Below are 288,358 nucleotides of genomic sequence, written 5' to 3'. Positions count from 1 at the left end.
CCCTTCCCTCCTACCATCAGACAGAAGGAGAGAGCTTAATGGACAAGGATGGATGGAGGGAGGTTCCTCCTCAGGTAAGCGAAAACCCTCACAATCCCTTCCTCCCTCCCAATTGCCCTTGAATAACAGGTATGAGGTTTTGGAAATTCAGGGCCAGGTGAATGGAGATGGTGAGGCAAATCTATCTAGTGAGTCACCCAGGGCTAGTCACTCACCCACATGCCTCAGAACTTCCCCAACCAAGAAGAAAAGAAGAGTAATTGTGGTGGGTGACTCCCTTCTGAGGGGAACAGAAGGGCCCATTTATCGACTGGATCCACCCCACAGGGAGGTCTGCTGCCTGCCTGGGGCTCGGATTAGAGATGTTAAAAAGAAGCTCTCTGAACTGGTGCAGCCGTCTGACTACTACCCACTGCTGGTTTTTCAGGTTGGCAGTGACGAAATTATTACGAGGAACGTAAGGGCAATGAAGAGAGACTACAGGGCCCTGGGACGGCTGGTTAAAGGGTCTGGAGCGCAAGTGGTGTTTGCCTCCATACCTGTTGCAAGCGAGGGTGAAGGGATATATAAGAAGACTCTGCAGGTTAATGTATGGCTACGTGACTGGTGCCAAAGGCAGGGGTTTGGGTTTTTCAGTCACGGGCTGCTGTATGGGACACCTGGTTTGCTGGTGACAGGCGGGATACACCAGTCCCAGAGAAAAAAAAGGGTTTTGGGGCAGGAGTTAGCAGGGCTTATTGACAGGGCTTTAAACTAGTTAGGAAGGGGGGAGGGGATTTAACTGGGCCTGTTGGGGACAAGCCCAAGAGGAACATGCTAGGGATTGAAGGATGGCGGGCTAAGGAGGACTATCAATCTCTTGTTTCACTTGTGGGAAAGGATAGCTCTTTAGACCCTGTCCCGCAGGGGAAAAAGGGTACTAGGACTGGCTCCCTGAAATGCCTGTACACCAATGCACGCAGCATGGGGAATAAACAGGAGGAGTTAGAAGTCTGTGTGCGGGCTAAAGGTTATGATCTAGTGGCAATTACAGAGACATGGTGGGACAGTTCACATGACTGGAATGTGGTCATGGATGGCTATGTCCTTTTTAGGAAAGATAGGTCAGCAAAGCGAGGTGGTGGAGTTGCTCTTTACGTGAGAGAGCAACTAGAATGTATTGAGTTCTGTCCGGGGTCGGATGAGGAGCAAGTGGAATGTCTGTGGGTACGAATCAAGGGGCAGACTGGCACGGGTGATACAGTTGTGGGGGTCTATTACAGACCTCCTGATCAGGATGAAGGAGTTGATGAGGCTTTCTACAGGCAACTGGAAGTAGCCTTGCGACTACATGCCTTAGTCGTCGTGGGAGACTTTAACTACCCCGATATTTGCTGGAAGACTCACACAGCCAGTCATTCACAGTCTAGGAGGTTCATCGACTGCATTGATGATAATTTCTTAATGCAAATGGTGGACGTACCAACTAGGAGAGCAGCGCTGCTAGATTTAGTACTTGCCAACAAGGAGGGTTTGGTCGAAGTGGTGACGGTCAATGGCAGCCTTGGCTGCAGTGACCATGAGATGGTGGAGTTTAGGATCCTGTGTGGGAGGAATAGAATTCCTAGCAAAGCCACAGTTCTGGATTTCCGAAGGGCCAACTTTGGCCTCTTCAGTCAACTGCTAAGGGAAGTCTCATGGGAAAGTGTACTAGGAGGTAAAGGGGCTCAAGATAGTTGGTTAGCATTCAAGGACCGCTTCTTCCAAGCTCAGGATCGGAGCGTCCCAATGAGTAGGAAGTCAAGTAAGGGATCTAGGAGACCGGCGTGGTTAAACAAGGAGCTGCTGGGCAAACTCAAGTGGAAAAGGAGAATCTATGGATTATGGAAGGAGGGGCTGGCCGCTTGGGAGGAATATAGGACAGTTGTTAGAGGATGTAGGGAGGCAATTAGGACAGCTAAGGCCTCCTTGGAACTCAATCTTGCTAGTCGGGTTAAAGACAATAGAAAGGGCTTCTTCAAATACATAGCAAATAAAACTAACACAAGAGGCAATATAGGCCCACTGCAGAACGAAGTGGGTACCCTGGAGACAGAGGATATAAAGAAGGCAGAGGTGCTGAATGCCTTCTTTGCCTCTGTCTTTACTCCTGCAGACTCTCCCCGAGGGCCCCGGATTTCTATAGCCCCAGAAGGAGTCAGGACAAAGGAGGAGTTTGCTTTGGTAGATGAGGATTGGGTTAGGGATCAGCTATGCAATCTGGACATCTGTAAATCGATGGGTCCGGATGGAATGCACCCACGGGTGCTGAGGGAGCTGGTGGAGGTCATTGCTAGGCCACTTTCCATCATCTTTGGTAAGCCGTGGGAAACGGGCGAGGTGCTTGAGGATTGGCGGATGGCAAAGGTCACACCAATCTATAAGAAGGGCAAGAAGGAGGACCCGGGTAATTATAGACCGGTCAGCCTTACCTCCATCCCTGGAAAGATGATGGAACAACTTATTCTTGACTCCATCACTAGGCATATCAAGGATGAGGGGGTCATTAAGAACAGCCAACATGGTTTTATGAGGGGGAAGTCATGTATGACCAACCTTATAGCCTTCTATGAGGAAGTGACTAGGTGGAGGGATGATGGTAGAGCGGTAGATGTAGTTTTTCTTGATTTCAGTAAGGCATTTGATACTGTCTCCCACAGCATCCTCACAGATAAGCTAAAGAAGTGTGGGCTTGACGATCAAGTAGTGAGGTGGATCGAGAACTGGTTGAAAGGAAGAAGGCAGAGAGTTGTGGTCAATGGCGCAGAATCTAGCTGGAGGTCTGTGACTAGTGGAGTCCCTCAGGGGTCGGTGCTGGGACCGGTGCTGTTTAATATTTTCATCAATGACCTGGATGAGGGAACTGAGTGCACCCTCAGCAAGTTTGCTGATGACACAAAACTGGGAGGAGTGGCTGACACACCAGAGGACTGTGCTGCCATTCAGCGAGACCTGGACAGGCTGGAGAGTTGGGCGGGGAGAAACTTGATGAAATTTAACAAGGGCAAGTGTAGAGTCTTGCATCTGGGGAAGAACAACCCCATGTACCAGTACAGGTTGGGGGTTGACCTGCTGGAAAGTAGCGAAGGGGAAAGGGACCTGGGGGTCCTGGTGGATAGGAGGATGACCATGAGCCAGCAATGTGCTCTTGTGGCCAAGAAGGCAAATGGCATCTTAGGGTGCATTAGAAAGGGAGTGGTTAGTAGGTCAAGAGAGGTTCTCCTCCCCCTCTACTCAGCCTTGGTGAGGCCGCATCTGGAATATTGCGTCCAGTTCTGGGCCCCTCTGTTCAAGAAGGACAGGGAATTGCTTGAAGGAGTCCAGCGCCGAGCCACAAAGATGATTAAGGGAGTGGAACATCTCCCTTATGAGGAGAGGCTGAGGGAGCTGGGTCTCTTTAGCTTGGAGAAGAGGAGACTGAGGGGTGACCTCATCAATGTTTACAAATATGTAAAGGGTAGGTGTCACGATGATGGAGCTAGGCTTTTTTCAGTGATATCCAGAGATAGGACAAGGGGCAATGGGTGTAAACTAGAGCATAGGAAGTTCCACGTTAACATCAGGAAGAACTTCTTTACTGTAAGAGTGACAGAGCACTGGAACAGGTTGCCCAGGGGGGTTGTGGAGTCTCCTACACTGGAGATATTCAAGGCCCGCCTGGACAAGTTCCTGTGTGATGTACTGTAGGTTACCCTGCTCTTGCAGGGGGGTTGGACTAGATGATCTTTTGAGGTCCCTTCCAACCCTTGGGATTCTGTGATTCAGTAAGTTCCTAATAATCATGATTCATTAAGTTGTCAACTAATAGAGTAATTGTTCACTTTTCACAGACCTGCACACCAAAGAATTATAGAATAGTTAGGGTTGGAAAGGACTTTAAGATCATCTAGTTCCAACCCCCCTGTCATGAGCAGGAACACTTCACACTAAACCATCCCACACAAGGCTTCATCCAACCTGGCCTTGAACACCAACAGGGATGGAGCACTCACAACCTCCCTGGGCAACCCATTCCAGTGCCTCACCACCCTAACAGGAAAGAATTTCCTCCTTATATCCAATCTAAACTTCCCCTGTTTAAGTTTTAACCCGTTACCCCTTGTCCTGTCACTACAGTCCCTAATGAAGAGTCCCTCCACAGCATCCTTATAGTCTCCCTTCAGGTACTGGAAGGCTGCTATGAGGTCTCCACGCAGCCTTCTCTTCTCCAGGCTGAACAGCCCCAACTTTCTCAGCCTGTCTTCATACGGGAGGTGCTCCAGTCCCCTGATCATCCTCGTGGCCCTCCTCTGGACTTGTTCCAACAGTTCCATGCCCTTTTTATGTTCAGGACACCAGAACTGCACACAATACTCCAGGTGAGGTCTCACAAGAGCAGAGTAGAGGGGCAGGATCACCTCCTTCGACCTGCTGGTCACACTCCTTTTGATGCAGCCCAGGGTACGGTTGGCTTTCTGGGCTGCGAGTGCACACTGAAGCTGGCTCATGTTCAGTTTCTCGTTGATCAACACCCCCAAGTCCTTCTCTGCAAGGCTGCTCTGAATCTCTTCTCTGCCCAAGCTGTAGCTGCACCTGGGATTGCTCTGACCCAGGTGTAGGACCTTGCACTTGGCTTGGTTAACTTCATGAGGTTTGCAATAGATAGTAGATACCCTAGAGAACAAAGGAAGGGAGAAGAGAAAGGGAAAAAATCAAGAGCTTTGTGACAGCCCTCAGCCACGGGGTGGGCTAGTAGCAACAGCAGCAATCTGTGTTGGTGGGTGGAAAGGCCCTTGCACAGCTATAGTTGGTGGCGTAACATCGTAGAACAGAATGTCAGTGCAAAAAACTCTGGCAGTAAAGAGAGCAGAAAGGTGGAAATTTAAGTCCTGGTGTAGGAAATGCCCATAGTGTTTCGCCCTAGATTAACAACAGTGAATCTCTCTACTGAGAGCATGTCTGAAAGTGATTTGTCCTTTAATGACCTTCCTAAGAGGAGCAGGTCTGTGACATATAAACTGTGCAGAACAAGAATACAGTGTAATTTTTTATGTAACACTGAATTTCAGATCTACCTAAGTGTTGGACAGTAAATAAAAGCTCTTTGAAAAAATAAGCTTCTCTGAATGATTCATCCAGTGAAGGGCTGAAGACAGTCCAGCCACCAGACCAGCCCCCCCCACAAGCATCCCCTGTGGATCCCCACAGGCCACTCACAAAGGAAGCTCTCAGACAGAAGAAAAAAGGGTGAAAAAACAAGGGCGCACATATGGAACAATACTAAAACTCTTGCTTGGAACGGTTTATACTGCTGATTAAAGAAAAAGAAAAGAAAATCTATCTCATTCTCATTTCGCAAGAATAACAAGTGAACGAAATGAAACTTTTCTTGTAGGAATAAAGTGTCTTCATTAGCCAGGTAACAAGAAAACATAATTCTTGTTTGAGCCACAGAATGCCTGAAATCTGGCAAGTGTCATAAAATTCAGTGGATAAGGCTGCCTTGCATTCAGGTGATAGGAGACATTTCTGCATTGTTTTTTGTCCAGGTGGATTTTCCTTAATTTGTTCACTATATAAAGATTTCTCCTCTATAGACAGAGGGTAGCCCTTATTTGTGTACCATTTGCCTCCAGTCAAGGGAGAGTGGAATGATTTTGCTGGGGTTAAGGCCATGGTTAACACTTGCCCAGGCTCATCAAAGTGATTCCATTGAAGGTTTCCACAGCACAAGTACATTCTTCCACACCTTGCAATGAACTGCATTCAACTCTCTTCTTTTCTGCCTGCCTACTTTGTTGTCTTCTTTTTCTGCTATTAAAAACACTGTGACCTTAGACCGGATGCATATAAAACCTTAACAAAAACCTTAGACAAAAAAACACGCTCAAGTATCCCACTTCAGTAACTGGGCACAAGCAATATATTTATTAATTTGAAACAATGATTTTTTGAGCACAAAACAGCCATGCGGAGTGTAGTTATTTTAGAAGAAGCACTACAAGAATGTACTTTAGTGGAGCTGCACTGCAACTGTCAGTAATGATGGGAAATAGTCAGATCTATAGGTGTGACTTCCGAACTGCACACTCAAACCATAGAAGAAAGGATCACAGGGGATCCCACAACCTACTTCATATTTGTGTCTTGGGAAAAATGCTCTTCCAACATCAAGGGACTCTCCATTTTGCCTGGACAAGCAACTTGAGATGGCCAGACAACAAACTGTCCTATTGCTTCTAGTCACCTCCCGTCCAAGCAAGCTCAGAAACATTTCTCAAGTCAAATGTCTATACTGTCATAATTTGGCTCTGTCAGTTCAGCAATATGTGTCTTTCCAAATATAAATAAATGTTTTATTCAGTTTTGCTCTATTCAATTGCATAAGTACATTTATTTTGATTATAATGGGTGGCTTGCTAATACTCATGTATTGCTTGGAGAGTGTTCCAGCTGGTTAGATTTTCACCCAAACATGTGAATCCAAACCTCAGGCAAAAGAAGAACTGTCTCTCATACCTTTTACTGATTAACAAATAGTTCTTGTCCTGCTAACGCCATTCTTAATTGGACTACACTGTGAGGAGCAATTAAGACTAAATGGCCTCTTGCTGAGAGCTGGTGAAAGAGAATCTGCAGCTTGAGGCATTTGCATTCTCCAAATAAAGAGCAGTTGCTTTACTCTGGTGTTGAAGAAAGAAGCTTAATCTTTTAATGGCTTAGTATATTAAAAAGGAATGATTCCATTCACAGCATGGAAATCAGTTTGGGGAAGGATTATATTTTCTTCTTTTTTTTTTTTTTTGTCTTTTTCCACACTCACTTTGTAGATTTAAAGGAGGCTCCTGACTGACAGCACTGGAGGTGCCAGCTACAGACACAATAATCTTTCCACGCGGCCTCATCTGTAGCTCGCAGAAGCCATCCCAGGGCTAGAAAGAGATTTTTCCATTTAGCCCTGCCAGTCTGTCAGATAAATACTGGGTGCACAATTTTACAGCAAAAATGAGATCTAGGTAACTATTTACATCTCTTCTTAAACAATCCTGAAAGGCCTGTCAGCCCATGAAACATCCTCCCTTTTCAGGTAAAACCCAGTGTGAGCCGTACTTGCTACCCTGCCTGTACAGTGATTAAAAACAAATGGCACTTACAGTGGCTGCAACCATCTTGAGGAAGATCATAAGTTCCTTTTTGAGAGGAAATGTCACATTCACCCCTCTCACTGGCAGCAAACAGAGGAATTTGCTGCAGTTATAGCAAATTATATATTCCAGAATGGTTAAACCTGAAGACAACCACTGTCCCTCACAGTTGACAGTCTGCTGCCTTTCTTTCTGCTAAAGTTGGGATCCTGACAGTTTCCCAGGCAGTTCCAGCTTCTAATCTCACACTGATAGTGTGCATCCTCCCAACACTGATTCTAAGACAGCTGACCACATTTCCTAGGAGCTACTGAAAAGCCAGTGCCCAGTCACTGTGCCTGTGGTTTGGCCACCACAGACCAAAGCAGGGCCATCAATTGCTGGTGTCTCCGCCTTGCTTAAGAGGGTTTTCTCACCAGAAGCCTTCTGCAATCCTCCCCCTGTGTGGGAATCAGGCTCAGTACAAACTGGCTAGACTAAGTTACAGGAAGAATAAGAAAGGAACTGTGGCCTCAGCTGCTTGGTTTGACCCCAGCCATAGAATGAGCTCAAGAGGGTATATGGTGTTCTGAGAGGGAAGCTGATATTGCCTGTATGCTCTTACTTACGTTTCTAAACTCTGAATTACAAGACTCCCGAGCTGGCTCCAACAGAAGCTTTGCTAGATTTTCCAGGAAAGCTAATTGTTCTTTCAGCACATTCTTACTGAGATTAGTTCCCTGCAACTCCCAGTGCTCATATCACTTCCATACAGACTTTAAGAGCCCGGATGCCCTAATGGTTTGTCTAAATTGGCTTTATATTCACACCAGGAATTTTTAGTGAGTTTTCCTTGTCTGAAACATTGAAAATAGGTAACATATCAGCTCACAGGGTTATATGTGAATTTACATTCTTTTTATTTTCAATGTCCAGTCTTTCCCTTCACAGAGAGCAAGATATGTGCACCCTCTATTCAGCATTGCAGGCGGTCTCTTTCATCACTAGCATCATTTCATCCTGGCATATCATCTGTCTAGCGCCTTACTCTGGTGAGATGACACTAGCCAACATTAGCATTTCATTTTTCCATTCCCCAAAAGATATTTGTTTTCACTTAAGCTACTACCCACTACTGACAAAAAGCACTTGAAAAAGACAAACCAACCTTAGCCCAATTTCTTTTCACAGATGCTAAGGGGCATGCTCTTCTGCCACTCATGCAGCATACAGCTCAGACTTCTGCATAATTAAAATGAGAAGCAAGTTGGTTGACTCAGTTGTGGAAGTGGTATAAACAAATGTAGTCTGCCTTTTGTCAGCATGGTGTACCTTGGAGGGCTCAGTGCTTGCCTGAGGGAGGAGGGAGCATAAGTGTCTCAAAGAAGCCAGGTAAAAATCGGCAGCAATAGAGAAAGGACCTGCTTCACTATCCATTCCCCTGAAAGATTTATGCATTTGAAGCAAGTCAAGGCAAAACAGAAGGAACCAAAAGGAAAAACACTTCTGATAGTAAATGATCCACACTGGGAACTAGGCTCCAAAACAGACTCGATGTTCTGTTACTCTGACTCACAGACTAGATGCAGCTAACTGGCAGAGATCTTTAATTAGCACAGAGCTGCCATCTCCACAGAGGACAGGGGAGGATGTTCAATGTGCCAGTGTGGAGCACAGTACATGTCAGTGGGGACCCTTCTCATCCCCTAAGGATGCCCCGGCTGAGAAGGTTGCTCTTGGTTAAATAGCAACACTGGAGGCCAAAGAAGGGAAATTATGAAGTGGATTTTCCTTAGCATGCAGAGGGTCATGCAGGTGAGCAGTCAACATGCTTCTCTGCAGCCTGTACCCGAGGGAGGCTTTCCTTGGAGGGCTGAGAACAGGAATCACAGAATCACAGAATCCCAAGGGTTGGAAGGGACCTCAAAAGATCATCTAGTCCAACCCCCCTGCAAGAGCAGGGTAACCTACAGTACATCACACAGGAACTTGTCCAGGCGGGCCTTGAATATCTCCAGTGTAGGAGACTCCACAACCCCCCTGGGCAACCTGTTCCAGTGCTCTGTCACTCTTACAGTAAAGAAGTTCTTCCTGATGTTAACGTGGAACTTCCTATGCTCCAGTTTACACCCGTGTGCAACTGGTTGTTTAGGCTTACTACCCCTTTAATACAAAGGGAGGAGGCTGGTGCTTCACTTAACATGTTTTCACATACATTCTCCATTTGCATTCAGTGGTGCAAGTCTTGCATGCCCCGAGATGGGTCAGTAGTTCCACCTCTGACCCACAGAATTCATTGCCACTTGGTATTGCTATATGCAAACAGTTGCTCTGACCACAGATCAAACACCTTTGACTCAATGTTTTAACTAAGCAATTCATCAAAGAGTGAGCCACCCCTCCTAAGTATAACATAATATGACGTAGATAAGGCAGCAATTGTTTCCTAGGTACCAAAGAAGCCTTAAGCAGGCAAACTAGCGATTTTTATTTTTTGATTCCTTAGGCTGGGGAGAAATTTCATGAAAATAATCCATCCTTTGTTTGCAGAAAACTTCTGAGGTTGCGTTTGCAGAAGCAGGCATATATCTCAGTACGGTCTATTGTCCAAAGGGATCCATCCAAAGTGTCATCTGCCAGTCTCCCTTTTCATGCTCACTACTCAGCCTGCAGCTACTGAAGCAAAAGGTCTCCTGATACTTACGGTGATGGGTAGGGATGTAGAACAGCAATGCTTCCAATATGACTACTCCTCAGTCAGACCCCTGTCACACCATAGGAAAGCCAGTGAGATAACTCTAGTCTCTTCCTCTTAGGAAAAAGACACAAAGACTCAAAGGCACACACATAATGCATATGTTGCAGGGCATTTTCTGTTTTCTGTTGCCCGTACCTAACTGCAATAGCTTCAGTCAAGCCAGTATTCGCTATTTAATTACATCACTCTGCTGGGTTATCCTGGATTGACATTGCTGCATGAAATAGAACGTGGCCCGTAATATAATGTGCATTTTTATACAGAGGATGACAGATGTCAAAAATGTAAATTTGTTTTCAGAAAGAGAGCTGCACTGTCCTTATAGACACTAGGAAGACCCTCGGAAAGTTCAGGTCAAGATAAAGTCTAAAACGAGATGAGACCTTCTCCCTCCTTCTCCTGGGAGGACTTATTACATGTAATTACAATCCTGTGATTGTGTTGGGCCCAAATAGTTTTCAGTGTTTGCAAGTCTATATGCCATCAGCGTAAGAAGATTTTATATATCAAATGCCAGTCTTTACAGCCTGTCCTGGCATTTCTAAGATGACATGTAGAGTTAGGCTTCACCAACCTTTATCAAGAAGAATTAATGCTATGAAGTTAACAATATGGGTCTAAGTTTTTCATTAATTTTCCAAGGCACCTTGCCTTAAGTGGGTAATGTAGATATGAAGTTCAAAATTTGCATGGAAAGGAGAAGCCTGTCAGGAAGTTAGCAATTAATGACAGAAAAACACAGCTAGCACCAAGTTTTTAGGGCTGCAACATAATTACTGTAATTATGCGAGCTGTCTGCAAATATATATATGCACAGACAGATCCCAATGGATTGAGCTGATGGTGTTGTGATTTTTTTAAACTTTGGAAGATTCTTGGCTGAGGAAACTCCCCTTTCTATCTTCCTATGCATGCATATACCTCCCAGCCTTATGTACATCATTACGTTTATGCCATTGAGGATACCCATGCGCATAGGGATGGAAGACGAAATTGAAGACTGTATGTGTGAGGATCTGTGCAAATGTGACCCAAACAAGCAGGCTTGTTTTTGTTTCTAATTCCTCCTACCTATAGCCTGGAAAGGTAGATGCTGATAAAAGCTCCTGCAGCTGCATGAGATGATGCATGGGGAAATTCCGTGGTTTTCCAGAATTTTAAAAGTTTAGGATGCTCTCCATTGTCCTGAAGGATTCAAGTGATTCTGACAAGACCCTGGAAAGGTAAAACAAGGTCTGGGGGCATAGGAGGGCCCGGCTAGTGATGGACTCCTTCAGATTCAGCACCAGGTTGGTCTGTTTCAGCATTTCTCCACTACCCACGTCCTAGCTGGGAACCAGTGTTCAGATGTGTTTTCTCATAGTCTCAGAACATTCACTGTGCTCCCACACCCTAGGCCATATGGAACTTATTAAGCTGCTTTTGTAATAAATATACAAAATCTCGAGTTCTGTCAGTCATACAACAATGTGTCTCAATTCTGACATCAGCAGAGTTACCTGGTATAATAGCAGGGTGATGTACGGGTGCATAATATCTATTTCATTTGTTGAGAGTTGTGCAGATTGTTTCAGCCTGATGATAATAAGATGGCAAAACTACAGACATGATTCCTTGCTTGTCTGAGAACCGTAAAAGATGTAGATTGTCTAGGGAAAAGATGAACTATTTCACATAGATTAAAATAGAAAAATTTCTTTGGGGTCCATTACATCTTTCTCATTAATGTTATATATTTTTTAGTCTGCATTTTAAAAAAGTTGACATCCCAGGGTAGGCTAACTCTACAAATGTCACTTCCCGGGTGGGCTTGTCCTTATGCAATTAGAAATGAAGCACAGAGCATCCAGAACAGATGGGGCTGCTGCACAGAACAAGATCTCCTTCTTTACTTTCATTTTTTACCACCCAAATTCTGTTTCACATAGAAGATGTTTAAAGTATAGAATCACATTAGTGTTAATCAGACAGAGCATATTATAACTGATGAGAAGGTCGCATCCCATATGGACTGGTGGATTTTTACAATCCATCACCAAGCTTTGTTTTTTTCATCAGTTTATCTGGATCAAACTCTATTTTCTGTGTTAGGAGGGTAAGGTATATACCCATTCAAACCCACAGAGTTACTCCATATTTACGTATTATGGTAATAGGTATAAAGTCTTTCCTTCAAGTCACAAATGCAGGTTCAAGACAAATCTAGTGCTGTGACAGTCCATTGCAAAGCACCATGCAGGGGCTGGATGCCACTGTTCAGACTGGGTCCCCTCTGAATACTCTGCTGCCATCACTGCATCATTACTCCTTCTGGCTTCCTGCTCTGCATCAGCAATAAAACATTAGTATGCGGCGACTCCCTTTGCTAAAAGAAAGTCCCTTTAATGCCCTAGGAAGAAGCCAGAAGAAAAGGGGATCTTCCCTTCCTCCAAATTTCCCATGCAAGTGGTACTGAGAGTCTCACTTCCCTCCCAGCATCTGCAGAGTTACATCTCATTCGCTAGTTCTGTCAGAGGTTCCTCCTGCAACCCTGTTTTCTGATCTTTTTAACTCTCCTGAGTGGGTACGAAATGTCTGCTGATGGTGCTCAAAAGCAACATCACCACTGGTTTCCCTGAAGTGGAGCCCTGCCAATCACTGTTAGATAATGTTTACAGAGACTACGCTATCTCTGCTGTCTATGGAAATCTGAAATCTTCCCTGGCATTTCAGTCCTGCTGCAGACAATCCGCCCAGAGATACTGAGCCCTTGAAGTTTTCTCAGATGCAATTCTTGACCTGGCAAGCAACCCTGGGGTTTAGCTGCAGCCTTGGAGAGACAAGTACTGCATACTCTCTCACAAATACTTCCAAGGGACTTTCAGAGGCAGCAATCACATATACGACAGCTGTTGCAGAGGGGCAATGAACAAGTTCAGATGATGGGAGTGAAAAATATTCAAGAAGGGATTCAAAAACCTTTGAAATATATTAAGGCAGATCCCATCTAGTAAATCTGCAGACTGCTAAGTATTAAATTGGCATGCACTTTGTTTCTTTATCCTTTTACCTTGAGTTGTCTAGACCACCCTCTTCTGGATTCATATGAAAGAAAACTGCCCCACGACACTGCAGTCATTTTTGTTCTGGTGGTTTGTTGGGTTTTGACTAGTTTCTAAGCAGAAGCACATCAGTGGAGCTATTTTGTAACATTTATTTTAAAACATTCTGTTCTTTTAAGTAAAACAGTTGGGAATTACAGTAAATTGGCATTGCTTCTTCACAACATCTCCCAAGGCTGGTAAGTCTAAAATACTCCACCTGAGCTGTTTCCTTGCATAGCTGTGTGGTAATCGACCAAGCATGAAGATATACTTTTTTGTTGGTTATTTTCTGTCCAGGGATGACACTGTAAATGATTCTTTAGCTTATGGGGAAGCAAAAAGTCACTATTTGGTAAATAACTCTTTTATACCTATCTGATGCACAAACAGGTTCAGTGATGACAGAGTTATTGAACAGTTAAACCATGGTCTGCATGAGACCGAACCTGTAGGTGGCTTTGTCCCTCACTTATTTCTAAGTCATTTACTTACAGGATGATTTTCTCTAAAAGACCCTCTGATTTCTAATGTCAGGCTAGCATATGTTCTGTTAGTTCAAAGCAAACAAGAAGAACAAAAAAAAAAAAACCACCATCACATCAGTTTCTATTCAAAATGCAACTTGTTATACATAAATGCGCACAGTGTCAACAAAGCAGCTGCATTCTATGCAAGAGGGATGAAGGAAGTTATGAGACAACAGTGGTTGTGCTGTACTAAATTTACCAGTATCTTCAGAATACTTTTCAAATGGATAGAGATATTTTCTTTAATTACTAAAATACTGCATGAATTTATTTAGTGTCCATCATTTTCATGAATTGTCTCACTGAATTTATCGGGAACTCTGACAAATGTAAGGTACTAGTTTTAAGACACTTTCAGAATATTGTTGCCTTAAAAAAAACCCAGGATTTTTAAATCAAATTTATTCTCTCTCGTGATGTGTTATGCAGATTGTTGCTGTGTCTGCCCCCCAAGCCACTGTGAAGAACCCCATCAGTCTCATGGCTGTGCCCAGAATCCTGATGCTCCAGGCAAACGCTGCACAGATAGCAGTTGCATTTGTTTCTGCAAAGCCCTTCCCTGAATACAAATCTTATAATACAAATATGCTATAGTACCCCGTAAGTTCTAGGGCGGCATGTTTTTCTGAGTGTAATTCAACAGCTTTTATACTGGGATTGCTGCTGCTTCTGGTGTGCTAGTAATGTAGCAGCGAACTTGCGTATGGCTGTGCTTGTTTGCTGCGAGAAACAGCAGAGCTCCTTCAAGCAATCACTGACATTTGATAGCTGTAAAGCAAAATGGCCTATATCAAGCTTCTAGGAAACAAGTGTCCATCCTGTATGACTGCCAGCAAAGCCAACTTGAGCCTTCTTCAGCTTTTTCAGAAAGGCCAGAGGAACCAAGCAATGTCCCACTCCTCTTCAGGTAACACAAACCCCACTCCCTTTCAGCATCACCACCAAGCAAAAAGTCAGGAAGTGAAAGGAACTTTGAAGATGGCTTAAGGAAAGGTTTTAACACAAAATGGAATGCTTCTTGTTCCCCTGGTTTAAATGTGTAAATCTGAAGATAAATAGGGCTATTAAAGCATGTCAGTGCTAACTTCAGGGAAAACACAGCTGAACCTGTGTGAAATCCTGAGACAGAGAAGTTCTGCTCTTTATCTGGATGCTGCCTTAGGTGAGATGCTTATCGAGCTGGGTGTGAGAGACTTTGGCTCCCTGAGACCTTTGTCTGCTGTTCTTACGCATAGTTTTGGTACTTAGCCAGGCAGAAATTGCTTATGTGTAATACTCATGAGGGAAAAGACAAAATATTGAAGAAGGAAAAAAAAAAAGTATGGATTGAGGGCAGAGGTGTCCTTTTAAGGGAAAAAAAAAAAAAAAAAAAAAAAAAGAAGCCTTAGAAACAAGTATTTTTACTGTTATTCACTCATGGGGAACAGACTATCACCAAAACCATGAGGTTCCAGCATCTGTTTGAGGACAGTTTATACATGATAGGTGATAACTTCCTATTCTTTCCATTTTGGATCCACTCTGCTGAAGACTACAGGCACATTCAATGCTTTTTATGGCACGGACACAAGGCTGGGTTTTTGTTGCAGGTCATGACTGCACTGGAGACAGCTCCCAGGGGGAAGCAATGCAGCTTGTGAGAACCCCACTGGCAGCCCAGCATAAGCACAGAGCACCCAGGCAGAACCTTTCAGTTTATTTCAAATTCTAAATTTCCACAAAAATTTTGCTCAAAAACCACTCTGTGGCAGGACTGAGGGGAGTGTAAAGATAATGATAATTATCTAACTTCAAACAGAAAATGTTGAAGAATTGTCCAGAGTAGTAGCTTTTTGGTTTAAAAGCGTATTCTAATTACTTACATTTTGTGCTAGCATGATTCCAGAAAAATTACACAAATGAGACCAATTTCTCCAAGCTGTGCTTCTTAAAAAGTCAAGTAATTATGCAATCATCTAAGCTAAATTTGTCCTCATCAAAACCTGAAAGTAGGTGCTGGACATGGGTCTTCTCCATGGTAAGAAAAATTAAATAGGGTGAGGAAGAGATTCAGAGCAGCCCTGTGGAGAAGGACTTGGGGGTGTTGGCAGATGAGAAAATGAACATGAGCCGACTGCAGAGTGTGCTCACAGCCCAGAAAGCTGGGCTGCATCAAAAGGAGCGTGACCAGCCGGTCGAAGGAGGTGATCCTGCCCCTCTACTCTGAGTTTTTTGCACTGACATTCTGTTCTACGATGTTACACCATCAACTATAGCTGTGCAAGGGCCTTTCCACCCACCAACACAGATTGCTGCTGTTGCTACTAGCCCACCCCATGGCTGAGGGCTGTCACAAAGCTCTTGATTTTTTCCCTTTCTCTTCTCCGTTCCTTTGTTCTCTAGGGTATCTACTATCTATTGCAAACCTCATGAAGTTAACCAAGCCAAGTGCAAGGTCCTACACCTGGGTCAGAGCAATCCCAGGTGCAGCTACAGCTTGGGCAGAGAAGAGATTCAGAGTGGCCCTGCGGAGAAGAACTTGGGGGTGTTGATCAATGAGAAACTGAACATGAGCTGGCTTCAGTGTGTGCTCGCAGCCCAGAAAGCCAACCGTATCCTGGGCTGCATCAAAAGGAGCATGACCAGCAGGTCGAAGGAGGTGATCCTGCCCCTCTACTCTGCTCTTGTGAGACCTCACCTGGAGTATTGTGTGCAGTTCTGGTGTCCTCAACATAAAAAGGACATGGAACTGTTGGAACAAGTCCAGAGGAGGGCCACGAGGATGATCAGGGGACTGGAGCACCTCCCGTATGAAGACAGGCTGAGAAAGTTGGGGCTGTTCAGCCTGGAGAAGAGAAGGCTGCATGGGGACCTCATAGCAGCCTTCCAGTATCTGAAGGGGGCTTATAGGGATGCTGGGGAGGGACTCTTCATCAGGGACTGTAGTGACAGGACAAGGGGTAATGGGTTAAAACTTAAACAGGGGAAGTTTAGACTGGATATAAGGAGGAAATTCTTTCCTGTTAGGGTGGTGAGACACTGGAATGGGTTGCCCAGGGAGGTTGTGAATGTTCCACCCCTGTTGGTGTTCAAGGCCAGGTTGGACGAAGCCTTGGGTGCTATGGTTTAGTGTGACGTTTCCCTGCCCATGGCAGGGGTGCTGGAACTTGATGATCTTAAGGTGCTTTCCAACCCTAACTATTCTATGATTCTGTGATTCTAAGTGAAGAAGGCTCCTGGACAAATTAGGCCAACAGGAAGAGGAGTGATAGGAGGAGGAGAGGCAGAGACTATAAGGGGAAAACAGAAGAGGAGGAAGGACCCAGAGAGGGAAGGGGCAAAGAGAAGCATGGGTTAAGTCATGTCTTCCCCCACCTTTAAAAGTTCTGAAGAAGATACTTCCTTGAAGAGGGTGTGAGCTTAACCTTGGAGATCAAACACTTTGTTGTATCGGGACAGTTTCAGGTTTGCAGGAAGAAGTGCCTCCTTCCCCTGAAATCTCTGCACTTCATAAACTCAAGTTGTCTTGGACTGGCCATGCTTACGGCTCCCACAGAGGATAAACAAGCTCTTACTAAACAGACTACCTGGCTTGAGTCTCACATCATGCGGGGTATGATACCATTAATATTTATAAACATTCCACTACAGAGAATATCACCAAACTCTTTATGATAGGAATCATTTATAAACTGAAGTGGAGAAGGGGAAAGGGTACAAAGAGAAATGTGCAGGCAGCACTCTTGACTTTCAGTTAACAGGATTAATGTCACTGAAGAAAACAAAATTCCTCCAGATATGTACTGGTATAATTGAGGGCAGCACCTGACCCCATGCTTGACTCAGCTTACATTTAAGAGAGCAGAGTATTCTTCTCCAGCTGTAACTTTTGTGATCTTAAATTCTAACACAAGAGGCCTGGCAAATTTGGAGGATATTTTCAGTCAAAGGGGGTATCATACAAGAAAAGCAAATTGGAACTTTAAACAGAGAGAAGGGAGGCAGGCTTGCAGCAGAGGTAAGAGGGGATAGGGGCACTGACAACCCAATTAGTGAGAAGCAGCTCTGTTCCAATAAGCTTCTGGCTTGAAAATTCAGCCTGAAATGAGAGAGCAAAAAAAGAAAAACAGACACAGGACAAACAAAAATAAAACCAAAAACACTTGCCATTTCAGAGACAGAAATATTATTCCTGAATCACGCTGACTGGGTTGGGAAACTAGCTGTACCTGGCAGAGGTCAAGGACAACACAGCCGTGTTACTATTGCTCTCTTCCGAATCTGCAATGAAATCAGTTGTGTACACTGCAATGCAGCCAACAGTAAAACTATTTCCGATTGGGTTGCTGCTATTTTTGCTAATAGTAGCTAGAGTTTAGCAGCTGTATTATCCTGAAGAACCAGTGTAAAGAGGGGCAGGATAATACATTGATGAAACTTGCTGTTTCTGTCCAACATCCTATACTCAGTAGGTTTTTCAGGGCTCCTCTAAATATAGAAATGTTGCTTGGTGGTGGATGCTGTATGCTCTGTTTGGATTCACAGTGCTGCTCAGGAATGTGCCCTAACAGCATACCTTGCCTGCAAATCGCTTCCACAGCCTTCCTCATCCCCAGCTGTATCAATTTCTTCTTTGGTGAAACAAAAGTACAACAGGGAGTTCATTTCCACTGCTTATGTTCCTTTTTATTCCTGCATTTTTCAATTTTAAACACACAAGTAAATATCACTTAGGCAGATCTGAGTAATTAAAACAACTGAAGATCCAAGAAGAACATTTTTCTGACGAAGACAGTTTTCTCCAGAAACACCAGCTTGCCAAACCTAGGTGGGTTATCTTCAAAACATACTGGGATGGCCTTTTTGCTGACCCCAGAGTCAAATTTGGTGTTCCATCAGCTCTTGTGAGGACACCTGAAGCAGTGCAGTTGCCCGTATGAGTTGCAGGGCTGGTCCAGGAGCCAGGCTCTCAGCCGCGCAGCAGGTGCTGCTGACATGTCCATGCCTGATGAGGGATGCCGAAAGTGATTGGTACCTCTCAGCAGCACCTCCTGTCTCTGCCCCAGAGCCATGTGTAATTCCCAGGGCTCCACAGTAAAGCTGACATCAACAGCCATTTCAAGGGTAGGCAGCTGGGTTGAAGGAGCCTCTGGTTCATAGGAAATTTGGGTCAGACAATGGTTTCTACCCAAAGTGGAAAACCCACAAAGCTGCACACCCGGTTTCAGATCAATTCTTGTACCCTTCCAAGGGATGGAAATTTCACTGTCTGCTCTAGCCGTAAGCTTTGACTTTAAGAGACTAAGGGGAATCTTATATCCACATGCAAATACTTATGGCCCCAGTCCTGCAATTTATAATGCTCAGGCAGACCGCTGTGCTCAAGTGGAGCACCATTAACTTTAATGTGGATTCCAGCCATGCATTTTAAATTGCCAGATCAGAGGCTGAAATTATATGCACTCAGGGGCAGGTGTTGTCTGCTGCATCTTCTACAATGCCGAACAGACTGTGAGCATTTAATGAAGGATAATAAAAACATTCAAATATCATAATAATAACAATAACAACCACAATAATAATGATGATGATGAAAAAAGAATAGATTATAATGCTGTCTACAACATTCAGTTTCAATTTTCTTCAAGAACAAAAACCATATCAGCTTCGATTGGAGTAAACTAAGGTTTGTGAGCTACGATGCAGCAAGTTGAACCCAGCTGGAGAATATTGAATTATTTTGCCAATTCTGACACAATTTTGCGGAGTTGTTTAAATAAGAAACATTTTTATCCCTCATGCAGCTTTCAAATTTCAATTCATAGATTAGCCATGGCCTTTATAGGGCCGGAGGGAGTCAGCTCTGATTATAGGTCTGGAGGGAGGCAGCTCTCCTCAGCTCCCAGGTTCTGGCTATTAGCCATCCCCACGGGCTCTGGATCAGTTCTGCCCAAGATCCACAGGCTTGTAGGCAGCCTGGGTCAAATCCCTCTGCTGAACTATTGAGAAGCAAGAATTTGGAGTCAAAAAAGTCTGTCCTTAACCATCCTCACTGTCAAAATCAGAGTAATGTGAATTCAATTGATTTCAGCGTAACTGTATCTTTTTATTAGGTCTTTCTCTGGAAAACTTCAGGGACCTATAATATTCTGTATTTTCTCCCCTGTAGGCATTGAAGCCAAGACATTTTTCACTGTTAATTTTGGTAAGATAAATAGCTCTGTAAGTTTTTCACTGTACATTTCCTCTAAGCATTTTCTGGACCTATTTCTGTACCCAGTTTGCCAATGCTCTTCTCAGATGAATGCAACCAGACCTCCACAAGCCGCAGCAGTGTCAATCTCCCAGTTAGCTTTATCCTCTTGCTCTTATCTGATACTCTTCAGCTTGCATATAAGGAACAGCTCAGGGTAAAAGACCTCTTTTTGTGACTGTCCTGGCCACAATTTTTTTTATCACTAATTATTTTGCCTTCCACAAGTTTTAGATCACTGTAATGTTACACTTACCTCAAATTCACTGAGGAAAACATTCAATACAGCAGGTATAGCTCAATTCCTGCACAATTACCCTAGAAACTTCCATGAAGGGAAGATGGAGGAACTTGTAGAGATGTGCTTATTTCTGAAATAGCCATGTCCTTAGGAGAAGAACTGCTATTTTTCAAAGCTAATAGATTTTTCTCTGAAAAAGATTTTAGAAAAGATCCGTAAATCTGTGATTTCCAGTCTGGATGAAAGCAATGTACTTATCTTTGGGCTTCAGGAGAATATTGGTTAGAAATATAAACTAAGATAAGTTGGAGAAGCCGCCTGATCTAATTTAAATACAAAAATATCTTTTTTTCTGTATCAATATATTTTATACATTTACTGGAAATCCTAGTATGGATTACATCAAGTCTTCCTGACCAATAAAAAATATGAAATCCCGACGTCCTATCATAGCAGATTGTGATACCTTATAGGGACTATAGATATGATTGCAACTGTGGGATGTAAGTCTTTGTAAGTCATTATGAAATATTGGAGATTGCTTAAAATCCTTGGATATGCTTGGCCTGGAACTTCTGTTCCCCTCTTGAACCTTGAGGGCAGGTGTAAGAACATACATGGGAAGGAATTAGCCAAAATGGGAGGGAGGTATAATAGTAACAACAAACGAAACCCAGAAAATGGTTACGTTCATATTCTTGGCAAAGCCACTTCCCAGAGGATGTGGCAAGTGGCGGCACTGCTCACTCTGGGGCAGACCCCCCCAGCTGGGCAGATGTTTGCTTCAGAGATCTCTGGGAATTCTATTCTTGCTGAGAGCTTTAACCTCAGGTTGACCATCAGGTTATGGTTTTGCGACTTTCAGGAAAGCCAAGAATATGCTGTGAAACTGTTAATTGCTGGTTTATTAGTATAAACATGTTCACACATACCAGGTGTTTTAAACATGAGAAATAACTTTTTCCTAGTCTGTAAGCAGGGATAGATTATGCTTCATAAAATCCCTTGAGGGCTATTAGTTTGAAATAGCATATGATATTTCCATAGAAACATTTTGCCCATTGCAAGTCTTTCTTTAAAGGCAATAATGGAGCCACCTCAAAAAGCCAGCCTAACTCCAGCATATGTCCTAACCTTTGAAGAGAGAGAATGACTTTAAGGGATTAAAATTATGTCTGCCTGCCATTAAACTGACTCCCATAAAAAAGCTGGTTTGATAAGGGCAGCTACAAGGAAGAGTGCATTTCTATAAGCATAGAAGCAGCACAATACATGAAAAGAAATTTCAGAAACAGGCAGTGGAAGGAAAGGAGAGGAAACCCGGTTCAGTTATCAACTCAGCCATCTGGTAAACGCTATATACTTATCTACACCCCAGTGTTTATTACATACCTTCACCATGAGTGTAGTTAGCTGTAAGTTTTTCGCCTTACTTAACAACAGCACTGATTTACAGAACACCCATCTGTACTTGGATTACTCCCTCCAAATCACTCAGAATCAGTTACCCTCTGAAATATCACAGAATCACTCTTCCCTCCCTCTCTACAGACCACACGTTCTTTCTTCCTAATGTAAAAGCTACATACTCTCATGCTGAAGTAATAGTTGCTTACTAGTAATGTCCAGCCACATTATTGCTTTCTTGGTATTTAAAATATTTTACGTTTTCTACCTTCAGGAATTGTTTCCTGAAGGATGTAGCTGTATTCCCCTGCAATATATTCACTTAGTGAAGTAGCATATGTTAAGTATTGGGAAAGATATATTCATTCCTTCACCTTAAATACCTTGCAAGTAGCTAGTGAAAGATTCTACTCTGCTCCGATTTTCATCCTCAATATGTCACCAATGCACCATTTAGGAACTGATAAAGGAATAGAGCTAACATCTGAGTGTCTTCTTTTGATTCTTGACTGGGAACACATTAGTTAACCAAACTATGACTTGTTTGATATGTTAACAATTTCTTAAATTAACTCCTATGTTCAGATTCCCTACGTATAACATTCAGTTCACTCATTCATTCATTCATTCATTCATTTAGACCATTTCCAGTCTTGCCTTTTCTGAGACACTTATATGGTTGCAGGCATCACATCACTGAGAGGGAAGAAAGTTCTCAGGTCACAAAGACCATCTATTTCACCCCAGGAAATCTCTTTAGATTTTGCTAAAATATACACTGCCCAGCAGCCAGCCACCCCTTAAGGTAACAGCCATCAGTTGGGAACAGCGAATCTCGATGGTATTGTAGAGTTCAAGAGCTCTTTAAAAGCTTTTAAACTTTTATATGGTGCCAGGAGCAATTTGCTGGAAGTTCGTGGCTAAAGCTACGCTGAAGAAAAGTATGTGTTGTACTTCACAGAATTTGTTTCCAGACGCTTAAATAACAAGAGAATTGCAAACAAAGCAAATACGATTTAGATTTGTGAAGTCAAGTAGTTGAACATACTGAAATGTGTGACTTAAGGTAGTCAGGCAGTTGTATCCTTTGAGATAGGTCTTACATAGAGGGGGGATGGTCAGTGTGCAGCTCCAGGGCAGGTGGTTTGTGCAGCACTGGTGTGCTGTGAGCAGTGTGCAGTGTTGCAGCATGCAGTATACAGTGTGTGGCGCATGGTGTACAGTGTGTAGTGTGTGGTGCATGATGCAGTGCCTGGTGTGTGGTGCATGGTATGCTATGTGCATTCCTAACAGTGGAAGCCTCAGGGCACAGATGGAGTTGGTGGAGCACTCTTCATCTGTTTCTACCCTCTTTTGCCCTGCAGTGTGGGGTAGGAGACTTCACCTCCCTCCCTTGGGGCTATGTGACATAGATGCTGCGGTGCCATACGATGATTTTGACAGATGTAGGATTAAAATAGGGATCTTAAACCTACTCAGGTGATTTAAGACCCTAAGTCTTCTTGATCAATTTTATCATCAGTTTAAATTGTATGCACAGGTATAATCTTTCTGTCAGCTTATGCCCCATTCAGTGTACATGAGGGATACGCAGGTGGGGGTTTAAAGATATCAGTGCTCAGACTATTGATGTTTCTATTTCTTGTTTAACTTTGCAAGCAAAGCAAATGGTACAGAAGTGCAGAATATATGTGATGATAAGTTTTGCTATCATTGTACAAGGCGCAAACACAGGCTGCACCTTGCTCAGGGCTGTGCAGCTGGAAAGATGTATACATGAGGAACTGTTAAATATGGCAATCTCAGGGGAAGAAGGATATCTAAGTGAGTGTAATAAAAAACAAGACAGGAGAAAGGGACTGGCATGACAATAAAGTGCAGTGTTTTACTCAAATCCATGTGTTCTTTTTTTGAATTCTCCCCCTATAATTCACATAGCATGACCTTTAAACACTGCTTGCTTATTCTGAGTTGGGTAGTGATGAACTAAAATGCATGTGTTTAACGTGTTCCTTTGTCTCTGCTAAGAACCTCATAAAAGCCCTTCATCTGGAGTACATCACCAGACTTCCACAGAACTGCTTGTGTGACTACTGGAGACCTCTGGATACCCACTACCTCCTTAGCCTCCTTTCATTTGTTTCAACTACTCCATCTTGCCTTGCTTTAAGGTTATAAACATTTTAGAGAAGGGGTTGTCTTTCCTTTTATGTCTGCTTGTTGACTCTCTCTACTAGAAACTTGAAGAGACTGGATTAATGAGCATGAGAATGCTTGTTTATTTGAATGTACTTATTCAGAAAATACTCATCATTGAGCTACAATGCCCTCGACTTACATTTAACTGTACATGAAGAGAAGTGATACAAAATAAAAGTTCACTAAAGCAGTAACACTTCATCCTCAGCCTCACTACTTGATTATTATCCCACCTCTTTTAATCTGAACTTCAAAACCCACTTTCAAGAATGTTAACTTCATCAATAGACAGTCACACAGCTGGTTCGCATGTTTGGAAGTCAGAGAAGTCATGGCGCATCAGGCAGTGGACGAAGGACAGTAATAAAGTGAAAATGACAGTAATAAAACCTGGGTTGCAACCTTATCATACTGAATCATTTGAAAACTCTACAGTAAATAAACCTTATATCCCTTTCCTACTGCCTCCCACACAGCCTTTGCAGGTGGCTTTGTTTTATTGGGGTTTTTTTGGTTCCTGTTTTATGTGACTGAACTAGATCTTGGTTCATACATCTGCTATGCTTTCCTCTTTAGGCAGCAGTTTGAATGCAGGAAGCATTAAGGGGAAGAAAAGTGGATAGGGAGGACTACGGTCTAGGAAGTACTGTGAAGATAAAAATGGCAAAAGGCAGATATACAGAGCAAGGGAGAAAGAAGTGTCAAAACTTGCAGTCAGACTGTGAACCAGAGTGACTGAAGTAAAGTACTTGCGTGACCAGTGATTGAGAGAAGCATGCGAGTTGGATAGAGAGGGACTGAAAGGAGCTTGCTGTTGGCCAAGTTTAAGATGATGATGATTAGGTATCTGAAGAAAAGAAGAAAGAAATACTGTATTTAATCAAAGGAAAATACTTTTGAGTAACAGAATAGTGTAAAAGAATTGCAGGCTTGTTTAATGCTAAATATAGCATTTGAAGCATATTAGGCAGATAATAGCTTCCATGGAAAGATTTAGAGTGAGAGTGGTCAGGGACCAAGGACTGTTCCCCAGAGGGGAAGAGGAGGGATACTTAATTCTCAAAGTGGTGCCAGGAAAGAGGAATAGACACAAAAGAAGACAGCACCATGGGAAGGAGGGTCAGCAAGAGTTTCAGATGTGAGGCATATTCAGCAACATCAGAAGGAGCAGAGAGATACAGGTAGGGGATGAGGTGTTTATCTCTGTGAGGTTCTTGTTATAGATTTTGGTCAGCAGCAGGAAGGGCAGAAGGAGGGCTCGAATGCAATCTGGAGCATTGTTGTTGTTTAACCCCAGCTGGCAATTAATACCACGCAGCTGCTCACTCACTGTCTTTCTCCCACTGGTGGGATGGGGAGGAGAGTCGGAAAAGTAAACAACATGGGCTGAGATAAGAACAGTTAAATAATCGAAATAAAGTAAAATATAATAGCAACAATATTAGCAGCAGTAGTAGTAATAATGATAACAACAACTACATTTACTACTACTCTGTTTTTATTGCTGCAACCACCCCACAGGGCATTTGCCACCATCCATGAGTCAGTATGAAGTACTGGCTATTTTTCTCATTCAGCAATGTCTAAGGCCAGCTGGATGGCTTTAGTTTATTTTCCTTCCTTTCTCAAAAACTTCTTCCTCTGTATCGCCCCACATGATACTGTCATCAGTGCAGAGCAGGTGTTCCAAAGCTTGCCCCTGTTCCAGTGCAGTCTGAATCAGCCCAAAATCTCTGTAATATGTTTTCAATGGTATGAAATATTTTTGGGTACCATATTTATACACTAAGGCATGTTTCTCCAGAAGTCGTTCAGCCTATGAAGGTGTCATCACATTGTGCATTTGGAAGGTTTTGCTCCACTGGTTTTATCATGAGCTGTTAATTGTAAGCAAGGTTAATATGCTTCTAAATGCTTCCTGTTATCTTGCAATACCCTTTTTTTCTTTATTGCCTCTGCCATTAGTTACTGCTCTGCCTCACATTTCCCCCAGTTTTGCCCTGCTGCAAAAGGGAATGTCAAGCAGATCAGATGTTTCACTTCCAAACTGAGCAACTTTGTGAACCGATTACTGATGTGAAGAGCAGGACATCTAACATGCATGATGACATGTTTTTCCAAGGCTATAGATTTAGTGAATGAACAGTTAAAGCTGCTACCGAAGAGATCCAGCCATGAAGGAGACAGAGATCCATGCCACTAAAGGGACAAAGGCTAAACTCAGACTAAGAAATGTTTCTAAAATGCTCAGCTACCCCTGTCACTGGGAGGCTTGAATTTCAGCGCTCCAGAACACATATTATTAAAGCAAAAGACTATTAAAGCAAAAGACTCCTCAGTTATGTAGACTTGGCTTTGCTTTCTGAGTCGTGCTCTGTTCAGAGCAGTAATTCAGACCATGAGACACAGAAAATGCGGAGCTAAACACTGCATCTTGCTGAGATCAATAGCAAAACACCTGTTCCATTACAGAGAAGAGGAGACGTATTTCCAGACAAATGGATTGCTGACATCAGCAGCAGCAAAAGGGAGAAAATTAAAATATCTCGGAATTTGCTTGCCACTAGTTTGCTGTTGTGTGGATGGCAGCACTTGTGTATCTTTATATTAAAAGAAAAGAGGTGGTGACCTGTAAAGTGATTAGTAGGAAAAAGCAGCACATAGCAGTTTGCTTTACTCTTCATTGCTCTCTTCCTGTAATTTCTCCTTCTGTTCAAGTTACAAAAACAATAATAGAGTGGTGCAGATAACAATTAAGCTAAAGAAGGAATTATGAGGTAGTACCAATGCAAATGTGTCTCACAGTAGAATAAGATTCAAGAAACAGAAAAGCCATCAGAAAAGCCAAGTACTTTGAAATCTGAATTTTGCCAAGAAATATTATTGTCCCCTATGATAAGAAATACTATCATATAAATATCTTGTTAAGGAATAAAGTAATTTATTAATACATACTTGCAAAATTATTTTTAATGTTTATAATGCTTCTGCAGAAACACAGGATCCATGATGCCAAAAGAATGTATGAGAGATGGATTGAAACTACACCTGAGTATTCAGATGACTTATGGCAGATCTTCTACAGCAAAAGAATTCCTCTATCACGTACAAGCCATTACTATATGCTAGTTATCAGATAATGATGACAGAGAAAATCTTTAATAGGCTTAATTAGTTGCACCTGTGTTTGACCAAAGTTTCATCATGAATACTTATCTGAATTCAAGCTTTTTGTTTTACAGATTAGACTATGCCAAGTTACCACCGTGATTGCCTTGTATGGTAACCCTCCCTTCATTTCAAACAGGAGTATTTCAAAATAAAGGAAGCGCCTAACATTGTGTAAACGATCATGCAACGTCAAAATCACACCACACTCACAAATAAACACTGAGTTTTCCAAGTTTATATGTCATCCTGTAAGGGAGGGAAATATGCTTATTACATAGTAGGCACAGGAAGCATGCAAGTGGATTTGAAAAAGCACTGGGCCTGCACTCCTCCCTCCTCCTTGGCATGCTTGCATTTAGCTACCTGGAGGGTTTACATTTTCGTCTATCACCTTTGTCTCACAGTGCCTTCCAAATCAGATTTTAAACAACAGTGAGACTGCTAGAAAGGACTTTGGAAACCTTGGCTTCAGTTAGACAAGAGCTATGTCAACTCTCTGCTTCTGAATGTCTCAGTCTTATTATGGTACCGCAGTGGTTTAGGAATATTTCTGTCTATGGTTCTTACTCTATTGTGAGACAGTGTGCATCTGACCCCTGCTTAAGTTGATTAGAAATACTTCCAGTTCTCACATATGAGGAAGAAAATAAGCTTCCTTTCTCATTTTCTTTTTCTTTGAGCTCTTCAACGTATACGAAAGAAACATATGTAATTAAATTCTTACTGGGTAAAAAATGGTGGATTCCAGTAGCATTATTTTCTAGCTGCTGGATTAGCCAAAGACAGCTACATGTGCTGCTTGTACCCCGTGTCTGGAACTCAGCAACAATATTTTATTCAGTGCAAACAGCTTTTTTCTACTGAAGGTCGCTGTAAATGCCTCAAAAATAAAGCTTACCACTTCTATCCAAGGTAAAACATTTATAGCAAGAAATACCTTGACTAACAGCATTTCATTTAGAAGAGGACATCTTATCTTATTTCAAACCAGCTTGTGAATTTACATTGAAAGCTCCAGAGGTTTTTGTCTTTTACATTCATCTAGAGACCCTCTTCCCCCCACCATGGCATGGCAGGTTTGGAGCTAGATGATCTTTAAGGTCCGTTTCAACCCAAACCATTGCATGATCATATGATCTCGTGTTGCCCACTTTTGAATATTGGGTTCTTATATCCTGAAATTTTGTTGCTACAAACATGCACTAGGACCCACAAAGGTACAAATGTTGTATTCTTTAACTGCCACCAGGGATCTTTATTATGCGATCCTACAGGAATACTGTGGTTTTACAGCTTATCTCTTTGCTGCACCAAATTAATGAAAAGACTACCCTAAACTCAGAATACCTGGAAAAACCACTGGAGAAATTTCATTTCCTTAGCATTTCGTTTCTAGCAAAATTAGCTTGGTTGTACCACTCTACAGCTGTGATTTGTGAAGTAAATAGGAAGGCTAAATGTGCTTAAAATCTGACATGTTCCCTAAGCAACAAAGGGACTCGAGGCAAATGTTATTAATGACAACACCAGTAGTGCTTTTTTAAGCATTTGCTCCACTAACAATAAAAAGCAGCATTAAAAAGACCACCTCCAAAAAAAAAAAAAAACAAAAAAAAAAAAACCAGAAAACAAAACAAAAAAAAAAACACACACAGAAAAACAAACAAACAAAAAAACCCCAAAACAACAAAACACCATCAGCGAAACAAATCCCCAAAAGAAGTATCAAGCAGGGCCCCCTGATTTTTCTCTTTCCTTTGATTAGCTTTCTTCCACAGTTTCTGTTTCTTCTGCTTTTAATTGAAAGCTCATCTGCTGTAGCTGCTTGTGAAGCTTGAAATTCTTTTCATTCTTTTTTGATATTCTCCTTGATGTAAGGAAGATTTTTGTTATCATGTACCTCACAATGTCACATCCAGCTCTCAGCAACTGCACAATGAGCAAATGGGAGGGAAGTTTCTGCCATGAAGGCCGTACAGTCTGTCTTGTAGCACCATAGGAGAGGCACTTTATTTGCAAGGGAGGGTGTAGGGCTGGTTCATTTATGGGTGTTTGTGCAGTTTTATATTTCACCCAGCTCACCAGCAAACTCAGGCTGAGAAATATGTGAGACCTGAAGTCCCATAGCCAAAGTAACATGACATACAACCCATGTGGCTTCAGAAAGTGTGGCAGGGACCTCAGATAGCCAGAGCCTTTGTCTCCTGCTATAACTGCAGGGATTTCTTTTCAGAGTAAATACTCCTCTCACTTGCCATTTTCCTTACTTTATGTTTGCACTGCTTCCACAAATAAAATCTTTTCACTTCAAGCAGTCTTTCTTCTTCCATATTTTGATAAGCAGGTGCTCTCCTCTTCCACATAAAATTACCTGTAAACTGTCCCAGAGGTCTTGCCCTCCAAATCCCCACGGTGAAAGTATTAGGCACCACACAGCCAAATCTTAATCTAAATTAAGTTTCCTCTCTTTTAAATCTCTTGCTTTTCCTCAGCCCTTAATGGCAGCTAAATCAAGAGAAGCTGTAACTGTTAACTCAGATCCAGCACAAAACCCCAATCTTCCCATTTCTCTCCTCCTGTTCTGGTGACCTCTGCTTGCAGAGGCCAGGTGAAATCCTCATGTTTCACAGTGTGACTCCAGAGTAACTCAATCAACACCAGTGAATTTACAATGTTGTGTTACAAAATAATAGTAAAGTGAGAGGCTGATCAGTGTCAAGCTTCCTCTGTTGGATTTTATCCCGCTACCATTTCCCATCAGTTCTGTCAATATTGTCTTCAGTATCCTTATAGATTTTATCCAGCTGGGAGAGAACATGGTGGAAAGCCTGCTCTCTCATAAAGAGATGTCAGCCTGGTAAAATCCAGGGAGTTTTCCAAAACTGACAGCAAACTTTTGACCATTATTTGCAATGACAGAAGGCAGAATGAGTCATTACAAAGTAGCTGTAGTGGCTAAATCTCAGACTGTCAACACTTGTAAAGAAAGTATGACTACTTTTTCCCATGTGAGTTTCTAAATTTCATAATCAAGAAAAAGCAGTGGCAGCCAAGCGTCCATTGGTGGTAACCATGTACCTGTTTGTACCCATGGGGATAATTAGAGTAAGCTGGAACAGTAAATGCCAGGAGTGGGGAGAGATGTACAAAATTTCAGTTGGAAATCATAAGGAAAAAAAAAAACCCTGAAATAGCTTTTTAATACCCCGAAGGCTTCATAACCACAATGCCCATTTGAAATATGCAAAAGAATAAAAGCCGATGTTTTAAAGAGCAAAAAAAAAGATGAAGGATAATATATATAATCCTTGTGATGCACTGAGACTCCAGGCTGAAAAACTGCATTAAGAAGTAACAAAGGAGTAGCAACTCTGCTTGGGATTGTAGCCATGGTCCCACAGAGGAGGTGTCCCGGGGACACCCAGTGCCCGGCAGCATGGCTCACCCCATACAATGCTTGGCCCCAGAGGGACCCACAACAGCTCACAGCTTGTGGGAAAGTGATTGTTTAATTCTTTCTATATTTTTTAAAGGAAAAAAGTGAGGGCTTTTTTTCTTTTCTAGCCATTGGGAGAATGTTTGAGCAAAAGGTTTTGAAGGGTCTTGTTAAAAATAGTAAAAAGAGGAAACAGAAAGCGAAATTTTGGCTTCTCCCATTCTGGAAAGTCCTTTCATAGCATCTTCCTTATATATCTCTACCAATGGAAAGGTAGCTACAACACTGATGCAAACAGTAATTGTTAAAGACAGTACAAACTTGACCAAATTCGGTATTACCCCAAAAACGTTAAACCCCAGAAACCCAGACCTCCCACAAGAGTAAAAAGGCTAAATCTCTACAGCAAATCACAACCAAACATGCTGTGTGCATGTGGGATTAGCAAGTGGCAAAGGAAGTAAGGGCTTCCAGCATTCCCAGTTGCAGACCTCAAGAGCAAAATAAGGAAGAAAGAAGATAAAGACAGCTGGAAGGGCACTTGCCTCTAAGCATGTACTGCAAGACCCTGCTGGCCCATCTCAGTCATTTTACTCAGTATTTGTCAGTGTTTAGAGACAGCAAAAGGCTTTTCTGGTTTTGATATAGGTGATGGTCTCTTCACCTCCAAAATCATAGCCGGTATGATGTTCAGGATGATATACTGACAGCTCAGCACACATGTCAGTAACTCAGGTGTGTGACAGGAATTGTCTATTATCAATAACAATAATGTTCCATCAGTTCATACACCCTATAGACACAGTTCAGCTTCTGACTGCTATGTTTGTGTGCATGGCCTGACAGCTGCAGTTCTCCTCCCTTTGAATAGGAGCCTTGGACTCTTACTCAGCAACAATGAGCTAGAAATCCCAGAAGAGCTTAATGAACATCAAAAATTATGATCTCAGTTTGAAGTGATTTCTATTTAGAGACAGATGCATTAATTTGGACTAATGAATGGAAAACCTACTGAGAATTGCAGAATTTGTAAATACCAAGACAGCAAAAGAAACAAACAGGTTTTGGATAATTTTTTTAATAGAATCTTAAAAGGTAGAGAAAGTTTGTACCTATGCGCAGTAATCTTTCTCACTAACAGTGAAGATGGGATTTTTCCTTACTGAGGCACTGAAGATTTGTAGTAACAAACCGGTTAAGATCAGGCTTCTAGTGCATCCTGATGGAGACTTCTTCATAATATTGCATGTTTATGAGAGCAGGGGTCTTTCTAATATCAGCCCAACTTCTAGTTTTGATTGCCACTATCACTCCCTATTTACGTGTGTGGAACATGCAAAATTATTCTCACTATTCCCAATGACTATACTTTTCACAAGTTTCCGTTTGCAATGACTGCCTAAGCAAAACATCCACTAATATCTCCTGGAAATCTCCACCACCTTTGCCTCCATTTATTTGTTCCTCAGGTTAGCTCTAATGATTTCAGCTATTTGAAAGCATAAAGTAAAATTCTACAACACATTTCTGACTGTGGGAGCCTAAGTAACTTAAAAACTCTGCAGCGCCTCTGGTTTTACATCAGTTTCTGCTGAGAAACGCCTCCCAGTATATTTCTTTGCATATGCCATGCAAAAGTGGAGGCTATAGTCCAGCTGAGGCCTTGCCAGAAAGGAAGGATTGCTTTGCATGCCTGACATAGCCTAGGTTTTATATATCCCACTGTAAGGTCTGCTTTTTCACAACATCATGATCCTGTTTTAATTTGTGTTCGGTTTGTGACCTGTTAATAGTTGCTTATCGTTATCTGTGTTCCTACTGCCTGTCTCATTGCTCTCCCATCCCCCCAGCACTGCAGTTTGTTTTTCCAGTCAATGGGTACAGACTCCACTTATCCTCACTGAATGGCAGCCTATTTATTTCAGTCCATTTACCTCTATTCATTGAGATCCTTTTGAATGCTAGCCCTGCAATGTAAAATATTTGCAGTCCTTCCCAGCTTAGACATTAGAAAATACAGCAGGACTCCTCTCTCATTTATTAACCAAATCTTTATCCAACAGCAGCCAACACAAGACTATTGTCTTTACAACCCCATTTGGTATGTCTGGCCAAGCTGATGGTGAACTGGTGATTCATAGAATCACAGAATCATAGAATGGTTTGGGTTGGAAAGGACTTTAAGATCATCCAGTTCCAATCCCCTGTTGTGGGCAGGGACACCACACACTAGACCATATTGCCCAAGGCTCTGTACAATCTGGCCTTGAACACTGCCAGGAATGGAACGTTTATCACTTCCTTGGCCAACCTATTCCAGTGCCTCACCACCCTCACAGTAAAAAACTTCCTTCTGTCGAACCTGAACTTCCCCTTTTTAAGTTTAAACCCATTAACCCTTGTCCCCTATTGCTGCAGCTCTTGATGGAGAGATATGGCATCCTTGTATGCCCCCTTCAGATACTGGAAAGCTGCTATAATGTCTCCACATGGCTTCTCTTCTCCAGGCTGAATAACCCCAGTTTTCTCAGCCTGTCTTCATATGGAAGGTGTTCATAACGTTTGCTGTTCCTAAAGATGGTCTTCTCAAGAGCGGTGTCCTGGCTTCCAGCAGTTTTCCCTGGACAGCGCTGCACTAGTCTGCCTATTAGCACACCATGGGAGACAGAGCAAAAGACATATTAAAGTCAGGATTTGTTACATCTCCAATTTCCCCCTTTACCATAAAGCTACTTACACTGCCACTGAAGGAAATTAGATTGGTTTAATATGTTAGTTCTTGACAAATCCACCACTTTGTGAAATTCTTGGCACATCAGGAAGGTGCAGATAGTACGAGCTGACTGTATCTCAGTAGTAGCAAGTAAAGAGAGGACTTCTAGCATCCTTCTGTTTTCCTGCATTTAGCTTTTCTATCAGTATCATCACTCAAAAAGGCCCTTTACTGAATCCATTTTCTGTTTGAAGAGGATAAGACAAAACAGGACGGCTGAAATTTTAGCATGACACGTTGCTTCTCTTAGCTGAATGTGCTTACCCACATGAGGGGCACTTGTACTGCTAAGGATATCACTGTTCTGTGTGGAGAGACCTTGGTGTATCACCACATCAGGAAAATTGCAGCCCACACTTGGATCCTTTAAAACGCTAATAGTTTGACTGACAACTTTATTTCACTTCATGTAGGTTGGGATTGAACCAGCTGTGCAAACTCTTTCCTGATGGCCTGGGAATACAGATGGGAATGAGGGAACATGAGAAGAAAGGGCAGAGTAATAAAAGGTTTAGGCACATGATGTGACAGCAAAACACGTGGGTAATGTTGCGCTTCATAACAGAGATATCACAAATGCCTTTGAATGGCACATGAGAAGATAAAAATGGCCGTATCTGTACGTGAAATGCAGAAATGTGGTGACTGCACACAGCCATCTCACACTGATACAGCTCATGTTCATTTCTTTGCCTTTTCAAAAGATAGTTGGTTCCAAATGTCTGCCCTTTATCTCTCTGAAGAGACAAGAAACAGCTCCATCTGAATGCTAGTGGTCCTGCATTTTAACTGTAATGACAGACAGGCCAAAGTGGGTCTGGAGATGTTTGGCCTGCCTTCTTCATTAGAGTTCTGATCCCAACAGCGTAAACGCCAACATGTCGACAATAGATTACATTTACATTGCAGCTACCCAGTGAAAGGCCATGAGCACAGCCTGCAGGGTTGGGAGCTTTGTATCTTCTCCCAGTTGAGTACCGCACCAGTGCCACTCTAAGTACCAACACACCTCCCTGCTGTCATTCCCCTCTTTAAAGCCTGTTCTTGAAAGAGGTCATTTAAATGTGATACCACTCCCTTAAATGAACATCCTGGCTCTTTTTTTTTTTTTTTTTTTTTTTTTTTTGTCATACTACAGTGCTTTCAGTTCCTTCCCATCATTAAACCATTTGTGCGAAATACCGAACTGATTAATGTGGCATTTTCCACTAAACTGTTTCAGGAAATGCTGCACCTTACCAGTGGGATGCTTTTGAATAATGTAATCTCCTTAGTATAATTACAACTAAGTTCTGAAGTTAGTACCTTTTTTCCCTGGAGACACTCATCAAAATGTCAAGTGTTCCTTCTAGTGGAACTGCAATCCCGTAGTACAAACAAATATATTTATCCACCATTCCTTGCAAGCAGGAGACCTTTGCCTCTATTCTTTGTCACTTCATTTTTTAACATGAGTAAATAGTGCATGAAACAATAAACAGTCTCTATGTACAGAATGACGGGGTATTTAAAAAGGCTTGAAGAAAAGAAATGAGATACCATAGGTAACCATAGAAGACCTTGTTTTGTTTTGTTTTAGTAATGATTCCTTTCAACTGTGACTCTTAAAATGAAGTTTAAATGTTTATTTACAAGCAGAACAAATTGTATGAAACAGAACATTATTTCCCCTCGACTTCTCAGGGCACTTCCTTTTTTTTTTGGCTTAGAGAAAAGCGGGGCTGGGCTGCCACCACCTGGAGAGCCGCAGAAGAGCTGTTCGCAGATGAATTTCTGGGTTAGCGGGACTCCACGCATTTACAGCCGAGTCTTGGACGAACTCCGGGAAAAAGGGTGGAAAATCAGTTCAGGTAATGTCTGAGAAGCTCCACATGAAGGAAGATACATTTTATTCACCAAAAACATCCTGACTGTGTACATCGTATGCATAGCATATCAATGTATTTGCTTTGCTCTCCTCTCTCGCATCACTGGGATGCTCTGAAAGTGAGGACTGGCATGTTCCTGTAACCCGCAGCTCTGAGCCACAGAACTGTTATAACCGTCCATGAAATGAGAAAGTACCGGGTACAATGTAAGTTCACAACCACATTTCCTTGCACAGTCAGCTAGATTTTATAAAACGTATTTGAGATTGTATGTGCTTTCTTTTTATTTGCTTTTCTTAATTTAAATGAAAATGCAGCTAGAAGTTACACTATGTGTTTAATAAACTGAATAAATTCCACATAAAACCCACATTGGGTATGTAGGACTGGCTTCACTCCTGGATTTTGTGATTCTTTATAATTGCTCTTCTTATCAGTTGGATGTACAGGTCACGGTTAGCTAGAGATAGGTAGGACAATGAAATATCTGTTGTTAATTAGCTTCATCTTCCTAAGCTGTCATATATAAGTCATTGAAGTTATTACAGGAAACAGTGTATGCGTGTGCAATAAGCATAATAAGATCAAAGCTTAAAATTCTCCTATCTAACTCAGGCCATCTGGGAGGTATGCATCTTGTCTAAGCTGGTCAGGTAAGATCCCTGCATGATCGCTGGGGTCAGGAAACACTGCTCAAGTCTTTCCCCCTGCAAAAACCTCCTAAACCCAGTGCAACAAACGACCTTCTGAAAAAGTCCCTCAGTCCCCACTAGCCCTAGAGACAGCCTGGACATCCAGTTCCCAGTAGATACCTCAACTTGTAGGTGGCCAGATGCCTAGGAATTGTACCTCACCCTGTTTCTAATGACAAAAAGGACTCACATAAACCTAGTGGAAGTAGCGCCTGGCTTATACATTGTTCAACAGAAACTAAATGAATTAGACCTATCAGATATATCTCTGGAGGAAAACAGTTCTTCAATCAAATACATAAATATGCTGCCTTTATCCCCCATGGTGGGATTTATACGCACATGTATTAGCCACAACTACTCCGCGTTTCTAACAGCTTATGTGCTTGTTTATCACTTCACTCGCAATGCTCATAAAACCACCAGATACTGGGGGAATGACTGCCTGACAACAATGATTAGTTTAAAGCATAACATAACTTCATTAGTGTCTTGTAAGGACATCTGACATTTAAACACTCCCATACCCTATTTTATAAACATTTCAAACCTAGCACATCAATGACAGACAAGATTAATTCCTCTTACTAATCCACTAATGGAAATTTATTGCTTATGTATATAAAAAAAAAACCACAATAAACTTATTTCATTCATTTATTGGACCATTATATCAAGTGTGCATAGTCTTCTGTTACAAAAAGAATTTAAGCTGAGTCTCCCTAACAGCTGATCCTGTCTGTTTTTCTATAGGACAGCACACAAGATATTAGACTTTTCAGTTAGTCACACATACAGGCTCACATTATGTGAAAAGAAAAAGTGCTCAGATAGCAAAACATAATATTGAAAGATCAAGTCAGAAGAAAGACATACCAAAACAAGTTAATCATAATTAATTTAATAAATGGACAGTATAAAAAGTACTCTTAGAGCTACTGCTAATGTATATTTATAATCAAGTTACAATATAGAATGAGAAATAACGCAGAAATAGAAGGAGTTTTAATGTAAAAATGTTGAAGGTAAAAATTATTGCTGCAGATGCTGTGGCCATTATAGCTTCAGTTTTTATGTAGTAGTCAACAAGTATGAATGTTCATCAGAAATGACAGAGCAGGAGATCTAGTCTTGACCTTTTAATTTTGAGGGGGAAAAAAATATTATGAACATTTTTATTAGGACCACTGAAATATATTTCTTCCAGAGTCAAGTGAGTGCCTATTCAGCGTTATGCCAAATTAATTTTTCATTTCTAAAATGATGCTCAGCTTTCACCTATTGGTTTGTTGCTTCGGGGGTGTGGGGAGGTGTATTGTTCTGGTTTATTGGTTGTTTTTTTTTCTTACTGTCATCATTAATGTTTAAGCTTTTAATCTCCCAAGGCTAATTAATGGCCAGTTTTTCACAGCCTGCTGGAAAGAGCCATGCTGAGAGCAGCAGGCGTGATGGCAGTGCTCTTGCAGCTGGGAAAGAGGAAGATTACGATGGACATAACCCCACCCGTGGCCAGACCAGGGAGCTGGATTATCACAGAATCTGTACTGCCCAGTTAGGGAGTCACTTTTTATACACCTTTACCACCTTGACTCAGCAGCTCATGGACAGAGTTTGCAGAATGAGTATTTATGTCTCATCTAGTTTTGAAACTTCTCTAATGCAGCAATAGATGCTCCCATCTAAGGAAATGCTGAATACTTCTTAACTATCATTTTACTGCAGTGGATGACTGTTAAACTAAGGTCTTCTGTTAAACTAAGGTCTTTTAAGGTGGATGGAGAGAAGCAGTGACTTTTACCTCAGAATGTTCACGCATATAATATGAAGTACCATTGTACTTTTTTGGCATTTTTACCTCTTGTTTCCTATCCCAACTGCTTTGAAAAGATGTTTCCTTTCACATAGCAGCCATGCCTGCTATGTTGTTTCCTCCACCCCAAAATATTGGCTTAGAGCTGAGCATGGACGAAGAGTTCAGTACCCTCCATCCAGAGGACACTAACTTGTGCTGGTTAAATCATCCTGTCATGGCACCTGCACGTTGCCCAGTCTGCCCCACCTCGTTGCTCAGTCTGCCCCACCTCCTCACGCTCTTCTCCCTTCCCCCAGTCGGTCTCATTCACTCTGAGTCACCGACACAATTAGACTTTCACCTGTGCTTAATCATTGCTCAAAGTCCTTTAATTTGAACTCACTGCCCTTTGTACTGTCCAGAACAGATTTGCATGGGCACAGGCAATGCCAGGCAACCAGGCTCCTGTACCGCATGCAGGCAGGGCTGCTTGTCTGGCCTTTGTTGAAGTCAGTATTTGGTTTTATGCGCATGCAACAGTCTCCCTGTACTGCCCTGCCCTTCCCAGGGAAGTCTGCAGTCTTCCTGTGGTACTAGGTTCTGTCTAAAGCTGGTGATATAACTTTGGTTTCTCCCAGAAAAAAATATATTGTGTAGTCCCGTATGGTATAAATCGGTGCCTAGTTACTGTGGGGGTGAACACCATGAAAAAATCCCCAAATTAACACTGGATGTACCCTATTATTGGTTGCTTAAACCTATTCCTTCACTAAAGTAAATGTCTGCAGAATGTTAAAGTGCTGGATTATTATAGCACTGCTCATGAGTGTTTAGACTACTGACATTTTAAATTTTCTTTTTATTTATTTTAGGAAAAGTAAATCTGAATTTGAGAAATGAACCTCTGAAAATGAAATTAATCTTGCATGAATGTATTCACATTAATAGCATCTTTGGCTTGATGAAGTTAGTTTAATAAGGATATGTGTGATTAGGTCATATATCGAGAAAAGAACGCTGAATTAATTAATTGGCCTCTAAAACTCAACGAATTGCAAGTATGATCCGGGAATACTTATGTTCCTACTGCGCTGCTTTTTAGAGATATAGCTAAAGAAATGTTTTCAACCATCTATAAATCCAACTTTCCAAAGGCTGAATTTAGCTGTGAAAAATGGCTTTTCCTAAAGTAATGGGGAAGAGTGTATGAGATTGAGTGAACTGAGTACCACTCTCAGCTCAGTATAGAATATCACAAGCAAGCACACGCTTGCTTGACTGCTTAATGACAACCATCTCATTCCAGACGTAACACCAAAGTGAGAGAGGTCTAACACCTGCTTTGACACCAGGTCTACACAAAGCAACTCAAATGACTCTGAAATGCACTCGTTTCCCCTCACAGGAGTTTTAACTGGTTAGCTGCGGCTTTGCACAAGCAGAACCAAAAATTGATCTTAGCCCTATAAAATCTACGTTGATTGCAACTAGCAACCTGTAAGAGATAAAAACTTAAAGTGACTTTTGAACCACATTTTTGCTCTCCTTATGAAAAGACTGTCAGATCTTGAGTTTAATTCATATAATTCAATCTCTCTATGGCCCTATAACTCATTGACTTTGAATATATTTACTGGGGGGAAAAAATGACTGAAAGAGCTTATACTACTAAAGACACACAGGGAAAAACAACTAACCAAGCTTGGACTTACAGGATTGGTTTGAATTAGAAAGTAACACAGGATTACAGAAATCAAAAAGGTTTATTTGGGTATATTGTCTTTTTAACCATAAATAGGGGTTATACTAATAGAGACAAATAATTTTCACAAGAAAATACTATTAATAGGGTTAAAAACATACAGGTGAATTCTGACATTGGCACTATTTTTAGCCTAGGCCAGATAACACCATCTTCACTCTAAAAAAGAGAAGCCCACACAGCGGGTGGCACTACAAACCCTGTACCTGTGCGGTCTTGTGCTCCTGCTCACTTGATGTCAGCCCCCCTTTGGTACCCAGCCAGTCCCAGCAGGGGGGATATGAAGCATGCTTCCAGGCACTCACAAGAACACATAGAGCTAGAGACTGCCTGCCTGACTGCCCCTATCCCTAGTACAGTCCACATTACCCCAACCCATCACATGCTGCATTGTTTCCCTGGCACTGGTGAGAAGTCCTGTTGCCAGGACAGAGCACTCAGGACCTCATGAATCCATTTTGAAACCATCCCTACAGATGTCAAGGCGTTTGTGAGGAAAGACCATGCCTGGGACTAGCTGTGTTTCCAATGCCTTGCATCAAAGTGCATGAATTCTGAGCATAGCTGACACAAGCACTATTCCTCTGGATGGGTCTGTTCAAGCCCTTCTCCCACGGTCCATTCTTTTTCCCTAGCCTACCTTAAAAACTTCTGCAAGCTCACAAAAAATCTTGGCTTTGTTGAACTTCATGAGGTTGACATTGACCACCTCGCAAGCGTGTCAAGGTCCCTCTGGATGGCATCCCTTCCCTCCAGCGTATCAACCGAACCACACAGCTTGGTGTCATCAGCAAATTTGCTGACAGTGCACCCAATCCCACTGTCCATGTCACTGACAAAGATGTTAAACAGGATTGGTCCCAACACCGATCCCTGAGGAACACCACTCGTTACTGGTGTCCAGTTGGACATGGGGCTGTTGACCATAACTCTTCCAGTGCGACCATGCAATCAATTTCTGACTCACTGAGTGGTCCATCCATCAAATCCTTGCCAGTTTAGAGACAAGCATGTGTGCAGGACAGTGTCAAGTGCTTTGTGCAAATCCAGGTAGACGTCATCTGTCATGACGGGTGAGAGGTAACCACAGGTGGTTCTGACAGGGCAAACATATTAATTCCTTCAGAAACATTACAAAACTGATCATTTTCGGCCTATACCAAGAGACAAGCAAGAAAGAAACCTGAAGGCAACATGCACATTATAAGCTATCATGGCAAAATAACAGCAACAAGACAATTCCAGAAAAGGCTGAAGCCATACCCTTAGGAATATAGAAAATAAATGTTTTCTAGGACAATAAACCCCACCACATTCCCCTAAGGAGTCCAGGATATAAAATGAAGTGCTTACAGGGCTAGTAGAGGCTGCATATTTTCTACTATAGCAGAACAAGTGAATAACATGAACTTACACGAGTACTGTCAACTTGCCTTTAATAGGTCACATAAAATCAGAGATTCCTCACCTTTGACTGACACCAAACAAATCAAATAGAAAGCTCTTAGACTTTATTTAAATCCAAACTAATCAAACAGAACAGGCTTACAGATTTGCAGATATATACCTCTACAAGTTTCCCTTAGCTCTGTATATCAATGTAAGATGACTGGCAACAGCACTGCTTCTTAACTACCTGATAAAGACATTCAGAAGTTACCCAAAGACCATGGATCCTCACCACTGACAGGTCAATACCCCTGTCCAAGTCCAGAAAAATCAAACAGAGTAATCTCTAAACCAGGATTATCCTCCAACTTTTTCTAACAGATGTAGCTGGCACAAAATCTCCTTTTTCCATGTCCTAGGCAGGGTTAGAACAAGGCCTGGTAGGCTAATGTGCTACCAGACAAGGCTCATCCTCCTTGGTAGTATGCTGCCAGCCAGTTCCCACTGCCCTAGATGCTGGAGATGCCCACATCCTGTCAGGAAGAGGCCTGTGGCTAGGGAAGTCTGAATAAATTCTTCATCTTAAAGTAGATCCCTCATGTTTTATAGTGTCTTCTTTCACTGGTCAGCCATTGCTGCTAGCCACAACCTTAACTTTCTACAACACCGTACTGGATCAAGTTGCTAACCCCTATGCGTGCTTCTGCACAAAATCCCTCACGATGGAAACTAACATGCTGGTCCCCCATAACCGGAGGAACCCTCCCATACACTAGTGAAGGTGGTGGAATTTCCCTCATATGAGAAGACCGCTCTGCACAATGGTAATGTTTTGAGCCCCGAAGGGTGTCAGTGAAAGGGCATATGGGGATTTGGTGATGGGAAGGTGGTAGAAAGGCAGGTTTCCTAATTGCGAGGGTCAGCTGGCTTACGCTGGATGGGCTAAAATTGAAAACATAGAATCACAGAATCATAGAATAGTTAGGGTTGGAAAAGGACCTCAAGATCATCTAGCTCCAACCCCCCCCCACCATGGGCAGGGACACCTCACACTAAACCATCCCACCCAAGGCTTCATCCAACCTGGCCTTGAACACCAACAGGGATGGAGCACTCATGGCCTCCCTGGGCAACCCATTCCAGTGCCTCACCACCCTCACAGGAAAGAACTTCCTCCTTATATCCAATCTAAACTTCCCCTGTTTAAGTCTGAACCCGTTACCCCTTGTCCTGTCACTACAGTCCCTGACGAAGAGTCCCTCCCCAGCATCCCTATAAGCCCCCTTCAGGTACTGGAAGGCTGCTAATGCATGCAGCCTTCTCTTCTCCAGGCCAATCAGCCCCAACTTTCTCAGTCTATCTTCATAACAGGAGGTGCTCCAGTCCCCTGATCATCCTCGTGGCCCTTCCCTGGACTTGTTCCAACAGTTCCATGTCCTTTTTCTGTTGAGGACACCAGAACTGCACACAATACTCCAGGTGAGGTCTCACAAGAGCAGAGTAGAGGGGCAGGATCACCCCCTTCTGGTCACGCTCCTTTTGATGCAGCCCAGGATACGGTTGGCTTTCTGGGCTGCGAGCGCACACTGCAGCCGGCTCATGTTCATTTTCTCATTGACCAGCACCCCCAAGTCCTTCTCTGCAGGGCTGCTCTGAATCTCTTCTCTGCCCAATCTGTAGCTGTGCCTGGGATTATGGACTAAAGCAGGAGTATGATGCAAGCTAAGATGTGCTAGTTGAAGATGTTGCCTAAAACTGTGACCTCTTCCAAGCACACCTTTACATGCCAGACACAACAACAGGACCATTTCCCAAGAATACTCGAGCATTGAAGCTGATCTTGCCACAGCCTCTGAGAGCCCAGCCATGGATCCTGGGTCATGGGTAGAAAAGCATCCAGTATTTATTCTCCTGTTTAGAAACTGTTTCATTTCTCTTAGGGAAATCTGCCACTGTAAATAGGGTTACTCCTAAAACACAGGTGTGAAAGAGAAGAAAGGGATAACATTCTTGATCGTTTTCAGAAGGGACGTGTCACTGTGGGAAGGATGGGTTCTCCAAGGAGGAGCAATCCATATATGGTGGAGGTGCTTTTAAACATCCATTACTGATCTACCTTCTCTCTCACTCAGTTTTACCAGTGAGAGTTCACAGAGGATTATTTTCCTAGCAGCACTGGAGAGTGGATCTAAAGCACAACGGGTTCAAAGCAAAGGAATAAGTTTGGATACATGCAATTCAAAATCTGAATCAAAGCAGAATGGTACGTTTCATTTTAACATGTATGACTCTAAAAATTGTTAGTCAAAGGGGCGATTTTAGTGGACTTTCTGTCTCATACAGAATGAATATATTTTGGAAATATCTGCAGTTCCCACAAAATACAGACATTCCAGGGACAGGCTCTTCCTCTGGTCCCAGAGCTGCGGTGGTCTTTGCTCACCATGAGATGGGAGTAGAGAGTCTCTGACACAGCACCGGTCTGGGAGGTTTATGTACTGCATGCTTAAACGTAGTTTTCTAAATCCCGTTCTAATCTCTGCCTGATTAATATAAGCAATAAAAATTCTAGCTTGGCCTATCCAGACTTACAGATATTTTCTTGACGCTGAGCAGAGAATATGCCCTACGAATGAGCTTGCTCCTGTGCACTTTATTTAAGCAATTTCCCATTAAACCTGTTCAGTTCGCCAGTGCAGAGTGACAGGTAGAACACTAAGTGACAACCAGATCAGAACCTTTTGAAGTAATCACCAGCTCTTTTGAATGAATACTTTGTCAGTGTTTTTCTGCTGGAAGGAGATTTCCTTGTTTATTTTAAAATCTTTGTTTAAACCAAGACAAATAAGTCTAGACTTTTCAAACAGCAGCAGCCAACTCTACAGGTCCTATCCCTTAAAAACCAATGGTGTCATCCCAGCAACAGGGATGGTAGCTACATTAACAGTGAATGTTAATGTTTCCTTGCACGAAGGAATACAAACCTAGTAACAGCGTCAGTTATTTCTTGGGAGTAGGATTGTCCAAAAAAAAAATTGGAATATCACTTAGATCAGAAATAGCTGCAAGAGTTATGGTCTCCTTCACAAGCTAGTTTTACAGAAGCAACTATGGGTTTGAGCTACCTATAACTGGATACAAAAGGAGCAGAAAGTCTTGGGTTCTAGATCTTGCTGGTTTAGAATCCCTCAGATCCCTGATTTCCAATCTCTCTCAAGGTATGGAGCACTGCCAACACTTCAGCATTTCTCACGGAGTTTCGAGGTATTCACAGGAGTCTGCTGAACTTGAAAACTGAATTTCAGCTACACAGGGTTTTCTATGGCCTCCTGCCTGTCACACTGCTGCCACCCTCTGAGCTCTTGGTGTCCATTATCAAAGTGGCAGAAGAAAACTGTTGTTTTTTTGTCAAGTTAGCCAAGATGACATCTGTCTCTATGAGTGTTCACGAATGAACAAAGCCTGAAGCTGAACAATAAAGAGGCATTCTCACAGATGTATGAAAGGATAACGTATGCTGGCTGAGATTGAAGTCCTGAAAAGCCGAGATAACATTTCCTGAAAAACTTACTGCTCTTGTTAATTCACACACATATGGGACCCATTCTATGAAAAATAGCATAACGTTTCATTTATTTAAAAAATTAGTGTAATAACTGAAAACTGGATATGGATCTGTATTTACCCCTGTGAATGCACGAGGCAAATGATGTTCACTTTTGAAAGCAGTGCAGAAGAAACTGGGCTTGCAGGATTTTCCTGTTAGTCACACATCTGTTTTTATCAATCCCATGATGTTTCCAGGTGTTTGGCTGAGTTGTTTTCTCAGCCATGCAGATGCCAAACATATGTCAAGTGACCTGATTATGCTTCTTTAAGGAATCCTGCCTGCAGAGCCACAGCCACAGCTCCTCATGCCCTGCCCGCTGCTGCTGTGTGGGATTACAGACAGCTCTTTATTATCCATGACTCACGTCATATTGGTCTAATTGTACAAACGCAGCCAGTGTATTGTGCAGCGCATGTGGATCCAGTTCAACACTCCTTTGTTCTGCGCTCACTGCCAGGGCTGTTGTCCCATCTCTTGGGTGGTCAGCCTTGCATACAAATACCTTACTTTTTGCCATAAACTCTGCAGCTGAATTGCTAAATATGAGTCCTGGGATCTCAGTTCCCGACAAGTCAATGGGGCTTTTGTTTCGGCTTTCAGTGGGGTTAGGTGCTTGTGCACTGCTGGATGCTTGTTTCTTACCGGGGAATAGTAAATTTCTAAATGATGCTGCTTGCCAGCTGTCATTTTCTGGGAGTGTCAGTCTGTATTTCTGAAGCTGTTATTACCACCTAAAGCATCATTTCTATATTTCAGAGACCTGCAGGTTGGTTATTGAGACTTCAGATCATTTGAGAGAACACGAATAGATTTTTGCCAGCAGCAGAGCACCTGAGGGGCTTGGTAGGGAAAATAAAGGGAATGGGAACAGACTTGATTCATTAATGGGTAATATGCCTTGTCCGCTGCCTGGTGGCCTTTACCAGCATCCCTGGAGTCACAGACAGTCCCTGGTGCGAGCTATTTTTTAAAAAGGCATTTTTTTTCAGCAAAGCTACAAAGAGTTGCTGTAGGGCCTCTGGGTCCCTTTTTCCCAGTGACAGTAATGATGTTGTCAATAAAAGTGGGCAAGAAGAGCACTAAAGAGAAATCTAGGTCCCTTTTTAACTAATTGTTATATGCCTATATTGTTACCTTCAAATCAAGCATATGCTTTATATATATACATATGTAAAGCTGTGGCATCCAGTTGCAGCTATTGGTCTGTCCCTACCCTCAGTGAGATGGCTAATGCCTGGAGCGGGCTGCCTCACTCTCCTTGCATCCTTCCCAGCTCCTCGGCTGGGGGTGAGACAGCACTGGCTGCAAGGTCCTGCCCTGCTGCCCCAGGAAGTCCAATGGTCCTGGCCCTTGGGGAGCTGCTGACCCCTACAGTGCCCTGCCATGTGCAGGGCATGAAGAACAAAACACTCCTGGAAAGCAGCTGTTCACCATCAGCCCATGTCCATCATCTCCACACCAGCTCTGTAGTAGAAGAGGCTCATGTGCAGCTCAGTAAAACCAAGCAAAGCACACTAAAAGGAGAAGAGCCCAAAATGGCCAAGGTAGTAGACAAAACACCACATTCCCAGGACTGCTGCTCGCTCCTGACAAGCAACGAAATCTTGAAGCAGGAAACAAGCATGGGAAAGATATTGCTCAGGACACAATGAAAAGGGTTGGAGACAACTCCCATCTGAGGCAGCAAGTGGCATGTGCCCTTCCATCAGTGGTGTTCAAACCCACGCATTCACAGCTACCTCATTACCCATTCAGGGACAACAGCAGGGTCCCACCACAGGCCAGTGTCACACCTGAAGAAGAATGGCTAAGAGCATCCTTCCCAAATTGTCAGAGCCATATAAAGAAGTGCCACAGAGCCAGAAGATGGTGGGAAAACCCTCTGGCTCCAGCCTGCACCAGGCAGGATCTACACTGTCCACCAAGTGTGCTTGTCCAGCCCCTTCTCAAAGCAGATTTCACAGCAGAGGTATTCCATGTTGGTGTTTCACTACCATGACTGATGATCTGTAATGGGTTATCTAGTAATAGGTTGTGATGAATTAAAGAAGTTATGGATTGATTGAACCCCCTTACTCACCTCTGCTCTTTCTCATCCCATACCAAGTGGAATGAGGTTGGATAACAAATGAAACAGGAAAGAATTACCCTTGGTCTTTTACTACTGATCATCTTGAGCAGAGCCTTTTGCAAATTATTTAGAAGAACACTTGCGCATAGAATCACAGGATATCTCAAGTTGGAAGGTACCCATAAGAATCATTGAGTCCAACTCCCTGCTCCTTGCAGGATTACATAACACTAAATCATATGATCAGGAGCATCGTCCAGATGCTTCTTGAGCTCATACAGGATTGGTGCTGTAGAAAGCGTATTCCAGTGATCAACCACACTTTCAGTGAAGAACCTCCTCCTAATGTCCAACCTGAACTTCCACTGACATAGCTTCATTCCACCTCCTTGTGCCCTATTACTGATCACAAGAGGGAGGAGATCATCACCTCCAGCTTCACTGCCCCGCTTGAGGCAGCTGAGAGCACCCTCAGCCTTCACTTCTCCAAGCTGAGCAAACCAAGCCACCTCAGCAGCTCCTCCTAAGTCTGGCCCTCAACGCTTTTCACCTCCTCTGGAAACACTCTAACAATTTCATGTCCTTACACTGAGGTGCCCCAAAACCACAGCCAGTACATGAGGTGAGACCACATCCGTGCAGTGCAGACTGGGACAGTCACCTCCCTTGACCGGCTAGCTATGCTATGCTTGATGTACGATTGTCAAACAATATTGCCCAATTTAGCTTCACTGATTTTTAACCTTGTTCCAGCCTTGTTTTACATGGTGGTAGCACTCTGACAAAGCTTCTGTGAATGCTATCAAGTATGGTGGGTTTAGACAGCAAAATAAAATATCTATTATTGCTTTGTCTTCACAACAAGAAGGAAAAAGAAAGGATTTTATAGATTTACATTCCCAAAACTCAGACAAAAATAAACCTCCATGAAAAATCTCAGAAAGAGATCTTCAGTAAGATTCCACATGGGGCATTAAAAATCTGACAACCTACCAGAAGGTGCAGTGCACATGGTTTTTTATGCTTCTGAAGAATGCCTGCCGCTTAAGTTTTTATCAAGGGACTAGATCCTCCTTGGAGGAATGAACAATCTCTATAGTAGTATTACACAGCACACCAGAAAGGCCAGGGTTTGACATCAATGCAGAACAGTAAAAGCAGAATGATTCCAGTCGCTGAGTTCCTCAAGCCTTACATCGCGCAGTATGGCAATCTACCATTCACACAACAACAGAGGACTTCCCTATGGCTTTTCACATGGAATAAACACTGGGGTGTGATGTAGGGGAACAGTCTTCTCACTGAGCTGCTCATGTTGCCTGAAGGAAGGTGCACGTGATCCATCCCCCAGCTTCTTGTGCAGAAATGAACCTTGTAATCACCAGTTAATGTCCAAAAAAAGAGACAGAGGATTCTTTTAATGACTTTATTCGAATAAGGGAATAGTCCACAGGGACAGCCCTCTGCAGTCTCTCAAATTGGTCAGAGGACGCAGCCTCTTTTAACGCTATCCACTTGGCCACATACCTCCATACCTCCTTTCCCCATTGGCTAAGGTGCTCAGGAGGTGCAGACTTCCCAATACGCCTAACTACATGTTCTCACTTATTATGTACCCTCTTTACTTCATGGCCTTAAACTTTGCAGTTTTGTATCATTTTGTTAGTTGCAGATAGCACTCTTTTTGTGAAGGCACACCTGTCTCTGTTCTTGTGCTGTTTGCTGATTACACAATTGCCCTAACTTACGTAAAGATATCCTCAATCCCCGTTTTCCCAGCTTCCCTAATCTATTTGTAAAGATACACTCATTTCCTGTCTTCCCAGATTCTTCCCAGAGAAGACATTCCCCTTCTCTTTTTTCATTTCAATCCCTCCTTTTGTTTTCTTCATAATTGTCTTTACAAGCCCTTGCTATCATTTGCTTAATTTTATCTTCTTTTTTTTTTCTTTTTTTTTTTTTTTTTAATCAGCTGTAGGAATATCGGCAAGGACATCATCTTACGGCACTTACTAGCAGTTTCAGGATCATTAGGTATTGCTACTGCTTGCATTCCTTTAACTGCATACTAGATAAGCTGCACAAAACAAGGTTATCACACACGATACAAAAATCAAAGCGGTTACTGCACAGAGAAAGAGGAATAACATTGGCTTTATCCACAGTTCTCCTGGCAACCATGAGAACATATGGCTGTCTGATCCTTTACATGTTTGGCCTGGCACATGGGCTAGTTTTCTTATTTCTTTTGTGATTTGTTTTACTACTTTCCCATTATCATCTATCTGCAAACAACTGTTGGCCTCATTTAATTTCCAACAAACTCCTTCTTCTTCTGTTAACAAATTATCTAGGACCACTCTGTGTTGAAAGACTGCATTTCTCATTTGGGTAGCTTGGTCTGCTAACAAGTCGAGGGATTCTGCTGTCTGGTTAGTTATGATTTCCAGAATAGTTTGCAACCTGATTATTCTGTTTAAATTATATATTGATTCCCTTGCCTCTGATGTTATTTCATTAGGGTTCCAAGTGGCCAGACTGTAATGCTGTATCCTCCTTTTTGGTGGCCATTCATCTTTTTTTCCCATTTTGGGGTGCTACTTCTAACTAGGGAAGTATCAACAGACCAATTTTCTCTTATCAAATCATCATATACTCTGATTCCTAAATTATTTCCCTGGATTTGTGTTATTAAGAAAAGCAAAGGCCTAATATATACTACACAGCATATTCCTGACCAATTTTCAGGTAATTTCTGATACGCATCTCGGCCACAAATCAAATAATGACTTTTTAAGGCCCATATTCTGTTGGCGTAAAGACCATTCCAGGTCCTTTCATCTCCTTTGGAAGTATCATAATACAGGATATTGTTATGTCCAAGGGGAATGCCTACTATAAAATAGCAGCTGGTCTGCTCATAAGAGCATCTCCATGCTCCCACAGATGGTTGCCAAATGCAACTACAACCTGCCCAATTAGCACTGGACTAGAATTTTTGAAAATAAGTTCTGGTTCCCTTTGAATGTTGTTATGTCCATCGGAACACTCAAGGTACGTTTCATCAGTGGTGTGTGCTTCCTGGCAAGTTAGAACGGCAGACTTAAATGAGCAGTCTGCATTAACTTGTTTACATCCTTTTCCTCTGAAGTCATTATATGAACATTTTACGCAGCGGTTATTAGAAAGTTGGACATGCATCCAATTCCACTTTTCTCAATACCTAAAGCAATTGAGTGGTGGGTAAGACTCACTTAGAGAGTCATTCCCAGGACAGAATGTCCATTTACAAGTACCTTTACCTATGTCTACCCCTCCTTCCTTTGTTCTATTTAAACAATAAGTCCGCTTCTCAGGGAATCAGAGTCACCATGGACTCCCTTCTTCAGCCTGAAATTCAGTTCCAGTAGGAACTGTACTTATATTGCTTACCCACCATTTAGGTTGGTTCGGACTAGCCACCCATGGCTCACCTTCAGATCCTCTGGGACTTCCACAGACCTAGCAATTGCTAAGGTTAAATATTTTCACTATCTCTCCCCCTAAGGTTAAAAATCGGCTTTCCCATTCTATGCCCTGATCCTGCTAGCCACAGAAACAGATCACAAACATATGCCAGGGTACCCCCTCGAGCTTCTGTTACTGATCGGGTCCACCTCTGCAGAGCGTTAATCGAGGTATTCCTCAAGGGAGGATTTATATATATATATATATATATATACACACACACAATTCATGGGCTTTTACTAAGGCATACGATTCTGTGGTCTGGGCTGACCATGCGGATAATAGCTTCTCTCCCTCTTGTAGTTTTCTTCCTTTTCTTACAGTATATTCTGTAAATTGTTTTCTTTCCATTACTCTTGCAGATCCATCAATAAACACATCTTCCTCATTTGGCCATGGAGTATCCCTTAAATCTTCCCTAGCCCAGGTCTGGGGATCTATTACTTGAATGCAGTGATAATGTTCCCCCAGGTCTCCTCCCCTGAGACCAGTTAAACAGGAGGCTGGGCTAAACCCTTCCCCACTTCTTAATTCTAAATCCTCACGTTCCATTAAACAAGTTTCATATTGTAATAACCTAGTGCTGGTCATCCATTTAGAAGCTCTTTCAGCCAACAAAGCCTTAATTTGATGTGGGACATTAACAGTAAGAGATCCTCCCGCCATCAGTTTTCAGGTCTCAGTGGCATTAAAGCTGTGGATACACAATTTAGCGAACAATAAGGCCACCCCCTAGCCTAGGATGTCATGTGGGACAGCGTCAAACGCTTTGCACAAGTCCAGGAAGATGACATCAACTGCTCTACCCGTGTACATCACTTCTGTAGCCCCATCTGTCTGTAACAGATCCCCACAGTAATGTCCCCCATCGCTGTTCTCCCTTTAACCCTGACCCACAAACTCTCTGTAAACTGCTCACCTGCCCCCAGACAGAGTTCCATACTCTCCAGCCTATCCCTAACATGAAGGGCAACTCCCCCTCCCCGTCTGCCGGGCCTGTCTTTTCTAAAGAGCCTGTAACCTTCCATTCCAACACTCCAGTCACAGGAGCCATCCCACCATGTTTCTGTGATGCCTATTATATCATACGCCCACAGATGTGCACACATCTCTAATTCCTCTTGTAAGAAGTCATGCAGGAGTTGAGCTAAAACAGAAAAATCTTCAATCCAGGTTCTGCAATATCCCACTAGTCCTAGAATTATCACAACTCCTTTTTAGTCTTGGGTAATGGTACTTCTAAAATCCCTTGGGCCCTTTCAGGGTCAATACACAGCAAGCCTTTAGTCAATATATGTCCCAAATATTTAACCATTTTCTCCACTATTTGTGCTTTCTTTTTCAGATACTCTAAGCCCCTTTTTAGCTAGAAAATTGAGCAATGTCACAATGTCTTCTGCAACCATTTTCTCTTATTCTCCTGGCAGGAGTAAAACATCCACATGCAATAATGTAATCCATGGAAGCAGAGTATATTCCTGCAATGCTTTCTGCAAGGCTTGCACAGACAGGACCAGTGCCTCCAGATATTCCTATAGAAGAACCATCCATATCAATTCCTGCTTTACTATTTTGTGTTCTTCCTTCTGATCCCATTCAAAGGCAAAATACTGTTTACTGTCCTCTGTACGTGGGCATCCCCATAAAGCATCCTTTAAATCATGTGCTGAATAGTAGTGGTGTGAGGAGGGAGTCTGGTCCAGGATGGCATAAAGATCTAGGACCGTGGGGTACCTTTGTTTAACAATTTCATTTATTATTCTCAAGTCTTGCACCATTTCGTAGGTTCTATACAGTTGATTAACTGGTACAATGGAGACAGTATAAGGGGACATACAGGGCTCTAATAGGCCCACCTTAAGTAAAGATTCAATAAGTTGCAGCCCATTTCTTCCTTCTTTTAAAACAGGGTATAGGTTCTTAGACACTACTTGATCAGGTTGTTTCAGAGCAATTTGTATAGGCTCCATTTCTAATTTTCCATCATTTCCCGATACTGCCCATACTTCTGGATTTACCCTGGCATAAGCAGATAATTTGCACAAGGTTATAACTGTGTCTCCTCCTGCCTTTTTCTTTTCAATGTTAATTTGCATTCTTAATTTAGCCATTAATTCTCTCCCTAACAAATTGCAGTTACAGTTTGGAAAGAACAAAAATTCACACATTTCATATTTGGCTCCCACACCTACTAATAGTGGTTGGAGGAACAGTACTTTCTTATTTTTTTCCGCTTGTTCATTGGATAACTTGAGATCCTTTTGACAGTTGTCTCTACCTTGGAACAAAATGCAAGGTTGAGTGAAAGGCTCCTTTATCCACCAGGAAGTGCACCTCCTTCCAATCTGGACCCACCCTGCAGACTGGCAAGGGATCCAGTGTGCTTGGCCTCTGGGGATACTCTGGCACCCTTAGCAATACATTTCCATCAATTAGTGAACTGCTTCCTTATCAGGATCCACTTTTCTCTGCGGACATTCTCTCTTCCAATGACTTTCCTTATTGCAGATTGTGTACTGATTCCTTCCCAATAAATACCTGGCTTGGCCACCCTCTACTGAAGGGGATACGTTTCTAACAAATTCTGGTGGCCACCCCATTCCCTTGGGCCCTGAAGCCCTTTGCATTTTCCCTCCTGGAGATCGCAGCAATTGAGCCACCACCTTTGCTTTTATTTTCACCTTTTCTTTAACTCTTCATACATATATCTGCTGAGCTGCCCTAACTCCTCTAGGGACTTATCCTAATACCCTTCATCTTTCTGTATCCTTGTTCTTATATCCAGCCATGATCTAGTAACAAATTGCACTTTTAATATTGCTTCAAAGGCTGGCCCTTCAGGATCTAACCCCCCCTGTTTTCACATTGCATCCCTAGTTCATTCCAGCCAGTGAGAGGGGCTCTCGTCTTTTTCCTGTTCTAGAAACATGGCCCTGGATATGTTATTAGTTCTAGGGACCACTGTCTTAATTGCCCTAATTAGATAAGCTTGATAATTTGAAGATGGGACAAAACAACTTTATTATTACGGTCCCACTGTGGTACCTTTAGGGTATTTTGACATCCACCAGAGGCACATTTTGCCCTCTGCCTCCTGCAACCTGTGGATGTTCATCTCATAGCTGACAGGTTTTTTGCAATATCATCCATTTTTCTTGTACCCCAAACAAAATTCCTAATAGAAAATCCCAATCCTCCAGGTAATCTGCATTTCCTAGCATTATTTTCTTGGTTACTTTCAGGGGAATGTTCAGGTTATCCCAATACCTTAACATTCTTTCTAATGGGCTTAGCAGGGGTATTTCAGGATTGTCATCCCAACAGCCAGTTTTCCTTCCTGACCCTCTTTTACTACCCTCCCTGGATGTCCTTTCCTGTTTAGTCCCCAAACTTCCAATGTGCTCACCAGTGAGGTTTTCGGTGTCTCCTTCCTATGGATTTCTTCACGGACCTTTCATGTCTGCTACTTGTCTGTTTCTGGGCAGTCTCTGGCACCCGATCAATCTTCCAATGCAAGCTGATGCCGAAGGGAGCTGATCACCAAATTGGGTAAGGCTGTTTCATGTCAGTCAGGGAGAAGACTTCTGCTGACTACAGGAGGTGCTGAATCACAAACAGATGTGTCAGGCGCTAGGATTTCACCTTTTCTGGCTAGGGCTGAATCTGGGAAGGGTAAGCTGGATGTCAGCCTTTCTTAATGATTGATTCTCTCCCAGCCGATGTACAGAACAATGCCACAACCTTACACTGTTACTGATGACAGAGAGTACAGCAGTGAACTGGAAAGGAACAGGTTAAAACTCTTCCACATAAGACTAAAAAGTCAAGTGGTAAACTCATAGCTTAATCCTCTCTCTTCCACAAATCCAGTCTTGTCAGCCACGGTTTTGGAGTCCTTTTAATTTTGTGATAGAACAGCAGTTGGTCTTTTGGCATTTGCCAAAATAATATTTATAGCCTCTACCCCCTCTTCAGAAATTAGGTCTTCATTTACAACGAAAAGTACTCTGACTGTGCCTGTGGTAATAAATAGGGTTTCCTGCATTACTAATGTCTCCTTCTAATAGATTGCCTCAATTACCATATAACAGCTAAGGCCAGGAGAGGCAAGAGTAGTATTCATATAGATTACACACCACAGATTTCTTCTTCATTCCCTTATACTTACAATGGAATATATTCCCTTATACTTACAATGGAATACATTCCCTTATACTTACATTCCTTCCCTACAACTTCATGATTGTAGAGTTTTCCTGTATTAATCCTAAATTTGTACATGTTTCACTTCGAACCTAAAAAAAAAAATTAAAAAAAAAAAAAATAAGGCAGCACATCAGAAAAAGAGAAGAAAAGAGAAAAGATGTAAGCAAATAGTTTCATTTAAAAATAATAATAAAAAGGGATAACTGAGGCAAGCTGGAAATAAAACTGTGTGCTGGACCATGTTATTTAAAAAAGTCCTAAGAGAGCAAAAACTGTTAATCTGGCAGCAAATTTCAGTGAATCTGAATAGTAAATAAGCTTTAGATAACTCTAATTATGAAGATGCTTCAAATGCCTCTGCTGCAGCTGCCAAAACACCTTCTATAGCTCTATTCTGTGACAACATTTTTATCAAGCATTTGAAATGAATAGCATCATTTCAACAGACTGACTTCAATGTTCATATGGCTATATTTAAACAGATTTTGTCAAGCTTAATTCCTATAGAAAGTCAAGAATGCTACAGACTTCTGAGGGAAAAAATGGAACACATTAGAAAACTCATAATCATGGCAGAAAATTCAAGACCCTTTTCTTAAAAGATACATGGTCAACAAAAATGCACTAAGATAAAATCACACAGGTATATTTTTGTAAGTCTTGGCCTAAAAAGTATCTTCCAGGTTAAAGTAGTGTAACTGAATGCATGTGAAACAAAGGTCAGTGCGAAAAACCATCTGGGCAACTGGGGCCAATTCCATACTCCATCCACTCAGAGGTTTAACCACCTCTTTACGCAGGTGCTTACCGGCAACTCACGCATGCAAATCTGTACTTAGAATTTAATGCCCTCTCATTATGTAGAATACTAACATCTCTGGTTTCTTCCAGTAATCTTTTTCTTGCCATGTACCAGGTGATTAGGAAATCACATGTATCTAGAACAATGAAAATGAATTCCAAGTTCTTCCTGTCTCAGCAGTATTTCAGCAGGTATGATGAGACCCTGCTTCCTTTGTACACAATATCTGAAGGTTTTAGTTTGATATTTTTAGATAATACAATATAGTTTACAAAGGTGAAAGTGATATACTAGCATTTTTCAAAAAATGAATGAACTGCCAGAAGTTATGCATTACCAACACTATGATAATTTCCTTCACTAAGCAGTTACTTGTCTCTGCCCATGGCAGGGGGGTTGGAACTGGGTGATGTTTAAGGTCCCTTCCAACCCAAACAGTTCTTTGCTTCTGTGAAAATGCTTTGAAATAACACAGTTGCCTCTACCATCTACTGCATGAACTCCTGCCATAGTCTAAAGAGAACACTCTTCCCCTAAAACACTCCAGAATTGTAGTAGCACATGCATCTTTTCCTATCCCTGCATATTTTAAAATCTATGAAGTGACATTGTGGAACTTTTAATTAGCTCTGACAAGCTAAATGTTTTTTGTCATATCCTACAAAAAGACTGGGATTTGACTACTATTAGACCTGTTGTACCAGGAAAAGCAACTCAATCATAGGGACATTTCATCTGGGTTTCAATGCAACCAAAAGCTAAGCCCCACAGAGCTGCTCACTCACTCTCCCCCAGTGGGACAGGGGAGAGAATTGGAATGTAGAAGTGAGAAAACTCATGGGGTGAGATAAAAACAGTTTAATAGCGAAAGCAAAAGCTGTGCACACAAGCAAAGCAAAACAAGCAACTCATTCACCACTGCCCACCGGCAGGCAGGTGCTCAGCCATCCCCAAGAGAGCAGGGCTCCATCACACGTGATGGTTACTTGGAAAGACAGACACCATCACTCTGAATGCTTCCGATTTCCTTCCTTCCCCAACTTTGTATGCTGATGCCGTATAGTACGGGATATCCCTTTGGCCAGTTGGGGTCAGCTGTCCTGGCTGTGCCCCCTCCTAACTCCTCCTGCACCCCCAGACTTCTTGCTGATGGGGTGGTGTGAGAAGCAGAAAAGGCCTTGGCTATGTGTAAGCACTGCTCAGTGATAATGAAAACATCTCTGTATTATCCACACTGTTTCCAGCTCAAATCCAAAACACAACCCCATACTAGCCACTATGAAGAAAATGAACTTGATCCCTGCCAAAACCAGCACGTTTTTATTATATTTGGGTGGGTTGTTTTTTTCACTTGCTTTGAATTTGCTGTGTCTACTGAGCTATCTACAGGGCTTAGGAAAGAAGAGGAAGTTTTCAATGTGTTCTACTTCCTCTGCTTTTAGAGGGTCCTCATTAATTTCTTTCTCTATTACACTAAGTGAAGACAGTAAATAAAACCAAGCTTCTAAAAAAATTCCTTATTATACTTAAACAAAACATACTTTCTGGAATGTAAATTCATGGTACATTGGGGAGCTAGTTATTTAACCACAAGCTTTATTAATTATCACAAGACAGCTAACCAAGGGCAGAAAGCAGGAAATGGAACTTTCCAGGCTTCACTTTGAAGATTTTTCTCCTAATATTGTACAAAACAAATTAGATCATTCTAATAGAAACAGATATAGGCTCTTGACTATAGCAACCTCATTGTGCTGTGTTTTCAGGGAAGCTTGTCAGCAGCTGTCTGATCAACTCTGATCTTGCTTCCTACTGTAAACATCAAAGATGCTTTTTGTGGCTTACCATAAAAATAAGCATCAGACTCCAGCATGGGCTCTTTCTGGTTGCTGTCTTCTGAGGTTAGCAAACTGCGGAAATACTGTCTGCAGAAGTACTAGAAGAGGTCCAGTTTCTGCTTACCCTGTTACAAAACCCCTTCTTTGCTCCTCTTGTTTCTCTTACCAAAGTTGCACCATTTAATCTTTTACACAGGCAAATGTATCTCAAAACCCATAGAGTGGCTTGAGCGCCAAACTTGGAAGTTTAATATTAGAGAGCCAGCACCAGTCCACCTTTGTTTTTACATATAATAGACCAGATCTTCAATAGACCCCAACAATACAATGGCTGTATGGATTTTGTATCAAATTCTGTACTCAGTTACACTGGTAATGTTCATGATCTTAATCCACAAACATTACAGGGTAATGCTGATGAGAACAGAATACTTTTCCCAACAAACACCATTTTTAGAATTTCTGAAAGCCTCACAGCCTCCTTGAATGTCTCTTTACCAAAGAATAATTTTACTCTTATACTTGATTTAGTCAATAGTCCCAGTCCCTACTGCTGATATTCAATTCAGCCCTCAGAGAAGTCAATTAGAAACCTACTTTAGCTACAACAGAACTGTATCTCTGTTGAAAGACCTATCTGCATATAGTTGTCTAGGATGTGACATGCCCTCTCTGCAGGCACTGTGAAGACATCAAGGCCACCTACCTATGTGCAGAACCTTTAGAACGATAAAAAATCTAATATCATCAGGTTGTTCTCAAAAGTAACAGGAAAGCCGTCAGCATTATAGAACATCAAAAGTTTTTTAAAATTACTAATGGTATGTGCACTCCAAAGACCTGCTCTGAACATGTTAAAGACCAGTAAAAAGGAATTTGAGAAGGCATTATCCTTTCATTTTTTTATGTGCACTTACATGCAATCAATTTATTATTCTGATATAACTGCCTTGGAGTAAAGATTCACATTCTGTAAAACAAATGAAATATATATTATATATTTTTGTGCAAATTTGTTCAAATAGTAGTGACAAGCACTTGGCTGGTATTTGGTGAGTGCTCACGGTGACATACAAAACGAGTGGATTTTACACACAGTGAGTTTGCCAAGTTCAGCTGTATTCTTACAAAACATTTAAAAATTAAGATCCATAAATAAATAACATACATTCCAGCTACTAGGAAGAAAAAGACCTTTAAAATAGACAGAATTCACACATAAGGTGGACAGGTTTTGGCGGATGTAAAGTTAATACATCTTTTTGGTATGGTGGTCACTCTAGATAACATTATCCAGAATGTTATCCAACATGATGTCCCAAAAATGTAGATGCTCTGAAGAATTCTGTGAATAAGCACATCCACAAAAATGATTGCACTGAGACCGATCTTTCACTGCAGTGAGGGAGCAGCTTAAACATACTCCATCTTTCTCAGAAAGGATGGCTGTGTTCAATGCTGGGGTCACTGCTAAGCACTGCTGGTGTACCTAGCTAGCCCAGGAGGCTCCTGCTCAGCACACTGTCTTGGACTGGAAACCTGTGGTGATGTTCTGAGGCTGGCAGGAAAAATGGGTGGCAAGATTCTAGGTGTCACTGTTGGGCCAACTGCCTCAAAGGCTGATACAGCAATGACTAATTTCCAGGCACCAGTAATTATGCCTTGCATATGCATAGCATGCTTGTAGGGAAGTAAACAAAACAAAGTCTGTGCAGTCCATTATCAGGCAAAATAATCAAGAAAAATGTAAAGAGAAGGCAGGAATCTTCTTCTGTACCTCTCACATTATTTTTTTCCTGTGCTTTTTAATAGGTTTTGATGTTTGGAGTTCCAAAGTACTGCCGAAACTGGTACAACTACATCGTATGAAGCTACTGCAGCTATATTCATTATTTCTGATTATAAAAAAGAACAACTTTAATCACAAATCATGTACTGAGAAATCTAGGGCACAAGGATATTTGGAATAAGTTTAAGCGATGAAGCAATGACAGTTTCTTCTTCATCTATGAAAGATTTCTTTTCATGTTCAGCTTTAAAATTCTACAGCTTTTTCTTCTCCAAAAAGAACGAAATTCTTAAATCCTTCTCTAAAATATTAACTAGTAAGTGGACTGTCTTAAGTGCTTCTGAATCATGTAGAGTCATTCTGTTTGCCTCGTCTGGTGAATACTGGCACATTGTGAAAAGATGACTTAATAAAGACGTGACCAGTTATAAGGTAGTAACACAATGAAGTTATGAGATGATTTTTTAACATAAAATTAAATATCTGAGTACCCTCATTCTCAGGGTGTTTAGTGCCCACAGTTGCCTTCATAAGGGCTAAAAGAATTAAAGACTTCAAAGATACCTTTTTTTTTTTTTTTTTTTTTTAAGCAGGATTTTTTTAATAAGCAAACAGAGCTGAGAACAAAAAGTTAAAAGTTTCTGTAAGCTAACACCTGGAAATTAAATACCCTTCTCTAAAATGTGTGGCATCTGCATGGGTTGTAACCTGAAGAATGGAATCCTCTTGTCCTCCATTTAATTGTTTCTCAGTATGTTGGCTTTTTTTACTACTTCTTTCTTCTCTGAGGATGAACAGTTTGCAAACAACTTCTCCTCTTTGTGTAAAGCTCTTTAGAAGGAAGTTAATACAAAGAATTTGTAAGTCATGAAGGGAGGAAAGTTACAGGATAGGGATTTTATTCTTGCCATAACTGGGTTGTTTTCTTATTTGCCTTATCTTGATGCTTGTTGTCCCTTAAGCAACAGAAAACAACTTGTTACAAAAGTTTCTATGCATGCACCTATGTCATGTATCCCAGAATTGCTTGGGTTTGCCTGGTTTTGTCTGTTGTTTCACATTTCCTCAGCTGAGGTTATAACCTCAGAATTAGAAATGAAAAACGATAGTAACTGTAACAGCCTCAGTAATTACTAAGTAACTTAATTTTAATGCCCCTGAAGGGCACTTCAGCGGTTTTGTATATAATTATTCAGAAAAAAGGCCTCCATTTCTTCTGCCAACATACTGAAAAGCAGGAATTCTTTCTTCAGATGCCTTAATATAGGCACACCCAAGTTATCAGGTAAATCATATGGGTGGTCGTTGAACACATAGCATTAAACTCATTGCTAAAACTGTAACTGCCATGAAGTTCAAATAAATCTGTTAATCCAGGTGGGGGAGAGGACTTAGGCAGGAGAAAAAGGATTTGTCACAATACAGTAGAAATGTAAGGCTGCAAGGATCTGAAAGGTCATCTAGCTCACTCTCCTACTGAGAGACAGGGTATGTCCAACCTCCAACAGATACTTAATCTCTTCTTGAATCACCTTTGGTGGAGAATTATGACAAGAGCCCTGTATAATCTGATCCAGGGCTTAACTGTGCTTAAACTATTCTTGAACTGAAAGTTTTCTTCCTATAAGATACCTCACAGTACTCTTCATGAACACATCCAGACTGTACCGGCTGCTGCTTCTGCAAGAGCTTGACTCTCGGTTGTGTTCAGCGTTACGTTATAAACCAGGGGGATTTTCCAAGCACTATTACTCTGTCCTCTACATTTGAAGATCTGGCTCGTCTCCTGTGAGTCTAGCATCGTCATTATCACATTCAATCTTGTTGATGCATTAATTTTCGGGAATTGTAAATGTTTTCCACACCCCCAGTGTATCAACAAGCTGCTTGTGTCAGACCAGCCCGCCTGCCCAGGCAACCAACATTGTCCCAGTAGCCTCTTTTCAGCTCCTGTAAGAAGCCATGTACGGCAAAGTTCCGCAAGTTTGTACAAAACTGCTCTTTGGGGTTATATTTTTGAGATAATCACAATACTATCTACCATTGTGTGTCGTGAACTGCTCCCTCTTTTCTAACAGTGTGTGAAGAAAAAAAAAAAGCCAATTTAAAACAAAACTTGGAAAAAAAGCGTCTTGTGAAGGGGCTCTTCAAGGCACTCTGCAGGCTATCATTATGGGCAAGTCCAAAAGGGATAAAGCATTTGCCTGAATTTTTATCAATGCTGCAGTAAAAATCGAGAAATTTTGTTAAACTTTCACCAGAGGAAATAAGAAAAGTAAGAAATTATTTTCCTTAGGGAAGGCTCTGGGACTCAAGATGATACAATGCAGCACTCCAAAAGCATAGATCCACAAGTTTAGTAACCAGAAACTTAAATGAATACATTTCTTTCAGCTGAAATAAGAGAACAGCCTCAAAACATTGCCTATTCACTTTCATAGCTAAATATAAAATGCATTTTTCTCCGCAACATACTTTCACTATGCGTGTACTACTTAGTACAAGTGTAAAAAGCTTATATATATTAAAAAATATTCCAGTAGTTGGATCCAAAAATATTCTAGTCTTGCTTCTTCTTTCCTGCACTTGATCTAGTGAGCTTGGAAACATTCGAAGATGTTGGCATTCAGATCATCTGAACGACATTCAGGTGAAAGAACTTTATGCTGGATTCACAGTGTATCGGGACATGCTGGTATTTTCAAATAACTTCTCTCTTGCCAGCAGCAGCTGCCTCTGACCGTAGCCATTCCATGCCTTTCAGCCAGGCACTGCATCTTCTTCAAAGGTGCCTCTGTCCACAGATCAGTATGACAGCTTTTGTGCCTCCAGCTTCAGAGAGACCCAGAGCTCCTGCTACCTCCTCTGAGCAGAAAAGGACCTCCCAAGCACTGAAGCCTGCCGGAGCCCTTCCACACCAAAGTGCAATCTTGCCCCGTTTGTCTTTTGAATCTGACAGATGTCTGTGCCACAGAATCCATTCCAGTGCAGCTAATTTCTTAAGATATGGGTAGGATTTAATTGTTTATCCATGTCACCTGCCATAAAGAGTCTGGGTTCTTTCAGAGATTTGCCCTCCTACTGACTTAATGTAAAGGAATCCTTGATTTCAAACAATCTTAAAGCAGCAGTTCAGCTGAAACCGTACTGTGATTAACATCTGTTTTAACAGGGAAGTTACTGCAGTAATTTCTTCCAATCACAATATTTGCTATTGCAAAGTGAAGAGTGGTAAGACATTTGACTATGGACTGGATGTCATCAGGTTTATTCAGTTTTGTAAGTTTCACTGTTTCTGAAACTCAGGAAAAAGGCACTATATCCCCTTATGTATTATATAGGAAAATAACATATGGGCTGGCTTACAAAAGAAGACAGGGCATTAATAACTTTCAGCTTTTCTGGTTATTACAATAAATAAATACAATGACTGGGATTTTTTTTTTTTTTTAACTGCAAGGACAGAGTATTACTTCTAAAATACTTTAAAAAAACCTTTATTATGATAAATGCAAGCAACTTAATTTGTCAAATGCGCTATTGATCAGAACAGTCTGCATGTATCATTTCTATCTAGTTTCCAAGGTGAATGGATAGGAAATGCAGTGAGATATGCAATGGTATAAAAGCTAATAAATATTTTCAACTTCTTTTTATCTGACTCTAATGAAAATAAAAACATGCACGAATGCATTTGCAATCAAATTTCTTTATTTTTCCAAGTAATCTGTCAGGAGAATAGACAACAATTGCATTTTAAGAAAATAATTTAATTTAGCAGTGATTTTCTTTTCTATAGTAAATTTTACTATCTCTTTTTGTTTTTATCTGATTCAATGCAAGTGTGCTATATAGAAAAACACAGAGAACAAAAATGCACAAATTGATCAAATGCCGCAAATACTCTCTTACAGAATAGTACGTATGAAAAGTGCAATTGAAATGACTTTGATTAAAACAAAACCCTCACTATTTCTACTTCATAAAAGTATGCATCATTATAGTTTGAAATGTGCTCCGACTGCACAATCAGCATACTAGCAGAAGAGTACTTATGGTCAGAAGTCTGTGCTACTGCTTAGAAGGAAGCTTTCAGCTGCTGTATCATCACACTTATTCCAGTGCTTTTTATCTTCCAGGATATGTGGAATCAAATCATCCTTAATAATTGATTGGATTTAGGTCCTGACTGCCTCACAATTGAGAAACTACAAATATCTTATTTTGGTTTGTTTTTTTTTCACCTCTGTGCTGTGTGTTGAGGAACACGCATGTTCAGGACTGAATTCCATGTCCTCTGGGTGCACTGCCAAGCCCAGTGCCTCTTCGGGTGTTGCCATAGCATTAAGCGATGTAGGTCCAGCTAATTACACAGACGTTACACTGAATTTATGAAAGGGCATTAAAAAGGGTTAAAATCATAAACAAGCAAGTTGACAATCCACGAGTTCCAATTTCAACACACAAATCTGCTAAGACCCTGTGTGTGAAGACAAAGATACCTCAGGTATGAATATATGAGGTATTTTTCTAATACTGTATGCTAGTGATGCAGGAATATATAGTCAGCAACAGAACAACTTCTAAGAACAAGTAAAGAAACCACTCAATTTTTACACGGCAGAATAGGTCTACATGATTTGCTGCAGAAGACTTACTGGTGGTACAAAGACGGGATGTAATTATTAGATTGAGCTACAAGGTAGATGCTTTAATGCCAATATGACATAGGATATTTCCTTCTGACAGAAAAGTTACATTGGATAGCAGAAGGATGCAAGAAATATGTATTCATCACTCAGTTGAACAGCCCAGCCTGACTGGAACACTCTTTTACCACATTCACTCTGAGATTTCCCTTGGAGATCTGGAGAGGAGAGAAAAGTGAGAAAAGAAAGAAGGAAGAGGAAGTTGAAGACTAAATATAAATATGCATGGTACAGTTGTTCTGGACTTACCTTTAGGCAGCAAGAGGCTTGGACAGAGGTTCATCTTCTTTTGCTCATGTTTTTTTCTGAAGCAGATTGCTATCTCAGAGAAATTCTGCCTGTGTTTCATACAATCAATAGGAAAGCATAATGAAATATGACCCCAGATACACAGCAGCCTTAGGCCAGACACTCAGCAGCAGCATATGGAATGAGTAAGAGAATACATAACGTATGCGCCACAGCCATAATGACCACACCACTGTCTACTGCAATAAGCACATCCAGCTTTGATATTCTTCAGCCCTTCTATCATCTTGTGACTTTTGAACTAGTGCAGTTTCTCTGGACTATCATTTTAACCTTAGCTACATATTATGACTAATCCAACCAATGTACACAAGTAGCTATGAACACAGGGAAGAGCAAAAGATATTGTCACCATGGCTACAAATGCAGAGCTGGAGTGAAACGCATGTTAAGAGAAGGAGTTGTGCTTCTCCCAGAGTACTTTGTTTTTCTCATGTCTTCTGCTTTGAAGAGACTGGAATACATTCACACTCTTCTTCACTTTTTTATTCTTTACCTAGCATCGAGCAATGCTCCACACAAAAGTTCTTTAGAAATGCCCCTCATTCTGATATAATAAAGCAGTAAGTGAAAAAACAATTTTATTTGTATACTTGCACTTGCTTTAGGGGCAAATTTGCTCAATAATTACTTTTCTCCGCATTTTTGGCTGAATATCCAAACCAGTAGAAGTGTACCAAAATTGTTCTACATGCAGTTATGTTCTTCAAAATGGCAGAGGCCAGTCATCCTCACACTTTCTTACAACCTTTGGCCTGATCATGCATGCTTATGCCAGCTCAATGCATGCTGCTAGAATGATTCTTATGAGATCCAGAATTACATTGAGAAGCTTCACGAGAAAGAAATAATATATAAAAAGTAAACAGAATTGCAAAAACCTACAAGCGGATGACGGGCTTTTAGGAAACCTGACCTTTTTAGGGATCATACTGACAAGTGACCAAAAAAGCCATGTTAGGAATTGTCAGAGTGCTGTGGGATGACACTGATGACTCACAAAGCAATTACAAACTTTTGTTTGAATTTGCTCTTAGCAAAACAAAGCTGAAGAAAACTTAATGCTTCCAATTCACATGATGGCATGAAGATTGGTAGCTCATTAACAGCTCTGTTATGGTTGACATATGCCAGGCATGTTGGAGTCTTACATCAACTATTTCAGCAACCTGCATTCTCTAATACAGAGAAAACTATTATGCTTAGAGATATTTGCTTAAACCAGAAAACCTAACCATCTATGTTGTTTCTAACATATAATTAGTTAATTATAATCCCAAAAGCATTGTTACTCAAATGAGTCATCAGTTTACTTGTTGAAGATAACCAGCAGAATTTATAGACATTTAATGCAATAGAATCTAGAATGCATTTGCAGAAGACAAGAGGTTCGTTATGATACTTTTGAGTGCCTGGTTTAAAATATTTTGACTCCCAGACAAGGCTATGCAAAGCTACAAATGTCACAATAATTTATTATCCAGGGGTAGTTATATGGAAATCAGATTTTTACATCTAATAAAGCAGTAAGAAATACATTAAAATAGTTTGTAAGTAAGATGGTTCTCCTCCTCTTATCACTTTCTGATACTATTGTATCATGCTATTTCTCATTAAGTGCTGTGTCTAGCAGGAGAGAAGTTTTAAATAACAATAAAATACAGATGAAGAGATGCTTAGAAGGAAAAAAAGGCAGGAAGAGATCTGTGAGGCACCTCAGCTGCTACTGTTTTCACAAAGGTACTGAATTGAACAAGAAGAGTCTATCAGTCTAAGTGGGCAAATGGGATCTCAAAGTACTTCAGGCACTTCTTGCATATTCACTCATTCTTAAGCGGAAAAAATAATGCATTACTAACTTAGCAGTTCTTTTGTATGCTGAAACAGGTTATCTTGGTGACCTACGAAGCTACTGTATTAGGGTGGTTCCTTTTTAAAATTGCTATTATGTAATAAATACGTTGATGATTTTTTTTTTTTAATCTTACAAATGACCATATGTTCCTTAAACCTGACTATTGACTGCCTTGCATACACATGTAGTACCAGCTGAATGCCTGCAACTAGATAAATATTTTTGGAGTTGAGCTTTAAAAATAAAACATTTCGTATCAGTATGATTACAAATGATTATTCATATTTGTTCATTAGTGCTGTGAAATAGCCCAAATACTTAATAATTAACTACTTTAAAGTTACCAAGGAGGTAGACTGATACTCATAACTTGATTTTGACAACAAAATACAGCAAATTAATAATTTTAATTAATATGATTGTGTAAAATGCAAGCAGATGCTAGTGTTTGTTGAAAATGGAAGCATTCTTACTTAAAGTTGAAACATAACTGGTGCACAATAATTTTCCACTATTTTCATACTTTACTGATCCAAAAGCAGCCAAAATTTGGAACTGAATGGCAAAGATTCAGTAGTTGATCATTGAAATATAACAGTCAAAGACAGACCAAGCAATGGCTGTCCAAGTCTGTCACTGGCACTTCTCCAAACCAAACTTGAACTATAACATGTATGTTTATGTAGCAGAATTTATATGGAAAGGACATTATGAAATGTTTGGCTCAAGTAATTGAGATGATGTGGAATTACAGTGGGTAGAATAATTTTCATTTTCTTTTTTTTTTTTTTTTAATTAAAAGTCTCTGCCTAATTCTTATGTAAGTCTAAAACATTTTTATTGCATTTTGGTTTTATTTCAAAAACATCTATAGGTTAGAAAGAGCCTATCTTTAATTCTGTTATAATGGGAAGAGGTCTTCTTAAAGGCATTGGACTCTGTGGTATTATTTGCATGAGATCTTTTTCAAAGCAATACTTCTTTCCAGTGTTTGTCAGTAGTCTAAATTAAATGGTCAGTGACTAAACTAAAAAGCCGAAGTGGTTTTGCTGGACATATCTTGATATGTTTAATATTATAATTCCACCAATACCTCAGTGAGAAAGACCTTCCATGAGTAATGCAGGTAACATCTAAATTTCTCATGAAAGAAAAAAAAAGGTGGGCAAGGATAAGAGTAAAGCCCAATTTTAAAAAGGTGTTAAACTTTCAGTCTTAAATTTTTTCCTTAAAAATTCATCAACAGGGTGTTTTGTGCTAAAGCAAATAAACATAGCAACCGAGCTGTGCAAGACGGTTGCTGCTGTTTGCTTTAGCTTTCTCTGAGTTCTTCTTCTGGCTCTTGGCTGTGTGTGTATAGAACAGAATGATTTGGGTCAGAAGGGACTTTAAAGATCACCCAGTTCCAATCCCCCAGTCTTGGGCAGAGACACCTTCCACTATATCAGGTTTCTCAAGGCCCTGTCCAACCTGGCCTTGAACGCTGCCAGGTATGGGGCAGCCACAGCTTCTCTGGGCAACCTGTGCCAGGGCCTCACCATCCTCACCTTGAGGAACTTCTTCCTAATACCTAATCTAAATATTTAAATGTACCCTCTGTCAGTTTAAAGCCATTCCCCCTTGTCCTGCCCCTACATGCGCTTGCAAAATGTCCCACTCCAGATTTCTTGTAGGCCCATTTAGGTATTGGAAGCTGCTCTAAGGTATCCATGCAGTCTTCTCTCCTCCAGGTTGAATAACCTCAATTCTTGCAGCCTTTCCTCATAGGAATGGCATTCCAGTCCTCTGAGCATCCTTGTGGCCCCCTCTGGGCTCACTCGAACAGCTCCATGTCCCTCTTGTGTTGGGGGCCCCAAAGCTGGATGCAGTGCTGCAGGTAGAGTCTCACAAGAGCAGAGTAAAGGGGTCCCATGACCTGCTGGATGCTAGACAGTCCTTTTGATGCTGCTGCTTGGCTTTATGGGCTGCAAGCACACATTGCTGGGTCATGTCCAGTTTTTCATTCCCCACTATTCCCAAGTCCTTTTCCACGGGACTGTTCTCTCTAATACATGTGTACATACACATAAAGCATGTACGAATTGGAAGACATAATTTCATGTCTCTGATTTGCCATGTATAATACTGATTTCACTGTGAAACCGCCAGTGGAAGCAGGGAGAACATGTGAGGCAAGGAGGATGACAGGCTGTAGGGAGTGTGCAGCTTAAGGTGGGGGTCTCAGTGTCAGGTGTCATTATGTATTATCTATTGATGATTGGATTGGGGGATTATTTTTAACAGACTGGCTTTGCTGGGCAAGAAGTGATTGTGTGTTTGAGGTATTTATTGTGATGATGCTCAAGGTGACCAGGAAGGCCAATTTTAAACTGGTGCTGGCTTCATCGCATCAGGATCTGCCTTTGTAAGGCAAACCCAAGGGATACTGTTTAACGAAGCTGCTCGCCTGAGGTAAAGGAGTCATTACAGGTAAACGAGGAACACGAGGTGTGTTTGGTTTTTCATTTAAGCTGTATAAAGGTATGGGACAACCATGAGGCCAAGATGGATGGCTGCTGTGTGGCCCTCCTTGGACCCAAGAGCTGCAGTCAGGTTGGGGAGCATTGAGAATGCTTCTAGGCTGTTCTACTTGGCACACTGCAACCGTGTAAGCAGACTGTAGGTAGATAAAGCTATTACATTAAAACTTCAGAGCGGCTCAGTCACCATCTGCTGCCAGACCCGCGCGGGTTGCGTTTGTAAGTCGGGGGCAGGTCCAAGAGGTCGGGGCTCCGCGGGCGGCCTGCCGCTGGGCCGGGCGGCTCCTGGCGGCAGCGGGGCCAGAAGCGCGGCATTCCCGCAGGGCGCCAGCCCCGGGGCGGCGGAAGCGCCCATCTTGTGCCAACGCGGCCGTGGTGCCGCTAAGGGCGGCGGCGGCGGCGGCGGGGAGCGGCGGCAGCCCTCGGGGACGGGGTGGAACGAGAACAAGGGCGAGGCGGGGCTGCCCACGGCCGTAGGTGAGGCCTCGGAACGTCCCCCCCTGCCCAGCCGCGGTGGAAGCAGGAGACAAAACAAGAGCAGCGCGGCGCAGCCGCCCCCCCACGGCCCCGGCACAGCCACAGTCCCTGCCTCTGCGCCCGCCTCCCCCTCCCCCGCGCGGAGGGGCCGTGACGCGCGGCGCGCAGGCGCAGCGGCTCCCAGCGCCTTTTATATCCGGCCGGCGCCTTTTCTCTGTCGCCGTCCGCCCGTCCCTCTCTCTTTGCCTCGCGCCCTGTCAGAGCGGCCGCGCTCGCTGCCGGCGCCGGGAGCTGCCTCTGTCGCTCCCGTCCTGTGCACGCCCGGCCGGTAGCGCCCCCGACTTGCCCGGCTGCCCCATGAAGCGATGGCAGCGGCCAACTTCGGCAAGATCCAGATAGGGATCTACGTGGAGATTAAGCGCAGCGATGGTCAGTGCGGCGGGGGCGGCGTGGGGGGCAGGTGGGGGGAGCGGCGAGAGGGGCCCATTGTGTGCGCGGGGCCGGGGAGGGGCCGGGCCTGGCGCGCGCTGCGGTTGTCAGGGGAGCGCTCGCGCTTGGCGGCGCAGCGCGGTTGCGCGGGGCGCGAGCGGCGGGGGAGGGGGGGGCTGCGGCAGGGCGGGGTGCGGCGGGGGAGGGGAGCGGGCGGGGGGCAATGGCGGGGAGCGGGGCCGAGGGGCGGTGGGGGAGAGGCCGGGGAGCTGTCGGCAGCGAGCGGGGAGGGCCTTGAAGGGGGTATGAGGTGATGGAGGGCGGAACGGCCTTCAGCGAGGGGGAATAACTTGCCTGGTGTACGGGCAGCGCTCTGGGAGCACGGCACAGCGGGCAGGATGCCTTCGGGCACTTCCATCCCTAGACAAAAGGGTTGATGTTGTTATTTCAGGTGTTCGTCGTGATTAAAATGTAAGATGAGTGCTTGCTATTTATGCCCACGACTGGTTGCTGCTCTGCTGGGGACCCAGTGTTCCTCATCTTGCCCAGCATCTCCTAGTGGGAGGATGTGTGGTGCTGTCTAGAAACACACGTGAATAAAGGAGGCGTGTGTGACAGGTCTGGGGTGCCAAACCTTCACGTTTCTCTGGTAGGGGAGAGCTAAGATGGGAAGTTCACTGGATGAATCAATGGCAGGTCACCCGTGACCTCAGTTCTTTCATTTGATGTGAATCTGTTCTTGGCCACTGCGAGGTCTGTGAAGCCTGCTGAACCAGGGTGGGGTTTTGCTGGGATTTTCTGGAAAGATAGATGTGGTTTTATTGAGGTTTTGTTTTTCTCTCTTTTCTTTCTTTTTTTTTTTTTTTTTAATTTCCTCAGAGTTGAGGAGCTTGCTAAAGGATAAGCAGATGTTTCTATGGGAGGAAAGATCTGGAGGTCAAAGGCACTGAAGTTAGCTAGCTTGGTTTTGTTGTTAGGCAGGAAACAAGCAGCTGGCAAGCTTTGTGCAGTTTGTCTGTCTTGTGTCCTACACTGCAGTTAAACACTACAATAAAGTAATGGTCGGTGTTGTCTGGACACTGTTATATCTAACCCCTCAATTTATGCTTAATGGCTTGTGTGTCACATGAAGAATCTGATAGGTCTTGCTGCTATTTGCATAACTTCTGTAAATCTTTGCCTGGGGTTTCAGAAAACCTCACTGTAGCAACTTGTAAAGCTGTTTTTCTGTGGTCTGTGTGAACTTCTAATGAAAGTTACTGCTTGGTTTCTATGCCTTCAGAAAATAAGGCATGAGAATGCCTTGCTGCTTCCCCCCTCTCCGCCTCTGCAGTGTTCTGCTCACTTATGTGAGAAGTGAGGACAGGAACTCTTGAATATAATAATACTTATTTTTATTACTGGTAGTGGTTTACAAGTTTTGCTGTATCACTTACACATGCAATGCAGCACGTTAAATACATAACATATCAGTACTGTACTGGGCGCGTGCCTTACAGCAGTTGCTTGAGCTGTAGGGTTTTGATCATTTGTGTTGGCTCTCATGTGAGCAACCAGACTGCCATGTCATACCAGTCCTGGTTACTGTGAGGTTTGCTTGGTTTTGATTGGGGATGGAGGAGGAGGTGGCCTGCTCTGTCTCAGGCTACTGTAGCTTTGCCATTCTCTTCCCATTAAGCCATAGGAGAAACTGACCTGGGTGTGTGGAAGGGAGCGTTTTAAGATATCAAAGGACAGCCGGCAATAGATTTCATTGCCTTCTTTCACAAGGTGGGTTTCCAGCCTGAGCTGTGGTTACACAGGCAATCGAAATTGATCCAGCTGCTTTGAACAAGGAAAGAGGGTCTTCCTGCCTGTGACTCTGTCAGCTGTACTGTTCTATAAACCGTCTCTGCCACCCACTGTGCCCAATAATCTTTTTTTTGTATGATTTAATACAGTAATTGGTTATTTGAGTCGCTAAACACAGTAGAAAACTTCTCTGTGTGCTAGGGTTCTACATCATTAGTGAATTCCAGAAGCTCACAGGGGAAGCTCTGACCCCAGCAGTATTGGTGTGTAGGAAATGCATGGCCACAATGGAGTGGAAGCCTTCATGTAAGATACTCTGGCTCAGTAACAGAGAGCTATCTGGATCTGCTGTACCCAGAACTGGGTAGAGAACTGGGGCTGTGTATTATACCAGCTACCCTTGGCTGAAAGCAAGATTAAAACTGTTGAAAAAACTTGGAGAAAGCAGTATGTTGGTCTGAGCTTTTTTATGTATATATTCTTGTCTATAAGAAGTCCTTTTTAAAAACTAAATATTATCTTGAGAGGTATGTGTAGTAATTCTTTTAGACCTTCTTATTTACCTGCTTATTTGCTGGATCTGGAGAAGAATAGTATTTCGCTTTGTTAGTTGGTTCATTTGAAAAATTCATTTTTTCCCATCTACCAGTTACATTAAACCCTTTTCTGAATGCAGAGTTTTATTAATTCCAGATAACTCTAGTTTTCCTTAAATAAAAAGAAAACCTAACAGGAAAGGTTCTCTCTTTGTGAGGTTTTTTTGTTTTGTTTTGTGAAGCATGAATGTTAGAAATCATACTTGTTCACTACAATAAAATTGCAAAGACATGCGAAACACAATAAATGTGAGAATGAATCCAGAACATTCTGGAAAGAAAAGTTGCATATTCTGACATCTTGACTAGTTCTAATTAGGCTTAAGTGTTTCATGAGAGATTTCTTATAGGACTGAATAGAAAATAGATGTTGTATAACAAAAGGCATTGTTAGAAATCATGGCCAAAAACACATGAAGAACAGTGTTTGGATAAAGATCAGATTTTTCAAAGACTGATGCTGCCAAGCTGCTTACTTTGTATCTGTTTTTTCTCAGTGGGTAAACATTGGTATAAATGTTGTCTACAGTTGCAGATAATATTTCCAGTTATAACTGGAATAACTGCTTATGCTCATGTAACATAAGAGTGTACTGAGTGGTCAGCTAGTTGGCTTTTTATAATAATTTCTGCTACTGAGATTTACTAATTATTTCAATATAGTTTATGCATGTTGCTTGAAATATGCCTTGGTAATCCATCTTGGAAAGACCTCCTTCCATTTGGGCTGTGAACTGCCAAGAGTGGACTGCATTTCCAGTCTTGAAACGTGTGCCTTAACACATGGAAGCTCAGGGAAGTGGGGAGGCAACCAGAAGGCATCTGCAAGACTTGCTGTACTGTTCCTGTCCAGATGATGCCTCTTATTGAGGCCTAAACATAGGCATTTGTCTGGTGATAGATTCCCTTTACTTAAATAATAATAGCCTACCACTTTATCTGTGAACTTACACCTGTATTTGCACTTGTGCATTATCCCATTAATGATAAGAAAGACTTATATAACTACTTTGACAAAGAATATCTGACATTTTTTTCCCTGCATAAATTCAGTCTTCTGAAATAGGATAAATCTCTTATTCCCTGCAGCGCTTTAGTTCGCTGATAGTTTTTCCTTTTTCAGTCCAGTTGTGTTCTGTCCATTTCCTCCTCAGGCTGTTCCTATTCCCTGTCTTTGCAGATTTGAAATGGTACTTATAAAGACAGAGAAATTAATTACATATTTACTCATTTTGAAAGCGGGAAGACTACAATTCTGCTCTCGTGGTGTCAGAAATAATATAGCAGGTATGAGGAGAAGGACATTTTTGTAATTAGAAGAGTGACTAAAGATTTTGCTGAACTTCTGGGAAAGGAAAAATGCTGAGTTTTTAGGGATTAACCATCAAATTATATGAAAAAGAAAGATCATGAGTTTGTGCCCATTTTTCGTAACACAAGAACAGGATAGATGTCAATGCTTGAAAGAAAATGTTAAATTGACAAAGGAGAATAGACTGAGGAGTTTGTTACCAGGGAGGTGGAGGCTAGAAGCATAGCAGAATATTACGGTGGGAATATCCAGTTTTACACTAAAAATTAAAAAAAATACACCAGCAACCATAAAAAGTATTTTCACTTCTTCCTGAATTTAATTAACCTCTAACTCTGATGGAAGGTAGGAAGAAATCTTGCCTATGGCTGTGTTATTTTTTTTAATTGCCTACTTATGAATTTTCTTGTCTCTGAAGCAGCTGGAACTGGTCACAGTCAGAGATAATCCATCTAGTCCAAAAACCTACTGGCAGCTTCTCTGTCCTTAGGCTTTCCAAAACATCATGGTAACCGTTTTCACCTTCAAATACAAATAAGTTTAAATTTTTGTAGCAGTCAGGGCTGTACTTTTTTTCTTTATAAAGTCCAGCTTCTGTGAAATTGAAGTTTTTCAGAGTTGAGAGTCTGTAGCATCTTCTTGTCTGCTGGGTAGTCCTGTATGATCTTGATCTTTACATGCAACTCCCAGTAGTAACAATGATTTTATAGCAGGATAGAAGGCATAGCGGTGCTATAAAAATTCTCTTCAGGTTTTGGTAGTCACCCTATTTTACAAGCTCTTGAGGATAGATTTAAATGGTAATGTGCTTTTACTCTTTCCTTTGGTAACATACACCTGTTCATTCCCTGTGATTAAGAATTTCTTGTTACCACATTTGGATCATTTGACTAAATTACCTAATCCTTATGTAAGCCATACAGACACAACATGTCTTTGTCCTTCTGTCGTGGTCAGATCACACACAGGATTTCATGTCTGCTCTTGCTGGTTGAGCTTGTGGGTCCAAAATTTTGGCTTACATATCTATGGCTCTCATAGTGTTTCATACAGCATTTCTAGGGATTGCTCTTACAGAACTATTGACCAGGAAGATGTGTTGGAGTTTCTCAGTTCTGTTTAAAATCACTTTAAGAGTTCAGCTTTTGTTAATCAGTAAGTGGATTTTCACTGTAACTCACTGTAACTCACTGTAACTGTAGCTTCTCAGATATTTTTGTAGGCCTTCTGTATTTTGCGTAAATAGCTTTTGAATGACAAGAGCTGAGTCCAAATCTTCAGACAGTCTTCTCATCTTTGCTTCATAAGCATGTCTAATACAGCATTGCATACTGGCAAAAATGTCGTTAGAGCTGTACATGGGTACTAGGATTACGCAGTTTGCATTGCGTATCTTTTTCCTTTCTGATCATGTAAGAGAGTCTATCCTTTGTCTCTGATAGGTAAAGTTACTGCTCTTTCCTCCCAGTCTCTATAGTGGTCTGTTGTCTGGGCCCAGTTTTACGTGTCTTTTCTTCTTACAACTTTATGAAATGAAGACCTTGCTGTCGTACTGTGGCACCAAGCACAGCTTCCTATGTTGTTGAGGTGGGAAGAGAAGATAAATCATTGGGAAGAGGTCATGCCTGACCTAAGAGTAATGTCACTGCAGAAGTATCTCTTTCTACTTGCCCTAGAAGATAAATTAGTCTTTTGAGCTCCTTTAATACATTCACTTGCTCTTGGACAATGTAGAGAAATGAATACGAAGTATTTACCAGGTGAAATCCTTTCCTGGAGCACAAAATCTGTAGCATATTTATTGGTTTGACCTGTGGAATGGCTACTGGGATTATTTTTGTGCTTGAGGAGTAAGTAACAGAGTTCACTAAATGTGCTTCATTGCTTTGTTCTTGAGTTCTTCCTTTGCAAACATTTATTGCTTGGATCATAAAGCGTGGGTATTTTGTGTGTGGTTTTGTTTTTATTTTTGTTTGTTTGTTTGGTTTTTTTTTTGTTGGTTGGGTTTTTTTTAAGCTTTTTCCGATGTTGTTTTTTGGCTTGTCTTCCTCACCATACTGTGTGACTGGATCTGAGATCAGGAAGAGAATGCTGTGTTCAGCCCGTGGTGAACACTAAAATGTGGTCTTCATTATAGTTGTTCACAGTATGTTTACTCCATAGAGGAAAAGAATTAAATAACTCTTGGTACGTTAAAGGTTTATATTAACCTTTCAGAGTTGTTAAATTTCCATAGTTTGCATTACATTAGAAGCCCACAGTAAGGGCTACAAAACAGTCTTGACTTTATCCAGTGGTAAGAATGTCTAGTAAACAAAATACATGATCAGGCAGGATGGTGTTTGTAATTTAAAATTGAAGAGTATTTAAGAAGACATAGGCTTTTCATAGTCATGCCTCTGTAGCATAGTTAAAACTATTGGGAAACATAGATGCTTTCAGTGTGTATTTCCAGATGTAGGGTAGGAAAGTTTTGTGGAGCTGTAGTACATTGTTTGTTATATCTGTTAATCTGTTTCAAAACCACAGGTATATGAGCAATTCTTTTTGCTTGCTTGAAAGCTTATGCATGTTTTCCAGTTTTGCCACTTGCATCTTTCCAGAAGTCTTTTTGCATTTTTGGAGGAAATAGTTACAGTTCCTTCTAATGTAATTTTTTAAAAACTTGCTTGCAGTTTTATGTTCCAAACTGCTAAGTTTTATTATGACATGGTACTTGGGGTTGTATTGTGACTTGGTATTTGGGGTTTTATTTAAATTGCTCTTAATACTCAACATTGACACTTAAACAAATGCTCCTAGCTATATTCTTTGGATCAAATTTTCCTGGGTTGTAGTAGATATTTTTATACTTACGTAAGATTGTTAGACATCCATCATAATTAAGTTAGTGACAGTTAATTTTGGCTATTGATGTGATTCCACAGCTGTTTGAGATGTTGAACTCTGGGCTGCTTGTCTGTGCACTGCATCTGTGTTAGTTTTCAGTTAAATGTGCTGTGGGGAACTGAGTGAGGGAGGAAGGGGTGGAGGGGAAGTCAGGGAACTAAAACTACTGTAATCCAGATGTAGATTGTCTTAAACTACTATTAGCTATATCCTTAGATCTGTTCATATTGTGTATGTGCAGACACATGTGCTGTTGCTTCTTTTTCTGTCCTCGTTCCTTGCCTTAAAACTTTCACTTTTTTTGTATTCCTGTTTGAGTACTATTCTTTTATTTTCACTCAAAGAATTAAAAAGCACTGTTGTTTCCTATAGTGTTCCCAGTATATAGATAGACAGGTGACTGACATGATTTTCCCACATCTTTAACCTCTGTAAAGGAATGCTTAGAATTCTGTAGTAAATGTTTAGCTATGAGGCAGTACTGACTATGTTTGATACTCTGGAAATACATTTTGTTCATGTCCTTGGAAGGCACATGTGGTAAACAGGTCAGTTGTGGCTTAGGTCATCCATAAACAGTTGAGTCACTGGAAGCTGGTAGAGTACACCTACCATGTTAAATACTTTTCTCAAGTGGAGCTACCATTGGAGGTAGAGGAGGTGGCTAGATGTTCTTGTCTTGTGCCATTCTTCTCCATGCCTGGTAATTACTCCTAGAAAACAGAGCAGCCAGAGACCGTCATTCTCTGGGAGGATGTTGCAAAGATGGCATTGCCACTTCCCTGTTAAAGTATTCTGTGCAGTCAATTTTGCTATGTCTGAGTTTGGCCATTGTTAAATATGTAAAACTGGATTTTACATCTGTTAGACAAAAGGTAATAAAGCTATGTGAAAAATCAGAATTACCTTTCCTGGAAAAGAAAATGAATTTATCAGGTTTACGCTTGTTAGCTTTTATGAAATGTGTGTAGTACACCAAATCATTTACATGAGCAGAACATGCCTAGAAGACTCTTTACTATTTATTACAGTCTAAATTCAGTTGTTCCATGTTGCTAGGAACTCAGGTTAGTTTTAGAATTGCTTAGTAAAAAGCTGTAGGTAGAGATTCTTCACGATAATGCTATAAAACTGTGTGCCCAACCAAAACTTTGACATTTTAAAAAATGTGAATTATCAGTTAGATTTAGTAATTAAGCCACTTGATTTTTTTTTTGTTTGTTTTGAATGGAGTCTTATTTAGCAACACTGAGTCTGATCTTGTATTTGACTTCTGAGAAAGAAGAATGAAGAATTTTGCTCCTTAAAGACTTGAATGTGGTAGTAGAGTTTCTTAATTTTCTTTTGCATCAGGCATAACCTACTAATAAGTTTCCGAGACTTGTAAAGGGGTTAGTTTGAGTTCCTTGCCACTTTTGCAACACTGACACTGTAAAACTAATTGTCCAATCGCAGTGACTTTAGTGTAACATGCAAATAAGTGTCTTTTACTGTTGCTTCATTTTGATGGGTGGTTATGCTTTTCATGCAAGGGAATGTTACTGTCTTTCAAGTTACCACTGAAGCTTTGTCAAGTGCTAGTTTGAGCTTCTCATGGCTACTATCAGGCACTAGCAGCTTTGTGTGATCTCAGGTGTTGGAAGCATGAGTATTTTCAGTCTCTTCTGTTACTTACAGGTAGTATGTTAAGAGCTGCCTTCAGTGGATGAATGCACTGAATGAGTGAATGGAGGTGGGCTTTGCTTAAAACTTTCTCATCAGAAGAAAGGTGCATTGCATACTTGTGCCCTTGTAGAGTTTTGCTTTAGAATTTTTGTTGCACAGTGGTGCATATTTGACAGTCACTAGAATTTGTTGCTTTTTCTTTGTGGCTGAACTACATACAGAGTTTGAAGTGTACTTCAGACAGATCTATAAAAGCATTTGCTAGAGATGCAGGCATGCATAGTGATGTGGTGATGAGATCTCTGGCTCTAGGAAGAAGGCAGCAGGAATGAATTCAGTTTGAAAAGCACATACACGCCTGGATTTTGGAATGCTCCAGGTTTTTGATTTAATTTTGGGTTATGTTTTCATGTAGTTGAATTCAGGTTGTGATAAATGAGGTGAATATAAATCACAACCTGATTTTAAAGTTATAATAAGCTTTCATCAAGCACAGAAGAATTAAAATATTACTTAGTTTTCTTGTTGGTTTGAGCTTTTAGAACCTGGTTGAGATAAGGGAAAAATACAACATTCGAGAGTAAAAGTTTCTGATTTTTAACCAGAAGTAACAGTTTGCAGCTCTAATAAATTGAGTAATGGTACATATTCTTACTAACATAACATACTAAAGTAAGGGACATGGAAAAAGCAAACAAACAACAAAACAGTATTTGACAGGGTGGGTTATGAAAAGCAAATGCTACTATTTGGAAACAACTATAGAAAGTGCTGGTAGATATTTTCTGTGTGGTGCAGGAAACTATTGTTCTAGGCAGCTACTGTCAGCTTCAGAGAAAGTAGAGAAAATCATGAAAAGAAGGTCTCTGCCATTTATTCAGGCAACAAACAAAATGAGGAAGGGGGAAGGGAGACAGAAGGCTGGCCAAGTCATCTCAGTCTTTTGGCAGAGGGTATTGACCACACTGTTTGAATCCACCACAATCTTAAATCCTGTTGCTAAAAAAATTTCAACATCCACTAAACCCCAGTGCTGTTCGAAAGAAATACTTGACTGAATCTGTTTTTCCTTCTGTATACCATAACTGTATTGAAATCTGTACTGAACACAGGAGACTGATCTGCAAAAGCATATAGCAAAGTATTCTGGAGAGGAGCTTTCAGAAGCACTTTTGAAAGTTTTTAAAGAAGCTGCCTGTGAAATTGTCCTAAAGACTCCAAGGAACTGCTGACTAAATGTACAAAAATATGTCAAATTATATTAAGTTTTAAGAAGTTAAAAAAAATGAGATGACACGGAACTATTCCTGGAACTTGTTTACAAGTTGTCAACTAATAGGAAATATGTGAATGTCATACCAGAAATTGAATGAAAACCTTCACTTACACAGCAGCAGTGAAAGGAAAGTGTGATAGAGGACAGATAATACTATCATGGCATACATTAACATCTTGTTCTCATTTGAGTGAAGTTTGCTGCTCTGATTGCTTCATCTTTCTTAATCTAAGAACTGAAGGGGGTTTATATGGGCCATGAAAGGGAGCAGTGTTGGAAAACCTTGCAGGAGTTTTGAAAACAGGTAGATTATTGTTGATTTGTTTTAGGCTTCTTTTTTTACACTTCAAAGGGAGATTGTTGTGTGAAGAAGTTTACTTTAAGAAAAGCAAATAAAAATCCCCCCCCCCCCCGACTTTTATCGGAGAATGTGATTATTAAAAAAAAACCCAACAAACCCACAACAAAACACTTATGAAGTGTTTCTGCTTTTTTGGAGGTTCCTCCATTTCCTTAAAATACACTTACCGCTACAAAAGAAGCACCCCGGTGGATCGAATTGATGATTCATGGAGCCCAGCAATAATAGGAGAGACTATATAGGGAAAGCAGGTCAGCCTTGTTACTGTCTGCAATCTTTGTCTTCCCCTGGTACCCAGAATTATATCTGGGATATTAGAAGTACAACTTTGCCTAGTCCTATTAAATAGCCATTTGTAGACCTATTGTCTGAATTTGTTGAATACCTTTCTGACCCAACTTAACACTCTCTGCCTCCACAAGCTCTTTTGGAAGCCAGATTGGGAAGTTCCCTGCTTGCTGCATGGAAAAGTACATTGCTACTTTTACATTACCGCAACCAGTGTGCCTTAAGGGAGTGCTCCCACCTTCACTGTTGCAGGAGTTGTTTAGTGATGATTTCTACTCATTTTGTCCTTTATTGTTGTAAAGTGCAATCAAATCTACCCAGTCTTTTCCTCAAAAGTGAGCAGTCTCACTCACCTTTGTATCTTCATTCTCTTTGTTGTCTTAGATGTCCTTCACCTTACCTCCTCTAATTCTGTGACACCTTTTTTTGAGGTGTGAAGAATAGTGCCGCAGTACTTGAGATGTGCATGTAGCAAAGTTTTATTTATAGTTTGAAAATGGCACTTTTATGTTTCACAGGCTTCTTTTTTCTGTTGTAGCTGCATGTTGAGTCTAAGTATTAAGAGAACTGTGTTAAGGATCTCTTACTTGAGGTGTAACTTTTAGTTCCATTTTCAGTATTGTATGCCCATAATACAGAGTATTTTTCTTGGGCTGCATTAACTTTTCTTTGTCTATGTTGAAGCTCATTTGCCACCTTTTTGTGTACTCCCTTATATTTGAGAGGCTCTTTTGAAGTCATGGCATCTGACTACCCAAAATGCTGTCTTGCCCGAGGGTCAGACTCCAAAAGTAGTGTAATTCAGAGTGTGACTGAACACCAGGCTGGAAGATGATGTGTATGTTTCTAGCTAATATTTTACTATACTCTACAGCTCTGCTGCTTGCCACCGTAGGCGCAGCTAAGGAACCTGGGCTGGGCACTAAGTGCTGTAGCTGTGAGCAGTGTGCCATGAAAGGGCTGTCCCACGGCTCTTGTGGACATGAACCAACCCGTACCAGTTGTCTTAGGGTTTCTGTCCATCGTGGGTCTAGAAAAGACACAGAAGTTTGATTTTTTTTTTAATTTTTTTTTTTTTTATTGCAACCTAGCATTGCTTGCTGCTTGAGAATGACAAGGTTGGTCATGGGTTATGCCGTGTTTCAGTAAGAGTATGACACAATCTAACCTGACAGCAAGTGACAGGGCCCTACAAGAGTTGCCTCCACACACCATCAAAAAAAGAATGAATGTAGTGGTACCCCAACAACAAAACCAGCATAATTGAATAGAAGGATTTTAGGTCATGGTGCAATTGGCCATAAAATAGACATCAATTTTAGGAGTGATAATAGCTCAACCTACTTGATTTTGCACTAAAAGAAGGAGAAAAGTTATAAATCTAGTTGAAACATTGTAGAAATGTGTAGTGCCTGAATTAAAAGTAGTAGCAAATAGTGGAGGAGAGATGCCAAAGTGCTTCTATTTATTGCTGTCTTAGCGGTGGAACAGGTAAACACAGTGCTGAATCCGGGGACTGAGTGCAGGGTGACCTGACCTGAGCTTAGTCCTGCTTTCTTGTCAGTATGGGAGAGGCTTTGTGCAGCATTACTGTATTGATCTATTATGAAGTTCCTCTGAATCATAAGAGTATGAAAAAATATTCAGATGAAGTTTAGTACAAGAACAATAATGAATTTGACAGCGTACCTAATAATTTCAACCTAATAGTATGCTTTCTGAGATCAGTTTTAGGACTGGCTGGCTTGATTTTCGCATTCATTAGTTATTCACTCCTGGAAGCAGAGTAACTTGCAGCACAGAGGTAAACCCATCTGTCCTGCTGCGTTGTAGTAAGCTGTCACTGCCCCTGTACAGAACCTGGTGGTGAAAGTACATCTTTTTAGATGCTTATGTGCCCAAATAGTGAGGCTACTGAGGAACACCAGAGCAACCAACAGGTGGGTAAAGCTGCTAAGACTGAAGTGGCTCAGATAGATTTAGAATGGCAGCATAAGGGTGAATTATTTTTAGCTCAGTGGGCCCATGGTACCTGGGGCCATCAAGGCAGAGATGCAACATACAGATTTGCTTGTGATTGAGGGGTGGACTTGACAATGGACACTATGGCTCAGGTTATCCATGAACATGAAATGCGAAGCAAGCCAAGTGGTTAAAGCCTCTCTGATATGAAGGATGGTGGCTGAAGTTCAAACATAAGGAGGCCTGGCAGATTGTCTATATCACTCTCCCACCAACCCGCCAAGGCAAGCGCCATGTGCTTACTATGGTGGAAGCAACCACCGGATGGCTGGAAACATATGCTGTGCCCCACACCACTGCCCGGAACACTATCCTGGGTCTTGAGAAACAAATCTTGTGGTGACGTGGCACCCCAGAGAGAAGTCAGTCAGACAGTGGGACTCATTTCCGGAGCAGCCTTGGGCCAAAGGGTATGGCGTTGAGTGGGTCTATCACATCCCCTACCATGCACCAGCCTCTGGGAAAATCGAATGGTACAATGGCCTGTTAAAAACTACACTGAGAGCAATGGGTGGTGGGACTTTCAAACATTGGGATACACACTTACCAAAGGCCACCTGGTTGGTCAGCTCCATAGGATCTGCCAACAGGGCTGGCCCAGCCCAGTCAGAACTTTTACATACTATGGAAGGGGATGAAGTTCCTATGGTGACATTAAGGAATTTGCTGGGGAAGACAGTCTGGGTTATTCCTTTAGGTAAAGGGAAACCCACTTGTGGGATTGCTTTTGCTCAGTGACGCGGATATACTTGGTGGGTAATGTGGGAAGATGTGAAAGTCCAGTGTGAACCTCAGGGTGATTTCATTTTGGGTGAGAATAGCCAATGAATTACTTACTATGATGTTAACTGATACATAACACTGTATATTATCACTTCTGTGGCGGCTATATGCCCATCACCGTGGGTGCGCAGCACCCATCTTTGTTGCTCCAGATCTGGGGATATGAATCCTACTCCCTTTTGATTGCCATGTTAATGAAGAAGCATCTTTGATGAAACCAGGCAAGTGCAACAGTGATGCAATCAGAACTGACTCTGGCATGGAACAATCCAACACCACAGACCAACTTTCTTGCCTTAAAAGACTCTTGTGAGAGATAGGATGGCTGTCATTGATTTCACTTGGCAATTGAAGCTTCTGAAATCAAATAAAGGGACGATGTTTTGGGATGAACTCATTAATGTAAAATAATGCGCTTTGAAATGTTCTTTAAAAGAGTATTAGCTCCCCACCCCCAAAAACAAACTGGACTTGCCTTGAAGGGAAGTAAAAAACCAAAATGTTCATTTAATTGGGGAAACCACAGAAAACTTGTTTTGAACATAAAGGGAAATATTACATATTGGCTTGCAAAATAAAAGTTCAGCAGAAAAACCCGAATCACAATGTGAGAAGATTGGAGATTTGACAGTTATTAGAGAAACAAAAGCTGTGGCAGCAGTGCTGGGATTTAGCTCTAGGTAGGTGCTTTAGGGAAGGTGCAGAGTACAGACAGCTAACAAGTTCAGCTAGACTGATCATGGCAAAGTACAGTTTAGTGGTTTGGAGTGGATGGGCTTGTTGGTGTTGAATGCAAAGGGAATGGAAAAAATAACTTGTGTCCTGTTTGCTGGCTGAGGGACATTAAATGTGCTGCTTGTGGCATGTCTGTGTGTGTTGTGGTCTTTCCCTTCCTCATTTATTAGTGGACTGTCAGTAAGATCTGTGAAATTTGTTTTTCTAAGCCAGCGTGTTTGATCAGGTTTTGCACAGAAATCAGGTACATAAATGGGGATTTTTTGGAGTTTCATAGTTTTCTAGATGGGGTCAAGAATAAGCTAAATTTTAATTCAAAGCTGAAATACACAGGCAGATATGGGAAACTTGATTTGGGAAATACTTGTTTCTGTTCTCAGAATGCCTGTCTGTTACACTGTAGAGGTTTACAGAGATCATAAAATGTGGTTGTAACATGCTTGTCTTGGGACTTGAGTATTGCTGTAATAATGTAGAGAATAAAAGTGAGTTAGTAGCTAGGGATCATTCACAAAGATTAATATTAAAATACATCTTTATATTTTTTATACATAGTTAAGAACTTGCTTAAGAGATAAGTCAGGTAGTACATATGATAATGCTGTAACTAAGGTAACAGAAAAGACAACAAGGAAGGCTGGCAAAACCAAAATCTATATGATTAAGTAAAACAAATCTGGAGTGTAACTGTGGTAGATACAAAGTAAATAGGCTACTTTTTTTTGATATTTTGTTTCAAAGTTTCATTTATCCACAAGCATGTTTTCTGTTGTGGGGACAAGCATCTGTCACTAGTAACTGCTGTTTTTTCCTTGGGGGATTAGCAGCAGGACTGTCTGTGTAGTGCAGGGCAGACCATGACAAGCGGTGATCTCTTGCACAGGGACATCGCTGCAGCTGACATTGCTGGAGACACCAAGCCTTGAATTGTCTTTCTCCTTGCAAATCTGGTTACAGGCATTGTTGGGTGAATAGAAGATTATTCCTCACCCCACTGAGCTATGGGACAGCAGGAAAACCCTTCCATCAGAGATGCCAGGATTGGAGCCCAGAGCACAGGAGACTATGTTCTGGACCATGGTAATTCCTGTAAATGCTGCTTCTGGATTTGTAGCCTCATTTTCCTCCTAATCATAAATATACATATGTATGTGTATCTAAGGCCCAGTTAGAATTAAACTTGGCTAGGGATGTTATGGATAACAGGAAGGGATTCTGCAGGTAAGCAGCAAATAAAAAACAGACTAGGGACAACGTAGGCCCCCTGAGGAAGCTCTCGGGAGAACTGGCTACACAGGATTTGGAGAAGGCTGAGGTTCTGAATGACTTCTTTGCCTTGGTCTTCACTGGCAAAGGCTCTGAGCGCACCACCCGACTCTTGGAAGGTAGACGCAGGGACTGTGAGATTGAAGACCTTGGGCCCACTGTAGGAGAGGATCTGGTTTGATACCATCTTAAAAATCTGAATGTGCAGAAGTCCATGGGACCTGATAAAATCCATCCGTGGGTCCTGAAGGAGCTGGCAAATGCTAAATGCTAAAGTTGCTAAGCCACTGGCCATCATATTTGAAAAATCATGGCAGTGAGGTGAAGTTCGCGACGACTGGAAAAAGGGAAATATAACCCCCATTTTCAAGAAGGGGAAAATGGAAGACCCGGGGAATTACAGAGCAGTCAGTCTCACCTCTGTGCCTGGCAAAATCTTGGAGCAGATTCTCCTGGAAGGTACGCCAAGGCACATGGAAAACAACGAGGTGCTTCATGACAGCCAGCATGGCTTCACTAAGGGGAAATCCTGCCTTGATCAATTTGGTGGCCTTCTGTGATGGGGCTACAGAACTGATGGAGAGCGGTAGAGCAATTGACATCATCTACCTGGACTTGTGCAAAGTGTTCAGTGCTGTCCCACACAACATCCTTATCTCTAAACTGGAGAGACATCAATTTGATAGGTGGACCACTCGGTGGATAAAGAGCTGGCTGGATGGCCGCACACAGAGTTGTGGTCAATGTCTCAATGTCAGGCTGGACACCAGTAATGAGTGGTGTCCCTCAGGGATCGGTTTTGGGACTGTTTAATATCTTTGTTGCTGACATAGACAGTGGGATTGAGTGCGCCCTCAGCAAGTGTGCCGATGACACCAACCTGTGTGGTTCGGTTGGGTCTGTTCAGCCTGGAGAAGAGAAGGCTGCGTGGAGACCTCATAGCAGCCTTCCAGTACCTGAAGGGGGCTTATAGGGATGCTGAGGAGGGACTCTTCATCAGGGACTGTAGTGACAGGACAAGGGGCAATGGGTTAAAACTTAAACAGGGGTGGTTTAGATTGGATATAAGGAAGAAGTTCTTTCCTGTGAGGGTGGTGAGGCACTGGAATTGGTTGCCCAGGGAAGTTGTGAGTGCTCCATCCCTGGCAGTGTTCAAGGCCAGGTTGGACGAAGCCTTGGGTGGGATGGTTTAGTGTGAGGTGTCCCTGCCCATGGGAGGTGGTTGTAACCAGATGATCTTGAAGTCCTTTCCAACCCTAACTATTCTATGATTCTATCCACACATATGTATTTTATTTGCAACTTGGGGCTTATATTATGTTCGAAAGAGTGAAGAAAATTTTACTTCTTGCCATTCTAGTTTTTGAATTTCAAATGGCAGAAGGTGAAGGTCAGTCCTGTCCAGGTGTCTCTAGATGAGAGATGAGTCCCTCATTAATGTGATTAGGAAAATCTCGGCTATTCCACAAATGCCTTTTGCAATCCTTTAAGGGATTGGGCAGCTTCTGTTGCAGTGGTCATCCTCAGCAGGACTCTGGAGCAGATGTAATGCTGTAGCATATTTTTCATTCATCTATGAAACATCTAGTGTTGGTACACTTAGAAAGCTAAGTGTTCTGCTAGTGGGCCACTGCCTGAGCTAATATAATGCATTTGTGCTCCTAAAGATGTGGCAAGGATATAGCATAAGGCCTGGTCCTGCTGAAAATGATTGCCTGGCTTTGAGCTGACAAGATTTAAACAACTGTAGTATAGTCATAGCATAACACTGCTGGGCAGAGTCTTCCTACTGTTTTTTGGGGAGGAATGAGAGGGTCATAGTAGAAATTATAAACCTTTCTTGTCCATGGCCTGATCCAGAGCCTACGTGTAGATTTTTAACTATTACAACTCAAAGATATTTTTAAAACTTCATAAAACTCTTTCCTGAGATCTGAGTACAGTGTCTTTGTGGGGGTGAGGAGGGTGTGAAATTTTATAAGAAAGAGTGGGGAAGGCTGTGGTCTTTTTCTAGGCTTATTTCTTGAGTCATCTGGGAGAGTGCAAAGGGGTTTGAGTTACATGTTAGCTGTTTCCTGGGCTGTAATTTAGAAAACATCAACCAATATTTAATACTGCTAACACAGGTTTTTGAAAAGTATGAAGAAGATGAAAGGACCATGGTTTTAGTACTGTCACTGTTCACTGCTTCAAAATTTTGGTGGTTTGGAGAAATTTTGCAGGTAGAAACTGTTCAGTTTGCTTAGGGATAGGGATCTAAATACAGCTTGGTATTTGCAGTCTGTTGGCAGTACTATCTTTGTTGAGGGTTAGTTAAAATGTTTGATTTAGTCCTGGTTATTTGCTTTTGCTGGTACTTCCTGAACCTTTTTCTGCACGAATAACTACCGTAAGAAGTCTTACAATAGAGGAGACTTAACTGATATTTCTGCAGATGTTTATGCTTGCTTTCTTCTGTTTGTCAGGTGTTCATCAGATGACTAGGAAGGGAGGGAATGGAGAATTGATGTTCTTCACTTGTATTGATTAGGGGGAGAATTTTGGAACTTATATGTATTTTAGGTAATTGTAAAGTATTGGCTTCACATGCTTTAGTGTTGTATTGCTGTATTTGCAGAAATATTTTCTGCATTCTCTGGTCAGTAGGAGATAAGCCAGATGCCATGCACTGTATGGCAGAACATATTCACACAAGTAATAGCCTTCTCAAATAACTTCTCCCTTAGTTTTGAACTGTATAGCAATGGAATGACTTCCCAGAAAAGGTTTTGGTTGTGATGTGAATTCTAAGTGTGTGAGGAAAGGCACTTGAAATTAAAAAAATGCCAAGTGAAGAGTCAGCATATTAGCGCTATGGCTCTACTTTCTTCTTTTGTTTTTGATGTGTGCATGAAGGTTGTCTTTCTGAACCACTTGTTCCTTTTTTTCTTTGTCCTAATGCATATTTATGTTTATATAGGCATGTTTACATTTCATATTTTGATACTGACTCTAGAAAATGCACCAGAAATCAGGGATGTTACCTTCAACCATTCTATGCACATTGATTTGGCTCTTATGCTTTAGTATTTGCAGCTTGATCTTGCTTTATATGCTAGACGAGGTTTATGCCAGCCTAATTGGTTGCTGGCATTCCTGAATTTCCCAGCTGCTGTATTCAGCTGTGTACTAGAAAAATATAATGGAATACTGTTTGTAGAGAGCAAGAGGCAATTGTAAAGATGTAAATGTGCTTTCTGGCACATCAATAACATGTAACTTTTAGTAACGCAAAAGAATTTTTAGGAAAAAATTATATGGGTAGATTGCCAGTTTAAACATTCTAGTATACATTTTTTGTTTAAGCTGAGAACATCTTGAGAATATTTCAAAGATGGACATAACTTTTTAAAGTAGTTTTTTCTTTTTATTTTTTAATACTTTTTTATTTGGTTCTGATTTTCTTGGCCAGGGAATGGATGAAATCTGGCACTGAGATGGAAGACTTATTGTGGTTCTTTTATTACAGCATGCTGGCTTACTGTGTTTGTGAGAGAGTTCAGTATTTTCTGTTCATTCATCAGCCTGCTTTGATCTCTTTTCTCTTGTTAAGGCAAAGATAAAACCTTTTTAAGTTATTGTTATTCATTCTATATCAAAAGTAATAGAGCACATGAAAAGGTAATAGGACTTACATGATGGCTGCATGACTAATACAGTGTCACACATCTTAACTGTGGATAGTGCTTTTCTTCAAAGTTTATAAGATTTGGTAACATACTATAGCTTATTGTCATTGTATAGAATGTGTTTAGCTAAACTTGCATTTTTAATGTATCATATTTCTCTTGATTCTGGATTGACTGCTGGATCACGCCTTAAAACAGTTGCAGATTATACCAATTAAGTGTCTTCCAGTTCCCATAGTTTTTGTGTCCCTGTATGGCTTGGATAGAGTTAATTTTCTTCCTAGCAGCTGGTGCAGTGCTATGTGTTGGCTTTAGTCTGGGAACAATGCTAATAACACACTGCTGTCCTCCTTATGTGTTATCAGCATGCTCTTTGTGGGAGTGGCAAGGTGGCATTGCTACAGGAAGATAGTAGCTTCTGTTGCTGCTTTGCTGGTGAACCAGATAGCTAATTGAAACAGCTCTACAACAGGGTGTTCTTGTACAAAAGAGGTTATTAAATGCAGAAAAACTGATGGAAAGGTGCTGAGGACCTTACACAAAGGAAACTTGCACAGAAATGCTCATTTAAGAAAATAAGGTGAGAGAGCATCATGCTTAGTGAGGCTGCTTCCACCCAGCCACCAGCAGAATTCAGGCAGAGTCCTGAGGGCAGGATGCAAGCCTGTACAACCTCCTTTGAGTGAGGTGAAAGGGAGGAGTGCCTGTGAATGGTGGTGGTCCCTGTCCGCACATCTGGCAGTGCCTCCTTGGGGAACGCAGGACAGATGGTCCCTGCAGCACACATAGCTGGGGCACTGGGAGAATGGTGCCTGGGAAGCACAAATGGAAGGGCTTGGTAAGACAAAGCATGGGTCATGGAAATAAAAACGATTGAATGCTGGGGGAAGGGAGCCAAGTGAAGCAAAGGGGGAGTCTTTTTCTAGGTAAAAAACCCACTTAACCTGCTCTAGTGGTGAAGTGAATGTTATGCTTTGGGCAAGGACAAGCACAGAGGCTGTAAATACATGTGTAATATATGTTGCTGGTAAGGTTCGCCCTGCAGATGTGAAAGCAGTGCTACTCACGGAGGCCAGCTGCTCTGTGATCCCCCTTCGTGCTATACCTTGCATGAATTTCAGTTAGTCTCTTCCTCTGCCCATTGTATTAGAGTACACAGATTTGCTGTTACCTTCCATGATGCTTTCCCATAGTCACTCTTACTTGCTTAATTTTTAACTAGGTGTGAATGTTTAGGCAGCCTTTGCAATGAAATAAATGTTAACAGTATACATTTGTTACTTGTGCTGTTAGGTGGGTGTGCTGTTTTTGGCTGGCATAGAGTTAATTTTCTTCCTAGTAGCTGGTGCAGTGTTGTGTTTTGGATTTAGTGTGAAAACAATGATGATAACATACCAGTGTTTGTTGCTCAGTAGTGCTTACCCTAAGTCAAGGAGTTTTCAGTCTCTTTTGCTCTGCCAGTGAGGAGGGGCGCAAGAAGCTGAGAGGGAACAGAGACAGAACTGGTTGGGTTTAAACCATAATTCAGGTATCAGGCAAAGCTTTGCTTCCGTTCTGTCCCTCCACAGGTCCTAAGAGGCTTAAACTGTATAAAAACATTAACTGTAAAAAACCTGTCAAATTACGACTGAAATGGCTAAACCAAAAATTTGAAACAATCATCAGAGTGGATCTGGAGGTCTGGGAGCTTTAGGAAAGGAGAATAGAAGGTGCAAGGCAGAGGAGATGCAGGCCGGAGCAGATGGGTAGGGACCATGCTGTTGTTGCCTGGCAGTGGGTGCTGGGCAGCAGCAGCAGAACATGCATGGACTGCTCCAGAATGGGAGCTGTTACATGGTCTTGGGCATGTGGGGGGTGGCTTGGGGTGTATGGAGTGAGGGATTGCTTGTCTGTGCTATGGCTCATTAAAGAAGGGTGTTAGAGGAGGAGTTGCATTTGGCTCGTTTTCTTTAGAAACCACAATTCTTAGTAGTCTTAGAGCAAAGCAAAGATGTGAAATCAATGTGACACCTGGGTCCTGATTGTTTTGTGTCAGTGCATGACTGTTCTGCTCTTCCAATTGCTCCTTGCCACTCTGCTTAGCAAGTCGGACATAAAATTGCTGTACACTCAGTATTTAAGAAGAATCCTTACTTCTCTTGGTTTTATTATACTTTATGGGAGCTTGCTGAGTCTTTCACTGGAGATGAGTATGGATGCTGGGGAGGGACTGTTCATTAGGGACTGTAGTGATAGGACAAGGGGTAATGGGTTAAAACTTAAACAGGAGTGGTTTAGATTGGATATAAGGAAGAAGTTCTTTACTGTAAGAGTGGTGAGGCACTGGAATGGGTTGCCCAGGGAAGCTGTGAATGCTCCATTCCTGGCGGTGTGCAAGGCAGGGTTGGACAGAGCCTTGGGTGACACGATTTAGTGTGAGGTGTCCCTGCCCATGGCAGGGGGGTTGGAACTGGATGATCTTGAAGTCCTTTCTAACCCTAATTATTCTGTGATTCTAAGCGAAAGCAGTGGCACTTTAACTCCAGCTCAGCAGTCTGTGTAAGCAGCTGATTTTAAAATGAGGATTTGTATTGTAGTTGCTGGCAGTTTAATTATAGTTAAGTTACCAACTGTTTGAATGCCCATAAGAAATGGATATGAGAGTACAATTTCAGTAAGCTTCACTCCTGTATTGGGACACACAGTGTTGTATCAGCCTAGAAGAGGGACAGACAAGCTGATGTGGAACATACCTTGGGAGACTTACGGACTATGGGAGACTCATGGTATTGGATTTTTCCTCTCTCATGAAAAGAGAGTCTAAGTGGTGTGGCTTTCATGTGGTATTTTGTTTATTTACCATTCAGATTTCTATTCATTTTGTTCTTCACTAGTACGTTGACTCTTAGTTTCTCCACTGATGGATCTGGTCTGAGCCATGCCAGGAATTGTTTTGAGTTTTATCACCTAGGTCTTTTTAACCCTCTTCTTCCTGCCTCTCTCTGCATGACTCGGTGCAGGAATGAAAACAATTTGTGGAAAGCATTCCCACCAGTTAGTAAATGATCATTTGTGTTTGCTTTCTAGGCCGAATCCACCAAGCTATGGTAACATCCCTAAATGAAGAAAATGAAAGTGTAACTGTTGAATGGATTGAAAATGGAGATACTAAAGGCAAAGAGGTAAACTTAAGGAACTTTTCTCTTTTTAAAAATATGTAGTCTACATGAATATTACTTTGGAATCTGCAGTGGAAAAAAAAAGAAGGTATAAGTCTTAATTTACTTGATTCTTTGTTTACAGACTTTTCTGCGTGGAAGCTGCTGGGCAAATGCTGGTTTCTTTTGTACGGAATTCGACTTCCTGAGCTATGTCATAGCTTTTAAGTAGTTATTTTCGTCTGATTAACAAAGGTTGACCTCATTATCCTCTTCTTACAAGTAGAAAAATCAAATTTTTGAGAGAAGTGACTCGAGCTTGGACAGGAAACTGGTGTAAAAGCTAGATTAGAAAGATTTTTTGTTTAGTATTATTGAGGAACTTAACTGCTAGTTTGTTTACAATGTACTACAATGTATGTAGTTTTGGCAATAATTTTCCAGCCTTTCTTTCCTTGAGAAACTGTGTCTTTGTATGTAACATCTTTGTATTCCCTCTTCCTCCAAATTTTGGACCATGTTACCCAATTTCAGCTGAGATTTGATGAAGCATCTCAGAAATAATTGCTTTTCACCAGTTTTTTGAAAACATAGGAAGGAGGAAAAAAAGAAAAAGCGGGACAGTCCTGGTGATCTCATCAGCAGAGCTTGGTCCTCTGGACACAGAGAATCTACAGTAGTGAGGTTTTTGAAAGGTCCAGTCAGGGGAAGTGACAGTCTATAGAGCCTAAAGCTACTTCAGATTTTTAGAAAACCAAGTTTCAGTAGATCTGAAGGCAGCTATTTTTAAGATCTTGCCCCTCCCCCCATACATTGTACAGCATCTTAAATGAGAAATTGAAAGGAAAATGACAAATGAATGAGAAAATGAAAGGAAACAAACACTCCCTCTTCCCCGAAACACCACACCACACAAAAATAAAACAAACAAACAAAAAACCACAAACCAAACACAAAACATGATAAATTTAACATGGTTTCAGCTGTGCTTATATTTCTTGGGTGGTTGTAATTTGCTTATTTTTCACTGCCAGGGATATTTAAAAGAATTGAGATACCTTTATGTTACCAAATACCTTTCATATTTTGTGCTGTCAAATTACCACAGTTACACTGTCTACTTTGTTTTAGTTTTATCAGTTTGCAAGATCATAAATATCTCCTGGTCATTTTTAGTTCATACGTTTCCTGAAGAGTGTGTTTTCAACTAATACAAAGACCAAAGGTTATGCTGTTTTTAGTGAACATAAAACAAGATAATTCAGGTTGTATAATTAACAAATTATGGGATAAAAATTGCTGAATACATTTAATGTTTATTCTCAAATGTAGCAGGGGAAATGAAGAGGGTGAATATTGTTTTAAGACTCATTAATGTGTTTTATATTCTTTTACCCAGATTGACTTGGAGAGTATATGTTCACTTAATCCAGATCTTGCACCTGATGAAGATATTGAACCTGGTCCAGAGTCACTACCACCACCTGCTCCATCAGCCAAAGTAAACAAAATCTTGAAGGTTGGTAATATCAATGCAACATGTTCATGTTAAACTTGTAGTACTCCTATACATGTTGTAATGTTTGAATTTTTCACTTCAACTTTTGTGTCTGCAAAGCTATTTGATAACCATGTTTCTTTTCCTGTGATGAATAGGGGTTTATGAAATTTTTTTTAATAATCATTTGGTGGAGAGGAACTGGGGAACTAGTATTTATATAACTAAATATATCTGAAGGAAAAAAGGTTTAGGGAGGTTGTTTTGAAACAGAGTATATAGTTCCAGGTAGTTTTCACCCTAGGCTTTCATGGAGGGATTTGGCAGCAATCACCTCTTTCTATTGCTATTGTGTTATTTTCATTTACTGGAAAGAAGCAGAGGTGGCGCTGCAATTTACATTTTCAGTAAGATGGTGATCGAATAACATATCTCTTTCTTTATAGACTCGTCGAACTGTGGTGCCTGTTAAGAATGACAACCCCGTCAGAGATAACAGAGGTAAATGTTACCTCTTTCAGGGAAGTAAAAAATGTGGGAATATTTTAACCTCCTGCTCATCTAGCACTCCTTAATAGTTCTGTGTTTGTCATTTGGCATGTATGCATGTGACAAAAGACATGGTACATCATTCCTACAATTCCTATGTATACTTAGAAATTCGTACTGCACGACTAGTATTTATGTGCAAGCAATGTAGCATTAGGAAAGCTAAGCTGAATGAATTGAAGGTGCAACAATTTTAAGTTAATTATGCTACATCAAAGCCTGTGTGGCTTTTTCCAAGTTAAAGCATCCTCAGTTTTGCTTCACTATAATTGAGCATTTCGATATATTTTAAGTAATACATTTAAAATTCTTACACTTCCAATTTTTTGACTTAGTTTTGTAACAGTCTGTGCGTGTGCGTGTGTATACGTTCATTCAAAGAGTACTTAAGCTCTAGGGGTTATTTTTCACTCTAAGCTGATTGTGAAAAATCTACAAAAAATGCTGAAATACAGCAGGAGGATAGGTGAAAGGAATATGTTGGATTAATACAGATGTAATGAATCTACAACATGAGAAAGAATAGTTACTGCTTATTATTTTCATTTTCTCTTGTGTTAAACTTAGCTAACTTGTATTGATAATGGTGACGATTCTTCTTCCAAACATTAATCTCCTGTCATTAATTCAGACTAGATTCTAGTCCATCTGTTTAAACTTGAAAACCAAATTGGCTTGCATATCTTTGCAAGTGTTCAGACTCTTTTGGTGGATGATTGGGATCACTTTTGTCCTTCTTTGTTTGCCTCTGGGGTTATTAAGCAAATTGGAAATCTCTTAAGGAGGGGATAATTTTTTTCAAACTGATGTGGTTTAAATTTGAGCCATCTTGCTGATGGGCTGTTCTCACATCCATATGTGTTTGTAGCAAATGGTCTGTTTAGTATGGAATAGTGCTGTAACTTTTTAATAGGTCCTTTTAATAGGTCCTGTGCATCTTACTATTCAACGTAGGTATTTGTCTTTTGTTGTCCTTGTGATTAAAGTCTTTCTCAACACAGTCTTATTTTGTGTAGTCAGGTTGTGCTATAAACTAGATCTCCTATCATATTTGGAATGGTCTGGGCATTTATCTTGTCTGTCCCATGCAATATCTGTTTCCACAGTTGTCTCCATGATGCACAGTGGGCTGGCATTTGTACAGTGTGCCGTCTCTGGCTGCTAATCATAGATACCTTCTGTACTCTTCTGGCAGGCTCGCTCTATTAGGAGCATGTGCAGGAAATGGGCCAGCTGAAGCAGAGCTGCTTCAAGCAAATCTTTGAGAAACAGTTTAAAGCCCTTAGCTCTACCCAAGTGTCTTGCATGCTTACCACTCCCACTGCATTCACTGGGAACAGACAACACTGCATCTTGAGCAACTGACATCCTTGGCACATATAGAATCAATGCCTAAGCTTAGATGTACTGATTGTATCTGTATCCCTTCCAGTACAGTGTCAAAAAGCCTTTTTTTTTTTTTTTTCCTTTTCTTTTTCTTTCTTCCACTCTCTGAGCTGTACTTTGCTGCCTTTCATTTGTATCAGCTTGTTTCTCCAGAGATCATACGGTCAATGGGGTGGGATCATTTGGAGCTCTAGAGAATGTGGAACACTGGGGCTTCTTTTCTTACTAAGTTTTTTCATATAATCACAATATAAATAAAATTCCAGCATTTTAAATTTCAGGACTGAATGTCTCCCATGTACATGCTTCAATCTATGCACGTAGAAAGTTGTACTAATCCTGCAGTGGAGCATTTAAAAATATGCACACGCAGCATTGTTGCTTAATAATTATCTTGTGTTGGTGTATAACGCTAGGATAAAAAAGCCTGCATATCAAATATCTTTATTAATAGACATTCTAAATATTTAGAAAGGGATCTTGTTTTATCTTGCCATAACAAAGCTTTTCAGAATCGGGTAGAAATGTTACTCTTCCTTGTCCAGGTAAGCTTTATGACTTTTCATTGCAGTGTCTGGTTCTGCACGTGCACGACCTTCTCAGCTTCCCGATCAGAGTTTCTCCTCTCAACAGAATGGTAGTGTTTCAGATGTATCTCCAGTTCAAGCTGCAAAAAAGGAATTTGGACCCCCTTGTATGTAAACTGTATCACGGATTCATTCAGTCTGGGCATTATGTGTACATTCTCATGGGTTACGTTGTTGTCTGTGAAAGATGACAAGCAGTCTACAATCGCAGTTGTCTCTGGGTTCCCTGAGGAGCTTTTTCAGAGAGTTGTAGCTAAACAAATACTCACTTTTGTCATAGATGTACTAGTATTTGGAATTTGGTTTTCCTTTATCTTGTTTTTAACCGTGGCAGTGTTGTTTGTTTCTTTTTTTTTTTGTTTGCGTGGGCTTTCTTTTAATTCAAACCACAAAATCACATGTAACTGTCCAATTATTTTTTTAATAGTCATTGTCCTTACATTTTTGGTTGTGTACTTGCTGTACCTTTCCCATTACTTTAATTAATTTAATTAATTTTATAAATTAAATTGCCGTAATTATGTATAATAATGATTGCCATAATTATTATATATTCTATGATTTGCTTGAAAAGATAGTTGATATAAATGCATTCCAATGATAAATTAATCTAATTGAAATGTTACAGTGTAAATACTAAGTTCATGTAATGTTGAAGAAATTTTTAAAATTATATTCTTTCCTTTAAGCACGTAGAAAATCTAATTGTGTAAAAGAGGTTGAAAAATTGCAAGAGAAACGTGAAAAAAGAAGGTTACAGCAGCAGGAACTTAGAGAAAAAAGAGCTCAGGTTAGTATATTTAGCTTGGATGGAAAATGTATGATAGATAAGTTTGCAAAATTTTAGTGCTTTTTTCACTGTTTATGTTACTGATGTATCATGACTCTAATAATATTGAAGTTAAGTGTTTTCATCCTGTATACAAGCATGATAAATATTTTTGTGCTTGGTTGCAATGCTCTCGTAACTATTACTTTAGACAGTTTCCTCCTTATTTTTCTTCTACAGAAATAATTGCTTACAATTGCCTATCTAGCTGTGTGTTCTTTAAAGATAAAGTACTGGTAATAGATAGCTATTTCTTGGGGAAAACGTAATACTGAAAATAATCAAACCTCTAGCTTTTAGATATGTGTTGTTGTACATGAGGTGTTGCAACATGATGATAAATTGTTATTTATGATCTTTGATGCTTTGTAGGAGATCCATTAAAGGCTCATTTAAGGCTTAAGTTTGATCATTAACTTTTAGGACTTTTTTTTTCCCTTTAAAGCCAGTCTATGTGTTTATAATTTAGATATTCATCATGCAAGCAGGTTGGCAGCAAGTTGTTAAAAGCTTGTGTGGAATAAAATGAAGTTGATAATCCTGTGAGAAAAATCTCTCAATATTAAATGACCTTCTGTCGCCGTGGTGTAAAAGCTTTAGCAAAACTGGTAGTATAATCTTGATGGCAGTCCTGTGTGTATGTGTTAGTCTCTGAAGAGATACTAGAAATCTGCTACTGACATGAGAAGTACCACCAAGTAAATAATTCAGACAATTTGCATCAGGGTTTAATGATGTTTCTAAGTTGACCTAAAATCACCTATGTTGAATTCATGTTCTGTAATTTCCATCCACTTATACAAATGCAAAACTTTACTATGTCTTTATGTCTAAGAAACAAACATTAAAAATCCCCAAGCATTAAAATACTTTAGCCTAGCATTACAGCTAAAATTTTATCACTCCTGTAAAGCCTCCCTTTGAATCCGAGTCTTAAGTCTCTGTATGAGGAAGCTCTGTTTGTCTTGATAACCTGTATGTATCTGTGCTTTGTATTCCTTCGTGTATACTGATGTAAAATGCAGCAATAATTAGCCAGGTATTGTGTTCTAGTGGACAAGACCTTTAAGTAGAGCTTGAAGAATTTTAGGCGAATGCTTTTTCCATAACAAGCAATACTCCTTTCTGAATGTTAGAAGGAAATGTTTCAGTGGGAATACATTTGTTGTGGACTTACTGTCAGCAGTTTTTAGTTCACTGTTGTCAGGCTGAATAACATTAAAGTACAGTCAACTTCTGGTTTCCAGGCCATAATCTTAGCTGAGATGAGGATCAGCTGTGTCACAGGTGCAGGAACATGAGCTGGCTCCCTTTTGGCTTGTTAACACCAGTGCAGTGCTCATTGAGAGTGCCTGTGCTGTTTCCCCAGCCAACTGTGACCCACAAGGAGTTTTGCAGTATTTGAAATCATTCTATAATTTGGGGGGAGCCATGCAAAACTTAAGAAGATAGTTGCACCAGAGCTGGCTATGTATGGCATCATTAGCTTGTCCTGAAATGGTGTAAAAACTGAGTTTCAGGGAGAAGTGACAAGAAGGACATTTGATCAATTCTTCAGAGAGCCAGCTCGGCTCACAGTAGGCTTAGGCTTAGCAAGGCTTGGAGGGGCACCATGTATGGCCTGTTATATATCCATTTGCTCTGGTACTGATGGCTCCAGCTGTAAGGATGGGAAGTCTTCTGAGCCCAGTTGTAGCTCAGAGTTGCTTTTGTTGGCAAGGGTCTAAGAGTGTTGGAAGCTTTTGCAATGCATCCAAGTAACTGTAGGAGTTCAGGACCAGTAGTAGGATAAAGCTCCTTAAACCAAGTTGTATCCAACAGAGCTGTTTGGGGCAGCTGGGTATTGTCACTGTCTTCTGCAGTAGGGTTGTACCTGTGTAATGGAGTGTATCCATCTGTCCATTGGACTGCCTTACCTCTGATTAAGAAGCATTGGTCATGTAAGCTATCAGGTGCTGTGCTGTTATTTAAAGGCGTTTTAGTGTGAAGAATCTGAAGGCAGAAGTCATTTCTCTTTCTTGAGTAGTCTGTTAATGAGTCCTCCAACAAAAAGTATTTTCTATTATATGCCTACCAAAAACATTAAATAGAAGGCATGTAATTGTTTTGTGATCAGTAAATTAGCTGCATCAGAATGAAAAAGGCATTAAACTTGCATTCTGGAGAAAAAATAAGATTTCTGTTAATGTGTGTTTTTCTCATAAATAACTAAAGAAGACATTGAAGTTTGTCAGTTTCAGTAAAAAAAGCGTATTAGAAATTGTGTTGTTTACTTCCCTAGGATGTTGATGCTACAAACCCAAATTATGAAATTATGTGTATGATAAGAGATTTCAGGGCAAGTTTGGATTACAGACCACTGACAAATGCAGATCCTGTAAGTACCCCAATAACATTGAAGTTTCTTATCCGTCTGTGTTTTTGCTGTGTTCTCCATTTTTTTAAATGTGTACTTATGTCTATAAACATGAAAAGTAAGTAGTTTAAGATGTTTTAGTATTCATTATCACATGGGTTTATTTTTTCAGTAATTTGATGATATAGAAATTAGTAGGTATTGAAAGTCTAAGTTATTATTATGCTATGTTATTCAAATATCCTTTAACTTTAAAATAATACCAGTATGTACTAAGTAGTCAGTCTCTGTATTGTAAATTTTCCTGGGATGCTAGGGGATATGCATAAAGAACCATTAAGCTTCTCTCAAAAATCCTGTTGAGTATAAAGTTTAATATTGATCTTTGGAGGTGATGAGGGCATTTGGTTTGCAGAGAAGTCGGAAGATCAGGATTCTTAAATGAAGATTATCAGATCTCTGTGGAAATCAGAGACGGTGATCATTTCTGTCAATAGCATATTTACCCTGTTAGGTCTGGATTTGCTTGCAATATTCCAAGATGCACCTGGGATGCTACAGGACTAGATCACTGTCTGCTGGGATTTCATTAATGCATGGTTCTCCCTTTTGGGTTCTTTGCTGTTGTGCAGACACATGTTCAGATGACTCACTGTCTTGAATATTTCTTTGTTTAAATTACTGTTTAGTTATTTCAAGAATAGAAGTAAAATAAGTATGCTATTGTATAACTGGAATTGGAGTATAGTTCACTGAAAGATTATTTCCTTTGCAGATTGATGAGCACAGGATATGTGTTTGTGTACGGAAACGACCACTCAATAAAAAAGGTATGACCATTAAACCATTAAAGATTTTGATGGTGTTTTGGAGTGGATTTTGTTTATTTGTTTGTTTGTTTTGTTTGGTTTGTTTTTTTTCCCCTCTGAAAAGCTGCTTCTGATAGTAATATTATTCATGTTAGAGATCTAGGAATACTCATCAAAGGTGAAACTATTGCACTAGTAGTCACTTGTTAAATATGAGATCAGTATTAAGACTTCTTACTGTCTATTCATCAGACTGGAGCCTGTATTAAAAAAAAAAAAATGTTGAGGTTTCCAACTCCAATTAAATTCCAGTCTTCCATGAAGTTCTTTACTTTCAGTGGGAGATTAAGAATGCAGATGCTTCTGCTTGAATCCAGTGCTTCAGTAAGCTTTCACTTTGAAATATGTTTTTCTTTCCCTTTCCTGGTCTAATAGAAGGTGTTCCTGGCAAAGGTGGGGGTTTGGAACTAGATGATCTTTAAAGGTACCTTCTAACCCAAGCCATTCTATGATTCAGTGTTTAGCTAAACAACTGAAACATGGCATGCTTTTCTTACTTTTGTACTGTTAGACCTACACATGGAAGATTATCTAGAGCGTATTCAGAGGCAAACATGAGAATTGTATGGGAAAGGGAAAACATGTTTATACCACTATATCATTAATTTTTGTCTTTTTTTTTTCTCTTCCCCACCCAATGTTGCTACTTAGAATCATAGAATGAACTAGGTTGGAAAAGATCTTTAACTTACCCTACTTTTTTCCTTAATTTTTACTTTTACTGTTTTCCTATTCCCTCTTTTTTTCTCTTGTACCGATCTGAAAAGAATGCATAATCTCAAGAATTCATTACTGGAAAATATTGTGCACAACCTGTTTAATAAGGGTGTTCAATGTACAAGTCTGGTAGCAATTGAATTTCTGTTTCATCATTGGAGATTTCTTGAATAAAATATGACTTAGAAATCTTGTGCATTTAGGGGAAACATCACCTTCTGCTGAAGGTAGACAAAATGAGATTACAATAAATGAGAGCAAGTTGTTATGGAGTGTGAATTTGGATCCGAAGTAGGATTTGATTTTGTGGAACTTGCATATCTTAGCTATTAGTGGTTTAGGCTATTTAAAAAGATAGCTCAAATTGTTTGTAGGAAGATGAGTGTCTATGAAAAACTGAGGTTGGTATTGAAGTTATTTTGCATTTTCAAAAATAACCTGTAGTGAAATAATCTATAGACACGATCTAGTACCCACATGATACAACTTCCTGAAAACACACACTTCCTAGGAAACAGTATTTCTCATGCCATGTTTTAAAACTGAAGAATCAAAGATATTAGTGTTTAACTCCCTGAAGAGGAAAAAGAAAATCAGTTTGTTTTGTCAGTCTCAGAAACATGAAATTATCACCAGGATCTTTAGAGTCCTCTGTACCTATTGTTCTGTGGATTGACTTTGCAGGAAGTAGGTGTTCACATTAGCATGTAAGTTATTTAATATAAGTAAAAAGTGTTTTGATATTTAATTTTTTTTAAATGAAATTAAACTTAATTTCTTTTGACATTGAGATATTATTTCAGTGACATATAATTGAGAAATGTATGATGGGTTTCAGAGACAGTATTCCAAATTTTCATCAACAAGGAATGTAACAAATAGCTGGGAGCACGTAAATATCTTATTCCAAACAATTACTTAAGGAGTCAAAAGCTGTTTTTTCTTAAACTAAAAAGCTTTTGCTGCAAAGAATTTACCGTCTTGCATCTCTTCTTATCCCTGCTCCTTATTTCTTCTTTGTGATTACTGCAGAATAATTGCATCTTGTTTTATTGTAGAGCAGTTGAAAAAATTATTATATAGTGATTGAATGCGTATTTCTGTTGGTGTATATATATGCAATGGTAGCCATTGTACTGTTCGATCAGCTTGTTAACCAATGAAAAGATTTCTATCTGGTTGCATACAGCCACATCAAATTCCTGAATGGCATGCTTTAAGAAATTTTACATAGAAATGGAAGTAGGACACATGAGTGATCCTGAATGTACATACAAAGGATCTTTATTTTTGTGCATATCATGGATCACTGGGTTCTCCATTTTGCTGACTTGTATCTCATACAACAATTACCAGTAAATTGTAGTGCTGTGTAGTAATTATAACCTGGGACCTCACTGTTGAAATCACATCTAGATGGCTTTTGTTCATTTCCAGTGATAGGAAGGATTTTCTTAGTATTTTCAGCTTTTTCTGCTTACATGGTAATCTTTAGAAAGGATTTTGCTTTGGAGAAATTCTGTATTAAAAATGTATAGTTTAGGTTACAGGAGGAGTAAACAAACAAAAATGTTGGTGTAAAATGAAAGCAAAATTCTTCCAGAAGGCTATGAACATGTGACTGTAATGTTAAGGATTTAAGGAAAATAAGTGTCCAGTTTGTCCAGTAGAGAAGCTATAAAAACTTAAGGGTATGTCAGTAATCTGTAAAACAGTATAGAAGCTCTGACAGAAAACAGGTGAAATCCTTTGAAAGTGTTATAGAATACATAACAAGCTACAATGATAATGATAAAATTAATGATTATTTTCTTACCAGCTTTGTACAACCTGTCTAATTCCTAGCAATTTGTAGGATAGGATGACTAGCCTTCCAAAATGAAATCTCTTACTTAACAGATTACTCTATAGGCAATGGAAGCCCTGAATCCATTTCAGTGTTGTTACTTGGAGGAGCTGTGCTATCTGAGATGTTGTAAGAGTGTACACAATGAAAAAATGGAAAAAAATGTGTTGCTAGTTAAATATTTCACTTATTTTATAGAAACTTTAATGAAAGACCTTGATGTTATAACAATTCCTAGTAAAGATGTTGTGATGGTACACGAACCAAAACAAAAGGTGGATTTAACACGGTACCTAGAAAACCAAACTTTTCGTTTTGATTATACCTTTGATGAAACGTCTCCTAATGAAATGGTTTACAGGTATGTGTATATACTTTTTTTTTTTGTGTGAATCTTCTTTTCTCAAGTGTCTTCCATGTCAATAACTGTGGGCTTAGCCTTTGGTCATTTACCCCCTGTTCTCTGTGTTATCAGATATATATATTGCTACCTCTGTTCTTTTACCTGTTTACTTTTGTTTAACTCTATATCCTAAGTTATTAACCTGCAATGTCCTCTCCACCTCCATTAACCTCAGTCCAGCTCTCATTTGTTCTCCAAGACTGCCTGGTCTCCAGGCTCTAGTATGTATTGCCTGCCTCCTCATGAACAACTTCTTGAGCTCTCCATTTGCCTTAAGCTTATCTTACTAATTAGTGTGTGTGCAGCACCTGAGGAACCTGAGTCATGGCTTTTAGTCTTCAGGAAACTTGGAAGAAAAGGACAGCTCCATCCTCATAGAGCTTGTAGATTGAATATAAGATAATTAAGAGATGGAAACAAATCAGGAGAGGGCACAGAAGGAGTGCAGAGAAAGTAAGAGAGTTTATATTGTATTACTGAGATGCCTGAGCTACCTTGGCTACTGGAAACTGGCTGATGTAACATACGGGTGCATGGAGCTAAGTTATCTTGCTGAAAATATTGAATCTTTCTAATTTAAAAGAACTACAACAACAAAGACATACATCCATTTTCAGCCCCAAGGTATTTTGAGCTCCATTTTCTCCTTTTTTTTTTCTGTTTCATTTCCTCAACTAACACAGAATAATGCACACAAGGCTTTAAAAAAAATGTGTTTGGGAAGAAAAAGACAGCCCCAAAGTTATAGCAGAATTTTAGTATTGGCAAAACCTAAGTATTTGTTTGCTTCTCTGTCCTGCTTTGTCTTTTAATTGTGTCTTCTTTAGGAAGCTCCAAACTCTGTGTAGTGACCTATGCTGTGGTACTAAAACGAGGAATTTTTTTTTTTCTTAGGGTTTAAAGGAGGATAATATTGTTGGAAAATAAATGTGTGAAATCTTGTAGCTTTTCTCTGATTGTTTGGGATATTTTTATGCCTTGGGGTTGGTAGTCTCTTTAGTTCAGGAATTAATGTAGAAATGCCCTTTGTCCCCTCAAAGTAGAGGACCAGTTTTGTCTCTTCTGGCCTTTGTAATTTATAAGTTTATAGCAGTGGCACCTTAAAGTAATTCAGTTTAAGTACTGTTGATTTTTGCATTTAAGGTTTACAGCTCGACCGTTAGTGGAGACCATATTTGAAAGGGGAATGGCAACTTGTTTTGCATATGGACAGACAGGCAGTGGAAAAACCCATGTAAGTATTTTCTTCTACATGTAAGCAAGACATTTTTTTTTTTATGTATGGTACACTTAGCGAAGTTCTAATAAGTAACAAATATGTAAGTTACTGTTCTGTGTTTTTATTTATTTATTAATATTTTCTTTTATTTAGACTATGGGTGGTGACTTTTCAGGAAAGAACCAGGATTGTTCTAAAGGCATATATGCGCTTGCAGGTGAGGCCTTATTGGCTTGTTGACTTTTTGCAGTTTAGTTGACATCGGTAAATTTTCTACTCCCTAAGGTGCAAATATAAAAGTCTACATAAGCCCCTCTACGTATGCCTACATATGTCCCCCTGCTCTGCTCTGGTGAGACCCCACTTGGAGCAGTGTGTGCAGTTCCTCAGTTTTTGTGTCCTCAGAATAAGAAGGACGTGGAGCTGTTGGAGCAAGTCCAGGGGAGGGCCACGAGGATGATCAGGGGACTGGAACACCTCCCGTATGAAGACAGGCTGAGAGAATTGCAGCTGTTCAGCCTGAATAAGAGAAGGCTGCGTGGACACCTCATAGCAGCCTTCCAGTACCTGAAGGGGGCCTGTGAGGATGCTGGAAAAGGGACTCTTCATCAGGGACTGTAGTGATAGGACAAGGGGCAATGTGTTTAAACCTAAACAGAGGAAGTTGAAGTTAGATACAAGGAAGAAGCTCTCTGCTGTGAGGGTGGTGAGGCATTGAAACAGGTTGCCCAAAGAAGTGGTAAATGCTCCATCCATGGCAGTGTTCAAGGCCAGGCTGGATAGTGCCTTGGGCAACATGGTCTAGTGTGAGGTGTCCTTGCCCATGGTAGGGGGAGTGAAACTAGACAAACTTAAGGTCCTTTCCAACCCAAACCTTTATATCATTCTGTGATATTTTGTGTTACGGTGGAGCTTCGGTAACATCATAAGTAGTTCCTAGACATGTAGCTTTTACCCAGTAAAGTAAATGTGTATATATAGCTCATTAAAAGGTGTAATAATAGATTAGTTAATTTTATAACTTTAGAGTCTTTTGCATCTTCTGATAGAATGTGGCAGTTTAAACCGCAATGTTTCAGGCTTGCTTTGACCTACCATATCTGTTATACTTGCAAAATATGGCAGATGCTGTAAAATAGACTGTTATGCATTAATGAGTCTTCACTTAACGAAAATACATAATGATATTTCTTTCTATTCTGTAAATGTATTGACAGCTCGAGACGTCTTTCTCATGCTAAAGAAACCAAACAATAAGAAGTTAGAACTCCAAGTGTATGCAACATTTTTTGAGATCTACAGTGGTAAGGTGCGTACCTGATCTTTCTCTAAGGAAGGGGAATTTATCTTTCACAAACAAGATTTTGAGCTTGTCACATAAGTTTTTTTTCCCCCCTATTTGTAGTAGAAATTGTATTTCAGATAATTCTTTATACTTCCTTTACAGTCATATTTTCCATGGAATGCTTTGCATATTTTGATACAGGATTTGAAACAGAAGTGTCTTTTAAAGCTCCTCTTTAACTGTTCTGTTTTCCTCCACTTCCTAAGGTTTTTGACTTGTTGAACAGGAAGACAAAATTAAGAGTGTTAGAAGATGGTAAACAGCAAGTCCAGGTGGTGGGATTACAGGAACGGGAAGTTAAGTGTGTTGAAGATGTTCTTAAGCTTATTGATATAGGCAACAGCTGCAGGTATCTTCCATAACTTACAGCAGTTTTTCATTGTGCATTAAAAATTCAGAATAATATTTTTGGGGGTCTCTTTGTAGTGATGGCTTTTTAATATGGGTGTTTTGATTATGTTGGCTACAATTTAGGAATCTGCCTACCTTTTAAATAAATGTTTAGAGTTTCTCTGTCTCCTAGAGAGAAATAACTGATTTTTCTACAGTATGTGAATTGCATGCATTATGTAAGCATCTCACTGACTTAAATTCATGTGATTTGTAATCTGGAATGCTGCCAGATTCTTCAGCTCTTAAAGGCCTTGATATGTAGTGACAGAGGCTAAGTGTAAAATTTTTTGTATTTTTTAAGAACCCAGCTTCGTTGTTTTTAAAATCAGCCTGGTACAAAGACAGCTGCCTGATCAGATAAAAGTGCCAATGGCTTCCTACATGTAAACTCTCTGATAATCTGAAATCTTTGAAGATCTGACTGTTGCTTTTAAAACGGAGGTAAAACTCATCTTCCATTTGTAGTTGAAGAGATGAAACAGGAGTATAATTGTGCTGTGTACATCCAGTTATTAGGGTTGTATTTCTAGTGTCCACAACAATGTTAAGACATGCTGTAAACATATGTAAGCAAATACAGGACTCTGCTGTGAAAAAAATAATGTTCTGAGGTTGTGTTTAACATGTATGGTTCTTCACTTGTTATGTTCTTCCTTTCTCTCTTTTCATTTAAAGGACGTCTGGCCAGACATCTGCAAATGCACACTCATCTCGAAGCCATGCAGTGTTTCAGATTATTCTCAGAAGGAAAGGCAAATTGCATGGTAAATTTTCTCTGATTGATTTGGCTGGCAATGAAAGAGGAGCAGATACTTCCAGTGCAGATAGGCAGACTCGATTGGAAGGTGCAGAAATTAACAAGAGCCTTTTAGCACTCAAGGTAAGTGAAATGTGTCTGTTGCCTTTGAGTAGGTGAAAGCTTTCTACCGAGAATTGCAATGACTACGAAAAGGAGTGTTTTTGCAGGTTTTGCTGTTCTACACTGTCTACTGATGTGACAGGTAAAATAATGTATTGATTTATGCCTGAAGGAACACTTGATAATTACCAAGTAGAAATATTGCTGAAATGTGCTATTGACTTGCATGTAGTTTAAAAAAGGAAAAAAAAAAAGAAATTAACAAAAATTCCTCTGTAGTGAGGTTTGAAGGCTTTAGTGATATATATCTAAAATGGGAGGAGCAGATGTCTGACTTTGCTACTCAAGATCTGAAATGCTAACTGGAAATAGTTACGGATCTCAATATTTTTGTTTTCTCTTAATAAAAGTTAAAATAACCTTTACAATGTATTTATTTACTGCTGTTAGTCCCCTAAGGCAACAGAACAACACATCCAGAAAGAACTAACAAACAGATCAAAATAATCCTTGAAAAGTGGAATCTGTTTTTGACTAATCTTCATTACAGCAGATTGTCTCATACAGTCACTTTATAGATTTTCATACATCAGTCCAGGACATATCAAGACAGCTAAGAATTATTATTTAAACATTCACATACCTTGTGTGTGTGTTTTGATAATGCTTGGAAGAGGTTTAGTCTCAATAGGGAAAGTAATATCTTAGTCTTAACTGGGCAGACTAATCTTGAATATCACAGAATTTACCTTGCTGGTTAGCTTTGCTTAGTTTTACTACTGTCAGCACCAGCACTGTGGTTTTATATTATGAACTGAATCCCAAAATCACTGTGCTTACTTTTTATCCTCAGTATAAACTTGGAAGAAGACTGGTGTCTGACTCTAAGCAGGTCTCATAAAACACCACAAAATTGTAACTTATAATGTATCATTATAAAATTGTATGGCATGTTGAAAAAGTAGAAGCAGCAGTTCCAAAACTGTGGCCTGTTTTGACTTAGCATCAAAGTAAATAACTAAGCAAGACTGTTGATGTTATCACACGTTTCCAAGTGTAATTAAATAAAGCTGGTTTGTTCTGGGGGGGGTTGTTTTTTCTTTTTTTTTTTCCCACTTGTTGATTTTATACTAGCTACTACCTTCAGGGCAATACCCATACAGTATACTTGATTCATTGTCATTCAACTTGGCTTTTTAATTACAATGAAAGGTTCTGCTGCTGCCATACTACTGGTTGTGATCTGAATTATATGGGGAATGGGAACTAAAAACAAGTGGAGGTCTAAATAGTGGTACAAGAAGATATGAGTTTCTCAATATGTTTGTTTTCAGGTTTTTCTTTTTTCTATCCCTAAAAATATTACACAGCTTTTTCCATTTATGCTCAAGACCCTTGAAGTTATTGTCAAGTTCAAATTAAATTGCTGCGTTCTGAGGAGTGGCTTTTGGTGCTAATCCATGACGTGCTATTTGCATTTGGCTATCAGTCCAGTGCTAATCTGTTCACATTTTTTGTAGAAGTTGCTTCTGTAATGTCTCTGCATGGAAGTAGTGTTGTCACTTTGTTACCTGGTTTCCTGAGCTCTAATGAAAAGCAGAAGTAGTTAAAAATTCCATTAGTTTAAAAAGCTGTCAGTTTCCTCCTGTGATCCTTTTACTAATAAGAAGATAATGCAATTCTAATTTTTCAGGAGTAAGCAAACTAAAAATTATTACAGCAAATTAAAATATCATAATTAAACTTGTTGGTTTCCATATCAGTAATTCAACATACACATGTTACTGTTTTTCATTTGTAATATCACTTGTTGAAAATCGCTTGCCCCTCTTGGTATCTAACAATCTACCTAATATTCTTTTTCCTTATGTATGTATAGTATTAATGCACAATAAAAAAAATAATCAAGGAATGCACTGCTTTGCTTGCCTATAAGTACTGAGTCTTTTTTAGCATTTGCATGTGAAATTCACATTCAACAAGCTTCAGTCTTTATGTTTACCTGAGCTGTGTCCATTCTGTAAAATTCAGCTGATGATTTTTTCAGTAATTGCTTCAGTTAAAACCAACTTTTTTGTTCTGTTCTGTATTATGTCAGTTTTATTCTGATCCCATTTTTAGTTCTGTTTTATGCTGTTTCACGGTTGCAATGCTTTCTTGGATTATCATCCTACAGCTTCTAGTTTTTGGAAGAAGCTGTTCCTAGGAAATTTCAAAAAGCCACAGGATTATGGCTGTAGCTGAAGGGTTAGCTGAACTACTCTCAAACTATTTGTGTAACACAAAAGCCATTTAATCTGTTAGTGCTGCTAAAAGCAAAGCTCTAGTTTGAAAAGATTTTGAAGTACTATTGTTCAAAGAAGTTTTGTGTGTAGACATGTCAAAACCGTACCAAGGAAACCATGCATCTGAACATACCTGTACACAAAATAACTGGAATTAATGAGCAAAATATGGAGATGATGACACCACCACAGAAATTAAATTTAAACTTTGTGTAAGAAGTAACTTATTAACTGATGTTAGAGCTCTGAGTGGGCAGAAGTAATGTTTAGATTAGCTTGGTCTTGGTTTGTGCTGTTGTGCTTAGTTGCTGCTGCAGCTTGTGTAGTTATTTTGTAATATTTATATCATACTGTATTTCTCACTGGAACTCGCCAACCCATTGCAAATACCAGTTTAGCCCCATAACTTTTTAAGTGATAGAGGAGACTTGTCTCTGTTTATTCATATGAAAAGTATTTTAAAACAGGGAATTACTTGTGTTTTTAAGTCTCTTCCAACATCAAGTACATCAAGAGAGAGCTACGAGGTTTGTGACCTGTGGAAGCTTTCAGAACATTCTGAGCTGTAAAGAAAGTCAGTGGTAGACCCAGAATCAAACCTACTGCTTTTAATAGGTAGAGTCAACATGTGTCCCTGTCCACACTGCTTCTGCAAGTGGAGGTTATAGATCATTCTGGCTTTCACAGCTGATAATCAGAAATTTAACATCAACACTGATTTTTTTTTTTGTTTGTTTTGTTCTTGTTTTGTTCTTGTTGGATACAGCAAATGTAAATATTTTGCATGAGGTTCAGAAAGTTTGTAGGTTCCTAAGTATATTTTAATTTCCTATGTCTCTACTGAGCTTAATGAGATGTGAAAACTTTTAGCACTTCATGAATCCAAGTTTTAATGGTAAATTTTAATGATATTTTAGGGGACAGCAACATAACTAAGGCATGTGTATAATGCTTTTGAGCTGTGTTTGTATTTATTCAACACATGTTAAATTAAAATACATAAATGTGTTATTTCTTTCAGGAGTGCATTAGAGCCTTAGGCCGAAATAAACCTCATACACCCTTCAGAGCAAGTAAACTTACTCAGGTGCTAAGAGATTCATTCATCGGAGAAAACTCCCGTACCTGTATGGTAAGTTGATTTAACTGTTCTAACAGTTACAAAAAGGAAGGACACTGGGAATTTAGGCAGTTTTAAACTGTTCTGTTTAAAATTGGTTGCTTGCTCCTGGCAATGTTTTGAACTTAAATTTGTCCACTAATACTATATGTGGAATGGGACTTTCAGCAGAGGCAGTTCGGGTAACTTGTTCCCTTCTCACTTTTTATTGGTGTTTCTTGTTGCTGCTTCTAGTTTTCTAGCTAGGCATCTAGCTAGAAAGACTTCTAGCTCAAGAAGTTTGGTTGGTTGATTTGGTTTAGTAATGTCTGAATTATGAAAGCAGTGTCTGTTCACTCAGAATTTTGGAAAAAGGGATGTAGACTGGAAGTACAGTAGTGAGTTACAATCTTAAATGACAAACGTAAAGCTGGTATCAAAGGCATCAGAATATGTTCTATGCTGTTGAGGGGAGAAATAGGGATAGATGGAAGACTTAGTTATGTACTGTGTAAATGTGCAGTTGCATCAGCATGAAAACCAGTTCTTCTGTCAGATAAAGACACTGGTGTGCAGTCATTTTATTTGTGCATCCTTAACATTTCTCCTTATTGAAATGCGAACTTTCTGCAGAGGATGCTAATTGGTAGGCTTATTTATGTTGGTTACTTTTCAGATACCTTGGAATTAATTAGTCTAGAGGCTAGAGAAGTCTGCAGACTACAGCAGGAAAACCATGATGTTAGGGCAGCCTAAACTTTCCTCTAGCTGGTAGAATCATAGAATAGCTTGGGTTGGAAGAGACCTTAAAGATCATATACTTCCAACCCCCTTGCCACTTGCAAGGGCACTTTGTGCTAGAAAGGGTTGCTCAAAGCCGTGTCCAAACTGGCCTGGAATACTTCCTGCTATGGGGCATCCAGAACTACTCTAGTAGCCTGTTCCAGTGTCCCACCACCCTCATAGTAAAGAATTTCTTCCTAATACCTAATCCAAATCTTCCCACTTCTAGTTTATAGCCATTTCCTCTTGTCCTGTCACTACATGCCCTTCTATAAAGACCCTCTCCAGATTTCTTGTAGGCCCTTTAGGTACTGGAAGGTTCTCTAAGGTGTCCCCAGAGCCTTCTCCAGGCTGAACAGCCCAAACTGTCTTAGCAAGTCCTCATAGGAGAGCTGCTCCAGCCTTCTGAGGATTCTGAATCCTTGGGCAGAGGTCCATGTCCTGCTTGTGTTGGGGGCCCCAGAGCAGAACACAGTACTGCAGGTGGAGGCTCATGAGGGAGGATTAAAGGGGGAGAATTGCTTCCGTCGACCTGCTGGTCACACTTCCTTTGATGCAGCCCAGTGTACAGTTGGCTTTCTGGGCAGCAAGCACACACTGCTGGTTCAGAGCCAGCAATGTGCTCTTGTGGCCAAGAAGGCAAATGGCATCTTAGGGTGCATTAGAAAGGTAGTGGTTAGTAGGTCAAGAGAGGTTCTCCTCCCCCTCTACTCAGCCTTGGTGAGGCCGCATCTGGAATATTGCGTCCAGTTCTGGGCCCCTCAGTTCAAGAAGGACAGGGAATTGCTTGAAGGAGTCCAGCGCAGAGCCACAAAGATGATTAAGGGAGTGGAACATCTCCCTTATGAGGAGAGGCTGAGGGAGCTGGGTCTCTTTAGCTTGGAGAAGAGGAGACTGAGGGGTGACCTCATCAATGTTTACAAATATGTAAAGGGTAGGTGTCAGGATGATGGAGCTAGGCTTTTTTCAGTGATATCCAGTGATAGGACAAGGGGCAATGGGTGTAAACTGGAGCATAGGAAGTTCCACGTTAACATCAGGAAGAACTTCTTTACTGTAAGAGTGACAGAGCACTGGAACAGGTTGCCCAGGGGGGTTGTGGGGTCTCCTACACTGGAGATATTCAAGGCCCGCCTGGACAAGTTCCTGTGTGATGTACTGTAGGTTACCCTGCTCTTGCAGGGGGGTTGGACTAGATGATCTTTTGAGGTCCCTTCCAACCCTTGGGATTCTGTGATTCTGTGATTCTTGTCAACCAGCACGCAAAAAGTCCTTTTCAGGGCTGCTCCCAGTCTATTCTCTGCCCAGCCTGTAGTTGTGGTTAGCTAGTTTGGCTCATGTATACTGTCCCTGCTCCCTCTTGCCTTCCCATGCCCCTCCTCACTGGCAGAGCATGAGAGGCAGAAAAGTCCTTGATTGAGAGTAACTGCTCTTGAGCAACAGCTAAAACATCAGTGTGTAATCAGCATTATTCTCAGACTAAATCCAAAACGCAGCACTCCAGCAGCTGCTACCACTGGCAAAGGCTCTGACTGCACCACCCAAGTCTAGGAAGGCACACGCAGGGACTGTGAGAATGAAGACCTTGGGCCCACTGTAGGAGAGGACCTGGTTTGATACCATCTTAAAAATCTGAATGTGCACAAGTCTATGGGACCCAATGAAAAGCATCCACAGGTCCTGAAGGAGCTGGCAAGTGAAGTTGCTAAGCCACTGTCCATCATATTTGAAAAATCATGGCAGTGAGGTGAGGATCCCGACGACTGGAAAAAGGGAAATATAACCCCCATTTTCAAGAAGGGGAAAATGGAAGACCCGGGGAATTACAGACCAGTCAGTCTCACCTCTGTGCCTGGTAAAGTCTTGGAGCACATTTTCCTGGAAGGCATGCTAAGGCACATGGAAAACAACAAGGTGCTTGGTGGCAGCCAGCATGGTTTCACTAAGGGGAAATCCTGCCTGACCAATTTGGTGGCCTTCTATGATGGGGATACGGAGCTGATGGACAAGGGAAGAGCAGTTGATGTCATCTGCCTGGACTTGTGCAAAGCATTTGACACTGTCCCACATGACATCCTTCTCTCTAAATTAGAGAGACATCAGTTTGATGGATGGACCACTCGGTGGATAAAGAACTGGCTGGATGGCTGCACACAAAGAGTTGTGGTCAATGGCTCAATGTGCGGCTGGAGACCAGTAACGAGTGGTGTTCCTCAGGGATCGGTGTTGAGACCAGTTTTGTTCAACATCTTTTTTGGTGACATGGACAATGGGATTGAGTGCGCCCTCAGCAACTTTGCCGATGACACCAACCTGTGTGGTTCAGTTGATACGCTGGAGAGAAGGGATGCCATCCAGAGGGACCTTGACATGCTTGTGAGGTGGGCTGATGCCAGCCTTACGAAGTTTAACAATGACAAGTGCAAGGTCCTACACCTGGGTCAGAGCAATCCCAGGCACGGCTACAGATAGGGCAGAGAAGAGATTCAGAGCAGCCCTGTGGAGCAGGACTTGGGGGTGCTGGTCGATGTGAAAATGAACATGAGCTGGCTTCAGTGTGCACTCGCAGCCAAGAAAGCCAACAGTATCCTGGGCTGCATCAAAAGCAGCGTGACCAGCAGGTTGAGGGAGGTGATCCTGCCCCTCTACTCTGCTCTTGTGAGACCTCACCTGGAGTATTGTGTGCAGTTCTGGTGTCCTCAACATAAAAAGGACATGGAACTGGTGGAACAAGTCCAGAGGAGGGCCACGAGGATGATCAGGGGACTGGAGCACCTCCCGTATGAAGATAGGCTGAGAAAGTTGGGGCTATTCAGCCTGGAGAAGAGAAGGCTGCGTGGAGACCTCCTAGCAGCCTTCCAGTATCTGAAGGGGGGCTTTATGGATGCTGGGGAGGGACTCTTTGTCAGGGACTGTAGTGATAGGGCAAGGGGTAATGGGTTAAAACTTAAACAGGAGAAGTTTAGATTAGATATAAGGAGGAAATTCTTTCCTGTTAGGGTTGTGAGACACTGGAATGGGTTGCCCAGGGAGGTTGTGAATGCTCCATCCCTGTTGGTGTTCAAGGCCAGGTTGGATGAAGCCTTGTGTGGGATGGTTTAGTGTGAGGTGTCCCTGCCCATGGCAGGGGGGTTGGAACTAGATGATCTTGAGGTCTTTTCCAACCCTAACTATTCTATGATTCTATGATTCTGTGATCATAGAAGTGTTTGTCCTGGATGCTGCCCTTATGGCTCACCTGAAAGGAGCACAGATGAAATAAATGGACTGCTGTGAAAGACTAGGAGAAATAATGATGCTACTGTTGCTTGGTTATAGTCTTTTTTTTTTTTTTCCTCTAAGTGATGGGATCCTCAGGGTGTTTTATTTAACTGGAAAATGAAGACCTGTAGACTCCAGATACATCTGATAATAAGTTAGCTGTCAAGTATTGTTTACAGATAACTTTTAGTTGAGGGGAAAACTATCTTTACCTAGGAAAATAGTTGAACAAAAACTTATCTTTAATATTAAGTACAGTTTTTGATTGTGGTCAAAATAGATCTCTTAAATCAGTATACAGACTGCTTGAATGGCAAACAGGCTACAAAGATATATTAAAAAAAAAACCTGGTAATTGCTTGCAGGATATATTGGGATTGCTTTCTCCTGAGCTGCTATTTCACTTTTTGAGGTGTCCTTATTTTTTCAGTTAGAGTTTTGCATTAACGTATTATGCTACCAAGACAGTGAGAGGGGTGAAATTGACTGAATTTCTGTGAATTCTTAATGTTCCAGGTATAGTTTAAAAAAATTAAATTGAAGCTTTGATTTGACATCTGTCTCCTTGAGATGTAACTGCATAAGCTGTACATGGTACACAGTTTTTGTAGAAGATCTCAAATGAAACTGGAGATTGGAAAAATAAAGTTAACCTGAATTCATCTACCCTTTCATTTGTACGAAGTGACTTATTAACACATGGCTTGTTTTCTCCAGATTGCTACAATTTCTCCAGGAATGGCATCATGTGAAAACACTCTGAATACATTGAGATACGCAAACAGGTATGGAAAATGTTATCGCTTGTAGATGTATTGGCTGTTGGTTACTAACATCTGGAATAGTCTTTTTCCATGATGTATAACTATTTTAGGTACTTGAATAATTTGACTGTACAAATTGCTGATCCAGACTCACATTTAATTTAAATTGTCACTTTTTACAATGATTACAAAAGAATCAGTAGAAACTGCTTTTAAGCCATTACCCAGAGAATGGCTAATGTAGATTGCAAGGAATATGGGAGACGCCGTTATTAGTTTTGAGCAGCATCTCTTGCACTAGGGGTTGTCAGTTTTCATGGTGATTCTTGGGGGTGTTAGCTGAAACACCTTTCTGCAGTGTGACTATTTATTATTATTATTATTATTATTATTAATTAATCTGCTTGGTGGAATTGCATGCAGTTGCCAGTCTGGTTTATGTATAATAAATAAATAAATATATGAAATTTTATACTTCCCAAAATCAGGCAAATATATGAGATCCCTAAATAGTTAATCCAACAGTGAGTTTACAATCGCTTGTAGAGAGGTTAGCACTGCAGAGGCTAATGTAGCACCTCTGAAACCTGTAGTACTCTCCAGAAATGTTCGTGTCTCTTAAGTGAGTGTGAAAGTAGCCATCCCTGCTGCAGTTCTCCTTTTAATGTCTGTGGAGATGGGGTGATCAGGTCCTGTGTGTCCTTGCAGTCAGCGACCCAGAAACCTCCCGCCATGCTTTGCTGCAAAGAACACAGGTGTCAAACACACCTCTGGGCCACTAGAAAGCCTGGTTTTGCTAGAAGAGGCTACCATCCAGTGGCCTGCTTGCCCCAGTGACAGGCAGGGCAGAACCTTATCTGCTCCTGTTTGGCTGGGCATCCTGGCCAGTCGCTAGTTGTGCACAAATGACTGCTAGGAAAGCTTACTGCCCCCTCCTCTTGGTACTCTAATGTCTCTGTGACTGCGTTAAGGGAGCTAGTAGCACATCTGCCTGGTTTGGATCAGTCTCTGTAAGAGAGACAGTAAGAGAGGAAGCACTCCTCTGCTTACAGTACCATAACAAAGGACCTTGCACATTCATCAAGACTTGATGGATCTTTTACTCCTCACAGAATACGTGTCAAAGTGTTTCTAGAAAAAGACACTGCAGAACTAATTAAACATCTATATCTAGTATACTAAATAGTTGTGTTGAAACCTTATGCTTGATTCCTTGGTGTTGTATTTGTCTGTGGTTATGGAGTAAACGCTTGTGACTGTAAAGTTGTTTTATGTGTATTGTGTAGTATTTTAGGATTTTTCTGGCAATACATAGTTTTCATAACACAATTAGTTTCTAGGTGGTTGACACCAATGTGTGTGCAGTATAAGATGGGGGACAGAATAGAATTCAAAATTTTGTAGCTGGAGTGGTTTGATATTTCAGAAGGAGACATTTAATGGAATATTGAATGTAGAACAAATTATTTTAACTGCAGGAACTGAAATCTGGAATTACATTTCTGAGAACACTGCTGTTATGGTCCCTTGCAAATTAGCAGTCATTGGTTTTATTCAGTTTTGTTAGTGATCTGTAAGCTGCTTGCAGAAGGTTTAAATATGTTGGCACGCTTGTGTTTTAATATAAATTATTTTGTAGTTAAAGTATTAAAGAAGAATGCTAAACAAAGAGTTGTCATTTTAACTGTGTTTATGAGAACATTTTCTCTTAATTTGCTGCTGTATTTTGCTGCTGCAGAGTAAAGGAATTTGGAATTAGTCCTTCGGACATTCCCTTCTCACAGGGTAGTGGCAGTCGCTCTGATCTCTCTCCTTCCTATGAGTATGACGACTTTTCTCCTTCAATCACCAGGTCTACTTCATTCTATACATGGAATATTTAAACTTTTCTTTTTGGCTATGTAATTTTACAGACCAACCTTTCATTTAGTCCCCTTGCCTTGAGCCACACATACTTTGTTTTTATTTTGTTTGGCAGGTAATGGTTCTGCATGATCTGCAATCATTTTCCCAGTATTTTGTTCACCCTCCTTAAACATCCACACTCTTGCTAGTTTCCTTCATACTTTGGAAAAAAAAAAAAATGGTGATGTCACCTTTGTACATTTAGTGGACCAAATCTGACAAATCTGTGTTTTAGTGTGACCTAAATATCTCTAATTGAAAAAGAAAACCATTTTAATGTATATGTATTTGTAAATTTTTTCATCACTCTGAATGAAAGTTTCCATTGTAGTATATAAGTATTACTTGAAAAAAAGTTTTTTTTCTTTAAAAAAATGAAAAATGTTCTAAAACTTGCTACACATGCAGACTTAAGGGCTTTTTTTGATAGAATCACTATAAACCATTTAAACTATTTTCATGCCTCAAGACCCTAATATTTCAAGATTTTTTTTCACCTTTGAAATCCTTTTAATTAAAGGATTTATTAATTCTCTGAGATACCTGGTTGAACATTATTACTTTCTTCAGAATTCACGGTGGATGTGCTTGTGATGTGCTTGTGGGGCTTGATTTGCTTCGCGTGGTGGATAACAGCTAGTGGGGCAGTGATTGACTAATTTGTTTTAAGCACACTTTTGTGTCCACAGAAAAAGATGGTCTAGCTTAGGGTGCTGAATAAACTTTTATTTCAAATATTGATCATTGTTAAGGAATTAAGTTTGAAATTTTGGAGATTTTTGATCTCTTCTGCCCTGTTAATGAGTAGTAAGATTTCAATAAGAAAATGCCTCTTGCTAGAAGATGAGCTGTAATCCACCTCCAAGTAACTGAAATTCAATGCCCCATGCCTTTTAGGAGTTGGAATAAGATTTTGTCACTAAAGTGCATTAAATTTGTGAAGCTGACATCATCGTTATCCTTATTAATTGAATTAATTGTGTATAAACCCATAGAGCTTTTTTTTTTTTATTTTTTGACTCTTTTGCATAGGAAGTTGCTAATTTACAAATGAAACATTTTCTGCTCATAGGGTGAAGGAACTGACGGTAGATCCTACTGCCACAGGAGATAACCGTCCCACTATACATCATCCTCCCAATCAAATTGATGACTTGGAGACACAGTGGGGTGTGGGCAGCTCTCCTCAGAGAGATGATCTCAAACTGCTTTGCGAACAAAACGTGAGTGGTTTATAAGATTACATGGGAAGAGAAGATGATAAATGCAGTGGCAGAACAAATCCAGAGGAATGTGTGTTTATAGCCTGTTAACAAGATCATTAAGAAAACACAGTATGCCTCTTCACCTTTTCACTTTATGGTATCATGTATGTTTGCATAGGAAAAAAGGACCCAAACAAAAAGTATTTCTTGAAGGGTGGGAGCAGAATATTCTACTTTCCTTTGTTTTCCTTGCTGATTAGAGCTTTTAATGTCTAGGGAGGGTCTGCTATAGCCTCTGGCATTCTTTAGTGTGCATTTTTTCCAGTACAGCTTCACATTTTTTTAGGCAGATAGAAGTATCCTGGGACATTCATCTGTTTTGTTTAACACTCTCATGGTTTTGAGCATTACTTACCATGCATGCAACATGCATTTTAAGTGAGTTTGCCTTTCTCTGCATTTAGAAACCTGGTCACCAGTCATTCCTCTTCCCGACATCCAGATTTTCATGGGATGAAACCCCAGTGTCCTGTATGGGAGAGCCACATTGTGTTCCCACAAGGGCTGCAGGACTGGGGAGCTGAGAGGCATCTTCTAAGGGGCATTTTCCCTTCACTGTGGATAATCAGCCCTAGTCCTGGTTCCCTCAGTGATCAGGAGAGATTAAAATTTTATTTTGAAAATGCTGATGAAAGATTGTGTCCTGGTTTAAACCCAACCACAAGGCTCATTCACTCACTCCCCCGCCCCTTTTTTTTCCCCTCTTTCTTTCCTTCTACTCATCCTGCCCCCCCCCCCCCCGCCCCTCTCTGCTCCCGGAGGGATGGGGAGGAGAATTGAGAGAATGTAACTCCCACGGGTTGAGATAAGAACAGCCCAGTAACTAAGGTATAACACAAACCACTGCTGCTACCACCAATAATAAAAGTATTACACAGCAGGCAACAGCACACAATTGAGTTCATTGGCTGTTTTCCCCTAAAACCAAATCCCCTTGAGGTACACACTGGACTTCCCCATCTTCCCGCATTACCCACCAAGTATATCTGTGTCCCTGAGCAAAAACAATCCCACGAGTGGGTTTGCCTTTACCTGAAGCAGGAATAACCCAGACTGTCTTCCCCAGCAAATTCTTTCTGTGCACCACAGGAACTTTGTCCCCCTCTACAATATGTGAAAGTTCTGACTGGGCTGGGCCAGCCCTGTTGGCAGATCCTCTGGTGATGGCCAACGAGGTGGCCTTTGGTGTGTATCCCAATGCTTGAAAGTTCCCCCACCCATTGCTCTCAGTGTGGTTTTTAACAGGCCATTGTACGGTTCGATTTTCCCAAAGAGTGTTGCATGGTATGGGATGTGATATACCCACTCAATGCCATGCTCTTTGGCCTAAGTGTCTATAAGGTTATTCCAGAAATGAGTCCCATTGTCTGACTCAGTTCTCTCTGGGGTGCCGTGTCGCCACAAAATCTGTTTCTCAAGGCCCAGGATAGTGTTCCGGGCAGTGGCGTGGGGCACAGCGTATGTTTCCAGCCATCCGGTGGATGCTTCCACCATGGTAAGCACATGGCGCTTGCCTTGGCGGGTTGGTGGGAGTGTGATATAGTCAATCTGCCAGGCCTCCCCATATTTGTACTTCAGCCATTGTCCTCCATACCAAAGAGGCTTTAACCGTTTGGCTTGTTTAATTGCAGCACATGTTTCACACTCATGAATAACTTGGGCAATAGTGTCCATTGTCAAGTCCACCCCTCGGTCACAGGCCCATCTATATGTTGCATCTCTGCCCTGATGGCCTGAAGTGTCATGGGCCCACCGGGCCAAAAATAATTCACCTTTATGTTGCCAATCTACGTCCATCTGAGCCACTTCAATCTTAACAGCTTTATCCACTTGTTGGTTGTTCTGGTGTTCCTCAGTGGCCCAGCTCTGGGGTACATATGCATCTACATGGCATACCTTCACCACCAGGTTCTGCACCCAGGCAGCGATATCTTGCCACAGTGCAGCAGCCCAGATGGGTTTACCTCTGCGTTGCCAGTTGCCCATTGCTGCAGCCACCCCCACAGGGCATTTGCCACCATCCATGGGTCAGTACAGAGATAAAGTACTGGCCACTTTTCTCGTTCAGCAATGTCCAGGGCCAGCTGGATGGCTTTCACCTCGGCAAACTGACTCGATTCGCCCTCTCCTTCAGCAGTTTCTGCAACTTGTCGTCAAGGACTCCATACGGCTGCCTTCCATCTCCGATGCTTTCCCACAATACGGCAGGACCCATCAGTAAACAAGGCATATTGCTTTTCACTTTCTTACAGTTTATTGTATGGTGGGGCCTCTTCAGCATGCATCACCTCCTCCTCTGGTGACATTCCAAAAACTTTGCCCTCTGGCCAGTCCATGACTTCTAGAATGCCTGGACAACTGGGATTTCCTATTGGAGCTCGTTGTGTAATTAGTGCAGCCACTTACTCCATGTAGCATCAGTTGCATGATGTGTAGAGGAGACCCTGCCTTTGAACATCCAGCCCAGCACGGGCAACCGGGGTGCCAGGAGGAGCTGTGCTTCAGTGCCTATCACTTCTGAAGCAGCTCAAACACCTTCATAGGCTGCCAGTATCTCTTTCTCAGTTGGGGTATAGCTGGCCTCAGATCCTTTGTACCCCTGACCCCAAAAGCTGAGGGGTTGACCTCGAGTCTCCCCTGGAGCTTTCTGCCAATGGCTCCGGGTAGGACCATTTTCCCCAGCTGCGGTGTACAGTACAGTTTTTACACCTGGCCCGGTCTGGACTGGTCCAAGGGCTACCGCATGAACTATCTTGCGTTTAATTTGCTCAAAGGCTTGTTGTTGCTCAGGACCCCATTTAAAATCATTCTTCTTCCGGGTCACATGATAGAGAGGGCTTACAATCGAACTGTAATTCGGGATGTGCATTCTCCAGAACCCCACAGTACCCAAGAAAGCTTGTGTTTCTTTCTTATTAGTTGGAGACATTGCTGTTATCTTGTTGATCACATCTGTGGGGACCTGTCTACGTCCATCTTGCCACTTTATTCCCAAAAATTGAATCCCCTGTGCAGGTCCCTTGACCTTACTCCATTTTATGGCAAAAGCGGCTTTCAGCAGGATTTGGATTATTTTCCTCCCTTTCTCAAAGACTTCTTCCACTTGTATCACTCCACACAATAAAGTCATCAATGTGTTGCAGGTGTTCTGGAGCTTGCCCCAGTTCCAGTGCAGTCTGGATCAATCCATGACAAATGGTAGGGCTGTGTTTCCACCCCTGGGGCAGTCAGTTCCAAGTGAACTGGACACTTCTCCAAGTAAAAGCAAACTGTGGCCTGCACTCTGCTGCCAAAGGAATGGATTAAAATGCATGGGCAATATCAATCGTGGCATACCACTTGGCTGCCTTTGACTCTGATTCATACTGAAGTTCTAGCATGTCCGGTATGGCAGCACTCAATGGCGGTGTGACTTCATTCAGGCCACAATAGTCTGCTGTTAGTCTCCACTCTCCGTTGGACTTTCGCACTGGCCATATGGGGCTATTAAAGGGTGAGCGGGTCCTGCTGATCACTCCCTGACTCTCCAGTCTATGAATCAGCTGATGGATAGGAATCAGGGAGTCTCGGTTGGTGCGATATTGCCGCCAGTGCACTGTTGTGGTCGCGATTGGCACTTGTTGTTCTGCGACTTTCAGCATCCCCACAACAGAAGGATCCTCTGAGAGACCAGGCAAGGAGGACAGCTGCTCAATTTCCTCAGTCTCCAAAGCAGCAATACCAAAAGCCCATCGGTACCCTTTTGGGTCTTTGAAGTACCCTCTCCTGAGGTAGTCTATGCCGAGGATGCATGGAGCCTCTGGACCAGTCACAATGGGGTGCTTTTGCCATTTCCTCTCAGTCAGGCTGATTTCAGCCTCCAGTACAGTCAACTCTTGGGATCCTCCTGTCGCTCAAGAAATATAGATGGGTTCCATCTCTTGACAGCTTGATGGCGTCAGGGTACTCTGTGCACTGGTATCTAATAGAGCCTTATACTTCTGTGGGACTGATGTGTCAGGCCATCTGATCCACACAGTCCAGTAAATCCGATTGTCCCCTACCTCCACCTGGCTGGAGGTGGGGCCCCTGTAGTAGTCATCACAACTTCGAACACTTAAGTCATGTTGAAAGGGATTATTCTTCGTTATCACAGGAGCTGGAGTAAAGTCAGCTCTTCCACTCCATCTGGGGACTGGCTCACCAGAGACTGAAGCTGCAGCTGTCATGGGATGATGAGTCTTGGCCCTTGCTCCCCTCTTCAATTCACTCACCCGTTCCTCCAAAGCTGAAGTAGGTTTTCCATCCCACTTTGTCATGTCCTCTCCATGATCCCACAGGTAAAACCATAGGGTGGCCCGTGTCATATACCTCCTGTATCTTCTTTCTCGAAGAATAGGATGCCTTTTGTTAATAGCTGAGACGTGTGTTGGTACACGTGAGGAGCTGGATAAATCAGATAGGTCGTCCCTCAATTGTTTGCGATCCTGGGACAGTTTTTCCACAGCTGAGATGATGGAAGGGGTGAGATTGTCTTCGAACTCTTGGAGTTCATGAATAATTTCATCCACTGTTAGTGGTACTATGTCATTCCAGGTTACTGTTGCCAGTGAATGGGCATATGATGATGGTGCATTCCATGTTAGTTTTCGCTATATGGGTCCTGTATGTTCGACTTCATCTGGGTCTATGGGTACATCCCCATTATTTGGCTTGATGTGATAGATCATCTCTACGATGGCTGATTCCCTCAGAAACTGGATGCCTTTGTCTAAAGTAGTCCACTTAGCCGAACAACTCATAACATCATCCTTGTATGGAAACCTTTCTTTCACAGCTGCCAAGAGCCGCCTCCAAAGACTGAGGGACTTTTTCTCTCTTGCAATTGCTTTGTCAATTCCCCCTTCTCTAGCAAGTGATACCAGCTGCTTGGCTTCACTACCTTCTAGTTCGTGACCATCAGCCCCATTGTCCCAGCATCGGAACAACCAGGTGATGATGTGCTCCCCTGGTTGACGGGTAAAATCTTTTCGCATATTCCGTAGCTCAGTTGAGGTCCGAGGTCGAGAAGTCACCTCTTCTTCTTCGTCATCATGCGATGATGACTCTGCCTCAGATACTGGACCAGGTGGTGAATGCATTGTTTCTTCATCTTGCTTCACCCTTCTTGCCTCCTTTTTGCGTTTTCTCTTGCTTACAGAGGCAACCGATATTGGCCCTCTGGTTTAGCTGCAGTGATTATCACTGTGGTTTGAGTAGCAATTGTACTTGTTGCTGGGGGTGGTGTAGCTGCTGTGCTTGGAGCTGGGGTAGCCATGCTGTCTGTTGCAGCCAAAGTTTGGGTAGCGACTGTACTTGTTGCTGGGGGTGGTGTAGCTGCTGTGCTTGGAGCTGGAGTAGCTGCGCTGACTGTTGCTTTGCCCTCAGATGCAGGGGCATTTTTTTCCTTTTGAAGGTGCTGGATAGTGTTGAACAAGGCCCTGTAAGCATAGGCCAAGCCCCAGCACGTTGCCATGATTTGTCTGTCTCTGGTATGGCCAGACTGACCACACACCTCATTTAAGTGTTTTACTAATTCTTCTGGATTTTGCACTTTTTCGGTGGTGAAATTCCAAAGTACTGGAGGAGCCCACTGACCTAGATACTTGCCCATACCATCCCACACACCCTACCACTCATGGCTGTCCAGCCTCGGGGAAAATCTCTTGGTCCTCCTATATCATCATTTAACCCCAGACAAGGCCCAAACCTGACTCTGCTTAACTCTTGAAATCAGACGAAATGGTCGTGGGCAAAACAGACTCCGTATGCATGCCAACATGGAAATCCCCATCACAATCAGCAGGCAGGTCTCTACAGTATTAAAAGGCCATTTAGGAACTTCAAAACTCTCAAATGATGCTGTAAATGGTCTGAGGGGGGGCTGGGAGGGTAAAATAATGTCTCCTTCACAGGTTGACCACCCGAGAAGAAGAAAGATGTGTAATTGCTAAGCACCTTTATTATATACCTCCCAAAGTATAAAAGTGGTGACCACACTGGGAACATAAGCCCGATCACTTTCATGATCGATGATTCTATTGTATTACAAGTCATTACTGTAGGTTACCCTGCTCTTGCAGGGGGGTTGGACTAGATGATCTTTTTAGGTCCCTTCCAACCCTTGGGATTCTGTGATTCTGTGATTCTGTGATTATCATAAAGTACAATGAGACAAAAACCGTAGCCCAAGCCCCACACTTGAAAAACACCAACACAGCAAATACCGGCTGTATGTAATATACAGCATTCTGAAACTGTGAGATCAAGAGGAACAGCTTTGAGAGCCAATAAATCAGCATTGTGACGAGTGACTATTAATCCGGTCAGATCTGTCGTTATCTCAACCCTTCGTGCCCCACGTTGGGCACCAAAAAGAACTGTCGTGGTTTAAACCAATCCACACAGGTCGTCCACTCAATCCCCCTCCTTTTTTTTTTCCCCTCTTTCTTCCCTTCCCCCCCCCCCCCGACCCTCCCTGCTCTTGGAGGGATGGGGAGGAGAATCGAGAGAATGTAACTCCCACGGGTTGAGATAAGAACAGCCCAGTAACTAAGGTATAACACAAACCACTGCTGCTACCGCCAATGATAATATTGATAAGAGAAAATAACAAGAGAAGAGAATACGATACCACCGCCGAATGAGTTCGACTCCCCCGAAGAGAGACCATGCCCTTCTGGGTAACTCCCAGTTACCTCCCTGGGCATGACGTGCTGTGGTATGGAATACCTCTTTGGCTAGTTTGGGTCAGGTGTCCTGTCTCTGCTTCCTCCCGGCCTCCCCTCGTCCCCGGCAGAGCATGAGAATCACAGAGTCCTTGGCCAGAATAAACATTACTTAGCAACAATTAAAACCAATCGGTGTTATCAGCTCTCTGCCCAGGATGGAAGTCAAAACACAGAGCTTGTACCAGTTACTAAGAAGGAGCAAAACGGCTCCTGGTAAACCCAGGACAGATTGGAAATTAAAATCATTAGTATCCTGACTTATTTTTTGTAAGAAGCCACCTTCTCAGACATCTCTTCAGGGTATGTGCTGTGTTTCTCATTTTAGTAACTGTCTCTTTCTCCAGGGGTCTATTTTAAGAGATCATGCTAGTGATTCCTAGAGCTTCCCACTGGACAGTCCTTCCAGCCAGATATCCTTTCATATTGTACTTTTTGATTGTTCATTTAGAATCATAGAATAGTTAGGGTTGGAAAGGACCTCAAGATCATCTAGTTCCAACCCCCCTGCCATGGGCAGGGACACCTCACACTAAACCATCACATTCCAATTTGGAATTAAAGTAAGCTTTACAGTATCTTTTAAAAAAGATTTCAAATGAATCATATAAGAAACTATACTGTCTTGCTAAAACATGAACTACAGCCTAGCTAGTGCTCTCCGCTTTCATTGTTAACTATTAATTTCTAACGAAGCTCTGTTTGCCCCGGTTTGTAAATCCATGTTGTGTATTCTTCTAATCACTATGTGCATTTTAGATTTCTCACTTTACATTTATCCCACCTTTTCCCCAAAAGATTGATTCAGTTTTGATTTCCTGAATTGTATTTAATGTAATTGCTGTTCTCTTTTTTGGAAAATTTTGCATTTGTTGCTCCCTCCACTCAGTTCTGGAGATTTTCGTGTTGGAAGTATTGAATTCTATTTTTGACAGGTTCTGCTTTCTGCATATTTCTTGTGTTCTATGATAAGATGGATCATATTCAGTGTATTTCCTGTAGCTATGGTTCTTTCCGGACTAATAAGCTTAACTATTTCAGGAAGAGGAAGTTTCTCCACAATTGTTTACTTTCCATGAAGCTGTGTCACAAATGGTAGAAATGGAAGAGCAAGTAGTAGAAGACCACAGGACTGTCTTCCAGGTAAAAGATGGACCTCTACTTCATTTTATCCTGATCCAGAAACTAAGGTTTTGTAAGTGAAATTGCACATACTCTTGAAGATGTAGGCTATCATCTGGATATTCCACTGCTGTCAGAGACTTCTAAATTGTTTTATTAGGCTAAGCCCATTATAGCAAACAAATAGTAACAGATCCCATAACTGCTAAACTTTTTCCCCATGGTGAAAGAGAAGCGTATTTTTATATCATCCCATAAAGTTAGTAAAGTTGCTGTTTTCTTTTTATTATTCGCAATATTTTCTGCTGTAGTCCTTTCCCAGCATTTGTGTATTTTTCCTAGTCACAGGGTATTAATTCAGATGGGTCTTGAAATTTTCAATTTAAGTGCCAACATTCCTATGCCAGAGATGGAAGTTAATAGTAATGATTCAATCAGCACCATTTCTGTCTGGTCATCTCCCTCTAAGATACTGCAGTACTCCCTCCAAGTAGTGTATCTGAGTATCCTTTCGTGACAACTTCCTCTGAGATACTGAGGCACAGGAGAGACACATATACTTCTTACTGCCTGTTAGCTTCTTTTTTACAGATACATACTGGTTTTCACTTGCTATTAGTCAGGGACTTTTGAAGAAATACTGTCTGTGCAGTGTGATGCTTGTCAGGGCCACAGAACCTTTTGCATTCATAAAATAAGGTGTAGTAGTAAGTATGAGTTACTAGTTTTCAGGAGGAAATGTGAGTTGCTCCCATTCATAACCTTAGAGTCTTAGGCAGGCTGTCCATTTAACACATCTGCTGCAAGAGAACAGCAGACCGTTAAGCCTGTAGGAAATGCACACATGTCCTCAGTTTAGGTATCTAACTTAGTGAAACATTAATGTGTGTTCATAATACAGTAGGATGCTAAATAACGCATTTTACAACAGATGTAGAGATTTAGTTATTCTGGAACATTAGCCCTGAAGTAATACACGCAAATGTGTGAAACTCATATGCCATATGCCATAGCTGTGTCCCAGTGCTTGTGACTTCTGGAGAGACAAGCTGCATTAGTGTAAGATCTTTGTACCTCTGTGTAGTGTGTCCCTCTGAAGATTACTGCTCCTCCCAGCAGTTACTGGAAAGAAATGTGTCTCTGCCCCAGCTCCCTTCACTTATGGTATGGCTTTAGTTTATGCCAGTGGGGGAGGTGGGTTGCACCAGAATCTACTAGCTGTACTGGGCAGAAGTTGTCTCCTGTCACTTTCCTCCTGGAACCTGCTGATCCAAAACTTCATTTCCTAACAAAATGTCTGAAATAGATCAGCGGAATGAATTGTGCTCTGAAAGTGCCTTCCCTTGTGTCCTGAGTGTAAGAGTTTACATTAGATGAATCCTATGCCAATGTGAGCTCAGTCTGTTCTGAAAGCCAAAAAGCATACATGGTGTTTGGACTATGATTTTGATATTACCTGGACTAACGAGCAGAGGGAAAGTCTTAATCTTAGTATTTCAAACCCAGCATGCTTAAAACTGTCAGCTGCTTTCTTGGTGGTTTGTTGGTTTTTTTTTTTTTTTTTTTTGTGGTTTATTTTTTGTTTGTTTGTTTTTTTAAATCAAAGCATTTCCAAGGATCAGTTCTCCTGATCACAGCTTTGCATGTTTCTGAAAGCTTTAAGCTCATGGTTGCATTCTTCTTTGCTGCAAGACTTTTTCCTCTTTCATGGTAATATTCAGAGTGCAAAGATGGTCAAGAGCTGCCTTAACCAACTTTCACTGTTCTCTTACCTATCTGGGGAGTTGGCTTACTCAATAGAATCATAGAATAGAATTGTAGAGTAGTTCGGGTTGGAAAGGACCTTAAGATCATCCAGCTCCAACCCCCTGCCATGGGCAGGGACACCTCACACTAAATCATGCCACCCAAGGTTTTCTCCAACCTGGCCTGGAACATCACCAGTGATGGAGCATTCACAACATCCCTGGGCAACCGATTCCAGTGCCTCACCACCCTCACAGGAAAGAACTTCTTCCTTATATCCAATCTAAACTTCCCCTGTTTAAGTTTTAACCCATTACCCCTTGTCCTGTCACTGCAGTCCCTAATGAAGAGTCCCTCCCAAGCATCCTTATAGGCCCCCTTCAGGTACTGGAAGGCTGCTATGAGGTCTCCACGCAGCCTTCTCTTCTCCAGGCTGAACAGCCCCAACTTACTCAGCCTGTCTTCATACGGGAGGTGCTCCAGTCCGCTGATCATCCTCGTGGCCCTTCTCTGGACTTGTTCCAACAGTTCCATGTCCTTTTTATGTTGAGGACACCAGAACTGCACTCAACATTCTTAAGTGAGGTCTCACAAGAGCAGAGCAGAGGGGCAGGATCACCTCCTTCAACCTGCTGGTCACAAACCCTTTGATGCAGCCCAGGATACGGTTGGCTTTCTGGGCTGTGGGCGCACACTGCCGGCTCATGTTCATTTTCTCATTGACCAACACCCCCAAGTCCTTCTCTGCAGGGCTGCTCTGAATCTCTTCTCTGCCCAAGCTGTAGCTGTGCCTGGGATTGCTCTGACCCAGGTGTAGGACCTTGCACTTGTCCTGGTTAAACTCATAACTTTGGCATCAGCCCACCTCACAAGCGTGTCAAGGTCCCTCTGGATGGCATCCCTTCCCTCCAGCATATCAACCGGACCACACAGCTTGGTGTCATCGGCAAACTTGCTGAGGGCACACTCAATCCCACTGTCCATGTCAGCGATGAAGATGTTAAACAAGACCGGTCCCAACACCAATCCCTGAGGAACACCACTCGTTACTGGTCTCCAGCCGCACATTGAGCCATTGACCACAACTCTTTGTGTGCGGCCGTCCAGCCAGTTCTTTATCCACCGAGTGGTCCACCTATGAAATTGATGTCTCTCCAGTTTAGAGACAAGGTTGTTGTGTGGGACAGTGTCGAACGCTTTGCACAAGTCCAGGTAGATGACATCAACTGCTCTACTCCTGTCCGTCAGTTCTGTAGCCCCATCACAGAAGGCCACCAAATTGGTCAGGCAGGATTTCCCCTTAGTGAAGCCATGCTGGCTGTCACCAAGCACCTTGTTGTTTTCCATGTGCCTTAGCATGCCTTCCAGGAGAATGTGCTCCAAGATTTTACCAGGCACAGAGGTGAGACTGACTGGTCTGTAATTCCCCGGGTCTTCCATTTTCCCCTTCTTGAAAATGGGGGTTATATTTCCCTTTTTCCAGTCATTGGGAACTTCACCTGACTGCTATGATTTTTCAAATATGATGGCCTTTGGCTTAGCAACTTCATTCGCCAGCTCCTTCAGGACCCGCGGATGGATTTCATCAGGTCCCGTGGACTTGTGCACATTCAGGTTTTGAAGATGGTCTCGAACCAGATCCTCTCCTACAGTGGGCCCAAGGTCTTCATTCTCACAGTCCCTGTGTCTGCCTTCCAAGACTCGGGTGGTGCGCTCAGAGCATTTGCCAGTGAAGACCGAGGCAAAGAAGTCATTCAGAACCTCAGCCTTCTCCAAATCCTGTGTAGCCAGTTCCCCTGATAGCTTCCAGAGAGGGCCCACATTGTCCCTAGTCCTGTCTTTTATTCGCTATGTACTTACAGAATCCGTTCCTGTTATCTTTCTTATCCCTAGCCAAGTTTAATTCTAACTGGGCCTTAGCTTTCCTAACCTGGTCCCTAGCTTCCCGGACAGCATCCCTGTATTCTTCCAGGCCGCCTGTCCTTGCTTCCACCTTTTATAAGCCTCTTTTTTCCTTCAGATTTTCCTCAGCAGCTCCTTATCCATCCAAGGAGGTCTCCTGGCCCTCCTGCTGTGTGCACTTCTAGTTGGGATGCAGCACTCCTAAGCTGGCAGTAGGTAATCCTTGAACATAAACCAGCAGTCTTGGGCCCCCCTGCCCTCCAGGGCTATATCCCATGGAACCTTACTAAGCAGGTTCCTGAAGAGGCCAAAGTCTGCTCTTTTGAAGCCCAGGGCAGTGAGCTTGCTGCACGCTCTTCTCACTGTCCTGAGGATCTCAAATTCTACCATCTCGTGATCGCTGCATCCAAGGCTTCCCTGGGGCGTCACATTTCCAACCAGGCCCGCCGTGTTGGTGAGCACGAGGTCAAGCATGGCACCTCTCCTTGTTGGCTCCTCTATTACTTGCAGAAGGAAGTTGTCTTCCACACAACCGAGGAACCTCCTGGATTGCTTGTGCCGTGCAGTGCCATCGTTCCAACAGATGTCAGGGTGGTTGAATTCCCCCATGAGAACAAGGGCCTGCGAGCATGAGGCTTTTCCTATCTGTCTGTAGAGTGCTTCATCCACAGGTTCCTCTTGATCAGGCGGCCTGTAACAGATCCCCACAGTAATGTCTCCCACAGCTGTTCTCCCTTTAACCCTGACCCACAAACTCTCTGTTGACTGCTCACCTGTCCCCAGACAGAGTTCCATACTTTCCAGCCTATCCCTAACATAAAGGGCAACTCCCCCTTCCCGCCTGCCGGGCCTGTCTTTCCTAAAGAGCCTGTAACCTTCCATTCCAACACTCCAGTCACAGGAGCCATCCCACCATGTTTCTGTGATGCCTATTATATCATATGCCCACAGATGTGCACACATCTCTAACTCCTCTTGTTTGTTCCCTATGCTACGGGCGTTTGTATAGAGGCATCTGAGATGAGCTCCAGATGAAGCTGGCTCATTGACTGGAGCGGCTGGAATATCTCTACACTGCTCCAAGCATTTATTATAGGTGTTGGCAACTGACTGGGTGTGTTGGGATAGAATGATGCCCTCCTCTCCCAACACATCTAGTTTAAAGCATCTGGCAAGCCTCCTACCAAGTGAGTTTAAAATAGTTCTTTTCACACAGCTTCTCTAAAAGCTGTATTCAGTTATGGGTGGAATTATCTTGGCTCCTTGACTTTAGTAAGGACATGATGATTATAATCAGGGGCAACCAGCCCATATGTAAAATTTAAGCCCAAATTCAAAGTTAGATACCTGCCTAAGGGGGCATAAGTGTGGCATAAAGTTCTGAGTTTCTTAGCTTTACAACCGCTTTACGTTCTGAATTAGAAGAGAACTGGAGTTGCTGGGGTTTATCTCTTGCTGGTATGACTACTGGAATGAAGAAAGAAGATTTACGATGTTGTTGAATTAGCAGTAAGGTTTCAATTTTGCTTAGTTAGGAGTAAGATTTCATTTTAAGATGGAGATCTGTTATATTAAGGTGGCTAGGCAGTGAAAATGTGGTTGTCCTGAGAAAAGGTCTGATTCAGCTCTTCGTCTTAAAACTTGTCTGTAAACTTTGCTTATGTATTTAGCTGTTTTGTTTTGTTTGTTTTAACTTCTACCTAGGAATCCCTTAGATGGCTGGAGGATGAAAAAGCTCTTCTTGAGATGACGGAAGAAGTAGACTATGATGTGGATTCTTACGCTACCCAACTTGAAGTAATTCTAGATCAAAAAATTGAGATTCTGACCGAACTTAGAGGTAGATTGCTTTTCATCACTTTGGTGTTCATTATTAGCTATGTGTTTTCATATGCCATGGAAACTTGCAGTAATAATGAGGATAAAAATATTTGGTTACGTTTTAGGGTTTTTATTCCCCCTTCTGTTGCCCTGCAGTGTCTTGTAGAAGGAGCATTTACTGTTTTCCATAAGAACATGTTTGCGTAAGTGTTCATCCTAGTTTTAAGGAAAAATCTATACTTTATCTCCAGGAAGTATAAACTCAATCCTGTAACTTCCCCCCCCCCCTTTTTTTTTTTTCCATTTGCCCCAAAACAGTAAAGGAAAGAAAAAGAAAATCCAAAGGCACTGTATGAAAAAGAAGGTGATGCAGTGAGGAAGAAGTAGTAGGGACTTGCAGTTCCTGCTCTGTTGCATTCTGTAGTGTAGCAGAGACAAAGCTCTCATTTTTTTAAGAACAGCATCAGGCTCCCTGTAGCTTGGTGGTTAGCTTACTTTTGCATTTTGTCAGTCTCTCTTTGTTGAAAAACAAACTGCAGATACTTCTTAGAGCCCACAATTGACTCTCCCACTTGTCTTCTAAAATCAGTTTGCTGGCTTGGTAACCTTATGGGGAGGGATCTTCCAATTTACTTTCTGTAACTGGTCTCCAGAAGTCAGGCTATACTGGCAGAAGTGTAAGGGTAGGGTTGGGGCCTGAGGGATGAGGTTGGGGTGTTTTTGATCTGTGTTAGGAAACTCCTTGTAAGATAAAACCTTTGTTTTTACTCAGAAATAGAAGTATGAAAGGATGCCACACTAACTTTCCTAGGTTTTCCCCATTGTTGTTATAGTTATGATGAAACTAATGAAAGATGCATTCCCCTATTTATGGTGAATAACTTCCAAAATCTGATCACACATGCTTTTCACATTCATAGAAAAACAGTGGGGAGTAGAATTTACCCTGCTGGGTTTTTGAATGTATAGAAATGACTGATTGTACACTTATTACAGTTTTGTATGCCTCTAAGGATGGTTTGGAAGCTGCTGAGAAGGAAAAGGATTTATGTGGTGTGCATCTCATTATACTCTGAGTTAGAGGCAGAATTTAAGTGTGAACAGGTTACATGCTGGAAATGCAATTATGCAGTTTCCAGATTTACCCTGCCTAGAGACAGGGGTAGCATCTAAGAAGGGACTGAGTTGCTCTGCAACTTGTTTGTATGGTGAGTATTGAATTTAAGCTTGTCTCGATCCTTTTGTAGTTTGTAGCGTCAGCTATTCTTGTGCAGGGATGTTCTTTGTTGTGCACTGGGGCTGGGATGTGCGGCATCAGGGCTTAATTTTGAGATCTGTGTTGAGCAGAGGCACATCAGTATTTATTCTCTCTTTTTCATTAAAGACAAAGTGAAATCTTTCCGGGCAGCTCTGCAAGAGGAGGAACAGGCCAGTAAACAGATCAGCCTAAAAAAACCACGTGCCCTTTGAAACAGGCCTTTGCTGCTAAAAGAGTCCATGAACCCGTACTGCTGTAGCACACATTTGTTACAAAACCCAGTGGCTGTAAGAACTCAACTACTTGAAAGTGTAAAAACATTAGAAATGTCTGTGGAAATGTCCTGTTTCTTATTCACCTGAATGACATTTTTAAGTTTTGTGTGAAATGCTCCTATGATGTCTACAAAATGCTTCTAGACCAGACAGCACAACCATGCAGGGTTCAGATCTGTGAAGCACTTTGTTTAAAATATTTCACTTACTCAAATCGTGAGGTTTTGGTTTGGAAATATTTGCCATTTTTTAACAATGAAGTAAAGCTGTGGCCATTTAAAAGCCGCAGTTTCCTTTTGACTATGTTCACTTTTGTTACAAAGACCAGCTGTGCAGTTTAAAATTGTGTTTGCGTGCATGCACACCTCACTAGTGGTTGTATGTAACTACTCCTCTACAGACAGCTGTGCTTTACTTCTTCCCATTTTGTGCCTTGATGAAGGCTACTTAACCCTCAGCATCATCTTCCTGAAGCACAGCCTTAATGATAACATTCCTTATTTGTCAATATAAATTACTTCCAGTGCGCGTGCATTTTTAATGTGTTTTGAGACTTTTTTTTTGGTGGCTAGATTCATTTCACAGGATGTGCCATATCATTTGAACAGGAACTGCAATAGCTGTTAAGAGTGTACAACCAGCTGGACATTCCATCCACCTTGTAAAAATATGGAATTTAGATTTATTTGAGTACCATAAATAATAATGGTGATATAATTCTAACGTTTCACTCTGTACTTAAAAAAAAAAAAAAACCCAACAAAAAACTGATCAAAAAAACCACAAAAATAAAAATTAGTTGATGTATAATAAAGGGTAATGTTTAAGTACTAAGGAGAGTTGTATCTTTGGATAATGCACATATAGGGTATGTGTTATGGTATGTGGTAATGTTGTCAGAGTAAAGGTACGATCTGACCTCTGCATATGGATAACTGTCAAAGTTCAGGGATCCAGCTAAATGCGTACATATTGGCCTTTCACATACTGTTAAAATTTGGCTTTTAATGCATGACAAACTTACATGTTCATTAACCGTAGTTTGCAGGTAGTTTGAGTAGCTCTGTTGCTTTAAAAATAAATGTAGCTAATACCTATTTTTCCCTTTGTACAGTGCCAGCAGCTGAAAAGTGGGTTGAACTTGCATCTTTTGGGGATTTTGCACAATACCTCTTAACCTGGCGCTAATAGAAATCAAGTACCTGAATTCTTACCAATGGCGCCATGTGTATCAGCACTTCTTAGGTGGTGGCACTCGAGTTATTTTTGCAAGTCAGTATCCAAAAAAAGTTGACCTTTCATGTAAGAACTTCTTGTCAAATGAAGACTTGTAGACCTCTCTAGGAGTTCTCCCAGTTTCCAGGAGTTTGTATTAGCAGACTTTCCCTTGGAATTGTTTAAAAAATACTTTTGGAATATAAGCCTGTTTGTTTGTGCCAGTCCTGGCAGGGGATAAAAGGAAGGCAATTGAAAAGATTGTTAATAAGCCAGGAATTCTTGTAGTGTTTAATGTTTCTATCTCCCATAGAATGCTAGGCTATGGGAAGCTCTTGTCGCATCATGGTTAAAAAAAATAAAAAATAAAAAAAAAATCTATCTGTGTGTAAACATGAACTGAAACAATGTAGATTTTACATAATGTGTTTAATAAAATTAAGCTATTAAATGAATTACATGTGAGAGTTTATTTCTATGGAAATTCTGTTGTGCTTTGAGAAGGATTTCACTTTGTAACCGCATCAGTTGCCCTTTTGAACAAGAAGCCCCTGATTAGAGAATGAGCGTTCACTTCAACAGCCAGCTCTTCGTACAGATTTGCTATACACGAAGAAGTTGCCCAGAATGATGTCCTAAAAGTTTTGCAGCAGGTCTTAAAAGAAACATCACGTGTCTTTCTAAGCATTTAGGAACGTCCTCCTTCACAGTTGTAAGAAAAATACAGTGAAATAGAAGGCAGCAGGTTTTGGTAGCAAGTGATAGTACAGCACAGGGTATTGTACAATACCAGAGGGCTGCTTTGAAGACTTCTCCAGCAGCTTACTTTCTAAAATGCCTCTAACGATCAAGACACCCTATATCAGAAATAGTAGATTCCCTACCGCTCCTCCATGCAAACCTAGAGCCACAACCAGGCTGTGGTTTACAGCAGGTGCCAAAGCAGACAGGAACAACAGATGCAGTTACATTTCAGCAGCTTCCTACTAAGTGACAAAGATCTCCAGCACTTGCTCCTTCTGTATTAGTCAGAATGCATTGCTGTTGCTACTTACCTCACCCATACATTGGTTCTCTATGCAGTGAACCGGCACTAGAATCATTAAATGAAAAAATTAGCAATTTGGTTTTTCAAAATGACCTCTTGGGATGCCTGCATATTCAAGTGCCTGTTCCTGTACGTGCGTCTGAATCAATGACTTGTAAGAATTGACACTGGATGTGCATAAAATGACACCACATCTTTGAAGAGTTTTTGCTAACTTGCCTCTTCTCCACTTACTGTGGTTGTATTGAAAGAGGTATGCAATACATGAAAAAATTACTTATGGTAGCTAATACACAGGGCTGTGCCTTCACCCCTGCATGATGCTGCAGAGTGAAAAATGACTTTTTCCTGTAAGACAGACCAAAGTGGATTTTTCTTTTGAGAGCTGCTACAGTTAATACAAAACTCCTTGAGAAAATTGCCTTGTCCTTAGTAACAAATACATAATAATCCAAATGCTATTAAGGCACTTCTAAGTCTTTCTGTCAGGACACAGGCATGCATTCCTGTAAGACTCACTGAAAGCTTTGATCTGTGCTAAAACCTTTCCCTCCCTTGAGGGTGAAGTATTTTTCTTTTAAAAATAGCTGCTTGAATTTACAGTTGGCAAAAATAACCTTTCTGTCTGTGCTTACAAGACTAGCCCTTTGGTAGCTTTCTGCTGGTTCCTGCAGTGGTTTGATGGCAATAAAGACGGCATAAGGAGATGACACCGGTACTTTCAGGTATCTCTGTAGTGTTTTTGTAACTGATACTGAGCTGGCAAGGTAAATGCTCTTGTTCCTGAGAAAGTGTTACTGGGTTTTCTCCAAGAAAAGACTGTTGCTAGCAGAATTGGAATGGGGGCAGATACCAGAGAACACATGGAAGAGGCCAGCATTTCAAATTAAAATAATGTGTTTAAATATACTTTGAAAAAACACAATTAAAAAAAAATAAATCCCAAACAAATGGAATGACTACAACTGTTTTTGTTGCCCAGACTAGACTTAGGGTTGTACTGTTGAGTACTGTGCAAGAATTTACTGAAGCAAAATCCAAGTCCATGATCAGAGAACACAGGTTTCAATCACGGCAGCATCCATCCATGTTATTTGGTATATTTAAAAATATACAGTCATATGGGATTCCAGCACCTCACTTCAGCTGTGAAGAATTTCTCTCTTGAAATAGAAAGCAGCAGCTTCTTCCCTACTCTCTGTGATAAAAATGCATGTAACGTTTTAAGAACCAGAATGTGCATGTACACTGCAGTCACACTGGCTTAGATAAGTCTGCGGTGACAAAATACAGATCCTTCATTCTTCAAGTACACTCTATGAGAAATGGATGCCTTCTGCATTGAAGCCATGTAGCAAGCTGAAAGAGTGAAAGATTTATGTTACAATTTCTACTAATTTATATTTCAGCTTAAGGCATTTCTAAGAGGTGCTAGCTGGTGAATAATATATAAAAATAGCATGAAAGCAGACACTGTTTAACTGCAAAAAAGAATTATTACAAAATCTTAAACTAGATGTTACTAGCAAATTCGCCATTTTGGAGATGTAGGCATATTTTCAGTGCAGTTAGTTACACTGCATCCTAGCAAGTTACTACGTTTCTTTAAAGAGTGGTAGCTGTATTAATTGTCACACTGTGAAAGAGGATTTAGGTTGCCACTTAACTGACCAGACATAAGAGCAGAATATAGCAGTTAATTACACAAATTTCCAAATCATGTTATAGACTATGGCCTAATCCTCAACACAGAGAAGGGCTGTGGAAGTCTCCAGGGATATTACAATAATCAATTCCATTATTAAAGCCATTTTTAGAGGAGGCTAAAGGGTCTAGTACACAAACACCTGAAACAGGGATCTTTAGCTAGTTGGTCCTCAACAATGTAAGCAGCAGCTAAAATATATGTAGGGTTTTAAGTGTTCAGACTCAGGACTGGAAGCAAGGAGTGTCTGGTATCAAGAGGAAAACAGTACTACTACTCTGTGACCCAATAATTGTGCTACACGGGCACAGATAGAATTTCAAGAAGCTTAAAAGGAAGGCATAAAGGAAAAAAGAATACCTAATAAAATCATCTATATCCATTGAACGGGCTCGTTTTTCAGAGTAACCTGTATTTTCTAGGACTGCCTGTATTTTCTCTGCAATTTTGAAGTTTTCAGGTATTTCCTGTCAATGAAAAATAGGATATAAATTAATTTTCTATTCATAGCACAGAAAATGGTCATTTAAATAATTACTCTTTTCCTGCTTTTAGAATGGTTCTTGTTTCAAGTAGCTATATCAGGGATTTTTTTTCTTGTTTGGACTACTGTATTCTTACATCTGAATTTTTATACCCCAGCTCATTCATTATAAATGAATCAACAGTATTGCTAAGCATACACAGACAGTTTTCTCATTAGATTCTCACTAGATTAGTACAAGTCCTTGAGACATGTACAGCAAATATATTAGTAACATACTCAGCTTTCAGCTCTTTCACAGTGATTTAATGACCCTTTTAGATTTTTCTGTAAGGCAAGTTTCTCCTCCCTCAAACTCTCTCGGAAAAAATTTAACACGCTAAAGCAGGTTTTCAATGTTAATTTTTTACTCTTACAAAAGTCAGTATGTAGGACACAATACACAGAAATAGAATTCAATATATTAGAAAGGAGCTTACTGTATTATGTAAGGAACAATGAATTCGGTAATTATGATCCAGTAACTGCTCTACAGCACTTGACCTAAAAGAAATGCAAGCTTAGAATAAAAATTGAGCTTTAACTAGGTTTCTTGACTTGATTCATTGTTAATCTTTACTATCAAAAACTGTAACATCTACATAGAGCTGTTCTTTTTAAACAGCTGCCTAGTTTTTTTACCAAAGAAAAAACTTGTGACCTCAGCATAAATCCTCCATCACGGTTTATCCCAGACTGTGCTGGCATGCATGTAACACTGCTGTGCATTTGCACCAGAGAAATGGTTAGCAGAACGGGCCTTCAGACTTCGAAAAGATGTCCTTTAACGGAAGTTACAGAATCACAGAATCATAGCATGGTTTGGGTTGGAAAGCACCTTCAAGATCATTCAGTTCCAACTGCACTGCCATGAGCAGGGACGCCTCACACTAGACCAGCCTGGCATTGAACCCTGCCAGGGGTGGAGCATTTACCACTTCTGTGGACAACCCGTTCCAGTGCCTCACCACCCTCACAGTAAAGAACTTCTTCCTTATATCTAACCTGAACTTCCCCTGTTTAAGTTTGAACCCACTACCCTTTGTCCTACCACTACAGTCCCTAATAAGGAGTCCCTCTCCAGAATCCTTGTAGGCCCAAGTTACTTACTTAAATGCTGCGGAGAGTGTCTTGTTTTTCCTAACAAATGCTATTCTTACCAGACCGTCCCACTCCTGAAATTAAAATGTCAGAATTTACAGAGAGGAACATGCAGCTACTACAAACAAGACAAGTCACTATTGACAACTTCAGAACAAGAATATTGAACACATTAATTTTTTCCTGGAAAATATCTTTCTAAATAATACAAAACCAGTCCTGATTTGGACAAAGCAATAAAAATGGAGGACAAAATTCTTCACCCACAAAAACCTTTGAACTGTTCTTGAAAACCTTGCAATTGTTCTCATGTGCCAAAAAGAAATGTAATTGAAGACTAGCTGACTAACCTTGGGGAAGACTGAAATGGTCCTGAAGATCACAGCATTTTCATAGAATCATAGAATGGTTTGGGTTGGAAAGGACCTTAAGATCATCTAGTTCCAACCTCCCTGCTATGCGCAGGGACACCTAGGGACACTAGGCCAGGTTCCTCATGCCCTGTCCAACCTGGCCCTGAACACTTCCACGCATAGAGCACTCAGTGTAATTTTAAGAATACTACACTGTACACACTCATCTGAAGATAAGCCTTCTCACGGATACCCCTGTGATCATAACCAATGAAGTCATCAGCCTGAAGGGTCCCTGGGAGATAGAAACCACCATGAAAGGGGCATTATTACTAGCAACTCTCCAACTGACATGGAGACGGCACCTCAGTCTTGTCAGAAATGCTGTAAATAAAGCCGGACCCGAACTGGTGGTGGCACATTCAGGTAATGTCCTAACGCAAGCCTGATAACAGAGGAGTAAGTATTTTGGAATGATGTAAATGCCAGTGAGTAGCTGGTACTTAACAGTAAAAAGAGCACATGGAACTGAGTAGTAGGTGAAGAGTGAAATTAAGTATTACCACTAGTATGCTACGTTGCTGTAGATGCTCACCTGGAAGTTGACAGGTGGTGGTGGGTTCTTTGGCTCTATTCTGACAACACTGGATTCCACTTTGGGAGGAGGCCTGAAATTGTTCTTTCCAACCTGTTAGTCAGGAGAAGTCAGGCAGCTGTATGAATAAGCAGCAAATCCTCACATTCCTAGAAACATTCTTCTGTCTTTGGTACTTCTGTTAGCTAATGCAGAATGACATACCTTCATCAGATGATCTACTCGAGCTAGTAACTGAGTATTAATAGAGAGTCTGCAGTATAGTTTAGTTCCTGGTTTGGCAACCAAACGAAGTGCAAATTCCCTTTGAAACATAAGTATTGCACACCTGAGAATAACAGAAATGAGAAAATGAATTCTAAGTAATCAACTTCTACACCAAAACCCAACTAACACACTTGGAAAGTACAGTATTTGCCTCAGTACTGAGAAACAATACAAGTTTGCCATAATCAGAATGTCTTAATTAGTGCAGATTAAAAAAACCCAAAACCACAAAAAAAACCCCAAAACCAAAACACAAAACCTTTTAAAGACATCTGCATCTCCTTAAAGACAATAGAATTTGATTCTGTATACTCCTAAGGGCATCAGGATCAAAGAGGAGGTTAGTCTCAAGAGTTTTGTGCCTGACTGTAACTGATCATTTTGAATAATTCTATGATGAGTCCTTCAAATCCAAACACTCCAAGCTCCAAAACCTGACCAGTAATGTCACTAATGTTAGCACTTCAGGGAAAGAATTCATGAACTCATGTTCACTGAGCAACACACAGAACTACCTGAGCAGTTACATTTTTAAACCATGTAATAGAAAAGTCTTAGCTTTGATCACAGAATCACAGAATCCCAAGGGTTGGAAGGGACCTCAAAAGATCATCTAGTCCAACCCCCCTGCAAGAGCAGGGTAACCTACAGTACATCACACAGGAACTTGTCCAGGCGGGCCTTGAATATCTCCAGTGTAGGAGACTCCTACCTTTTCCACTCTTCCTTTCTCAGATAAGAAGACATCCAAAGTGCTACAATGCCCTACTTATCCCTGGAGTAACAAGTAGTTATATTACTAGTGTCAAGAGGTCCAACTCTGGTTTTGTCAGCTGGATACTCACTGATGCCAAGACTAAGTTTTTGCTTCATACTCAATACATCGCCATAAACTAATTTCCAGGCACTGGCTAGTTCTGTATTATAGCAAATTTTGGGTGTGGCCCCAATCCATCAAACTGATATTTTAGGAACAAAAAAATTTGATTTGTGAATAATTTTAAAGCTATTTTATTTTCTATCAGGTAATAAAGAGCTCTGTTCCTCCACATACCTGAAAAAAGGTCTATGAAGCAGCAACTTGAAAACAAAAGGTGAAGAAATCTGAAGAAAGAGTAATAGTGTTAGTAGAATTTCTGGGCAATTATAATTTAGAAAGAAAAAAGTTTTGTCATGTTGTTTAGCCATACCTGGTAGGGCAAGTTAGCCACGCATGCATCAAAGAACGGCAAATCTGTTTTCAGGACATCTCCAACCCTGATTTCTAGTTTGTTTGCCAGACTCCTGGGGAAAATATGGTGTGGTTACCCTCAAAGAAGCATGTTGCCAAAGTTTTTGCCAATGCAGCTCCACTGCTTTAAGAGTTCACTATTTCCACTTCTGATACTCACGTGCCCTGCACTCTCTTCTGAAGTTCACCAACAAGTCTAGGGTCAATTTCACAAGCAATAACCTGAAAACAAAGTATATCATTGCAACTTTGTACAACTTCTCCTGGCTGGGATTAAAATTTCAATGGTAAAAAACCTCTGTATCTATTCATACAGGTTTAAATGATCCTATTAGTCTATGCACCTTACTCCTTCTCCAAAAACACAGAAGCCTTATCACATAAATGGGTAACAGCAATACAGTTTGATAAAACCATACAAGATTTACACAAACAATTAAAAAAATTGAAATTATGCAAAGGTTAAGAAAAATACTCATAGAGTAATTCTACTTATTTTAATCAAGCATGTGAAGACCCTTCTGCTTGCCACAGTCTAAGCCACGATGTGGTTGGAGCTTGGGAAGGTGTGCGTGTGTCAAATTAACACTTACTTTTTTAACTTTCTCTAACATCTTTACTGTCAGGTTACCAGTTCCTGGGCCCACTTCCAGAATGACATCTGTACGTCGTAGGGCAGCCTGAGAGCAAAAGGCATTGCAGTTGTTTCTCTAGAACTGATTTCAAGCAACCTTTAATTTCAAGAGGAAAGGTACATGCAGCTTGGTAAAAAACTACAATAACCTAGCAGAGGTGCATGAACATAATTAAGAGTGACAAGAGGGAAAAGGTGAGAACAAGAATGTCCCAATGCTACTTTACGAGAGATCTTTTGCAAAGTATAGAAAACCAGAAATAACCAGCACGTCAGGGAAAAAAGCGGCATGGCAAGGCAGTAACTGCAGCACAGAAGGCAGGTGTCTCCACAGACCGGGAAGGCCGAACTCAGGGAAGCGGGGAGAGCTCATGACACGCTCTCCCGGCGAACGCTCATTGAGCTCTGCCAGGCGCTCCCGCAGCCCCCAGCCCCGCTCCCGGCCTCGCCGCCCCTCCAGCCACCTTCTCGATGATGCTGTTGACGACGAGGGGGTTCTTCAGGATGTGCTGTCCGGCGCCGGTGTTGAAGAGGATGCCTAGGGCAGAGAGCGGAGTCACACCTCAGCTCAGCTCAGCTCAGCTCCGCTCCGCTCAGCTCCGCTCAGCTCAGCTCAGCTCAGCTCAGCTCCGCTCAGCTCAGCTCAGCTCAGCTCCGCTCCGCTCCGCCGTCGGCACTGGCGCTTCTCCCGGCTCACACGGCACTCCCCCGGGCCCACCCGCAGCACCGAGGCCTCACCCCGGCACGGCTGAGCGCAGGCCCCGCCAGGCGGCAGCCCTGCCCACAGCCTCCGTCCCCGCGGGCGCCGCCGATCGCCCCGGCCCGCACTCACCGGAGACGCCGCCCTCCCCGCGCTCCTGCCGCAGCCGCTTCCCCGCTCGCACCTTGGGCATTCCGGCAACACCGGCGCACGCCACGCCGCTCCCCGCACACGTGCCGAGCGGCACTACGGCTCCCGACCAGCGCCGCTTCGGGACGCAGCGTCGCGAGGCACAGCGCCCCCCAGCGGGCCGGCGGTGCGTGCAGAGCCCCGCCCCCCGGGAGCAGGCCGAGCGGCGCGGCTGCGAATGGGGGCAGCCCCGACGTCCTGCTGCGCGGCAGCGCGCTTGTCCGGTGCCTGGTACCCCCGAGCGCGCAGACCTGGGGCGCTGGGCAGCGCGCACCCCGCTCGGGGTCGGAGGCTGTGCCCGCACCGCACGGGAGCAGAGAATCGGCTGGGTTGGAAGAGGCGGTTAAGATCATCAAGTCCAGCCATTAACCCGGGACTGCCAGGTCCACCCCTAAGGCGTACCACTGAGGGCCTCGGTACACGGTTTGTGAACGCTTCCAGGGACGGTGACCCCACCACTCCCTGGGCAGCCTGTTCCAATGCCCGAGCACCCTCTCTGTAATTTCTTCCTAATACCCAGTCTAAACGTCTCCTGACAGAGCTTGAGGCCGTTGCCTCTTGTCCTATTGCTTGTTACTGGGGAGAAGAGACTGACCGCACCTCACTACAGCCTCCTGTCAGGCAGTTGTAGAGAGCAATAAGGTCCCCCCTCAGCCTTCTCCAGACTAAGCCCCCAGGTCCCTCAGCCGTTCCTCATCACACTTGTGCTGCAGGCCCTGCACCAGCTCTGTTGCCCTTCTCTGGACCTGCTCCAGCACCTCAATGTCTCTCTTGTAGCGACGGGCCCAGAACCGAGCACCGGATTAGAGGTGCACGGCCCCTCGGCACGCTCAGACCGCCGCTGTCCGGAGCGACCACAGACACACCGGGGACGCACGGCCACGCCTGCCCTGCTCCCCGCCGCCGCTAGCTCCGCCATTACGCGGCTCTCAGAGGCCGCCCGGGCCCCGCCCCTCGGTGTCACCTCCCGGGGGGCCTGGAGCACGTGGCTCCCCACGGGGAAGCCGTGACGTCAGGCGGTGAGTCTCCGCCCCCCGGGGTGGTTGGCGCACGTGGCGCACAGCCCCCTCCCCTCCCCCCGCCATCAGCCGGCTCTCCGCGGGCGGGACTGGCTGTCGGTCGCGGGGAACAATCGTCACGGGGGCGCGCGGCGGCGGCAGCAGCAGCAGCAGCAGCAGCAGTAGCAGCAGCAGTAGCAGCAGCAGAAGCAGCAGCAGCGGTAGCGGTAGCTGCAGCAGCAGCAGCTGGTCCCGGCTCGTGGCACAAGCTTCGTCAGCGGCAGCAGCCCCGTGCGCCCGGCGCGGCGGCCGCCGGCAGCGGTGAGCAGCCCTCGGGGAGCGCCGCCCCCCGGGGCCCTCCCGCCACCGCGACCTAGCGGGCGGCGGGGGGCTGCGGGCGCGGCGTGCTGCCCGGCCTCCCGCCTCTCTCTGCGTGGCGGTCGGTGCTCGGCCCGGGCGCGGTGATGGCAGGCGGGAGGGAGGGAGGGAGGGAGAGTAGGCCGCGAGGAGGGCTGTGGGGAGGGGGGCGGCAGGCGGGTGCACCTCGCAGCCAGGCAATTGCGGGGAGGAATCCCCAGAGCCGAGGGCGCGGCGCCCCGTCCCCTGCGTGCGCCTCGGCGCTGGCTCCCGGCCGTGCGGGTGACGGCCGCACGGGTGCACCCCGGACGCCTGCCTGCCTTCCGCGCTGGGCTCGGTGCACAGCCTGCCCTCGCGAGCTGCGCTGTGTGGCAGCGGGCAAGTGCTCTCTCGGAGCCGGGGAGAACTGTTACCTTATTTCAAGGGTGTGTTTCCGGGTTCTTTCCCCGAAACCGTGTTCGGTCAAGGTGGAACCGGTGAGAAGGCGTCGGAAGAGCATGAGGCATTAAGCTGTGTGGTTTGTGTGGCAGAACTTGCTTCTCGTAGGAAAGAGCCTTTGTTAAAGGTAGTTATTTTCTTCCTGTAGGTTGGAGAACAGTTGAAGTTTCACAGTAAAGCACTGCATATCAAAGGCAGAGTCAGTGCAGCAGTGGTGAGTCGTTCCTCCAGTTTGTTACCTTAGAAGACAACAACACGTGTAAAACTTAAGAATGTGGTGCTGATACTCCTCCCACATACTGTTTCTGTGTACTTTGTGACCCATGTCTCATATTATATTGCTATCTTTGAAGTCCAGAAAGACTGAAACGTGGCAGCATTTACTGATGAAATGTTTGCTTCCCTATCCCTAGCAGTCAAAGCCATGTTGGACAGGGCTTTGAGCAGCCTGTCTGAGGAAAGGTGTCCCTATCCATGTCAGGGGTGTTGAAGATAGACCCAAGTCTAATCATTTTATGTTTGTATGAAATCGGTTGTTTTGTTCCCTTGCAGTCCTTGATTAGTTTTCATAACTGACATGATTTTAAAGTTCGGATGTATTTAAGTGTTATCAGAAAAGTACCTGAATACTCTTTTGTCTGTATCAAAAAGACTAGCTACTCAGGAAAAAACATTAAACCAGCATGGCAAAATGTTTGATAAGAGGCTTGGAGTTTTCTAAGATGTAAACTATGTATGCAGATAATTCCTTAGAAAGGGAAGTAAAGAACAAAAGAGTAGAATAGAAGTGAGTCTTGGGGTTTTGCCAGTGAAAGGAGGTAGAATCTCCTAATTAGGATTGGAAAGGACCTTAAGATCATCTAGTTCCAAGTCCTTGCAATGAGCAGGGACACCTAACGCTAAACCATGTCACCCAAAGCTCTGTCCAACCTGGCCTTGAACGCTGCCAGGGATGGAGCATTCACAAGTTTCCTGGGCAGCCCATTCCAGTGCCTCACCACCCTCACAGTAAAGAACTTCTTCCTTATATCTAATCTAAACTTCCCCTTTTAAGTGGAAAAAGTTTGAACCCATTACCCCTTGTCGTATCACTACAGTCCCTAATGTGGGGATTCAGGAGTGCAAGTGCAGGACATTGGATTGCTAACAGCAAGGAACTGGTATTCATACTTGTGGTTTCTGAAGATGCCGTCTCATTGTGCTGGGGGGTAATAATTTAATGTATTGCTTATCTTCTGGGTGTAACTGAGTTGTTTTGGCTGTTTTTTTCTTTTTTGTCAGCTGGGGTTTGAGCTGTCGTTTCAGGTTTGTGCATATTCAATATGATGCTGGAGAGCAGCTCTTCTTTTTTTTTTTTTTTAGCAGACGCATTAGGGCTTCCTCAGATCATAACACATGCAGAGGACATACAGATGCTGTCTGCGATTGGATGGTAATAGAGCCTTTCTTGCATTTGCAGCTGACAGTATTGTACATTTTGTAAGGAAGGGTTTTCTTTTGATTCCTCTCCCACACAACATGTGCTGCTTAGTTATGATGGGTATGAACCATAGGAAAACAGAAGGAAGTGAGCAACCTTCCTGAAATTGCTCAGTGTTTGTTGTGAAGGCGCAGTCCAAGGCTGATCAATAAAGATGGGAAACACTAACCTTACCCAGTGATAACACTTAGAAGCTCTGGCTGTTGTGATTCAAGGTGTGGACTTTGTCTTCCATCTAAGAAAATGTTGCTTATAAGGTTGACAGACTTTACCAGCTTTTCTGTACGCGCCTTATAGCTGTGAAGGTACCTGAGAGATGGCAGCTATGTAATACTTGCCTCATCTGTTTCATATCTAGGACAGTCTTGTAGAACTTGTTCAACAGTGAATTAAGCTTTAGAAGCACTCAACAAACTGTAGAGAAAATCCTCATCCCTGTGTTGTAACCAGTCTGTAGTGCAATCTGTGTACCTCTACCTTTGTTGTGCACCAGCAAAGTGTGATTTGTAAGACGTGCAAATTGTCTTTATCCCACTATATTACAGCCAGTATTCATGGGCCTTCGCTGTTCTGTGGGGCCTGAGAGCATCTGTATGTCCTCTGCATGAGTTACAATATGAAGAAGCCCTGATACATCTGTTAGGAGAAAGAATATAAAAAAAAAAAAAAAAAAGAGGGAAGGGGAAGAGTGATGCTAAAAGGAGAGTAGTGGGGCAGGTAATGACAAATTAAGGGTTGAGATGTCTGGGTTTAAATTCCTGAAGTATAGGTGTATTCTGTCTGCAGGAATTGATTTCACAAAGGCATCTGTACGTAGCAGTAACTAAACCTGTGTTTTGGGAGGATCCCATTAGCACAAGTTATAAGCTGATGCCCTCATTGAGTCAGTCATCTTTAAAAGTGTATGCGGACGGTAAGTTCCCAATGAAAATCCTGTTGGTAAGAAAGGATCATAAGGAGAGACTTTGCTGAGTTGAATTTGCCTGTTAGGACCTAATCCTGTAATAATTTGACACTGTTGGAAGTCCCATGGTGCTCCATCCTGTAGCCACTTCTGATGTCTGTGGAAAAGTGGGTTCACATGGCTTGACTTTTTGGCTTGTTTGTTGGTTTTTATTTTTTGGTTCTGTCCCTATACCGCTGGCCTTTTGGGGCAATTATTAACTTGTTTCTGTCATAATATGAAAGTTTACTCCAAGTTTGCTTGACATTCTGATAAGACAAAGAAACAAGAGATAAACAGGATTAGATCCCAGGAACTTGTAGTTTTGCTTGTAGGAATTACTTTTGCTTGACTGTTCTCTAGCTGTCAGGAATGCTGAAGTCATTTTGAAGGTGTGCTGTTGCTTTGTTTTTCTGTATCTGAGTCTGGTAATTGGTTGTTTTTATTGAGGGGGAAAAAAAAAAGAAAATAATTGTTTTTTTCCCTCTAGCATTAATATTGATTTATATGGGGAAAAAGAGGGTTGCTAATACCACAGCATTGCATTTTGCTTGGAAGGGGGGTCCCTAAATGCGACTTCTCATTCCCTCTTACAGTACTGGTAAGCACTGAATTCAAAGTCACTCATCTCGCAGTTGTTGTCACAGTGTTTATTATAATTGCAGTTTGATGAACACTTCAAGCAGGCATAAGGCAGCACTGTTGCAGTGCATCCGTTACTTAGTGAAGAAGCTGTTCGTGTCTGTTCTGCCTGTTTTTATTATGCCTAGCACATTTACCTCTCTAGCAGTGAGGTGTGGAAATGACTGAGGAGCAAAAAAACCCTGCATTTTTCTCACTCCCTCCAGCTGCAGGTATTTAAGAATGCAAGGATGAATAGAGGGTTGTGCTGTTTATTTTGGTGACCATACCTCTTTGTATCATTTTAATTTGCTTGTAGCTATCTTAAACTGAAAGTTCAAATTAGGTGTAGTAAGGCTTGATTTTAAAATAGTTATTTGTTTGGGGTTTTTTAAATTGATTTTCTTTTTATATCCAAAAAAATTTAAAACTAGTGACTTCCCTGAAGAAAGCAGAAACTATTTAGGGAAATTTCTTAAATGTAAAAGCAGTGGACAGCTCCATATTCTGTTCTGTATGTGCTCCAATAAGTTTGTAATAGACATTGCATAATTCTAGCCACCGGCTTTTTGGGGACAATTATTAACTTGGTTGTATTGCCATTTGTGCATCTTGCCATTTGTATTTGCTATACATGTATCAGATGTTTTTTCCAGTGAATATAATTATCTTCGATTTTGTTATTTTGCTTGTGACAGCTTCTTCCAATTTTTCATGAGGACTGTTTACATAGAGTCAAAAAACAACCGTGCAAATCCATGGAAGACTAAATCTCCTGGGGGTGTTAAATTAAATTTCCTGCCTCTCACTAGCAAATCCTTGCATGACAGTTTTCTGGAGGATGAGACAGCATTATTCAGAAGTGTCACTAGATAGTGTCCTGACCAGGGCATCTATTGTGATCTTTGGCAGAGAGAGAACACTGTTAAATAAATTTTTGTTTGTTTGAGCAGCAATAGCTGCTCCAATTTCTAAATGAAAATAAAAACCTTTTCAAGAATGAGAAGCATTAATAAAAAAGAAGCTTTGTGAATATTTTCTTTTTCTTCAAATCTGCCAGCTGATCATACCAAAATAAGAAAATGAGAAAAAGTCTCATGGTTTTTGTGTTTGTACTGTACTAACTTCTATAAACAAGTCTTCTAGTGTGAACTATTCTAAGTGAAATACATAAAGTAGTGTTCCCTTGGGTGGAAATGCTCTTTTGCTGCATTGGATTTGCATGTTGCTGAGAAATAATTTAACTGACATGATCTTATTTTTGTAGTACAAAATCAGTTGTACATGAATGCTCAATAATCCATTTGTTTTTCCTCTCAAACATACCTTTGCAATAGATATTTAGCAAATATCTGGGTTTGTGCTGCAGATTCACTATACAGTGTTATATGTGTGTAACAGCAGCTATATGTTGCTATACAGGCAGTTTTCCTGTGGCAGCTCATTACTGGAGCACACTAGTCAGAAAAAAGCCTTAAATTAGGTTCTCTCAAGCTGAAAAACTTATTACAGTTTTGTTTACATGCATTGTCTGCTAGCTCATTAAATTCTGGAACTTCTCTGTTTTTGGTTTTGATCTGATAATTGAATAGGTACTTCAGATTTATACTTTATCAATGAAGTCTCATTTGAGAGTATAAGCCTAGATTTCTTTTTCCTCCCCTCCTTCTACACTGACCTTAGTGTCTGCAGTGTTGCTTCTCTCAAATGTTTTCACTCCTATCTCCCGCTGCAGTTCTGCAGGTTTTCCCCCCTTCTAAACTGTGTTATCCCAGAGATGCTGTCACCATCACTGATGGGGTTGGCTTAGGCCAGCAGCAGGTTTGTCTTGGAGCCACCTGGCATTTGATCTGCTGGATGCAGGGGAAGCTTCTGGCAGCTTCTCACAGAAGCCACACCTGTAGTCCTCCCTGAAAAAGAGCCCTTGCCGCACAAACCCAAATGTGAGAGATAAAAAGGTGCCTCACTTGGAAGTATAAAGCAGATTGCATTACTTGTTCTGTTAACTGCTGTAAAGAGATCTGATTTTGGTTTCATATATTTGAAAGTATACCTTCTTTAACTTTAGACCTTAAAATTTTTAGTTAGTTGTTGTTGAGGATGATTGGAGACTTAGAGATTGAGAATAGTTAGATTTTATTTTCGATTATTTTTTTTAAATTGTGCAGGACTATTATTAGTATAAAAGGTCTTTAATCTTGTTACTAATTTTGTTAAGGTGATTTTCTCAGAAAAGCAAAGCTTTAAGCTTGTGTCGTAGTAAAATTTAATTTCTCTAGCTTTTTTACCATCACTGTAACAATTTTATGCTTTTTTCCCCCTGAAGATAAGCTACTTTTTTAGCATTAAACTAAAGCAAATTCTCAAGCCAGTTTGAAGAGAAAGTGTGTTTGTTTCTTTAGAAAACTTAACTGTAGAAGTATTTAACATGTATCTACTGTGAGAAGTTTACGTAGTTTGTGAACAGAAGTTTTTATAGACAGAAAAACAGTTGTTAGACTTCATAGTTGTTTTATATAAAAGTTGCAGTGCTGTTTCTGTGGTCATTATGAATGTAATCTGAGTCAGTTGGAGGCATTTTATTTTGCCTTTGTAGAGTACAAGAATATGATCATTTTGGAAATTAGGCAGGTGGCATTCTTAGTTCAGCTGGTGAGCTATGCTAAATAGATAATGAAGAAATGCAAATATATTGAGGAAAGTTTAGTTTTATTTAAGATTTTAGTTGTGAATGTATAATTTATTCTCTTTTAATCAGTATAAAATGTCTAGATAAATTTGATAGCAGAATTTAACTGTCTGAAATGGGTCATTTTCTCTTTTGGGGAAAAACTATTCAGACAATACAAAAATACAAAATACTCTTCATTTTTGTCTCTTTCAGATAACCCCATGGTTTACTCTGCCTTCAGCTGAAGACATCGCTAATTGAGGTTTTGCTCTTAGCTGTTCTTCACAGGAGAGGTAACTGGTTTAAACTCAAAATATTTCCATTAATTCCTCAAATCTGGTAAATGTGCTTGTAATGATAGACTTTTGCTGCTGAGAGATTTCTGAAAACAAAATAATATGATCACTATCTTGACACTTGTGGGAAAGGATAGCTCTTTAGACCCTGTCCCGCAGGGGAAAAAGGGTACTAGGACTGGCTCCCTGAAATGCCTGTACACCAATGCACGCAGCATGGGGAATAAACAGGAGGAGTTAGAAGTCTGTGTGCAGGCTAAAGGTTATGATCTAGTGGCGATTACGGAGACATGGTGGGACAGTTCACATGACTGGAATGTGGTCATGGATGGCTATGTCCTTTTTAGGAAAGATAGGTCAGTGAAGCGAGGTGGTGGAGTTGCTCTTTACGTGAGAGAGCAACTAGAATGTATTGAGTTCTGTCCGGGGTCGGATGAGGAGCAAGTGGAATGTCTGTGGGTACGAATTAAGGGACAGACTGGCACGGGTGATACAGTTGTGGGGGTCTATTACAGACCTCCTGATCAGGACGAAGGAGTTGATGAGGCTTTCTACAGGCAACTGGAAGTAGCCTCGCGACTACATGCCTTAGTCGTCGTGGGGGATTTTAACTACCCCGATATTTGCTGGAAGACTCACACAGCCAGTCATTCACAGTCTAGGAGGTTCCTCGAGTGCATTGATGATAATTTCTTAATGCAAATGGTGGACGTACCAACTAGGAGAGCAGCGCTGCTAGATTTAGTACTCGCCAAGAAGGAGGGTTTGGTCGAAGTGGTGACAGTCAATGGTAGCCTTGGCTGCAGTGACCATGAGATGGTGGAGTTTAGGATCCTGTGTGGGAGGAATAGAATTCCTAGCAAAGCCACAGTTGTGGATTTCCGAAGGGCCAACTTTGGCCTCTTTAGTCAACTGCTAAGGGAAGTCTCATGGGAAAGGGTACTAGGCGGTAAAGGGGCTCAAGATAGTTGGTTAGCATTCAAGGACCGCTTCTTCCAAGCTCAGGATCGGAGCGTCCCAATGAGTAGGAAGTCAAGTAAGGGATCTAGGAGACCGGCGTGGTTAAACAAGGAGCTGGTGGGCAAACTCAAGTGGAAAAGGAGAATCTATGGATTATGGAAGGAGGGGCTGGCCGCTTGGGAGGAATATAGGACAGTTGTTAGAGGATGTAGGGAGGCAATTAGGCCAGCTAAGGCCTCCTTGGAACTCAATCTTGCTAGTCGGGTTAAAGACAATAGAAAGGGCTTCTTCAAATACATAGCAAGTAAAACTAAAACAAGAGGCAATATAGGCCCACTGCTGAACGAAGTGGGTGCCCTGGAGACAGAGGATATAAAGAAGGCAGAGGTGCTGAATGCCTTCTTTGCCTCTGTCTTTACTCCTGCAGACTCACCCTGAGGGCCCCGGATTTCTATAGCCCCAGAAGGAGTCAGGACAAAGGAGGAGTTTGCTTTGGTAGATGAGGATTGGGTTAGGGATCAGCTATGCAATCTGGACATCTGTAAATCGATGGGTCCGGATGGAACGCACCCACGGGCACTGAGGGAGCTGGCGGAGGTCATTGCTAGGCCACTCTCCATCATCTTTGGTAAGTCGTGGGAAACGGGCGAGGTGCCTGAGGATTGGCGGATGGCAAAGGTCACACCAATCTATAAGAAGGGCAAGAAGGAGGACCCGGGTAATTATAGACCGGTCAGCCTTACCTCCATCCCTGGAAAGGTGATGGAACAACTTATTCTTGACTCCATCACTAGGCATATCAAGGATGAGGGGGTCATTAAGAACAGCCAACATGGTTTTATGAGGGGGAAGTCATGTATGACCAACCTTATAGCCTTCTATGAGGAAGTGACTAGGTGGAGGGATGATGGTAGAGCGGTAGATGTAGTTTTTCTTGATTTCAGTAAGGCATTTGATACTGTCTCCCACAGCATCCTCATAGATAAGCTAAGGAAGTGTGGGCTTGACGATCAAGTAGTGAGGTGGATCGAGAACTGGTTGAAAGGAAGAAGGCAGAGAGTTGTGGTCAATGGCGCAGAATCTAGCTGGAGGTCTGTGACTAGTGGAGTCCCTCAGGGGTCGGTGCTGGGACCGGTGCTGTTTAATATTTTCATCAACGACCTGGATGAGGGAACTGAGTGCACCCTCAGCAAGTTTGCTGATGACACAAAACTGGGAGGAGTGGCTGACACACCAGAGGACTGTGCTGCCATTCAGCGAGACCTGGACAGGCTGGAGAGTTGGGCGGGGAGAAACTTGATGAAATTTAACAAGGGCAAGTGTAGAGTCTTGCATCTGGGGAAGAACAACCCCATGTACCAGTACAGGTTGGGGGTTGACCTGCTGGAAAGTAGCGAAGGGGAAAGGGACCTGGGGGTCCTGGTGGATAGGAGGATGACCATGAGCCAGCAATGTGCTCTTGCGGCCAAGAAGGCAAATGGCATCTTAGGGTGCATTAGAAAGGGAGTGGTTAGTAGGTCAAGAGAGGTTCTCCTCCCCCTCTACTCAGCCTTGGTGAGGCCGCATCTGGAATATTACGTCCAGTTCTGGGCCCCTCTGTTCAAGAAGGACAGGGAATTGCTTGAAGGAGTCCAGCGCAGAGCCACAAAGATGATTAAGGGAGTGGAACATCTCCCTTATGAGGAGAGGCTGAGGGAGCTGGGTCTCTAGCTTGGAGAAGAGGAGACTGAGGGGTGACCTCATCAATGTTTACAAATATGTAAAGGGTAGGTGTCAGGATGATGGAGCTAGGCTTTTTTCAGTGATATCCAGTGATAGGACAAGGGGCAATGGGTGTAAACTGGAGCATAGGAAGTTCCACGTTAACATCAGGAAGAACTTCTTTACTGTAAGAGTGACAGAGCACTGGAACAGGTTGCCCAGGGGGGTTGTGGAGTCTCCTACACTGGAGATATTCAAGGCCCGCCTGGACAAGTTCCTGTGTGATGTACTGTAGGTTACCCTGCTCTTGCAGGGGGGTTGGACTAGATGATCTTTTGAGGTCCCTTCCAACCCTTGGGATTCTGTGATTCTGTGACACTGCTTGTGAGTAGGTGTGATGCTATCTTACACAGTGAAGTCTGATGAAAAATTAGCATAGGGTGTTTATGAAATATAAATGGAAAATATCTGTATTTGCTTTTTAATAGTGTTTTTTTTTCTCCTTTTTAAGTGTTCTCAGATTTTCATGGATCTCAATAGTGCTAGCACTATTGTTTTGCAAGTCTTGACCCAAGCTACTAGTCAAGATACAGCGGTGTTGAAGCCAGCTGAGGAACAGCTGAAGCAGTGGGAGACACAGCCAGGTTTTTATTCAGTCCTGTTGGTAAGATACAGTGGAAAAGTGCTATTTAGTAAACTCTTGAGTAATTTTGAATGTGGCTTTCTATAATATTCTTGAACTGTGCCATCTGCCTCAGAGAAGCTTTGAGTCATTATGGTCCATTAACTAGTACCCTTATTATATGCTTTGGTAGTCATTATCATCATTGTCATTACCAAAACAGGCTCTCTTGAGCCATTCAGAAGAAGGAGGAAATGCAACTTCTAGTGGCATGAGCGGGTGAGCTGTAATGCTAAACCTGTTGCTGGCCTGTTGCAAATTGTAGCTTGTAGAAGGCCAAGAGGACCCTTTACTGCCCCATGATGTGGGGACACTTGAATATACCAAGATAAGCTGCCTTTTCTTTATTTTGGAGGATGGTGTATTACGACCATTTTCATAGAAGTTCCCCTGTGCTTTTCATCAGTACTGAAGCATGATAACCAGCTGGGATTGCTTTCTTTCATGTCAGTGGAGAGAGACTCCTGGGGGAGATTAGTTGACCAGGCTGGTAGTAAATTTCTTGAAATGGGAAGAGTGAATACATATAAAGGTGCTATGACTCTTGATGAAACAGACTCATTAATATGGTGCATGGTGTTGAAAAGACAAAGATGAGAACCAACTGCTACAGAAAAGACACTTAGAAATTAAGTGTCGCAATTCTCCTAATTCTGATGTGTGTGTGTTTGTAGTGGCCTAAAAAATATAGATAAACTGGTTTTCCAGACATCTGTCAGTGCATATGATGAGTGTTTCAGAACTCGGGGTGGGGGGGATGTGTTTTGTTCTCTGTATACTCTCTGTTTCATTTATTTGGAAAGTTGAAGGCAAGTCACGGGATTTAGGTGGTGGGTACAAGAAAATCTTGACTTCAGAGATGTCAAGAGTGTGTTTTACCTACTGCCTTTGCCATAGTGTTTCTGTGGTGATAAACAATCTTGACAACAGGAGAAATTGCCACTGACTGGGCATTATTTTCTGCATGTTTGCTGTGAGGGCTTACAGCTCAGGTTGTAGACAAGGTGAGCACCCACAGGTGTAACTGAAGTTGATGTTAGTTTTAAATATAGGGGCTAAAAATGCAGGGTTTAAAAAGATCAAATGCTGTTAATTCTATTAATGTAGTTAAGTAGCCCTGTTTGGGGACATACCAGCCTATCTTCAGGTGTGAAGTATAAGCTGTAATCTTCCAAACTAAATAGAAGTAGAGAATCTCTACTTCTTTGTTTAATTATAGTGTTTAATTATGACAGGGGGACTGCCTGTAATAGTTGGCACCTTCTTGGCGGAGCAAAAGAGGTTGGGGGAAAGCAGGTGATTGTAAATAGAGATCTGGTGAGACAGTTAATCTCTGTGGGAATTAGGAAGTTGTATAATTTACTGTGAGATACATTTGCCTCCAGGATGATCAGGATAGAGAGAATTATATGGAGCCATGAAACATGCGTCTTTGAACCTACAATTTTTAGTACTCGGTGGAGTTACTAACATTATCTTCTGTGCTCTTTTGAAGGTGTTACATACTTCTGAAGAACAGAACTTAAAAGTCAGACAGTGTCTGTTCTTGGAAAGAACACCAGTTCTTTTCAAAATACCCGTTGTCTCAGTTTGTGAAGTTTAGTTTCATTCCTATTATTTCTATGACAGTATTAATGTGTTATATGAAATACTTCATGGTTTAGGAATCTCATATATTGATACAGAGTGTATAAAGAGGTTCCGTTTGTTCCTGTGTAGGCATCTTGTCCTTTTTTTTTTTTTTTTTGCATTTTTTATCCAGGCTCAGTATAGTTTTAAGGTATTTTGATCTGGGGAAACTTTCTCTATTATAAATATTTTAACAAAGGGGGGAATGGTAATTTGAAGACTCAGTGGGAGTTTCAGAACAAGGTAAGTTTTCTTTTTCTGTGTTTAATCTGTTTTGCAGTGCTTTCTTTTCATGGATGTGAGGCTAAACTGGTGTTTGAAGTTTCTTCTTCGTATCATAAAAAATGATTAAAGTGAATTTGGAAAAGGTCATATCTTTCGGACTATCCCTTTTCCTAAATGAGCTTTGGGAAAGGAAAATGTATTGCAGATCCTTCCTATGTTGTGTGGTGTTTATCAGTGGACTACAACCTCTGATGTTTTTCTAAAGGTCCTAGTTTGTGGAGAAAGCTGTTACTGTTACAGAACTAGAGTCTGAGAGAAGGTTAAGTTTTGAATTAATCATGAGAATGCTTGAGGGGCTCCCAGGTATTTATAGTGCTAAGTTGCTTGAACGGTTTATTTATAGTTCGTCAGACTTGGCAACCAAAAGTAGGAGATGCTGTTGACCTGCATCTCTGTATTTTTTGTGTCCCTTCTTAGCGGGCATCTGAAACCAGTTGATACAAGTGGTTCACTGTTTTTCTACACTGTATAGTAAGACCATTGATCTCGCACTTACTGGCTACCACAACGAGGGAGTAATGTCTCACCCCCTCAAGAAGGATCCATCTAGTATAGTGCAAAACAGGAGGAAGCTGCTGTTCAAACCAGTACACCTGTATGAAGATTCAGTAGTTTACTTTTATTTTAGCTTTTCCTGACTGCTAATTTTACAGTGTTACTGTATAAAGTAATTCCTCTGTGTTTGTCTGCATATACATATAGGTACATAAAAGTGTATATGGATACATACATATGTATGTGTATAGGTATCTAGCTTTTTAGTAGTAGAAACTGATGTCCTTGAATAAGTATAGGCAAGTTTGAGTTGCCGTCCTGCCAGGTCACTGGTTTGCAATCAACATTGGTAGTCAGGACAGTTCTTGGCACATTTCAAGATAATGAAGAAATCTCCTGAAAGCTGAATTCTGCCTAAGTAGGTTATTCTGTATTGTGCAGTGCCACAAACTTCTGAGAGCTGTGTCATTAAAAAGTATAACAACTGGCCAGTGCTAGTGATTATTACCCTTTTATTCCCTGCTTAGCCAGACGAGATTAGACATACATTTGCCCTATATGTAGGAGTTTTTAAATAAATCGTGTATTAAGGCCAGTAAACTTTTTTTTTTTTTTAATCTTTAAAGAGTAGCGTCTAACACGGTTTCACAGTGCTTGTCAAAATCTGACTAGTGCATTTTGTTTATATACACCTGTACACGCAGGTGTGACCTGTACATACAGAGGTGTGTGCACTCATGCATCTGCTAGTGCATGTGTTGATATAGTTTCTATCCTGTCTGTTGTGTGTTTAGCAGTTTTTAACTTAGTATTTTTGTTTTAAACAGAATATCTTTACGAATCATTCCCTGGATGTGAATGTAAGATGGTTAGCTGTGCTGTACTTTAAAAATGGAATTGATCGCTACTGGAGACGGGTCGCACCACAGTAAGTTCTGATTTTCTTCCACTTAACAAAACTGAATTTAGAAGGTTACATTTACCAGACTGGGAAACAGCAAATTCCGTGGGTGACAGAAGTTACTTACTACTTGGTGAAACTGATGTACTGTTTCAACACAGGACTCATTAATGAACTATTCTGTCTTCATATTGCTTCTTACAACTCTATTCATGTGCCATTTTGAAAACCATGTTAGAAGGTTATTTCTTTTGAAGTGACGTCATAAGTGTCAGCACGTTAACACCTGGACTTTCTGATAGTGGCATGTGTGAAAGGAAGTCTCTTGGAGAGATTATTAGGAAGCTGTTTAATGTGATTCATAATTAATTTGGAATGTATACATGAGGTATACAGTAGCTGTTACAATAGTAAGTTCTGGTGTTTTGTATTTTTTTTTTTTTTTGTTCTGATATATGGGTTCTGATAATGCATGACAAAAAGTTCTTCAAAGATGCTTAAAATGTAACCAGTATTCTTGAGCACTACACCATTTACTGAAGTTATGAATGGTGCTATTATAACTTGTAATACTTACAGAATTATATGTTTCTCTGTGTTCTGTATGAAGTTTTTTATTTTTCCTTTAAAAAGTAGGTGTAATTTCAAAGAGTTTGAATTTTCCTTCACTGTTTTCAGGGGCTAGGAAGGACATAGAAGTATTCAGTCTGTCTCTTAAAGGCTAGTGATACAAATAGGTGGGACATCGGTGTCAGGTCGTGTATGGCATAAATTGGAATTCCAGGTCCAGTTTTTATGGATCATGAATCTAAGCTAGTTCACAAAATATGGCACTGTTTTCATTGTGTTCTTTGTTTAAGAGAGGTTAATGTGTTTTGCCTTACATTGTAAGCTTTTCCAAAGATCTACCAAAAGGGGGGAAAGTGACAAAATTCTGCATCTGCAGGACTTTTTAGATACTGTAGTACTCCATTATGATGTAAAACACTAGACTTTTTGTATATACAGATTACTGTGTAATTGTGAAACATCTGCAAGTATTTAGATTCTTTTTTATGCAAAAGGATAATACTATCTTTTGCATGGAATCAGGCATCTTTGGCTTTTCTGGTAAAGTGATGAGGTAATGCTGCTTACATTACTGGTACATAACAAGTGTTATTCAAAGCAATTAAAATATATTGTTCCAATTTACTAATATTTTTAGATAGATACTAGTAGCCCTTCTGGTGAAAAAGACATGGTTCGTTTCCTGCAGAAGTAATGGTTACTGTATTACTGTTTGAACAGAGGTAAAAATTGAGTAGCAGTCTTTCAATCTAGTTTTCCTGTTGCAAATGCAAGGTGATAAAAAATGAATAAATCATTGGCTATCATTAAAGATTCCATGGGGTAAATCTACATAAAATTTCTCTAGTTTTTCCCCACTTGTCATTTTCTGCAGCAAATTTGATGTAATGAAAGTATAAAATAATTAAGAAATTAAGAATTAAAGAATTAAGAAATTATTGCCTGCTGTTAAAGATTCTGTGGGATAAATATGTATTAAATTTCTGCTTTGTCTGATTGTTTCACCATTTCTAATTTCTGTCTATATTTCTTATACATGACATCTTGAAATATTTTGCACTCTCCCAGGTCTCTTTTCTCATAGCAGAATATATGAAAGACATTTTGAAAAATGCAGCTTCTAAGCTGTGATTTCTCAGTCAATTTTGTGAACCAGTTGTGTTTTGGATTAGAATTTTTGAAGGTTTCATTGAACAGGCTGCATTTTTTCTTCATTGCAGAATTTTTGCCTTTCATCTTCCCCTCTCATATCAGCAGCTGTCTTGTGTTCGTCCATTTAGTACCTCAAAGCTTGTTCTGATCTATCCAGCCTGTTTCATAGAGCAGGTCTTGGACTGGCAGGTGACTCCTCTTGAAGCAAAGTACTGATTGTTATATCCGTGTCTTTCTGTGGGTTGCTAACTTAGGCCTATCTGCTTTACTGAGCTGTAGATTTTCACAGATTCTAAGGAAAAAAATCATACCATTGACACTTCTGCTGTTTGCCAAATGTAGTTGAAGTGTGACAGGTAGGTAGTTTAAAGAATTGTGAGAATTGGAGGAGTGTACTTGCAGACAGTTAATACGGTCATATAACCTACATGCTTAGGTATTTGTCTTGAATTTTCAAGAACTTTCCCAGTAATTTGGCTGTCTCTTCAGCAGTAGCGTGCTGAAGTTATTTTCGGTTGAATCAAGCAGGACTAGCTTTACCCTTTTTCTGCTGAGCATTCCAGGTTTCTCAGCTGCTACCACTGAAAAGCAAGAAAACTGATCATGAATTCTTCGGACAGTACAATTGAGTGCTTCGTTATGCTAAAGTACTTAGAACACTGAATACACTTTTTTTTTATCCTTCTGAGATATTTTGTGCTTTGCACATGTTCACTCATGCTGTCTGTCCTGTTTACTATTGATTATCTACCTGCCTTGGAGTTAGAGCAGCATTTTTCAGTGAGAGTAGTTTTAGAGATGAGCCTTTGAACTTTCTCCCTGCTGCTTTCACAGGCAGCTTTCCAGACTGCTGTTGAGAAGAGCCTAGGGTTGTCATAGCTTCTTTTCAGGCACAATTTGGCCTATTTTTTGAAATTTGTTGCTAGCCTCCTCAAAATGTGGTCTCACTTTACGATTTTGTGTGTGACTTTATTTTCTTCAGAAATCGGTTTTCTTGAATTTGAGTGTTAAGTGCTCTTCTTGAACATGTTTTTGACTTCTACAGAGAGTCACAGTAAAAACTGTCTTTTGTGGACTGTGTTCTCCAATTTGATTTCTGCATTGGAAACTGATAATACGTCTCAAATCCATATGTATTTGTTTGAATAACTATAAATAACTCTTCAGATTTGTATTTCTGGTTTACGAAATACATTTTAAATACCTGGATACCATGCCACAGAAAAAGATCATAGAGTCATAGGTAGTCTGGGTCAGAAGGGTCCTTAAAGATCATCTATTTCCACCCCACCCTCCCACAGGCAGGGACACCTTCCACAGGACCTTGTTGCTTAAAGCCCTGTCCAACCTGGCAAGATCAGAAACTTTGAAATTTCAAATTGTGAGACTGCAACATGACACTTAGGGGTTCACCTCTAGAAGAACTTGTTTTAATTTCTGGTTGGATGAAATTCAGTGCTGAAGGTAAATAACTTCATAGAATTGTAGATTCTTAGAATACCACTTGGAAGGGACCTCAAGATCGTTGGTCTGACCTTTCTTGGCAAGTCATGACCCAGACAGGATGTCCCACCACCCTATCTAGCTGAATCTTGGAAGTGCCCAACATTAGGGAATCCACTACTTCCCTGGGGAGATTATTCCGATGGATGATGGTTTGCCTTGTGAAAAATTTTCCTGTTGTGTTCAATTGGAGTCTCCCCAGAATTACTCATGCCCATTACCCCTCATCTTTTCCATTTGACACCTTGTACAATGTGAGTCTCCATCTTCATTGTGGCCACCCTTTCAGCACTGGCCTTGTTGAATGATACGCATGCCTCTTACCTTCTGGCTTGCCTATAACTTTTTTTCGATGGAGCTATGGGCTTTTTTTGCAGTGTCTTAAGGGACGATATAGTCGCCGCTGCCTGAGGCCAATGCCTGGGACTGCAGCGGCTTGGGGGGTGTGTGTGTATATATCCGTCGGTGTCCAGAAGATGTCGCTGTGGCACTGGGTAAACGTCGTTACCCCCGCGGCACTTGCATCTGCCTCGTTCTCTTAGGTTTTGCTTTGTTTTATTTCACCGCTCCTTGCCAGCTTTGCTTATCGTAGGATTCTGTGTTTGAGGCGCTCATCCTCATGAGTCAATTTCTTTTCCTTCCCTTGTTTTTGTTTATAGCGACAAAAAGCTTAATTGCAGCATTTTTATCTATAGTAACAAATTCAATGCGTACTTATGGAATATGCGTATGATATGATTAATGTAATTATGAAAAAGAAATTAAAGCAAGGGGCCTCATGAGTTCACAAACAAGGAAAATGAGACATAGTAAACTTTTTTTTTTTCCTTCTGTGCAAACCAGGTTTTAGGTGTTTTCTGTTATTGCTGAGGTACTGTACAAGCTACATTTAATTGAGATGAGATTTCTTAATCCTTTAATAGGTTTCATGTTTTAGATACCACTTAAAATATGCCTGTATGTGTGGAAATTACGCATTGCGTTTTATATTAAAAAAGAAAAAGGGACCACAGAAATCTATTTCCCTAAAATGTCATCTAGTAACTTTAGAGTAGTAATTGAAATAGTTCCCTTCAGAGAAATTTTTACTGTTGCAGAAGTCTCTGAACTTTACCCAAAATGTTTTTAGGCAGAATTTAGTTTTGTGTAAAAATACCTTATTGCTTAAGGCTTGATAAAAAAAAAAATCGTTTAAATGTGGTTCCTGAGTGCTGTAAGTTACCTTTGAAATTAAGGTTTAATTGATTTAGCATGCAGTTCTGAGTCACCAGTGAAACAATAAATTGCTCTCCTTAGGTACTATGCTTAGACTGGTAAGTCTTTGATTAAGGAAATAGTGAATACTGGTGTTATATATGGGGGGGAGGAGGGAAGTGAAAACTAGAATATTGCAAATATTTGAGCTTAGAGTAAGTGCTACCTCTACATATTATTTTGAGATGAATATTTAGTGTTTGCTTAGATTAGTGTAAAAGCTGTATTTTGAGGAGCTTTAGGCATAGTTTTGAATCTCACTATATGAAACTAGTAGGTTAGTGTCTGTACTTAAGGTTAGACAACAAGAAGTGGTTGTGTTGGTGTGTTTAATCTTAAATTTCTGGTCACTAAACTTCATTGAGAAGTGATGATGGCATGTATGCTTCTAAATTGTGGCAATGTTAGGTGAAACAGTTTCAGCTAAACAGCCTTGTGTCATCATTTTAGTCTTTTTATGTACAAGAAACAGTTTTCCAGATCTTATCAGTAAATAAAAGTGGATTTTTATCTGATCGTATAGTCTATAAATACAAACAAAGAAAAAATAAGTAAAGTTTTGTGCCTGGAACGTAAAAGAATATTACTTGGGTCATATAAAGTCTGATGTAGTACAAGAGTAATATGGTACTGTAACTTGTAGTCTTAAACTGATACAAGTCCTTGAAGTATAAAGGTATCATAAAGCTGCACTTTAATGAAAATTAACCTTCATGGTTTAGAATTTTTCTCTCTTACTAGCTTTTCCTGCATTTTTGAAGATTATATAAACATTTTTTTCACTTAATGGTATGCTAATTTAAAAGATCTGTATTTTTAAATGTAGCTATGTGGCATGCTTATAGAAAAGGATTTGTAGTAGAAAAGGATTATTGCTTTTGCAAAAAGAGCTGTTATCTGGTACTGTGATTGCCTTATACTGGGCAACTTTTTGTCATTATCCATTAGTATATATGCGCAAAGTCATGCTCAGGTCATCCATCCCCACAGTAAAAACTGTCTAACTGTGTAATAACAATCAGCTCATAGTTTGTATAGTTTTGCCTTATTTTTGTAATGCATCTGGGTACCTAACTCTGTGAACTTTCTCTTTTGCTGTTTGTGTTTGCAAAGGTCACATCAAAACTGGAGGTTAAAAGCCCTCATAAATATCTCTTTTTACTTCTTTTTTTAAATATCTTTGAGATAGAGGAAAAACAAATGATATTCTCTGGGTGTTTTATCAAACTGTCACTTTTGAGAAAATGGTGTACAGAAGTAATCTTCAGTGTAACACAGATGCACAAATGGAAATGATAATTTAATTTCTGTGTCTAGTAATAGAAAAATTTTAAAATCTGAAGAGTTGTTTTCTACTGGAAGTGAAATAATAATCTAATAAATATATCCCAACAGTGCTCTTTCTGAAGAAGAAAAAACTACATTGCGTGCCGGACTTATTGCCAACTTTAATGAGCCAGTGAATCAGGTTAGTGATGAACAGTTATTAATCTCCCAGCAAGTGCTTGTGTGGGTGTATAAATTGGTTTTTGTCTTCACAAAGTTTCAATTTACATGTTGCCTTTTAGACAGGTCTTTATGTTGAAGTGAGATCTTTCTCCATAGATCATAATTCATGGAATTATTTAGGTTGGAAACAGCATGTTCTGTCTCTTTAGTTTGTTTTTAGTTGCAGTGGCAGTTTATGTAGTCCCTTGTTGTTTATGTAGCCATTTGGTGAAGTAGTTCAGGGATTGAATGCAGCTTGCAAATAACCTGTGTTCCCCAAGTGATTTTTCTTTTTTTCAGCTGTATCTGTTCTCTGATCCGACTCCCCGTATAGCCATAGAAGGAAATGTGGTGTTGGTGTAGCAGGAATGAGCTGCTGAAAATGCTGCTGCGTAAACCCACCTTAGCAGTATTGCTGTCACGTGTCTAATTACAGCATTAATTAATTTAAATAGCCTTCAATAGCATATAGTCTTGCGTTCTATGAAGTGACTAATTATAAGCTACTATTTTGATTAGAATAAGGATTTATTGTTTAATTTATTATAGAGCTAATGTTAGGGACTCAGAATATGCATATGCTGGATGAATCAGTCTTCCTTCTGCTAACTTATTCTTACTCATGTGAGATTCTGCAAGGAAGTATTTGCTAATATTTTAGGCTAGGCCTTGAACTTTTTCAGGAAAATAAAGAAGTGGGTTATATAAGGTAAAGCTTAAAATGAAAAAGAAAAGCAAACAAATTATGTTCTGCAGACAGTTCAGTTTCAGCTCTCTCAGGATTCCTCAATGGGATGAATGTTATTTGTAGGATTAAATCAATGTATCAAAATTAGGGTAAAACAATCTTTGTAGAAGACCTTTGTGTAATGACAATTTTGACTTTATTTAAAGTTTTTATTTCAAATGCAGTTTTAAACAATGCAGATAGATGTAGAAAATATCTTTAACTTCATAATGCAGCCATATTAATGTACAAAATATGACCAAATAATAACAAATGTAAAAATATGACCCATGGATGATGCAGGGAACTACAGACCAGTCAGTCTCACCGTATCTATAATTACTAGCTGGCTGCGCTTTCTGCATCAAGGTAGAAAAAATATGTCCTCTTTATGTATAAAAATTAAAAAAGAATGAATTAAAAAAATAGAAGTATTAGACATAGAATTGGGGTGTGATCATACAAGCTGACTTCTAGGGAAGGGGGGAGCTAAAACACAGCGTACCATCGTTGGGAGCATAATTTCCATCCTGTGAAGATATTTAACATATGGAAGGAACAGAGAATCTTTGTTTTGGGTTGATTCTTCTCCTATGTTTGTTTGGGTTCTTTTGTTTTTTTTCCTTCTGTTGAAAAGAATGTTCTCAAGGAAAAGTGCTCCTGGTACCCCTGGAAGGATTGCTTCTTGTATCACATGTGGAGAAGAGTTTACTGGCTCCCGCCTTCCAGTTGACATCACTTGATCAAAAAATAAATAAGACTTGCAGCTCTTCCTTGTAAATGTTGACATAAGTTTTCTGAAGCAAGTCTTTTCCCTTAGGCAAGTGGGTAGGAATTAGTATTGTAGGAAGTTTTGTGGGGTGGTCAGACTTTAGATTAAACAGCTAAGGAAGCAGTAAAGGAGAACATGGCCTCTTGTGCCTGTAAATTGCTTGGATTCCTTTTGGTAGCATAAGGAAATGACTTCTCTAGGCTGCAAGTGTGGTGGTAGTTGTTAGGGGTATTTTGAAGGTGCGAGCGTCTGCTTCATTAATCCAATCAAGAACCTTTTAAAGAGTAATGAGAACAGGAAAACAAGACTGTGAAGGTTTTGGATATTTGAGGTGGGCTTGTGAGGGATTATACAAAATCTGTTAAGGAGTGTTTAGGGGAAGGGAGTTGTAGAACAGCAAACTGGGGAATAGACAGAAAGAGGGTATAAAAAAGGCCAGTCATGTAAACCCACATCTTGTCATTACCCATGTCTGAGCAAACCCCACACCTAATCACCGCCATCTGTCCTGTCTTCTGATTGACTCCCTTAACTACTTTTTTGCATAATCTCACTGTTTTCGCTGTGTGTTCATGCTGCAACAGCCAGGTGCCAGCTGCTGGCAAGACTGGCATGGGTGGAATACGGTGCCAGCAGCCAAAGTTGGATGGTGAGGGTAGTGTAGATGCCTGTGGCCAATGGTGTGAGGAACTGGAACAAGTGAGAGTCTCAGCTTAAGCTGGTGGGCAGGAACTGTGCCTTACAGGCACATGTGCCTGTGGGGAGGGAGTGTCTCTGTCTAAAAGCTAAAACTTCAGTATAGCAGAAATGACTAATATGTATTCAGCAGTCTGTGTTTGTATTCAGCAGTCTGTGTTTAATTGTAGAAAGTAATAGGAAAGATCACCAAGTAGAATCAGCTCCCAAAGTCTGTTTCTTCATTTATGTGATTTCTAGAGGAAATATTTAGTAGTCTTTATGTAAAATTTAAACATCATGGCCAGATAAGCATTTTGTGTAAACATTTACTGTAAACATTAAATAGAAGACTAACTTTTTTTTCTCTGAGTTTATTTGCATTCAGCAAAATAAAAAATAGTTTGAGGCAAAAAAAACCCCACACCATCTAGCAATCCATACTATTTTTATTTTTTTTTTTTTATTTAGGGTAGGTTATTAATTTCTGCATTGCTCATTTCTTAACTGATCTTTGACTTTGTGGTGCCTGTTCTCTTCCATGTTTTTTGCAGATAGCAACTCAGATCTCCGTACTAATTGCTAAAGTTGCCAGAGTGGACTGCCCAAGGCAATGGCCAGAACTTATACCCACTCTTCTAGAATCTGTGAAGGTCCAAGATGATCTTCAACAACACAGAGCTCTACTTACCTTATACCATGTTACGAAGACCCTGGCATCCAAACGGCTGGCTGCAGATAGGAAGCTTTTCTATGATGTAAGTAATGTGATGCATGATTGTAGAGTGCGCAGTCCATGTGTTGTATATGCTTGCCACTTCCTGTGGTTAGCTGGCAGTGCATTAATGGCACATATATTGACTTTAATGTCTGTCTTTGAAGTGCTCTTACTGTGGCGGGTGTATGTAAAATATGAGATAACTGGAAGTCATTTTCTACGCGAAATCTTTTTGAGATCTTTATTAATTTTGCATGTAGCTTGTTGTTATAGTAACTTGTGTTAAGAAGCAGATATGTTCATATACAGAACAATATCTGCATATCAACCTAATGTTATCATTCTGTACAGCAGATCCGATTATATATAAATTTGCAGTATCTTGGAATTGTACTCTGGACTCATAATTCAATAAATCTTGTTTTATAATCTTCTAGAAATACTATTTTTAAGGCTTCCATACAATATTATTTTTGGCTATTATTATCAGTGGAAATGTTTGTTTTTTTTCCAGATTAAGTTCTTTCTCCAGGTTAATTAAAAGGCAATATGTGAATACAAATGCATAATATTGTCTCACGCAGCTTACATTCCCCACTGCAAGAAACCACTGATTAGAACACAGAATTACCTGTGGCTGTAGGCTGTTGCATCTCCAATCCCATTTGGAGTTAGACAGTGATGTAGTACTGAATTTAGGGAGTTAAACATCTTTTCCAAACATGTTACACTTGAATTTTCAAAATTTTATTTTATTCCTCCATTTTAAAGAAAATATTATAGGACAGATAATGAAGACTATTTCTGAAGTTTTGCCTATTTATCTATGAAGAAAAAAAATTCTGGCTGTGTAATCATTAAAGTGAAATTTTAATCAGGAGTCTGAGGCACGGAAGGCTGACTCCTGTAATAGAACAGGACTGAAACGATGATACATTGCTGTGAGATGCGTGTGTAGAGGAACAATGTTTTTTCTCTCTCTGCCATACATAGGCACAGATGAATATAACCTCTGTATAGGAAATACTTGTTTATATTTTGAAATTTATTAGGCCATTATACATGATCTGGATAATCATGTATTATGGAATTAATTCCAAAAGGTATTGATATTAATTCCAAAGCAATAAAGCGTGAGCAAGATAATGACTTCTAGAGCTCTCCTAAATCAAGGTACTGCTTACACAGCCTTGTTATAGAATCATAGAATAATAGAATAGTTAGGGTTGGAAAGGTCCTTAAGATCATCCAGTTCCAACCCCCCTGCCATGGGCAGGGACACCTCGCACTAAACCATGTCACCCAAGGCTCTGACCAGGCTGGACTTGAACACCACGAGGGAACTTCACCTGACTGCCATGATTTTTCAAATATGATGGACAGTGGCTTAGCAGCTTCATTCTCCAGCTCCTTCAGGACCTGAGGATGGATTTCATCAGGTCCCATGGACTTGTGTATGTTCAGGTTCTTAAGATGGTCTCGAACCAGATCCTCTCCTGCAGTGGGCCCGAGGTCTTCATTCTCACAGTCCCTGCGTCTGCTGGCAAAGACTTGGGTGATGCAGTCAGAGCCTTTGCCAGTGAAGACTGAGGCAAAGAAGTCATTAAGAACCTTAGCCCTCTCCAAATCCAGAGTAGCCAGTTCTCCTGATAGCTTCCAGAGAGGGCCCACATTGTCCCTAGTCTGTCTTTTATTTGCTAAGTACCTATAGAACCTTCCTGTTAACCTTTCTCATCCCTAGCCAAGTTTAATTCTAACTGGGCCTTTGCTTTTTTAACCTGGTCCCTAGCTTTCCAGACAACATCCCTGTATTCTTCCCAGGCCGCCTGTCCTTGCTTACATCTCTTGTAAGCCTCTTTTTTTCTTTCAAATTTTCCTCAGCAGCTCCTTATCCATCCAAGGAGGTCTCCTGGCCCTCCTGCTGCACTTCCTTCTAGTTGGGATGCAGCACTCCTGAGCTTGTATATACTTGTCATACTTGTCTCTAAACTGGAGAGACATGATTTAATGGATGGACCATGTGGTGGATAAGGAATTGCCTGAATGTTTGCATCCTAGATGCTGTAGTCAAGGGTTCAATGCCTAACTGAAGACGGGTAACAAGTGGTGTTCCTCCGGGGTGGTGTTGGGACCGGTCCTATTCAATATCTTTGTTGGTGACATGGACAATGGAATTGAATGCACCCTCAGCAAGTTTGCTGATGACACCAGGCTTTGTTGTGTGGTTGATACGCTGTAGGGAAATGCCGTCCAGAGGGACCTTTGGCATGCTCAGGAGGTGGCCAATGCCAACCTCGTGAAGTTCAAGAAGGCCAAGTGCAAGGTCTTGCACTGGGTTTTGCACTGGGTCAGGGCAATCCCAGGGACAGCTGCAGGCTGGGCAGAGAATGGATTGAGAAGACTGCAACAGCCCTGTGGAAAAGGACTTCATGTTGATTGCTGAGAAGCTCAACATGAGACAGCAGTTTGCGCTTGCTGTCTGGGAAGCCAACCATATACTGGGCTGCATCAAAATGAATGTGGCCAGCAGGTCAAGGGAGGGGATTCTCCTCCTCTGCTTTTGAGACTCCATCTGCAGTCGTGCATTCAGTTCTGGGGCCCCCAACACAAGAGGGACATGGACCTGTTAGGGAGTCCAGAGGAGGCCACAAAGATGGCTATGCTATGGAGACAAACTGAGAGAGGTGAGGTTGTTCGGCCTGGAGAAGGTTCTGGAGAGACCTTAGAGCCAGTCTCTAAATGGGGCCTACAGAAAATCTGAAGAGAGACTTTTTACAAAGGAATGTAGTGACAGGAGAAATGTAATGGCTTTAAGCTGACAGAAGGTAGATTTAGATTAGATAATAGGAAAAAATTCTTCACTGTGAAGGCAGTGAAATAGTGGAGGAGGTTGCCCAAAGAAGTTTGGATGCCCCTCATGGGTTACTAAATCAATTATTGTTTTAAATTTTTTTTTAGTACTAAGGTACACTGGTTAACAAACAAATGTGTTTATCGGGAGTATATTCTCTTATTACAGAATCACAGAATCACAGAATCCCAAGGGTTGGAAGGGACCTAAAAAGATCACAGAATCACAGAATCCCAAGGGTTGGAAGGGACCTAAAAAGATCATCTAGTCCAACCCCCCTGCAAGAGCAGGGTAACCTACAGTACATCACACAGGAACTTGTCCAGGCGGGCCTTGAATATCTCCAGTGTAGGAGACTCCACAACCCCCCTGGGCAACCTGTTCCAGTGCTCTGTCACTCTTACAGTAAAGAAGTTCTTCCTGATGTTAACGTGGAACTTCCTATGCTCCAGTTTACACCCATTGCCCCTTGTCCTATCACTGGATATCACTGAAAAAAGCCTAGCTCCATCATCCTGACACCTACCCTTTACGTATTTGTAAACATTGATGAGGTCACCCCTCAGTCTCCTCTTTTGCAAGCTAAAGAGACCCAGCTCCCTCAGCCTCTCCTCATAAGGGAGATGTTCCACTCCCTTAATCATCTTTGTGGCTCTGCGCTGGACTCCTTCAAGCAATTCCCTGTCCTTCTTGAACAGAGGGGCCCAGAACTGGACGCAATATTCCAGATGCGGCCTCACCAAGGCTGAGTAGAGGGGGAGGAGAACCTCTCTTGACCTACTAACCACTCCCTTTCTAATGCACCCTAAGATGCCATTTGCCTTCTTGGCCACAAGAGCACATTGCTGGCTCATGGTCATCCTCCTATCCACCAGGACCCCCAGGTCCCTTTCCCCTTCACTACTTTCCAGCAGGTCAACCCCCAACCTGTACTGGTACATGGGGTTGTTCTTCCCCAGATGCAAGACTCTACACTTGCCCTTGTTAAATTTCATCAAGTTTCTCCCCGCCCAACTCCCCAGCCTGTCCAGGTCTCGCTGAATGGCAGCACAGTCCTCTGGTGTGTCAGCCACTCCTCCCAGTTTTGTGTCATCAGCAAACTTGCTGAGGGTGCACTCAGTTCCCTCATCCAGGTCATTGATGAAAATATTAAACAGCACCGGTCCCAGCACCGACCCCTGAGGAACTCCACTAGCCACAGACCTCCAGCTAGATTCTGCGCCATTGACCACAACTCTCTGCCTTCTTCCTTTCAACCAGTTCTCGATCCACCTCACTACTTGATCGTCGAGCCCACACTTCCTTAGCTTATCTATGAGGATGCTGTGGGAGACAGTATCAAATGCCTTACTGAAATCAAGAAAAACTACATCTACCGCTCTACCATCATCCCTCCACCTAGTCACTTCCTCATAGAAGGCTATAAGGTTGGTCATACATGACTTCCCCCTCATAAAACCATGTTGGCTGTTCTTAATGACCCCCTCATCCTTGATATGCCTAGTGATGGAGTCAAGAATAAGTTGTTCCATCACCTTTCCAGGGATGGAGGTAAGGCTGACCGGTCTATAATTACCCAGGTCCTCCTTCTTGCCCTTCTTATAGATTGGTGTGACCTTTGCCATCCGCCAATCCTCAGGCACCTCGCCCATTTCCCACGACTTACCAAAGATGATGGAAAGTGGCCTAGCAATGACCTCCGCCAGCTCCCTCAGCACCCGTGGGTGCATTCCATCCGGACCCATCGATTTACAGATGTCCAGTTTGCATAGCTGATCCCTAACCCAATCCTCATCTACCAAAGCAAACTCCTCCTTTGTCCTGACTCCTTCTGGGGCTATAGAAATCCGGGGCCCTCGGGGAGAGTCTGCAGGAATAAAGACAGAGGCAAAGAAGGCATTCAGCACCTCTGCCTTCTTTATATCCTCTGTCTCCAGGGTACCCACTTCATTCAGCAGTGGGCCTATATTGCCTCTTGTTTTAGTTTTATTTGCTATGTATTTGAAGAAGCCCTTTCTATTGTCTTTAACCCGACTAGCAAGATTGAGTTCCAAGGAGGCCTTAGCTGTCCTAATTGCCTCCCTACATCCTCTAACAACTGTCCTATATTCCTCCCAAGCGGCCAGCCCCTCCTTCCATAATCCATAGATTCTCCTTTTCCACTTGAGTTTGCCCACCAGCTCCTTGTTTAACCACGCCGGTCTCCTAGATCCCTTACTTGACTTCCTACTCATTGGGACGCTCCGATCCTGAGCTTGGAAGAAGCGGTCCTTGAATGCTAACCAACTATCTTGAGCCCCTTTACCGCCTAGTACACTTTCCCATGAGACTTCCCTTAGCAGTTGACTGAAGAGGCCAAAGTTGGCCCTTCGGAAATCCAGAACTGTGGCTTTGCTAGGTATTCTATTCCTCCCACACAGGATCCTAAACTCCACCATCTCATGGTCACTGCAGCCAAGGCTGCCATTGACCGTCACCACTTCGACCAAACCCTCCTTCTTGGCGAGTACTAAATCTAGCAGCGCTGCTCTCCTAGTTGGTACGTCCACCATTTGCATTAAGAAATTATCATCAATGCACTCGAGGAACCTCCTAGACTGTGAATGACTGGCTGTGTGAGTCTTCCAGCAAATATCGGGGTAATTAAAGTCCCCCACGATGACTAAGGCATGTAGTCGCGAGGCTACTTCCAGTTGCCTGTAGAAAGCCTCATCAACTCCTTCGTCCTGATCAGGAGGTCTGTAATAGACCCCCACAACTGTATCACCCGTGCCAGTCAGCCCCTTGATTCGTACCCACAGACATTCCACTTGCTCCTCATCCGACCCCGGACAGAACTCAATACATTCTAGTTGCTCTCTCACGTAAAGAGCAACTCCACCACCTCGCTTTGCTGACCTATCTTTCCTAAAAAGGACATAGCCATCCATGACCACATTCCAGTCATGTGAACTGTCCCACCATGTCTCTGTAATTGCCACTAGATCATAACCTTTAGCCTGCACACAGACTTCTAACTCCTCCTGTTTATTCCCCATGCTGCGTGCATTGGTGTACAGGCATTTCAGGGAGCCAGTCCTAGTACCCTTTTTCCCCTGCGGGACAGGGTCTAAAGAGCTATCCTTTCCCACAAGTGAAACAAGAGATTGATAGTCCTCCTTAGCCCGCCACCCTTCAATCCCTAGCATGTTCCTCTTGGGCTTGTCCCCAACAGGCCCAGTTAAATCCCCTCCCCCCTTCATAACTAGTTTAAAGCCCTGTCAATAAGCCCTGCTAACTCCTGCCCCAAAACCCTTTTTTTTCTCTGGGACTGGTGTATCCCGCCTGTCACCAGCAAACCAGGTGTCCCATACAGCAGCCCGTGACTGAAAAACCCAAACCCCTGCCTTTGGCACCAGTCACGTAGCCATACATTAACCTGCAGAGTCTTCTTATATATCCCTTCACCCTCGCTTACAACAGGTATGGAGGCAAACACCACTTGCGCTCCAGACCCTTTAACCAGCCGTCCCAGGGCCCTGTAGTCTCTCTTCATTGCCCTTACGTTCCTCGTAATAATTTCGTCACTGCCAACCTGAAAAACCAGCAGCGGGTAGTAGTCAGACGGCTGCACCAGTTCAGAGAGCTTCTTTTTAACATCTCTAATCCGAGCCCCAGGCAGGCAGCAGACCTCCCTGTGGGGTGGATCCGGTCGACAAATGGGCCCTTCTGTTCCCCTCAGAAGGGAGTCACCCACAACAATTACTCTTCTTTTCTTCTTGGTTGGGGAAGTTCTGAGGTATGTGGGTGAGTGACTAGCCCTGGGTGACTCACTAGATAGATTTGCCTCACCATCTCCATTCACCTGGCCCTGAATTTCCAAGACCTCGTACCTGTTATTCAAGGGCAACTGGGAGGGACGAAGGGATTGTGAGGGTTTTCGCTTACCTCTCCGAGGAGGAACCTCCCTCCATCCATCCTTGTCCATTAAGCTCTCTCCTTCTGTCTGATGGGACTGTTGTTGCTGCTTTGAATTGTCGTGTCTTTTTGTTGTTGGTTGTGAGATTCTTGTTGTTAACTGTGAGTTGTTATTGCTTACTATTACGATTATTCTGTTTACAAGAGACACTCCCAATACTGAAAGTGAACATCCAAAATGCATATAGGTTGAAACTATTGATAATTATTCAGTGATGTGTTTTTACAACTCTATGAACATATCATTGAGTAATTATCAAGAGTTTCTACTCTCTCACCTTTACGCGGTCAAAGGAACCAAATAAACAGGTCGTGTACTTTTGATTCCATTGATGTAACATGCAGCAGACTATGCGCAGTTTCTTCCTTAACTATGAAGCTATAAAGTACTACTGTAACTGAATGAGAAATTCTTTACTTTCTGTTTATACTTCAGGTATCTTTATCAGGTAAGCAGTGTTTGGAAACTGTAATATAAATTAAGATTTGTTCACTGCTTGCTGATTCTGTATTTTAAATATTTTGAGACAAAAAGCGTTTGCAGATATCAGCAAAACAAAGTTTGTTGCAGTGTAGTCATTGTTTGTTATGTTTAGTAGAGATAGGCATGTAACTGCTAACTCTGTCCTAGACTAAGTTGATTCAAATTATCAACTGCACTGTAAGACAAACAGTTTTTAAGTCTTGTGGGAGAGGAGATGGTAAGGAAGCCTTATACAGTATTGTAGACCTGTGGCTGTATTTGATGAGAATCAGATAAGAAAATAGGCCTGAATATTAAGGTGATAGTCATAGACCCAAGTAGTCAGAAGCAGGGGAGTCTGTATTCAAATTAAGACAAGGTATTTTTCTGCAGAATGTCTTTGGATCAGTAGGAAAGAAGCAAGTGAAGCACTGTGGCCCATGATACACAAGAGGATGGATTAAATAATTTGTCAAGGTGGCCTTTAAAATGTAGGAATTTATTATGCTATAGCCAAATTCAGGAAATCAAATGTATTGTTGTTTTTTCTTCCTTTTGCAGCTTACATCAGGCATTTATAGTTTTGCATGTTCCTTGTGGAATCATCATACGGATACGTTCCTCCAGCAAATTTGTACAGGGGATGAAACTGGAGCCACAAATTCACTAGAAAGAACCTTGTTGTCATTGAAAGGTAATAATATAGAATGATATTAAATATGAGGATCAAACAAGTTTCTTGACAGTGAATGAGTAGGATTTCTTTGGTAAAGAATTTGCACTCTCTAACAAAGCCATGTCCTTTGGAAAAAGCAGGTACACATTATTTTACGTGTACCTTTAGCAAGGCCAGAAGGATTTTTCGCATGGAAGGGGGAGAAGGCAGTCCTGTTTCTCAGTATGTACCATTCTGATATGCATGTTGTGAGAAGTCTGGGAGGTGGGAAAGTGAAAGGCATAACAGGGTGCTTTGTGTGTTGTAATTTAGGCTTGTTGTCTATCTTTAGGCACTTGAGAAACTGAACAATGAATTTTAAGTTTACCTTGTGTTCAGTGAAAAGGTAGCCTTAGCAGTGAGTTCAGATTTAGGTTGATGCTCAAGTACTTATCAGTGGGATGAATACATACCCTTACTGTACATTGCTGCTTTGAAAAATTGAGATTTGTGCCGTGCTTGCAATGTAGGTATTGCCTTTATTGAATTGTTTTAGAAGGTGCAGCATGTGGCTTTTCTGGGTTACTGGCAAGAATAAACCTGAGAAAATTAGTAAGATGGCTTACAGACACTACTTGACTATACTTGCCTCTTTTCCTGCTTTTTCCTTGCTTTGCCTTTCAGAGGTTGAATTGCTTCAGCTTTTGCATAGTTCTACTTGAGTCGGTAATTCTTGGAGTCCTATTTATTTTTCACATAGTGTACTGAATATTAAAGTAATTTCAAGAAGATTAGATTCATGTTAGGTATGGTTGAGGCCTTAAGGCCCAAAGTGAAATGTATGTTTTAATACGGAGAATTTGAAGAAAGGCACAGCAAGCGTAATTGTAATCGTGTTCTAAAATCTGTTGGAACAAGAGCTGAGAAATATTTATACAAGTAATTTCTTTCTTTTTCTTAGTGCTTCGTAAACTGACTGTCCATGGATTTGTAGAGCCTCACTGGAATGCAGAGGTGATGGTAAGTGACATGTATCTCTAGTTCTAGACTAGAAGTCCTTTGTGATGATTTTAGGTGTTATTTTTAAGAATCATTGAAATGCACACGTTTATGTTCTGTAAAGGAAGATCAAGCAGCACACTCTCAAAAGTTGTCTTCCCATCAGTTAAGAACTGTCAGATCCTAAATACTGTGCCACCAATGGCATGATGTTTAAAAAAGAAAACATACCCCCTCCAATTTATGTTACATGATAGTGACACCCTGTTGCCTACTGAAAGATATCTTGTATGTGTTCTCTCCCATAATTTGAAGAGAATGTTTTCATTTAATGATGACTGTAATGGCATATTTGTCCTATCAAATTCTATTGACATAATATTTCTGATTGAGATGAAAGCCTATGGTTTGTAGTCCATACTGGGGGGGAAGGGGAGAAACAAGAAAGAAACCCAAGCAGCTACCTTAACTCCAAGCACGGCCTACTTTCCTCGAAGACTTGGGTACCTATGACCTAAACTAAGCAGTTGAGAACAGGGTAAAACTGGATAAGCAGATTGTAAAGCATTTGCCTATATTTACCTGTACTTCACTCTATTGGAAAGCTTTGGTGGTTGTCTGGTACTAATAAGTTTGGTTTGGATGATATATGCAGTCTGTTAGATACCTAATTATTTATTTCATAAAGAAATTGTCTGAGATAATCAGTTATTCAGTTAAAAATGAGCAGGTGATGTCTGAGGTAGTAACACATCTGAACTGACTTTAGTTTGACTCAACTTTCTTTTCATAATACAGTACAAATGAAGCTTCATCTTTAAAAGACACATATTTCTATATTTTTCAGGGCTTTCTACACGCAGTATTTGAACGGCTAAAACAATTTCTGGAGTGTAGTAAGTGACTGGATATTCTTGCTTCTCTTGGTTGTTAAATATTAGGAACTGGACGAACACATAATATGGTTTATTGCATCATCAGTAATAATTTAGGTGCAAGGTATTTTTTATATGTGGAAAGCTATTACTTTAAATGCTGCTAGAACTGTGAGACTTAAATAAAATGTATCCTTTTATAGCAACAGAATAAAATCCCACCAAAATTATACTTGGTATGATACTACTAATCAAAGAAAAAAAAATAGATGCTACTATAAAGCAGGTAATTTTGAGGTTTGTTGTGTTCTTTTGGTTTTTTTTTTTTGTTTTGTTTTTTTTTTTGTTTTGTTTTGGTTTTGTTTCTAGTTTTGTTTGGAAGAATTTCATGTTTTCTTCTTTTTTCCTGGAGTTTGCCATATCTTTTGGTATGTCAAATGGGAAAAAAGACCACATTCTTCTGTATGTAATTTATAACTGCAAGAGTAATAGTCTGGGACAAGCAAGCACATGTTAACACAGTCAACACAAGTACAAGCATAGCTAGCAGGTGTTAGTGCTTTTTCAGGGGAGTTAGCTGGAGCCAGCAAAAAAGAGAGTGGCATGTTGGCAGTGTTGCATCTGAACTCGCTCCTGTTTGCATGCTTATATGATTGTAGTAGACCTGGTGCAAGCCATTCATTCATCTGAAGCCTGTCAGGTCATTGTTTTAGGCTTCAGCAACACTTTGCCTGAGAATAGATGTCTAAACTGAGTAGGAATTTTTTCATTTTATTTTATTTTTATAATTTTCTATAAATGAAGGTACTTGTCTCAGGAGCCTGTATTTAGCTGAGAGGGGCTGATCTGGGCTCCAAGCCTCATTTCTAAAAAAGATGAAAAGTGCTACTGTGTTCAGTGCCAGAGTAAAATACCTTATTTATCTTACAAGCTGCCAACTTCTCTGCATGTGTTTGCTCCTCTGCTACATTATAGTTACACTCTTTCTGGCCCTTCCATTTTTGGCAAGATAGCTGCCTAGCCTTAATGGACTGAGTTGAAAGCCATCCCATCTGAAGCTTGGTGGTCATCTTCAACCCATAGAACATGAGGACTGTAGGGTTTGATTGTCTTAAGATAAGAACTGAGCTGAACCTCCCTGTTTCCACTTTTCTAATCAATATGTTGTTTTGCAAAAGAAGACATGACTACCTTACAAGACTAGTGTTTACATGAATTATTTCACAGGGTTTTCCTGTATGCCTTCATTATCCCTCTTTTTTCCTTTTTTTTTTTTTTTTTCAAAAGCTTTATCTGTGTCTTTTTTTTTTTTTTGTAAATTCAGAATGTTATCCAGTGTCCATAATCAATTATTTTTTTTAAGGTGGAGTTTCTTGAAAAGTGCATATCATTATATAACAAGTATATACCATAGTTTTAATAAAAGGAAATTTTAATCTTTTCAATATTTTGACTTCTTGCCCATGCTAACATTTGCTTGCATTATCTTATGGTTTTTTATCATTGAACTGTCTGTAATGATGTCCCAGTTGTTTTATTGTGATCAGTAACAGTGAATTTCAGTACAGCTGAGAGAAATAGTTAAAGGCTGTTTTTTTTTTTCCCCAGTACTCATTACCTTGAATTTTACTTTGAATTTATTCTGCTGTAGAACTTTTTTCTACCTGCTGTATTCCCTGAAATGCAGAAAAAAACAAGTTATTCTCCAGAGTTAATTTCATAAAGCTTAGCTATCCAGAAAGAAAAGTCTGAAAAAATTACAGTTGTTGAATATCCGAGTTACTGTAAATATCTGATTTACCAGGTAGAAGTATAAGAGCAGAAAACTTATGCAGAGATCGTGTAGAAAAGACTATAATTCTGTTCACCAAAGTGGTAAGTAAATTTTTCATTCAGTTACAGAATAGTTCACCATTCTGGAGGAGCATTCTCCATTTGGATACATATGTGTCTTAAAGTGAATAGGTTTCAGATCTTTTTAAAGAAATGGAAGTACTGCAATTTAAATGTTCATTGTTATGAAGTGTATTTTTGAGGTTTATTTTTTTAAAAAAGGGTGTCTATTTATGTTGACATAAGTTGGCTTGAAAAAAAATTTCCTTAGCGCAAACAAAATTAAATGCATTCTGTAAGTAAATTATACAGCTAGGATTTTGCTAAAAAAAGAATTCTGAAAGTTTTGCTTAAATATTGCTATCAGCATTAAAGAGTAAAGAAGAGAGAAACTTTTCATCCTGTTTATATAAGCAGTTAGATTTGTTATTTCTAAGACACTAAGTTTTACTGGGTAACTGGCCACTTTTAGTTTATTGAAAGAAAATTAACAGAAAAGATCTCCTGTCCTCTGTGACTTTTGTACTATATAGTGCATTTGGAGTTGTTGGCTAATTCCCTGCAACCATTAAATTTCATATGTTATCGGAAGGTGATTTTAGCATTGTCACTTGCTCTATTTTTAAAATATATGAAATGTACAGAATTCCCATTGTTTTTGGATTCTGTTTTGGGGCCATGGATGTTATTTAAATATTCAGCCTAATTATATGATGTGGGAGGCACCTGGCTGCTTCACCACAATTGAGCTGAAGGTGCTCTCATCCAACATTTTTGGAATTTGTCATAATACTTCTTACTGTGAACTAACGCGTAAAGCGTGTAGATCTCTAATTGGAAAAGCTAAGGTGAAGAAGCAAGTGCTGATACTGCAGCTGAGGGGAAGAAAAAGGAATAAAAAGTTACTTCCCTTATGCCTCTTTTACTTAACAGTAATTCACATAGGGTGGACTATTCGCTAAAATATCCAGGGTTTTAAGTGTGGTTGATATGTCTTATATACTGTGTTGCTAGCAAGCTGGTCTAGTTAAAAATGGGTATTGTTCCTTAAAGTTTAAAAAGCAATTTTGAATATGAATCAAGAATTTCAGGGCAAAATAATGCTTCATTAACTATTGATCTTCCTAGTACCTTCCTAATTTCCTGTCCGTGTTCGGTTTCTTTTCCAGATTTTTATGTAAATTGGCACTTGTTTTTAATAACTAGTTTATGAAAGCATGTGAGACTTGCACAAAAAGTGATCTGATTTCTTTCTTGCTTCTCTACTTCCTTAATTTTTAGCTTTTGGACTTCCTGGATCAACATCCTTTTTCATTCACCTCTTTGATTCAGAGGTCATTGGAGTTTGCTGTAAGCTACGTTTTCACGGAAGCCGGTGAAGGAATTGTATTTGAGCAGTTTATTGTACAATGCATGAATCTCATTAAGATGATTGTAAAAAATTATGCATACAAGCCATCCAAAAATATTGAAGGTACAGCTGCTATTTATGAAAAAACTTTTTGTATCTTGATAAACATTTTGCTAGTTGCTCCCAACAGTAAAATTCCTTTAAGACATTCTTTTGAAGCACTTTAATAGTTAGTAATATATGCTGCTGATAATTCTTATTTTGATGGTTAAAGTATTAATGTATGTAAACATGGACTTGTTAAAGTAATTTTAAATACACAAGAAGTCTGTTGATTTTATTTTGTATTGAACTAATTTTAAAAAGTATTGAGGTATGGAATTTGGTTTATTGTCATCAAATGTTTTCATGCATCTTTCCCTTGAGAAATGCTTGGTAAAATGGAGCATTTGCTGTAATTAACTAATATCACTACTCTGAAAGACAGTGAATTTGACCTGCTGTTGAATATAAAATGATTCGTATGTTCTGTTTTGCAGAATTGCGTTTCAATCTTCATACACTGCTGTATGCACAGATAATGAAAAGTAGAATTCACGTACATTAGAAAAAAAAACCCCAGCATTCCACCTTAGTTTGACATTTGGCAATGATTGGATAACAATTAGCATTCGATTTCTAAATTTGAGGGGGGGAAAGAAAAAGTTTCATGAACATACTGATATGTGTCAGATGGTACAAACCCAGCATTTAAAATTCTTTCAAATACTGATGTATTTCAGTGTTAATACATTAGAATGTCCTAAATTCAGTGATCATTAATGGAAATTTCTGTTTGTAATATTTCATAGCTTTTTGAAATAGAAATGTGGTAACTTGAGACCAGAAGAATATAGCACATCTGATAAAAGATGTAGCATTTGACTCTGAGAACTGAATGATTTTTATATTTTTTTTTTTAAAGGGGAAATTTATTTTTCTCTATTTGACAGATAATAGAGTGTTTGTGTTGGTTCTGTAGCATACAGTATGAAACTGAGTTTTGTGTGTTGAAGTGCAGTAATGCTAAATTAAAAACAAAAGTAATGCCAAAAGCAACAGGTAAACAGTTTTTCTTTTCATCTACATATTAGCTGGAAAACATTACCAAGACTTTGTGAAGCCTGAATGGCCCTTCAGTCTAATTGTGCTATTGTAGAACTCTCTTAAAAGTAAATAAATTTAGAAGCTTGACTTAAAGTACCACCAGAAAGTCTGTTACAAACGTCTGACATGAAAATGCCTTGTTTTGTTGGGTGTTTTTCTTCCCTTTCTTATCTGATTTTTTTTCTAATAGACTAGTGTTTGATCTTTAAGCCATTTAATTGTAATATGGAATTTTCTATTTTTATTTCAGATAGCAGTCCTGAAACTCTTGAAGCTCATAAAATAAAGACTGCTTTTTTCACATATCCAACATTAATGGAAATATGTAGGAGATTAGTCACTCACTACTTCCTGCTGACAAAGGAAGAATTAACCATGTGGGAAGAGGATCCAGAAGGCTTCAGTAAGAAATGTGTTGTGTAGCTGGTTGCAGTTTATTTAGTTATTGTATAAGTGTTGCATACCGTCATTTTCTCTAAAAATTGCTTATTGCGCTATTGGCTATTTTATTTTTGTTAGACTTGTTACGTGCATGAATGTGCCATCTAGAGATTATTTTCATAACTAGAGATTTCTTAGTAGTCTGTGATACACACGTATAATAAAGTCTATTTGAACCATAGTTGAAATAATATTTTTTTTCTTTGTGAAATAATAGCTGTAGAAGAGACAGGAGGAGATTCATGGAAGTATAGTCTCAGAGTAAGTATTTCAGTTTGAAAAAACACCTTTCAACATTTCTGGCTTCATTTCTTAATTTTCTTGTAGCAAGAGATGATACTTGGTAGAAAGATAAGGTTGTGCTTTCAAAAAAAATCTTTACTAATTCTAAGGAAATTTCTTCAACTATAAATTAACTTTGTTCCTTAATCAATGCTCAAACATGCTGAAATACACTGCAAACTATGCACTTCATATTTTGGGAGGGAGGGGGAGGGTAAAGGAGTTTGCTTCAGCATTTAAATTGTCTAGTATTTAGTGATTCAACCCACTGAAAGATGTCTCTTCTTTAAACTGGGAACTGGTACTGCCATGACTTTGTTAGTAGACATGATGAAGAAAATTTCAGATGCATCTGTATTAGCATTTTATTTCATACCGTATCAAAAGTATGCTGCTGTAGTGAATCTCCCGTTATCATTGCTGTGTTTTGCTTCACATAGAGATCTCTAAGTTTATTTGCTGGGTTGCTTCAGTTTTGAAACTAAAACCCCCAAACCTGTGCATCTGTTGTCTTCCAAGCGCAAATGGGTGTTCAGTCTAGATATCCCGGCTAGAGCTAACCCAAAATGAAACCATGACATAATCTGGTCCCTGGGTCCTCAACACAAGCTATTTCAGTCCTCAGATCCGTTGTTTTTCTACCATAGAACTGGCTGATACAGATACAGGCATCAAACTAGCCAAAGTTAAACATACTGTATGGTAGTAAGACTTAGGTTTCATACAATACTGGTTTTGCTCTGGTATATCACATTTTAAATTATTCAGCACTTGGAATACATTTTATGCTAAAACCTTAATTTCCTTTGTTCTGATAGATTCTAAAGCAGATCTCTTAATTTTTCAGCCATGCACGGAAGTTCTTTTTATTGATATTTTCCATGAATATAACCAGACTCTTGCCCCTGTGCTTTTAGAAATGGTTCACAGTCTACAAGGTAAGTAATTTAAATAATAAACGAACTGTAAAATGTAGAATTCTTTACACTTGCTTTTGTAACTCTTAAAAGATTTTACCTTGTGATACCTAATTTTATATAGGGCATTCACTCTATAGTTTTGAAAGGTCATGTTAATATTTTAAAACTATTTCTAAACCTACCATAAGGAAAATGCCATGTCTGTCTAGGAGAGAGAAACCCTAAGTATTCTTTAATTTCATTGTAACTGGTTTAGATGACTGGCAAAGATTGGGCATTTTTGCTCTCAGGAAATTTCAGGCTTTCTTGAGGATGTTCGAAAAGCCTCATAAATTTTGGAGGTTGCTTTTTGATGGGAGCTTCCTGTTCAAATGTTGCAGGGTAGTTTATGGTAAATCTGCCATGTCTGAAAACATCCTGGGGGGAAAAACTGTAAAGGAGGAAGTTAAATCATGCTGTCATTCTGGATTGTCTGGATGGCTTTCCAAAGCTGAAGAATCTGCTTAAAAAGTTTAGTGGTTTTCTGTATGAAGACCGAAGTCTTTGTAGACTGAGTGTTTCAAGCTTTTTTTTTCAATTCTGTTTCAATGATTCTTATCCCCAAACAAAGTTTTATAGTGGCCATAAAACTTTTATTAGTGGCCGCTGCCACTTTGCTTTTCATTGTCATTTTAGTCTGGGTTGTTTCCCCAGGTTGCATCTTACCTGACTTGTAATATTTTATGTTTGAACTTACCAGACTGGATGAGTAGATTCTATTAAATAGAAATAAGTACTCATTTTCTGAGAGTAGTTTCTGACTTCACAGAACCTCTTCATTAAATACTTCGTGTACGTAAGTTTCAGGATGGCTTGCTGTGCTGTGATGCTGGTAGTGGTAAAAGGTTAGTTAGTTTTCGAAGAATTATGGAAGTTAATTCTTCCATGGCAAAAGGTACACATACACCTTTTTTTTCACTCCCAAAGCCCCTAGTAGTATCCATTTCTGTAAGTCTGCAACCTGAGAGTTACTGTTCATATACAAGATGATATTAAGAATTCACTAGTTCTTAAAATTTTGGAAAATCTGTACTTACACATTGTGATGAGTACGCATGCAGTCGTGTGTAAAGTGTACAGGAACTAGGTCTAGGCCATTGCTGTAAATAGTACCATGTGGTCAACAGTCTTCAGCTATTTGCAAGTTTTGAGTTTGTTAATTTAGAATACATGTTTTGAACTTACTTGCATATTGCTGTTACAAATCTTCATCTCTGAAGAAGTCAGTCAAAATGGGGTCTGAAAGCAAAGATCTGATTTTAGTATAGTCACTGAAGAAAGTATCAAAACTGAAATAACTGAACTTGTGAATAAAATAAAAACGGTGAATTAGTCTTAATTCACAGCATATTTAATGTGTGTAAGTGCAAAGTTACTTATGTTCTTGGTTTTAGTTACGCTTTTTTCCTTATTTTAACTTTGTCTTATAGGATCTACCAATGTGGAGGATACCAATGCTATATTGATTAAAGATGCCGGTAAATTAAGTTACACTTTATCTTTGAAGTAGCAAAGCTGCTTTTCTGTGTGTGCTTGACTTTTTAGAAATTACGTGAAAAATTTGCAAGATTTTTTTTTTTGACATCTGAAAAATGGGACCTAAATCCTATTTCTCCTGTCACTTGATGTCAATCTTCACTTTTGCAAAACGCTCATGTAAAAATATGGTGCCGCTTTTTAGCTTTTTATGAAACAAGCCCTCAGGCAAACTCCCTCACTGTCCTGACCTTTCCTGTCTGCAAATAAATGAGCTACAGTGCTTTCATGGAGGTACTAGTGCCCATTTTACAAGTTGGGAGATCTTTGTGGAAAAAAAAAAAAAACAAACCAACAACAAACAAAACAAGCAAAGAATAGCTACTGGTGGAACCATTCTGGATGTTAGAATAAGATCTTCTTTGGTTTTATGGGTTTTAGCTATTTTCAAGTGTCTGAAATTTCTTCTGTAATACCTTTCTTTTGTTAAAAGTTCCTCCAGAGTTCCCTCCACCATGGTCTGATTATATCTTTCTTCAGAAAGATATGGTTCAGTTCTGATTCTTTATTATATTCAGGTAATAAAAAGTGTTGTTTTGTTTGTTGTTTTGTTTCGGGTTTTTTTATTAGTCTGATTATTGAGTATTTAAACATTTAAGCAGACAGTAAGCATACCTATTGTTTTTTCCCAGTGTATAATGCGGTTGGATTGGCTGCTTATGAACTATTCGATAGTGTGGATTTTGATCAGTGGTTTAAAAATCAGCTACTGGCAGAACTACAGGTTTCTCACAACAGGTAAACACCTTGGTTTGTTATGCCATCGTCATTTAAATATGAATTGTTGATACAAATCTGGTAAGATACAAATAACATCTAATAATTGCAGACTTGTAAGATACTCTATTTTTAAACATATTCACTAAATGAGCAGAGATATAAAACATCTATAGATAACTGATAGTGTCACAGAAATGACAGTGTTTATGACAGCTTATGTTTAAATTACTGTGTTGTGGATACTTCCAGGGTTCTGTAAAATGTTGTAAGTCAATCCTCTTGCGTATATTAGAGTTAATTAAATTTTGTCAGAACAACTGCCCTTGCTCATTTAAACAAAGATATTTAGGCCTTTTGATATGCCATAGCACTTTAGGCAGCAAAGTCCAACTGAGATCTGTGGAAATAATCTCTGTAAAACTGTATTTTAGCCAAAATAGAGATTCCCCCCCCCCACACACCTCTCCCCCCAGTTTAAATACAAGCCCCCTATAGCACATTTCAGTTAATTTTCCCAGCAGTAAAGTGTGGAAGGAAGGATTTGGATTGTGTTGTCAAGTGTCAATGATTACAGGCTGATTCTATATAAGGAAGCCCATCTGCTGTGGGTTTTCCTTCTCACCAAGGTACCCTTCACTTGGATGACCTTCAGAAGAGTACATTTTTATTATTTAGTAAATATTATGAGGTATTTTGAAAGATCATAGATCAGTTTTGGCATCTTAGTACAAACTGAGCTGTCCATCTCTACAGCTGACTAGAAGAGAATGTTCTTCACTGTTCCTCAAACTGTCCCTCTTCCTTCAGAAGTTCACTGACTTCTATTGTGTCTGCTAATCCTCATCAGATGAGTTCCAGATCACCCTTTGATTCTGAATAAGTATGTCCTGTGTTTCTCATCAGAGTCATTAGCAGTGACCCTAATGTCCTTTTAAGAATTCTACTTTTTTTTATTTTTTGTCCACATTTGTAGTACATTTTACCAGACATAATTGTCACCTGGAATATAGACTAATTTGTTAGCTAATGCCCTTCGTAGCTATAAATTGTAAATTATTTTCCATTATGGGTTGCTGGTAGTGTTTTATTTCCAAGTGCCAGTTATAAACACCTTGTAAGTGCGTTTCAATTTCATGTAGAGTGGAAGATCCTGATAAACTTACACTGAACACAAGCATTTTACTATTTGTAATATACTTCTAAATAAATTATTTGCTTTTGGATGTCTGATCTTACTTCAGAGTCATAGAATAATTGCCACAGTTGTTTACCTGCTGTTTCCTAATGTTTTTATTCTTATTACTATTTTTTAAATTCTTTTGTATGACCTCAGCTTCATCTTGCTAACTGCCAGTGGTCAGGTACTCTAATTGTTAGGCTAAATGTCAAAGGAGGAGGAAAACTAAGAGATCTTGATCTTGCATACATGATTGATCTGATGTTGTTTTGCCATACCAGCACCAATCTTTGAATAAAGCTGCAATGATATCTGTAGCATGGTATCTGGCCATATAGCATATGTAAAACCGATAGAAGTCTTGGTTGATACAGTTGTAATTACAGTTGGGAAGACGCCTGATACAACTATTTGGTTGGCATTTTAGATATCCCAGGGTAAAATTCCTGTAGGGACAGTAACTTGCAGTAGAAGTTGTCCAGAAGTTTGAAGCCTTGTTTGCCTGAACTGCTTCTGCTGCCAGCATCACTGGCGAGCACCATGGCAATAAGGGAGGTGGTGGTAGTAGTTTGAGTGGAATGCTTGCTTTAACAACAGCTTCAGGAATATGTATGCAGTTCAAATAAAGCAGATACCACCTGCTTCAGATACACTTGATATCATGAGATACCACTTGCTTCAGATACAGCAGGCATCATTAGAGCTGAAAATCCTTGCTCTCACCATGTACTTATGTCATTTAAAACTTTGTGATAGTGGCTTGAAAACTATCTAATGCTAATCTCAAGAAAAAACTTAATTTTTTAATATTCTGATTATTACAAGGACAAGTATGAGGCAGGAGTATTCTCAGAGTACAAAACATATTGTTACAGCTTCTGGAGTAAATCGGAGGATATGTTAGTAAGTCAGTGTCTTGTATAAGTCATGCTTAAGCATGGGTTGTTCATGCTTCAGTGCCACTTAGTAAATCTCAAGCAACACTGAAATGTTATTCTTCATTAGCTTTCTGGTCCAGTGTAATAATCTGATGTATACATGCTACTTCCACAACTTTCATGTTCTCTGAAAGTGTGCTTTGTTAACTATGGGAATGTTTAATAAATCACACTTAATAAAATGCAAAGAAGCCTCAGTAACTTCAGTTAAATTGTGGTCTTGATGGCTTCCAAGGTAGCCATGAAAAAAATACATTTAGCATAACAAGGGAAAATAATCGTTAGATAAAATCCTGTGAACATGGTTAATCTTCCCTAACTCTCTGTATCTTCAAGTTAACCATTAAAATCTGAACTACTCTTCCTGGTAATCTTTTATAATCTGTGGAGAAAAGCAGCAGCTGTACAGAATGCTTTTCTCAATCATTATGTTAGGCAGTTCAGCTTGTTCTGGTTCTTACTTTTTCCATTTGACTCTAAAGCTGATTGATTTGTGCACTTGTTGCAGCAGTGGTGCAAGATTAGGTAATGTCAGTTCTTAGAATAGTTTTAGATTGATGACATGGCCAGTGCAGTACTTAAGTTTGCATTTTTTTAAATTGTATCTGACCTGAAATTTTGAGTATAAAAGGAATGTCAAGAAAATAGCTGGAAACTATGGTGAAAGCAGTAGACTCTATGATGGCAGTAATATGTATAAGATGTATTTTTAGTTTCTTTTATTGTTGTTTATATGTGGAATAAACTATCTCTAGTGAGACCTTCAAGATTCAGCCATTTGGAATGAAAGCTATCCTTTTCCCAATTAAGTTGGTGTTTCCTGAGCCTTCTAGTGAAGAATTTTGAAAGAGACTTCTGTGCTGAAGTTTCAGAGTTGGTCTTTCAAACTAATTTTTTAATAATTCTTTTGGGGAATAATGTTTTCCTAGTGATTCTTACATTTCTTTTTCACTGAAATGTTCTAGAACAGCAGGTATAATGAGTTAATGAGTACCATTTTTTTCTACTTTTTAAAGATATAAGCCAATACGCCGACGAGTAATTTGGCTGATTGGGCAGTGGATTTCTGTAAAATTTAAATCAGACTTGAGACCTGTGTTATATGAGACAATTTGTAACCTACTTCAAGACCAGGACTTAGTGGTAAGTATAAATAAGTAATGTTTTGGATTATACTTTTGTTCTGTAAACACAGATGAAACATAAATACCATACCTTGTGTAAACTTGTATGGAAATTTTGTAACATCACACCTTAAAGCCTGTCGTGTCTTAGAAAAGATAATCTGTTGGGAAGTTGCAGCGTCTTTAATTGCGGAGATGTTGAACAGTAACTTCAAAGACATTAAATGAGCTGTTACCATGTGAAGGTGACGACTTCAGTAGGAAAATAAATAGCAATAGCAAGTCTGGGTTTTTTTACAAGAAGAAAGATGTGAAGTGTACACTGTGTAGATAAAACAGGGTTATTCTGTGACTAATTTCTGCAGCATACAGTATTAGTTAAGCATAAACATAGTTATCTGCTATCAGAATATTTGGCATTTGTTGCTAAGCTGGTTGAGTACAATTCTGGGGTTTTAAGCTACAATTTCAGTTTACCAGTGGGTGAGGTTGAAATGAGAAACTGGTTTCATAATTGTTTAAAAGCAAAAGAAACAAAGAAACCTATCAGCCAAAAAATAGATCAAGAAACCTAGCTAGTTTGTTAGTAAAATGTTAATAATTGGCAGTCATGTTATTTCTGTGATTCCAGACAGCTTAATCCAGACAGATCCATACAGGATCTGCTTCTGTGTTAAGTGACTGTTTTCAATTAATGTTCAGTGAACATTCAACAGGGAAGGACATGCTCACTTACTGAGATTTGTGATTCTGTGCTTTTTGAATGACAGCAATCCCAAGCTAAACTCCTTCTCTATTGCAGGAGTTTTCATCAAAGCCTAGATAGTTTCTTGTTTAATTCTTTCTTGAAGGTTTTACCTGAGTAGTTTCTCCATGTGGTACTACTTTAGCAATGTCAAATAAAATGTTAAAGGGTCCTAAATGAAAGCAGATGAAAATATTTGTATTGAACTAACTACATTTCTTAGAGGATGACAGAACACATTGAGTGATTCAGTTGTCAAAATAATAACTGATTCGGTATTGCCAGACATTATATTGATAATCAAAATAGATGTATGCATGATGCTTACTGACTTCTGTCTTTCAGGTCCGTATTGAGACAGCTACGACACTGAAGTTAAATATCCTTTTATTGGCAAAGATGTTTGATTAACTCTTCAGTCAAAGTTACTGGGAAGTAAACAGTTTAAATTCTTCACATCATATTTTTTGTTTATCCATTGAATATTTGCTTATTTGAGTCTCATATCCATCTGCAATGTGTATTATTTTTCCTTAATTTTTTTTTTTTTACCCGTAGATGACTTTGAGTTCAGAACTGACCAGTTCTTACCGGTAAGAGCATTTTTATCTTCATATTCTGATGAGCAGATAGATAATTGTTTTCCAATTTCGTTTTAAACCGCACTATTTTGTAATCAGTGTGTGTGTATATTTTAGGGTTTGGTTTGTTTTCTTTAACTTCATAGGCTAAAACATGTACAGACTCCTATTGTTGCTATTAAGGTTGCTAATGTGCAATATGCAGACAGACAATTCAAAGTTTTTAGTATTATGACTATTACAGCTTCCTAGGATTGTGCTCAGTACTCCATATACTATATGTTACCAGATGGTAAGTTTCTTCATGCTAAGACAATATGAACGCTGTCTTTAAGAAATATGTCTCAACAGCAATGTGACTTGCCAGTTTAGCTGTTTCACAGATTACTTTCTGACCTGCTGTTTCACACAAATATTAAATACAAGTGTGTGGTTAAAACAGCACCTTAAAAATACAGACTTTTACTGGTCTCTTATGTATGTGTTCTTTACAGTGGTCATTACTGATGTCATTAAACAATGAAGTGTTAGCTGTAAATGTAGCAAAGACTTACTTTGGTCACTCAAACTTAGCAGGTGCTTTTTCTTATAATTTGATTGACTTCCATGTTAATTGCAACTCTCTTGAGAATAAAACCAAAGATGTGCATCTACGCAGTAGACACGGGAGCTTTTTAAGATGTCTCTCACAGTTCAATATATGAATTTTATCTGCTGACCCAAAAGCTGAAAGACTGTACCTTGCTTTGACCCTAAGAAAGTGCTGCTTCTGGAAGGATGGCCTTCAGCTTTATAGTATTTTATCTGTGAAGTCATGTTTACACTTATGAAAACATGACAGTGATGTATGTTCAAAATTATCACCTTTGAACTGTTATGTAAGAATGTATTTGAATTTTTTTATCTTCTTTAGGCAAATGAAACAATAACATTTTGCATACTTCATAAGTATCTTTCAAAGTTCATAGATGTGTTAGAGTTGTAAGTGTACAATTTTATTTTTGATGGTCTAATATATAGTTGTTTACTTTGCTTTTAGTATCTGGAGTCCATGTTTACACTGCTCTTTAAACTACTTCAGGAAGTAACAGAATGTGACACCAAAATGCATGTTCTTCATGTTCTGTCTTGTGTGATTGAAAGAGTCAATATACAGGTATTTTTTTTATAGATTTCAGTGCTGGCTTTGTACTAACAACACAGGGGAGGACTTGGTGGTTTTGGCTTATACAAAAATAGTAGGAAAATGACATTGATTTACAGACTGGTTATTGTTATGGTAGATAGCTGCATTGTTTGTGTTACTTTATTCTCTTTTCACTTTCAGTTCTCATCTTTTGTGTAAAATGTTCTTGCTAAGTTACTACTTAATTTACTATATATTTTTTTGTACTGAGATGTTTTAGAATACAGAAAGTTTTTAACTGCTTATTAAATTTCCTGTAATTTTCTTTTTTTGTTGTAATTTATTCCAATTGTCTCATCTTATATCTGAACTAGTATTTTATTAGATTTTACATATTAAAAGAGGCATTTGGGGAGACAAAATGCTTCGCACTCCTAGAGACTGTGCAGTTGAATTTTTAATCTGTTATCTGATAGCAGTCACAGTTGTCTATACAGCACTGTCCTTAACTGCATTAAAAATTTCAAGTCCACATCACGAATTTGTCAGTACTTCCTTCTGAAAGTATATTCTTCAGCATATATATAAAGAAATGGAGGATGTTTTTACAGAATTAAAAAATGAATTGTTGACTGCTTTTGTCACTATTTTTTTTTCTTTTGCTTTTTGTTCATTATTACTGTATTAAGGACAGAGATAAGCTCAACACCATGCATTATCTCCTTTTCCATAAGTAATCCTGTCTGAGAGCCAAATCAAGCTTTCCTAATTGTCTGTTGCAGGAAAAGTCAACATGACAGTAGATTTCACTGGATTTTAGATCAACTAGATAAGCAGCATTAAAATACTATTTGAGGAAGAGCTTTTGAGTCTTTAGGTTAATTTCTAATTAAATACTTTAGAAGACAAATAGGTTAACCTTTTAGTATTGTAGAGCACAGAAAACAAATAGTTTGGGACCAACCTCTGGAGGTTATGTAGTCCAGCCATTGCTCAAAAGATGGATAACTTCAGAGGTTGTGTTCTCTGTTCACTACTTAAGCCTGATTGCCATCCACAAATGTTACTGTAAGTAGTATACTCTTTGCAAACTACTGTGCAGCCAGGAGTTCCTTTAGTCACAGAGTATGGAATATAGTGTTTTAGAAAGAGGAAAGAGGAGTAAATTAAAGCAAACTCTGTATTTGTACTGTGACAAAAGCTCTTAAATATTTCAGAAATTTATACTTGGGATAAAGTAATGGCCTTGTTCACACATTGAGAAACAAATTTGTGTTCTGAACTTCAGATACAACCATATGTAGGATGCTTGGTTCAGTATTTACCACTCCTTTGGAAACAGAGTGAGGAGCACAATATGCTGCGATGTGCCATTCTAACCACCCTAATCCATCTTGTCCAGGTAAGGTGTCAGAATCACATAAATGCAGTCAGTGTCTCCTACAGTTCTCTCTCAGACATGTGTACATGTTCTCTGTGTGTGTATATATGTGCAGGTAAAATTTAGGTATAATTTAGTTTTACAGGCTATTTCTAAATGCTTTTCAGCCTTACATGACTGTACAAGACATGATTCTTTAATAATGGAACTAAAAGGTGGCTAATACAAAGAACTTAATGTTGGTTGTGTTTTTTTTTCCCCGTGTTTTGTTAAGTAAAGCAGTTCTTTACACAAATTTGCTTGTGTTCTGGGAAGTTTTTGTTCTTCAATCTTGTAACTGAACCACCTTTAGTGACTTTATGTGAAAAAGCTTGTTCTGGCTTTCTGTTTTCCATCTGGCATTAGGAGTGTCTGTCTCTTCTTACAGTCACCGTGTATGGTCTAGACTTGAATCTGCAGTATAGGCACATCTGTTTCCCCATTGCTTTCCATTCAGCTCCCAAGGGCATTGAGTTTTCTATTTTGGTTGTAAACTTCCTGGGAAGATGAGCCATTTTAAAATCATAGGTTAAGATATGGGCCACCACAACAAGCTTCACTTAGCTGGCTCTTTAAATTTGCATCAAATGTTTTTTGTTTAACTCATAGCTGTTCAGGTTAAAGTCCTACAAGGGTGATATTGGCATTGACTCATCATGGTTCATCTTGTTTATTGATGATTCCAAGCCTTTTATTGTTACTATTTTTACCATTACTTTCCTACTGCATGACCTCTAGTAGCTTTTATGACCTTTTGCAATGATATCTGCAACTTTTTCATATAGCATATGAGGAAAAAAGTATTTTATCCCTTAAATTCCTGGCTTCTCTGCTCTTCTCCTCTGCTTTGTTCACATGTTATATGCAGTAGAGATACTAGCAGCTCTGAACTGCTTGCTTTAAGTATTGGATTTGTGTCACATCCTGTTATTTGTATTTCAATTTTTGATAATTTTTTTTTCTTTGAGAATTATCTGTGCTCATGATTTTCATTTAGCTATACTTGAATGTCTGCTTTTTCATGTCCACGTGACAACTGAATGGTCAGGACTATTAAAAGGTCTTTGAGGCAGGGACTGTCACCTCACCTTTGTTTGTGACTGTGGCTTCCAATAAGTGATATTAATACAGCAAACAGGGGTGAACATAGTGATTCTCAGACCACTGTTTTTCTGTAGGCTTTTGCAGATACTTTTTTTCGTGTCGTAGGAAACTTTTCCTTTCCAAAATACATTGCTTGCGTTTCTCAACGTTAGGTTTCATTTGTCCACAGTTGTGTGTTTAGTTAAGATTGTTTAGTTAGTGTTTTACAGTTCTCAAAACTATGGATGTACTCTTCTGATGGGATGTGGCCAAGTGTATGAGGTTCAACAAGGTTCAGTTGCAGGTCCTTCACTTGGGTCACAACAACCCAATACAATGCAACAGGCTTGAGGAAGAGTGGCTGGAAAGCTGCCCAGTGGAAAAGGACCTGGGGGTGTTGGTCGACAGCCAGCTGAACATGAGCCAGCTTGTGAACCGGGCAGCCAAGGCGGCCAACAGCATCCTGGCCTATATCAGCAAGTGTGGTCAGCAAGGCCAAGGAAGTGATCATCCCCATGTATTGGGTGCTGGTGAGGCTGCACCTTGAATTCTGTGTTCAGTTTTCAGCAAGCATTGAGGTGCTGGAGCATGTGCAAAGAAGAGCAATAAAGTTGGTGAAGGGTCTGGAGTACAAGTCTTGTGAGAAATAGCTGAGGGAACTGTGATCCTATAGCCTGGAGAGAAGGATACTAAGGGGGGACATTATTGCTCTTTACAGCTACCTGAAAGGAGATTGTAGTGAGGTGGGGGTCGGTTCTTCTCCGAAGGAACAAGTGATAGGATGAGAGAAGATTGCTTTGAGTTGCAACAGGGGGGGTTTAGATTGGATACTAGGAAAGATTTCTTCACCAAAATGTTTGTCAAGCATTGGAACAAGCTGCCCAGGGAAGCATTTGAGTCACCATCCCTAAATATATTTAAAACGTGTAGATGTTGACAGCCTGATAGAGTGGTCTTGTTCAGCCTGGAGAAGAGAAGGCTCTGGGGAGACCTCACAGCAGCCTTCCAGTAGAGCGGGACATCTTACAAGGGCATCTAGTGACAAGATGATGGGGAATACCTTCAAGCTGAAAGAGGGTAGATTTGGATTGGACATTAGGAAGAAATTCTCCACTGTGAGGGTGGTGAGGCACTGGCATAGGTTGCCCAGGGAAGTTGTGGATGGCTCTGTTCTTGGTAGTGTTCAAGGCCGGGTTGGATGGGTCTTTGAGTAACCTGGTCTAGTGGAAGGTGCTCCTGCTCATGGCAAGGAGGTTGGTACTAGGTGATTTTTAAGGTCACTTCCAAGCCAAACTATTCTGTGAAACACATGACTAAAGATAGTAAGAGGATAGTATTTCAGAGTTTTAAGTGGAGAAAATGTGGAAGGGAAATGAGTAGACATTACAGCTATAGGAATAATTAGTGTTCTTTTAAAAGTTGAGTTAGTTCAAACAAAGAGAAAATATGTTTTTATAATGAACAAAATGTGGAACTTTTGTTACTGGCCTCTGTGGAGTCCAGAAGTGTAGCTGGACATAGAGATCAGACAAATTATGGAAGATTCTTTTTCTTTTAAGATAAGGCTGTTTAAATAAATAATTCCTCAAATAAACCTTAACATAAAAACATCAAATAATTTTAAACTGAACAGTTTCCAAATATAGTAACCATAAAAAAGTAGCATTCAACTAGCATCAGTTCACTTAAGTAGTCATAATAAAATAAGGATTACTTTTAATTTATGCTTAGTTTTGATAATAGGTTTGGGTTTTTTTAAAATTAGGTTTTCTTATTGAATGATTGCTGAAAAGAATTCTTTACTCTTCATTCCTGGAAAGACATCTTCATGTATAGCACTTGGATCTATAAATCACTGTCATCAGTCTGTGAACTATTTAGTAGCAATGAAAACAAACCCTTCTCCTGGTTCTTAGGATATGTCAAAATATTTATTATGTTGTAAGGTCCAAGGAATAATTCTTTTATTGATCTTTAAAATATTTTATTCTGCGTCTAGTCATTTAGCTGTGACTTTGCTCAAAGAGAGAGGCTGGGGAATGTTTTTATGAATGTGCGTTGTTCATAACTTTTTTCCCCAACACCATTGATAAACTGTTTGTTTTAAAAAAAATTACAATTTTCTCAAGACATATTGTTAGTGTGCAGGAGTACCAGACTGTTGTATGAAATGGTTAGAAGTTCAACCTTTGATTCCTTGAATAAATGTTTACAGTATGCAGCAGCACAGATCTTTTTCAATGCTACATTTTAAATGCTTGATTTGAGGTTTTTGACGTATTTTCCTTTTTTTATTTACTTCACAGGGACTTGGAGCAGACAGCAAAAATCTCTATCCTTTTCTACTTCCAGTTATTCAGCTAAGTACTGATGTTACTCAGCCTCCACACGTCTATCTTCTGGAAGATGGTTTAGAGTTGTGGTAAGAATGTTACTTATCAGTTTCTTATTTTAAAAAGGTATATTTGTATTCTTAAAAGTAAAAAAAAATAAAAAATAAAAAAAGCTTCGACTGTATTAGGAATTTGTTATTGTTATCTTACCTTGACATCATCTCTATCATACCTATTCTTAGAAGAGATGCAATTAGGAAGTTAATAAAACAGTTAAAAATAACTGAGTAGGCTAACCCATTTTCAGGCAGTTGATAGTGAAGATACTGTTCTGTTGCGATAATGAACAGCAAGACAAAAAGTCTAGACTCACTAAAATGTACATGCTGAACTAAGTCTGATGTGCTTCACTTTGAGAGCCCAGTGATTCTCAGAGCTGGTTGCTGGAGGAGATGGTGAGTTTACAAGGATAGAATGAGGAAGTTATCTTCCAGATCTCAAGATTTTTAATGACTGAACACAAAACAAGCATTCACTTGAAATATGTTTGGAGTAATTGTTACACATTATTGAAGGATCATATAGGTGATGACTAAGAGTTAGTGTTTTAATTCTGTCAAAATGATAGCTCAGTGTTATTGGTAGGTGATCTAAATGTTTTGCTTGATCTCTTCTTAGGTTAGTGACATTGGAGAATAGTCCATGTCTTACACCTGAGCTCCTGAGAATATTTCAGAACATGTCTGCCCTTCTTGGTATGTCTATTACAAATAAAATGTGTGTTTTTTTTACTGCTTGTCTTGTTGTTCATGCTGCTTCATGTTGTTCACGTTGAGTATTGCTGCTGTGGGTACACAAACTAAGAGAACTTGCAAAATTGTAACTAATACAGCTTTTTATTGTTTCACTTTAGCACCATCTTTAGTATTTATTATCTATTTAGCCTAGATATTTTTTAATAAATTGAAGCTGCTTTATACCCAAAAGATAAGAAAAACTTAAGTTTATAATTTCAAAGGTGGGGTTTTCTGTTTTGTTTTGTTGTTTTTGTTGTTTTTGTTTTTTTTTTTTTTTTTAAGAAGTCCCTGAAATTTAACACCAAATTTGCTGACTTTTAGTGATATTAATTATATGGAATACTTGCTTATTCTGCTACAACCAGAGCAAAGCTTCCAGTATTAGCTTTTTGTATTATGCAATTAATAATTACCTAAATATGTCTGTAAGTGTATTGGTCAAGCAGCACTAAAATGAAAAGCAGCACTACTTTTGTCTGAGTTGTTGACAATATAGAAACTTATTAATGAGAGTTAAGACTTGGTGCTTAGGAAATACTGATATTTGGGATGCTTTTGTTTTGCAATTAAAGGAAGCATAAAAATTTTGTAGTTTAATTTTATTATCTAAACATGGTTTTGTTTAATTAAATCTTCAGCTGTGCTTTTGTAGGTTGTGAGGCTAATATAACAAATTGATTCATTTTTTTAAAGGAATGTGTTCATAAAATAGAAGTTGGCTTTTTAATTAACTGTTGTTTTCAGTACTTAATATTCTGTAGAATCATAGAATAGTTAGGGTTGGAAAGGACCTCAAGATCATCTAGTTCCAACCCCCCTGCCATGGGAAGGGACACCTCACACTAAACCATGTCACCCAAGGCTTCATCCAACCTGGCCTTGAACACTGCCAGGGATGGAGCACTCACAACCTCCCTGAAAGTTACATGATGGTGGGTAGATGAACCAAGATGATGCCTTCTGTTATTTCTCTGTGTATACTAGATTTCTAATGACAAAACTGCTCTGGAAAGTAGTGTTCTGTACTGGTTTTGTTATTAAACTCAAGAGGTAGGTTCTGTAGCTGCCAAATGCTATTTGTCTTCATATCTACACGTATACCCTTCTTCCTATTTTGTTCTGTGGTAGTAGTAGATAGTATCTCCTACAGGAAGCTTGCACCATTGGAATGGTTGTGATTTTCATAGTTCTGTCACACTGCTGATCTGCTTGAGTTAAATTCAGAAGTAGTCTGTGACTTGTTTACATTTCCTGCTGCGATTTTTCTCCCCACCCAGTCCTCCCTAGTCTTCATGTGATACTTTCCAGGGTAGAGATGACTATGAATGAAAAACCTTGGCATACTCTTCTAACAAAAGGTGGAGATATTCAGGACTGCTCTACACTTGCAATTTCCTTGTTTTATGAATGAACCTTGCAGAAGAGTGATGCTTTCGTTTGGAAAAAAAAAAAATCAAGAGAATGTTCCTTGTTCTGAAAAATCAAATTTGTTGTATGGTGCTGCTAGAGCAAGTAGTACAGTTCTATATTTATCTCACCTGTTTTCTCCTTCTGGCTTGAAATAACTTCTTGCAATTTTGCTACTCACACTTTTACCTTTGTAGTGGTTATTACAGAATCACAGAATGGAAAATACTTTATGTTTATGTGACCATGTCTTTACAATTTGTCTACTGCATCAGCGTCTGAAACTTAAAACCAAACAAAGCCGAATACCTCTAGGGAGAATGCAGTAATTTCAACAAATGTATAATACCAGTAATATGCTACTAAAGCTAATTTAGAGAAGTATTGGAATTTTTTGATGAGGGTATTGGATGGGTAGGTGAAAAATAATCTCTTTTGGAGTCAGGATATGTAATTATTCAAAATACATGATGAGAAGACATGTGCTGTCCAAGCACTGAGATATGAATGTACTCAATGCTTTCAAAGCTGTCTAATGGCCATGTCAGGTAGCAGGAGTATTAGTTTTCTTTCTAATGGGAGGGGAAAGAAGAGAAACTGCTAAAACTTCCCAGAACTTTTCAGATATTGTAATGGAAAACATTACAATGTTTTCCAAAAAAAAAGCCATAGTTTCTGTCATGTGATACTTTATGTGGAAGTTTTTCTATGTAAGTGTCACTAGGTGTAAGCCAAATTTCCATACAGGCTGTGTTCATGTAAGCTATGGATGATATACCAGTTCTTAGCCAGTTGCTGGTGTTAGCTTAATCTGGTAAGGAATTTTATTTAAAGCTTGTATAAAAGTAGCTTCCACTTGGCTCTCCATGGTGATTTTACTGGAATATTGATAAAAGGTCGGGGAGAAGTCCACTTACCTTGCTAAGAATAGTATGTCTCCCAAACTGGCTTTAAGAAAATTTGGCAAGCCTTTTTGAAGTTTTTTTGGTCTTCTCTTGTTCTCATCAATAAAGGCTGTTGGCTTTCTGCACTAGTATCCACCACCATGTGAAAATTTGAAACCTTTTGTTTAGCTGTGAATTGTGTTTACAGATGTTCTGGGTGATTTTTTTTTTTTAACAGTCTTACAGGTACTGCCTGAGGATATGTCTTTTTTTCTCTTTGAACTGCTGTTGTACACCATCTCCTGTCTCTTAAATGGTTATGCTTTCCTTACTGAAATACTCAAGGTATGGCCTAAAGTTCAGCGTGTTTGTCCAAAAGCTCAGTGCTGTTTGATATGCCACCTGGGTCAGAAGAGCAGAACTGCAGTCTTTATTTCACTCTTTCTACTCAGTATTTACTTATTCAAATGTGAGAGAGATCATTTATCAGTAATTGTAGCTCTCTTTAGTGTGTGTTTCATTTGTTCTGTCTTTAATATCCTCTTAGCCCACTGTCATATCCAAATTTTTTTTTCTTTTTTTTTTTTTTTAGCATTGATCATAGGATTTCTTGTACTTCCATTTGAGAACGTGAGAGCTGTTACCATCCCTCTTTTGTTATTGTGGCTGGCAGGGAGACTGAACCTGAATAGTACTGAATCAAAGATAACTTTTTTCTGTTTGTAGGCATCTGGCACTTAAAAGCTGTGTGAGGACAAAGACTTCAAGAAGTGAATTGTTTTAGTTGTACTTCAGTGTGGTGATGAGCTTCTGAATTGTGATCTTTTTTTCCAGAGCTGAGTTCAGAAAACCTCAAGAATTGCTTTAAGATCATCAATGCTTATATTTTCTTATCATCATCAGAATTTTTACAGGTATGTTACCATTATATAAATATTCATATTAGCATCTTAGTTCTATACTGGCAAACAGGTTTTTCTCTCATGTTGGAAAACATCATGCACACAGACATTGATGTTCTTATGTGTATGCAAGAGTATTGTTCTAATGTTAGATCTTTATGGCACATGGTGGACACTCAAATCAATTTGAGAAAGATTATTATTTTTAATTAATGTTTTGCCAATTGATTTAGCACTTTGGTACCTGAAAAGGTCCTATGTGGAGCAGTAGTAGTTATTCCTGTCAAATTCAAATGATCATCATAAATTCTAGCAGGAACAGAACTAGAGATATTAATGCCTTGTTCCCACTCTTCATTAGAAATTTCATTGAGATTGATAATTTAAAAAAACCTTGCAATGTTAAAAACCAATAAAATGCTTATATTAGCTTTTAATTAATTCAGGAAAGAAGAGCATTTTAGTAAATACGATATTTGAAGAAAAGCTGTGTCTTTGGATATATGTAGTCCCTGATATATTGAGTTTTGAAAAATTATATGTATATATGTAGACTTAAAACATGTTTGCATAATTCCTTCTTTTTAATTTAATTTCAGATGTATGCTTCAGTCTTATGCCAATCATTTTGTAGCCTTTTGAAGGACATAACTACTGAAGGTCAAGTTCAAGTTTTGAAGGTATAGTTAAAAATAATGCCAGATACTCAGCTCTGTTAATTTTGCTACTGTTTTTTGTTTGTTTGTTTGTCTAACTTAGAGTAATATTTTAAAGTATGGTGAATGCAGAACATGTGGAAGGAAACAGTTCATTTAGCACGCATTGACAGTGCATATCTAAAGTGTGTGCATGTGTATATAGAGTGCTTATACACACACGTATATTTTTTAAGAATGTTACTTTACCCAAGAGAAAGTTACTATAACCTTAAACAGAGCACTCTAAAAGATCATTATCTAACACACTATTCCTCTGCAGTGCTTTCATTACTTGTGATTCCTGTGTTGTCCTTAAGTAATGAGTTCTAAGGTAGTTTGAGTCCTCTTTGTGTAGATGATTTTAGACTAAGAGTCCCTGATGTCTTTCCCACTTGATTATTTTCTAGATTACTAGAGAAAGGTGATTAGTGAGGGCTTAGATCTTTATGAAATTAGCTTGTTCTACACCCTGACAGCAGCACACTTAAACAGCCAGATGACTGATCACTGCATTGTGAAGATAATGCTGTTTACAGAAGATCTTAAAAGCTTTGAGGTGCAAAATAAGAATTGTGTTTGGGTCAAACTAACTTAATTTAATCTTTGGCTATCAGTGGACTCATCAAAGTTGTAGAAAGCTAATGAAAGTTGTCCATTTGTAATTGAATTTCAGAGTGGAAAAGAGTACCACAGTATAACACAAATACACTTACACCTCTAATTAAATAAAATAAATAGTAAAAGGGAAAATCAATATGATTAACGAGTTTCAAGGGTTGTCCAAATTCAGTTTTCATATCGGTTCAAAATTCAGAAAAAATAATTATACAGACAAAAACATAACATTAAGAAATGATTCAACCCTAAAGTCAAAATCATACTTGTGTTAATAATCCAGGTTAATTTTCAGTGTTCCTAATAAAAATGTACAAACATAATTACCTAATTGCTGTATCTAGCCATCCAAAGCTGAGTTCTGTCTGAACCCCATCAACCAATATTGATGCCTTTGTTAATACAAACAATAATAGTATTATATCTCCTATTTTTTTAGCATTAGTTTTCCTTCTCAGTGTTCAGTACCAATAAGAAAAAACAATAATACAGTTCAATTTTTGCAACTGCACATCTGAAAAACTGGCAAGATATGTAATAAGTCTGGTGATTCTCCTGCTCTAATCCGCTCTCATGAGACCCCACCTGCAGTACTGCATTCAGCTCTGGAGCCCCTAGCACAGGAGGGCTGTGAACCTGCTTTGGCAAGTTCAGAAGAAGCCACTAAGATGCTCAGAAGGCTGGCTCAGGATCACCTCTGCAATGAAGATAAGCTGAGAGAGCTGGGCTTGTTCAGCCTGGAGAAGAGAAGGCCCTGGGGTCACCTTATAGCAGCCTTTTAGTACCTAAAGGCAGCCTACAGGAAATCTGGAGAGGGACTCTTCACGAGGGAGTGTAGGGATAGGACAAGGGGAATAGCTTCAGGTTGAAAGAGAGTAGACTTAGATTGGACATTAGGAAGATTGGACATTCGGAAGAAATTCTTCACGATGAGGGTGGTGAGGCGCTGGCACAGATTGCCCAGGGAAATTGTGGCTGCCCCATCCTTGGCAGTTTCCAAGGCCAGGCTGGGTGAGGCTTTGAGCAACCGGATCTACTGGAAGGTATCCCTGCTTATGGCAGGGGAGTTGAAACTATATGACCTTCGAGGTCTCTTGCAACCCAAACCATTCTATGACTTTGTGTGTTACTAAAAACTGTTTAGGTGATTTAATGATTAAATAAGCACCTAATGGTCAAGATTCACATTTCTTTCTTGCATTTCTGTGTGACCACTAGAACCTTATAGGTCTAGACCAAGCTTGTTCAGTCTGTATTGAATATTGGATATATGTGCTCTCTATCACATTCTTTTGTGTAGCGTATACGCATTTTTACTGTGACATTTTGTTCAGTCTTTGCTTTTGGTGTAAGTTGCTATTGTAATGGCAACAACTCTTTAAATAGAGCTGATAGGTTTTTCAGATTACTAAAAATTCCCGCACAAACTTCAAGTGGTATTATGAAAGATGTTATTCTCACAGCCTCTTTTCCACTCCATCTGGTTACAAGGGGAAAGCCCAAACAGCTGCACAAAAGAAAGCCTAAAGAACATGGGGCAAAAAAATTACTTGAGGGAACAGCTCGTGGGGGGGGGGGGGGGGGGGGGAAAGACTGAGAAGTGAAGGGTAAAGAATGTAAAAACTGTGAACCAGAGCAGGGTACTGAGAATAGCACATCTTGGAGCACTTGTGAATCTTTGATCACCTGCAGAGAGATGGTAGAACCTAAGCAATGTGTTACCATAAAAATTGGCCAGAGAAAGAAAGACTCAATTTGGAGTTCTAGAAAGCAGCACTCTTCATTGCAGCGCTGGGCATGTATGCAAATCTTTTTGCAGAGGTGAGCGCACCCATTCGTTGCTGGCAGCAGCTATATATTTAGCATGCTTATGCATATTTACCGTGTTTCCGTGAACTAATTGTAATATTTGCATTCTAATTACACATGCGCTTTATGCTGAGGGGGCGTCTCTGGTGATCGCTGATATTCTTCCTCTCTGTCTTTACTGAGTGACCTTGGTGCTTGCGCACACTCAGAAGGTCCTAGTGCTGAGTTAGCAGCAGGTGTGTCCTTGCTTCTGTTCTGTTCCAGTCTCACTCCACACTGGGTGCCACTCCGGGACATTGAAGTCTGGCATCCTTGGTCTTATTTACTGTCTCCTTAGTTGTTATCAGTCCTGTGATGTTCCTTCCCCTGTTAGCCGAACATTCCTTTCTCTCTGCATGTTAGTAAGTTAGAAAAGTTTGATCTGTTCTATTCTGTTAAAGGCGTACATACTATTAATTTAAAATTTAAGCCTACATTTCCCACCTTAGAGACTTCCAGGATGTACATATATCCTGTAAGTCTCATTCTATACCCTTTACCCATATTTGATTCTAACACACCATTGTGACCAGCAACTACAAAATTGAATCATGATACATAGAATCAGAGAATCATGGAATAGTTAGGGTTGGAAAGGACCCTAAGATAATCTAGTTCCAACCCCCCTGCCATGGGCAGGGGCACCTCACACTAAACCATCTCGCCCAAGGCTTCGTCCAACCTGGCCTTGAACACTGCCAGGGATGGAGCATTCACAACCTCCCTGGGCAACCTATTCCAGTGCCTCAGTACCCTAACAGTAAGGAACTTCTTCCTTATATCCAATCTAAACTTCCGCTGTTTAAGTTTTAACCCATTACCCCTTGTCCTGTCACTACAGTCCCTGATGAAGAGTCCCTCCCCAGCATCCCTATAGGCCCCCTTCAGGTACTGGAAGGCTGCTATGAGGTCTCCATGCAGCCTTCTCTTCTCCAGGCTGAACAGCCCCAACTTCCTCAGCCTGTCTTCATACGAGAGGTGCTCCAGTCCCCTGATCATCCTCGTGGCCTCCTCTGGACTTGTTCCAGCAGTTCCATGTCCTTTTTATGTTGAGGACACCAGAACTGTACACAATACTCCAAGTGAGGTCTCATGAGAGCAGAGTAGAGGGGCAGGATCACTTCCTTTGACCTGCTGGTCACTCTCCCTTTGATGCAGCCCAGGATACGGTTGGCTTTCTGGGCTGCAAGCGTACACTGAAGCCAGCTCATGTTCATTTTCTCATCAACCAGCACCCCCAAGTCCTTCTCCACAGGGCTGCTCTGAATCTCTTCTCTGCCCACCCTGTAGCCGTGCCTGGGATTGCTCCAACCCAGGTGTAGGACCTTGCACTTGTCATGGTTGAACTTCATAAGGCTGGCATCAGCCCACCTCATGAGCTTGTCAAGGTCCCTCTGGATGGCATCCCTTCCCTCTAGCTTATCAACCGGACCACACAGGCTAGTGCTGTCGGCAAACTTGCTGAGGGCGCACTCAATCCCACTGTCCATGTCAGCGATGAAGATGTTAAACAAGACCGGTCCCAACACCGATCCCTGAGGGACACCACTCGTTACTGGTCTCCAGCCGGACATCGAGCCATTGACCACAACTCTTTGTGTGCGGCCATCCAGCCAGTTCTTTATCCACTGAGTGGTCCATCCATCAAATTGATATCTCTCCAATTTAGAGATAAGGATGTTGTGTGGGACAGTGTCAAACGCTTTGCACAAGTCCAGGTAGATGACATCAACTGCTCTACCCTTGTCAATCAGTTCTGTAGCCCCATCATAGAAGGCCACCAAATTGGTCAGGCAGGATTTCCCCTTAGTGAAGCCATGCTGGCTGTCACCAAGCACCTTGTTGTTTTTCATGTGCCTTAGCATGCCTTCCAGGAGAATGTGCTCCAAGATTTTGCCAGGCACAGAGGTGAGACTGACTGGTCTGTAATTCCCCGGGTCTTCCATTTTCCCCTTCTTGAAAATGGGGGTTATATTTCCCTTTTTCCAGTCATTGGGAACTTCACCTGACTGCCATGATTTTTCAAATACGATGGACAGTGGCTTAGCAACTTCATTCGCCAGCTCCTTCAGGACCCGCGGATGGATTCCATCAGGTCCCATAGACTTGTGCACATTCAGGTTTTTAAGATGGTCTCGAATCAGATCCTCTCCTACAGTGGGCCCAAGGTCTTCATTCTCACAGTCCCTGCGTGTGCCTTCCTAGGCTCGGGTGGTGCCATCAGAGCCTTTGCCAGTGAAGACCGAGGCAAAGAAGTCATTCAGAACCTCAGCCTTCTCCAAATCCTGTGCTCCTGAGAGCTTCCTCAGGGGGCCTATGTTGTCCCTAGTCTGTTTTTTATTTGCTATGTACCTGTAGAATCCCTTCCTGTTATCCTTAACATCCCTAGCCAAGTTTAATTCTAACTGGGCCTTAGCCTTCCTAACCTGGTCCCTGGCTTCCCAGACAGCATCCCTGTATTCTTCCCAGGCCGCATGTCCTTGCTTCCACTTCTTATAAGCCTCTTTTTTCATTTGAATCTTCCTCAGCATGAAGGGATGCAGACACAAGTTGTTACTATAATGATCACAAACAAGTTTAATAATATCCAATTTGGTAGCCAAGAAGTAAGTCCATGCCATAATTCTTCAAATCCCCAGTTAGTATCATCTCTTAACAGCCTGGTGTAAGATCTTTGCTTCCAGATTTCTGCTAGATCTGTGGGTATTCTGCCACTCTGGTCTATGTACGTGCCAAGAGCCATGCATTCTGCAGTGTTACCTGGGATAATCTTCATACTTCAATCTGTAATGCTTGTATAGAATCTGGGAATACAACACCCAGCAGATATGTTCCAGTTCACCCTGGGGAAAGGTCCTTTCTAGCAGTATTATTACACAATCAGTACCACCCTTTCCCTTCTGGAGCATTCCTATAGCCAGTCCGGGGTCCCTTAATCCGGAGTTGCGTTGTCCAACTACAGTTTAGGTAATGTCCTGCTAAGATATTGCCAGAGCTAAGTTTTACCCAGTGCCAGCAGGTATTATCTAAAATCCTGTTTTCCCTGCAAAGACATACCACCAGGAGCAAAAGACAGTTGGTAAGGCTGCTCATCCCTCAGTTCATATGGACCCACATGGTTCCTTCCTGGCGGTATTTGTTTCTTTGGCAAATCAATTGGTAGGGCTTGTAATCTGAGTTAAAGAAGTTTCTTGATGTATTTTAACTGTAATTTGAGTGTCTGATTCATATATTCCACTTCCCCATTAGCCTAAGGTCTGTATAGGGTGTGCAGATCCCACTTGATTCCCACTCTCCCACCTTTCTACCTACTTATGCAACAAAGTGCAGACCTCTAGCAGAGGTCAAGTCTGCTGGTACACCATACCAGGGTATTATTTGATTTCAGTTTACTACTTCATGTGCCGTATTTTTGTGAAAAGGTAAAGCCTCCAACTAACCAGAAAAGGTAGCTATTAGTACCTATATATACCTGAGCCCATTATGCTGTGGCAATTCTGTTAAATCCACTTGCCAATAGTCTCCTGGACAATTGACTTTGTTGTTCCAAGTGTGTGGGGGGGTGTCTCTTAGCGTGATAAAAAACGTTCACACTTTATAATACTTTTATAATTCCAGCCATTTGCATACTCAGAATTTGGAGCTTTAAAGTTTCAGTTGCTGATTCTGTTCCCCCATGAGTTGTCTGGTGGTTTTCCTCTCATAAGAGGCTGGGAAGTTATTACTTGTTTGGTGTAACCCACCATCCTTCATCATTCTTCTTGGCTGATTTCTCATTCCTTGTTTGATAACTTGTAATTTCACTATCCAAGCACTGATGCTTACGAGGCCATATTAATAAAAGGTCCCCACCCGCAGTTTCTTTGGCTGCTTTGTCGGCAATGTGATTGCCATTATTCACTGGAGTGTTATCAAATTGGTATGTCCTAAAGCAAATTTTGACTTTCTGACAATTCCAGAACTCTCAGTAGCTCCATCAGCTAGCTTTGATTCCTGTGCTGATGTGCTGGGGAGGATGCAGGGCTTCAGCCTCTGTTATCTTATGTTTGGTTACCACAATGTATTCTACTTTCCGGTTTCCATTTTCATAGGGCTGGTACCATCCACAAACAGTTTGTAGTCTGCATCTTTCAGGGGTGTATCTTGCAGGTCAGTATGACTGGAATACACCTGCTCACTAGTCTGTAAACAGTTGAGAGTCACTATTTCTGCTTCTAGATTGGTTGTCAAAACCACTGCTGGGTTCAAAAGATTAGTTAATTTAAGTTCTATGTCCTCTTGTTCTGATAGCACTGTCTGATATTTTAACAGCCTGCTTGGGTAAAGCTAATTGACTGTTTTTCTGTTCCAGAATGGTTGTTAGCATGTCAAGTACAAATAAGTCCATTTTTGTCCCAAAGTATTTGATTAAAATTTTGTATTAGAGGCTCTAGTCCTTTTCTTGCTTCCAGTTTTATAGGATATTGTTTCTGTCTTAGGCGGTTTGATATTTGGTTTCACATGAATAGTCACCGGTTCTGCATTTTGTGATCATCCCTGTGCTCCAGCAGGAGCAGCCCATGCTGGTGGGGTGTATTCTCCACTTCCTCTGGTATGTCTGGCTCAGTGGCTGGTTTCTGTAACACAAGAACATGGGCCTCCACAGCCTTTCTATCAGGAATATATATCTGAATTTTCTTTCTTTAAACCTAATTTATGCATGTAATTTACTCAGTATATCTGTATCCAATAATAGCACAGGGCACTCAGACATGTAAAGAATTGATGGGTCAACATCTGTTTGCCAATTTTAAAATGTAAAGATTGGAAGAAAGGTTGGGTTCCTGTCCATCCTGTGGCACCAGTGACTGAAGTGGCTTGTTTGCTTAATTGCCCTTTACAAGTATTTATAACAGAATAAGTATTTTCTGTTTCTACAAGAAATCTTATCATTCCCAAATCTAACTGTAACCAGGGGTTCTGCTGGGGAGGGTTTTGAATCTCCCCTCCGTTCTCCTCGACCCTTATCTAAGGTAATAATTTTCTCTACCTATCCTGACGTTCCACTAAATCTCTGGTGTTTTATTCTGACAGAATTCTCTCTTCCAGTGCAATCCGTGGAGTCTGCTCACAAACCTTTCATGTAATCCTTCTTTCCTTTCCTCCCAGGCCACTCGCCCCTTTCCTGGTTTCTTGTGTGATAGCTGGAGCCAACAATTTTCCTCCCCCACCCCTTTTTTTTTTTTTTTAACCCTAAGCATTTCAGTTTTACTCAGGAGCTTATCTTATGCACCCCACATGTATAATAACTGATTCGTAGTTGAAACCTGACACACTATAACCCACAATACACAATATTGTATTAGATTAATAATCATCTTAATATATACATTAATAATCAGGGGCTCGAACTCCTTCCCACCACCATTTGAACGATTTCAGGGAACTTGCACCAGGGCAGTGGTGGTCCAATTGCTATAGGTCTCTCAGGCCACATTCATTATTTTTCCCAAATAGTACTGGTCCTTTCCTTCCTTCCACCAGTTCAGGATCAGTATTAGTATATTTATGCATCACCTCTTTTAATCTTTCCACAAATCCAGAAGGCAATTAATTTTTATCTTGCTTTACTTCATATAGCTTAGACGAGTTCAGCTGCCTTGGGGACCACATTCTTAATACCAAATAAAATCCACCTCTGATATTGTTTCAAAGCCTACCTATCCTAGTCCCGATTAGGGCCTTAGTTAGGATCGGTGGTAGGTACATTAAGATTCACCATACCTGCCAATATGCCTGCCATTATTTGTTGCTCTACTGCGATCCAAGCCGTACAAATAATCATATTCCCACCAACACTCTCAAAAGCATGATACATAATTACCAGCTACTTGTCTCCAAATATTCTAATCTATAATGGTAAAGGGAATCATTATCATGATCGGACCATCATTGCCCACAGCTTGTCTTAAAGGCATAATCACAGTTTCCCCTTGTTTTCCACTAGTTTGCCCTGCTGTAGGGCAAAATCCTTCAGCCCCCCTCTAACATCTCACTTTCCAGTGCCTGTGCCTGTTCCTGTGCTTGACTCTTATTGTCACCTTCAGGCTCCGGGGGCTGCCATCAAATCCAAATCCTCCTCTGCATTCCTCAAATGTTTAGTGCATAACTATGCTGCACAGAGAGCAGCAGTGTTTAAGCAAATTTTGCTATCTTTCTCCAAAGACAAAACTAACAGGCCCTAGAGCGCAAAATTAAAACTACAATCCTTTTACTATTCCAGATGATTTCTCAACATGAAAAACATTTGCACATAAGCTACGTCATCCCACTTTCCTTCTCGTCTCAAGAATAACATCACTTCTAACAAAATATTATAATTGTGCTGTTCACAGGCCACTTTTTCTCAAAATCCAGTTTGTACAACGGCCACCACTGATTACTGTATTTTACCAAAATGTCTCGAGTAACCAAGCCACCTAGGGATCCACCACTTTGTTCCAGAGTCTCCCAAGTGACCAGGCCACCCGGGGATTCACCAGTTTGTTTCCAGAGTGTGGCAAAATGCAACCCAGCAGGGACCTTTTCAGGACTCCCACTTTGGAGGCAGTGGTACCCTTGATCCTGACCTCTGCCCAGATGCCAGAGTCCGAACAACCAGAACCAAAAATAGACTACCTTTACCCACCGTGCAGGTCTCTTTCTGGTAAGGGACCAAAAGGAGTGCCTTTTTAAAGAAATAAAATCAGGAGTCTTACCAAGGTCCCGAGTCGGTCCCGGGAGCTGTGGTTCCTTTCAGGGAAACTCCCCCCATTCTGGTGTGAAGGTCCCAGAGACTCCCCGGATCCATGGGAAACAGGGCAGAGGGTCCGGTAAAAGGTCACACTCAATTTGGAGTTTAGAAAGCGGCATTCTTCATTGCAGCACTGGGCACACACGCAAATCGTTTCGCAGAGGTGAGCACACCTGCTACTTGCCAGCAGCAGCTACATATTTAGCGTACTCGTGTATTTACAGTGTTTTCAGGAACTAGTTATAATATTTGCATTATAATTACACAGGCACTTTATGCTGAGGGGGCGTCTCTGGTGGTCGCTGATATTCTTCCTGTCTTTACTGAATGACCTCGGTGCTTGCGCACACTCAGAAGGTCCTAGTGCTGAGTTAGCAGCTGGTGTGTCCTTGCTTCTGTTCTGTTCCATTCTCGCTCTGCACCGAGTTCCTCTCTGCTATCTTGAAGTCTGGCATCCTTGGTCTTATTTACTGTCTCCTTAGTTGTTATCAGTCCTGTGATGTGCCTTCCCCTGTTAGCCGAACATCCCTTTCTCTCTGCATGTTAGAAAAGTTTGGTCTGTTCTATTCTGTTAAAGGCACATACCCTTGTTAGTTTAAAATTTAAGCCTAGAAATAGTGACAGAGCAAAGACATGGAAATAAGCCTTAAACTCTCTGCCAGCCCACCCCATCAAGCTGCTTTTCCTGGAGCCTTATCAAGATTCTGCCTTTCAACTCACCTCATTAGTTTTGCCAGGGCCAGAAGGAGTCTGATGACAAGGTGCTTGGCTAGGTGGGTTTCACTTGGCGTGTCATTTTTCATCAGGTCCATTATGCATATCAGGTTTGCGGAGTACCTGACTAAATAGTTTCAGCTATTAAAAGGTCAGTGTCCTACCAGGACTTTATATATAGACAAGTATATGTAGTTTTAAAATTTTGGTTGAAGATTTTTAAATGTACTTTATTAATTGTCTTATTTGCTTTTGTTCTTAAGGTTGTGGAAAATGTCCTAAAAGTAAACCCTGTTTTGGGTCCTCAAATGTTTCAACCCCTTCTCCCATCAATATTCAGGGGCATTATAGATGGGGAGGTAAGAGTTACTCTAACTACACTCTACTTTTCCTTTTGAACAGGCAAGTACCCTCAGTATTCTGGCCCTGTTCTTTCATATTGGTGTTGCATTTTCTCTTTATTTTAAGAGTGTCTGATAGATTTCTCACAACTATTATAGAAGTCTGTAAAAGTAACATAGTGGTGCAAGAGTTAAAGTAACATACCTATCACTTACTTCATCATCTAGTGTTTATTTTAAGAAAATAACACTAATTTTATTCTGCCATTCCATCACTGTTAACATTGATAAGGTGCTGTGACTTAGATCCTTTGTACTTGTTGGAGTTTTCTGCTGAGATTTTTCAAAGATACTTACACTACTCCTTTTTAAGTGTGCCTACACCAGAGAAAAAGTGGACAAGGAGAAAATTTATTTGACCTTTTTCCAGCTGACATATCTAATATGAAGAGCTGAAGGATGTCAGAATGCTTTATGTAAGACAGGGGCTGTAACATTCTGCTTAGTTAGATGTCTTAAGTTCTTATTTTTCTCTCTCTTTCCATTCAACAGATTTCCATGTTGGATAAAAAGAAGTAAAATCCAATATGGTTTAACGGTGTTGAAGCAGGAGAGAAAAAAATAATTAGCAGGATCAGTGGGTGGAATTCTCTACATTTTTGAACTTTTTGATCAAAACAATTCTTTTTTTCAAAGTTGAAGACTTTCAGAAAATTTGGCTCCCAATATTATTGAGTTAAATGGGATGCTTCCAAGATGAAGTCAAGTAATACTACTCAGCAATGTACTTTTTGCTGTACAGAACACAAAAAACACAGTTTTTGAACTTGTTTGCAGTTTAAGAAGACACAACTGCAGAGTGGATTATTAAAATGTCTTCTGATTTAAAACTGTAACAAATTCATTGCTCCCTATTGAAAAAGGTATTAAACTGAATTAACACTTTCAGATAGATGTTGGGATTTGTTTTTCAAGTAGGCAGTTCTTCAAAATACTTACTGTTACGTTGTTAGATGCCAGATTTAATACACAGAAATCTGTTGCTTCTTTTAAAATTAAATGCAATAACAAAAAGATAATAAACTAATGGGCTTATTAGTGTATCCACTTAATTTTGAGACACCTGCAAATTAGTTGCTGGCAAATGTATTATCCTTTCTCTCAGTGAAATAGGTAACAACAGTTTCAGAAATACTAAGTGCTTCCTAATGTTACTAAAATTGTAAGTAACATTTTAGCGAAAATCAACTTTGAAGGTAATCTTTAACAGTACAATATACTGTTTATTCCTTAAAATTCAAGTTTTTAAGTTTAAAATAAAATCACCTTGCAAGATGTCTTGGCTGCTTGGGGAAGACTGATTTTGAGATTGCTATAGTTTCCCCATTGTAACAATCAAGAAACTTTGGCAATGGTTGCTTGTTTAGTCTTGTGTTCTTAGAGACTTTTAAATTACAACTTGTAATTTCAAAATTAACAAATGCATGCAAGTATTTTCCATGTGTTTCTACTCTGTATGTTAAGCATTTTTCTCTTAATTATACTAAGCCCCTCCCTTTGTTTTGGTTTACTTTTGTTTCAGAGATACCCAGTGGTGATGTCTACTTACCTGGGGATCATGGGTAGAGTTCTACTACAAAATGCAAGGTTTTTTTCATTACTTCTGAGTGAGATGGCACATGAATTGGGTCAGGAGGTAAGGATTTTTTCTTGGTATTTTGATTCAATTGCATGCTAGCCTTGCATTCTTTTGACCTGAAAGAACTTTTTCCTCTGTTTGCCATGTTTGTTCTCCCCAGGGCCTTCCCTTGAACATCCTTAAACAAGTTTTATAATTTCCCACAATTACCTTAAGTCATCTCATTATAAGTTTTATCTAACCTTTATCTTCCTGCTGCATCCCAGAATAAGTCATATAAACACTTCTAGTTTGCATGGCATTGCAGGGTGAGAGTTTCTTTCCTTTGTTCCATCTTGATGGGTCTTGCACCAAGGAATCATTCTCCAGTGAGTTTCTAGGAATATCAGCTTCAGTGTGTTCTGGTTTCACTAATAAGATTACGGAGGTTGTTTGGCTACAAAGGTTCTACTGTGTCTTTCAGTGAATTTTAGTTGTTTTCTTTAAGTACAATGCAGTTTTCAAAGACGTAAAGACAAGCCTTTTTCTATTTGTTACCACTGAAGGTGAAACAGAGTAAGTTCATATGCTTTGTGTGTATTAAGCTATTACAGGAAAGCTGTTTAAGTCATATGTTATTCTGAATCAGTGCTTTGTCGATTGATTAAATGGATTTCCAACATCTAGGTTACAGACAGAATCATAGAATAGTTAGGGTTGGAAAGGACCTTAAGATCATCTAGTTCCAACCCCCCTGCCATGGGCAGGGGCACCTCACACTAAACCATCTCGCCCAAGGCTTCGTCCAACCTGGCCTTGAACACTGCCAGGGATGGAGCATTCACAACCTCCCTGGGCAACCCATTCCAGTGCCTTAACACCCTTACAGTAAGGAACTTCTTCCTTATATCCAATCTAAACTTCTGTTTAAGTTTTAACCCATTACCCCTTGTCCTGTCACTGCAGTCCCTGATGAAGAGCCCCTCCCCAGCATCCCTATAGGCCCCCTTCAGATACTGGAACGCTGCTGTGAGGTCTCCACGCAGCCTTCTCTTCTCCAGGCTGAACAGCCCCAACTTTCTCAGCCTGTTGTCATACGGGAGGTGCTCCAGTCCCCTGATCATCCTCATGGCCCTCCTCTGGACTTGTTCCAACAGTTCCATGTCCTTTTTATGTTGAAGACACCAGAACTGTACACAATACTGCAAGTGAGGTCTCACAAGAGCAGAGTAGAGGAGCAGGATCACTTCCTTTGACCTGATGGTCACTCTCCCTTTGATGCAGCCCAGGATACGGTTGGCTTTCTGGGCTGCGAGCGCACACTGAAGCCAGCTCATGTTCATTTTCTCATCAACCAGCACCCCCAAGTCCTTCTCTGCAGGGCTGCTCTGAATCTCTTCTCTGCCCGAGCTGTAGCTGTGCCTCGTATTGCTCCAACCCAGGTGTAGGACCTTGCACTTGTCATGGTTAAACTTCATGAGGTTGGCATCAGCCCACCTTACAAGCGTGTCGAGGTCCCTCTGGATGGCATCCCTTCCCTGCAGCATATCAACCAAACCGCACAGCTTGGTGTCGTTGGCAAACGTGCTGAGGGTGCGCTCAATCCCACTGTCCATGTCACCGACAAATATGTTGAACAACATCTAACGATGAGGGGGGTTCAAGGCCTGGAAGCAGTGTCATAGAAAACTTAAAAAATACTTGTTGCTTGCTACTTCTGTCAGGTACGCATGACTGCATGGTGTCTATCCAAGACTGAATAATTTATTCAGTTGGTAGAAAAATTACAATAAATTATTTTCTACATGTGTTGAAGTAGTCATAAATGAAAAGAAAGTTCTGTTTCCCATTGCAGTCAGATCAGATTCTTGGCAACATGATTGAAATGTGGGTTGATCGGATGGATAACATCACTCAGCCAGAAAGAAGGAAACTTTCTGCTTTGGCACTGCTTTCACTTCTGCCATCGTTGAATGCGTAAGTAAATGTACATTGCCTTAAATAAGTATGGTTCAAAGGTCCTTAATATGTTTTTTGAGGTATTTCGCAATTCGCCATATAAACATTACAGTATTTTTATTGCCTTTTTGTCTTTTGTTGTTGTTGGGGTTTTTTTGTTTGTTTGTTTTTTTTTTTTTTGGCGGGGGTGGGGGGTGTTGCCAGAGGAACGTTAAAAGGGCAGAATTTTCATGCTGCATTATAGTAACTTCTTATATGGCTTCATAGCAATATAGTAACCTTTCTTATGTTTCATACAAAATACCATTTTCTATGACAAAGTGAGGAAACAATACTACATATTTTATTGTCCATTCTCATATTGAATTACCTGCTTCTGTCATTTGTGATAAAGGAGTTGCTTTGGTTGTCTTGTTACTATTTTGCTGTCCTTTTCAGAGCACAATGTTTGTTCAGTTTTCTTTCCTGTTGTGGATAGATCTGAACGTTTCATCCCGGTTTTCCTGTTTATGACGTTGAATGGAAGAATTGCTGTGAAAGACTATGAAACACTTTTTACTCTGTAGATACTGATAGCAAGCAGCTTTCACTACTGTCTTTTCCCTAGCTGCCGTCAATGCTGAATATACATGCAGTATGAAAGTTTTTAATGAAAATGCTGAAATGTGTGACACTGACTTCTACACTGTCACTACTAGAATTCATCTGTAACACATGGTTAGGTGAGAGTTCAGACAATATTTACCTCCAGATTATTTTTGTCTGTTTGAAAGTCAGGAAGGCAAGACTTCATGAGTTCACATTTAGCCTGCCGGATTTCCTGAAAAGTCTGAAGTATTGTCTAATGGGATTTTACATGTTGCTCGCAAATCCTAAATCTAAGTTAATATATGTAAAATTGTATAATGCATAAGTCACTACCTAAAAAATCAGTGAACTCTTACATGTAAAACTTCGAGGCTTCATTGCTTTTAATGTGTACAGAAGCTTTTCATTTTTGTCCCAGATCATCAGGAAAAATATCTAGACTAAGGTGAACCAAGCAGCTGCTTTATGAGAAAGCTTTTGCTTTCTTTTCCCACCCTCTAGTAAATGTAACAGTACTATATCTAAGCCCATGTATACTATCTAGTATATATCTGAAACTTAAGACACTGAACTACATATCTGTCTTCCTGTGAAGTTTCTTTTAAGGAGGGGAAGGAAAAAAAGAAAAAGCCCCTGTCTTTAGGTAACTCTTACTTTGAACTACTTTCAGCTGCTCCAAATTTCCTGCTGAAAGAGCCAATTATTTCTGGCAGTCTGTAATGTAATAAAACCTGCTGCACATGACAGCTTTATTTTTCAGATACTCAAATTATTTAAGAAAGCTACTTCTCAAATAAAAAGCCTCTTTTTAGTGGACATATTTATGTCAAAGCTATGAAAATTTTACTGTACAACTGATAGACTGCCAGAGCCAAACATACCTTCAGACAGAATGTGTGAAATTGGTTCTGTCAAGGACTACTGAAGAATGTGAGTGACTCTGGTTTTGCCATTTCATGGGGATTATATTACATAGGCTTGCTGCACATCACATCTGAAACTTGGGTTAAAAACTATATTTTTCAAAAGTATGCTTCTTGTGCGAGTCCATTTGCAAAGTTTAAGCAAAAAATGATTTTAAAAATAATACAATATTTGATTTGTATCAACATTTTCAAGAAAAGCTTAAGTAATTTTTCCTGTTGGAGTACCTCGCTAACCAAGTTCCTGATTAGGTATTATTTTGGATATCCAAAGCTAGTTCAAGATTTCTTAGCTGCAGAGACAGAACAGAATTTTTTTTCCGAAGCATAGCTGTGAGATGAACTCATTTGGGAAGGCCATGCTGAGCGTGGTACCAGTAGCAAGCTCAGATTTTAAAAGTTCTGCTATAGGGAAAACAGGCATCTGTGCTGTGTCTAGCACTCCCGAGGATTTTGCTTTTTTTGCCAGTTGCTTCCTCTAGCTTTTAGCTGGAGCTGTCCCAAGAGCATCAGGTTATTTCAGAGAGGAAAGAGAGGGCATAGACAAAAGTAATGGGGGAAAAATGAAGATAACAGGTATTCTTATTCTTGTCTTAGATTTGCTTAATGGACAAAATCTTGGAAAATATTAAGGAGTGACCCTTTTTTATTTGTTTTCTAAACTCTATAGTATTACTTCAGTACTTTTAGGTGCTTTTTTAGTTAGTGGTTGTGTTTGTGGACTTGGGACTTTCTGCATTTTAGAGGAAGGTAGAGTTTTCATCATTATTCCTTTAAAACTGGTGTGGCACAGTAATTTCCTATTTTAAAAATAGCTTCTTTGATAGTGTCAGGAGTGAAGGATTTTAGAGCAGATAAGATTGGAATTGCTGCAGAGCATCTGTAGTTCACAGTGATTCTAGGACCAATTAGTTGGACTAAGCATGTTACAAAGCGACGGTTTATTAGCCAAACTATAGCTTTCTTGTCTAGGCAGTATCATCTAGAGAGATGTGCAATGTCTTTAGTACCACTACACTTTATCATGTATGTCCTTAGATCCAGCATCCTGTTTATCTTCCTACATGCAGCTGCACATTGTATTAGTGTTTAGAAGTTCATAATAAAAAAAGAACAATAACTGCTTCTTTCCTGATTAGTGTGTTGCTGCACTTTTTCACTTTGCAGCAATATCCTGGTATTACTTTGGGATTTTACATAAGCTAACTACTACCTAATTATCTGCATTTTCTATCTCAGTCTGGCTGCTCAATGTTAGCATTTTTTATGTCTGACTTTTGTGAGCATCCTTACTTTCCGCATTTTGTACTCTTCTTGCCTGTTTGTCACTTATATCCATGTGCATTTTCATTCATCTGTTAAATGCTCTTGGTACTTCATAAAGACCTTCATCTTTAAACTAATGTGTAGAATAGTATGATCCAGTAACAAGATGTAGGTACTAAGGATATGCTTTACAGAGACAGGATATGCTTACAGGGGCAGATTTGTCTCCATCTCAGAATACGCATAGACACAAAATAACTAGAACACTCAGGTTTTTTTTTTTTTGGAAAACATGAAAAGGCTTGAAGTTTAGTGGAAGAGAACCATATATGGCTGGGATGTGAGACATGAGAGGTGACAGCAACCTGTATGAGTACATTCACAAATGTCATAATTTCCTAGTCTTCTTCAGTCATATTCCACTTTGTCTACGATCTTAATGGCGTCTTTGTGAACCTACAGCAGCATTTTGCTTAGCTTTGTGTGTTACCTGTCTGTAAGGAGAGGTAGCATTTGAAACCAAGTTGAAAGCTAATCACTCCCCTTTTGTTAGTAAGTGTTATTAATGCAATGCCTGTCATTCTTGAATAGCAGGTTGCCACCTTTGCCTTTACTCTAAGTCAGTGCTTTCCAAAAGAGTCTGCTAATTTTGGTGCTTGCAAATAGGTTTATTCTTGGTGGAGTTCCCAGTGCAGAGTAGTACTGCTTGCTCTAAAGTAGAGGAGACTACTGACCTTGAAATACAAAGCGTTTTAACTGATCCTGTCTTTTTTGTTTTAATTTTTGGTTACACAAGTGGTATTTCCAGATGCCAGTGTTATATTTTCCCCTCTAAGTCAAATGTGTTTGTCTGGAAAATCTATTGTGAGGGAAAGGTTAAGAGCCTAAGAGATTCTCCAGGTTATTCTGCTCATTTCTAATCATGCTATAAATGAATGTCTGCTTTTTCTCATTATGTATCAAACCTGGTACGTCAGCCAATGAGTCCTGCCAATTAGACAATTGGCATTCTGTGAGTTTAAGTACTTACAGTATGCAATTATAAATCATCATTAGGTTATTACAGAAGTTTTCCCTCTGTCAGTTGTTTGTTAGAAATTTGATTTTCCTCTCATGAAGCTGTCTATATGTAATGTTAGGAAATGGCAAGAAAGTGCCTAATAAAATACCAGGTTGTCCTTCAGGGTAGTTATATTCTCATTTATACAGTCAGAATTTGTTATGTAATTAACTTCTACAGTGTCCTTTTTTTTACAGAGATGATACTCTAAAGCCACTTTTTATCTTTTTTTTTTATTTTTATTCTTCTAGTCGAAGATGTGCTCACCCACACATCTAATAGACTACTAGTATTAAAAGTTGCTCTTTAAATTATAATCTTGCAGTTGTCATCCATGTTTGGCCTTGGATTTGTTTAGTTTTTCTGCCAGATAACAGTGCAGTTTTAATGACAACAGTGAAAAATCTACCTTTGGTCTGTGTGTGAGTATCAGTCTGCATCATTTAGTGTTACATATAGGACCACAGCTTTCCTTATTGTATGTCACATCGTAGCACTGATGAGAGGATGCGCTCTAAGCTTTCCTTGTTCACAATCACCTGATTGTTAGTATGGTCTGGTCAGAAACAAATTATCATTCCCCCTAAGACCCATAAAGCTTGTTTACAAGGGAAAATGTACCAAGTGATGGCAAGGGATTATGTCACTAAATGCAGCTGAACTGCTGCAGAAAACTGACTGCAGTCATAAGCAATTAATTGCTGCTGATACCTTAGGGTTTTTTTGTAGGCTGTATAAAGAATTTCAGAAGTCTTTCATAAAACTCTTCTAAATACAGTCTACCCTCAAATTGAACATTTTAAGGATATAAAAACCAGCAAAAGGTGATAATGGACTAAATAGTTTTCTTCAAACCTCTTTATCTTTTTCCTTCATAATACGCATTTTACAGGTTTGCAAATTAGTTATTGAATAAGCAGTGACTAAAGTGTAGCATATTATTAAAAATGTATAAAAATAACAAGATGGTAACAAACTTAAACCCCCAAAACCAGAAACCAAACCAAATGGAAAAAAAAAACAACCACAAACCCAACCAACCAACAGAAGAAAACCCAAGAAAAACCAGAGCAAAAACCCCAAACTAACACAGATTTGTAGCTGTTTTTCCACCTGAGATTATTCTGAGGTGTTTTGGTACACCTTCTTATCTCTCTGCCCTATACTCTGTCAAATTTAAGACTGCCTGAAAGTAGCTGCCTGAAAAAGCTGAAATTTTTGGTGACTTTTCTTAACAGTGCCAGAATGTTATCGTAGAATGGTTCAGGTTGGAAGCGACATTAAAGACCATCTAGGTCCAACCCCAGGGACACCTCCTACTAGACCAGGTTGCTCAAAGGTCCATCCAACCTGGCTTCAAACACTGCCAGGATGAAGCATCGCGAACTTCCTTGGACAGTCTGTCCCAGTGTCTCACTACCCTCACAGTGAAGACTTTCTTCCACATATCTCATCTTAATATCCCCTCTGTCACTTTGAAGCCATTCCCCCGGTCCTGTCCCTACATGCCATTGTAAAAGGTCCCTTCCCAGTTTTCTTTTAAGGTACTGGAAGCTGCTCTAAGGTCTCCCCTGAGACTCCTCTTCTCCAGGCTGAACAACCCCACCTCTCTCAGCCTGTCTTCATAGCAGAGGAGCTCCAGTCCTCAGAGAATCTTTGTGGCCTCCTCTCTACTTGCTCCAGCAGGTCCATGTCCCTCCTGTGTTGGGAGCACCAGAGCTGAACACAGTACTGCAGGTGGGGTCTCGTAAGAGCAGAGTAGAGGGGGAGAATCATCATTCTCGACTTGTTGGTCATGCTCCTTTTGATGCAGCCCAGGACATGCTTGGTTTCTTCACTGCAGGCACATATTGCTGGGTCATGTTGAGCTTCTTGTCAGTCAACACCCCCAAGTCCTTCTCCTCAGGGCTGCTCTCAATCCATTCTCAGCCTATATTTGTGCCTGGGATTGCCCCAACCCAGATGTAGGACCTTGCACTTTGCTTTGTTGAACTTCATGGGGTTCCCAAAGGCTCACCTCTAGAGCCTGTCAGTGTCCCTCTGGATGGCATTCCTTCCCTCCAGCGTATCAACCAAACTGCACAGCTTGGTGTCATCAGCAAATTTGCTGAGGGTGCACTCAATCCCGCTGGCTATGTCTATGTCTGATTGTGATAAGATTCCAAACTGGTTAACACGAGACTGCATGTCACTGCAAGAACTTTTGCAAAAAATAACGTTTCCTGTTCAGGCGATTTAATGAGAAATCAAGGGTTTAGACAAAACATCAGGGTTTGGCATTAATGAAATGACTAGTGTAAAAAATGTATTTTTAAGGAAGAAATATTTTGTGTTCTATTTTGTGTTCTGGGTATTCTCTGTAGTTATTTTTAGGAAATGCCCTAATTGTTTGTCTTCTCTTTTTGTAAATTTTTTAGAAGGTTATCAGTTGCTAACACCAGGTGTGTGCTCATCCTGTCTCCTAAACTAGCAGGTGGGGTGCTGCTGAAAACTGTACAACTGGATTTAGTTCTGAATCAATTCCTAGAAGGCCAAGTAGTTATTCTGGTTGAAAGTTGTGAAAAATACTTGGCTTTGAGTTCTTTAAACCTTTTGGTTTGAATTGCATTCATAGAGTAAATATCTTACTGGTTTTCTGTTTTGAACAGCGTTTACTAAATATTGCAGTGAATAATAAACACTAAAGCTAGAAATACAGTTATTCTCAGCGTATCACATATGTAGATATCATTGATGGCCAACCTTTCTTAAGTTATTATTCTGTTACTGCTCACTCCATAAAAGACTTCATTTTTCTTGTGAGTTTGAATGACAAAAGCAGTTCATTGGTGCAATAATTATTTATTACTATGTGAGAATTTAAAAATTTCTTAAATTGAGCTCTTAGTTTCATAAAAGCTTTATGCCATATTATTTTTAGTAAAGTCTAAAGCCAAATAAGATTTATAGAAGGGAAACTTATCCTCAATGGGAAGAATCAGTCTCTAGTTTTCACTTCTTACTGTTTCTCAGCATGTTACAAATCCTGCTTGATAACTTAAAAATAATAAACACCAAGGTTAAGAAGAAAAATAAGTTAGAGACAACTTCATAATTTTGAAATATATTTTGTGTTGTATGTTTACAAATGTTTAGTACTGTGGGTTTATGAAACAGGAATGTGTTTTCTGGGTTATTAATTTGGCATTACAATTTCTGTGTTTGTGTCTCCTGTTTGTAACTGTCACTGTTGCTGTTGTGAGGTTGAGTTAGCAGTCTGTGAACAGAGGAATTCTCAGTAACTGAAGTAGCAAATCAAGATTTTTAAGTAGGCAGGAATGTAAAATGCTAGAAGAAATCTGCAGTGTTTGAGATAATCAGAAATTTTGAGATAATCTGGATACAAATTAGGAAAACAAAAAAGGAATTTGAAGTCTGATAATAAGGTGTCCACAGTAGGTGTTACTGGATATAGGTACATTGAGATTAAACGTTGATGTGTATATTACCCGAGCAGGACGTTAGTAGCTGACTTACTTTGACTTGCAGTAATATCTGGAAAATGATGTGGGCAGAACATGGTAGTTTTGAAAACAAAACAAGAAAGTTGTATCATAGGTCACCTGTGGAAAATAAAAGCAGAAGGAAGAAAAGACCTGCAAGAGGAGGTGCTTGCTAAACACAGTGGGAGGGTAACAGGTATTTTCAGTCTTACAAACTCAAAAGAATAATTACACAGCTAAATTTTTTTTTTCTCTTTTGTGAGCTATCTTAATTTTATAGTGATCATATGAATAAATGTGCATGTGTGCATTCTATGACTCTATGAAGTGCTCTTCAAAATTGACTTTAATACACTTTAAAAATGGGTAATTTTAGAACCTGTTTTCAAATATATTGCTTGTTTTTCTGCTGCTATACATAAATTGGAGTTGGATGGCTACTTTATGCTAACTAATATTCATAACCTGAATTACATTGACTTTAATCTAACATGGATCAGTGAGAAAATAAGAGGTGGTTTGGAAAGGCTGTGCTGGATGCAGCGCTTGTATGTACATTCAATTACTTTGACCCGTCATTTTATGCACAGTTTGACAAATTGCTGTTGCTCAGGCTTCATGCTTGTATTGACAAGGAGTCATTGTTCAACTAGGTTTTAGTATGTTAAAAAGCAATGACATTAGTATTTATTAATGTTAGCATATTAAGGTAAATATCATTTCAGGATTCAAAAATAATTTTCCCTGTTTCAATGTGAAGCTGTATTCAGATGTAAGCCTCGTATTGCTATCACTGGAGAACAAAATTTGCAATAAATAGAATATACCTCTATTAGAGCTGCTTAATCTCATTTGAAGGAAAAGTTTGAGGTTTTCTGTTTGTTTTTCAACTAGTAATCATTTCTGTTATTTAAGTTCAAGCCAGTTTGAGAAAAGTTGATCCAAATTGTATGTGTATCCTAGTCTTTTTGTAGTTTTCCCCTAAATGGTGTAAGTTTTGTGGGTATTTTTTCTCTCCTTAACAGATAAACCTCTTAGATGCTTTAACAATGTATTCTATTAGTGAAGCAATGCCTGGAAACTGCAGTCTGGTTGGATCTGCAGGCCTCCAGATGCCATATTTACAAAATGTGAGACAGGACTTTTTCCAGATCCCTTAGTGCAAATTGAAAGGAGCCATTACCCATTCATCTGGAGCCATTATCTGGATTAAGACTTTCATTTTGCACTGATCTGAGAATCAGAAAGGTCAGCACTGCGCTCAGAACAGCAGTGGCAGCTAGGGTCTGAGCAAAATTCTCATAAGGTACCTTTAGTACAAGACCACAGAGACATTCGGCCACTTACTGGACACCAGCTTTCAATAATATGGCAACTGTTCTGCTGCTTGGTCTAAATTTTCATTCTACCTAATATCCCAGAAAGCTTCAGCAATTCCTTCAGTCTTGCTGAATATGTTAATTCTGGCATTTTGCAAAAAGGGAGCCTTAATAACATAACTCTTCTAAAAACTTTCTTTATATTGGGATGTGATTATTTTAGCCCTATAGGATTGTTTCATACAGCACATCTTGGAAGAAATAATTCTAAGTTATTTCTTACCCGCATAAGTACCAGCATATATAGGCTATAAGTGAAGCTTAGGTAGGAGATAATATCCTGTTTGAAGTAATTTTTCATTTTTTGTCAATCTCTGATTTTCCCCTCACCTCACTCTATTTTAATCTGGATAATAATTTTTAAATTATTATCTGCCCTGTATTCATGATAGTTCTCTCATCATCCTGAGAACTGTATTTTCCCTTTAAGTAAATGACATAGAATAGAATCATAGAACAGTTAGGGTTGGAAAGGACCAATGATGATTTAAATACCATGAAAAAAAGAAAATGTGAAAAATTAATCTAAACAAAAATCAGTTTTCCTATTGGTTCAATGCCTTTAAAAAAAAAAACAAACCAAATGCAGTTCAAATTCTGGGTTGTAGCAGATAAAGGTTATGTCTAAAGTGGCCCATAGACGAATTATATTGGTCTTGATGATTTACTTAGTTTACACTAGATGCTGTAAGAGGTATTGAATCTAATCGAATTGAAGGGCATTAGGCTTTTATTTTTGAAAAAAATACTCCCTTCCCTCACAACTCTAGATAATTTTTGTGAGCTCAAGTTGGAAAATCGAAGAAGCATTTCTCTTGATAGTGACTGTTTTATGGATTTCAAACATAAAAAGCTAGTTATATATGGTGTCATGTTTAAACCCCAGCCAGCAACTAAGCTCCTCAGAGAGACTTGCTCACTCCTCCCTGGTGGGATGGGGGAGAAAATCAGAAGGGTAAAAGTGAGAAAACTCCTGGGTCAAGATAAAGATAGCTTAGTAGTTAAGGCAAAAGCTATGTACACAAGCAAAACAAAACAAGGAATTCATTCACTGCTTCCCATGGGCAGGCAGGTGCTCAGCCATCCCCAGGAAAGCAGGGCTCCATCATGTGTGATGGTTACTTGCAAAGACAAACATCCGAACATCCCACCTTCCTTCTTTTCCCCACAGCTTTATATCCCGAGTGCGATGCCATATCGTGTGGAATATTCCTGAGCTCATGAGGTCAGTTGGTGTCGGCTGTCCTGGCTGTGTCCCTCCTGATTTCGTGTGTACCCCCAGCCCACTTGCTGGTGTGGTGTGGTGGGAAGCAGAACGTCCCTGAACTGAATGAAAACATCCCTGAATTATCCACAGTTTCCAGCGCAAATCCAAACCGCACCCCCATACCAGCTACTATTGAAGAAAATTAGCTATGTCAGCCAAAACCAGCACATATGGTCAGAAACATTTTTGAAAACTTCAGAAATGTTTCTTCTGGCAGAATGTGGAAGAAAGTATCTTCAAAGGCATGTCCTTGTTTATTCTGCTTCCTTTGTTCATGTGCTTCATGCATTTCAGCTTGGATTATTACAGCCAAAGATATTTGGGTGGTGTCTTGTCTCTTACGTGAACTTGTGCTTCCTGTGTGAGATCACTGTGGCCAAAGTGGCTTGACTCTTCTGTTGTTTTGTCTCTTTCTTGGCTGTGGCTGCTGATGGGCTTTGCCATCTTTGTTTCGTCAAGCAGTAGGTCTTGTTACAGTGTATGTTGTGGGTTTATAGTTACATTGCTGTTTGAAGGCTTAATCTCTAATTAGCACCTCATTTTGTTATTTCCTCTTTTCCCCTTTGATGTGACTGGACTTTACAGGTATTTCATCCCCATGGTGGATAAGGTAAAAGATACCATTTCCGGTACTTAAGTGAGGGGGGTATTTACAGCACAGTTGTTTGCACTGAGTATTTATCTGCACAGGGACACTGCAGAAAACAAAAGCTGTGGTCTGAAGGTGTGGCGGTCAGAATACCCACAGTCCTCTGTGGATAAATTGGTTTTTAAAAGTGCCAGGATCGGGTCTGAAATACAACACATACTGAGCAGTTTAGTACCACATCAGGCAGTTCTCATCTCTTAAATACTTCCTGGTCTTCCCTGGTGTGGCTGGCAGGATGTACCTTGCCAGAGTGCAGGAAGCACTGGGGCTCTGCCTTCCAGACCTTTGTGTTCTCCGTCTCCATGTTCTCACTCACTCGCTGGAGTGAGTGTTTGCATTCTGGAACAGTTTGACTCTGCAGGCAGAGAGAGAACAGTGTAAGCATTGCTATTCCTTTAGTAAAACGTTTCATCTTCTGGCTGAAAGGTAAAGAATTTGCAGATAATGCAGTAGTGCTGTTAAAAATAGGCATGGTATATTCTAAAAGTTACACCTGACTTCATCTAAAACTCTTTTGAGCCCTCCTAGTTAAAAACAGTAGTAAAAAAAAGAAAAAAAAAAAAAAACAAACCACAAACCAGCAACAGTTACAAACTAAGATAGTTCTTGGTTTTCTAGAAACAAATCATTGAGATTTCCTTTCCAACAATACTTCTGAAGCACAGATAAAATGGCTTCCTGTCCCAGGGTTTCCTGTATCCATGGCAACCTGACTTTAACCACTTCTTTCTTAGTTTCCTGAACGAACAGTTGCAGATCCTGGTCAAAATGTGAGAGAGCTCTAGTACGCAGCAGTACTGCGCTTACAAAGGTTTCACAGATGAGTATAGTCGGTAAGCTTGTACCTTAGTCCAATGAACTGCAAAACATCAAAATAACAGAAATAATGAACTTCAGATGTGTGGTAAGGAATCTTTATTTATTTATTTTGAATGTAGCTCATCTTACGAAAGTAAAATTCAAGTTATGAAAGAGCTGCCAGTGAAAGGAAGCTTTTTTCCAGTTGGCATTTCTACTTGAATGCTACTGAAACATTTCCTAGCCAGTCTTAAATGTAAAAAGTAGTTAATAAACAGTATTTTGAATTTACTAGAAGCTGGTTTTGTGGCAGCTTAGTTGTTTTTATGCTGCAACCATGAAATATTTTCTGGCTAGGCTGGCAGTACGTTTCTTTCAATGTTCATTTATGTTGAAATTTTTTTCATTGTAGTTCAGACTTACACTTGGTAAAATTTAATTTTAAATTGCATATTTGGCATCAATGGAGAATATATAAAATACCAATCTTGAAAGCCATGCTTATATTTTAACGACTGTATATGTAAAATCTTTAAAGTTTTCAATTAATAATATTTTATAAACTTCTTTTTATCTCTACTAGCCAAGTCAGAGATGAGTAAGAAGGCCAAAGACAGGGATATGTGTGGTCTGCAAAGTTCTCCACCCTGCCTGGGAGCATTCCTGTATATCCTTAATTGTTTTCTTTTGTTGCTGCTCCAGAAGGAGGCTCTTGGCTGTCCAGCTGCTTGCCAGCTCTGCACAGGGAGACAAGTTAGCTGTCGTAATTCAGGGCTTTTGAGCATCCCGCAGAACTTTCCAAAAACGACAGTTCTCATGTACCTCAGTGGGAATAATATATCGCATGTCACTCCAAATGAACTGAGAGGCCTTCAGAAGCTTGCTGCACTATACATGGATAACTCCAGTATTTTGTATGTACACCCAAAAGCTTTTGTGGAACTCCCCAAACTGTGCTACTTGCATCTAAATAACAATAATATTAAACGCCTCGATCCAGGAGTCTTTGAAGGTCTTTCCAGTCTTCACTGTTTATACCTTCAGAATAATCAAATAGCTTTTGTGCCCAGAGGATTATTTAGTGATCTCCTTTCTGTTAGATATTTAACACTTCAAAGAAATCGCCTCAGTGTCCTTGGAAGTGGGACTTTCTTGGGAATGAGAAGTCTCCAAACACTTAACCTAGCCAATAATAAGATTTCACGGATATCCGCTTCAGCATTTCATCATCTTGAAAACCTTTCATATTTGTTTCTTGAAGGTAACAATTTAACACTTGTGCCATCAAATGCAATTGGAAGGCTCAAAAATCTTGAAAGACTTTCTTTGTCCCACAATCCCATTGGATCAATACATGCTTTTGCATTTAAAGGACTTAACAAGCTTAGATATCTGTCTTTAAAGAACATCAAGCTAAAACGTATTGCTGTAAATGTTTTTTTTGGATTAAACAACCTTAGCCAGTTAATCTTAAGTTACAATGATTTAGAAAATATAAATTCTAGCACTTTTACTTTATTGGACAACTTAATGTATCTGCAGCTAGACAGAAATAGAATAACCAGTATTGCTGACGGTACCTTTGAAAAAATGGGACAGTCACTTAAAATACTCAGTTTAGCATTTAATAATATTACAGAGTTACAACCTCAAGTGCTCAAGCCCCTGGTATCTTTAACTCATCTACAAATAAACTACAATCCTTGGAACTGCAGCTGCAAAATGCTTGGATTACTTAACTGGCTAGCATCTTCTCCTATTTCTGTAAAAATTCATTGCCAGAATCCCCAGAGTATGCGTGGTAGACCTTTGCATTACGTTAAGTGGACTTGGTTTGCAAATTGTAGTAGCCCTACTGCCAGCCCAGAAGCAGCTTGGACTCTAGGATCTGCAGGTGCCCACCACAGTGCTACCACTTTGCTGGTGGCATGGCATAAGGGAAACAGGCACAACACATTTGAACAGTTTGTCAATGCGGAAACTAAATATGTTGCTTTCTGGGAAGGAAAGACAGCTGCCTCTGCTAACCTGTTGCCCTATGAAGAAAATGCTGCTGAAATTCCATCACAGGCAACCACAGTATTATCGACATTGCCAGTGCAAATACCAGCACAGATGATGCCTGTTAACAGAACAGTAGAAGATGGTGGCTCATTTCCAGCAGATGCTGCTCCTGTATCATTAAAAACATCCCTATTTTGTACACAACAGGTTGAAAAGCTGAATCAGGCTTTTGACATTTTACTAGCCTTTTTCATTCTAGCTTGTGCTGTGATACTGTTTTTAACCTGTAAAATTATTCAGTTTAGGCAGAAACTAAAGGTGCTAGAAAACTCTGGAGAAAAGAGAATAGAATATTATGGGGTTTATCAGCCTGGCAGATACAACATAACTGATCCAGTGCAGTCTCTAACTCGGAATTCAGTGGGGAATTCAGAACTAGACCAAATTAGGCTGCTCAAGCGAACACCATCTGAAAGTCAGGCACAGGTCATATTGTTTGAACACTCATCATTGTAATTTATCTCATTTGATCTGATGTTAACTTTCTTGTGATCTGAAATGTCAGGAAGTCAAGAACTCAATTTATAAAGTATAAATAGTTTCACTGATTAAAATCAACGGGTTGATAGAGTTGTAGAAAATGGTATCATTTGGGTTGTTCTGCATTCCTGAATGTTTAGAATTTTCTTTTTTATTAGATGTCATTTAAATCTGACTCACATAGGTAGATTATCGTCTGTCCCTGTTGTAGCAATCTTTCACCTGTAACTCAAGTATATGTGCAGTATAAAATGCACGTATAGTTATTTTTATTTTGTAGTACTTAACGGTATAAGTTTCTATAGAAATTCCATAGGTAACTGGGAGCTTGAAGCAAGTGAAACATCAGTTTTTAACAAGATTATGAAGCCAGGAATCTGGGGAAATGAGGAAAAAAGTTTATTTATTGTAATGCAGTTTCTACTCTACCTTAATCATCACAGTGGGAAAAAAGATAGTATATTTACATTAGCATGTTCAGAGTCTCGAGGAAAAGAAAAACTTAAAATTATACAAATCTTATTCTTATGTGTGACGTATTTTAAAATACAAAGTTGTGTATTTGGTCTGTATAATGAACATCTTAAAGTAAATTTTTTGTTAGTATATATCTGTATCATTTCATAATGCCTGAAACTGGAGTTAGTAGGGAAGCTAAGTTTCTGTTTGATTGAAAAATTGACCAAGTTTATTATGTCTAAGGTAGTAGAGCTGGTTAATTATTGTCAATCCAAAATATTTTGTAATCTATATAGTAATAGTTTGAGGGCTAGTTTTGGCTAGGTAAGAGGTATAAACTGAAGAAATATACTATACTGTAAATACATAATTCTAGATTAACTGCTGAAGATATTTACATATTTGTGGTGTATATTTGGAAGTGTCAGGTCAAAGTATGTTTCCTTAGTCAAGACCTAATTTTAGACTTCATCTTTAAAAGATGGATACTGTTTTCCTGTATAGTTTGTGTTTGTTTTAACTCCTAATTCCTTTTTCAAATATTGGTGTTCTGTTTGCATTATTGTCAGTTTATATCTGCTGCGTTATATCTTTATTTTCAACCTGAATTTCTGTGATTATTTTGTTGTTGTTGTTACTCCAGTAGTTCAAACTTTGTTCAGAAAGAAGTAATAAAAAATGTATTCGAGATAGTCCAATGCTGCAAAATTTTCAGCTAGGTGACTGGGACTTACTTTTGTAGATATTATTTGCCTTCTCCAGGCTTGCGCCTTAGGGTCTGCAACCATTTTGGTTTGTAAGCAATGCAATTTAGTTAGATCATTTTGCTCAAGGAAAAATGGAGAACAGTATTTTGATAGTCTGTCATCCACTGTGTCAATTTAAGTTGTGTAGAAGTATCTTGCTGTTCCATGATCCAGCCAGGAGACCAGGGCATTCTCAAGGTCAATTAGAACTGCCCTCAGGATTCTTTTTCCAGCATGCTTCCTGCTAGCAGGAATAACTTTTCGTGGCTGGGTCATTATCTGCTACCAGTACATGTATAGACCTTGACTGCGCTGTGTGGGTTTGGATGTGCAAGTGCGTCTGTCTTTCTTCTTAAATGTTTCTTGAATGTAATGAAATACAAATCTACTATATTGTAATACTATATTTTATTGTGTGATAGTTCAAATACTTTTATGGAACACTTAATTTAGCCACTTGGGCAAAAGCTGCAACGATTCTGTATTGCTTGAGTAGAAACTTAAAAAATAATCTTCTGCTGGTAGATCAGATGTTAAATGTATTGAGTAAATGTATTTAAGGAGGGAAAGCATTTACTCTAATTCATGATTAATTTGTTTTTAAGTTACTAATCCATTATGAAGACCTCATCTTCAACCCATTTTTTTTACTTTTTAACTTACCTACATAATTCCTCATGATTACTGTTAAATTTATTTTCATTTAATAACAGCTGCACAATCAGCAGTAGGTTCTGCAGTTTTGTGTACTATATTTCTAAATTTTCAATTTTATATGGTTGTCTTCAGAAATAATAGACTTAAAATTCAGTGGGAAGAAGTTAGCTCTTTCCACTGCTGAAAATGCTGCAGTGTCTTTTGTTAAGACAGGAATTTTTGGAATGGGCAAAGGTTGAGATTGAACAAACCTAGCTCTTGAAGAAATCTGATAGAAGACAGCTCTGTTTTAGGCTCTACTTTCATACTCTATGGTAGATCTGCTCTCTACAGAAGAGCACAAGAGGTTCCCTCTGAATGTGTGCTTTCCACTGGCAAGCTACTGCTGGCATTGTTTGCCACATATGAGTCTCACCACCTGTAGTGATCAAGCATGAAAGGAAAGCCATGCTGTCAGAGCTGCTAGTTCAAGCAAGGCTAGAGCAGTTGGAAGCCATCGTTTGGAGTGGAATCATCCTCTAATTATCCAGCTTGCCAGCAATTGGCATTAAACTAGATTGATTATGCAGTTGTGGAGAAAATGCCTTTCTTTTGTGGTTAGTAGCCTTTTATGTGCCTATATCTTATATAGCAAGCAGTGGAAAAACCTCCTTTCATGTACATGTGTGGTTCATATGTCTATTAAAATAATTAGAGAATACATTAGAGGCCAGTCGAGTTTGCCCTCATGAAGCAAAATAGCACTTTATGGTCATCAAGTTTATAGTCAGTCATAGGACTCCCCTGGAAATGTTGCCTTAGCAGCTACATTAGTGTTTATAGGAACTACTCTTTAGCACTGTGCAGCTCCTAAGAGGGGTGAGGGTGTGGGGTGTGTAATAATCATTTACATTGCTCTCAGTATGTGCAAAGTAATCTCCATTTGTCCCACTCCACCTCTTTCCTGGGCTAATGAGAATAAAGAATTAATTAATCTTTCTCAAAGCTACTGTAAATACTAAAGATATGAAATTAAGCTTTCCCTTGTTTTGGTGTTCACTGCTTCATTCTGGTTAATGTAGAAAAACAGAGATTCTTCTCTTAATCTGTAAAAGTTGTATGTTTTCACATGCAGAATTTTTCTTCCATTTCTGATAGGCCAAGTAAGGTGCTTAGCAGACAGGGGACCATTTGATTCAAGTTAAAAATTGTGATATGTGTTTTATTAAGCTGTTGATAAAGCTTTACTTACAGTAGCTATCTTGGTAATTGAGATCCAAATTCTGAGTTCTTACATAAAAGCTCAGAATAATAAAAATGTTTAATAGATAGTTGAGTGTATTGGAAATTATAGAATAAGGAAATAATGAACATTACTATTTTCAGAACAGATGTGGTCAGGTTTTTTTCTTTATCTGGCAAATTATGCAAGCTTTGAAAGAAAAGGTTTGAGATTACTCATATACAAGCTGACCTAAATGTTTGCCACATTTTGTTTTCATTATAGTCAAAGTGAATTTTATTTAAAGACAGCATAAAAGATTCTTTCTGAAATATAAAAAATGTAAATATGTGTTAATTTCATGTTTCTGGAGTGGTTTAAATTTCAACAAATTGATAGAAGTTAAAATAATTCTAGGCCAGTCTTTTGATAATTTTTGCTGCATACTGAATGAGGTTTTGTCCTAATAACTTGGGAAGCTGGGTAGTTATAAAACCAGTTTAACTTGGTGCAGTTGTTTCGTCATTTCTGATCTGGATTATATGCAATTCAAGGTGGGGAAACTGCTTAAGTGCTGCCTTCCTCCCATGTTAAGATTTTAGTATGGACAGTACTAACAGTTCTGCTTTGAAAGTTCATCTAAATACAATGTCCCTGTCTCTTCTGAATCTACTCATATGGCTTTCTAATGTATTTCTTGAAGCAAGCAGGCTAATTCTGGCACCTTTAAAAAGGCATTGTGCTGCTTTGCATCATGCTCTCCTCTGTGAAATTAAGGCCTGATGTGTTTTATATTGCTATTGAACTGTAATTGAGGTTTCATATTTCAAAGCACAATGAGCCTGTGCTGTCTTTATTTTTCACCACCCTGTGTCTTGTATTCTAAAAATAGTTTCATTGTTTAATCATTCCATACTTGGTAAACATTTCGGTAATGTTACTCGGTAACAGTGAGTCGTTAGTAGTCCTTTTTTCCAATTCAAAGGGAAAAAGAAGAGGGAGAAAAGGTATTGTCTTTACTGACAGCTGTAGGCAACATTTGCCCCATTTTGGAAGATCTACATTCTTTAGCTTTCCTCAGAAAAAGAAGGATTACCGTGGATTATCTATCTTTCAATGAAGAAAGAAGTGAAATAGTATTCCTTATTTCTACCATGAAGGAAAAATACTCTTTACAAGTAAAGAAATTGATGATTTCCCTATGTGCTTTGGAGCTCACTGTCAAGATTTTGGGTCTTCAGCCACTGTCCTCAGTTTCTCCTAGAGGTACCTCAGATCCTTGAAAACAAGTTACCGTGTGCTGCTCCTATCAATCTGCAAGCTTGGAAAAAAAACTACTTTGAAGAGCGCTATGCCTACAGTATTTATTTACATGTTGACTAATTAAAGTAACATCCCTGAATAGATTGACCATAATTAGCCCTGCAGCTGATGAAAAGGCTCTGCCTTCACAGAGTCAAAGCACCTTTCTCTTCCCTCCCAATTTAAAATTTCTGTGACAGTTACGGATTCTTCATGCAGAGTGGAAGAAAGAACTGTAACTACCAGATAATGGATAGCAACCTGTGTTACTAATAGTGCATGCATGCAAAAGAGCTTTCGTGGGAGGTGTGATAGGTAGGCACCTCTGACGTGAGTGAAGAAATCTGCTCTCTGAGAGCTCATTCTGCAGGCTGCTGAGCAGGCAGCACTCACTTTCTCAGTGGTGCAGCATGGTTGGTAGGCTGTTTGCTTGCTGTAAGTAGAACCCTACAGAGAATCAGTCTCACGACATGTAGTACTTCGCTGTTCTAAATGAGATGTGGAAGCTTTATTAGCAAGGGAGAAAGTCTCTTTCAAAATACATACATCACAACGATAATAAGAATAAGCCATACTGAATGAAAATGGTATCAATTTTCATTTAGTGGAATGTAGGAATTTCAAGTTTCATTATACAAAATACAGTTCAGATCCTGGCATTTGACAGTAGCTCAATAAAAAAGGGAACAAATATAATCCTTTGGAAACAAAATGAACAGGATTTGAATCATAATCTTACAAAAATAGATTTAAAATAAATATTTTATAAGCTTAGTATTCTGGCTTGATACACATTTTTCCAAAGCGTCCATTGCTATATAAAGTGTCTTGTCATATACGTAAAATTTTGTTTGACAAGAAGTTTTTCAGATGCAGTAACTAGTGGACAAGGAGCTACAATTTATCCATTTTTTTTTTTTTCAGTTTTCATCCCAAGTAAGAAAAGAAAATGGAGTATTAAGAAATAGGTCTGTCTGTGTTAAAAGTACAATGAAACTACAATACATGAACTTAGTATTCAGTACCTTTGAACAAATATGGAACAGGTCTGCTTTTGCGTACTAGACACCAGAAGCATTTCTGGGGAAATTAAAGCCTGAAAATCCAAACAGGGAGTAAGAAAATGTTCCAGTTGATGACAGTTGCAGAAGAGGGTTGTAGTTTGCCATCACTAGTTAGGCCATTTCTATTTCTTCCCTGTTTGTAGGTGGAACTTTTGCAGTCTTCCCAAGACGTTCATCTCTTCACTTGCAGTATGTCTTCACCCTTTTGTGGTTCACAGAATAGAAAGAGAAGTCATAGCTGCTTTCCATTAACTAGGAAGTGGCAGCACCTACTTTATCCATCATGGGATGTTTCTATGTTCTTACTTCACAGGCATATCAATTCTCAAGGCAGCAGCAAGTGTCTAAACATGTTTAGTGTAATTTTAGGCATTGTGGGCATATCCAGTGTGGCCTTCAGCTCATGCTGGTGAGAGGCACTTACCTGTTTCAAGTCCCAGGTGCTACCTACCAGTCCATTGCATCTCTCTTAAATAGCATAGTTAGCCTAGTGTTTCAAATGGCAGGGGATGCCTGTGTTGAAGCAAAGAAATCCTACACTGTTTTTCTCTCTAAAATCAGGGAAGTGGTGTTTGTGCAGAACTGGGTTCAGGTATTTGTCAGCCTCTGTGAGGAATCATTCAGCTGCCTAGGAGGGTGAAGAAATACCGGTAAGGCTGGGTGGAGAAAACAGTAGGGGAGTCTACCGTCTTTACAAGCTGCCCTTCACTCAAGGGTTTGTGTGTAGATTTTGCATTGAATAGTGATGTGAGAAAATGTGTAAATGTGTTAGGAATAGAAGCCAGTACTGTGTCTTCCCAGCTAGCAGGAGTATGTCCTACCCCACTTGGTTCTTGAGTCCTATACTAATGTATTTTTTCTTTTATTCCATTTGCAATTATTTCCAGGTTCTTAAAAGCAGAACATAAGGTTTTATTTTATTCAAAAATAATGTGGTTTGCATATTTCTGAAGTCTTTGTGCAATTAAAAAAAAATAAATTGAATCAGCTGCTTGATAGCGTGCTCAGCTAAGCAGTTAGCAATGAAAATGCTGCTTAGTAAATGTGCTTTACAGTTGCTGAGCAAATTTCCTGTTTAGCTCCTTTAGCTAAGTCATTTTCCTGCTCTCGTCCAGTGTTATCCAAGATAAATTTTGCTCTTTTGCAGTGTTATCCAAGATAAATTTTGCGGTATCATCAACATTTCAGTAGAAGGGCTGCATGATGTTATGACTGAAGATGCTGAAGCAGGAACATACAAAGAGTAAGTGAAAAATCTAATTAATTTTTGTGGGTTTAACAGTAGTAGCACTCTTTCATATGCAGCATTTTGACTGGAAAAATCTGTAGGCAGTTAAAACATGTTTGTAAGAGTTCTGTTTTCACAAGAGTGAGTGTTTTATTGAAAGAGGAAGTTTTTGGTCGTAACGAACAATAATTGTAATGAGGAAGGGAAAGGCTTAAAACGACAGTCAGTGGTGTCTTAAAATGTTCATATGCTAAGATTTGCCTTTTGATCACTTGACTATTAAATCTAAAATTACAGTCCAACAAGCTTGTATGTCAGTAGGGTGGTAGCTCGGATTTTCTTTCAGTGTGATACATGGAGTTTCACAAAGATCTTTTCCCAAATGCATCAGCCTCACTGAGTGGACCTAGCATACACTACTTCACAACCTGGAGAGCTTAAAAATCTATCCTACAAGGGCAGTTCACCCCTTCTGTTGCTTTGCTTAACACACCTGCTGCCACACTCAAGTCCAGAGCCAAGCGTTTGTGCCAGGAGGGCAGTGTCAGGGGTTCTGAGAGTGCTCTGCCTTCCAGCACTGTACTCATTCATCTCCTGCTGACCCTGGGTTACTGGTGGTATTCCATCAAAGCTGGAAGAGTAAAAAAAAAAACAAAACTGAGTAGTTATGATTTATCTGTTAATGCTGTGTTTTCTCTGCAGTCATTACATAGTTTTAGAATGATGGAGAATTGTAAGATATTAAAAGCAGTCACTCTGCAAGATGGCCCTACAGACACTATATTCTAGTAACAGTATTTACCAGATGCAAAGAATCAATCTTTTTCTAACTTTCAGATGATTACCTGGTGATGGAACAGACTGTATCTGAGCTAATTAATTAATTGCATAAGGACATGTTTGCTGGCACTGAAGCCAGCTGGCACAGAACAGCCTGCATGCAATCTATTAAGTTTTCCTCCTCTTAAAACACGTGGTATGCATGCAAGTGCGCAAGGGGAATGGTCCCCATAAAGCTGAGCCTGAGCTATGCCCAAGGATTGCTTGAAAAAGTACTTCCACCTCCACTACTCCCAACCCTGGTCTCAACTCTCAGTATAGAAGATGTAATTCTAAAGTCTGGGGATGTGCTTTGGCACTGTGTTCTATTTACTATCGGAAACAAGGTTACATAATCGCTTCTATTTCTAAACGTGTTGCTTTGCCAGCACATGTTGAAAAGTGTTCGCACGGGGAAATAAATAAAACTTTGTCCTAGTTCATTTCATATGTTAAGCTTGAAGGCTTGTAGAATTCCTCACTGCACTTTTCTGAACTTTGGACATTGTTTTTGCTTTATAAAATATAGGCACACTGAACCAAGGACATATTTCTGTTGACAGATAATGAATGGGCTGTTTGAAAGATTCTGACATTTGGGTTATCTATTTTGACACCATCTGAAAGTAAAGTGAAAGCACTCATCTGGAGCTGTGTGTGCAATGCAGGCTCTCCAGGTTGAAGAAGAATGATTTGAACCCAAACTGGTTCAGAAAAAAACCTGTGTACTCTACTGATTGTGTAATACCTAATTACTGTAGTGCAGAGACTAAATCAACATTCATATTTAGCATAGAAATCTCAAGATTAATTAATATAGAACTGCAACCAGTAAAAGATGAATGAGGGTAAGTATGTACGGGGAAAATAAATTAAATTACAGTTTTGGCTGACCAGGAACATCTTTAAATTGGAAATTTAAAGAAACTGTTGTAGTTAGAGCAATGGGATTTTGGAAGAGTATTTCTGAATATATATTTTGCATTCTAGTGATAACTACAAGAAAGCTTTACAGACCTCAGGTTTTCTGTAAAGGAGAGCATTCCATTGCTCTAGTCTTGCCTCACCGATGTTCATGCTTTTTTTCCAATTTTATAATCTTTTTTTCTTTTTCTTCCTTTTTTTTTTTTTCCTTCCATACCTGTATGGTTTTTTTTTTCAATTAATGTTTCTGGTACCTAAAATATAAAGGTCTGAAAAAGTTAATTCAATCTTGAAAGTTTTGTCAATTGACATTTTTATCTCCTTGTCAATAAGCTGAGTTGCAAGAAATCATGCTGCTTATGAGAGAAGGAGATGTGAGATTTGCTGTATTATTTTGAAATAATCCCTCTGTTGAAAGTGTCTTCTGTGTTAGCATTGATTGACCATTCTGCCGTGGTGTTTTAGCTGTAAACACAAGTTAATAGAAAATATGTAAACAGAGTAAGTCTGAACACTTTCACGTAAAATCACAACTTTTTTTCATTTAGGTAATTTTATAACAAGTTATTAAACTGGACTGCAGGAACATTTCACCTGCTATTGGAATGCAGCAGTTAAAATTGCACAGTAGTACAGGGCTGAAAATAAGCAATAAAGTGCATCTGTCTAGGTGCTTTATTATATGTGGATTGTGTCCTTCCTGCTATAAAACATACCTACTACACATTGGTAGGTTGTTGTTGCCTGAGTGATTTTTTTCAAACAATTTGGTTTTTAAAGCAAATTTTCTAGGAAAAGTTTGGTAAAGTGGTGGAATGTTTATGTATTCTTTCAATGTAAAGAATGTAAAGTGAATTGAAAGCTTATTTACCATAGGATAGCTTTCACCAATGTCTTTTTAAAGTGCATTCAAGTTGTTTCAAGAGACAGAAAGACCTCTGACTATTTTTTTTTTTCATATTTTCTGGTTTTATTTGTTACAAAGAAAATAGTTTGTATATAACTATTACTTGTGTGTGTTGATACCTACCAGTTGAGGGTAGAAAAACCCAAGAAGTTCAAAGTTTTGCTTTATTTGCCTAGAAAAAACTATAAATAAATGAATACAGAAAATAACTCATTTTTGTCCACTCAAAAGATTATTGTTCAATGTCTTGCACATGTTGTAGTGTCTAGATCCAATAGCAGTGACTATCTTTTGTTTTCTGGTCCTTTTTTTAAAGAACTCAAAGGAAAATATGAATGCAGTGAGAAATCTTTGCTAGTTTGCATATGTGTCACTTTGATTTTCATGTTGATAGGATGTCACTTTGATTTTCATGTTGATAGGGTATAGAGTACTTGTCTAGCACTTCCATGGAAAACTTGGGAAGCTGTGGTTAGGAGCAGTGGGGTTTTCTGTATATTTTTTTTTTTTTAACATACATAGCCTGTTTTTTTTCTGTACAGAAATGCATTTTCAAGCCATATCTTGAGCTAAAGTATGGTGATAACTGAGGTTGTTACATGGGTGTAGGTAACCTAAGTCATGGATTCAGACTTCTTTAGATGTACTGTTCTCAGCAAAAAAGTACTTGCTAACAGATTGCCTGACTTTTATCAAACTCCCTTGTATCTGTCCTGTGTTTTTAATATGCTTTAAAATAATTTTTAATGATGATGTATGTTAAAACTATTTTTGTTCCCATTCTTAGCTGCATGTTGATGGCTCATTTTGAACAGCCCAAAGTTACAGATGATGAGGAACCTCCCACAGAACAAGACAAAAGGAAAAAGCTGGTAAGTTTTAGATATTTTATTAAATCATACAATTGATTATGTGATTCACTTGGCAGACCAGGTTCTTTGCCTTTGGATTTGGTTCATCTGTTGTTCTTGGAAAATTAATCTCTTGAATCAAAAAGGAATATTGTCTCATGATATATTTTGCAGCCACAACAGTTATGCTTCTGCCTTCCTTTTGAGTCTTCGAAAATATTGCCAAAATAAACATCATTTGCTTATAAAATATGGACACTATAGTGACACTATGAACAGGTTTTTTTAAAAAACATAGAGAGCTAACACTCTAAGATGAAACTGTCATGGCAGGCCAAATTTTCTCACATTTAAAACCATCTTTTATTACATTGGTTTGTGTTTTACGTGGACAGCTATTGATCCATATGCTTGCATAGAACCATTTTCTAATGTAAAGAACACCTAATAAGGACCATTGATTTAGGTGAAGATTTATGGATAGGTACCATGCAGTTGTGCTATTTTCATCCACCCTAATTTGAGAATGATTCATAATTCAGGTTATTTTTGTAAGAGTTCAGGGAAAATGGTTCCTCACACAGAAAACTGCAGTGTGCAAATGCTGTGGAATAAAACGGAGTCTGAACTGCTTGGCACTAAGTAGTTGCAGAACGTGGGATCAGGTGATTGATTAGATGTGTGTAGCCTTGTCATGCATTTCATTTAACTGACCTACATGTATCCAAAAGAGTACTTGTGGACAGATTTCTGCTTCTACAAGAAGAAATAAAGTAGGAATGTAAAGAGTTTGGGTGGCTTTTGATAATATATCATAGAATCCTAGAATGATTTGGGTTGGGGGGAACTCATCTAATTCCACCCTCCTGCCACAAGCAGGGGGACACCTCCCACTAGTCCAGGTATTTGAATATTTGAAGTGAGAAGAGCAAAATCAAGAATGACCTAAAGAGAATCTGTGATTTGCCGTAAAGTTTTTAGTATCCTGTCCCACTTCATTCCTGCAAGAGGTTTCTACCCAATTACGTGTTCTGCTACTGAACCAGTAGCTTGTATCATGGCTTAGAGATTAAACCTCATACAACAACACTGAAAAAATAAATGGGATTCCCTTTTTCCAAGTAATAATGCTTTGCAACTTTTAAGGCCAGTGATGTGGTCCATGTTAAGTATCGCTTCCTGATGTTTGCACAGGGCCTAGGTATTTTTCTTTGATCTATCTCTTTATCCTGTCATTGGTACCTTTCTTTATTATAAATGCAGAGCTTATAATTACTAGAGACAATTTTATCCAGACCAGTGCTTTGTGATTTTATGTAGTTGATGTTCCCAGTACTGCTATATTTTAGTCTCATTGCACACATACTGAGGAAAATGTAAACAGGAGGAGAGTGATTCATGACCTTGCATTGCACAGTGTATAGAACTCAGCTGACCTTTAATGTACCCTTTATGTATGTTTTAAGAGCTCCAGTATCATTGTTCAGAAAGGGAGTTAAGGTTTTTTTTAATTCTTTTTGTTTGAAACTTTGGAAAAGAAAAATGAAGTATCTTCTAATAAAAATCTGATCTTAATCTTGAATTATACATGCTACTACACATTTTAGATGATGCTTGCATGTAAATGTAAAAGCCTTGGGAGTTTTTTTATTTTACCTTATTATGGGAAGAAAGTAGATGAATTGTCATCCTGTGTCTTCCGGAAAGTAAATAAATGAGTTAGAGCATAATAAGCCAAATGATCAAGTTTTATGTGATAATGTGGTTTACTAAAAGTAATACTGCACTACTTACAGTTTCTCCTTACACATTTAGTCTGCAATTTAGCTACAGATCTAATGCAAGTCCCACTAAAAACTGTTAAAAACCTTTGCTATTCAGAGTCATCTGTATTGTCTGGCTGCATTTTACAGTCACTGTTTAAAGGTAAGATTCCCTCCTTGAATCATTTTTCTGGCCTTACCCAGAGCATCACAGTCACAAGATACTAACCGTCGTGGTAAATACACATCATTTTGTGTCCAGGATTCTCTCTCCCTCTTCAGTATCAAAATATCCATTCTTAGACTGAAGAGAGTCTTCCAACTTCTGGAAATACTTTCAAAAAATTAATTCAAATATAACCATATACGCTGTTTTGAGTTTTATTAGTCATTTACCTGTTCGTGAATTCTAGTGCCATTCCATTGGCTTGTTATCTCTTGTAGTGATTAGATCACTGTTTTAGTACAGAATAACTTAAAATTATTTGTCGAAAACTGTGATTTTGACTGTAGTGTTGTATAAAGGTTTTGAGGAAAGAGTTCCACCTATCAAATACTAGTTCAAACAACTGATAGTTCTGCAGAATGCCACTGATGCTGGCCAAGCGATGTTTAGAAGAATGGGAAATGATTGTTCTGTAAAACCTCTGTACTGCTTTTCTGATACAAACTGCTGTTTACAACCAGTGAGGTGGAAGATAAGTTTCTCCAGTGCAGCCCCAAGGTAGGCACCAGTATCCAGTCTGAAGATCAATTTGTAAAGTAACTAGATTCAAAAGCTACTCAAATCAGGTTTTCACTGAGCAGCATAAAGCACATTTCAGTAATGTGTATTTCCTTGCCAAACTTCTGTTTCCTGTCTGTAGCTGTTTTGACTAAGAAACTGTTGGAATTTTCTAGGTTTTACTTCTTTATTTATTTTTTAACTAGTATATAGGTGTGTGTTGCTCTTATGGGAATCAGGAGCATTAAAGCTAAAAAAAGAAAATAAAAGAAAAAGTCTGTGCACACACCTAGGAACTCAGCATGCAAACTTACATTCAAAAATATGGCCCCTTACTCAGTGTTTACAGACTAAGTAACTAGTGTTAATATTGTTGTTGTGTTCTGTACTGCACTGATGTTGGGTGCTCAGCTCTTAGCAAGCTGGAGACTGTTTTCAAGAGGATGATTTTTACCTCCAAAAGCAAATAGAATAATCTGAAAACTTCTCAAGGGTCTTATCTTAAACCAGATGCTATTTGAATTTTTCATAATGAAAATACAGTCAGTAAAGAACAGTACTTACTGTTCTTCCAGACTTACTATTTTGCTGGCATATTCATCTAACGCTGCAACTGATCATCTGATATTGTTGAAGTAATTATATCAAGCTATTTTGTGAGTTTTGTTTGTTCTGAATACAAATTCCAAAAATACAGAGCGAAAGAAAGGCAAATTTAATATTGTTGCAAGAAACTCCTTTAATTTACACAAAATATTTTTGACATGACTATCTGAATGAAATCAACTTAGTGTTTTAACTCCTTAATTAAGTGTGAAGGCTCTGGATTCCATTTTGGCTTACAGACACCAGACACTAGATGATAATTCTAGCAGCAAGCATTAGTCATGCACATGCTTGTTGCAGTAAACTAAGCAGGTTTTTTTGTACTGGGTTTGCATGCCAAGATCTTGATAGCAGAGGAGCTACCGGGGTGGCTTCTGTTGTGAAGCTGCCAGAAGCTTCCCCCATGTCCAGTAGAGGCAGTGTCAGCTGGCTCCAAGGTGGACCCACTGCTGGATAAACTCTGAAATATGAAATTACTGATTAGATTGATTTGTGTTGGTAAAGTAGAATGAGAAATTACCTGAAGTTGATATTTTACAGCAAGTTGTTCTGACTTCACAATCTAATTCCATCCATCTCTGCCGGAATGAAAATTACATAATCCAGCTGGACTGATGAGGTTGTATAGGTGCTACAACTGAAGTGTGTCTGTACTTTATGAATATGGACTGTTTAACTTGTTTGTCATATAATTTCAAACTAGTTCAATTTTTTGTTTTGTTTCCTTACTAATAAAATATAACTGACCATAGTTCATGCCATCTCTACAAAGTACTTATGGTAACATCTCATGCGGTTTTTAGGAGTTATAGGAAACTCAATTGGCAGTAATTAACAAAGCTGCTTTTGAAATTGTTTCATCTCATAGAAGGGTGAACTCTTGCAGCAGACTGGATCCATGATTTGAGGCTTTTGAAATAGTTTTAGATGGATACCTGCTTTTAATAATAATTAATTTGATCTTTGCTTTACAGGAGTTCTTCCTCTTATGTCTCACTTAAGTACAAAGAAAAGAAGTGCCTGTCTTGAGACGAGTAAGTCTCAAGAGTGTCTTCTAGTGCATTCTTAAATATTTTTCTCTTATGTGTTTTCCACAGCTTGCATTGAAGGACCCTGTTCACACTGTGTCATTGCAGCAGTTCATCTATGAGAAGCTGAAGGCACAGCAGGAATTACTGGGAGAACAAGGTTTTCAGGCACTTATGGAAACCGTGGATACAGAAATAGTTGCACAGCTACAGGAATTTTTACAAGGCTTCTAAATAAGCAGAAACAAGATTTTGTATGCGCAATTTTCCTTTCAGAAATTTGAAAGAACTCTAGCCTTTCATCGTGCATGGAAGAGCCTACTGAAAGCTGAAAATAATTTGTGTTAAAAAATGAATACATTTCTGTTGTTGCTATTCAGCTAACTTTGATAATGCTTTGTTATTTTTTAATAATGGACTTATGGTTATATCATCAAAGCAACACTTCCATGATACCTACATGGTATATACTGTCCTAATAGTACCTTTTTTGGTACCGTTACTGGATTTTGGTTCACGAAGCTATGTCATAAAGTCAGAGGTCTGAAAGAACTTAGTAATATATATTAATGAGAGGTGTCTATTAATCCAGCAATATAATTCAATATTAGGAGCTGCTTGTCTTGATACTGTATACCTATAACTGTCTTCCTACTGTAATTTCTTGGCTGTACATTGAACCACCATACAAGCAGAAAGAATGGGGAAAAGGTAGTTAAGACTGTGAGTAGAAACTTTACTTCTTAGCAGAATGTTAATTCCTGTTTGAGTTGTATCAGAGAAAAAGAAGCTTTGATTGTAATGCTTTAATTGTATTTGAAGAAGTGTTAGAGAATATCAATGTATGTCTCTGTCTGAAGATGTGTTTTCATTTTATCACCAGTTTCTTGATTTCTGTTATGAAAAACTTGTTGTTCTCTTGAGTTCTGTCTCACTTCTAGCTGTCATAACACAGAGAAACTTAACGGAGGTAGATGAGTAATTAATTCCAATTAGTACTTGGCTATACCTGGGGTACTTAAAATTGCAGTTCTCTGGTATCTCAATTCTTTGCTTTTTTTTTCCATCAATGGCATATCATGTGGATACTTGTTACTGAAAAGTTCGAGCCCAGGTGGTCACAACTGAAGTAATTGTTTGCAAACGTGAGGCTCACTTTGAGTTTTAATTATTACCTGGGCAGCTGCAGGAATGACAGGGTAAAGATACTACTTTCTATATTCCTTTGTCTTTTGCTGTTGTGAATAAGAGGGGTGAGAGAATGCTCTCTTCCTTTTTGGGATTTTTATTTTAAATTCTGATCTTCCATCTTTAAAATTGAAGTGAATTTTTTTTGCTTCACTAAGGGATTTCCCCCCTCTGCTCCCAAGGGGATCAGCTATTTAAAGACACTTGCATACTTTTGATTACCTTACCAGCTGCTTTTAAAAAGCAGAGCCTTTTTCTTCACTGAGCATATGGGGAGTAATTTTGTTTGAAACTTTCCCTCTGCTTTTAGAGGAAGCCAGACTGTTGCATCCTTCTTTGACTTCAGTGGCAGAGGCTGCTGGGGCTCTTACACCTCTGAATGCAAAATCTTCCCTGTACACAGCTGCCAGCATCTGTCTGGAGAAGTTGTTTCATAGCTGTAATTTCCTGCTTGTTACCTTGGTGTAAGGAGCTTTGTTAGAAGAGTTGTTACAACTGTTTGTATGTTATCTGAGTGTCATTTCCTCAATCCATCCACCAACGTAAATTCTCACAAGTAAGAGTTTTGGGTGGTTGTATTTGATACTTGCAAGGAAAGGGACTATGCATGTCCTTTCAGTTGTGAACTACAGTATTTGGCAGCATGTGACTGAAATTGCTTTTGTTGAATAGTTAATCCACAGAGACCCTCAGCTTTTTTCTCCATGTAAAAGTGGCACAGATCTGATGGGCCTCACTAGCTTTGACCCTGCACAGCACAACTGCATGGCATACATAAAAACCTCAGCAGTACTGCTCTGTCACCATTCGGTAAAATCACTTTTGCAGTGCCAAATGGCACTCCAAGGCATTTCAGAGAGGGGTGGTCCTACCTGCTGTAGTCCAGCCCTGGCCAAAAGGAAGTGCTCTGGATTTCTGCTGCATGGCTGAGACTGGGCTCCCTGCGCAGTGTCTGCTGCATCATTCTCAGAGATACTCAAGCCCCCATTACCTCATGTGGTGGAGTGTTGACTGCAACTTATTTTGGTGCATGTTAACTAACGCTGGCATGGGTTTTGTCAGGAGTGATGGACATGCTTTTGGCTAGTAAGGGCACAGTACATTGTGGTTAACTTTCTGAGTAATGTCTCTGAATAAGCGAGTGTATTCATTTTCCTATGCATTAGGGAACAAGTTATATTTGTCACTAGGTGTTTAGCTTTTAATCTTGGAAGATGAAAACAGTTGTCAATAGAACTGCTTATATGACAACCACTGTCAGCATTCTGCAAAACACGTCTCTGCAGTGTAGTACTGAGAAAGTGAAGAAATTTCAGCTTAATCCAGCAGAAAAACCTATATTTAATATCCTTATATTTTCAATTCTTATACATAGGATTAATATTCCACTGGAAGGTTATGGATCAGGACTGCAGTAAGCATTATCCGTTGTTGTTGAAATTTCTCACTTAAGAGTCTTGGAGAAGAAGGGAAACCCAGCCCAACAAATTGCCTGGCACTGAAGCAGTAAAGTGTAGTTTCTGAAATTCCTGTGAGGAAGAATCTTTGGTCCTGTTGCTGTTTGAGTTTTGTTTTTCAAGTGAAAAGAAAAAATAAATTGAGATTTTTTAATTTTTTTTTTTCTGCAGCATAGTTGAACTCCATAGTTGAACAATTTATATCAGTTTACCTTTCAGAAGGGGCAGAGTGGAAAGCAAACTTTGATAAGAGTTAAATGTCTTTGAAGGTATGTGCTGAAAGAAATTGAGAGGACTAATTCTGTTACTTCCATCTTCAAAAAATTAATTTTGTTGTATCAATAAAATGACCATTTTTAGACCTTTGGCCTACCTGAAGTGTTAACATATTTAATCTCATGGCAGCTGTTGAAATTTTTTTTTCTGCTAATAAAGGTAATTTTGTCCACACTGTGTTCTAATTCTACTAGATAGTCTGGTTGTTTGTCTCATGCAAAACGATTACTGGGATAATTTTAGATAACCTGAAGTATGATACGTCATCACAGAATGGGCTGGGTTGGACGGTATCGCATAGGTCATCTGGTTCCAGCCCCCCTTACCATGGGCAGGAACAGCTTCCACTAAACCAGGTTACTCAAAGCCCAGTCCAGCCTGGGCTTGAACACTGCTAGGGGTGGGACAGCCACTGCTGCTTTGGGAAGCCTGTGCCAGGGCCTCAGCACCCTCACCGGGGAGATTTATTTTGCTAGTATTTAGTTTAAATCTCTTGTCAGATTAAAACCATTCCCCCTTGTCCTGTCCCTTCATGCCCTTGTAAAAAGTCCCTCTCCAGGTTTCTTGTCAGCCACTTTAGGCACTGGAAGCTGCTCTAGGGTCTCCCCTGAGCCTTCTCTTCTCCAGTCTGAACAAGCCCAGCTCTCTCAGCCTGTCTTCATAGCAGAGGTGCTCCAGCCCTCTGAGCATCTTTGTGGCCTCCTCTGGACTCTCAAGCAGGTCCACATCCCTCTTGTGCAGGGTGCCCCAGAGCTGGATGCAGGACTGCAGGTAGGGTTTCACCAGAGTAGAGGAGTGGGAGAGAATCCCCTTCCTCAGCCTGCTGGTTAACCTTAAGTATGATAAGGTTAGATAACCCTGAAGTACGATTGATAACCTTAACTATGATAAAAGCTATAGATTTAGAAAGTAAAACAAAAAAAAAAAACCCTATATAGGTACATGTATATATAATGTGCATGTAGACAGATGCGTATCATATACACGGGGGGCTGGGAGGTGACAGGCATTCATGTTCCCCCATGACCACCCTGTTCTAGTGGGGCCAGGCCTGCCAGAGCCACGGCCGCAGAGGTGCTCTCTCTGCCTCCCTCGTGACAGGCACCCTGCTGCTGTGGTGAGGCAGACTGACACTCCTGCCATGCTTTAAGTGGGCAGATGAAGTTGTATTGTGCTGCCATAGCATCCCCTGCCTCGCCGGGGGGATGTTGTGGCCTCCTACCTTCACTGCAGTGAAACGATAAGAGGTTTTTTTGCACCATTTGCAAAGAAGTCCAAGGGCCGGGCCATTTCCCAACTACCTCCGGCGCTGTGGTAGCCCACATGACTGCATGGTGCAGTGGTTGCTGCAGACGCTGCAAGGCTCCACGACATCCTGTTAGCCCCTGTGGGCAACGCTGACGGAGAGAACTCTGCTTCATGCCACGTAAGAGTGCTCACAGGACCACTGAGATCAGACAGAGGCATTCTGCTTGAGAAGGGGTTCAGCAATTCAAGGGAAGCCTGAGAGGATTTGCAGGAGGGAAACCCAGCTCCTGCAGTGCTCTAGCACCTCACTGAGGAAGAGGTGTTGCAGCTGATCTGCAAGCTGCAAATACTGCCCTGAAGGAAGAGATGTTAAAGCACTGAAGTTTCATCCTTCCTCTTGTGAAGTTTTTGGTTTTCCAAGGTTTGAACCACAGTTTTTGGTCTAAAATGGACTGCTCTGTAGTGTGCACTCATCAGCAAGGCTGCTCACAAAGATCCTTTTTGTTTTCTTGTTGGTCCCAACAGGCATTCAGACATCTTCTCCCCACGTACAGGAGTGATGGCCAAAGTCCTAAGCAGAGTCACAGCTCATAACTGCAAATTGTAACAGATGGGCTCATTTCCCTGATGTTTCAGCAACAACAAAATCAATTCTAAGATCATATTAGCACAGACATGCTCTCAGATTTACAGTCAACATCTTTCAATAATGTTTCGTAGGCTTGACTCCTCTTTTTTCATTTAGTTCCAAACTCTCGAGATGTTCCTGAACTGCAGTTCGTAGTGTTCTTTGAACTGCTGAGCACACCACATCTTCACTTAGCAAAAGCACCACCTTTGTAATTAAGGTACACCTTTTTTAGGCTTTTCAAGGTAATTTTACTTGCCTTGCTTCAATGCCGCTGCTTCAAAAAATAAATTATTACTAATTTTAAAGTGTTCACAACTTCCATCTTGCTGCTAGCTATCATTAATAATGATGACTAATCATCAGATAATCAGATTTGACTAGTTCTGCATAAACTTTTCATGAGGTACAATAGCTTGTGCAGATTTTGCTGACTCTGGGGAAAATGAAATCAAATTAACTGGTGCCACCCCCCTTTAAAAATTTGCTCATAAGGATTCATAAAGGGATTCATAAGGAGTGCTTTAAAATGTTACATCCTCTATTCTCCACACCAAATGGCTGTGCACCATTTTGTTAGGCTGAGTGTGTACTACTGCACTGAATAGTATATAGTACACGTGCTTAAAAATATTGATCATGAAGGAATTTGTCTTAAAGTTTGAAAGAAATCGGTGATCAGTTCCCAAGAATGGTCTAAAATTAAGTGAAAATAGCAAAAGTGAATAGCTGCAAGCAAGCAAATTCCACTCGTAATGCATAAATGTTACTGAAACATGGTCCTTGAATATTGGTTATACAGAATAAAATCACACCCCACACTGAGGTACATGTCATTTCGGAAGTCAGCAGTGGCTGTCAGCAGGTGGCAAAGAATGCCTGCTGGCCTGGAACTGTGCATGTAATTGACTTTTTCATTCTCTTTCTGAAGAAGGGAAAAATGGGCTGGTGAAAGTGTTTTACTTGACCCAAGGTTTAATGTTATATTATTATTTCTCCAGGTTTCTTGACCTGCTTTTAATGAAAAACAAATTGGAAGTCAAGCTGTCACCTTTAAACATGTCAAAAGCATACAATGTTTACAATAAATAATTTTAGGTAAAACGGTTTGCTGAACTTGCATATTGCTTCAGGTGGTAAGAAACTAGTTTTCAGCTTCTGCATTTTATTAGTGTCTGAAAAGCTTATGCCTTTCTGTTGTGGAATGCAGTGCTAATAAAGGGACACATTGGTGTTAAAAACAACAGCAGAAAATTAGTCATGTTGACTGTGATTGCAGGTTGTCATCACTTCCCACAGCGATTTTAACTGCTTCCTAGCAAGAAAGATTATTAAAGCAGCACTTAAAAATAGATAGAAAAGGTTTAAATGAAGCAAATGCTTGACCCAAAAATTACAGTTGTTCTTCTAATTTTTTTTTTTTTCCACTGGCAAAATCCTTGGTGTTACTCAGGGAAAAGTAGCAGAACACTGTGGGGCCTGTCTGGTGGTCAGTGTTTGTAGATTAAGCTAAGAATGTTATTCAGGCAGCTAACTGAATCAGTCATGCAGTGCAGACAAGTATTATCCAATACCTTACCAATTTAAGAAAAGTGGAACTGCTGATAGGTAAATTCTGAGCAGAGAAAGTGTAAATCTGGATATTTTGCTGCATGCCACAATTTCAAAACTACACCGTGAATTGTTTCTGAGGTTGTTCTTCAGCTTTTAAAACTAAATTTTCTTTCTTTCAATGGGAAATACTCTGTTTATTGTAGTTATCATTTGATTTTCTCACTTTTTTTTTTTTTAACAAAGTTTTCTTGGAGATTTGTTTGCAGGGTGCTGAAGAAAACTAGAAACCTTCAAAAAGCAGGAATGCGGGAATCTGTATATGTATACAGAGCTTTCAACTCTGATCAACTATGCTTGCAAGGGAAACACTGGAGACACAGAAACATCACCTTCACCCTGATGGTTCAGCTACCCAATCTTTAAACATCAGGCAAGTGTGCAAGGAAGCACACAGGCATCAACTGTACACACAGCAAAATGTTTTCATCTTGTTCAGCTGTTTTTTATTTTCTGCCCTGTATTTTCTGACTCAGTGCTACCGGAAGTTCCTTTTTGTTTTACTGCCTGTGTAGCAAGAGCCTGCTGCTTCACTATCACAGCTTTTAAATACATTAATTGAAAACCTGTGTGCAGGTCACGGAGCACTCTGACAGGGGGTAAAACAGGCAGGAGGTTGATTAATCCAGCAGCTGTGGGTGTAAGAAGCACAGAGTCCTGTATTCTTTTGCCTGCCTTCAAGGCTGTTTATGCACTTTATTCAATGGTACTGTAATGCAGAATGTGTCGATAGTCCCCAGATCCCCAGGGTTCTCTTCTAGCTTTTTGCTGCTAGCCATGCTCATTTGCTGGAGCATTTTGATGTATTATCTCACTTCTTAAATCAGTCCTGGAGACCTGTAAGCAGAATTGTTCTGCTCCACAGCAGTCCCCTTTGCTCCTGCACCTCCTGAAATACCTGTGCAGAAATCATCCTTTATTTGTGCCTCTTTCTTGAGGTTCTGCACACAACGATGTTAAAAGTATGGCTGGGGGAAAGGAACTGGACTTTCAGAAAGCTTGGCAGAGAGGTTGGTAAGGAGGCTGGGTGTTTGTGCAGTCAGAGATCAAATTCTTGTATCTAAACAGCTGAGAGGTACAAAGCATGAAGGTTAATAAGGAATTATCAACCTGGCAAAAGATTAACAGCAAGATGCCACAAGGTTCTATATTAAGACTGATTCTTATCAAACCTCATTTATGGTTTGGAAGTGTTGATGAATAGTGAACTGGAAAAAAATTGCCAGTGATATATGCAACTGCAAGGAGCATAACTCAGCAGGGCAAAGGCTGATGAAGCTTTAGCGCTGGGAAATGCTGATCAGCCTTTCAACAGATGTTCAGTCAGCCCTTGTGTGTCACGTTTTCCTCAGGGCTGGTGAAATGGAAACCTACAGGGTCGCATTACTGAGGGAGAAAGAGAATTTGAACGAACCCATGCAGCTGGAAGAGAGATTTCACGGGACTGTTTTGGCTGAAGGGGTCCTCTTTAGGTCATTGAGTCTGACCCCTTACTTAAGCAGGGTCAGCTGCAACAGGTAGCTGTCTGAGGGTGTGTCTGGTTGGGTTTGTAGTATCTCCACAGCTGGAGGATCCACAGCCTCTCTGGGCAACCTGTTCGACCACCCTCACAGTGAAAAGTATTGTGTTGTATTCACCTGGAATTTTATGTGTTCCAGCTTGAGACCACTGCCTCTTGTCCTGCCAGTGGACACCACTGAGAAGAGTCCAACTCCCTCTTCTTCGTTCCCTCCTATCAGGTTTTTATACATCCTGCTAAGATCCCTCAAGATTTGGGACTCTCATACTTTGGGGAGGTTTCAGGGTTAAAATTGCAGAATAAATGACGGGCTGAAAACATCCTCCCTCTGTGGAAGGTGAAAGGGGGAAACTCAGTGGTCTGAAGGTTTCTTGGTGTGGAAAAGAAACGGAATTGTTTGTGGGTTAGAACAGAGAACAGCTCAGTGTTACTGTGCACAGGGACTGGGTGGACCCACAGTAACAAGAGGATCTGCATTTCCACAGACTGGAGGGGTCTTAACAGGAATTCTATAACAAGGAAGTAGAAATACCTGAACCTTGATAAAGATGATATTTCAGGAGTGAGATCAGAAGGAGTTAAGGATCTCTTCAGGAACGGTGAGGTGGTATTTGTTTGGATTCCTTGTAAAGGGAGGAACGCTCATTCGGGAAAAGGCAAAATGGGATTCGGATGAGAATTTCTGCCTTTAGGCCGACAGCTGGCAAATTTATTGTGGAAGGAATGGTTTGATCTTGTAGTGTTTGATGTTGAATTTGTTCACAAAAATGGACACCCAGAATCACTTTGTCCAGTTTTCTCAGATGAACTTGCACAACTAGAGGCAGATGAACCCTGAATCTATTGTTTAGTTTGGAGGCATCTTTTCTGCACCCAGCTATGTGCATACTCAGATCAAAACACAAAACCAGCAGTGCTGGCTTGGACCATTTGTAAAAACGTAAGGCTGATATTTACCTTAATTTGATATGGATATGTTGACTGATTTTTCATGACAGCATGAGCAGCCCCAGGGATCTCACGATCTGTGGAGTTCAAGGCACTTATTTTAATAGGTAAGGATAAAAATGAGAGTTAAACAGTGAAGACATGCTGAAAGCTTGAATGTCTTATTGCCCACAGGCACTGAATAGAATAATCTGGTTTAATTTACACTTTGTGCAAAATCATTTGGTAAATAGTACAATAATGTCATAAACTAGCTTTAGGAACTTACCAATGTTGTTTTGTTACTTTCTCACTATTTCAAAGTAACATTAGAGTGGTAGAGAACTCCTTTGTGAGGCACTCTGACTATGCATATCATTTATATAACGGAGTATTTTACTCATTGCTCCTGCCCTTAGGGAAGGCTGGTGCTGAGCACTGCAGGCTCCTGCTAGGCAGCATGAAGGACTCGATAGTGCATTGCTCCATAATGCACCCTCTCACTGCAGTGGCAGAGGTGGTGATTAAAGCACTGCAGACAGAGATGCTGCTCTATTATATATATATGTTGTATCTAGCATTCCCAAGTCAAGAAAGGTAGCCAGAAACACCATGTTTGGATCTGCATGTGTTTAGGGTAGGTTCGAGCAAGGCCTGTTATTTATGGCCACTCATAGCAACAGTACGGTCTGAACTAGCCCTGAATGTGTAAGTTATGCTTGAATTACTTCATATCTGAGCTAATAAACTTTGCCAGACCAAGCTCAACCAACAGCATGATAATTCAGATGTTTCTATTCCTATTGAGTTCTTAATCTGCAGCCTGGATGTTCTAAAGCATCACTGAAAACAGTGTGTCAGCAACACTAAAGCCCAGTTAAAAATGCTTCAGTGGTTCTAACTTGTCCACAGTTGGCCTGCACTGGTAGAGGTGCAAAAAAACCCAGGGATCTAGATAACATGGAGTGTGGTCCCTTCGTTTGTAGTACTGTTTGGGCTCATTTTGTTTTCAGAAAATGTACTGAAACTTAGAAGTCCATCTCTGTACTGTGGCTGTTTGAGTGTATGTGAGCTGGATGGAAGGTGTGTGAAGAGCAACCACGATTCAGCTCCTGAGGTGGGAGGCTCTTACTGGAGCAACACAAGTACTACAGGTTGGATGAACAGTGAAAATAATTAGAAAACTGCTTCCTGCTCACTCTTACTGGCTCAGTGAGGAGCTCTGACTATGCATATTATTTGTATAGCTGCAGTCTGAGTATATTTTACTCATTGCTTCTGTCCTCAGATCAGAAGAAAGCAAGAAATGCTGCTCTTCTCTTCTTTTGGTTCCAGATTTTTCTTGGACCTCATTACTGCTTGTAGGCATAGTATGTTACGTTCCTCTGAGTGTCCTACTTCACAGGTAAGGGTTGTTACTGTGCTAGTAAAAAAGCCTAGCTAAAACTCTTCTCTGTTCAATGTAATTTCTTGCTTTATGTCACATAGAACAGACAAGCTAAAATGAACAGGTGTTCAAAACTGAAGAGCTATGAAATGATGTGGCACTGATGATCTCTACCAAAAGTACCACAAGTACAAAGGCAAATTCCCCTGTTGGTTAAAATGCTATAGTCTGGAACAGACTGTAATTTAGCTATACCATGTCTGAGTTAAGGAGTGACTTATTCATTAGTCCGGGGTTTAGCTAGTTACTGTAAATTCTGCTGAAAACATATGTTTGCCTAGTGACACTGCATAAACAGAGACCAACTTCCCTGTAATAGGAGAGTCTCACTTGAACAAAACTTCCTGCTTAGGGACATAAGGAAAGGAAGAACAAAAGCAATATAGATACGATAATGGCAATTTTTAATGGTAGCACACAGGAGAAGAAGGTATAATCCCGTACTGAGTATAATTATCATAACAGATGATGGCACATGCTAACAGCATGATTCGGTTTTCTGTCCCTGTAACTGATGAACGGAAAGACACCACTAGTAGCAATTTTTGGGGAGGAGGTTATCTGACAGCAGGATGACCATTACACCCGAGAGGTTATTGCATTTGATGTTCAGGAAGGACAGAGGGGAATAAATCAATATGACTTATTTACATTAGCTTTACCAGACCTCTTTATTCAATTCTATGGCTGAATATGGGCAATGCCATTAACACCAAGTATCACCCATCCATCATCTCATGTGTTCCATTGCACTACTGCTGTGGTGCTTCTGTACTAATAGAGAGGCTGTCAGTAGAGCTGAAGTTCTGCTAATTAAGCAAACACACACCACCAGTCCTTGAAAAACTGCATTGTAGAATAGAAACCCATACATACTTTCGTCTAATACTTTGTTTCATGAATCTGTGTTTTTTTCATCTATGGGAAAAACAGGTGATGACAAATTGTCTCATAAAGATTTCATACATAGGAGTTTTGGTTGGTTCTATGATTTATAAGTAACAAAACAACTGCTTTTCCTGAGATTATATTTTGAAACAGGCCAGTAGGATGCAGAATGTATGTACTTAGTGTTTTGTTTTGTTTTATTTTACTTTTATCAAGGAGGTCAGGTATAATATGAGGATTGGGTTAGGGATCAGCTATGCAATCTGGACATCTGTAAATCGATGGGTCCGGATGGAATGCACCCGCGGGTGCTGAGGGAGCTGGCGGAGGTCATTGCTAGGCCACTCTCCATCATCTTTGGTAAGTCGTGGGAAACGGGAGAGGTGCCTGAGGATTGGCGGATGGCAAAGGTCACACCAGTCTATAAGTAGGGCAAGAAGGAGGACCCGGGTAATTATAGACCGGTCAGCCTTACCTCCATCCCTGGAAAGGTGATGGAACAACTTATTCTTGACTCCATCACTAGGCATATCAAGGATGAGGGGGTCATTAAGAACAGCCAACATGGTTTTATGAGGGGGAAGTCATGTATGACCAACCTTATAGCCTTCTATGAGGAAGTGACTAGGTGGAGGGATGATGGTAGAGCAGTAGATGTAGTTTTTCTTGATTTCAGTAAGGCATTTGATACTGTCTCCCACAGCATCCTCATAGATAAGCTAAGGAAGTGTGGGCTTGACGATCAAGTAGTGAGGTGGATCGAGAACTGGTTGAAAGGAAGAAGGCAGAGAGTTGTGGTCAATGGCGCAGAATCTAGCTGGAGGTCTGTGACTAGTGGAGTCCCTCAGGGGTCGGTGCTGGGACCGGTGCTGTTTAATATTTTCATCAATGACCTGGATGAGGGAACTGAGTGCACCCTCAGCAAGTTTGCTGATGACACAAAACTGGGAGGAGTGGCTGACACACCAGAGGACTGTGCTGCCATTCAGCGAGACCTGGACAGGCTGGAGAGTTGGGCGGGGAGAAACTTGATGAAATTTAACAAGGGCAAGTGTAGAGTCTTGCATCTGGGGAAGAACAACCCCATGTACCAGTACAGGTTGGGGGTTGACCTGCTGGAAAGTAGTGAAGGGGAAAGGGACCTGGGGGTCCTGGTGGATAGGAGGATGACCATGAGCCAGCAATGTGCTCTTGCGGCCAAGAAGGCAAATGGCATCTTGGGGTGCATTAGAAAGGGAGTGGTTAGTAGGTCAAGAGAGGTTCTCCTCCCCCTCTACTCAGCCTTGGTGAGGCCGCATCTGGAATATTGCGTCCAGTTCTGGGCCCCTCTGTTCAAGAAGGACAGGGAATTGCTTGAAGGAGTCCAGCGCAGAGCCACAAAGATGATTAAGGGAGTGGGACATCTCCCTTATGAGGAGAGGCTGAGGGAGCTGGGTCTCTTTAGCTTGGAGAAGAGGAGACTGAGGGGTGACCTCATCAATGTTTACAAATATGTAAAGGGTAGGTGTCAGGATGATGGAGCTAGGCTTTTTTCGGTGATATCCAGTGACAGGACAAGGGGCAATGGGTGTAAACTGGAGCATAGGAAGTTCCATGTTGACATCAGGAAGAACTTCTTTACTGTTAGAGTGACAGAGCACTGGAACAGGTTGCCCAGGGGACACTGGAGATATTCAAGGCCCGCCTGGACAAGTTCCTGTGTGATGTACTGTAGGTTACCCTGCTCTTGCAGGGGGGTTGGACTAGATGATCTTTTGAGGTCCCTTCCAACCCTTGGGATTCTGTGATTCTGTGTAATAGCTGCTGTAATTTCAACTATCCAGAACAGTTTTTTGTTTGTTTGTTTTGAGGGTTCTGGTAATGGCTTGTAATTCCCTTTCTTTCTGTTGTAGTGTAATGACCTCAGGAATTGACATTTCTGGACAGAAAGCAAATTCCACTTTTCACATAAAGAATCATAGTTTGGGTTTTTAACTAAAACCAAACAAACAAAAAATAATGCAAGGTATTAAATTTTAAATCTGTTTTTCAGGACTGAACTGTGTGAGTTCCGCATGCACCCTTGGACTAGAGTTCTATACAATAACAAACATCTGCCGTGAGCAATGAAAGAGGGATTGCTATAAAATATATATGCTGGAACCATATATTACTTGAGATAGGATGAGCCATGTAATCAGAGAAACAAAAAACGCAACTTAAGTATTAAGTCTAATGCTATCCTTGTTCCAGCCTTCCTCCAGTGGCTGAATTGGATCCCAAGTTGTTGCAGGATCAGTGTGGATCCCAGGACTTTGGTCAGGATACACAAAGGATATACATTTGCTCTTGATGGCAGCTTTTGGAATCCTTGGTACATTTATGAACCTCCTTTTTAATCTTTAACTCCTGTAATCAGAAATTTCCTGTCTCATTGATTTGTACATCATCTTTGCACACAGTGTAGAAAAACAAGCTACAAAAACTATGTAAAAGATATTGAACTGTCTTCTCTAGCCTTATGAGATGTTTCAGCACACAATGAGAATGCAGCTCAATTTACCAAAAGAAGATTTCAGCAATTCAGTTACCAGGCTGCTTGCAAATGTCAGTCCTCTGAGCAATAATAAGGCAACAAGTAGGTTGAGAACAAAGCTGCTGATAATTCTGGTGCTACATTTAAAGTAAATATGAGGGCCGTGATGGGTAGGAGTAAGAGATTTGTTTCTCCAAGGAAAATATTTGTGTCAGAAAAAGCATGAGGCACTATGAACTAAGCTGCTCACGAGCGACATGTGCTTTTGAGAGGCATGCTTAAAAACAATAGCTTGAAAATAGAAGATGGTATCCCGTGGGTTACAGTGGACATTTTGTGATCCTCTGCAATGTTCTGGTGGGATCTGTTTTGTGCAGTCTTGTTGATGAAGTCCAGATGAAGGCTGGCTGGCTGCTAAGTCTACAGCTGTCACAGATTGAAGGGATGGTGCTTGTTAGGAAACTCAGGAGTTCATGATGACCTGGGAGAAGTTTGTCCCTGTGAGAAGCGAGCTGATTTGCATTTTTAGAGAATCATTACCCGGAAACCTGGGACTACTTATGCGTGTTTGTGCAGCTTTAGAGCCAGTATGTGGTATGTCTGAAAATAGTTTTACTTTTCATAGGCTGCTTCCATCATAAGCTTAACAGTATGCATTATTCAAAGGAGAACTGTTTTAGTTTACTTGAGTTTTGTCTATGACGCATCTGTCCTGCCCTTTAAAAGGCGTCAATAATTTTAATGTATGCAAATACCTGTGAAGTTGCATAATTCTTAGTACATCCACAAAGAGTGAGATGAGCTTTGTGATGTATAAATACCTTAGAATAGATGTGCATACCTCAGAATTGGTTATCTTGGGTTACCAGAAAGGGGCAGTCTGAACTAATCTGGAAAAATCAGCCGCAAAGGTAGTAGTTTCTCTGTATTAGCAGTATAGCAACCTAGATGTAGATGCAATTAGTCCACAGGGGAAGGTACTATTTGTACTTATGGGAACTAGCTTTGTGCACATTATAAAATAAATAAAAAGGCTGCAGTAACGTTCTTATAGTTTTTTCTTGCTGATGTCTCTTCTGAAGCTGTTTAAACTGTTCTTTCACATTCCCCTACGGCTGTTGAACTCTCTGAAATTAAGGATAAAGTCAGGTAAATTCAGTCCCTATTGACTGTATTCCACTGATTTCTGCTCTGGCCTAAAAAAAAATATATGGATACAGTTCTTTCTTCTCGTTTTATGATTAATGCTAATTCTACATTTGCATATCAGTTATAAGGTTTTTTAGGGGTATGTAGAATTTGCAGTCATTTGTATCTATCAGGCCTGAATCTAAAAATTAGGCCTCCAAACATTTGCCAGTAAGCAGAAATTCATAGTCAGCTTGATCCAGACATGTTTTTTGCTATGTGGTTTTCTTAAATCCTTCTTTACTGTGTCTGAATCTTAGTGTTGTTCTTCATAATTGTATCATACCTCAGAAAAACCTAGTCAGTTTTGGGTTGACTTTCAGTTCTTATGGTGCAGAAACTGAGATTTCCCAGGGCCAGCACCTCTAAAAGCGGTGCAAAACTTAAGGTACTAATATAGTACCAGCAGGCACTCACACTGATGAAGCCTATTTGATCACTGAGCCAAACATGAGGTTTAATGAAACCCAGCTTTGGTTAACATAGAGAGACTTCTGCAGAAACTTTAGCACACTTTGGCTTCTTCACCTTTTGGGTATTTTTTCCCCTCTTCTGTTCGCTTTGCTCTGAGTCCTCTTCTTTGCAAGGTTTTTGCTGTAAGCAAGAGAGACGTAATCTATATGCTGATGGCAAGGTTGATGACATGAAGGGTTTTAGAAGAGTTTTAATCTTCAGTGAACAAAAGCTGACCTTCATATGTAGTAAATGGTTTTCTTGGTAGGCTTTTAGTGAGAATATTATAGTATTACAGAAGACTCTGTAATGATGACAAAGCTTAATACTTAAAAGTGCTCATGGAGATACAAAGATGATGCAATGCTTTGTTGAGAATGCTGTGGTTTGAGTGTGCTTGCCAGCAAAGCTGAGACAGAAATTAAATTTCCTTTAAAAAAAAAAAAAACCTGAAAAATTCCACTTGAAGTGGTGGAATTTGTCATCAGCTGTTTATTTAGGCCAGTGTGTTAATAGAATTGTTTAAAACGGATAAGCAGCAGAAGTTTTGAAGGTTTGGAAGTTCAGCTTTTGTGGTTCAGCTCACTAGAACCTGCTGATAGGATTTATTCTTGTCAAGAACCAAAGCTTTAAAAATAAAAAAAAGTAAACACTTTGGACTTCCTACCATTTGCAACTTTTCAGTAATAATTGCAGTGTAAGTATGTGCATATGTTGAGTGGGAAGTTCATAGCTGTTCATCAGTTAACTATTATGGACACTCCTATTTTTACAGTATTGCATTTATTTGCTGGAGATAGTTCTGCAAGGTTCTAAACTGCTGTTGGTGTCTTCATTTTATTCTGATGGTTTTTATATTATGCAGGTTAGAAGAGGAGACAGAGAGCCTTAACAAACTGGATCTTGGTCTCATTTTTGGTTAACAAATCTCAGGAAAGCTCTGTTTATCATCTGCAGTGTCTAGCAAAGGGCACTAATGGCTGCCTCATAGTTATATCATGTTCTGAGGTTAATTTAGTTAGTGCCGAATGCTGTTGTTTCAAAAGATCAGAAAAAACTTATTTTGATTAAAGGATTTCAGGGATCTCTAAGTTTCAAAAGGCAGCATAAGGTCTGATGGAATCAGAACCAGCTTTGTTGTTGTTGAACATAATATTCATACTGAGCAACAACTGGGATGTGCTGATAAAATAGTAAAATAGTTAAAAAACAGATAAAATAAGTTCTGGTGCACTTCTGTTTTCTTTTTGTAGGGTGGCGTTTCTGGAGTGAGAAAAAGGATGTTAAAATGGGAATTAAAAATGCAGGTGTGCTGTTCTGGACTGTTAATGTGCAATAGGAGAAGGGCAGAAATTTGTATATTGTCTCAAGGCAGAAACCAGACAAAAAAAAAAGTAAATTCTGGTGGGATTTCATCCCTGTTTTGCTAACCAGAGAGTTCGGTTGTGCTGAATTTTAGGTAAACGTCCAAAGTTTGGGATCTTTGGGTGTGTTTCCTAAACCGCTTAAAGATCACTCAGTAAAACCTTTTGCTTTCTTGGGATACGGCAGCTGAGTGACAAACTCTTGTCTCTGACAGAACTGTTTAGGCCAGCAGGACACAGGATTTAGCACCAAAACTCTTCAGGAAAACCACAAAGGAGGCACTGGTGCTGTTTCTCATAATTTTGTCTGAGGCAGGAACTATTTTCACAGCCTCTTATCTTACGCTGTGGGGTAACTTCCATTCATAGTTACTTCTACTTTGTGTAATGCTTTTGCCTTGATATTTCTTATAGTACTTTCTACTTTGCCTTGAAGACTAAAGCTGTGAGAAATTGTTACTATGCTCCCTAAAGCTAGAGCATGAGACTTTTCAGTTGTTTGAGTAACATATATAGACACATATACGTATATAGATACATGCAGAATTTTCTTTATTTTAAAAGCAATGTTCTATGAATCAAAGGTATTAAAAATATCATTGCAGTGATCAAATACTTTTTTGCTGTCTGGTTGATTTGATGCCAGACCATGATATGGGAGGAATTTTAGGAACAAGAATTGTATGGGCCAGAGGTGAATCCTCTGTCTTTCCCTGTGTTTGAGGCACTGACTCTGGTCATGTTTTGTCAGACCCTTTATGGTTTGCAGCAAGCAGAGAATGGGTAGGTGCGAGAGTACCAAACTAAATCTATATGTTACAGAAATTAGCACTGCAGATGGTACACCTCCTTATAAATACTTTGGCTTCTTTATGTTGAAGAGGGGGCTGTGCAGTGGGGAATGAAGGTAGCAAGCATGAAGGTGGCAATTGTAGTTGTCTAGGAAACAGAGGTCATAAAGCTGGAAAGCTCAGGGAAAGAGGCCAGCTGATCCTGCCATACTACCTGTGTATTGTCACCGTATTGTCACCCTGGTTCGGCTGAAAGCTCAATGAATTGGTCTGTGATTTTGAGTTTGTGTTCTGTTTTGTTTTGTTTCAAATGTCTTTGCTCCTACAATGCTGCCCGTCGAAGGGAAAGAGCCAGAAGGTGTGGGGTTGGACAGACCCCAGCTGGGATTTTGTTGTCTCCATGTTTTCAGTGTCCCTTCCAAATTTTCCACTCTGGATTAGTATGGCTTAAGGAGCAGTGCCAAAGCTTGGGAGACTTTCCTGCTCCTGCTGAGGGGGCCAACATCCCAGACTGGCTGCCTGCTCTTTTGATGCTGTGTTGCCATCCTTGGGAACAGTGAAGGCTAACGGTTTTTGTTCCAGGCAGAGCTCCTGGAGAAGCCACCCCAGAAGTGGAGGTCAGCACAAGAGCTTCCTCTGGTACTAAAACTGCATGTGGGAAGCAGTGCTTGTCCAAAAATATAGACTAAACAGGACTTTTCTTGCCTTGCTATTACTGTGCACTAGTGCTTTCAGGTGGATGGGAGAACAATGTCCTGCGTACACAGAGAAATACTGCTTACAGTTAGGTTTCCTGTTAGCTTCTTTACTTCTCAAAGGCTCCCTTACTTCTCCTCTAGGGCTGAATCTGCCTCTGTTCCAGAAGTGCACGACAAGTGCAAGGTCCTACACCTGGGTCGGAGCAATCCCAGGCACAGCTACAGACTGGGCAGAGAGGAGATTCAGAGCGGCCCTGCAGAGAAGGACTTGGGGGTGCTGGTCGATGAGAAAATGAACATGAGCCGGCTTCAGTCTGCGATCGCAGCCCAGAAAGCCAACCATATCCTGGGCTGCATCAAAAGGAGCGTGACCAGCAGGGCGAAGGAAGTGATCCTGCCCCTCTACTCTGCTCTTGTGAGACCTCACCTGGAGTATTGTGTGCAGTTCTGGTCTCCTCAACATAAAAAGGACATGGAACTGCTGGAACAAGTCCAGAAGAGGGCCACGAGGATGATCAGGGGACTGGAGCACCTCCCGTATGAAGACAGGCTGAGGAAGTTGGGGCTTTTCAGCCTGGAGAAGAGAAGGCTGCGTGGAGACCTAATAGCAGCCTTCCAGTACCTGAAGGGGGCCTATAGGGATGCTGGGGAGGGACTCTTTGTCAGGGACTGTAGTGACAGGACAAGGGGTAACGGGTTAAAACTTAAATGGGGGAAGTTTAGATTGTATATAAGGAGGAAGTTCTTTCCTGTTAGGGTGGTGAGACACTGGAATCGGTTGCCCAGGGAGGTTGTGAGTGCTCCATCACTGGCGGTGTTCAAGGCCAGGCTGGATGAAGCCTTGTGTTGGATGGTTTAGTGAGAGGTGTCCCTGTCCATGGCAGGGGGGTTGGAACTAGATGATCTTGAGGTCCTTTCCAACCCTAACTATTCTATGATTCGATGATTCTAAGTCATTCATTCTCCCTATCCCCTGTTTTGTTCCCAAATTCAGTATGGTAGCGGAAAGTTGTCTGTTGCAAAGATTGGTGCTTTCTCCACACACATCTGAACATCAGTATATCTGAGTCTTATGCTGTGTTTGATGAATATAGTTACAACAAAATTAAATTCTTTTCTCCACAAAAATTAACCTGGTAAACACCAGCTCCCATTCCTTCCTATGATTGCTTTTGGAGAGAGCTAATCAGTAACTCTTGTTAGAGAGGAATTATTTTTGTTGTTGTTAATGTGAAACTAGTATTATGTTTGTATTCAGCAGTTTGATTGTGGGTCAATTGATCCTGGATTTCAACTCAAGAAGTGGTAGTCCTTTGTTGTACCTCTGGGTACCAGTTCTGACTTTCTTGTTCTGAAAAATCAAGCATCTGCATTCATTAGGTGTTTCAAATGTTATGTTGACTTTTCAGAAGTCTCTTTTGAAAAGTAAAATTATGTCTAGAATTGCCTCTTTGGTTTTGTCTGAAAATTGTGTCTTTGGTTTTATGAGGATTGACTCATGTCAAAGCTAAAAATTTCCCACCAGGCATTTCTTGATTTTGTGATATTTGCCTAAAGAGCCTCAATTCAGTTTAGTTTTCTGTAATTTTAACATTTCTGCATTGTCTGAATAACAATTTTGTTAGATATCCTAGGTCACTCAGGCCCTTCATTTTGAAACTACATTTCTGCTGACATACCTTACCATCTTCTGTTACCTACAATATGCACACAAATTAAGTTATTGACAAGTGAAAACAAGATTAAATGTGTAAGCCACAAACCTGAACAAACCACAGAAAGATCAGGAGGGTCTGAAGCACTTACTTGCACTTCATCATTTTTCTAAATGAGTACTTTAAAGGAGAAAGTATTCACTCAAAAGAACTTGGATATTTTTTTTTCAGTCAGCTCAGAAATGTGAACTGTAGCAATCATCCTAAAAGATGAAAATGTTATGAGACAATCATTTTTTGTCCTTTCCTTACTCTCTGATAAACTGAGATTATGATTAAATGAGAGAGCAGATACTTCTCTGCAGATAAAGTACAAATAGGTTTTACTGTTCCAAGCCATTTCTCCTCAGTGGTTTTCTGACCCTAAAGGCGAACAAAAAACCTGCAACCATAAAAATAGCAAGAGGGAACTGCACAAAGCACTTGCAAGGATACAGAGTTTTCAGGGGAATCAGATGGGATTTATGATTAGGGCATTACAGCTCTAATGTCTCAGATTGTGAGCTTCTGGCTGCTGTTGCTTTGTTAGCAAGACTCTGGATGAGGCGCTTGGTTCAGAGGTCTAGCATTTCTTGACCCTTTGTTGCTCACAGATATGTTCTTCACCCATCTGTCTCAGCAGGATGGGTAAGGGTAGCTTAAACTGCCCTCTTTAAGCACTGCAAATAAATAGATTCCACGTTAGTAGTGACTCTCGACTGTGTCCGGAAAAGGTATGTCTGTAGTAACATGTGTTTGTTATCCAGTTATGAGGATCAAATCTTAAATATGTATATCTGTTTTTCAGATATACTGATGAGTTTGCAGTTTGCTTTGTGATATTTAGCTTTCAGTTGTAAGAATTAGGCTAAAATTAATTCTATGTTCAGTTAAGCATGATCTGATCTAACTTCTTACAAGTGCCAACTGGAATCAGTTTATGTTTTGAACAACTTTATATATATATTTACAATGTTACCTGTGTGCATGTATGCACATACAGATTTCTCAAGATTCTTTGATTTTTATTTTTTTTTTTTACTTTTAGCCAATATTGATTTCATCAAAGATATTACCCTTTACGGCAGTGTGGCTAAGGGTCTCAAGTAGATTTGTGAGATTCTTTGGGTTATTTCATTGCCCCATGGCCTGAAATATCTCTGGTCAACAGTTTTGAATTTTGCCATTCGGTTGAATGTTTCCCTTGGCCTGTAGATCTAGAAGAATTACTACAGGCTTGAGAAAGAGAACAGATAAAGGAGGCTGTGATCAGTGGTCAGTTCTGTATACCCTTTGTGTTAGTGGTTTCTCCTAATTTAGCTCTAGGTGCTACTTTACTGCATGTGTATCCCGCTGTCACTGTACTTTTACGTTAGCGCTGATCAAGGGCGGACTCGTACAAGGCAGAACTGCGATGGCTTTCTCACCTGCAGCATGGCGACGGGCAGAGCAAGGGAGAAGCGGCGCAGCTTTATCCAGCAGAGGGCGCAAAAGCACCGCTTGCCCACTTCCAGGTGCGTCCTGTGCGCGATGGCGGCGCTGGCACGGCCGCAGGGTTCACTCTTAGGGAGGGTAGCAGAGCACGCCCTGGGCACCATGCTCTTGCTCTGCTGCAAAAACAGAAATGTGATGATAGCATCTGTCAAGAAAATGTTACCCAAGAGACTGACAGTGCTTACCACAGGTCTTCTGCGTTCCTGCTGTCTGCCCTGGAGCTGCTCCCGAGGAAGGCACGGAGGTGTCCCGCAGACACGAGGACTGTGCAAACCTATAATATGGCTGCAGGGACTAGCTGTGTTTATGAAAAGGTGACTTGGATTCAGTTAGGTTTGGAGGAAATGAATTGTTCACAGGTTTGTGATAAGGATTTAGTTCCAGTGAGTCTCTCAGCTGTCCTCACGTTGCCCTGTGCAAGTGTTGTTGACTCCACTGATACTTCCTTGCCATGAGGCCTTTCTCTCAATTAATAAACTTAGAATCATAGAATGATAGAATGGCTAGGGTTGGAAAGGACCTTAAGATCAGCTGACTTTTTAGGCTGCGTTTTTAATAGTGTTCTTTAGTTCTAGAGTGTGTCCTGGAGCAGCACAGCCCTGAGCAGTCCTCCTGGACACCTTGCTTCTGTGGAGAGAAACCCATTTCCCCAAACCTTCCCAGTATGTGCTGTGAGTTTAAAGACTGTGATATATGCCGTACTGGCGTAATTTTATTTGCATTAGCAGGATTGATTGTATGTTTGCCACTGTAAAACACAAATCAAAGAATCAGACTTTATGTAAGTAATGGTTTTAAACTAAAAAAGGGAAGATTCAGGCTGGACATAAGAAAAAGATTTTTTGCAAGGAGGTTTGTAAAATACTGGCACAGGCTGCCCAGAGAGGCTGTAGATTCCATCTCTGGAGACATTCAAGGATGGGCTGGATGTGGTTCTGGGCAACCTGATCTAGATGAAGATGTGCCTGCTCATTGCAGGGGGGGCTTGGACTAGATGACCTTTGAGGGTCCTTCCAACTCAAACTATTCTATGATTCTAAGTGAAATAAAGTAGTTAATTAGGCTGACTGGATGTTATGATGGCTTATGAGATAGAAATAGTTTAGAACATTTTGGGATTTTTTTTTATCTGTAGTTACAGAATCAATTTTGCTGATAAAGGAAGAAATTTATAGCTTAAGAAAATGAGTAATGTATGTGAGGGTTAATCCATACTGTACATCTAAGGAGATAAATCTTTTGTGACAATTGTCAGCAATACTTCAGCTGTGATGAAGGAAAGGGTGCTTAAAAATTTTCGCAACATTTACTGAAACTGTTGATTCCTAATATTCCTGCCATAATTCTGGGATTTTATTAGTAATGCTTCTTTATGTTCCGGTTGTGTTTGGAGAGTTTTCTGCAAGGATTGATCTAACACCATTACTTTCCTTCTTTAAGTTAGAATCCAGCTCAGGCTTCGCTCTGTTGGGAAAGAGGAATTAAAACAAGTGAGGAGATGCTGATTAGGAGCAGGTGGGAACTAACCAGCTGCCTTTAGGGAAAAGGTAGGGGGAGGTGGAAGGAGTGAGAGCCAGTAGTTGGAGAGGATTGTGTTAGCTCCACCCTGGCTACTGCTGTTCTTGAAGCCCGGTGTCAGGCCCTTGGGGACATGAAGTATCCATGTAATAATGTAAAATTATTTGCATTCAGGCCAGGGTTAATGGAGCATGAAAAAGGAAGTTCTTAATTAGCTTCTTGCTAAGCTTTTTACACCCTCAAGTCTATCTCAAATGAACAATAGCATATTCCACACTGTGTTCTTAATTCCTTGGTATAAAAAAAATATAGATGTTTTCCTTTGAGATTTTCTCTCCAAAGGCTGTGACGTCTGTGGACTGAGCAGGTTTATCTGAGGAAAAGAGATAAAAACAAGTATCTAATACGGCACAACCAGGAGTTACTCAGTTGCTAGACATTAACCCATTTCTAGCACTGTTCTTCAGAGATTCATACAACAAGCTCTGAACTGGAAAATTTTCAGTGCTGTTAACTTCTTAGATTTTGATCTGCTTATTTTTTCATCTTCTGCAGATTGCATCTTTGACTTCTGTTAAGGAAAGTCAGCTGTTTTCTGTTCTTCAGCTGATGTCAAACCTACCATTCCCTTTTCTTCCTATTTATAGCCTTTTGAAACTTAAAGATGTAGAATAGATGCTTAGAAATATCAGTGTTTGGACCTGTAGAGCAGAACCTTATCTAAAATCTAAAAAAATAATGCTTACAAATGGGATGATCATAAATTGAGCAACTTTTCAGTAAATATTATGGTTCATGAACATTTGTCCAGGGGTTTAGAATTTATTAAAAAAAAAAAAAAAGGAGAAAAAAAGGAAAGAAAAACGTAGATAAGTGAAAACAATGCTTTCATCATAGACTGAAGGCTGCCTAGGTAGCCTGTTAGGGATTGTGGTAAAACGCTGCTGCAATACCACATGAGAATTTGGCCTGATGGTCTTCTCATTTTCAACAGCCCAGGTTTTGTCCTTCAGCTTTCTTCTACAGCCACTATAGATTTCCTGCCCTGCAGTTTCACTGTTTCTCTTATAATCCTACTTGTTAATACACCTGTTTAGTGTGTAACACCTACATATTATATTCCTCTGTTATTGACCCCTTGATAATTGTAGATAATAGAAGTGCCACAAGAAGTGCTGGGCTAGGAGAGGTCTGAGCCTGACATTTCCCTTCATACATCCTGTAGAGATCCTCTTCCTCAGCCTTTTTGCTCTCTTTCATGAGATGAGTTCCTTTTACAGTTGCTGCTACAGCCATGACGGGCAACAAGCAAAGTTGAGGCAGCAGCTGAAGTCCTGTCCTTGGCATGGATAACCTACCCATGGTGATCAAGGTGACTGTGTTTGTAGATAGCTGTGACTGTGCTCAGAATAAACATTAAAGAGTTTTGAAAGTCCGCTTGTCGTGAATTACTTTGCACAGGTGTCTTCGTTGCAAGTTCTTCTAATATGGACTGAGCAGCTTTCTACTTCAAAACTTTGCTGCATGGAAACTGATTAAAAATGTCACCGCTTCATATATTTATCTTGAAGTTCTTGCTAATCACAGTGGACCTTCATTTCATATTAAGTTTTTGAAATGCAGCATTTGTCTTCCCTGTTCTGAACCTTCCATCAAACACAATCTCTAATATAAATAGATTTATTAGCAGCTGTCAAGGCTTCACCTTTAAAAGAGATAAAATTATCAGTAGGTAAATTAATTTTCATAGCTTCTGCCATTGATTTAGGAATAGTAAGACACGCTGGCTTCACAGAACTTGCAAGACCATCTTTTGTAAGACTGTCTTTTTGTGCATATCTTCAGCTACATGCTTTTCTGCAGTAAGAGATCAGACTTGGTCAAGTGAGTCAGCTCTGCCAATACATACTTTAATTTTTGTTTAAATACTGAATAGAATAAGTCAGTTGTGGATAGAGGTGATGTTCACCTACACTTTGTAATGATTACTTAATAAGAAGGGGTGATGTTAAACCTTTCTTCAGAATTTTTTCATTGTTTATGTGCTTGTTTACTCTACCTGTTGGCTAGCCATGCCATCTCAAGCAATGTACGTGTTGAAAATAAAAGTTATTAGATACAACTTAGGTACAAGCAACATTGTTAATCTACAGCATTGTGCAACTGAGTGCTGCCTACACTGGACAGAAATGTCTAAAGAGGAATTTAATGATAAATACCCCTTTTCTGGTTTTAGATCCATGAAAGGCCTAGTATGCACAGAATCAAGAATGTAATAAGTCCTGCTGGCCTAAGAAGTGGGTTATATTGGAAGATTCTCAACAGGGAATCAGCATAGATGACTTCTAAAATTTGTGTTTTATGTTACATATAAATTGCAACTGAAATTATATATATATATATACATAATTATAGCTTAGCTGCTGTCCTCATCTTTTCACATTTGTAAGCATTGAGCAAAAAACTGCTTTTCACAGGAATCAAAACACTCCTGGTAGTTGTGCCACCAGTTATCATCATGGCTCAGGATAATAAGCAAGGAGATAGATGAGCTGGCAAAACAACATAAGTAAATGATCCCTATTTTATACCTCCACCTCCAGGGGCCTATGCAATGTGAAACAAATCAGATAAATGTACGTATACATGTAAAACTCTGTAAAAGGTGGTTATGAACAGTGTGTTCTGTGCTTCACTTTTATATGGCATCGGTGGCACTTGAAATGAAAGCTGGCTCTAAAAATAAATGTCAGTGAGACCTTGAAATAAAAACCAAATCACAAGGGTGCCACTCAGTCACTTTGCTATTGTTGGAGAAATTTGCCTATGTGGAAACTCATGGATTTATTACATTTATGTTAAAGTAAAATCAGTTTGCATCACCTAATCCTATCTGATCCCATAAAATTTGTTTAGTGCACAGACTACTAGTCGGATGTCTTAAATGAGAAGAATGTAAGAATTTTCCTTTAACACCCCGTGAGAAGCCTCAGTCAGGCATTATTAGTTCATCAGTCTGAACTTGCTACCTTGGGGTGACAAGGTAGACCTGGCATTCCTGCCAGCAGTGCGATTCGTAAGATTTACAATCCATAGTGAATTACTGAGGACTATTTTACACTTAAAATGTGCCCCATCTCCAGCATATGGAAATGGACTGAGGAAGAGTAGATGCCACACAGAAATATTTGTGTGTTTCATTTTTATCTCTTCCTGACAGCTGTAGGAGGAAAAAGTCACATTATGAGATGAAAATGATTTGACAATCTGAGAGGAAGGAGAGCATCCATTCTCAGCTATCCACAACTGCTTCTGTCCTTTGAAATAGTGTTTGGCTGGCCAGTGAGAAGATCTGTTGCAGAACAATCCATTGCAGTGCATTCCACACTCTCATCTGCTCAACACCTAATTACTATTGCTTTAAGCTCATGTAATTTACTGCTCACCCTTTCTGTGATGGGGAAAGGATGTTGACTTGTGCTGGAGCAGTATGGGATAATGTATATCCCGGCTGCTCTGCTTCTGGTGTAGGGACAGAAGGAAGACCAGGAACAGCAGCCATGGATGTGGCTGCAGTGTTTGCTGTCTCTGGATGAACACGTGCATTACTATTTCAGGAGATTTGCCACGTGCCTGAAAATGTCTTTGTACCTCATCCTGGTGACCATACATGTCTTGCTTCAGATACCATCCAGTTCTCCTGAGAGCAGCTTTCGGAAAGCAGGCATGACTTCCCCCCTTAGCAAGTCTGAAAAACTGCAGTCCAGTCACTGAGAGGAAACAGCAACCAAGTTCCAGGACACAGACCTGGGTACTGTGTGCTTCTTCACGGGAACAAGGCGAGACTGTATACTGATCCTTTTTCTTCTTGCACATATAGTGCATGTAATGCATAACTTGAAATAGTATCTGGTTAGTTAAAAAATAACTTATAAAGATACTATTTATTCATCTTAAGGTACATTTCAGGTGAAGATAAGATAAAACCATATAAATCAACTTTATTTCCTATTTTTATAAGACTTTTTTCTTTTATGTTTTGATAAACATCTGCTAGCCTCTTCTCAGTGGAAGTTTCTGCCAACCTGTTCTCCCTTTCTTGAGCTAAACTTGTCTCTTCACCTACTTACGATTTTTTTGTCAGGCTCCCAGGTTCAGCAAATCAGTCTGTCACTCTCTGTGGCACCTGGAAAATAGTGTTTTTCCCAGCCACTATGATCTGAGTTTTCTGAAGCTGTGAAACAGGTATCTTGCCTCTAGCAGTGTTTATTTTCCTTTCTCTGTGTTTATTTCCCTTTTTCTGTCTTCAACATTCTTCTTGGATTGAGTCAAGTGGGATGGCATGGTACTGGTTATAGATAAAATACATCTGATAATAAAAAGATATTTAAAAATTCTCTAATTTTTCCATGTTTATTCTTTAATCAGATATTAAAATACCAAGAGGAAAGGCTTGGTCTTAATGAGTGGTGGTCCACAGGCTGGAGCTCTGAAGACTTAGAAAGTAAACGTTTTTCTCTGAGTTATTTTGGCTTTGTAGGGAGTATACTTTTCTACTAGTGTTATTTTTAATTAACGGGGTTTATAGAGTGTGTACCTGTATGTAGATTTATGACATTACAAATCCTAGTTCCAGATCTATGCTGACTGAGCCTACAAACACAATGTTGTAACGTCATGAGAAATTGAGTGTGGGCACTACAGGCAAAACACCTACTTTGAAGGTGAATTAACCCTCTGAATTTTAGGTAAGCAGCAGCTTTGGTGGGCTTGGCCACTTCTTCAGGTGAGTCAAAGGAGAACCTTGTTTTTCTGTCTTCATGTGCCGCACCAGTAGAACATTAAAAGTAAGAATGGAAAATAGTTTGAAAATGCAAATATTTTCCAATTAATCATTCAGAATTAGAAACTACTGACGACCTAAAATTCTCAAAAGCTGAAATTTCTAGATCTTTGAGATCTGGAGGAACATAGGAGAGGTCCAGCTAAATGAACACTGGCTCCTCTGAGAAGACTTTGATGCTGTACTGTTTTAAAGCCAGGTGTTTGGGGGGATTAGTACATGAAATCATCTTTAAACTAATAGCTTGTCTGTAGCACAGGTATGTCTTCCTGCACATATTCCTCATCCTTTGCTGAGGAGCAGCAGACCTTTACATTCTAAACAGTTTTTTAGCTTATCTGTTTGTAGATTTGTTGTGAACATTTGTGGCTTATAATTTTAAATTATTTCAATTTGATACTTGGTTTTGTTCTGCTGCTGTGGTTTTCAGAGCAGGAGCTGCTCTTATAATGTAGAATAGACATGTTTCTTTCAGCTTTGCAAAATATATTTCTGCAGGAAAAACTGTGTTTTGGAAATTGCTTTCTTGTTAGAGACTGTCTTACCAATAGTGTGTTATGACAGTAAATTTATATCAAACAGTTATCCTTATTCTGTTACTGTGTCCAGTAATATTTTTAATCTTAAGACAACTGTCTTTCTGCTGCAGAGTGCTTACATAAACAGGGACTATTTCCAACAGGCTTGTATTTTCCAAGTATGTTGTCTTCTGTAATAAAGTTTGGGTCTGAGATGAGCAGAGGGCATGAAATGTCAGAAGTAATAGTGTTTTCAAAGAAATCCTCTGTCATTTTCTTTTAAGAAACATTTTCAGTTTTTCTTTTTGTCCACCTCGTAACTTTATATTACTGTCTGGATTCCACTAAAAAGTTGATACTAGATGCAAGTGCTCTGGGCCCTCTTTCCACCTAGCTCTTTTAGCAACAGATGAGTGAGTGGCAGGCAGGTAGAAGGACAACTATGGAAGTGTTGCTGGCTGATGCTCAACAAATGCAGCTTTTAGTACAAAGAAATCTGAATCTGAGTTTCCTCACTGAAAAATTGAGATGAGATGTTGTACAAGGGGAGATAAGACTGAAAGAAAAACCGAGTAGAGAATTTTTATTCAAATTCTTACTACCAATTTCATAAAGTAGTTTAGATTATTTAAAAACAGAACAAAACCAAAACCAGGGCAGAGCTATGACCTGGGATACGTCATCTTACAAGGTGTTGCTGTCTTCATTTTAACAGAAATGTTCTGGGCTTTGTAAGATTTAAAATGTGCAGCTTTGAAAAGCTGAACAGCACATCAGGCAGGTTGGAAAGTTGTTGTGTCACTGGAAAAATCCAGATGTATCATTTTATGTATAAGGTATGTGCATTTTTTTCAAGTGCTCCTTTCCTGACTGCTCTTTTCATTTACATTACTGGGACCACTGTCCCAGGGTGTTCTCACCTACTGCTCCCTCCATTTTATTTTTGTTTTTCTTCTATGCTATGAAAGTTTCCTCAATTCTAAAGATTCATGTAAGAATTATAAAGGACGATATTTTCCATATATAAAAAATTCATATGTAAGAGTTATAAAGAATTTATTGTCCTGTTGAAACAAAAAGGTTACAGGTGGAATTAGCTCTTACTGGGTCTTTGAGGTAGTAGTACTAGCCTACAACACTGAGAAATATTGGGGGCATTATGGTTGCTTGTTCTTAAGGCTAAATATAGATTGCTTGAAGCACCATGATTTAATTTGTTCTTTAGAACTAATGCAAATCCACAGTGCATGGGCTCAAAGCTCTACCACCAGAAAGAAGCATGCAGATTTATCATCTGATTTCCACTTACTGTTGCCCCAAGGCCTTCTTATTCAAAAATGTTTTTCACATTCCCAGGACTGGAATGCATTGCAGCCATTTGAATGTGAGTACCGGTTACTAAATAATTTATTTCCACTTAATCATTCCCAGCATCAAACTCTACATTCCAGTCATTGTAGTGGGGCAAATTGTTTTTATTACAGATAGCTATATGTGTATGTCCAGGGAGTCAGCTGAAGGTGGTTGGATTTTATTGAAAATGAAATAAAATTACACAGCTGCACTATTTATAAAGGCATCTAAAAGTTTGGTCTCAGTAGAGGCTGTTCAAAAGAAGTATAGATCCACAGAGATGTTTAACATAGTAATCAGAGATTGATGGTTGTTGAGATTATGAACAAAGAGAAAGATTTATTGCTTCATGTTTTGTGTTTTGCCAGAAATATAGACACGTTTTCCACAGAGATATTTCTTTACATATTTGACCTCTCTGAATTTGAAAAAAAAATAGAATAGAGAAAGTAAGAAAACTTGCAGTTCTGAAGAAATGAACTAAACAATTCAAGTTAAAAAGGTTTCTTGCAGAAGGAAACATTAAGTCATGTCAACATGCAGGATCGATTGATTATGTCAATGTTACAGCATGGTACTTAGTTAAAGGTGAAATGCTTGTATCATTGTTTAATTTCCAGATTGTAAATGCTGCAAATCAGCAAATTGAAGTTCACACCAAAGTAGGTCCCATTTTGGTTCTTGTTCTGCCTAGTTCTTTCTAGTCAGTCAAGCCATAATTTTGATTCTTGCTGTGGTGTTTTTTATTAGTATAAAAACCTAGCAAGATAGATAAAGTTTTCTTTTTCTTCTTTGGAAATATTGTCTTTGTTCAGAAAGTTACATGTTTTCCTCAGTTAAAAAACCTTATTTGTAGAAATAAGCAGATGATAAGCAGGTGATCCCACACGAAGACAGGCTAAGAAAATTTGGGCTGTTCAGCCTGGAGACGAGTAGGCTGACTGGAGACCTCATAGCAGTCTTCCAGTATCTGAAGGGGTCCTACAAGGATGCTGGAGAGGGACTCTTGATCAGGGACTGTAGTGATAAGAAAGGGGTAAACCGTTAAACAGGGGAGATAAGAAGTTCTTCACTGTGAGGGTGGTGAGACACTGGAACAAGTTGCCCAGAGAAGCTGTGAATATCCCATCCCTGGAGGTGTTCAAGGCCAGGTTGGACAGGGCCTTGAGCAACATGGTCTAGTAAAAAATCACTGTCAGAAAATTTCACCTCTTCTTTGTCAAAGATGCTGGTCTCTCCAGAAGCTTAGTCAATAACAGCCAGGGAGTGCTTATGACTCTGAGACTGAGTGTGTCTTTTTTAAATTACTAAATTAACATGTTTTAATGAGGAATTTATGTTTGATAATGGGTAATAAAGCTATTGTCTATTATCAAACTTATTACCTTTAAGTCCTGTGACTCCAGCATTTGGCAAATATCAGCTTTCTTGTATATATTTCAGAGAGATATTTCAAAATGACTTGTAAGTAGGTCTGTCAGCAGAAGCAGAAATTCATGCTTTATACTGAAGTAATTATGTACCTTTGCAGCTCTTTTCTAAAAATGTTAGCAAATATCTGGGGCTTTTATCACTGCTGAAGTTACTGTAAGAGCAGGCATGTAACACTACAGTTTATGTCACAAAATCTGGCCATGGATCTTGGACTTTGGCAATGCCAATGAGGCTTTTTGTGGTAATCAAGTGTTTTACTTCCAGCAGTACCATAAAGGCATTAGCCCATGTTCAGAGGAACAAGCCAGTTCCTGTATGTTGTTCAGATCCCTTTTCAGTCTCATCGAATGGATGCATCAGTAGCATTGTTACACATAACAATTTTATATACTTTCTTGTTACCAGTCTTTGTCTCAGGCTAAGTAAAGTTGGCTTTACTTGAGTGCAAAATCAAATTGAATAACGATATCTAAACCTGCCTGGAACAGAGCCAGATGCCAGATCTATTGCAGAGCCTGTTACCCAGACTGATATTCTACCATTTATTTAAATTGTATAAGTAGCTGGTGTTTTTAGAGATGAAAGTGGTTCATCCCAAAGGGTGCTAAACAAAACCTAAAAATTCAGTTCCAGCACCAAGCCTTCCAATGCAGATCATAGTGTTCTATGTGTAAACTGTATCCAGCAGCCTTTGAGACAATGTATAGTGAATGTACTGCCACTCACATGTACTGTGCTGCTCAGCATTTCAAATGAGTGTCCAAGCCTTTCTGGTTATTCTTTTGCGTATAAGAGATGTATAGTGAATAAAAACTTCCAACTAGGTAACATTTAACAGATTTGAAATCATATTTCTTCACCGTAGCTTATGTAAAGTATCTTTTCATTTACATGCTCTTCAAGCTTCTTCTTGCACAAAATGTATTGGCATGCATTTCTAATGTGCATACCACGGCCCACAGCACATTCCTGGTTTAAATTACATCCAGATATAGGTAAGATACTTTCAGTGGAACTTCTATTTTTTTCATATGCACCCCTATACTACTATGAAAAAGTCTTTACACCTTCGTCCTATGTAAGCAAAACAAATCCAGTTGGTGAGAGGTGGTTTAAAATGCTAAATATGAGCTGCAGTATGGTTAACTCAGTAGTTCATCGACATTTTTTATTGATAGTTTTGTATTAAACACATCACAACCACAGTTATGGGCTTCATCATGCTATGAACAATGCAGACACACAGAAAAAATACACAAGCAAAAAAACCCTACCCTTCTCCTCAACACTGTTTAAAAACATTTCCTTTTATATAGCAGGGTTTGAGCTATAAACAACTCATAAGTGAGAGCCTTTTGATGGAGTGCTAAAGAATCCAGGCCATGACTACCCTTTAGATATGGCCAGTAATATTACTTTAAAAATTATGTGTAAATTTTGTTTTGTATAAGAGAATTCAAAAACTATTTCCCCCAAAATATTGCCTTATATATTAGAAGGAGAATGGAGGGGGCATAGCTGGAATTGTCAGGTTTTCAAATCTCTCAAAATGGAATAAAAATCTGTTATCTTTTGGCAAGTGTTTTCCCCATTCATGGAGAAGTAAAATCTTAGGGTATAAACTTCCTTGGACAGGGCACGTAGGTGGTGACACTTGAATTGGTGTTCTTTCTCTTGTGCTAGTGACACTGGTTTGCTGGATATTGACTTTTGATAATTTGCCTGTAATGAAAATAATGCAGTTGAGGGAAACACCTGAGAAACGTTTTGACTGAGGATGGCAAAATCCTCTTCCAGAGATGTTCAGAAGAAACTCTTAGAAGGATGCAGCCGTCTTCCAAATAGGTGTCCACTTAATTTAAGGCCACAGAGGTTTCTTTCCCAGGTGACATTGTGGTGGAATAATTCCTTTATTTTCCGTGAAAGGGTGCAAAGCTCTGAGTTGGTCTTGCTGGCTTTCTGTCTTTGTTCACACACTCAAGGAATGAAACTTTGCCATTGTATTCTCATGGCTTTTGTTGCCTTTTTTTTTTGTTTTATTATTACTATTTTCCTTTACGTTCCTGGCAAAATGTTCCCCTTCTTTTTCTGTACAAGCTTATGAGACGGCTTTCTGTCTGCATGCTTACACTAGTGAAGGGTATTTTGAATTACATTTTCATTAATATACAAATTCAGCTGTCATGGTAAGTGCAAATTTTGCAATGTAATAATATGCCAGAGGTTAAGGAAAACTCAAGTAATTTACAGTTGTGAGTGACTGTTTTTATTGTGTGTCTTCGCAAAGTGGGAATCTCAATTATAGAGCAAGTTTGGATCTTGAAGAACCAAGATATCACTTGCCACCTGCAGTCAAATATCAAACACTTCTATTATTGTCTTGTTGATTTTCTGTAACTAAAAATAGTCCAGACCAGCCTTTGTGGAAAAAATATCTGCTAGATACAAGTGCAAATTATAGAATACTGTATAATCTGGGGCTATTATCTGCTTGGTCTGAAATTCAGATTCTGCCTGACTGTAATATGTAGGTATTTGAGGAATGCCTGAAACTATGAAGAGAATGAAACCAGTCTTGAAGTTTGTAGGCTAGGGTAAAGGATATAGCAGTTTCTTCACAAGTGAAACTAAAATCTAAAACATGTCAGGAAGAAAGGTTAGCTTAAAAAAAAAAAAAAAAAAAATAATCTGAGGCATTCTGCAAAATCCTAACTGAGATGTTGTTCTAGGAAGGTTTCTAAGGTTTAGAGGCTTTTATTGAAATCAGTGGTGCAAGGTGCAAGTCAGTGCAAGGGAAGAGATAAGACACAACTGAAAAAATCCTTGCACATCATTTGAACATCTAAATGGTTTGTTGCAGAAGAAAGCTCCATGATAAGTGACTTCCAGTTCAGAAGGAAGGACAGGAAAATAAAAATTGATTTATTAATATACAGCTTTTATTTGTGGTCCAGGCTTTTCAGAAAATTATGTGTAATTATTTTAAGCCTTTTGTGCATTGCTTCTGGCCCCAGTTTCATAAATGCAGCTCTTAAGTGAAGGGAAAATTATCTGCATTCTTCCAAGTCAAGAATTTGATCCCAAGTGCAGAGAACATCTGAGTTGGCACATTGACTTTCAGTGAGATTATTCATGTACATAAATATAATACGTGGTTTATTTATGCTAAATTAAACACAAGCTAAAAGCGCCCACAGAAAGGAGTTTCAAATGAAGTGCTTCATTATAGGGTGATTATATACAGGAGAAGCTACTTTTTGCCAGATCTTTGTCTTATCTAAGGAGAAAGGAAATATTTCTTGTTTGCAAACTAACGTATTCTTAAAACTATATTTCCATGTTCATCATTTTGTTTGTATTTTATTTTATTTTTTCAGCAGCTTCTAGGACTAGAAAGAGTGATTTAACATTTTTCTTGCTTTCTGGCTTTCATAAGCTTGCAGCCCAGCAGTACCGTTCAGCTGATGAATTGTTGGGACTCTGATGTGAGTCATACTTTGAGGAATTTTGGTTTCCAAGAACTGTAAATCCATTCTCTTTGAACATAGTCATTGAAGAACAAAATATCATGATACAGTATTAAATTCTTGCTCAGTTTCCTGCAGTTTATTACTAATTAGGTGTAATTATGTCCCTTGAGTATTCACTTGAAAAGGAAACTAAATCTTATCTGACTGCTGGGCCAGGAACAGGTACGGCCAGGCTGAGATAAGTGAGAAAACTTTAAGCAATATGCTTTTTGTAGTTATCTTTCTGGTTTCACAATTACATTTGATACAATCTAATTATTTTAATTTGAAATTGAATGTTAATCAGACAATCTCTGAAGAACATAATACAACAACAGCCCAAGGAAGCATTGCTTTGTTGTGGAACTGATGGAACAGTGCAGCCACGCTGTGGTTTGCCTGTCCTTTGTGAAATGCATGCTGAAATGGTACGTCTTATTTTATGAAGTAGCTGCATACATAATATATATCATTAAATCTGAGATACAAACTGTGTGGTGGGATGGGATTCTGTTCAATGGAGTATACCTAGAGGCCTGGAGGAAGCTGTCTAGAGTTAGTCATAACTTTGGGGTGTAATAAGCTCAGTCATGATTCTTGGGAGATTTTTTTTTAAGTCTGCTAATCATTATAAGCATTTATTTTCTCAAGGAGTCGATTTTCATTGGCACGAGGCATGAAACTTATTTATTCTGTTTTATATTTGAGTCCCTGAAAAGTCTGGCTAAGGAGAGAGTATGAACTGTGTGCTGAGGAAACAAGAGGTCTGCCTCGGTGGTGAAGAGCAGGCAGTGCTAGCTGAAAGGCTGCTCATACCAGTGAAGAGATAAAGCGATCAGAGAGATGGAAGTAATTTGCATTCCAGAAAAAAAATTTACTATACTTATTCTAATATCAAGATTGTGTTAAATCTCTATATACAGGTATTAAAATCCTGAAATAGTTGATGTTAAATCCCTCAGCTGTCATTCCTGCCTTACTTTTGAGTAAGAGCACTGGGGATGATAACTAGTACCTTGAAAGGACACATGGCATGAATAGTAACAAACCCACATCAAAAATAGGCACTACCTTGAGGCAAGTCACATTGGAGGTTCTGATGTCCTCTAAATTGTCGTCTTGGTATATGATCAGTATTCATTTTTATCTGGTATGGCACGAGCAGTGAGTATACAGTGCTCGTGATGAAACTTTGTTTATAAATACAGTGCAGAACAGAAGGAGGAGGTGTAGTTTCTGCTTCATTGTCCTGTCAGTATGGCTCATTTATTTTCAAGGTATTAAAATAATAACTTTCAAGGGCACATTGCAAGGACTGTTTTTGTAGAGAGAAAGTTGGGCATAAAGGACAGCTGAGTGCTCAGTTTGGGGACCAGTGATTTTCAAGGTTATTTTGAGTCAAGCTATCTTGTGAAGTCTCTTCTAGCTTTGTTGCTTAAAAAACAGAGCTATTAAGAAACTGTAAATTATCACTATGGTGGTCTCCTTGTCTTCCTAAAAAGCTAATGGATGTTAATGGCTCTCAACCCTGTCGTAGAGCAGAACAATATTTCAAACTTTCATTACCGATTCAAGTTTCTGAAGATTTTTATTTCCGTTAAAATATTTAACATTATATATTTATATTACTTATGTATTGTAAAAGCTACTATATTCCTATTCTTGTAGTGCAGATTACTCAGTTCCTATTTAGGGGTGACACTTTAGATTGAAATGTTGTCTAGCAGTGTAATATTGTGAGACTCTTGTGCCTTTTCCATCATGCCTTTTGAAGGAATGCCTCTAAACTTCTGTTTCTATCTACTGATAGAAAATGTTGTACAGTTTTCAACACTGTCTTTAAACAGTTTCTTGATATTACTGCAAACTGTTGGGAAGGAGTCCTTTCAGGTCAAATGTTTTTCTGTTTCCTTTTTTTTTCCAGCAGAGTATCTTCCTTGGATTACTCTACTACAAAAATTCCTGCTTGTCCTGAGTTCAGCAGTAGCAGTCATTTTTTTCTCCTTCTTAGTAGCTGGCACAGTGCTGTGGTTTTGACTTTCAGCCTGGGAACAGCGCTGATAACACCAATGTTTTTAGTTGCTGCTTAGTAATGCTTAGAGTGACCAAGGACTTTGTGAGTTTCATGCTCTGCTAGGGAGGAGGGGAAGCCAGGAGGAAGCAGAGACAGGACACCTGACCCAACTAACCAAAGAAGTATTCCATAGCACAGCACGTCATGCCCAGATGTAAAACTGGGGGCAGTTACCCAGAAGGGCGAGTTCACTGCTCAGTAGGGCTGGGTATCGGTCGGAGGGTGGTGAGCGGTTGTATTCTCTTCCCTTGTTATTTCCCTTACCATTATTATTATTGGTGGCAGCAGCAGTGATTTATGTTATACCTTAGTTCCTGGACTGTTCTTATCTCAACCCATGGGAGTTGCATTCTTTCAATTCTCCACCCCATGCTTCCAGAAGCTGTGGGTGAAGGGAGGGGGGGGGGGGGGGGGAATGAGATTGGGAGTGCATGGTTCTGATTTAAGGCTGAGCTTAAACTACAACACTGCTAAATTGAGATACTGATCTTTGATCCAGCTGGTGTACACCAGAGAGAACCGCTGACTTGCTTCTGTGTTCAGCATAAATGTTGTCTGGGATTAAAAGGTTAAAATAAAAGTTTGAGAACAAGCTTTAGGGAACTGCTGGGAATGAAATTCAGTATTTGATCTATTTCCTCCTCTTTATTGCTGAAATTATAAGACATTATTAGAAAAAAAAATATTTAAAGAAATATATCAATGGGAGATAGATGAATTAAATGCTGCCACCTTAGAACATCACTTCTCAATTTTTTTGTTTTATTCACAGATCTCTTCCTATACGTATCTATGAGCATATTAATGATTTGTGGTGGGATTTTATTTTATATTTTATTTTATTATGTATTTTTGGTTTGGTGCAGAGGTTTTTTGGTTTTGTTCATTTTTGTTTTTTTGTTTTGTTTTTTTTTCCCAATCTTGATAGAAAAGTTTACTGTTGAGAAAGAACTTTTGATGCTTAAGCTGCATTCCTTTGGGATAGCTGGGAGAAAGACTGGTAATATAACTACAGTGAAGGAAAGGCTCAGGGCACACTTACTGATGGGTCTTATTGCTGCTGGAGCTATTGCCTTTACTTCTTAGCACAGGTCCCACGGCACTGAGAAAGATGGAGAGAGCCTGAGAAGCCTTGATATACTGGTTTCCTTCTGCCCTGCTTTTTGTATTGCCTTCTCCTGAAATTTTTCAGTGCATCCCATGTGATCACTGGGCACCCTGCCCCCCAGGCTGACAAATGTGGTCTCCTGGGGCAGGGGAAAATGCTGCAACATTAATGGAAAGTACTTTGCATGCCTGGCTTTCCACATTAGGAAAAAGAGACGTATATGTGGTATCTTTCTTTATCAGATGGTAATGTCTCATTAATTTTTTTTGTCCCAAAGGATTTTCACTATTTGCTTTTTGTTGATTATCAGCAAATGAGTTGAAGTACGAGCGCTAATGAGGGCAATAGTAATTATTTTAAGTGTATTTTTGTGTTTAATTTATAATCCCCAATGAAAGTCAGATAATGATGTGATCATTTTCAAATGAAAATGCTTTATTGGAAAAACTGGCTAATCACTGAAATCAGAGCACTAAGTGGGTCCTTTTGTCAATAAAAGAGAAGCTGAAACCGTTATGACAGCATCAGTGACAGTAAAAATGCACAATTATCCCCCCCACCTCCATTTCTGTCTCTCTGTCTTTTTTGGCAATATTTTGATATTAAATTTGGAATGAAAGCCCTTGAGTTCCTAAGCACAAAATTAGCCTTAAACAGTTCCTGGTTTGATGTACAATAATTTTATTTTCTGAATGTTTTACCAAAGTGTTTTGTTCTTGTTTTATAAGTGTTGGGATTTGTCTTTGTATTAGGGAAAAATGACAGAGGAACAAATAAGATACAGTGGTGTTTTTTTAGATCAAGATTAGTATGCAGGTTAAGCAAAACAACATAAGAAAGAAATAAACTAACTCTGAAGAAACTTCAGGCAAAGTAGTTCATAGAACACCAGACCATCATCCAGGGATATTTTTCCCATATTACAGATACTCTTTTCTGTTTGTTCCTGTAGGATTTTTTCAAGGCTGAAGCCCATTGCTTGGAACTTCATTTTTGTGAAAGTATGTGCACATAATTCTGAAGTTTCAATGTGGCTACTGAAATTTATTATCATGTAGTATGAAACTTGAAGTCTGTGCTGAAATGTTTGCAGTGAAAAGCTCCTACTGGCACCTGCAAGAGTTTTATCTAACTTAACACTTTAGCATTTGTTCAAGAAAATGAAAAAATAAAAACCCAACACATTAAAGAGAAACAAGATGAAAAAGAGTTGTATTATAAACAAAAAAGAAATTCTACATATTCCACCACAGAAACCTAGGTTGGACTTAGCGTCTTGCAAATGAGATAGAAGAAAGGAATGTCAAGACCATCTCATCTCATCGTTGCTGTCTAAAGGCTGTGCAGGAATGTTTTAGTAAGACTAGTAGTGTACTTTGAAAAAGCTGAGCTTTAAGATATGTCCCCTCCTGGGAAACCTGCGTGCTCAGTTATATCTCTTGAAATGCCTGTACACCAAAGCACACAGCATGGAGAATAAACAGGAAAAATTACAGATCTGTTTGCAGTTGTAGGGCCATGATGTCATTGCAGATACAGATGTGGTGGAATAACTGCCATGACTGGAATGCTATCAGGGAGGTTACATACTTGTTAGGAAAGACAGGCCAGCAAGGTGAGGTGGTGGAGTGCCTCTTTATGGGAGACAGCAACAGGAATGTATTGAGCTTTGGCTGGGGGTGGATGCTGGGGGATAAGTTGAGAGCTTATGGGTAAGAATTAAGGAAGAAGACTAACAGAAGTAACACTGTTGTGGGTGATCAGGAAAAGGAAGTCAATGAGGTCTTCATCAGACAGATGGAAGTAGCTTCATGATCACAGGCCCTGGTTTTCATGGGGGAATTCTACCACCCTGATAACTGCTGGAGACAACACAGCTAGGCACACACAGTCCAGGAGGTTCCTGCATGCACTGGTGATAAGTGTTTGACACAGGTGGTGTCACAAGCCAACAAGGATAGGTGTGCTGCTGGATCTCATACTAATAAGCAGAGAAGGCTGGAGTCATGAAGGCTGGGGGCATGGATGCAGCAAAGAAAGCTAAGGTCCAATTGGAATTAAATCTGCAAGGGATGTCAAGGACAAGAAGGGCTTCTTCAAGTACATGAGTAGCAAAAGACAGACTAGTGAAAATGTGGGGCCACTGCTGAATGGGTTGGTGCCCTGTTAACGAAGGGTACAAAGAACTCAGAATTACTGAATGCCTTCTTTGCTTTTGTCTTTACTGCTAAGGCCAGCCTTCAGGAATCCCAGACCCTGAAGGTGAAACAGAAAGCAGAGAGAAGACTTCGCCTTGGTTGTGGAAGATCAGGTAAGAGATCATTTAGGCAAACTTATGCACAGATCTATGTCCTTGATGGGATGCACTCATGAGTGCTGAGAGAACAGGTTAACTATAGTTGGTGCAACATAATTCCATTAAAAAGTTTCAAAGTAAGCTTAGCCTTACTTTAGAGTATCCTTTGCATAAAATTAAGAGGGGTGATGAAATCTTAGATAGATTTGGATTGCATTTGACCTTTTCTTTGCACCAAAGAGCTTGGCATGCCATTTAGATAAAGGGGTAAGAGCAGGAGCTTGGGTGTTACTATTTGTGGGATACCTGTCTTGCAACATTAGTTGAAGTTTTCTGTAGTTTTAATCTAATCTAGCTTCTGTGGTAAACCACAGCCTAATCTCCTTACTCAGAATGTTTTCTCCTGCTTCTCTCATAAAACATAAAGCTAGAGAAGATTCTGCTCATGTGGTCTGATCTCCTGTATTAACAGAGTATTTAGACCTTGCCTAAATTCCTATTTGAGCTGGAGTAATTTCTTCAGAAAACTAGTGATGAAAGATTTTGTTGCTGACAGATTCCACCACAATCTTTGTTAGGTTTTTTCAATCACTATCAGTTGAAATGAAGTAAGCTACTTTTTCCTATTAAAATGTAATGTAATTTATCCATGGCTTTATTATCTTTATTGTCCTGATAGAGTGCAGCTGCTGCAATGTTTCACAGAGCAAAAATGGACTTTCAACTATTCCTTGGATTTCACTAATTAATAGCGGTGAAAATGAGAGTTAAAAGCTTTTGATGTTATCAGAATGTCCCTGGGGAGCATCATGAGCTCAAGCATGTGATATCCACAGCAGGCTGATCACAGGAAAGTCAGGCAGCCACATCTGATTCCAGATGTTATGTCTGTGGCATCCTTATGTTTAGCTTCAGGGATGGAGAGTCACAGCAGCCCATGGTGGAGATGGAAATACACAGTACTCATCTGAGAGGATGGGGACAAAACCAAAGAAACCATGGAAACAAACTAAACACCGAATATTTGGAAACTGATATTGCAGCTCCCAGTGAAGGTGAAGTCTAGCAGTTCTTCAGTATTTTGCACAATGCTGACGTGTACAGTTACTGCCATCACTGTATGTGGGGACAATACATTGACCAGGTCTTCTACAGCGATCAGCTTCAGCCTGCTGCTCGTCGTCCAAAGCCTGATCATTTGCAGGGCATTTGATGATAAGTGAGCTAAAGAAAATGGTATGAGAATCATCAGCCGGTAAGATGAAACAACCATGACTGTCATCTGCATAAGAGATCTTGTGAAAGGGTACAAAAATAAAGATAGCACTGGCTCTAGCTGGGACCAAAGACACCATATGTTTCCCTCTGCTGTCACCTAACAGGTCTCTGCTGTCTGGACAGTTGTCAGCCAAGTGTGAATATGTCACTCTTTGTCAACCTTTATGCTCAGCTTTGCTTAGTTGCCATATTCTATTTGCTTTTTTCTTTTAGGTCTTCATACCGTTCATGTTGTATTTTTCTCTTTAGTTCTTTACTTTTAATGACTTAAGTTCTGTTTTCCTTTTTTTTTTTTAATGTTTCCTATCTTGCCTGTCTTTATCTCAACAACAACAAAACAGCTCAACAACTGTTTTTTCAGTAAAGCTAAACCAGGGATGCACAGCTGTGCTGCAGTGACCTGAGTCCTGGGCCACAGTAGCTGAAACCCAGACTTGGCATTACAGTGGCATGACAATAGAGTTATTAGGTGCTTGAATTCTTTTAGAACAACCTCAGGTAAGGCTTCCAGAAAACAGGAAATCTGTAAAAGGGCACTATTCCGTCATATTTTAGCTGTATGTTGTATGCATGGTAACATATATGAGGTAATGCTTAAAAAAATAATTCTATGGATCTCACCATGAATAGTGTACAAGAAAAAGTATCATCTCTCAAAATCTAATTAATGATTCAGAAAAACATATAAACCCTCTGCAGTAAATCCAAGTAAATTGCAGTTTTACTTGGATTTATTAATGTATTTGTGGGATTCAACATACCATTGCTCAGGTGAAATAAGTCATTGGTAGCTGGGAACAACATTTTGAAGATTAGGATTTGAGATTTCAAACCAGAAAAATCAACACTTGAATTGGAAAGGTAGAGTTCAACCAAGGAATCTCAGCTCCCTCTTTGTGATTGGTATAATCTCCAGCAGCTTTTGAAATTATTTGTGCACAGAATCTGATTGTAGCCAGAATAATGAAACTGAGTTTCCATGAATACTTTCGTTTAAATTTTTATATAGTTCATTCTTGCCCTATTCAGTCCTCCTTGTGGTATTTGTGAGCATTTTTGTTTATCAGGAATATCTGTATATAGCAAGTATCAGAATAAATTTTGCTGCAGAAAGAGGAAATGTTTTTAAGCATGCACAATCAGCCAATTTAAATTATGAGGTAATTATCCCACATCCTCTCTATCACATAGCGTTGATAGAATATACAGATCACATATATAATATGTATTTTATGCATCCTGTTGTATTTTTATAAATTACCTGATAAATACTTCCATCATACATACATTTCCAAGCAAAAAAAGATAAGACCACTGTCTTCAAAAGCAGTCTGGGTAATGCCAGCCCTCAGATGTGCTTGTTAATCTTACTGGCCATATGTATGTTTCTGTTGGATCATGCCCCATCCCTGGAAGTGTTCAGGGCTAGGTTAGATGGGCCTCTGAGCAACCTTATCTAGTAGAAGGTGTCCCTGCCCATGGCAAGTGGTTGGAACTAGGTGGTCTTTCAGGTCTCCTAAGTCGAACCATTCTATGATCAGTATACATGCTTGACAGATATATTTACCTGCAGCCGGTATGTGATGCTCTGTGACCATGCACTTCGCTTGATTGAATTTCATGAAATTGTCATTGGATACCTCACAAGCTTGTCAAGGTCCCTCTGGATGGCATCCCTTCCCTCCAGTGTTATCAGCCAAACCACACAGCTTGGTGTCATTGGCAAACTTGCTGAGGGTGCACTCAATCCCGCTGTCCATGTCACTGATAAAGATGTTGAACAGCACCATTCCCAATACTGACCCCTGAGGGACACCAGTCGCCACTGATCTCCACTTGGACATTAAGCCATGAATCACAACTTTCTGAGTATGACCAGCCTGCCAATTCCTTATCCACCGACTGTCCATTTTTCAGATCCATACCTCTCCACTTTAGATACCTCTCTAGCCATACCATATCTCACGGTACTAATGCATGTTTTAGCTTTAAAGACTTCTCCAGTTACAACATTTATTAATTACAATATATCAGATAGCATCAATATAAATTAAGACTTTTTAAATTGACTCTTTAAGAAATAGTTTTTTTCCTGAGATTTGTCCATATCTGCCTGAATTCCCTGGAAATTCTCGATTATTTTAATATGATCTGGGTGTGGAAGATCTTGATGTTTAGAGTTTCAGAGAAATTTAAGCTTTATATCATTTTCAAAGTGTCATACCCTTGAACTGATTCTTTTTCAAAATTATCATTTATCCTTTAATTATGTGATTTTTCTCATCACATTTTGTATTAGGAGGAGATGTGCTTACTGGGATCTTCATTTCCTTGAACAGAAGATAGGTTTTGAATATTTTGTCATATCACAAGAGAGTTTTTGAAAAAAGGCAGTCCTTGTGGGTTTCATCAGGCTAATCTATGGTAAAATTTTCACAACCATATAGCTTATAATTTTTAGTGATGAAGAATGTTTGCATCAGTCTTCTATGTACAATTACATTTAGTGTAACGAAACCGCAGCTGGTGTAGTGAAACTGCACTTTTATCAAGAATCATCTGACCCAAGGCTGTACAATATCTGTTATTCTCAATAAAGGGGCAAGCTTTGCAGAAACCTCATAAATAGACTGTTGCTTTTCAAAACCTATAATTTTGACCCTGGTCTTTAGAGAACTTTTGGGTTTCTATGTTATGTTCCCTGTTGATTCTTGGTATGAAGTGCTGACTACAGTTTTCTGCTTCACCAAATTGTTCTTGAGTTGAGCCACAAAGAAACTTTGTGATAGACTTTCTGGTCCGAAAGTCCTGGTTTAAATCTGTTATGGGATCATGTGAAACACAGAATAAGTATGGCTACAGCAGGTGGCTGTGCAATCAGGGTAAAAAACAGCACCAAAACCCCCTGTGCCATCTAGGCAGGATTTTAACTGCTTTGGTTTGCATCTGCATGGCCCCTGATTTTCATTTCAAGAGCAGGTTTCATGAAAAAGGATGCTCTCATATTTTAACACACTTCTTATTGCTGATGATATTCAGGATAAAACAAGACTGGCTTTTAACAAAATTAAATCTATTCAGCAGGGATAATAAAATCAATTCAAAGAAAATGTGCAGATTTATTCATGATAACAAATAATAATGAGAATGAAGACCTTAGGCCCACTGTGGGAGAGGATCTGGTTCAAGAGCATCTTAAGAACCTGAATGTGTACAAGTCCATGGGATCTGATGAAATCAGTCCGCGGGTCATAGAATCATAGAATCATAGAATAGTTAGGGTTGGAAAGGACCTCAAGATCATCTAGTTCCAACCCCCCTGCCATGGACAGGGACACCTCACACTAAACCATGTCACCGAGGCTCTACCCAACCTGGCCTTGAACACCAATAGGGATGGAGCGCTCACAACCTCCCTGGGCAACCGATTCCAGTGTCTCACCACCCTAACAGGAAAGAACTTCCTCCTTATATCCAATCTAAACTTCCCCCATTTAAGTTTGAACCCGTTACCCCTTGTCCTGTCACTACAGTCCCTGACGAAGAGTCCCTCCCCAGCATCCCTATAGGCCCCCTTCAGGTACTGGAAGGCTGCTATTAGGTCCCCACGCAGCCTTGTCTTCTCCAGGCTGAACAGCCCCAACTTCCTCAGCCTGTCTTCATACAGGAGGTGCTCCAGTCCCCTGATCATCCTCGTGGCCTCCTCTGGACTTGTTCCAGCAGTTCCATGTCCTTTTTATGTTGAGGACACCAGAACTGCACACAATACTCCAGGTGAGGTCTCACAAGAGCAGAGTAGAGGGGCAGGATCACCTCCTTCAACCTGTTGGTCACGCTCCTTTTGATGCAGCCCAGGATACGGTTGGCTTTCTGGGCTGCGAGCGCACACTGGCGGCTCATGTTCATTTTCTCATCGACCAACACCCCCAAGTCCTTCTCCACAGGGCTGCTCTGAATCTCTTCTTTGCCCAACCTGTAGCTGTGCCTGGGATTGCTCCAAACCAGGTGCAGGACCTTGCACTTGTCGTGGTTGAACTTCATAAGGTTGGCATCAGCCCACCTCACAAGCGTGTCAAAATCCCTCTGGATGGCATCCCTTCCCTCCAGCATATCAACCGGACCACACAGCTTGGTGTCATCGGCAAACTTGCTGAGGGCGCACTCAATCCCACTGTCCATTTCAGTGACGAAGATGTTAAACAAGACCGGTCCCAACACCGATCCCTGAGGGACACCACTTGTTACCGGTCTCCAGCCGGACATCGAGCCATTGACCACAACTCTGTGTGTGCGGCCGTCCAGCCAGTTCTTTATCCACGGAGTGGTCCATCCATCAAATTGATATCTCTCCAATTAAGAGAGAAGGATGTCGTGTGGGACAGTGTCAAACGTTTTGCAGAAGTACAGGTAGATGACATCAACTGCTTTACCCTTATCCATTAATTCTGTAGCCCCATCACAGAAGGCCACCAAATTAGTCAGGCAGGATTTCCCCTTTCTGAAGCCATGCTGGCTGTCACCAAGCACCTTGTTGTTTTTCATGTGCCTTAGCATGCCTTCCAGGAGAATGTGCTCCAAGATTTTGCTAGGCACAGAGGTGAGACTGACTGGTTTGTGATTCCCCGGGTCTTCCATTTTCCCCTTCTTGAAAATGGGGGTTATATTTCCCTTTTTCCAGTCGTCGGGAACTTCACCTGACTGCCATGATTTTTCAAATACCATGGCCAGTGGCTTAGCAACTTCATTCGCCAGCTCCTTCAGGACCCTTGGATGGATTTCATCAGGTCACATGGACTTGTGCGCATTCAGATTTTTAAGATGGTCTCGAACCAGATCCTCTCCTACAGTGGGCCCAAGGTCTTCATTCTCACAGTCCCTGCATCTACCTTTTAAGACCTGGGTGGTGCGGTCAGAGCCTTTGCCAATGAAGACCGAGGCAAAGAAGTCATTCAGAACCTCAACCTTCTCCAAATCTTGTGTAGCCAGTTCTCCCGAAAGCTTCCTCAGGGGGCCTATTTTGTCCCTAGTCTGTTTTTTGTTTGCTATGTACCTGTAGAATCCCTTCCTATTATCCTTAACATCCCTGGCTAGGTTTAATTCTAACTGGGCCTTAGCCTTCCTAACCTGGTCCCTAGCTTCCCGGACAACATCCCTGTACTCTACCCAGGCCGCCTGTCCTTGCTTCCATTTTTTATAAGCCTCTTTTTTCCTTTGAATTTTCCTCAGCAGCTCCTTATCCATCCAAGGAGGTCTCCTGGCCCTCCTGCCGCACTTCCTTCTAGTTGGGATGCAACACTCCTGCGCTTGTAGCAGGTGATCCTTGAATATCAACCAAGAGTCTTGGGCCCCCCTGCCCTCCAGGGCTATATCCCATGGAACCTTACTAAGCAGGCTCCTGAAGAGGCCAAAGTCTGCTCTTTTGAAGTCCAGGGCAGTGAGCTTGCTGCACGCTCTTCTCACTCTCCTGGGGATCTCAAATTCGACCATCTCGTGATCGCTCCATCCAAGGCTGCCCTGGAGTACCACATTCTCAATGAGCCCTTCCCTGTTGGTGAGCACAAGGTCAAGCATGGCACCTCTCCTTGTCGGCTCCTCTATTACTTGCAGAAGGAAGTTGTCTTCCACACAATCAAGGAACCTCCTGGATTGCTTGTGCCGTGCAGTGCCATCGTTCCAACAGATGTCAGGGTGGTTGAAATCCCCCATGAGAATAAGGGCCTGCGAGCGTGAGGCTTTTCCTATCTGTCTGTAGAGTGCTTCATCCACAGGTTCTCCTTGATCAGGCGGCCTGTAACAGATCCCCACAGTAATGTCTCCCACAGCTGTTTTCCCTTTAACCCTGACCCACAAACTCTCTATTGACTGCTCACCTGCCCCCAGACAGAGTTCCATACTCTCCAGCCTATCCCTAACATAAAGGGCAACTCCCCCTCCCCGCCTGCCAGGCCTGTCCTTTCTAAAGAACCTGTAACCTTCCATTCCAACACTCCAGTCATAGAGCCATCCCACCATGTTTCTGTGATGCCTATTATATCATACCCCCGTAGATGTGCACACATCTCTAATTCCTCTTGTTTGTTCCCCATGCTATGGGCGTTTGTATAGAGGCATCTGAGACGAGCTCCAATTGAAGCCGGCTCGTTGGCTGGAGCAGCTGGAATATATCTACATTGTTCCGAGCATTTGTTATAGGTGCTGGCAACTGACTGGGTGTTTTGGGATGGAATGATGCCCCCCTCCCCCAGCACATCTAGTTTAAAGCCTCCTTGACCAGTCTGGCAAGCCTCCTACCAAAATTGTTCTTCCCCTTCTTTACCAGAGCAGCTCCACCAGCCCCCAGTAGACCTGGCCTACTAACTTCAGTCCTATGTTCAAGACACCCAAACCCCTGACTATGACACCACCCTTTTAACCATCTATTGACCTGGCCAATCCTCCCAGCTTTTTCTTGGTCCTCCCCTGTGTCCTGGAGAATTGACGAAAAGACTATCTGAGCACCGGAGCCCCTAACCACCTCTCCCAGGGCTCTGTAGTTTTTCTTTATGGTCCCCAGTCTACTACTACCTATATCCCTAGCACCCACATGGATCACCAGGAGCGGGTAATAGTCCGTGGAACTTACCAGAGCAGGCAGCCTCTCTGTAACATCCCTGATCCGTGCCCCTGGTAGGCAGCACACCTCCCTCGAGACGGGGTCAGGCCGACAGACGAGTGCTTCCGTCCCTTTCAAAGTAGAGTCCCCTATTACTACGACCCGCCGCTTCTTCTTTGTAGCGCCAGTAGAGATCTTAACCCATGCATAATCCGGCTGTTTGTGGTGCAAGTTTGTTTCCTCGTTAGTCTCCTGCAGGACAGCAAAGCGGTTCTGCGTGGGGACAACAGATTTAGGAGGAAGCTCCTTGCTTTTAATTGTCCGTTTCCTCCTTCTTTTGTTATTTTTCTTTGTCACCAATTCCCAGTTTCCCGGGTTAACGGCCTCCTTCTTTCCTTCATGAGCTGGAGGGGAAGCTTGAGGCGCCCGCACAGTATGGGGCTGGAGCAAGCAGCCCTGCTTCCTCTCAGCTACCCTGACACCTTGCAGCCCGCTAATAGCGTTCCGCAGCTCAGCCCCTGCTGCAGGAGTGCCTCCACCAGGGAGCACCAAGCGCAGCCCTGCCCGTCGTGCGCCTTTCCCTCACCAGACCAGTGCAGGCACCCTCTGCACCCCGAGCTCTGCGCTGCAGCCTCCCCTCCCATCGGCTCTGTCTGGGTGCCTGCGCTGGCCACCGCCGGGGCAGCCAGAGCAGAGCTCCCAGCGCGGGCCCTGCCCATACGACGGGTGCTCGCCATC

The 288,358-nt window shown here is 40.3% G+C and overlaps 4 protein-coding genes across 10 annotated transcripts; 3 read left to right on the top strand and 1 right to left on the bottom strand.

Moving 5' to 3' along the window:
• The first annotated feature begins 68,328 nt into the window (after nucleotides 1–68,328).
• On the top strand, nucleotides 68,329–133,119 carry KIF2A (kinesin family member 2A). 5 transcript variants are annotated; one of them, XM_065661327.1, is made up of 22 exons: nucleotides 68,329–68,572; nucleotides 83,248–83,370; nucleotides 90,291–90,385; nucleotides 91,761–91,880; nucleotides 92,306–92,360; nucleotides 94,366–94,488; nucleotides 95,071–95,171; nucleotides 97,492–97,587; nucleotides 98,342–98,396; nucleotides 101,197–101,359; nucleotides 102,545–102,635; nucleotides 102,774–102,837; nucleotides 103,838–103,929; nucleotides 104,172–104,314; nucleotides 105,034–105,238; nucleotides 108,524–108,634; nucleotides 113,363–113,430; nucleotides 115,148–115,261; nucleotides 116,387–116,537; nucleotides 124,367–124,468; nucleotides 129,800–129,935; nucleotides 131,301–133,119. In XM_065661327.1, the coding sequence occupies exons 2-22, from the start codon at nucleotides 83,292–83,294 to the stop codon at nucleotides 131,384–131,386; spliced, it is 2,250 nt and encodes a 749-aa protein (XP_065517399.1). In that variant the 5' UTR covers nucleotides 68,329–68,572; nucleotides 83,248–83,291; the 3' UTR covers nucleotides 131,387–133,119. The 5 variants fall into 5 exon arrangements, with proteins under 5 accessions (XP_065517399.1, XP_065517400.1, XP_065517401.1 ...); XM_065661328.1 differs by lacking the exon at nucleotides 83,248–83,370; XM_065661329.1 differs by lacking the exon at nucleotides 115,148–115,261.
• On the bottom strand, nucleotides 133,075–141,096 carry DIMT1 (DIM1 rRNA methyltransferase and ribosome maturation factor). The gene is made up of 12 exons (XM_065661332.1): nucleotides 140,954–141,096; nucleotides 140,586–140,659; nucleotides 140,081–140,167; nucleotides 139,648–139,709; nucleotides 139,447–139,540; nucleotides 139,311–139,360; nucleotides 138,194–138,317; nucleotides 137,990–138,082; nucleotides 137,051–137,115; nucleotides 136,381–136,444; nucleotides 135,778–135,884; nucleotides 133,075–135,071 (listed from the first exon to the last, which is right to left on the bottom strand). Exons 1-12 carry the CDS (start codon nucleotides 141,012–141,014, stop codon nucleotides 135,029–135,031), a joined length of 924 nt encoding a protein of 307 aa, XP_065517404.1. The 5' UTR covers nucleotides 141,015–141,096; the 3' UTR covers nucleotides 133,075–135,028.
• A 1,147-nt stretch (nucleotides 141,097–142,243) lies between these two features.
• IPO11 (importin 11) lies at nucleotides 142,244–242,804 on the top strand. Of its 3 annotated transcripts, XM_065662526.1 has the most exons (33): nucleotides 142,244–142,329; nucleotides 142,952–143,017; nucleotides 148,732–148,811; nucleotides 151,987–152,139; nucleotides 155,394–155,494; nucleotides 161,342–161,414; nucleotides 164,163–164,366; nucleotides 172,159–172,291; nucleotides 173,214–173,272; nucleotides 174,099–174,147; nucleotides 175,931–176,001; nucleotides 177,241–177,433; nucleotides 178,707–178,859; nucleotides 179,115–179,158; nucleotides 180,027–180,117; nucleotides 181,569–181,616; nucleotides 182,307–182,412; nucleotides 185,526–185,652; nucleotides 186,724–186,757; nucleotides 186,931–186,971; nucleotides 187,999–188,115; nucleotides 189,374–189,487; nucleotides 192,895–193,010; nucleotides 193,600–193,676; nucleotides 196,844–196,923; nucleotides 197,511–197,591; nucleotides 207,822–207,917; nucleotides 209,482–209,595; nucleotides 211,373–211,494; nucleotides 221,346–221,399; nucleotides 232,009–232,104; nucleotides 235,527–235,611; nucleotides 239,781–242,804. In XM_065662526.1, the coding sequence occupies exons 4-33, from the start codon at nucleotides 152,002–152,004 to the stop codon at nucleotides 239,943–239,945; spliced, it is 2,982 nt and encodes a 993-aa protein (XP_065518598.1). In that variant the 5' UTR covers nucleotides 142,244–142,329; nucleotides 142,952–143,017; nucleotides 148,732–148,811; nucleotides 151,987–152,001; the 3' UTR covers nucleotides 239,946–242,804. The 3 variants fall into 3 exon arrangements, with proteins under 3 accessions (XP_065518598.1, XP_065518599.1, XP_065518600.1); XM_065662527.1 differs by lacking the exon at nucleotides 142,952–143,017; XM_065662528.1 differs by lacking the exon at nucleotides 221,346–221,399.
• LRRC70 (leucine rich repeat containing 70) lies at nucleotides 222,874–226,288 on the top strand. The gene is made up of 2 exons (XM_065662530.1): nucleotides 222,874–222,994; nucleotides 223,472–226,288. Exons 1-2 carry the CDS (start codon nucleotides 222,988–222,990, stop codon nucleotides 225,406–225,408), a joined length of 1,944 nt encoding a protein of 647 aa, XP_065518602.1. The 5' UTR covers nucleotides 222,874–222,987; the 3' UTR covers nucleotides 225,409–226,288.
• Nucleotides 242,805–288,358: the final 45,554 nt, after the last annotated feature.

The sequence above is a fragment of the Lathamus discolor genome, chromosome Z (assembly GCF_037157495.1).
Source record: "Lathamus discolor isolate bLatDis1 chromosome Z, bLatDis1.hap1, whole genome shotgun sequence".
In the NCBI taxonomy this organism is placed as follows: Eukaryota; Metazoa; Chordata; class Aves; order Psittaciformes; family Psittacidae; genus Lathamus; species Lathamus discolor.
The sequence above is the reverse complement of the archived record's forward strand: the minus strand, read 5'-3'. Positions and strand labels throughout refer to the sequence as shown.

Coding starts and splice junctions, on each gene's coding strand:
- IPO11 (XM_065662527.1), top strand. CDS start 152,002: ATGGATCTCAATAGTGCTAGCACTATTGTTTTGCAAGTCTTGACCCAA. Junction 211,495..221,345: donor CTTCTGCCATCGTTGAATGC/GTAAGTAAATGT, acceptor TTTTCCCCACAG/CTTTATATCCCGAGTGCGAT. Junction 235,612..239,780: donor AAGACAAAAGGAAAAAGCTG/GTAAGTTTTAGA, acceptor TGTTTTCCACAG/CTTGCATTGAAGGACCCTGT.
- DIMT1 (XM_065661332.1), bottom strand. CDS start 141,014: ATGCCCAAGGTGCGAGCGGGGAAGCGGCTGCGGCAGGAGCGCGGGGAG. Junction 139,361..139,446: donor TGGCTAACTTGCCCTACCAG/GTATGGCTAAAC, acceptor CTCTTTCTTCAG/ATTTCTTCACCTTTTGTTTT. Junction 138,318..139,310: donor CTTCATAGACCTTTTTTCAG/GTATGTGGAGGA, acceptor TGTTATTCTCAG/GTGTGCAATACTTATGTTTC.
- KIF2A (XM_065661327.1), top strand. CDS start 83,292: ATGGGACAGCAGGAAAACCCTTCCATCAGAGATGCCAGGATTGGAGCC. Junction 94,489..95,070: donor AAAGGAATTTGGACCCCCTT/GTATGTAAACTG, acceptor CTTTCCTTTAAG/CACGTAGAAAATCTAATTGT. Junction 101,360..102,544: donor CCTAATGAAATGGTTTACAG/GTATGTGTATAT, acceptor TTTGCATTTAAG/GTTTACAGCTCGACCGTTAG.